The sequence below is a fragment of the Acinonyx jubatus genome, chromosome C2 (genome assembly GCF_027475565.1).
Source record: "Acinonyx jubatus isolate Ajub_Pintada_27869175 chromosome C2, VMU_Ajub_asm_v1.0, whole genome shotgun sequence".
Classification (NCBI taxonomy): Eukaryota; Metazoa; Chordata; class Mammalia; order Carnivora; family Felidae; genus Acinonyx; species Acinonyx jubatus.
Window position 1 is genome coordinate 45,179,738 of NC_069384.1, and position 288,358 is coordinate 45,468,095.

Below are 288,358 nucleotides of genomic sequence, written 5' to 3' on the forward strand. Positions count from 1 at the left end.
TTCAACAACAAACACTTAGAAATTTAAGTCACGTTTTTATCAGTGTCGTTTTTGCAAGACGGTTCTCAGAGTCGTATATAACATGGAGTGTGAGAAATTTAAGGCGCATCCGGGTTAGGAAAAGTTATTCCACACATAAGGTAACTGAACAAGAAAAGAGTTGACAGACCTACACAGACACCTATGCCCCACCTTCACTTCTGGGACCCCGCCATGGGGTAATCTCTATTGCAGCCCTGGTGGAAAGTGTTTTTGAAGTAGTTGTTTGCTAGCTAAAAGCCCAAGCCCCTCTGATACCGCAGTTTACAAGGTGCTGTAACAAACTTGAGTTCAACTTCTTTTAAAAGTCTGAGTACAGTTTTCGTTCACTGCCTGAGGGATAGAAAAGTCAGTAATACAGAGTAAAAGCTGAGCGCAAAGTCCAAAGGACTACAGCCTAACTGTTTTGGGCGGGAAACCCGGAGCCCAGCGTCCCAGGCTGCGCGTTCACCCCACCCAGGATCTCAGGCTCCCGCCTCCAGCTAGGACCCCGCGGGCCCCGCAGACTCCCGCCGGGCCCAGACTCGGGGCGGTGCCGCGGCTTCTGGCTCCTCCCAGGGGGCGGGCTAGTCGGGGCGGGAGGAGGAGCCGGCGTGCAGCGCTAGCAACAGCCGCGCGGGGTGCGTATCGCGCCCGCGCCTCTCCCGCCCGGGATGGACTGAGCTGCTCCGGTTGCCCGCGCCCAGTCTGTCCTGCCTTCGCCGGTCCTGCCACGCCGGGCTCCCGGCGTAGGACACCGCCAAACCCGTTCGCCGCGGACCGCCCCGGACCGGCAGCCGCGCAGGGGACATGTCTGGAGGCCGGAGGAGGGGCGGCGCCCCCTGGCACACCTTCTCCCGGTTCTTCGCTCCCCGAAGCCCTTCCCGGGACAAGGAAGAGGACGAGGAGGAGAGGTCGGGGACGAGCCAGCCGCCCGCTCCAGGCCAGGGCGCCGCCAGGTGGGAGCCGCGGGGGACGTCTGGGGGTCCTGCGCGAACTCGCCGGACGGGGGCCCCTGGCCCGACCGACCGCCTGCAGCCAGCTGCTCTGGGGCCAGGCTGCGCTCCGTTCGCCACTTTCTGTTCTCCTTTCTCCATTGCTAAAGTTTCCTCCTCTTCGCCCGGTCCCCTTGCCGCCTCACTCCCCTTTCCTTGGGTAAATCCGGGTGAAGTTCGTGACCCGCGGAGGAGCGCGTTCCCACCCGGCCCAGCCTGCGCGGCGCTCTTCCTTCCCACTCCCCCTCCCGGAACGTGATTCTGTTCCCGTTCCACACTGGCGTCTGAGCTCCCAAGTTCTATGGCAAAAGCGAGTCCCCCCGGCGTCCTGCCGGCAGTAATGGGAAACAGTTGTGAGCGACCCGAGCCACCAGCCGGGGCGGAGAGGGCGCCATCCGAAACCACTCGTGGGGGAAAGGTAAAGCGTTGGAGCGCCACCCTCTCAGATGGTGTTTTGCCATCCTATTTCAATTTCCTCAAAATGATTTTTTTTTTTAATGTGATACCGAGTTCCCAAGACTTCGTCAAAATACAAAACCTCGCTAGTTTTATTTACCATTTTGCCTGGACATTTAAATGATGCCGCCCTTTCTCATGTCTCTGGGAACATCTGCCTTAAGTTCCCCAACAGATTCCAGAAACCAGGACTCAGCTGTCTTGGTTTCAGCAAGGATAACGTGCCCCTTCTCTGCAGTCTTTCCTCGTTCCTCCACCTGCTGTAAAATCGATTATTTTTTTTAGACGGGTCTCCGTAAAATGCCCGTTCCTGAGCCTCTTTTTTCTGCTCAGAGGGAAGAGGGGTCAAATATATCTCGCTGTTTTAAGCTTTTGGTGAGAAGACAAGCTTATAGTCTCTGCTCTTCCAAACTGCACCGGAAGAGTGTAATCCCTTTTGATGGGAAGGACGCTTTCTAGAAAGCTGTGTTTACTTCAGATTTTAAATACTTCGTGGAGGACTTCAGAGGAAAATGGATAGGAAGCAGAACTGTGACCGAGCTGGTTTCATTAGTATTCAGGTCTCGTGATTTGGTTCTAGTCGCTTATGTGTGCCTCAGTTTCCCTCCTTTTGAAACGTGTCCATTACGAATGTCTGTTAATGCCACATCTTTTCAAGACAGCTCCTGTAATTGGTAGATTTTCCTGGGAAGCTTCAGCTATTGTGGCCCTGTTAAGGGGGAACTTAAAATTCATAGTTACACAGTAGTTAAAAATAGTTTCGAAGTCTGACGGGGCTCAACCAGAGTGTCAGATCTGGTGGGGGCAGACAGCCTGAGGTGCCTGCCATGACTGCAACGACACTAATAATGTTGGATAGTACGAAAGCAGTGTTTAAAAGAAATCCCAAGTAGTCTTAGCAAAAGTTGGAAACTTGAGTCAGTGTTAGAAGGGAATAGGCTGGCCAACTTCAGGGTCAGAACAGAATTGTGCTGAAACTCTGCCTGCCTTCCTGCCCTGTTTTGGCTTTTTAGGCACTTCTCAGATCTAATTTCCTCTCTCTGGAGCTAACCACTCTAGCAGCTGGCCTCTTGTCTGCTTAGCGCTTCTCCATTCTCATTATCTCCAGATAGGCACACACTGGCCTTTTGACACAGAATTTTAATAGTGCTTATGTGAACACTAATTTTGTCTTCATCTTTGTAGAACTTTCCCAGTGTTAAGGGGATAGCAGATAATCCTTTCTGTGGGTGTTTTATGTTTTAAATGAGCTTAAATCTTTCTTTTCAAGAATATAAACACATACAAAGCCTTTATTGAAAGTTTAATGAAACAAATGGAAACTCTTAGTAGTACCCAGTGTCCTAGTAACACAACACCCTGGTGTTTACAAGTTTGGAAACAGATTTGCAGTTTGTCACTGTGCTCTTCTTTCAAAATGAAGGGGCATTTTGGCTCTTTTCTTAAAGGCAGCAAAAAAATTGTAGTTTTAATGGGAGCCCAGTTTACCTTTTATACGGGTGATTTTATATGGGTGGCGAGGAATCCCAACAGCAGACATGTAAGTGCTTGGCGTGGTAAGGATGTAAAGATGCCTGGAAAAGGGCTCCTTCTCTCAAGGAACTGTAAGAAGCTGAAAAGACCGCTTGTAAACAATAATATTAGCACCTATCATGTATTTAGCATTTAACAATTTGTAAAAGTACTTAAAAAATATTACACTTGAGGTTGGACACACCTTTGCGATTAGCGTCCTCATTTTATTATAGAAAACAGAGCTAAGGAAACTTGCCCCAAGTCCATAACTGCTTTTTGTTCAGCGAACAAGTATTAAGTCCAACGCTGTGCCTGCAACTCTGAGTCCCCTTAACATACATTAAGGGTTAATATCTGCGTTCTGATTTTTCAGTGTACTCGAAATGAAAAGCATTCTGTCAAACTTGAAACTTGTATAGTTTCCTTTTCTTCACTACCAGTGATGTTTATATGAATTTTATTTACATAATGTAGGCATGTACAAATATAAAATGGGACATAAATTCCTTAAGAACAGAATGAAAATTAAACATAAGACCAATAAGAGTCAATTTTTAAGCATTATCCTGAAAACACTTTTTTGGCTCCTCACAAAATGCAGATGGTACCAACTGGGACGAACACAGGGTCCTTGCGGGTTGCTGTGATTATGCCATGATTCAGGTTTTCTAATATTTCCTTTTTTGAACCATAGAAAAGCCTTTGCTTTTATGGTGTGCTCTAAATTATTTGGGTTTCATTTGGTGTGAACACATCATTTATTTATTGAGTTTGCTGCTGTTTTGTTCTCATTAACCTTAGGCAATTAAAGAAGGTCAGGAAACATCAACGCTGATATATATGCAAATTCAGGTGTGGACACTTGAATTGCTTGTTAGTACTCTTCTTGGGTGACCAGATCCAGGAGGTGCTTATATTTATTTTAGATTATATAGATAGGAAAATGTAACTGAAGTTTTCATAGGAAACTTGAAAACTCTGAGCTTTGTGTATCCCAGTTATTTCAAACCACTGCTATAATATTTAAACCAATTTATGAGCACATAAGGAAAGAACTCCTTAGAAGTGATGGGGGGGGTGGGGAGGAATGCCTGGGTGGCTCCGTCGGTTAAGTGGCCGACTTAGGCTCAGGTTATGATCTCACAGTTCATGAGTTCAAGCCCCTCTTTGGGCTCTGTGCTGACAGCTCAGAGCCTGTAGCTTGCTTCAGATTCTGTGTCTCCCCCTCTCCCACTTGCACTCTGTCTCTCAAAAAAATGAATAAACAATGAAAATAATTAAAAAGTGATAGGGGATAGCAGGGAGGCCTTAATGGTTGAGGGATTGTTACCTGGTTCTTGGAGACATTAGTAGTGTTTTAATAAGAGAACTTAGCCAGTAAGATAGAAATAGGGAACAGGTATTCTAGGTTGAGCAAGAGCCTATAGGAGGTTATGATCTGTTGGGGACTATATAATTTAATATACATTAGTGGGACAGAATGAAAGAGGCAGTAAGGATTGGAGCTAGGTCAGATTTTGGCTCTTGATTTAAAGGTTAGACTACTTATGTGAAAGCCTGTTAAACAGATACTGTGAGAATGTCAAATTTGGAGGATACCTGCCTATTAATATTCTCCATTTGGGGGGAAATGATTGCTCCCTTTCTTTGCTGTATCACACATGGTGGGCCTATTTAAAAGCAACGCTGTGTGACATTTTAACTCTGGAGGGGGGGCAGTAAGGTGAGAACAGCATTTATCAAGGCAGACTGTACACATATTGCTGGGTTGGGTACTTTTACTTGCAGCATCTCATTTAAACCTCACCCTCAACTTTGAAGGTTAGTATACTGATCACTATTCTGACAGTTGAGAAAACTGAGGGTGGAGAGTTCTTAGTAGTGAACACTGGTGGCATCTTGGGTGGAAGGATTCTTTGGTGAACTGGACTCTGCTCTCCTTTGCAGGACATTTAGCATCCGTGACCCCGCCCACTAATTGCCAGTAGCATTCTGCAGTCATTGGGATATTCCAAACACCTCCACCCAGGTGCATGGGAGGAGGTAGAGTGATACCACTCCCAGTGAAGAATGATTTAGCCCAAATCATGGAAGAAATAAGTTTCAAGGTTGAGATTTGAACTTAGGTTTCTCCGACTCTAAAAGCTGTTGTTGTTTTTTTCCCCCACACCATTTTGCCCACTCTTCTAAACTATGCTCAGTCAAAACATATTTGCATACGTAAGTCAATGGGAATTTTTCATACTTTGCTCCAGAATGAGTGTTAGTGTGGCCCATTTCAGATAGATTCTTTTTGGCTGTTCCTTTCAGTGTTCCAGTATATTGTTACTGATAGAAAGTAAGAGAATCACTAGAACCAAGGACAGGGGCTGTGTCTTACTCATCTTGGTGTCCCGTTTACCCAGCTTAGGTGAGGAGTGAATCACTATTTCTTGATGGAACATTGAAGCACTTACTAGTGGTTTTCAGCTAGAGGTAGTACAGTGTTCCCGCAGCTCTGAAGTGCGCATTTAGACACATGGGGCATCTTGAAAGATTTCTATACAGTGTTTGGGTCTCTATTTAAAGTTTAGAGAATTTTTGCTCGTCACCATGGCTGAGGGTGTTAAATGGGTGGAGCAAGGATGCTAATGACTTGTACAGGAGATATTCTCATAAAAAACAAACATGTCAGTAGTGCCCCTGATGCATGAGAGCTTTTGGCTGTTAAGGAACCAGTGTTGACCACAGCATCAAGTATGTGAGAAAAGGGAGCTTTGTTCTCTGAATTTTCATGGTGATTATATTTTCACTGATTTGCAAGCACTATAGAAAATAATTGGTAACTCGTTTAGTTGAATAAGGAGATACCTGTGTGGTCTTGAAGGACCACATCAGTAGTTCATACCCATTGTAGTAAAGATGACAGGAAAATTCCAGAAGTCCTCAGCGGTATTTTCTAAGAATGTTGGAACTCCCAAGTTGAGTGAAAGCATAGAAGGTACTTTTGACAGAGTAGAAATACAGATTGTTAGGGTATTGAAACTGTATCATCTTTCAAGTGAAATTTCTCTCTTTGGGGTTTAATAGGGTGTCTGCCAGATGCCTAATTTGAGGATTCTGTTTCTTGGCGAGGGCATTCCTTGTAAGCTAACTTAGTTGTACACTCTCAGTGTTAAGAGTTGCAAGTACTTCACATTGTCCAGCAATAAATTTACATCATCAGAACTTCTAACTGTATTGAAAACTGATAGCATTTTCATCTCAGAGGACAATATATAAAGAGATAAAAACAAATTTTGCAAAGAGGAAAATAATATTCCCTTCAAGATAAAATATTTCCTTTCCCAACTAGGGTACTAATGAAATACACTGCAGCCTAGATATGCCAGAAATGCTAATACAGTTATGGTAGCAAGGAAACTTAGGTTGGTGTAAATTTAAATTCAGGAAAATAATCTGGGCTTTCTCCTGAAAAGAGAAGATCAGCATGAAATAAAAGTTTAAAATATCGTTTATTTGGAGTCTGTTCATTCCATAAATTTGAAGGGCTGCTATGTGTGAGATAATGCTATTAAGCAGTGGGGATAAAGATGAATGACCAAAACTACCCTCAAAGATTGCATAAATTAACAGAGGAGATAAACACAGACATCTCTGGTCTCAAGATGAGCTCATTATAAGCTAAAAATGTTTTTGACATATGTGCATGCGACCTGTTTGGTTCAGAATACACTTGATGTTTCATGACTGTCATATATTGTATGAGAGCTTTACCTGGGCTTTCAGATATCTTCCCACATTAATTAACTTTTCTGAGCATGGTTTGTTTAGCATCCTTTGCCAAACAATACTGGGGAGATGTGACAGTAACTGTACCAGCAGGATGAATGCTTTTCCCCTGTTGCTCTTGCTCTTCCTAGACTTCACAGGTTTGGTTAAGTTCCAAATGGAGGCAGAAAAGTACATCCTTTCGGGCATTAACATTTCATGTGACTGGAGATCCTTACTTAGTGTCGATAGAGAAACAAGTTGAAGTTTTGCTGCCAGAAATAACTCATTCTTTTTTTTTTTTTTATAAAGTTTTTTTTTTTTTTTTTTAAGTTTATTTGAGAGAGAGAGGGTGCACAAGAGAGAACAGAGGAGGGGCAGAGAAAGTTGGAGAGAGAGAATCCCAAGCAGGCTCTGCACTGTCAGTGAGGAGCCCAATGCAGGACTCGATCTCATGTACTGTGAAAGCATGACCTGAGCCGAAATCTAGAGTCGGATGCTTGACCAACTGAGCCATCCAGGCACCCCAGAAATAACTCATTCATAATATTTAGGTGGCAGTTGTGAATGGCCAGTGGTACAACTCCATTAGGACTATCCCTCAATGTGTCATCCCTGGGGGTATTTAATTTCAGGTATCCCAAAGCAGTGAAACAACTGTTTAGTCAAGTGGGTTTTTTTGCTCGACAGATTAGTGATGGCAAAACTAAACCACCCTTTGTTAAGGCCATAATCAGACCCAAGGCCTATGCTTGGGGCTTTAAATACATACATTCATTTAATCCTTAGCAACCTTTGAGAGAGGAGGTATTTTTACTCTGTCTTACAGATCTATAATTTAAGGTTTGGAGAGGTCCAGCAGTTAATCAGAAGTCTCACAGCATCTGTGGTGGAGTCAGAGTCAGATTCTCTTCCTGAATTCAGAGCCTGCTGCATTATGTGATTGCTTCCTCTGCTTAACTTAGGAAGACCTATAAAAGAAAGCTGGCCTTAGAAAATGGTTTTGAATGGAAATAAAAGACAATGGCATGCAGCTGGACGTCTGCCCAGATGGCTTGGGTTAGTGCTGTGTACAATAAAGAGTTTATGGTCCTGACAGTTGAGAAAAGGAAAACAAATGTATATATTTATACAAATTATAAATATATATTTAAACACTTGAAAAGGGTCCATCTTCTTCAAAAGACATAGAAACTGAACGTGTAGCAGCAAGATACCGTATTCTCCCTAATTGATAAGCAAACGAGTTGGATGTGGGGAAACTGGAAGTAGTGACTGGTGGGAGGATAAACTGGAAGGTTCTCTCAGTATTCTGGATTCACATACTGTGACCCAGCACTTCCCTGTAGGAATTCCCTTAGACATGTACAGTTTGCAAACAGACCCAATGCTGTCTTTGCAAAGTTAGCCATTGCAGTGTTGCTTTCATAGCAAAAGGAAAAAAATAAAATTGTTACATGGGGTACAACAATGTAATAGAATATTACACAGCTGCCAAAAAGAATGACAAAGCATTTTATGTACTGATAAAGGAATATCTCCAAGATTTTAAGGAAAAAAAAAAAGCTGGAAATCACTGTGTGTGGTATGCTCCCATTCCTGTATCAAAAATGGGGGAGTGTGAAATAAGTCTGTTACTGGGGTTAACTAGGGGAGATGGAAAAGTGACTCAGGGAATGAGGAACAGGAAGGAATCTTCATTTTATATGTTTTTTTATACATAAAAAAGTTATGTGAATTACCTATTTCAGGGGAAGTAAGGTTAGTTTAAGACCTGGTGGATATCTGGGTATAAAAGAGGGGAAAAAAATAAGAAAATTTAGGATCCTGACTTGGCAGAGATTTTCCAAAAAATGCATGAACTACATTAACTTATTCAAATGAGAGAAGTTATAATTAAGGCTATAAATATATAGAAGTAATATTTTAATACAGAGAGCTTTGATACCTTGACACTTTTTATGAATGAGGTTTGTATATTATGAATCAATAATGTGAAACTGGGTGGAATTAACAGAGCCTCAAAAATACCAACTCATTTTCGTGAGATCACCTGTCATATACTTAGAGTAACAGTATGACCCTAGCATTTCATTCACACTTTCAGTCTTTTGTTAAAAATTGAGGCAGGCCCTCATCTCTAAGGTTTAGCATATGAGGTTTAAATCTCCAGATTTAGCATATGAACCCAAACTCCACAGAATAATAAGTGTACAAAATGAGGATGCCTGTATATTAGGACGACTTTTTGTTTTACTGGAAAGGTCATGTATGAAAATGTGTTTTCACCAGTGTTTACCAAGAATTCATTTACCCCTCATACCAGGCACTGTGCTAGGTTCTGGGAATCCAGAACTGAACATGCTACAACATGGTCTTTGGTTCAGAGTACACATGCAGTTTTGTGGGGAAGGCAGACATAGCACAAATCTTTCTTCCCTTAAATTAAGTACCCAGGGCAGAGTATGGAGGGGGTGTTGCTGCTGGGTGGCTCAGTGGGTTAAGCGTTGGACTTAGCTCAGGTCATGATCTCGCGGTTAGTGAGTTCTAGCCCCACATTGGGCTCTCTGCTGTCAGAGCAGAGGCCACTTTGGATCCTCTGTCCCCCTGTCTTTCTGCCCCTCCCCTGCTCATCCTGTCTGTCTGTCTGTCTGTCTCTCTGTCTCTCTGTCTCTCAAAAGTAACATTAAAAAAATATGTTCCTTTAAAGAAAAGAAAAAAAAAAAAAAAAGATGAACACCAAGGTGCCACTCAGGGCTATAGGAGCATTTAACAAGTGTGGGCCCTTTCTTGACACACTTTTTAGAGGAATCTTCTAATCTTGTTTAAGCTGTTTCTTTTGGTATTTTTGGACATGTGTCTGAACAATGCCTTACAGTTCTTTCTTGAGTTCTAAACTTTAGATAACTTATATTGACTTCTGGTTATGGTAGATGAGGACTTAGCTATTTTATACCTCTTCCTACTTCCTTTACTCATTCAGCCAATATAATTGTTGATTTTGGAATAAAATCAAAAGCCAATATTTAGATTTTTATGAAATACAATTTTGGTTTCATAATACAACACACTAGCTTTTATATCTTCCTTATGACAAGTAGCACAAATGGCAGTACCAGAAATTGTGAAAATGGCATTTGAGTACCCTCACAAATAGTAGTTTCATATAATTTCTAAAGATATATGTTAGAAGTTTGTGCTTTATTCTTTGTATTAAGATTTATATATAACGTAGATACTACCTTAGTGGCAGATCATATTTTTTTTTATAATTACCATGCTTATGACAAGAAATGAAATACTCTCAATTTTCCATTCTATTAAGTGGAGACAGGTTAGGTGAGATACAGATTCTCAGACTTCCTTGTCTTGTCAGATCACCAAGGAGTGTACCCTCGCTGGAGGGGTGGCCTTGCGCTCTATTAGTCAAAGCTGGAAATGTATCTTGTAATAATTTTGATTATTTCATTGTTTTAGGAAGGCAAATAAGGATCTCCTATATATTATGATACAAATAAGTTATCATTATGTAATATTTGTAGTATTAGCATTTTGTTATTTGTCTATTCTGAATTCATTTTCACTAACTTCCATTTGTTTGCTTTTCACAATCACTATAATACTTTGCATTTTTTTTGTCTTTTTAATAGTAATATATACTTTTTTAAAACAGGTATGATGAATTATAAGAAAATCAAAAAGAAGGAACAACTCATAACCCTACCAACAAACATACACATACTATCCTTTCAGATCATTTTCAGTGTGCATTTACACATATATACATATTTTTACAAAAAGTGGAAGTTCTCTTCAGGATTTTGAAATTTATTTTTTTCCACTCAACCATAATGCTTTAACATTTTCTACAATAGTATATATATTTATATAAATTACAAAAATAATTTTAAATTTAGTCCTTTCAAAAATCTGAGTGTTATCATCACTTTTCAGAATTCAGTTTGAATATCTAAATGTGCCTTTCTGCCTATGTGGGGTTTGCACTGTAATGGGAGAAGACAGAAAATTAACAAATTCTGTAATGTATAATGGTCAGGGTGAGGGTATGGGACATGATGGAGGTAGTGGGTCTGGAGTGAGGTGTAGATAGGATGGTCATGAAAGTCCTCTCTCTTGGGTAACACTTAAGCAAAGGACCTCGGTGCTACTTGGGAGTGGGGAACAAATCTAAGGAAAGAACTTTCCAAGCAGAGGGAACGGCCAGTTCCAGGAGCCTGGGGGTAGTATCATGTTGGGACAGATGCTAGAGTGAGCAGAGACAACAGAACGGAAGAGAAAGCAGCTGTCAATGACATGGGGAAAGGAGTCAGGGCCAGAGGAGATAGGCCAAGGTAGGGAGTTGAGATGATGCTTACTTTTAGAAAGTATCATTTGGGCATAGGTTTATATGTGTGCATGTGTTTATATATTCTCACAAAGGTTCTTGGTTTATTGATGTCTGGAAGAATTTGCAGTGAGAAAGAGTTTGAGTTGGAGATGAGGTCAGGCTCTGGGAAGGCACAGTCTCACCTGGCCTTGAACCTCCAGTGCCCCTTCCTTAGGACAGTTTGATGAATACTACATGAACGGATGCCTGTTTTAGAGGGCAGCTAGAACCCTGTTTTGAGTTCATGTCACAGCAAAAGATGGAGGGTGTTGATTCATGTGAGGTAGATCACAAATGTTCAGAATCTGAAGGATATGAGGTCAAGGACTTTGGGATAGTAGAACAGTTACTAATACAGTCACATATAAACAGCTCAGGTACACATCAAACATACCAACGTTCTCTGTAGCCTGTGATTAAACTAAAGGGTCTTGTTTCGGGGGGCATGAGCAGGGAGACTGGACGTAAAGCAGCTTCCAGGTAGTTACATAAACAATAGGAGAAGGCTGACATGATAGAGAAAAGACTGTCACAAGAGTCTAAGATGGTAAAGCGACAGAGCTTCATAATCATGTCTTACCTTTCCTCCCTTTCCCGGTTTTTCTCCAAAGAGTTCTGAAATTCAAATGCCAGATGTTTGAACTAAAATACATGCTGTTCGACTGCCTTAAAATGGCAGCTTTTAGTTACCTTTTAATTTGAAGCCCAGAAATAGTGCCATAACCACCTGTTTTATATTCTGTTAATGGTCATTAAAAAAATACAAGTACTACTCTACTGCTGGCAGACACTGTTTATGAATGGATGGTTTTCCAGATGGTTGTTTGTAAATTGTCCATGTGGAGCTCTGTCTTTATCCCCATAGAAGCTAGGTTGGAAATGTTGGATGCGGCTCCAGGCCAGGGCACACAAGTTGGTTTAATCCATAATATGCCTGCGGTATAATATTGAAAAAAGAGAACTCCACGCTTCTGATGTGAAGCTGTGTCTGTAAGAAAAAACTTCCAAGGAGTGTAGATGCTCCCAGGGCAGCAGCAGACCCTTTGAGAGTTTGTGGGAATAAAAGCCTATACTGTATTTAAGGACCCCACGTGAGGGCTGAGAGGGTGGAGCCCAAGGGAATACAGGACAGGCCCCTAGGTGGTTTCAGTAGATTTGAAATAAGGACTGTAGAAGTTTCTGCCTCTTTTTTACAATGTCCTGGTATTAATTTTGTCACCGAGTTGGTTTCTTAGAGTCTGTCTCTTCCTTCACCACAGAAACTTCAAGGTTAGCCTACCTGTTTCTTTTTCCATTCTCGCTGCCAGTGGAGATTCATATGGGATTTTAGATCTGGCAGAGCGCTGGTCTGACTCTTTCATTTTATGTCTTTGAAAAATCCAGTCCAGGAAGGTACATTTTGACTGAAGTGCCTTTTGTCCCTAAAGTGCTGTCCCTGAAACAGACATCTGTCCATTTTGAGTTTTTGCAAAGCATTTTGCTACCAATGACCATAGGAAAAGGGTATGGATAGGTAAAAGACCCTTTCTTGTTCTGTACTATTTTTTCATATAATTCTCCAAGGTAAAGTCATGCCCGGAGGACTGAGTATGATTTGATCACATTTCAAAGGAAGGCCAGATTCTGGCCACTTCTGGAGTTTCATCACAGTACTTATGTCAAGTGGGCTCTGAGGTGAGGAATAATAAATAACATGCCAGACAGGGAGGCCTGATGGAGCTGTGGTGGAGAGGGGGATGCTGTTTAGTGGATCAGGAGAGTTTTATGTTAGTGGAGGAGGAGAAAACAATAGATTTGCCTTGACTGTCTTTCTGTGTCCTTAACCTTGCTGGTTCCTCTACTGCAGACCATTACACCATACAGCGGAAGTGAAAATCAGAAGATAATTTCAGGTGGCATCAGGCTGAGTGGGATGGAGAGAAAGAGAAGGGAGAAAAAAAAAAAAATCCTTAATTCCCTAGGGATGGTGAGAAGGTCCTGTGGACAGTGGATCCAGGCGGGGGCGGGGCTGGGGAGAGGCTGTTTAGATGTATAGGGCATTCCCAAAGTGGGGACTGCGTTTTATTAAGTGGCTTTGTGTTTAGGGATATGCTCAGAATTACCGCCAGTGATGTCTTCAGCGAGAAATGTTACCTTCTTTCTGAAAATGGCAAGAAATCATAGACTTCTGCATCCGTAGAAAAGTGGGCAAGCCTCCAAAAGACTGTTATGGAAGTTGTATTCAGTTCTTTGACATTTCCAGGTTTTTCTGATACAGCCACAGGAATGATCTGTGAGAGAAAAGGCAGAGTAAGAGGCAATACACAGCAGCTGTGCTCTAGGAGGGGTGGCGTGAAGAGCCTTACTCTCCCTCACTGTGCCTCCACCCAGTCCTCCAAGTCTGTGTGCTGTCCCCGCATGTCTATCCCTTGACCATCTAGGAAGTTGCATTCCTACCACATGAGGAACTGAGCCTGGAAGAGGCCCAGGAGCATCCCTTACTCTTCAGTCTGTGGTATACACCTAAAAGAAGGGTATATTTTCTTTTCTTATTTTTTTTAAAGTTTATTTATTTTGAGAGCGAGCATGCATGCAGAGGCGGGGGAAAGGCAGAGAGGAGGAGAGACAGACTCCCAAGCAGGCTCTGAGACATCCCTGCAGAGCCCAGTGCAGGGCTCGAACTCACAAACTGTGAGATCATGACCTGAGCCGAGATCAAGAGTGGATGTTTAACTGACTGAGCCACCCAGCTGCCCCACGAAGGGTATATTTTCTTGTTGGTCCCACTTTGCACTTGCGATGGTCAGTGTACCCATTCGGGCAACAGCTCTTGGTTGGGGCCAGGAGCTCTGCAGGGCATGGCTGTTGGAAAATGGGTAGTGTTGTACATGACTTGAGTTTTCTAAGTAGTTGATACCTACCCTTTAACTATCAACACTGAACACATTTAAATATTAAGTGGAGCTCCCTCAGACTGGATCATTCTCCTCCCTGTACAACTCTCATTTGTTGGCTTCTGCTGAAGAATAGAGGCTCTCAAACCATTGTTTATCAAGAGTGTGGTCAGAGGGCCACCTGCTTCAGAACAATCCTGGGTAGGGGGAGTTGGTTATTGAAAATGTGGACTCCTGGGCCCCACTCCTAACTGGAATCATTGACAGGTAGGCCCATAAATTTGCTTTATAAATACGATTGCCCAGGTGATGGTGGTGCATCTAGGTAGAGATTCTGAAGGAGTGAGGGCAAAGATTTTGTCTGGTGTGTTCACTGCTCAACCCCTAGCACCAACAACAGTGCCTGGCACTTAAAAGGGATTTGAAAGGAAGGGGCCAGTACTTATCTGCTGACTGAGTGAGTTGATGTGCCCAGTCTTCTTCTGCTTATTTGCTATGGGTTAGGGAATCTTGTTATGATTTAATAAAAAATAGAAGTATAAGATACATATTAAGTGCCAGGATAGAGACTTTCCTCTGTGTAAATTATTTGAACTCTAGAATATGCTTTGTTTTTTTTCTTGGCCCAGAGTTTTGTTTTAATTTGTGTCTGGAAAGTAGATGGTAAATGACTGCATGTGGGATTCCTGGTTTTCAAGTATGGTGTAAATTAGGTAGCTTCAAAAATGAGAAGCTTCTGTGTTACTTAGACCTTGATATTTACCTGGGCTGTTTTGAAAGATTAATTTCCAGAATTCCTGTAGCTAATAAGTAAGATGAGGCTATTTGGAAATGCAGGGTCTTATTTGTGCCTACGTGTGATTATGATTCCTGCCCCTCACCCCCTGCCATGAGCAAAATGTGTGCTTTCTAAAAATACTGCTATTGAAATATTCCTGGGTCCCAAAGGGGGTTAAATTGTGAGAGAACAATAGAAACAGATTGTCGTCTTTCATAAGGTTTTAGATCATCTGAATTTGAACATGTTTCTCTTTTCTTCATAAATTTAAGAGTCTGAGAATACTATTCCAAGCCTTTTGACTCTTTTCTGTTCATTTTTTTTTTAACTAAGCCGACTGGTAAGTCAGTGTTTTCAGTATTTTCATCTACTCTTTTATTTTTGTGTGTGTTTTGCCTTTAAATCATCTCAGAATAATCTTATTTCTGTTGAGTATTTTCTCCTACCAACCCCACTCTCTTCTTTATACCTTTCAACAAAAAGTGTATATTCTTTCAAGAGACTTACATACTACTTCATTAAGAAAAAAATATCATTACATTGTTCCCATTTTTTTGATTAAGCAGGCACAAATAACCTGTTTGGTATCTTTTTTTTTTTTAACAAATAATATTTGAATGGCAGATACAATGCTAGGCTCTGGGACATAGACATGAATGATACAATTCTGAATTTAATGAGTTAAAATTCTAATTAGATAGCTAAACATTATAGCATATAGTATAAATGTATGTGTGGTATCACTGGGTTCAATGAGAACCCCAAAAAAAATAAAGATTAAGCTCGGACTAAATTGTAAAGGATTAAGAGCAGGGCTAAGTGTCAAGGATGTTGCATACAGGAGAAGAGAGTGGTTTGCCAGCATATTCTGAGAATGTAAAGTGGTTCTACGTGATGGGCGTATCTGGGGCCATGTGAGTAACTTTCTGTATCCTAAGGACTCTTCATTTTATTCATCACCTCCTAGAGATTTGCTGAAGGAATTTTTAAACTGGAAAGTGTGATGATCAGGTTAACAGTCATTTTGACAGGAATAAAGGATTGAAACATAGCAGTCCTGAAGAGGCCTGAGGTCAATTAAGAAGGACTCTTCGTCAGTAAACTAGAAAAGAGGGGGAAAGCTATAACTGAAACAGTGATTTTTATAGCTAAACCAGAATTCTAAAATACGTTGTTTACTTTAGAACTCAACACAGTTTTAAATTTTGGTTTAGCAGTAAGATTCATGAGTCTTAAACATACCATATAAGGTTTAGAAAGTTTGTGAAGGTATTTTTTTTTTTCCAGCTTTTAATTCTTCGGTTGTTTACTCAATACAAAATACTTATATGCTGACCTACAACTATATTTTTATGGCATTGTGTGTGTGTGTGTGTATGTGTAGAATGTATGTAATTATAACTACTTGAAAATACTGATTTCTGCATTGCTCTCATGAACCTGGAGCTACATTTTCTACAGACCTTTTGTATTGGAAAAAAAACTTTTGCCATTTTCATAGGCAGTAAGTTTACAGAGTGCTGTAAACACTCTAGAGTTTCATTTTTTTTTTTTTAACATTTATTCATTTTTGAGAGAGACAGAGCATGCGTGGGGGGAGGGGCAGAGAGAGAAGGAGACACAGAATCCGAAGCAGGCTCCAGGCTCTAAGCTGTCAGCACAGAGCCTGACGCAGGGCTCCAACTCAAAAACTGTGAGATCATGACCTGTGGCCAAGTCAGACGCTTAACCAACTCAGCCACCCAGACGCCCCAACACTCGGGAATTTCAGGAGTCTTAAAGGGAAGAACTAGGAGACTAAGGTACTTGTATGTTTACTTTTTAGGTGAATCATTCAAAATAGACTGTAGTTAGAGAATACACTTATAAAACCATTAAGGTGAGTATTATTCTTGATTATATGACAAATCCTTATAATGTGCTCTTTTTACATGTATTTTGCTACTCTCTCTTTTTGCATTGAGCTAAAATAAACCAGTATTGACATTTAATTTAAAAAGAGAATTGTTGGGGCGCCTAGGTGGCTCAGTCAGTTAAACATTTGACTCTTGATTTCAGCTCAGGTCATGATCTCACATTTATGAGATTGAGCCCTACGTTGGGCTCTGCACTGACAGCATGGAGCCTGCTTGGAATTCTCTCTCTCTCCCTCTCTCTCTCTCTAACTCGCTTTCTCTTTCTCTCTCTCTCAGAAAAAAAAAAAAAAATTGTTAACAACCTTGTGACAAAAAATAAAGCTAAAATAGAAAATAAATAGAAAATGGAGATAAGAAACCAATCACTTTTAAAGCAGCAATGTTTGAGACCTTTTGTGTGTGTTTGTGTGTATATTAAATGTTTTTGATTACAATTCTGAATTGTACAGTATTTTTCTTTCTGTCCTTGGTTTTTCATATGGAATTTTCATGTGTTAAGCACATATTTATCTCCTTTATACAGTTGCTTTTCCTGCTGACACTTCAAAGGTTTATGAGTATGACTATTTGTTATTGGTTTGAGTATTGTGCGTAGAGTCTGAGACTCAATGAAATTTAGATCCATTGTATTTTCCACACCTTCATGATCTTTCTACCTTTCTATCTTTTTATTGTTACCATTTGTTCCCTGTCTACATTATTGCACTGGACATTATGGATAGAAAATCTAAGTAGCCTAAATCATGTCTTCTCTTTCTGTTGTGTCTAATCTGAGTTACTGAGACCACCTCCTTTTCATCCCCTCTACCACCAGTCACTATGATGCCCTGTGTTTTCCCCATTCTCCATCATCCCTCCTGCTTTATGCTTGTCCCCTGGCTAAAGGCTTCCCAGTGCTAGTAGGACAAAGATCAAGTTCTGAAACATGTCAGACAGGTTCTGCATGGTCTGGCAGCCACTACTTCTGGTATCATTCTCCTCTCTAGCAGGGTTACCTCTGCCTGACACAAGTTGTTGTGCTCCAGTCTTATATTAAAAACAAACAAACAAACAAAACATGGTTTCCTGAAAATGCTGTATTCTCTATTACCCCTCCTTTGTGCCTTCTCTGAGAGCACTTAGCAGGCAGAATTGCTGTTCTTTGCTTCTTCTGTGCTCCATAGTATTTTGTTCTTTGAGCATTTGTAACTTCTACCAAACTGTAGTTTTAGTTTGTTTGTATATCAGTCTCCCCTACAAGACTGAGTTTTATAAAGACCTTGACCTACTTGTTCTTACATCCTCAAGGCCAAGCATAATCCCTGGTGCATGGCAGACAGTCATGATGATCTTTAGTGGGGAGCTGTTCAACTTGTCTAACATTATGAAAGTACGAAAATAAGATCGTGTATAAAACAAATATAAAAGTTTATATCTGAAGTGTATATGTGCCTAATAGGAAGCATAGTTCATTATGACATAAGGCATCTGTGAAGGTATTCTAGACCAGACAATTGGGAGGTGACTGTCTGGAAAATCAGGTTCTTAAGGTGCCATCTGGGACACATTTGGGGCTAGATAAGCCTGCATCTATTTTTGAGTATTCCCAAAGTTCACTAGATGATCCTATATGTTTATAAAGACTTGCTGAATAGAAATATATTGTATTCCATGTAGCATTCAGTATAGGCATTAAAAAATATATATCAGGCTGTGGAAAACCCTGATATAAATAAAATTGTAGAGTGTTAATCATTTCCAAGATAGTTGTACACTGTTCTTTGTAATGATGATTATCAACATAAGAATGTAGCGCGTGATAGATTCACAAGAATTTCTGAGGCCCAGATGAGTATATTTGAATGTGTTTTCAAGTGTAGAGATTCAAATGAACATATTCTTTTACATATTGTGTGTGAATCCTTTGAGCATTGCACGTGAATGACCTTTCAGTTTTTACTTTAAACAAAGAAACTGTATTTTGGTAATTCTCTTTTAATTTCAAAGAAGCTGTGGTTTTTATTTTTCAGTGTTGAAAATGAGCCCATGAGCACAAGTCAGAAAAAGGAAAATGCGCTTTCATCAGAAGCAGTAAAGGTATGGTTTCAAATTAATATTATATTAAGCAAATATTTTTCTTAGTTTCTGCTCCTTTTAGATTCTGTGTCTCATTTGACATTTCAAAAAGAGCACTGTATTATTGATGTGTAAATCCAGCCCACCTCTGTTGGACATAGTATGTGGGGCAGGGTGGGGGGAGTGGGCACTGAGAGAGTCGGAGAATGGTGTGCTCATCCCAGCTCTGCCACTAACCTGTGAGGCCTTCAGCTGAGGCACTTAACATCTGTGAGTCTTAGTTTTAGTTTTAAATCTGTGAATTGGATCACCTGATCTCCATAGTTTCTTTTCCCTAGGACATTCTTTGATTTATGTAGTGTTTTCCCAAATGCTGCTGACATCTAATAGTGCTTTAGGCGGGCAGTAGTTAACAACATGTTTTTGCATGTTCGTAGTATGTGATGGATATTTTTGATCAGCTCACATATGAACTGGCCTTTTGTTTTTTTTTTTTTTTGCTTCTACAGGACTAGCATGAAAAGTGTGTAAGCTACACACCTCCCTAGATAGTTACCGATAAGTGTGGTTAAAAATCCTTGAGAATCACTAAACCTTGTAACTTTTTTTTTTTTTTTACTCATAAGTGGTTTACTAGAAATTGTACATTTGTTTTGTCGGGTGATACGATGCCAGATAGGTGACCAAGTTTTCGTAGCTGTACCACAGTCATGGAGTCTGTTCTCAGTTACTTTCTTCTTACATGATTTGTGACAGTCTATACAGGAGAATGCTTGTGCTTCCCATGCATTCCAGAGTAAGTTAGCTTGGTCAGTGGGAGGACCACAAAGTCCAGTGAATTCATTATTGATAGGGGGACTTTTTGTTGTTGTTTGTTTATTTGAGAGAGGGAGAGAGAGAGAGAATGAGAATGGGAGTGGGGGAGAAGCAGAGAGAAAAGAGAGGATCTCAAGCAAGCTCTGCGCTGTCAGCACAGAGCCTGATGCAGAGCTCGAACTCACCCTGAGATCATGACCTGAGCTGAAATCAAGAGTCAGCCGCTTAATTGACTGAGCCACCCAGGTGCCACCTGATAGGGGGACTTTTTTTTTTTTAGATATATAGATAATTTATTGTCAAATTGGTTTCCATACAACACCCAGTGCTCATCCCAACAGGTGCCCTCCTCAATGCCCATCACCCACTTTCTCCTCTCCCTCACAGGGAGACTTTTAAACATTATGTAATTCGAAAGGCATTAGATATGGTTGAGATAAAGTTGTTTTCATTCTTCCCCATCATAGTCAACAATATAAATTTATTTTTTTTAATTATTTTTAAAATTTTATTTTAGAAAGAATTCTCAAGTGGGGGAGAGATTTTTTTTTTAACTTTTTTTTTTAACGTTTTATTTATTTTTGAGACAGAGAGAGACAGTATGAACAGGGGAGGGTCAGAGAGAGGGAGACACAGAATCTGAAACAGGCTCCAGGCTCTGAGCGGTCAGCACAGAGCCCAACGTGGGGCTCGAACTCACGGACCGCGAGATCATGACCTGAGCTGAAGTTGGCTGCTTAACTGACTGAGCCACCCAGGTGCCCCTTGATTCTTTTTTTTTTTTTTTAATTTTTTGAAATACAATTTTTGAGAGAGAGAGGAACAGTGTGAGTGGGGGGACGGGAGGGGCAAAGAGAGAGGGAGACACAGAATTAAGTAGGCTTCAGGCTCTGAGCTGTCAGCACAGAGCCTGTTGTGGGGCTCAAACCCATGAGCCATGAGGTCATGACTTGAGCCATGATTGCGCCACCCAGATGCCTGGAGGTGGGGAGGAAGAGAGAGGGAGGGAGGGGGAAAGGGAGAGGGAGGGAGGAAGATATTCTAAAGCAGGTCTCATGCTCAATGCGGAGACAAAATGGGGTTTGGTCCTCGGATCCTGGGATCATAACCTGAGCCGAAATCAAGAGCCAGACACTCAACCAACTGAGCTACCCAGGCCCCCCTAAATTTTTTTGAAAGAAAATATCAGGATCTGATTTTTTTTTTAATTTATTGAAAGAAAAAAATCAAGATTACTTTGCTTTCTTTATCTTTCTTCATTTCTTTGTGAGTTTGACTATTAGATCCTGCTTTAAAGTTTTGTAACATTTCTGCCTACTCCTCTCCTACCTCCTCAACCAGTTGTTAGCCAACCTGATGGTTGACCACTGCATGGGCTTCATAGCTTTCTTCTTCTTCTTCAGTTTTTGCATGTCTTGAGTTGCCTTACTTCAAGATTTTTACTTCTCTTGGTGTACATGCAGCCTTGCTCTTAGGTTGTTTTACAGGAAATATTTTCTTTTGAGATCTCAAACTTCAAGGTTTCTTTGGCTGCTAACTCCTGTCATTCCATCTTCTAATCCCTCATTGCCTCATTGTACCTGTTCCTTAACCTTCACCAAACATTCCTGCTCTCCTTGCTGTGCCTCCCTTGTCTTGGTCTCTACTTGTTTTCCCACACAGCCTGTAACTGATACTGTACTACTTCAGCTATAATCTCACTAAAAAAAACCCTTCACTCTTCAAACTTGGTCTTCTCTATAGTCTTTCTTTCTACTTGCAGACAAAGGCACACCTTTGTAGATATGGTAAATATATATGTGGGCAAATATAGCAGCTGGGCCTCTGTTATTACAGTCTTTCTATCCATTCTTAATATCTTGGTTTGAATACCCAAGATAATTTCAGTTTGGGATCTGTGTTCCCAAGTAAATATGGTCCACAGTCCCAAGATTGTTTCTCTTATGATTTGAGGCTTATTGGATTACTTACACACGGGCAATCCACTGAGCTCATATTGGAAGGGCATCACGACACTCTCACTGGAGTGGCCTGAGCATTTTGGTCCTTTGGAAACTGTTAGTAAGATTTCTTCAACCTAGCCACACAGATCCAGTGGTTTAGATACCTATTTCTGCCATGCATAAAAAATACGTATTTTGATAATACCAATAGTCAACACCATTCCTTCAGGGAAAAAATGGGTCAGCAACAATATTTATGATCTTGTTGTTGTAAATAGTCTCAATTTAAGTATTTTCAGAAGCAAGTGGAATAAAACAATCATATTTGTTTTCTTTCTAATAAGTAGTTTTCTGAAACACAGCACTCCACTGTAATGTGACATTTGTTACCATGCTTCCATCTTATTAATCTGAATTTTATGATAATGCCTTCTGTGATGAGGAAAAATATGCAGCATTTTTCCTGTTGAGTCTGAAATGTAACAGATTTATGAATAATAAATGTTATCTGTTTCCTTTTGTATTGTATTGGAGATGCCAAATCAAGATGTTGAAGATTGTTTAGTTGTAAGTTTAAGCTACAAAATTTAATTGTATTTTTCAAACAACTAAAGAGTATAGAAGCTTGATACCATGTCTGGACATCATTATATTCTTAGCTGTCACTTATATGCCATATAAGTTTTGCTGTTTTGTGAACATTGGTAGCTATTTCTAACACTTGGATTTGTCATTCCACTAATAAATTTATTTCTTTTATATGAATTAGGTTTCTATGGCTGGCAAAATTTGTAGATACTTAGTCCATATTCTACCTTTATTTTTCTATGGGGTCTACAGTCTTTGGTCTTGCAGCCTTAGACACCTGGTCTTAGTGCATTCACACCTACTGTTATTTAAAAGAGTGGGAGACATGTTCTCATTCTCTGCTGCCAGCTACCAACTTCAGAGGAGCTTTCATCCCTTGTTGCCTTCCAAGGATAAACTTCCTTGGGCCCCTTTCTAGTGGTTTGGTTTCTTATTTCCTGCCTTCTCTTGGGCCTTGCCTTGACTGTCCATTCCTCCATCTTCGCTGGCTTCTGTTTCTCTTCTTGTTTTGTTTTGTTTCTTTTTGTGGGTCTGGTTTCTTTTCAGTCTATCATTTCACTTCACTCCCTGTTTCTACCCAAAAGTTTCTTATGAAAGTATGTTTCAATCATTGTTAAATTCTTGATCCTTTCAATTTGATTCCTATCTCTTTTCTAGTTTCCTCAGACATGGGAAGCTTAGTACTGTGCCTGGTGCACATGTCATAAATACTCAGTAAGTGGTTAAATGAGTAAAAGTCATCCCATGAAACCAGTGACATCTTGCTAACCACAGTCAGTAGTCTTTTCTTAATTCTTAGTTTATTTAACCTATTGAGGCACTTAATTTTCCAGGTCTTGTCTTCTTTACAGAGATTTATTTTTTTATCTTTGCTTCCATAATATCATACTTGGTTTCATTTCCTGCCTCTAGTGAATACTTTCTGTTTCCTTCTGATTTTCTGCCTAAATGACTTTTCATATAGATGTTTCTCAAAGTCCTAGGTCTTCCTCAATGTCAGTCTTCCGAAGTAATTATCTTTCAGTCTTATTATTTTATTTTTTTGGCTCTCACATCTCTATTTGACATCGCTTTTTAACTCCAGACTTGAGCATCAGTGTTCCAGACATTTCTGCATGGATGGCCTTTGATACCTCAAATTCAGTCTGCCCAAAAGTCTTGCTGTCTTCAGAGATGTTCTCTATATGTATTTGGTTGGGAGGTGAAGGTGATGGGAGGTAGGGAGGATCCTTCAACTGCTTAGGAAAGGGGAAGAGCCCTGGGCTCACGTATTCTGTCCGAATATTTTCAACCAAACTCTTTACTTTTTATCCTGTGTCTCACAGTCCTAAGTGGTACCTAGTGTCTTTAAAACCTGACCTTTTTCAGGTTGTCCATGGACTAGATTGTTTCCTTCATGATCAGAGCTCCCCCTTGGAGACAGTTGGCTAGAAGCTTCCTGTGGTCAGTTTACCCTGCCTCCAGCTGCCTTTGCCTTCTAAACATTTTTTGAAATCTCTTATCCACTAATATCTATTCTCTTCCTCTCTTTGTATTTATAACTTAAACATTTCCTTTACTATCATTTTGTAATGTTTTGTACAAGAGAAACAGTATGTGTGCTTCATCAACAGTGCTAATTAGAATTTTTACCTTTTTATAATTGAAGAAAGTGAGTCTCAAAGATTGTCACTTAACAAACCTACACTGTTAGTGCGAGGAGATGAGAATTCAGATACAGTTCTGTATAATGTTCCGCATTTGTGAACTTAATTTATAAGATATATTCATAAACTAGATTTACCAAAAAGAAATCTTATTAAAAAATTAGATTCTATTTTCAGAAATGAGTCATTAGCTAAGTAAAGTGAATTAAATTTGGACCATAGGTTATAGATTCTCCAACCCAGTCCTAAATAAATTGATGGTTATTAGGCTTGTTCTCAATAGCTTGACATCTGCTTTATATAAAATTTAACTTTTGTCCCATTTTAGAACTGCTGCTTATAACTAATCATAAAACTTACGTGAAGTTTCTAGAGTGGTTTTTAACAGGCGGTTTATAGATGCCTATGATGTACCTATGAATAATCAAGGAGTATCAGTCTAGTGCATATTACTATGATTTATGATTCATAACATTTATTTTTAATCCTGTGAATGAGTCACTTAACAACAAAGACTCATACTTTTTTTTTTTTTAATGTTTATTTATTTATTTTGAGAGAGGGAAAGAACATAAGCTGGGGAGGGGCAGAGAGAGGGAGAGAGAGAATCCCAAGCAGGCTCTGTGCTGTCAGTGTGAAGCCTGCCATGGGGCTAGAACCCATGAACCACGAGGTCATGACCTGAGCTGAAATCAAGAGTTGACTGCTTAACTGAGCCACCCAGACCCCCTCCACACACTTTTTATTATTTTTTTTTAACTATTGCCAGGTAAAGATGGGAAAATTGTAGCTCAAGAAGTTCTTATTGAAGAGAAATAGTCACTAACTGTTCTTTCTACTAATCTATTGAGTGTACAATGCTGTTTAGTAAGATGGACATACTCAATATATACATCTGTTCATATTTTGATATGCGTAACTCTTCCTTCCTTATTGGTCTCTTTCACCTTTTTCTTGGCCGAAAGTGAAATGATAGCCAAATTTAAATGCATTAAATGTTTTCTTGGTTAGGCTAGGGGGAAGTTGCTTACTGGACTAATTTTTTAAATAAATTATGGCCTTAATAAATGCTTGCTATCTTTTTTCTCAGCAATACAGATAATAGCGGCAGTAAAACGTCAGTTTTATATAGAGATTTTCAAATTTTTCTTTTTCAATTTTTTTTTTTAATGTACTTATTTTTGAAGGAGAGAGGGACAGAGCATGAGTAGGGAAGGGGCAGAGAGAGGGGGAGACACAGAATCCAAAGCAGGCTCCAGGCACTGAGCTGTCAGCACAGAGCCCGATGGGGGCTCAAACTCACGAGTTGTGAGATACGACCTGAGCTGAAGTCGGACGCTTAACCGACTGAGCTGCCCAGGTGCCCCCAAATTTTTTTTTTTCAAATACAAGAACTCTTTAAAAAAAAAATTCAATTGTAATCACTTTTGGAACCCATTTATAAATAGATTAAAGCTTTAGTTGATAGGAATGTTGATGATGGAATGAGTTGTCTCATAGTGAGCCACTACTTATCTGCCTCTGCCAACCATGGGCCTCCTTGGAAAAGTTTTAAAATTACATGTGCAGTGATGGAAAGAACAGTCTTTGGAATCAGACAGATCTGGGCTTAAATCCCAGCTTTCCATGTGGTAGTTTTGTAATCTTGGAAAATTTACTCAACTTCTTTGAACTTTGGTTTGCTGATCTGCAGTGGGAGTGTGTGGAATGTTGTTCAAATCCTGTTTCATAGAAGTGCTTTGGAATTAACCAAGATAACACATACAGCACTACCTGATGCTGGACACAAAATAGGTACTCAGGAAGAGAGCTGCCTTCTTGCTATATAAAGTCTAGCTGAAACTTAGAAATAACTCTTTGAGAATGATGCTGACTTTTTCTGGGTGAATAGTATAGAAGTAGTTACTAGAAACATTAACTCTCTATCACATTTGAAAAGAAGGCACACATGGAGGTACACACATTGAAATTTAGCCAGAAGTAAAACATTCTCAGCCCTTAATTCCTTCTATAAAGACTGAGGCTGTCAGGTGCCTGAAGTGGAGATTGCACTGTGTATCACTGTGTAGTCCAGATGACCAAAGGAACTGCCAGGGCCAGAGCTTGTCAGTGTGGCTGGTGCTGGTCTGGGGCCTTGATCCTTAGAGTTCCGGGTGTTGAATGTAGTATAAGGTATCTGGTTTGATTTGTGGAAGCTCCATTCTGTCAGAGACCAGTAGTGGTCCTATTTTGTGGTATGATGGAGTACCTTATCAAATGGAAGCTGTCTATGAAAGGTTATCTACATACTCCAGATTCCTGTGAGTATATTTTCCTCCATGGGTGCCACATACTGATTTGAGAACATTAGAAGGGGGTTCCAGAAAGCTCTCATAGAATTAAAAACATTTATTCTTCTGGCCCAGTGTTTTCATCAGAGAAATCTTGATACCATAACAGAAAGGAGTGGCCTTTCTCCTATCTTATGTCATTTGGTTCCTCTTTCTTCTTTCCTTACACACCTGCCCTGGTTGATTGAATTTCTACCTACATCTTAACCCTTGACAAGGCTCACATCTGTCCTTCCAGCCCAATGTGTTCTCCTGAGCTTTAGGGTAAGAGAGCCAATTCTTTGCACCTTTCCTGTCAGTGTCACTGGGTATAAGATTTGACGGTCTCAAAGTTGAACTCAGTCTATTTTATCCTAATTTCCTTCTCTTCTGTATTCCCTATCTTGCTTCAAGGTGCTGCCAATTACCCTATCTTGACATCTGGAAATGACTCTGTCATTTTGTCTCTTCATTGTGCCAGGGACCATCAACAGCCCTTTCTTCCTGTCCATACCCATTGCTACTCTATAGCTGAAACTTTTCTTATTTTAGACCGGCAGTTTTTTACTCTTATGTTTTTTTTTCCTCTGACACAGATGATAGATGACTGTCTTGGGTCACCTGTGGTTATGGGCACTTGTTTGGTACACTATATATAACTACATCCCTTTGTCAGAAATTACATGGAAATGAAAAACTGAAAGTATCATCACAGATAAAACTTGATTTCATGCTAGAGCATTTAAATTTATTTATTTATTTTGAGAGAGAGCACAAGCAGGGGAGGGGGAGAAAGAGAGAGAATCCCAAGCAGGCTCTGCAGGGTCAGTGCAGAGCCTTATGTGGCCCTTGAATTCATGAAACTGTGAAATCATGACCTAAGCTTAAGTCAAGAGTCAGATGCTTAACTGACTAAACCACCCAGGCACCCCCCATTCTAGAATATTATTTGTAAGTGAAATTTCAGCTTTTTAAAAATGTATTTTTTAGAGACAGAGTGTGAGCAGGGGAGGGGCAGAGAGGGAGACACAGAATCCGAAGCAGCTCCAGGCTCTGAGCTGTGAGCATAGAGCCCAATATGGGGTTCAACTCACAGACCATGAGATCATGACCTGAGCCGAAATCAAACGCTTAACTGACTGAGCCACCCAAGTGCCCCAAACTTCAGCTTTTTAACTAATTTTAGTAATAAATTATTTGTGACATCTCAGAACTCATCACAGCACAGATATGTCATGACTAAAAGTTGCAGATAACTTATTATGTTAAACAATAACCAGATTAGTCAGGGTGAAATAGTTGATGTCCAACCGGCTGGCCTGTTCTAATTTTTTAGTGGAAAAATAATTCTGTGATAAAAATGTAATATTACCTTTCAAACAAAAATTCCTTTAACAATAAGGGTATAAATAGCTCACCTTTGCACCTTACCATTAGTTGTGAAACCCATTTATTGGAAAAAAGTATTCATGTAAGTATGTCTCAATAGTTTATAGTTAATTAAACAACATCCCACAAATTAAATCCATTATGATGAAAGTAAATAGTGATTTTGATTAAAAATTTTAGCACTACTTAAACTATAGCTAACTCAGTATATCAGTAAAAATCTGATAATAAATATCTCCCTCAAAACTGAAGAAATAGTAACTATTGGTGGTAGAATTTCAAAATTTGGCAAATTTGTCAGGTAATGTGTTAACAGCCAGATGCCTTAGCAAACCAACCAGAATTCTCTAGTAAGCAGCTGTTTTTTTTAGTTTATGAGAGTCAGATTTTAGTACCTGTTAATAATTTAGGTGATAGTCTTCCTCTTGGTGAAAGCATATAAAATTGTTTGCCTTTACCTTGTGGTGGCAGGGAAAACAGGATGGTAGGGATGTTTATTGGAAGAACATGTACATAGGTGATTTTCATTCTGAAAAACCTGAGTTGTATTAGAAATTTCCCAGGCAAAGAGGACAAGGAATAAGTGGTCTCAGCAGTGGGAATAGCATTATTGCAAGGACATTCTATAGTAAGAAGAAGAGAGAGGGGAGAGAGGAGATGGAGAAGGACTGAATGAGGATGGATACGATGACGTTAGACATTGCAAGCATTGTGAGTGGCAAGAGATGAAATTGGAGAAAGACACAGGGGCCTCCACCCACCAGTACCTTGAGTGCCATACTTGAGAGTTTGGATTTTATCCTGACAGCAATGCATAGCCTTTAAAGGTCTTTAAGGATGATCAGATTTGAATTCTAAAAGACTGCTCTAGTTTTTATCTAGAGAGTAGACTGGGGACAGTGCAAGCAAGGAAACAGATTAAGTCACTGCTGGCAGTATTCTAGGGGAGAGGTCATGGTATCCTGATGATTTTGTCTGACTTTTTAACAAATGGGAATGTTAAGGTTTGCAGAAAAAGGAAGAGTGGAAACAAAGCATAGTCAGGTCAGTTTTGGAGGTGTTTAGCTAGAGGTTCCAGTGAAGTATCCAGGTGGATATGGATGGTGAATTGATAGTTATAACTAATATATCAGATATACTGTCTGAGCTACACATAAAAATCTGGGAATCCTCTGATTAATCTGTGGGAAATGAAACCTGATAAGATGATCATGAAGATAAAGCAGTCCTAGGCTAGAAATTGGAGCAACATGTTACATAAGGGATGGCTAGAATGATGTGAACTGGAAGGAGATGGAAAAAGTTTAGAGAAGAAGGTAAATCTCAGAGTAATGTCATAGAAGCCAAAGGAAGATTGGTTATCAGGAAGGGATTAAATCTCACATTCTGCAGACACTCATGTAAGAGCAGGACGGGGCGGGGGGAAAGTGTATTAGCAAGTAGGACAGTGTATTTTAGAGATTGTGGTCAGCACAACTGGGGAGGAAGCTAGATTATGCAAGCGCTTAAGGAGTGATTTGGGAGGAAAGGGGAAAGAAGATGGTGAGAGTTAGGAATCCTTTTTTGAGGAGGTTGTTAGTAAAGAGCGGAGAGGGCTTTCCTTGGACATTTACTTATGAACGGTGGGCTAACAGAAGGGGCGGATGAGGAACTTTAATTCCCAAGGAGACAACAAGGACTCAACTTGTGCCGTGGTGGAGAAATTCGCCTTGGGTGAGGAGCCCTTCCTTCATGAAGAGCATCAGTGAAGGAAGCCGCACAGATCCTGCTAGAGTCAGAGCTGTGAGGGATCATCTGCATGAAAGAGAGGGTAGGGGGCTCTGCTGAGCAAGTCTGTGGGATAGTGAAGGGAGTAGGAGAGGTGGGAAGTAGCTGCTGTGGAAAATGAGGAAAGAGTACAGACAGATTTCCAGCAGAGGCTGTAAATTGTGAATTATTGGCTGCCTGTATCTGCATAGCGTGCATATACTTGGGGCTTTTTAAAGCAAGACTCATTCGCTTAGGCAGAAAAGATAAAACTGGAAATTTTCTGGGTGGGGATGGCCAAGGAATAAAACAAAGAGACTTTGAGGTTATTCGTCATTTGAGGGCCAGATAGAAAATACAGGAAAATTTGTGGGAACTGAAAGGGACAGTGTAAGAGAGGACAGAAGCTGTGATGAGGCAGGGGACAGTGTGGTAAGACAGCCGGAAAGATGAGAAGGTGGGGACACTGGGGAATGCTTGAGATGGAGTTTCAGAGGTGACACAGTCATGGGTAACCACTAGGGTCAGAGTTAACCAAAGAGGCAAGAAAAGTGGCAGTGGAAGTCACTGGAGTTGAGGGCGCTAAGGATCTGTGAGTCAGGGTGTCTGAAGTATTACCCTTGCTATGTGCAGTAAAGGCAGAGTCTGAGGTAGAAAGGATGATGAAGTCAGATGCTTGACACGGTAAAGGAAGAGTCACCTGGCTCTTCACTGTTTTCCACTCAACAGTCTCTATGGTGACACACTCTACCCCGTGACCTTTTTGACCTTATGTCCTGTGCTAATCACAATGTTGGGACAGCACCTGCCACCTGTTCCCTGCTATAGACTGCTCATAGGAGGTGATACACTCCAATACTAGTTAGACCTGCAAACAAATTCTTACATCACTAGAATGTGGGTTTCATGAAAGCAGTGCTCTTGGTGGTTGTTTGTTTGTTTTGTTGTTTTTACTGTTGCATCTAAACACCTGGAATGGTATCCTTTTGTTCATTATTTACTGAATGAGTGAATGCTTTCAAGTTTGCCTTGACCCTAACTGCTACTTGGTATACCCATTTCAGCCAATTACTACTACATTCCCCAAAAACAATCTTCCAGGTGTTCTCTATTTGGGGAACCCAAATCCCAGCTCCACCTATGTGTCCCTCCTTTGGCTTGTTATCTCTCCTCTGACTTTACTGAGGTCACAGCCACTTGTTGGACCTTGATCTTTGGCTTCTCCCCTCACAGCATTGCTCAGGCCTTAGCAACTTCCTTACCTCTTTACCTGGAAGGGGGAAATGTCTCTACTCTTCTCTAAGGATAATACTTGCCCTTTATTATTATTAGAAGTATTAGAGACTATACTGGTCTCTATCTTGTGCTTTTTATTCTGGAACCTGCCATCCTTCTCTCTTGTATAGCAGTTACTCCCTTTCCAGTAGGTGCAGAGCCGATCCACAGAACAGGATCAAAAAGCCATCTAGGGGTACGTGGGTGGCTCAGTCCGTTGGGTGTCTGACTTTGGCTCAGGTCATGATCTCATGGTTTGTGAGTTTGAGCCCTACATCAGGCTCTGTGCTGACAGCTCAGCTGCCTGGAGCCTGCTTCAGATTCTGTCTCCCCCTCTGTCTCTGTTCTTCCCCCACTCACACTCCATCTCTCTCTCTCTCTCTCAAAAATAAATAAAGATTAAAGAAAAATTTTTAAAAAAATACATCTATTCTGTCTTGGACCTTAAACTCTCATATTCTGTCTTTCCTTTTTTTTTTTTTTTTTTAAGTTAAAAAACTTCTCAGAGTGCTCCCTTCTATTTATGGACTGTTCCTATTCCCTTGTTTAACTACTACTCCTGGCTTAACACCTTGAGTTGGAGGCTGTACTCGCAAGTTCCTGAGTTGTTGCAACTATTTCTTCTGCATTCTTAGGGCTTCTCTATAGTCCTAGTTCCTCATTTACTAACTCAACAACTATTGGAGAGCACCTCTTATTGTCAGGAACATTTCAAGTGCTAGAGACACTACACTGTATAAAATAGACAAAAATCCCTGCACTTGCAGTTTTTACTTTCTATAGGAAGAAACAGATATTAAACAATATAAGTGTATGTGTGTGTGTATTTGATATTGGCAAGTACAAAGGAGAAAAATCAGAGAGAGGATACTGGCACTTTCATAGTGGAGGAATTTACTATTTTAGCATGACTGGGGAAGGTTTCAATGAAGAGATGACTTTCCAATAAAGGTCTGAACGGGAGTGAGTCATACAGCTACGTGGGGGAAGAACATTCTAAGCAGAAAGAGTAGATGTACAATTCCTGAAGTATGAGTGTACCTAATGTTTTTGAAGAACAGTGGGAGAGGATAGTCACCTTTCTTGCCCTCACATTGACATTTGTCATTTAGTCCCCATTTGCTTTTAGAAATCCTCGTTGTCCTTTGCAACCAGTATTCTGGAGGGATGAGCTGGTCTGGTTTTTGCCTTTTCCATCGCTCAGTCATTTCTTCTCTATTTGCACCTTTTTAAAATCTTTTTTCCTGAGGGCTCTTTTGTTGGTCCCCCCCCCTTTATCCTGCACACACTGTGTTTTGCCAAATTGCATTCTTAAACTATGCTTCTGAGTATTTTCCAGACATCTCAACTTGTACATCACCAGGGGACCAAAAATTCAATGTATTTGCCATCTAAGTAATTTGTTGCCTTATCTCCTCCTAACCCCACAAAGGCCCTAATCTCACCTCTCCTATTTCCCATATTCATTTTTTGACTTTACTCAAATAGTTGCCCACTTTAGACCTCTCCTATTTCCCATATCCATTTTTTGACTTTACTCAAATAGTTGCCCACTTTAGAAAACTTAGTTGTCTCTGACTTTGTTGTCCCTCTCCCTCTGCTTCTGTGAGTCATCTTATCAACCTCATTCTCTATTCTCTTTACCCCAGTCTTCTTCAGCCTCACCACTGCCATGACAAACACAGTTCATACTTCTGTTTTTGAACATACTATACTGTGTGTCTAGGATGCTCTTCTCAGCCTTTAGGAGCAAGCTCAGATGTTCCCTCCTCCTTGCAGTGGATTCTCCCCATCCCCAGTCAAGTTCATTGTATCCTCCATTGTGTGCATACCTCTTCTAAGCCCCACACAGTGGCACAGTGATAACCATCTTGCCTAAACTATAAGCATGTTGAGGCTGAAGCTACATTTCACTAATAGTGTCCCTAATGCTTTCTTATGCTTCCGTGTATTGGGGACATAGCAAAGAGAGTAGAGAGATGGATGAAATTGACCTAAGGGCACTGCATTGCAACAAATCGTGTGTGAAGGAAAAAAATGTCCCAGTTCCCCAGATAACATATGCCTTCGTCAGTAGCCTTTGTATGTTATGTTCAGAATACCAACATCTTTGAGAACAACTGGAATTGATGTTTTGTTTGCTTGGATCCTGACTGCTTTCATTCTACTCCTTGGAACATTGGCAGACAGTCCTGCTGGCACGCAGCACTGGCCCTAGCTTGTGGCAGGCTGAATTTTATTGTTGTTTAGGCTGAGGGGAAAGAGCAGCTGTTTCAGATCAGACTTAAAATTTTAATTATATAAATATAGAATTTATTGTGTTACTTTGAATAGCAGTACACTTTTCTGCTAGTTTTTGTTTCTAGATTTAGATACTTTTTTTTTCTTGTTATAAACAAATTTCTTGTGAGATTTAGGGAGAAATTAAGCAATGGAGACATCTAAGGACAAAAAAAATGCTCTTCAGTAAACTGAAGATACAGAGATTCTAGAATAGCAAAGAAGCTGAAAATTGGGGGGCATCTGGGTGACTCAGTTAAGTGTCCTACTCTTGGTTTCAGCTCAGGTCATGATCTCACAGTTCATGAGTTCGAGCCCCGGGTCTGGCTTTGCACTGACAGCGCAGAGCCTGCTTGGGATTCTCTCTCTCCCCCTCTCCCTTTGCCCGTCCCTGGCTTGCTCTCTCTCTTTCTCTCTGTAAAAATAAATAAACATTAAAATTAAAAAATATATATACTTAAATACTGAAAATTGGGAAGGAAAAACAAACGATTGTTTTAAAAAATTATGTATAACTCTAAAAAGGTTAAGTGTAAATGCTTTCACTTAGCAAACATATCTTTTTTTTTTGTTTAGAAAGCAGTCTACAGTATTTTGAAAGGAATTATCAAGTAAAAAATGATAGTTGAGGCAGTGAAATAGTTTTTTTTTTTCCCTTAGTGTGTGCACACATGTGAGCAGGGGAGAGGGGCAGGGGGGAGAGCGAGAGAACCCCAGGCAGGCTCTATGGTAAGTGCGGAGCCCAACACAGGGCTTGATCCCACGACCCTGGGATCATGACCTCAGGCGGTATCAAGAGTTAGATGCCTATATAATATTTTTGACAGAAATTATTCTTGGGATTTTATTGATGTCAAAAAATGTAATCTCCATATTCTCTTAATTTTCCTGTTTTTAAAAAAAATCCATTGCCCAATTTTATAAGACTTGTGAATCTTTAAAGCATTTTAAGAATATTTACAATATTCTAATGAATGGCCTATAGTTTACTCCCTTCAAATAGCTACCCAGGAAGAGCAGTCATTCATACTAACTATAGAAAAAAAAAATCACCGTTCTGTTCATGTTACAGTCTTAGTTCCTTTTGACAGGAAGAAATGTTGTAGCTGATAATTACAACAAATTAAATGGCATAAAGAACAAAAAAATGTATATCTTCATACACAGAAGCATTTTCAAAATGTCAGCTAGCATTTCTCTTGCCAAACTAAGAGGCTCTTTATGCTGTTTTTGGGAGGAGAGGGCACAACTGATTTATAACGCAGGCTCCCATGATGAGCAGAAACTTGGAGGGATGAGGTGGCGATGTGTGGGATCAAGTTGCAGTTGAAACCAGTAAAAGGTGAGACTTTGAGTGACTCTGGAAGGTTGATGATATTCTAAATGTAGAGACTCACAAGTTTTATTAAGCTCCTGACACATAGAAAAAGAATGCTATCTGTGTATTTCCTCAAAAATACCCTCTGACTCCCAAGGTGGGAACAAACTTAAAATACTGTTTACTTGAAATTAATTTCCAGGGCTTATAGGTTCTAAACATTTTCTCAAGCTTGAATATGCTAAATTTTATTAGCAGTTAGTGGAACACTTCTTTAAACTGTTTTGAATTTGGATTAAAATATGGGACAAGTTAAATAACATTATAATTATGATGCTCTTGCCTGCTTGAGGATCAGCCTCTTAATAAAACTTTATCGTGTGAACGTACATTGCCCTAAGGTGGTTTTACCTTGGTGTACCGACCTTTCTCTGACTCGTACTTGAGCTTTCCTTTTATGAGAACTAGTGAGCTTGACATCTGACAGATACTGTCAGACAGACATTCCTTTTACAAGTAGGTGAGCAGGCACAGGCTGAGTTGGCACATGGGCATAAAGGAAAGAGTGTGACATGGAATGTTGATACAGCAGGTCAGTCTTTCCTCACAGACAGTGCACATGAATATGCTTTGCTTTCCTAGTAACTTAACTATAAGCAGGTGAAACACACCTGCAGAACTGTTTAACATCTGCAGGAATTCCCAGTACTGCCCAGGCTTTGCATTAATGCACATCTCAGGGTTTTGTGTTTTACTATTAAGGATAGTGGACTTTTCCTCTGAATTGATAGACCATGTTGCTGTCTTTCCTCATCTTATTGAGGAACAGTTTTGCACAATGTGGCAGCTTCGTGGGTTAGCACAGTGCCGAAATGAGGTCTATTTAGGTATTGTCTGATGGTCCAGAGTGCTTGAAAGTACTGTCCATTAGCTCAGAGTAATGAAAGCCGCATTTAAATATACATATGCCATGGTCTGTCCCTTTACTTACCTCTCCATACACATCTTTCACTCTTCTCATTTTGTACCCAAACTCCGTTCATCTTTAACTCTTCAGAAGCTGACACATCACTAAATAGAGTTGGGGGGAGGGAAGGAGGAGGAGATGAGAGATGGGGATGGAGGGAGATGCATAAGCATCACAGAGTCACATATTAGGTCTCCTTCAAAGGGCACTTCTAGGAATCATCCTCTGAGTTAACCTCCTCTGCTGTCACTGCTACCAAACCTGGACTGCTTACTCCTGTTCTGGCTTCCCACTCATGCTTTACTTCTCTCTCTGTGTGACGTTTACTATACAGCTTTAATGTGTGCTGACCATGCCCTTCATTAGACTGTAAAGGGCCCAAGGAATCAGAAGCCATCAGTCTTACAAATGTATCCCTGGCCTCTGGCACACAGTGTGTCGTATAATAGGTTATTAGTCAATCTGTGTTATTTTTTAAATGATGATGTTTATAATTCTCTATCTTGTTTTCAAAGATTCCCCAAAGTGAGCACAAAAGGAACCATGCTGAGAAGCTAATCGCTCTTCCAATGCAGGAAGATTCCAAAAAGCCAAATGACCTCTCCCGCTCCACTTCAGATACCAAAATAGGAGAAAGTGATAGGCAGCCGAAGGAAAGCTTTTTTCAGTTTCTTGGTAACTTATTCAATATCTCAGGAAAATCATCTCTTGGTGATGCCAAGCAGTCTTCTTTCAAGGATGACCATGACAAAACTGAGAAAGATTTACAAAATCCCAGTGACCATCCTGAGGAAGGGGTCAAAAGAGAAAGGGAGATTTTCGGTGGCTCCCTGGGAACCCAGGCACTTCCAGCAGAAGAACCGGAGTCCAACTCAGCAGAGCCCTCAGATTCCTTTTCTTTGGATACAACACAAGACAGTGAACAGGAAACCAGTGATTTACTAAAGTAAGTTTACAATTTACTTAGCCAGAAAGTTAAACTTATGGACCTAGCTCTTAAGCCTTACTTCTAACCCTGATTAATGAAGGGAATTGGAAAAAGTATTGTGTAATGTCTTTGCTACTAGGTAAAAAAAAAAAAAAAATTGTATGATTTTGTGTACCATACATATAATCTAGGACCTTTCGTGCTATTTTAGGGGGCAGTACCAATACCTTTTAGGTGCTAACTTTGTCAGTACAATATTTATTTCTAATTTAAGACTTCCTTGAATGAGAGTGTTTTCTGTTGTCCGAATTCTTCCTGTATTAGGACAGGCAGTAAGACCAGTGTCTGCATTTTGGGAACAGAAATGGTGCTAAGGAGGGGTGCTTGGGTGGCCCAGTTGGTCAGGTCATGTCTCACAGTTCGTGAGTTCAAGGCCCGTATTAGTGTCTGTGCTGACAGCTCAGAGCTTGGAGCCTGCATCAGATTCTGTGTCTTCCTGTCTCTGTCCCTTCCTTGCTTATACCCTTAGCTTGGTGCTAAGGTTTGTATGCACATTCTATTCATATCTTTCCTTTGTGGAATGACAATAAAGGGGTTAAGAAAAGAAATTAAATGGACTCTACTTGTAAAACTAGCCTTGTGATGCTTTTCCACAGCTCTGAGAAACTGAAATCTTGTGTAGATATAAGGATTATTTCATCATCCCTTTTTTTCTGTCTTTGATTAACAGACAGGAGCCAACTTGTTTTTCTTTTGCTCAAATGAACTTGGAAGGAATATTTTTTACTTAGAAAATGTATATAACAATGTTTGGTCCATTAGTCATTTTGTGTAACTTAGTAGTATTCATTCATAACCAGTAAGTATCTGTTGCATTGATTTCTTTTTAAAGATGTTTTTATTTATTTTGAGAGTGAGAGAGAATATGAACTGGGGAGGGACAGAGAGAGAGGGAGGGAGAGAACCCCAGGCAGGCTTTACACTGTCAGTGTAAAAAAAGCCCGATCAATGTAGGGCTCAAACTAGGAACCATGAGATCACGACCTGAGCCAAAATCAAGAGTCAGATGCTTAGCCAACCCAGGTACCCCTGTTGTATTGATTTTAGCTTCTACTTGTGAATTATTTGTATCATTTTAAGAGGTCATCTATAATAATATAGTCAGAAATAGACGATAACTTAGAGCTGTTTAGTTCTTTATAGTTTCAGAGTGTCTTCATATACGTACTTTGAGTTAATTCCTCATAGGCAAGCTTCAAAGGTAGGCATAGACCCAACTTACAGTTGTGAGAACTGAGACCCTGATAGACTTGAGTTTGCCCATCAAGACTGATGTGGTAGGGCTTGCCCTACCAAATGTCAGTGTACTGATAAAGCCACATAATTTGAAACAGTGTCATACTAATGTAATACTTACTAAACATTTAAGTGAAACAGAATAGATCATCCAGAAGTAGACCCTTATATATATGTGATTTTAACCCTTGAATGTGATGGCATTTTTACATATTCTTTTTTTTTTTTTATTGTTTTCCATATTATAAAAAGGAACACTTGGGGAAATTGGTTAACAATTTGGAGGGAACAAAAAGCTAGATACTTATCTCATTGTTACAATAAAATAATTAAAATTCAGTAACAAATAATTTTAAAAAGTACAAAACTAAACTAGCTAAATATGACTTATTCTGTTTTGATGAGAAACCACTTTCTAAGCATGATAGCAATGGAAAGTATCAGGAAAGACCAGTAAACTGCATTACTTTAAAAAAATTTTTTTAATGTTTATTTATTTTTGAGAGAGAGCACAAGCAGAGGAGGGACAGAGAGGGAGACACAGAATCCAAAGCAGACTTCAGGCTCCGAGCTGTGAGCACAGAGCCCGATGTGGGGCTCGAACCCATGAACCATGAGATCATGACCTGAGCTGAAGTCAGACGTTCAACCAACTGAGCCACCCAGGCACCCCAAGATTACTTTTTTTTTTAACGTTTATTTTGAGAGCAAGAAGAGCATGTGCACATCCCCCCGCCCCCCCTCTACACACACAAACACACGAGTGGAGGAGGGGCTCTGAGAGAGAAGAAAAGCAAAAATCCCAAGCAGGCTCTGGGCTAGATCAAACTCATGAACTGAGAGGTCATGACCTGAGCTAAAATCAAGAGTTGGCCACTTAACTGACTGAGCCAGCCAGGTGCCCCTGGATTACTTTTAATTTTCAAACTCCCTATGTCAAACAAAATAAACAGTGATACATTATATTGGCAAGTGAGAAAATTCGATACAAAAAGATGTCAGAGAATGCTTTAAGTGATAAGCATTTTATTCAAAAAAAATTTTTGTATATATTTATTTTTGAGAGAGAAACAGTGTGAGCAGGTCAGGGGCAGAGAGAAAGGGAGAGAGAATCTACAAAGGCTCCAGACTCTGAGCCATCAGCACAGAGCCCACTGATGCGGGGCTCAAACCCATGAACCTTGAGATCATGACCTGAGCCCGAGTTGGAAGCTTAATCAACTGAGCTACTCAGGCGCCCCAGAGCTGATCAGCATTTTAGACACTAACTCAATAGGGAAAAAAAAAGTGAAACAATATAAACAAAAATACAAACTGCTAATACATAAGTGGAAAACGGTTTATTCTCACCAGCAATCAAGGAAATGCCAACTAAAATGGAATAACTTTTATAAAATTTTACTAAAATAATAAATGATATACTCTGTATTACTCAAAGTTGATAGAGCTGATGATGCTCCATATACAGTGATAGGAGTGGAAGCCATATTTTAGAGCAATATGTATCAAGATTAGAAAGCTTATAGGTTATTTCTAATTATATAAGGAGGTGTTTACTGAAATATTATTTACAGGAACATGTCATTGGAAATAAATGTCCAACAGCAGAAAAATGGTTAAATTAGGGTACCTCGGTAATAAAGGATTGTCTAAAGGAGTTCTGTCTAAAATGTGGTGGTTGGATTAGCAGCATCAACATCACCTGGGAATCATTAGAAATGCAAATTTTTTGATTCAGACCCACTAAATCAGAATTTCTGGGAGTGGTGCCCAGCAGTCTTCTAACAACCTCTCCAGATGACTTTTTGTACCAAAGTAATTTAAAGTGGCAAGGATTTTGAGTCGATTATGTGGAAATTATGTGGAATGGAAAGTTTGTGTTTTTTCTTTTTTTCTTGTTAATCCCCCCCTTTGGTTTTGATTAGTCGAGTTTATTTCTTTGGTACTGGACGGTAGAAAATGGAAGAGGTTACCTTGCCTCTTATTTCTTGTTAGTAAAACCCTCCTTATTAATAGAATAATTGCTTACAGCCCGGGCACCTGGGTGGCTCAGTCAGTTAAGCATCCGACTCTTGATTTTAGTTCGGGTCATGATGTTATGGTTAGTGAGATCAAGCCCCATGTCAGGCTAGGCTCCGTGCTGACAGTGCAGAGCCTGCTGGTGAGTCTCTCTCTCTTCCTCTCTCTCTCTCTCTCTCTCTCTCTCTCTCTCTCTCTCTCTCTGCCCCTCCCCTGCTCACATGTACGTGTATTCTCTCTCTCCCAAAAATAACCTTAAAAAAAAAAAAAAAAAAAGAATTGCTTAAGGCAGTTACCAGAACCACCTCTGCAAAGCTTTTGTCTTGACTGAGATACAAGCCTCCTCTGGCCCAGCTCCAGAAGTCCTACAAATTATCAGGTATAGAATTGCAGTTTAGTGACTTCCTACTGTCACATGTCAACTTAAGAATTGACATACCATTTTTGTTAATAGTTTATTTTGACAATATGATTAAGGACTACTTATAACTAATTTTAGATATTTAAATATTTTCCATATATATGGAAAAGATATTTATTAATTTTGAGACTGCATTATAAGTATTAAAGTTGTTTTAGTTTTGTGAAATGAATTTACTAAAAGCAAGGATATATTTAATTTTTTATTGCGATCATGAGAATATTCCAAATATAAAATGTTATTTAAAATTAAGAGTTGCTGATGCATAATTAATAAACCTTGTATATAAGAATCTCTGAAGGTAAGAAAGAGAGTGTTATTGAAGCCCAAGTTAGAACAGCTGCCTGGGAAGCACACTCTTCACAGGGAAGAAAGTGCTCTGGGTGATAAACAGTTTTTACAGGGTTATATATGTTTTTACATCTTACGAAAGCTCAAAAGATTATAGACTAGCGTATAAGCAAGAATCACAAGTTTTAAGGTCAAGGAATGCAGGGAATAGGAGCATTGATCAATATTGCAAGGACAGATGGTTTTCTGTTAGGCAACTCATTTATAAAATCAGTATACAGTGTATGCTTGGTGAGCCATAAATCAGGCTTTTGGTTTAAACAAAGTTAGTGTACAGTCAGGCTGACTTAGAAATCTAGAATGGCTCTCCTTCTAGCTCAGGCCTTTGGAGAGTGTTTTCTCTCATTAGAGTCTACACTTCTGAAATCGGTAGGAGATTTCAGTGTCACACAAAATTTCAATTTTTTTATAACTTCAGTTTTTTAATTAACTAAAGGTTTTGCATCATCTTTCTCATGTAAAAATGCCCCTACTTTTTTTTCTCTGTAGGTCTTTTATAATCAGAGTGTACTAAAAAGGGCTAATAGCTTAATTTACACAAGTTTATAAAATAATCTGTGCTGTATAATGCTGTCCATTACTATAATATCAAGCATACTTTTAAAGTCACTGTTAATTACAGTCTTCAAAATTTAGGTAAGTTATTAACTATAATTTGAAGTGTGTTCAGAAAAAAATCCTGCTCAAAAGTTATAAATTATTTCATTTCACTTAATTAAAAATAATAAATAGCTTTGTAATTGTTTTTATGTTGACTATGCCAATTTCATTTTTAACATCCATAAAGCCTTTCATTAAACCTGTTTGGTGACAACTTTTAGATTGTTTTCCATACATTAACTTATGCCTTCATTGAAGTTTATTAGGAAACTACTTCACTGTTGGGTTGAAATCTTTAAAAAGTTTAAGTTCTATGATTTTTATGTTTTCAACAGATTCATATCCATCATGAAAAAATTTTCTGCCAAAGCTTTATTGTGATTTAAAAAAAAATTGCTGGATTCACAGCTTTTCTTTATACGGAAAAGTTAAAAGCCTTTCCTATTATGAGAGAAGATATTCTTAACTGTAATTTGAAAGGAAATCTATCTTAATGCTGAGAAGGTAGCTTAATCATACTTTCTTAAAGTGAGTTAGATACTTTGCTCTAAGGCTGTTATTTTTAGGCTATTATTTAGGATTTCCTTTGAAGAATGACAAATGTCTTTGGTTGACCTTTGAAATATCAGGAATATCAAATATATACAGAAAAGAATATAGCTGTGTTTGGTACCTGGAGGCTTAATAAATCTTTACATGATAGGTAGGTATATCTTGGGCTAAAATGCACAAAACCTTTTCACATTTCCAATATGTACATATGTCTACTTTAAATATTTGAAATGTCTAGGTATGTTACTTTGTTCTTGCTCTCTCTTTTTTTTTTTTTTTGGTTTGGGCACAGTGTATTTTATTGGTGGTATATGACAAAGTTCAGGGGCCTGGGATGGAAACTTTGACGCCAAGGTCATGACAGTCTCTGTAAGTTGGGGCTGAGCTGGGGCAAGGACTCCCTAGCAGCTGAGGGCTTCTCTCTTCCTCTTGTGCTCTTAATAGAGCTTGTGGTTCAGAGGGCTCTTACTCCTTGAATTGGAGGCCATGTGGGCCATATGATCCACCATTGGTTTCTGTAGCTAAATTCGTTGTTGTACCAGGAAATGAGCTTGATAAAGTAGTCATTGAGGTCAATGCCAATCCCAGCATCAAAGATGGAAGGGTGGGGATTACTGTTAAATTTGCAGGAGATAATCTTGCAGTATCTGCTTCGCTGTCTTCTTGATATCCTTGTATTTGGCAGCTTTTTCCAGGTGTCAAGTCATATCCGTAACTGACCTATTAGGGATAAGGACACATAACGGCATTCTAGTGAGCTTTCCACTTGGCCTCAGGGATGGCCTTGCCCACCACCTTGACAGTGCCAATAGAAGCAGGGATGACGTTCTGGGCAGCCCCTTGGCCATCACACCACAGCTTCACAAAGGGGCTGTCAGTCTGCCAGCTGGCACTGATGGCATCAGCTGTGGTCACGAGTCCCTCCACTATGCCAAAGTTGCTATGGATGACCTGGGCCAGAGGGGCCAAGCAGCTGGTGGGGTAGAAGGCATTGCTGACCATCTTGAGGGATTTGTCCTGCTACTGATGGTTCACCCTCCTCACAAACATGAGGGCATCAACAGAAGGGGCAGAGACAATGTCCCTCTTGGCTTCATCCTTTGAGTGAACCCCAGCCTTCTCCATGGTGGTAAAGACACTAGTAGACTCCACAACATGTTCAGCACTAGCATCACTCAGTTTGCTGTTGGCAGGATCTCACTCCTGGAAGGTGGAGATGGACTTTGCTGACAAATTTCCTATTCTCAGCCTTGACTGTACCATTGAGTTTGACATGGGTGGAATCATACCAGAATATGTAGACCATGTAATTGAGGTCAACAAATTGGTGACAACAGTATCAACTTTGCCAGACTTAAAAAGCAGCCCTTGTGATCAGACACCAGTACAGCCAAATCCATTTACTCCAACCTTCACCATCAAGTCTCAGGGATGCAGCTGGCACTGTTCAAGAAAATGTGGCTGTCTGTCAAATGGAGAGGAGCAGAGAGCCTGTCTTATTTGGTTCTTACTATTGTTAGGATCATATTAACTTTAGTTGTGTAGGATAAGCTGTAGATCCCATGGACAATTTATATAATATGTGTAATTAATACTCCATTTTCTCTGTGCAGCTTATAAAATTTTAATTTTCCATCTTCAGATTTTATTTTTAAAGTTACATGTTTTTGATATTTCCATTTTCTATTTTATTTACCAGGTAAAAACTTAACAATTAAAGGACAGTTTTATATTCTTATACTATTCAATTATGGAGACTCAACTGCAACCTGAGAAAGAATGCTGTAGAAAATAGACTACATTGGTGACATGACTAATCTTTTAAAAAGAGGGAGTGTAGCTCATCAGTACCCGACACAACTAATTATAGTACACGAAGCTAGGCTTGAAACTTTGATGTTCAGTGCTTTAAACATGATTATATAGTTGTTTAGTATAAGCAATGTATGTTTTAGTTTCAAGCATGTAACATTTCCACCAGGTGCTACAGGAGATTATCTGGTTACAAATTTAAACTAGTTCATATAAATCAATGTAATCATTTTAGTTGAAAGTACCCAGAAAATCCTAAAAAATGGAGAAAATAATTCTCCTCACCCCTGAAAGGACTCCAAAACTACCAAAAGGCATTATTACAGTGAGTTGACATTTAATGGATTTTTTTGTATATGGTTTATAGAAGACCTTTTAGATCAAAAGGTGCATTAGGATTGATGCAGGATAAAATGTCTTGAGGTCTTTTTAGGAGGGAGTTGGTAGGAAGAGAATGTCAGTTTACTTAAATTGAATTCTGATTCCTATATCATTTCATATTTCTTTGGAATCATGTACATTCGTGTATCCATATCTTCAGAATTATTTTATTGATCTTTTGAAGGAAAAAATATTGCAGCCTGTTGAGAGTAGATTTTAAATATAAAACATTAAAGCTTTGAAAGAAAAACTGACCAAGAATTTCTTGTCATTTATTCGGGCTTCTCTATCTTCACATGTTGCTCTGAAGGCTCTTGTGTTTTCTAATTAATGTATTTTGATATCAGATTTCACCAATAACGTTACTTTACCTGTATTGTAAAGTACGATGTATTTTTCTCTTCTTGTATGTTTTCACAGGCAATTACCTTATTCGTTTTTGAGTTTGTTTCATAATAAGTCTTTGATCTAGCCTGACACTCATTCTGGAGCTAAAATTACTTTCATAAGGCAAAGCTTTTTCCCTAGTCATCTTGTTTAGCTGCTTTGTAATGGACAATAAATACATGCATGTAACCAATACAAGTTTTCACAATAGTGGTGGATTGGATTTCAGGGACCAGCAATTATATAGATTGAAATACATTATTTCAGCTAAAATTCAAGAAATATGTGAGGGGCACAGTTCATAAAAATTTGACCTGTCCGAAGAGGTTTACCATCTGTTTTATCGCGTAAATGAGTCTAGTGTTCTTAATGTTACTGCTTTAAAGCAGGGGAGTAAAAGCATTATTTAGATATTGGAATACTGGTGGCTGGATTTCTTATTCATGTGGGTTCTACAATGTTTTGTTAATTCTATGTTTAATCTGAAAAAAATAGAACATCAAATATTTCTGCCATACATTTTTAGTGTTAGGATACTAAAATGAGCCTAGAGTTCAGAATTTAAAACACTTTTATATAATCGATAATAGTGAAGGCAGTCTGGAATAAATCACACACTAAGCACTTACTATCATTGCTTTATTTTAGTCATTCCCCCCAAAAGTTGTAAATATGTACCATTTGCCAAATTTTGTGGGGGGCATTTAAAAATGTAAAAATGGTTAAGACACAGTGCCTTCCTTCAAATAGCCACAAGGCAAGTGGGGAAAATGCATTAAGTGCCTAGATCTTTATAATCTGATATGGCAGATGCTGCGCTCAAGGTTCTTTGCACCCACAGATCAGAGGCTAACTGCCCGTGTTAGCAGGAAAGGGGTGCTAGGATCTGTTTGTTCTGGAGATGACTTGTGAACTTAGTCTCAGAAGACATTGGAGTTTCTCTCTGGGGCTGGGATTTAAGGGAAGAGAATGGTGTGTGTCCAGGGCTATTAAGCAGTATCAGATAGCATGAGAACTCCCAGCGAAAGATTCTGCAAAGGAAGTTGGATGCTGAGAGTCTCTGGAACTTTATGCTGGGGCTGAGAAGAAGTAGAGAACTTTTACTAGAAGTCTCTTTTGATTCCTACACTTACCCAAGCAGTTTTATGCTACAGAAATTGAATATTTGAAGAACTTAACACAAGAGCATTTTTAAGGCAATTCTGTCATTGAGTTAACAAATACATGCTGAGTGCTTGATGTGAGTTAGACATCTTACCAGTTGTTTTCCTTTAAAAGTTCTCCCCCTATGTGCTTGAAGTTGCCGTTCAAATTTACATCCAAGAGTAAAGGAAGAGAAGCTTACTGTGGTGCTCTAATATGGTGGACAAATCAGTGATATATCCATGAACTTGTGCCAGCATGAGGCACATAAGGCAGTGTGGTTCCTTCCAGTCAAACACTCTTTGAGATTGTAACTAAAACCCAAGCCTTGGACTTGTCAGCCCACTTTCTGTCTGGTAACTACTGTGAGAGAAATGTAGGTAATCAGGTAAGAGGGAATGGTTTTGGAGCACCTGGCTTTCTCAGTCCGTTAAGTGTCTGACTTCAGCTCAGGTCATGATCTCACGGTTCGTGAGTTTGAGCTCTGTGCTGACAGCTCAGAGCCTGGAGCCTGCTTCCAATTCTGTGTCTCCTTCTCTCTGTGCTTTTCCCCGGCTCACACTCTGTCTCTGTCTTCCAAAAATGAATAGAAATGTTGAAAAAAAAATCTTTAAAAAGGAATGGTTGTAAGGAGCTCAAACATTCATGTGCCTTGATGTTCATGTGTTCCTTGTCAAATCTTCATTATTTTTAGTAAAGACAGGTTTACCTAAAACATTTTAGGATTTCCTTCTCCAGTTGAATACTTATTAGGAGTAGGAGTATTTGAAAGATATACTTTATCATAACTTCTAGGATTACTGTTAAGTGTTACTAACTATATTTCATGATACTATTGGGCTCTTTCTTTTTACAGACAACTGGATAGTAATCCAGAGAGGCCTTCTGTAACATATGCAACATATCGAGGCCCCAGACAAATTAGGAAATATTTGAAGCACCAGAATGCATTGGAAACTGTGAATCCCTTGGACAGAGAAAATGAAAGTTCTGACTCTAGTACAAGCATCCATATTGGCCCTGGAAGTGACATTGAGGCTAGGATGGTGTCGTTGTTGTCATCAGCTAGTACAGACATATCTGTGAAAGGACATTTGCTCGAAGGCCTGTTAGAAGACTCTGATTGTAGCAAAATAAATGTTAACACAGAAAGCCATCTGACAAACCATTTAGAATTGCCCAATACTGCTGCTTCTACGAATGTTTTAAATAAAAATGATCCTGGGGGACCTGTGAGAAGTAGGTCATCCCCTTCTTCTGTGACTAACTTCAGCTCCACTGCCAGTGAATCTGACTCACGACACCATTTAAGTTGTGCACCAGTTTCTCAGACTGACAGAAATTTGGTATGCTCAGCATTGTTTACAGGAAGTAACAGTAGCAGAGTTCCTTGCAGTCCAGATTTTCAGGGGATAACTACAGCGGAAACTACAATAAAGGAAGACAGCTCAGTGATGAGTGATGGGACATGGGTGCAAAGAGAAGCACGTGTTGAGCATGAGAGCCCTGCTGTTTCTGACTGCTCTTCTAGTAAACCTGATGGGAGTGACACTACCAAACAGGGCAGTGCAGATTTGCTGAGTCCAAATAAGTCAATTATGCATGAAGATCTGCAGTTGCCAGAGAGTAAGTGTTCTGACAAGCAAGCTGTTGATAACTCAGCCAAGCAGGCTGCCAGTCATATCAGCACCACGGCTCTTCAGAGACATGCTGTGACAGACACAGAACCTGTAAATGAAGGAAATAGACTGTCTTCCCAAGACTCACAAAAAAATTTGGCTGCTACAAAAATCAGACAAGAAACAGAAAGCACCTTGGTTAGTGAACCCACAACTTCAAGTCACATAAAAGCTCCAGAAGGTAGAATTGAGCCACTACCCAAAGATATTGACCAGTTGTTTGTAACGGAACCCAAAAGGTCCAGTTTTAGGCCACATGGCAAAATGCCTCATGTGGTTAGAATAAATCAAAACAACCCTGCCTCCGGAGAACACATCAGCCAATCAGCAGTTGTAGCATGCTTAGAAAACAGAATATCCCCTAAGCTGAATTTTGAACCTAACAGAAATCACATTTCAGAATCTCATCTTGATTCTGAGAGTCTTCAGCAAACCAAAGTATCACCTGATGTCAGAACATCTCTTATCCTTGACAGTACAAAATCTGATTTCAGTATTTCATCTCCTACATTTGTTTCCAGGGTTGGTATGCTGAGCAAGTTAGATACTCCTGTTACAAAGGATGAGTGTTCTGTGCTCACTGAAACTGGGGATGTCAGCATTGTTGGTATTTCCAGTCCGCCTGGTAAATGTCAAGAAGAAAATGTGGCAAATCGTGTTGAGACAGTAAACGGGAAGGGTACTCCTGCTTGTCTTCATCTGGAGCATGGATCTGCAACTCTTGAATCCAAGGAAGTTCTTCCGAAAGGTGAAAAATGCCAGGTTGGAGTTGACTCGAGATTGGAGTGTGAAAGCCTCTCTGAGGACAACAGTTCCATTTCACCTCAAGGCCCTGCTAAAGCAGAATTGATGTGTTCAAACGCTAGAGCAAGTAAGAGCACTACAGAGAAGTCTGGTTCTCTTTCCTTGGAAACCAAACCTGACATTGCGAAAATTTTATCAAAGGTGGAAGTTGATGGTCAGAACGGTGTTCCTATTGAGTTGCATTCCGTAAGAGAAGAAACTGTAGCCATCTCCAAGATCACTGTTTCCCAAACAGAGCCTAGAGATATTTCTCAGGATAAGATTTCTTCTCCATTTGAAGTTACAGATGTGCCAGAAAAGCTTATTTTATCAGAATTAACTTCCCTAGAGGCTGAACAAGACAAAAGTTTTCAATCAGTGGATCGTGAGGAGATTAAAGAGAATTGTCAGACTGAGGTATCTCTTCCTGCCTCCAAATATCAAGGTTTTCCGGAAACAGAGGCAAAAGCCTTAGTTTATCCTCCTGCTTTTCCCAAAGGTAATATATCTGAGATTTTACCTCCTGTTCATGACGAAAAAGCTACTAGGCAAATGGCACAGAATTATGAGGCCAGTACCTATGTGATTCATCAACCTTCACATATTTTTGGGACTAGAAAGATTTCTGGTTTCTCAGAAATGGCAAAATTCAACTCAACTAGTGCTTCCCCACAATTCCAAGAAGCTGACAGCACACAAGTAAATTCACCTTTTCTGAAATCTGATAAAAGTTTGGGGAAAAATGCTTTTGTATCTGAGAATTCACACTTTCACAATGTTCCTGTGCTGAAATCAGAAAAGAAAGCCTTATCTCACAGAAAAAAAGAGAATACTCATTCCCTAAGTGGCAGTATTGATAGTGTGTCTTCCTCTAGTAGCTCTGAAGAAGTTAGCATGGTTTTAAGTTCACATAGTCACCAAAATAATTCCAGTTCTGTAAAAGTTACCATAGATGCCACACATGAAGGTGCCTCTTTAACTAACCTGCTGCACCCTAATAGCCCTTATTTGGAATTTGAAACATCTGTCCCAACAGGGGCAGAAGTGACCCCTTTTCAAGAACACTTTGGGACTCCTACTGGAAAGGTGTCTCTCAATTTCCCAACTGCTGCCCAATTTGACAATCCCATGGAAGCAGAGACTGGAGCAGTTGCTGGGGCTCCGACGTCAGTTAACAGCTCAAGCCAGCAGTGTTCTGAAGCCTCTGCTGAGTACACAGAAGCAAGGAGAAGAGTCCATGACCAACTTTTGGACCTCAAAAGTGGTTTAGTTAAAAAGGCTGATACATTGATTGGTGAAATTTTTGTTTCTGTCAGGGAAGAATTAAAATCCACACACATAGTTGATACCTGCCAAGAGCATATAGCCATAGATGGCATAATGAATTCAGGTACTCTGAAAGAAGATGTTCCTGAGAAAAACTCCTCAGAAGTGACACTGGCAGGGATCCAGCTAACAGAGCATTTGGAAGAGCAGGGCATGGAAAACAGGTCAGATGTCCCAAGGGAAGAAAAGGTCTGTGTTTCACTTATAGCTGGTGAGAAGAGTCTCCTTTTTGATTCTGATAGAATGAATTTATCTTGTTTGTTAGAAGATCAAGCTAGGGAATTAGTCAATGAGATTATTTATTCAGCCCAAGAAAATTTGGCAGATGATGCTTTTGAAGATACTGAGGATACCTGGGATTCTGAACTTCAGGCTAATACTTCACAAATTCTGAACAGTGATAGTGTTAAGCCGCATGATACATTAAGGGATTTCTTGGTGTCTGAACAGGCAGTAAATCAAAGCACATGTGAAATTAATGAAAATAAAATATTAGGTAGGTTCTTTTCTGTAAGTAACTTAGTTAAGGACGCAGAGTCAATTAAAGGAAGAGAAATTGTTCTCTACCAAGAATCCCCACTTTCTGGAAATAGAGCTGGACAGGCTGATAGGATAAATTTGTGGGAATCAGATGCTGTTTTACTAGCTGAAGATACACCCAATAAAGGGTTAGATGATAAGGTAAAAACACATTTATTTTTCAAAGAGGACTCTAAAGATAAAGTGGAAATAGCGTGTATGGACAAGCACAAAACAGGGACAGAGGATACAAGAACTCTTGTATTAAATTTCAAATGGCCTCCATTTGCAAATGATGACATCCATGTACCCGGGACATCCAAGAACAGTTTTTCTGATAGTCTTGTGTGTATATCTGAAAAAGGCTTGCCAGGACAGAGTAATAAAAACACACTCTTTACAATGTCAGAAGTAGGGAAAGTACACAAGAAAGATATGGAAGTAAATATAAGAAAAATGGAGCTTAGATCTCCCATGTTAGAATTGGAAAAAACAAACAAAAAGGATGCTGAATTGAATATTATGAAATATGAGGCAGCCCCTCCTATGTTAGAAATGGGAAGAGCACATAAAAAGGATGCCAAATTAAATGTGATAAAAACTGAGCCGACAGCTTACATTTTTAAAGTGGGAGAAGTACACCAAGTGAATGCTGAGAGGTATATTGAAAAAACTGAGGGATTACCTGCCATTTTAGGAATGAAAAAAGCTTATAAAATGAGGGATATCGAAGGAAATCCTGGCAAAACTGACATGATGCCTATTATTTCAGAAGTGAAAAATACCTACCAAAAAGATGCTGAGGTAATTACTGGAAAGACTGAAGTGATGCCTGCCACATTAGAAATGGAAAATATTTACCAAAAGGATGCTGAAGGGGATATTGCAAAGACCGAGGTGATACCTGTTGCATTAGAATTACAAAATATTTACCAAAAGCATGCTGAAGGTGATGTTGGCAAGACCGGGATGACCTCAGTTATGTCAGAAATGGAAAATGTCTACCAAAAAGACTTTGAGGGGGTTACCGAAAAGGCTGAAGTGATCCCTGCCACGTTAGAAATGGAAGATATTTACCCAGAGGATGGTGAAGAGGATATCACAGAGACTGAGGTGATACCTGTTCCATTAGAAATGGAAAATATTTACCTAAGTGATGCTGATCTGGACAAAACTGAGGTTATGCCCATTATGTTGGAAGTGGTAAATGTCTACAAAAAAGAGGGCATCACTGAAAAGACTGGAAGACCTTTGTTGGAAATATCTTACCAGAAGGATGCTGGAGAGGGTATTAGGAAAACTGAAATGATACCTTTAGTGTTAGAAGTGAAAGAAGCACACAAGAAGGCAGTCCCTGCCTTCTTAGAAGTGGAAAGGGCATGTAAGACAGAGGATAAAGAGGCAGTTGGAATGAGTGTGTCTATGCCCTCTCCAAGAGAAATGGAAAGACTGTCTCCAGAAGATTCTGATGAGGCTATCAGGAAACACAAAGTATTATTTACAGTGGTAAATGTTAAGAAAACCTATGGAACAGGTCTGGAATTGCCTGTTACACAAGCAGAGGCTGTGCCTCCCATATTTGAAGCTGAAAAAACATCCCAAGAGCCTGGTGGAGAGAGTGTTGGAGAAATAGAGAAAGGACCCCCTGAGAGAAAGGAAGGCTTGATAGCGTGTGACAACAGACTTGCCTCATATTTCAGGGGATATGAATCACCTACATTAAGCAAGGATTATGAAGGCTACCCAGCTTTAGCAGTGCCGGATTTTCGACCCAAGCATACCATGGGAAAGCTAGACAAAAGAACATCTGTTACTGCAGTACATAACCAAATAAGAGATGATAATTATAGTGATGAAAAAGAAGAATCTAATTTAGCCTTCATTTCTCAGGATGAACAAGAAAATTCTTCCTTTACTATATTATATGACGAACCCCTTCAAGATGAGGACAGGTGTGCTACCCCAGAAGTAAGAACACACACTCTGCTGTTTCCTGATACATCTACTGACAGCATGCCTGTAGTCACATGCGAGAGGTCTGAGAGCAGAACTGACCTCGTCCATCATTTTGAAAAGGACACTAAATTAGGTGAGACATTTGATAGTGATAGTTCAGAATCATTCTTATCAGTGGAGGCCAAAAGGTACAAAATTTATCCCTTAGCTTTGTCTCCCATTTATGAGGATGACAGCTCTCAGGAGGACATTCTGTCCAGCGAGGTCTCACCTGGACACCATGGCTCCACAAAATCAAGAGAGAATGCAAACCAGCCCTCTTCTGTTTTATCCCTTCTCCAGTCAGTATCAGAGCGTTTAAAGATGAATTTTGATGAAGACAGACAGGGGATAGAGGCAGAGGAGGAGGAGGAGGAGGAGGAGGAGAAGGAGGGGGAGGAACCATTACATAAAGGAAGCCTGAGACCTAGGAGGAAGGAAACCATTACTTTGAAGCTGCCAGACCCTTCCATCACGTTTTATCCTGAGGATGACCAGGAAAGGACTGGAATCTCTAAGAATTCATACGTAATGTCAAATGAACCTACTACCTCTAATCCGCAAGTTGGTCTGTGGCCAGAAAAGGCTTCATTTCTACAAAAATCTGACCTTACTTCTAAACTACATTCTTCTTTAAAGAGTGCTTATCATCAGTATTTGCATACTTCCAAAACCCACTCCTCAGACAAAGGAGCCAGATTTGGTGGAGTTTTTCAGGAACCAGTGTCAAAATATTTCCGTGCTCAGGACATCTCAGGCAGATTAAGCCCATTCACAGAGGTAAGTTATTTTGATTATTAACAAATGAAGTAGTGCTTTGGGTCATGAAATGACCTAAAAACTTATGAAGAAAATCAGTGATTTGAGGTTGTGTAAAGATGGTTTTAAAAATATATCAGAAGTTACTTTATTCTTTATTTGAAGTGTATCATAATCCCTGTATTTTAGCCGGACTGTTAAATTGAGAAAACAAAATTGCTTAGGCAGAATTTAAAAGGCATAAGAGAAGCAAGTTATTTCCCCCTTCTTTGCTAATATTTAGTTTTCAAGTGAAATTAAGTCACAGCATTCTGAATTTCTCAAGGTACTATATATGGGGAAATTGTTACATTCCATTGAGCTTATGTGTCTCCGTAAAATATTTCATAATATTCTAAAATATTTTAAGTAATCACTTGGCAGTATCCTGTCAGTAGTTGCTCATATTGTTCATACAAAGCAGGGCCACGAACAGCCTAATTGAAAGAAAAACTGAAAACATTATAGCTGGTAATGGTCTTGAAATTCAGTTTTATGGGTTTTTTTGCCTTAGAAATATTTAAACATTTAATGTAGAATATTCACTTAACATGGGACTTCCTTTCTGGCATTCCCAAGATCATGGAACTTTCTCTACGATTCCCAAGACCCATGTCTTCACCGTGAATAGCCACAGTAGCAAATAGTTACACTAGAATACCAACCAATAGCTTGCAAGGCAAAGTCTTTTTAAAAGAAAGGATAAGATTTGAAGAAATGTTTCTTTAATAATTCCCCATTACCTACCAAGTCAAGTGAAACATCTTCACTATATTACAGCACACCCAAGTCCTGTTTGTCCAACTTTGTCTCCACGTGCTCTGGTTATACACTCAGTGTTTCCTACCACCTTGCCTCAGAAAGTATGTTCTCCATGGAATTCTTTTATCAACTCCCTGGCCCCAACCTGCCACATTTTTTCCCTTATTAAAATCCTGTGTTTTCAAGGTCTTCTCCATATCACTTCCTCCAACAAGCCTTTTGGGGGCCTCCCCGTGCCATCACCTCACCTCTATGCTGGTGTCATTCCCCTTGATGCCCATAAGTTGGCATTTTCTTTGTATTTTACCCATGAGTTTAACCTAGTCCTTCACAGAACAGTCACGTGAGTGTGATCATCTGCTCCTTCCAGGTATAAGCTCCTTGAGGGCACAAACAACACATTATTTACCCTTATATTTGCCCTTGTATCTCTTGTAGTACCTAGAGGTACACTTTGCATATAATGGTCCCTAAGTAAATATATGATGAATTGGATTTGTGACTGCTAAGAAAGTGAGTTATAGATCTTTCTGTTGATGTTTCTTAAGGCTTACTTCTTCCACATTTACTCTTTCAGAATGTTGACAAACAAATTCTGAGGTGTAACCCGAGACCTGGGAAGGTAAGCATAAGTTTCTTATTAACTAAGATAAAATATGAAAAGTAAAGTTATGTTAGGGATGCCTGGCTGGCTCAGTCAGTTGGGCATGTGACTCTTGATCTCAGGGTCATGAGTTCAAGCCTCACATTGGGCACAGAGCTTACTTTAAAAACAAAAAAAAGCTTACTTTCAGATTTGGGGAGTTTAAAGTAAATACTTTTCACTGACTTTAAAAGGGATTATTTTACTCAAAGATGTAGCATCTATACTAATCATCTTTTATATGTTTAGGATATTTTCTGCATTCTAGGATATTTTGGAATTTTAAATACATTCTTAACAATTAGTTTTTGTGCCTGCTTTCTGTATATTGCAGATGGTTATCTATGATCTCCATGGAAGTAAATACAAGCAGGAGATCTACTGTAATATTCCTGATGCTACATCATGGTCCTTTCCGAATGGGATACTGATAAAAGTTGTAAGGGGCTGGTAAGAAATCTCTTAAAATTTGGTAGCATTTTCCCCCCAACTAAGTGTGTTTTCTTACTCTTTATGCTTTTTGTATTTTTTATTAAAGTCACATTCTCTTTCCTCTGGTTTTTGACAGAATATTTTGAAACATAATTAGTGTCTTATAATTTAATAGTTCTTTTTATGTACTGTGCCAGAAAATACTGGCTGTTTTTAGTGCTTAAAGCCAATGGGCCATAAGTAGCAAGACCTAATATATATATTATATGCAATTAATACCATTCTGAAACTACATTAGTAGCAGGATGGATTTGGCAAGTTGAGTTGAAGGCATCAGCTAAATGAAGCATAGCTTTGAAAGCGAGTTCACAAGTTGTGGGATGCTAAGGAATGTGAAGGCCACATACTTAAAGTCATTTGTCTAGCTGACATGGTCAAGAAGTGAAGGATTCTTTGTGTGGTGTAAAAATGAGGGGAAACCTCATGTGTTATGGACCATTTCCCTTGCATATGCTGCAGCCAAAATTTCTTTGTCCAGTCTCAGTTACCCACTGGTCAGTACTCATGAAGTAAGTGGTATGGTATAGTGTTGTCTTCATGCAATAAAATGGGACACCTGTGCTCCCATTTTATTTAAGAATTGGAATTGTTAAGCTATTGTTTTTGATAGAAATATACAGCTTTGTTTATATACCATCTAGAAAGTATACGTGCATTTATGCATACATAAATATAGGCGTAGATTATGTTTGGAAATATTTCCAAATTGCGTGCACTTTTATTCTTATGCCTATGTCTATACTTAAATTAGCATATGTCATTGTTTCAAAAATAGGTTTATATACCAATTGTGGAAAATAGCTCAGGTTTTGAAAGTTAAGTAGGTACAATAGTCTGTGGACTTACTAAGTATCATGTTTTTATGCCTCATTTCTTAGAAAATTAGTTATAACCGATCATGCTTTTATATTTGTTCAGCTGGATTTTATATGAGAAGCCACATTTCCAGGGTCAGAAATGTGTGTTGGAAGAAGGGGAAAAGGTGTTAAATCGTGACTGGATCCTTCAGAACAGAAAACATCCACCAAGAGACTTTGTATTGGGTTCTATCAAACGTGTCTTAAAGGTGACACAACCTTTTGTTTTGTTTTGTTTTTCCTGTTTTTTTATTTTCTTTTGTCAAGTAGTAAAGCTGTACGTTGGTCTAGCGATGTTTAAAAGCGGTTGCTAATATCCGTGCTAATTTTACCAGTCTTCATTATATTGATGATAATCTTTTGAATTTATGCATATAAAGTGTTACAGTGAGTGATAATTGAAAATGTTGCCTGTAATCTGGTCCATAAAATGAATTGGTGCATGATACATATATATATGTGTGTATGTATATGTGCATACATATATATATATATTTTTTTTCTTTTTAATGTTTATTTTTGAGAGACAGGGAGAGAGAGAGCAATCGAGAGAGCACGAGCTAGGGAGGGGAAGAAAGAGAGACACACAGAATCCAAAGCAGGTTCTAGGCTCTGAACTGTCAGTACAGAGCCTGATGCAGAGCTCAAATTCAAGAGCCATGAGATAATGACCTGAACTGAAGTTGGACGCTTAACCGACTGGGCAACCCAGGTGCCCCCATACATATATTTTTAATAGTAGTAGGAATACATCATCCAGGAGTCTTTAGGAAAAGAGCCGATATTTCCAAATATCTTTTTTTTTAGTATAGATCTCTACCCCTGAGTGTAGGAGTGTGTGTGTGAGTGTGTGCATATGAGTGTTTAGGAAATCAGAGAAGGAAGGGTGGAGAGAGGAAGGTAAGGTGTGTTCCTCTTTTATTTTCTGTTTAGAAAATACTATTTAATACTCACATGAGGAAGGTCTCCCAGTATAATAAAACATTTTGTGTTGGTTTAGAGGAGAGGCGAATTAGTGGTTAGGAGAGATCTCAGATAAGGACAGATTTATTTCTCCAGGGCATTCTTAAGAGTCCCTTCAGCATTAAAATAGTGCATGATTTATTACAATCATATGACAGTCATGAATATATATATATATATTTTTCAAGTTACGGAGATTTTGTTTATGTGCTTAAAAATGTAAATTCAGGTGGATCCTATAATAGTGATTTGGGTCAATGTTATTAAACTCTTGATAGCTGCAAATGGCATACAGAGGAAGGAAACATAGCTTCCAGAAAAAAGTCTCCATGAAAGGGGTATCTGCAAAAATTTTATGTGAATTAATACTTCCTGGAAAACTGCAAACAAGCCTGTATCTTCACAAATACCTGTTTTGCTTTTGGATCCGATACTGTGATGAACACGGGAAATGGAAATACAAGTGAGATATGATCTCATGCTTGAGATTGCTGCAAGTCTAGGGGAGGGACATCTGAGTCACGTAAGCATATGAATTGAGAACGCTCTTCAGGGCCCTCAGGATGCACAAAGAAGAGGTACTCCCCTGGAGGAGGTGGCACCTGATTGGAATCCTGAGAGAGTAAAGCAGTGGGTGGGTGGAGATGTGAGGAAGTCCTTGGCAGAGCCACTTGTGTTAAATAAGGATGTGAATGTTGGTACCACAAGGAGATTGACGGCTGCAGCATCCAGGGTGTTTGTTTGCACTGAAAACCTTAACTGCAAGCAGGTCAGCTCAGCAAGTGGCATCTGAGTGCTCATTTAATTAGCTAACTCACTAGAAATTGATTGAAATGAATAGTGTGTAGGTATAATCTTCTAAGATTTAAATACCTTCAGGTGTGTGTGTGTGTGTGTGTGTGAGAGAGAGAGAGAGAGAGAGAGAGCGAGAATGTCAGGCATCGTGCCAAGCCTAGTGGAGAAAAAAAGGTAAGTTGTTGAAAACAGCAGCCTTCTCACCACAAAACAAACCACAATAAAATCAAGCAAAAAACTCAGTTCTGTTGAATATGGATATATAAATGTGTATTTGCGCATCCACCATTTGCTTAGATTATATTAAGAGAAAGAGTAAGTGATGCTTGCATTTCTTCCTTCTTCGAGTGCTTGGAGCCTTTTTTTAAGTTTTAGTTTTAATGTTTATTTTTTAATAAAATTTAATAAAATTAATAAAAATTTATTTTTTAAATTTTATTTTTGGGCGCCTGGGTGGCGCAATCGGTTAAGCGTCTGACTTCAGCCAGGTCACGATCTCGCATTCTGTGAGTTCGAGCCCCGCGTCGGGCTCTGGGCTGATGGCTCAGAGCCTGGAGCCTGTTTCCGATTCTGTGTCTCCCTCTCTCTCTGCCCCTCCCCCGTTCATGCTCTGTCTCTCTCTGTCCCAAAAATAAATAAACGTTGAAAAAAAAAATAAAAAAATTTTTTTTTTATTTTTAATGTTTATTGATTTTTGAGAGAGAGAGAGAGACAGAGTGCAAGCAGAAGAGGGGCAGAGAGAGAGGGAGACACAGAATCTGAAGCAGACTCTAGGTTTCGAGCTGTCAGCACTGAGCCCGACAAGGGACACGAACCCACGAACCTCAAGACCATGACCTGAGCCAAAGTCAGACGCTCAACTGACCAAGACACCCAGGAGCCCCTGGAGTCATGTTTTAAATTGCAGTGTTAGTGCACTCATGTCTTGAACAGACTAGCACCTTTCAATGAGGAAGGAAAATAAAACTATTGAGCATCAAATGGAAAAGGCATTAGCATTGTTCTAAATATTTTACAAAATAAGAATCAGGCATCAAACTGCTTCCTTTCTCCAACCTTGTCAAAATCTTGCCTATTGATAGCTTCATTGTCATGGGGATTGTTACCATTCCAGATTTACCTAGGCTTAAGCCTAGTACTAACTTTATCTTATTTCGTTCTCTTTTATTTGCTCTAATCTGAGCAGTCAAAACTTGTGTTCTTTAAAGATAATACTTCATGATGTCTTCACTTCGCTATGAATAGATGCAAAGGACATCATCAGTTATCAGCAGGTGTAGGTTCTGCTCAAAGTCATCTTTGCTCCCAGAAATAATTAGGAGTGAGGTAGCATTGCAAATATTAGAAATTAATATTGCAAGTTACTGTTTACTGTGCATTTAATATTTTTTTAAAGGAATAACATTTTTCTTGGTCAGAAGTTACTTTGGTTTTGTCCTCACTAATTTACTGAGAAGAGAGAGATCAGATGTTAGATCAGGTACTGATGGTATTTTATGTGAGGTGGAGTCAGTTAGATTTTCTTATTGTTTTTGTTAACTGTAATCCATTCCTACCCTGTTTCTCTCCTATAGTTTTGTCTCCATTCCTACAGAATGCTTTAATAGTCTAAGCTTGCAAATTTCATCAAAAGTATATCATGAGTAGAAAATTTGGGGCGGGGGGGAAGCCATACAAACTTTACTAAGAATAAACTGTTCATTGTCACTAGATTACTAGAAAGTACCATTCAGTTGTTAGTGTTACTGCCTCCATCCATCAAGAATTGTGCAAGTCTTGCAAGAGACCTTATTTCTGTGAGAATAGCCCCCATAAAGAAGGTGAAACTTAACTATTGAAATCTTTTTCATTTAACTAGAGAAAAACCTGGTCCTCTGGCAAAGAGAGTTGAGAACGTAAGCGTTCTTTTTGTTTATTTTCCATTTTTTAGTCATCATCACACTTTTTCCATTATGCTGTTTCCTTCTTTGTTGTGGTGGACTCAAGTGCCTTGTAGCTTTTTCCCTTTTAAAGTACACCACCCAAGCATTGTTTGTATAACACAATGCAGAGGAAACTTATTTGTGTGAGACACTTAGTTATGTATTCTGTTACTGTACCTTATGTCCCTAGGGGAACATTAATAGGGCAGCATTTCAAATAATGTTAATAGAACTCTATTATTAATAGCAAACAAAAACTTTGAAGATTGACAGGTGACTGTTGTGGACATTTCTGGCTATTTTTTGAAATGAAATTTGAGGTGTGCCTGGGTGGCTCAGTCAGTTGAGTATCCAACTCTTGATTTCACCCCAGGTCATGATCCCAGGGCCATGGAATCACGCCCTGCATTGGGCTCCACACTGAGTGAAGGCCTCCTCATGGCTTTGTTATGCTTCTGAGAAGGAAGGCTTAAAGACTTTTGGCACTCTCCCTCTCCCCCGCTTCCCTTCTGCCCCTTCTCCCCTGCTCACTCTCTCCCTCTCAAAAAAAACAAAAAAAAGTAAAATGAAATTTCAAAAAATAATTTTATACTTCAAAGGATATTTTAGGTTATGCTTCTTTATTGCATTTCAGAACTAGCTTTCTGAAAATAAGATGTATTAATGTACTTGTGCATATTGATAAGAATGATTAATAATAAAACTCAGTTTGCAGAAAGGTTAAAAAATCAGAAAATTGGAGTTAAAAATTGCAAAACTAATTATAATAAAAAATAGAATTTTCAGCCTGATAAATATCACCCCTGTTACTCATTTACCTGTTTCATTAAAGCATAATCACTTGAATTTCACAATGTCCTAGGTGAGAATTTTGCTACTGAAATTTTGAATTGTATAATTAAGCACTCATGATTACTGAGTTAGTGTGTTCAGACAGAAGCACATCTTTAATTTCAGAGGAGGGAAAAATAATTGTAGTTTTGATTCCCAAAGAAAAGATGAGGTCTTTTTTGACTTACAACCTGACGATTAGATGATTTTCATAAGTAAGAATACAGAAAATTTCCTGTTTAGTTGCCTTGGGGAAAACATTTATAAAACTTAGACCATATGAAAAAAGAGAGGGGGATTAGCATGGATACCAGTATGACTGAAGAGTTGTATGGAGTTCCTGTGGGTTACTGTGTTGGTGCTGTGTTGTAGGAAGGCAAATACATGTAAATTTGATGTGCTTGGGTCTTGAGCCAAGGAGTGTCATGAGGAAAGCGGTGTTCTAACAAGCCTAGCTGTATATAATGTGGTTCATACCTGACTGGTGGAATAGGCCCATAATTGATGTCTTGGCCTTGATTAAAGTCCTTGACAGTGGGAATAGATAAGAGATACACGTTAAGGGAAATTTTAAAGGAAGGTTTGACAGGAGATGGTGGCAGTGAGTATGTGATGGAGTGTAGGGTCAAATTTTATAATGCCTTTCTTCTTCAAACCATCTTGTACTAAAGAAAATAAATAGAATCCCACAAGTAGGAAAACAGACTTCCTTTACCCTCACTTCTAATTCCTACTTTTGTCAATGTAAATTAGATAACACACTGAGAGAGTACTGTGCCTCTCTGTTATTTATTTTTTATATCCCCCATGAGATCAGCTTTTACTTAACTCCCTTCCTCCTCATGGCTTTGTTATGCTTCTGAGAAGGAAGGCTTAAAGACTTCTGGCACTCACATAGTTTGGTAACTAAACGTTGATTGCTTAATAGAACAAGACTTTTAAAAACTATATAGGGCGTCCGACTCTTGGTTTTGGCTCTGGTCATCATCCCATGGTTCGTGAGTTCGAGCCCCACATTGGGCTTCATGCTAACAGTATGGAGTCTGCTTGGGATTCTCTCTCTCCCTTTCTCCCTGCCCCTTCCTTGTTTGCTCTCTGTCTCTCTCAAAATAAGTAAATAAACTTAAAAACTATGAAAAAAAATAAAAACCAAGCAAAAAAAAAAGTAATACTTTCTCAATTAATTTTTATAATTTTCATGTCATCAATGTAACTTCTTAGAATAATTCATTTTTAAAACTGGTAAAATGAAACAGTATTTCCTTTGTGCTGTTTTTGAGAAGAAATTCAACTGAACAATGAGAATAATTGTAATTGCATGTCCAGGGTATTGAGAATGCTGGATTGTGTGTGTCTCCAGATGATTTCAAAGCCTTTTTTTTTCTTTTTTTCAGGATTGCAGCATTCCAGAGATAGAACTTTGCCCACAGTCTGACCTAGAATATTGTCCTATCCATATACAGCGAGCCATCCCCAATTTGGAAGAGCTGAATATCCCTAAATCTGTGTCCTTCACTGTGAAGTCAGGAGTGTATGTATCAGTTTCTTTTTATTACAGTGATTGATGGCCACCAAAGTTAACTTTTTATTTCATATTTTAGTAGGTGACATACATTTCTGTGAGGTTTTAGTTTATGCTCCTGGATACTCAAGAAAGACTATTGAGGGGATTTGAACAGATTTTGTCTTCCTCTGGATCCAGTTAAGTCTTTGACGTAGAACTCCTAGGAACAGATGGAGATTCTCAGACATAGTTCTTGATAGATTCATCCATCATCTTTTCACCCACCAAATTTTGAGATTGAGAAATAAAAACATGTCCCTGACCTAAAAATCTGGAGTTTGAACTATTTCAAGAGTGTCTCAGTGCCAGTAGTTATTGAGTGCCTCCACAGGGCTGGACCCATGGTGCTTTTTTGTTTATTACTATTCCTGCAAGGCAGGTGGAGATATTCATTTTATAAATGAGGAAATTATATTATTTGTCTCAGGCTACCAGCTGGTGGGCATGGGTCTGATGCCAAACCTTTGTGATTCTGAAGGTATCTTTCAGACTGTCGGTGCTACTTTGAGCCTGAATTTATTTATTTGTTTTTAAATTTTTTTAGTGTATTTATTTATTTGGAGAGAGAGACAGAGTGAGAGTGGGGTAGGGGCAGAGAGAGAGGGAGACACATAATCTGAAGCGGGCTCTAGACTCTGAGCTGTCAGCACAGAGCCTGATGTGGGGCTTGAACCCACAAACCGTGACCTGAACCGAAGTTGGATGCGTAATTGGCTGAGCCACCCAGGCACACCAAACCCTGAGTTTAGTTTCCAGATGAGCTCATAGTTTCCAGATGAGTTCGAATGACAATTCTGTGATACCAATTCAACACAGGTTCCTTTTCTGTCTTTCACTCTTTTCATCTGCTCTGATGATGGTTGATGTAGAAGTTGGGGGTCACTGTAGGACATCTTTCTTCATGTCTCCCAACCGTAGATTAAAACTCTTGGGCAGACCCAGTAATTGACCCTGTCCATGAGATGTCTGTGCCTATCAAGTTTAGGTAGAAGGTAGTGGGTCTTTTGGGAATCTCATGTCAAATGCTGTTCCTGAGGCAGGCAAATGAACTGATTATTGAGTCTAAAAATGTGGGTCAAAGATGTAAAATGCCTTAAATGAAAAAAAAATGTAAAATGCCTTGTAGAATCCCACCTCTGGTTGCCCCACTTTAAAAAAAGAAAACAATGTTTTTTTTTTTTTTTCCAATTCTGCTTGAATCAAAGGTGTCACACCTTTTAAATATTGGAAAATTCTAAGAAAAGTAATGCTTACTGCTTGGAAAACATATAATAAATAGACTTATAAGACAGTGTTTGAATGTTGAGTACTTAATAACACATTAATTCTTGTTATATGCTCTCTAGTGAACTCATTTCGAATATGTTTTACTAGTTGTAATTTTGCCACAAAGGTTTTTTTGTTTTGGGTTTTTGCCTTTTTTTTTTTTTTGATAGGCCTTTTTACTTTTAACTCTTACAAGACAATAGTATCCTTATTATACTTTAACCATTCATTTCTTATTTAGTTGGCTTGCCTACCCAGATATTAATTTTAAGGGACAAGCTACAGTTTTGGAGGAAGACCATGGACTCTTTGAGATTTCTGCAACAGAAATTAAATCATTGCATCCACTTCAGATGGTAAGCAAATTAAAAAGAAGCATTTTTCCCAAATGCACATGAGCCCAAAGTTAAATAGCTATGGTGATTGCTCATGCATCTCTATCTTGAGAAATGAGTATGTATGCTACTGAATCAACAACCTATATGTTATTTTTCTGTTTCTTTATTATAGAGAATATCTGTGTGAAAACATTTTAATGCTTTCTAGAAGACAAATGTCTGAATTTACTTTGTGTTAAGTTTATCACAGTGCATGCCATTTCCTTATAAGTACCATTGAACAAAAATTTTGAATAAAGTTCTGAATTTTTTTTGATGCTTATTAGAAAACCACTTACAGTAAATTATGCTTTTCCATTGCAGTAATGAATGATGAGCACAGCATTAATAATAAATAGATCTGTCAGTGGTTGCTCTCTTAAAGATAATAAGTGCATGCAGTATTTATTTTTGTTGCAAACATTTTTATTTGAGGGCAGACTCTTCAATTAAATGTGAGGTGAGTGATAAACCATTCTTGGTTGCTCTGTACTTTTTAAAAAATAAAAACCAAGAAAACCTACAAAATTTTAAGAAATACCACAATGTGGAGTAGCATTAAAAACAGGAAATTCTAGAATTAGTTTTTGTGAAGGGGTTAACATTTTATGCTCTGCAACCTTGATGTCACAAAGACTGTAAGTATGATAAAAAGTGTTTATAGGACTTGGAAGGGGAAGCACTCTAATTTAGAAAGCCCGAGCAGTTGTCATGAGGAAATGTAGTGTCAGTGGTTTGGAAATCTACTCTGCCAAAGGAGATTTTTTAAATCTAGAAATTCCACTCTATTTCTTGGTACTCTCTGCAGTGGGATTAAATCTTTAATCAGTTGCATGTGCTTAAGGACCAAAAAGCTCAGTTTCCTTCCTTATACTGCTTGTAATCTGGAATGTATATTTTGAAGAGTTCTTGTCCCATCTACATCGATGAGCAGTCTGAGTCTGTTTTGACTGCTATAGAGTTCTGTACTTAAATTTTAAAATTTACCACAACTTAAAGCTGACTGGTATGTAATCTTCACTAATCAGACGTTTATATAACCTACATATGTCACTTAGTTACTTCCAGATATTCTAAGTCTTTAATATTAAAATTTCTTATCTTAAGGGTGGACTAAAAGTGGAAATGCCTATGAACCTAAAGGTAAGTCTTAAAACAGACTTTTATAGTTTCAGTATTAATCTTCACATATTTTGAACTATTAAAGTAAAAAAATGATGACTGGTATATTCTAATAATACTTGGTGGATGTTGGGAGCGGTGGGAAATGACTGCACAGAACAGTCACTGAGGACCCATGCTGTGATGGGGAGAGTGAGGTCAGTATGCAAGGATGGAGGTCTTGCTGACAATCTAGTCAGACCCAATGAGCAGCTACTACAGGGTGGAAAGGTGACAGGTGTGATTTTTGATTTGGTGGGGAGGGACTAGGGACGTGGCAGCGTGACATTCAAGCAGAGATATTGAGCAGTCTTTTGGGAGTGATGCTGAGAAAGGAGATCAGGGGTGATCAGAAGAAGCAGTAGGTAGCTCCTGTCAGATATCAGTTGGTAAGAATAAATAAGTACCTGAAGGGAACAGTAGAGACACCAGGATTAAGCCTATTTGGGGAAAGGAAATGAAATTATACAATGTGTGTGAAAAGAGAGCGGGGGAAAAAAACCAGTGCAGTGATCAAAGATTCAGCCAGACCTCTGCTTAACTAGCGTATAGCACTTCCACAGGCAGGCATGGAAACAAAGATTCATCTATCTATCTCCTGTCCTGCAAAACAAGACACAGCTCCTCCAACCCTCCCATTTCTCACCTTTCTTACTTATGGAATTGACCACCATTCTCTTAATCACATAGGTGGAATCTTTTAAAAGTTAGTATCTGAGCATAGTATACCTTAGCTCTATGCTGGAGTCATGCATATCCAAGTTTAAAAAAAAATACTTATGATTGTATTCCACTCACAGAATATCGTTTTGGTCTGGGGTGTAGTCAGAAGTTTTCAAATTCTACAGGTGATTGTGATAACATGCACCTGAGGTTTCGAACCAGTGACCTGAAAGATACAAAATTAGCTGTGACAGTCTGAGTGACTCCTGTCTCAGTTTCTTCAGGTGTGACAGGCTGGACATTTGCAGTTTGACAGGTTGTAGAGGCATATGAATGAAATAGCTATCACACATGGTCACATTTTCAAGTTGTTATGTGTTAGTTGACGGCTTGCTCATCAAAGAATTACTGCTTCTTAGTTTGAATGTGTTCAGATGTAGAAAGTATTAAACCAAATAAAACTTCATCTCTTCAAATACATCACCCTGTGAAAATTAAATATGTGGAACACAGGAGCTGTACTACATGGTTTTTTTCAGTTTGTATAATCTTACAAATTTTTGAAAACAAGTTAGATAGAACTTGGTCAGTATGTTTTAGCATGGGGCCTTATTTTGCCAGTTGTATGCAACGTATGCCATTAGCCACAAGTAGGACCTGGTGATAGAACGTAGATAGATTAGTACCATTATCACCATTATCATTTCCACATACTAAAGGCAGGCAGGTCATACTTGGGAAGTAAAGAGCACCAATATGGTGGAAGAGAACTTCCAAATTTAAAATAAATGAAACGCTAGAAATGGGTTTTCTACTATACTTACCTCCCCACCCATATGAATCAATATAAAAAAAAAACCAACAAAAAGAAAACACCATAATTTTTTCAATCATTTCTTCTTATTAGGAAGTTTTATGTTTAAATTCAGGAATTTGCATATCTCTTTCTTACTAGTGACTGGCAGCCACCATGTTATAAGAAGCAGCTGTTGTTTCTCAATCCAGTAGATAATTTATTATTATGTCCTAGAACCTCAAGAGTGTTTTTATTTATGTCTAATAGGGGAAAGTCAATAAATACAAGGTGGGCCTGTGTTAAATTCCAGGCAGAGAGCTAAAATTAGGTAATTTAAGAGTCAATTATAAGACAATTTACCCTGTCAGATGGTCCTAGGATTGGGGTAACCAGAACAGCGTAATCATGACAGAAACATATAATTAAGGTATCTTCATGGTAATAACCCACATAAATCCTTGTGAATATCAGTCAGTGTGCTATGTTGTAAATAAATATTAGTCAAAAAAATGGATGGTGTCCCTGTTCATGTTGGGATTTTTAGTCTCACTTAAGTAAATGAGTTTTGTACCTATTCTAAAATATGAGCATGTTAAGTAATTTTCTTTCATATCTTCCAGGTTATTATTTATGAAAAACCTCATTTCTGTGGACAGGCCAGAGAGTTTAGTGAACACATAGATTCTGTCCCTAAGTTCTTAAAAAATAACGGGGATTTTCATGGAATTGGATCAATTCGTGTCATCGGTGGAGTGTGAGTGTTATGTTTTCAATATTTCAATTAATAGTCTGTTTTTTGAAGATCACAGAAAATGTGCTAAGCAGAGCAAAAAGAATGTGCCTTAATCTAAAAATATGCATCTTTTCTGTAAGGTACTATAAAATAAAAAAATAGTTACTAATGGCTTTCCTGTGAACTCTTGATTGTATTAGAGATTTTGAGATAGATTGAATGTAGAAAATAGTTTCTAAAACTTAAACACTTGGTATTGCTAAACACAATACAGGAGATAAAAATTGCAAAATAAAATTTGGGGGGGGGGATGCCTCAGCGGCTCAGTCTGTTCCAGTGTCTGACTCTTGATTTGGACTCATCATGAACCCAGGGTTGTGGGATTGAGCCCCACATTTTGGGATTCTATCTCTCCCTTCGCCATGTTTGCGCACTTGCTTGTGCGCTCTCTCTCTCTCTCTCAGATAAAAGAAATTGATATATTTTGTTTTACAAATTTTGAATATGAATGGAAGCCCCAATTTTGATTCTCTATTCTGTGGATCTTCGTTAACTTTCTGTGCTGAGGATCTTGCCAGTGAGTCCTTCATTAAAGAAGTAGCCTGGGTTGTAGGTTTCCCAAGTCAAGTATTTTTTACATCGGTTACCCTCTGGCATTATACTGTTTTTGAGGAAGCCCCCCAAAGAACCTCTAAGTATAAATCTAAGTGTAACCTAATCTCAGTCATCGGTTTATGGGGCAGGGACCCCAGAAAATCCATGACTGAACTGGTGGGATATGGGTTTGTATTTGTATCCTGGCAGATAAAATCAGAGCTTATTTGCCATTGTCAACTCAGTACTAGAATTCCTCCATGAACATTGTTGGTCTCTCTGTTGATATGATAGTTTATTTGGAATGTTGGTTCATTTTAAGTATCCATGTCTCATTATTTGCAGTAACATCATAAAACTTCTTCATGCTATTCTAGCAAGATTCTACTAAAATATTTATTCATAGAAGTTAAATGATGGGTCTTAGATCTCTCAAGGGTCTACATTTAGAGACTTAGACTTTGCAGTTTCTGGCTGTAAATCAAGTGATGGCCACACTAGCCAAAATGGAAACATAAGAGACTATGCCATATATTAGATATGTGGGACATATCCATAATTAGTCTGACATATTGGTAATCATTTAATTCTTTATCCTTCAATTAAAAAATTATTAAGCCCTTGAAAAACAAACACGTTTTGGATAAACAAATTTTTATTGTGTCATATTTATTTGCAGTCTTCGCTAATCTGTGAACACATATGCTTCTTGTTAACCCTGCTAAATATTATTGCCTTTTCTTCCCTTTGGAATCTGAATGTTTTTCCCATTAACTAGATTGTGATTTGCATTGTTTCCTGAGTTTTTTTGTAATTGTTCTATAAAAACTCTCAAGACAACATTATGGCTTGTGATACAATATACACAAGTTTCATTTTTCATATGACAACTGTAGGAGTAAAATGTCATATCCCCATTTAAAACTGAACAGTTGATTTCACTGTTTTTCAGTGTTACTACCACTTTTCACCTTTGTTAACTGTTTATCTGCAGGTAGTAAGAACTCCTCTCTTTCCCATCTTGAGGAATCTAGAGAAAGTGAGGTTGATGTTTTTTCGTTTTTCTCAGATAACATCTGTTTTTAAATATCCCAGATGGATATATAAACTGAATCTTAGACAAAACTTAATCTATTGTAAAAAAGCTGAGAAGATTTTTGAACTGTCATCATGTAATAATTTAGTAATCTGTCTTTAATATTTAGGTCTTCTATATCTTTTATTCTTTTTCCCATTCAGGTTTATTAAAAGCATGTTTTGAGTAGCCACATTTATATAAATGAAAGCCACATTTAGAATTTGAAAGTTTTGGGGACTCCTGGGTGGCTCAGTAGGTTAAGTGTCTGACTCTTGATTTTGCCTCAGGTCATGAACTCACGGTTCATTAGATCAACCCCTGCATCAAGCTTTGTGCTGACAGCGCAGACTTCCTGGGATTCTCTCCCTCTTTCTGTCCCTCCCCAACCCCACGCGCACACACCTCAGCTCACTCACTCACTCTCTGTGTCTCAAAAATAAACTCAAAAAAAATTTTGAAAGCTTTCTTGTGCAATTTATCTTCGCATAATAGTTTAAGAATAAAATAATGTTCTTGTACATATTACAAATTCACTAAGATATATAAAATATGTTCATCCCCATTCATGTGAACCCCCTCTTCCCTTGCCATACACACACCTACATGCAGAAAATGAGAAGATGTACATGATTGCTGAGCGACTGCTATTATTTTATGCCTTTGGAAACAATTTTTTGGAGTAGTTTTTTAATTTTTTGAAAACAATAGTAGTCAGCTGTACCCAGCTTCATTTGTCAAGCCCCAGAATGCAGAAGTTCCCAACCCACGAGCCCAAAATAGTCATTCTGGAATCTTCTCCATTGGAGGGGCTCCCATTGTAACACCACAGTGCCCCTCAAGGCAGATTTAAGCAGGCCATTGTGTGTTATGAATCATCCATGCCCACATTACATTCGTTAGCTACTGTGAATTATTCCATAAAAAGGTAAGTTTTGTGGAGGAGCTTAATGACCAGTGGTGTTTATCAGTGTTCTTTACTGACAGTTTTAGATGAGAAGTCAAGAAACCTGTGTCCACGGAGCATACTGTGTCACCGTGCTTCCTGTTCCCATTATCACCACTGATTAAATGGTGGGAACAAAATTGCCCACCCCTAAATTTTTACAGAAGCCTTCATATATGTGTGGGCCATCAGCGCTAATGCCAGCCCAGTTGCATTTCCTCTTTGTTAAAACCACCGGTAATGTGTTTTAGATCCGAAGCCTACTGAGAGGTTCTTTTGATTTAAACCCTAAAAAAATGTTTAATATAGTAATCATTCTCTGTGATTACAGAAGGGCTTTGTCAATAAAATAAGAATGGTTCTTTGAATCTCGGCATAGGTCTGTAACTTTTGTCATTGGCTATTTGTACTTTCCATTAATTGGCTGTCCCCCCCCCCCCACCACCACCACCATATTGAGATACAGTATCATGTGATACCACAATTAGGAAGCTTTGCTCTGTTGTAATTCTACAATAGTTAACCTTTGTTGGGAAAAGCCAGCAAACTATAAAAGCTATTGATCCATGAAGCATACAGCATTTATCTGTCTTTATAAATGGTAACAAAACAATGTGTTGTTTTTTTAAAATATCGTGATAATACAACTAAGTGCTTTATCGGGATATTTTCTTTTTTTTTTTTCTTTTTTCTTTTTTTTATTCATGGCTTAATTGGATATCCTTTGTATTTCTAGGTGGGTTGCCTATGAAAAAGAACATTTTAAAGGCCAGCAATTCTTGCTTGAAGAAGGAGATTTTGAAGACAGTAATGCCTGTGGAGCATTAAGTGGCCCCATCTTGTCTTTCCGTTTCTTACAAGCTGTGAGTTAGCTTTGTTATTCGTAATTTTCTGTTTTCTATCCATGAAAATCAGTCATGAGTTGTGATAAAACATGAGGTTATAAAATGTTTCTAATACCTGAGAGCATTACACTGAACCACTAATGTGGCTTGCCTGCTTTTCTTAACTTTATGATTATTATAGAATACTTATGTTTACTTTTCATCCATCAATCCCATAAGTACTTTTTGAGCACCTGTTTTGTGAGCTGTATTGTATCAGCTCACTGTACTGGAGATACAGTGGCCACTCAGTCCTTGCTTTCGCAGAGCAGGCAGTCTACTAGAGAAAATAGCATTTATATAAGTGTTTGATATTATTTGGCTATGATTGGATTAAGCACAAAGTACTCAGGGTACCCAGAAAAAGGTCAGTTACTCCCACTTGGAAGTAGAGAGGAAAAGATAACAGTTGAGTAAAATGTCTGATTCAAGAGTTAGCCAAGTGGAGAGGTTCCAGGACAGAGTGAATCAGAAAGGTAGGTGCTATTTTAGCAAGAGATTAACATTAAAAGGCAAGGATGCGAGCCACTGGTTCTCAGCTGGAGGTGATTTTACCCTTAGGGAGCATTTGACAGTGTCCGGAGACATTTTGGATTGTTGTGATTTGTGGAGGCCTAGAAGGGGGCTGATACTGATAGCTACTCCATGGATGCCAGGGATACTGCCAAACCTCCGTAAGTCACAGGACAGCCCTCTCAAAACAAAGAGTCACCTGGTCTAAAATGTTAATAGTGCAGAGGTTGAGAAATCCTCTTATAAGTGAAACTGGAGTGTTTGGGAAATACAATTAAGTCAGGATATTAGGCAGAACTTTGGGAGAAATGAGGGCAAAAGCCAGATAATGAAGGGCCTTATACACATGTTGAGTCCAGATTATTATTTTTTTTCTTTATTTGACCTTGAGCCTCTGATGGATCTTATGCCCAGTGAGCAAGATTAGATTAGAAATTTAGAAAGATCTTTGTGGTGACTCTATCCAGAAATGGCTTGGGATGGAGGAGATAAGTCTGGACATTATAGAAGTCAAGGTCACAGAGAAGAGGAGATACATGTTAGAGAGTTCTGTAGGGATCAGTGTTTATCAAATGTTGCTTATTTTTCTGACCAGCTCTGGAGATTTTTAAGTATGTTCAGAGGAGCATGCTTTCTTTCAATTCAGGAGTTCTGCAGTCTCTTCCCAAAGTAACTTTACCCATATAAATACTAACTGTCTGCAATGACCTCTAAAGCCCTCTTTGAAGAAATTGATAATAAAGTGAAGGGTGTCCACATGAACTTTGAATGGGCACAAAGAGTTGCATGCTCTGGCCTTTTAGGTTTTTGTCTGTCTGGGCTATTCACCTGGTCAGGCAGGAGGAGTCAAGAAAGGGGGAAGCTGCACAGGAGCAAGGGAGCTTTTTTTGTGTTTCCCCATGAATGATCCTTGTTAGTAAGACCACGAGTTGGAAACCAGTTCTACCTAAAAGACCTATAAGACAGGCCACTGAAGATAATTGGGCACTGAGTTTCCTTGAGCAGTGGATAGATAACTATGAGGTACTTAGTCCACAATTGTATTATGCAAAGTCCATGCATTTTCTCTACTTAGCCATTCCTTTCTTGACCTCTAAAAAGGCAAGCAAGATGAAACAAGATAGAACCTTCATCCTTTTATTTTAGTTCTTCACAACCATATGCATTCAGGGAACTATGGGTCATGAGTCCAAGAATCTTCTGCTCTAGTGTTGAATAATTTTTAATATTTTTCCTCCTTATTTAAAAAGATAGCTGAATGGAAGCCTTGCTGTTCCTAGAAATGTTCAACAATGAATGTGGCATCTTCTCATGATGACTATGACTAAAACAAGCAAACAGAATAAAACCCCAAATCACTCATTGAAATCTCCCAATAATAGAAAATGTGAAAAGATATAAATACTATATATAGCCAAATAATAGGTATTTGGTATAGAAAGTATGATAATATACATTGGAAAAAACTGGTAGGAATTGGCATGTTGATTACTGCTGTATACAAAAGTTTGGGGTGTTTACGAAAATAACGACAGTTTTTATGTAAATAAATTCCCTTGACATAAAATCTTCTGTTCTCTTAAGATGTTTTTTAACAATTAAAAGACTACTTGTTAGCTTATAAAGATATTATTATAATCTTGACATTTGTCAAGTTCTTATTAATGGCCTTACATGCATACTTGTACTGAATCTTCACAAAGACCTCAAGATAGACACTGTTACCATATTCATCTTATAGGAATGGAAACTAAGGGTCTCAGGTAGGAGTCATACAAAGTATAGAATTGTTATTTGAGATCAAGTCTGTGTTACTGTAGAGCCCATGTCATATTTTCCTTTTTTTTTTTTAATTTTTGTTACAGAATGATTACACTAAAAAAGTACCTTAACTTTGGAAAACTGGATTTCATTCAACCAAAAGCTTATTAGCATTTCATTTGTACCTAGAAATGTATGCTAACATTGCAGACCAGTACACATGTATAATAAATATTTACATGACTTTCAGACAGTTCATTCATAATTTAAATTTATGTTCACTAAAATATTTTCAGATGAAATACTTTGCATTCTTCAGACATAGCAGAGTTGGAAGAGTTTTGGGTTTTTTTACTACTTTATTGAGACACTGTTGACATATAAAGAGCTGTACATATTTAACATCTACAACTTGATGAGTTTGCAGACATGTGTACACTGGGGAAACCATTACCACCATCAAGACCAGACATACCCGTCTTCTCCCAAAGTTTCTTCCTGCTCCTTTATTATTATTTTTTTTTCTTGTGATAAGACATAAGATCTACTCTCTCTGAAAAATTTTAAATTTAAGACACAGTATTGTTAGACATAAGATTTAAAGCTCTCATGGTTGTCGTAACCTACATAGGTTAACAGGTAGATTTGACATGAGACATCTTTTTCCCCATATAGATTTTCAGGTGTCCCTAACCTGGGAAAGAATGATGCACTACATGTAAGATCTAAGTTAAAGTAATATAAAACAAAGAAGAAGATAGATAGAAAAGTTGCATAATGCAATACAGTTTTCTAATGTCCTGGCTTCAGAATGTAGAACACTGTGAATCTACTAAGGTCAAATTCTGGACATGTTCCTTAGGGATAATGTGATCTGTGTCTTGGAGTGCTTGGAGAAGACAAAAGGAAATATGTTTCTAATTCCAAATGAAGCAGTCAGATATACTGACTTTGAGTTAATTTCTTTTTTTTTTTCTTTTTTTTTTTTAAAGGAGATGTCCAGAAGAATATAGGAGTATTTAGACTCCAGAGATTAAACAAGGAATTTTTATTCCTTGGCTTCCTCGATATTTTCCCCTCAGTTTTATACTAGCTTAACTTTTGGATTTGCTTTTGTTAGGATTTTCAGACCTGGGGCCTCTTTTCAGGTCTCTGAAACCAGGTGGTATGCAATGGGGAGACCATTATTTCTCCTAAATAAATGTATATACCAATTCTCCACTGGTGTCTCATAATACTTTGCCCACCAGGGGTTTTAGCACAAGAGCTCCAGGGCAGATCAGCTATGGGATTGTATGGAATTTAAAAACACCCAATTTACTAATCCTTAAAGACTTGTCTTTGGTCCCAAAGCATCTGTTCATTTTTTCTGACAATGGGGATCTCTGGACCAGAGATAGCTTACCAGAGTAAGCTATCCAGATTTTCCCTTGGATATAAGTGCTTTAAAAATATAAAATGGAGTACAAATTTTAGATCATTCCATCATTATTCATTCTTCTCAAACAACAGAGCTCCACTTTAATCTGTGTGACTTTCAAAGTTATATAATTGCACCTGGCAAAGCAGGGATGCTAGTAACATAGAAATCTCATGATGCTTACTCTGGACATGACTCTTAAGTGCCTATTGCAATCTCCTCTTGAACAAGGCAGTTAGAAGTTGTGGGTTTGGGTTTTTGTAGTTTTTTGTGTGTTTTATATCACACTTCATACATGTATCCCCAGGAGATTTAGCCCAGGTGATTGGATTTGGGTTAGTTCGAGCTCTGCCCAGTAGGGACACCATATTGATGGTAACTGTCAACTAGATCAGATAATGTATATTTGGTAGATTTGAGTGAAGAATGCAGAGAGTGAAAAAAGGAAAGTGGCTCAGAAAGGTACTTAGAAAAAGATAGAAGGCAAAAGCTGTAAGGCAAGAAAAGCCTTGAGTAAACAAAAGCAGAAGATGGAAAGAGGAGAGTGATGCCACTTAAGAGGCTCCTGTGGCCCTTGGCCGGGTCTCTGAGAATAGCAGACAGAGTAGGAAGGACACAAACTCAATCCATATGAGGAAATTTTTTTGTGAATCCACAAGAATATGGCAGCAGTCAGCTCTTATACTTGACACTGGGTCCTGTGACAGTGGGTCCCTCCTCTGCTCAGCTTCCAGGCTGCATTGTTGTTGCCTGCTTCTCAGTTCACTCTTGCACAGCCCACACGGTAGGATTTGTGCAAATCATTGCTCAAGTAAAGTACATAACATCATAACACAGTTATTTCTTAATGAAAGGTCACAAACACAGCACATGTACACATATCTGTATTTGTCTTTTTATGTCTTTGTCTCATTTTACTCCAATATAATGTGACCCATGGCGTTTCAGCTTATCCTCGTTCCTCTATTCCTGCAACCCTAACAGGGAGTAGAGAACAGTTGTAGGGGCAGAAGAAGTAAAAGCAGAGATGGAGCATTCCAGAGTTACCAGAGTAAGGGAGGAGAGGGCCATGTAATTAAGAACTGCTATAGACTCTCCTGGAGCTCTTGGGCCTGCTTGGTAAGTTACTGTTAGTACCAGTTTCTTGACCAGGACCCAGATGGGGCTCCTTTAGCTAATCCTCACATTGTATCCTCACAGCCACTTTGAGCTTGTTTTATACTTACAGGTTACAAGAAACAGGCATGTTCAGCTTCTTCGGGTGGTGAAAATTTGTGTTGTCAGTATAACCAGGATTGCTGGTGTGCCACCCAGTTGTGCATATTTCAGTTGAAAGGCTTGTCCTGGGGACTTTATGGCAAATCACTTATGGAACATTTAAAGGCTTCATTTTATATATTTATGTGTGTGTGTGTATGTGTATATATATATATATATATATATATATATATATATATATATATTTTAGTATATTTTTATACTTTTATATTTGTATCTGGAAAATGGTGGATCTTTCTCAAGATAGACATGTGTATGCATGTATATGCATGTATATTACATGTATATATATAAAATTAGGATTTAGGGGAGCTCAATGATAACAAGTACAGGTATTTTAAGGCTAAAGTGTTATATTAATAAAAGAAGGGATGGTGGGGAGCCTGGGTGACTCAGTCGGTTAAGTTCTGACTTCGGCTCAGGTCATGATCTCACAGTTCGTGGGTTTGAGCCCCGCATCGGGCTCTGTGCTGACAGCCCAGAGCCTGGAGCCTGCTTTGGATCCTGTGTCTCCCTTTCTCTCTGTCCCTCTCCTGCTCGCGCTCTGTCTCTCTCTCAAAATAAATAAACATGAAAAAAGAAAAATTTTAAAAAGAAGGGATGGTTACAGTGATGTGAAATAAATTCACCCAACTCTCATTTTTATTTAAGAACCTTGTGAAGGTAATGAAAGTAACACATATTGTCAGGTTCCAAAGGTTTACTGTCAAGGAGGGATTAAAAACACAATTATGGGTTATGAATTATAATAAACATTTCAGGTAAAAAGCCTTTCTCTTTTATCCTGAAGTCTCAAATGAAATTTGATCCATTGATATGAAGTTTTTAATTCCTTGGAAGTTGAGAAGTAAGTAGTAAATGAGAGGTTTTTTTTAATGTATTTTCTTCTGATAGATGCTTTGGTTGTTTTTGACACTGTTTTGCTTGTTCATGTAAGGTGAATGTTTATCCTCGAAATCTATTCTTAGATTAGATTTATAACGTATTAAAAGCAGGAGAAAATTGATATTGTTTAGACTTACAGAAGTTGCTAACATTTTCCATAGGTCTAAGACTAATCTACAAACAACGAAATAGTAGGGACAGAGGAAGAGAGTTTGGTTCTCTAGCAGTAATGTCGCACAGAGAGTTGTGACACTGAGGCTTCTCTTTCCAGGAAGCAACTTTATTCCTGCCGGCACCCCTCAGTTGGGCTCGTCCTCAAAGAACTGAGCCCCAAATGCCACGTGGCATAGTTTTCAATGTATTTTTTACTTCTTTGTCTCCCATATATGGTAACACACAAACATGTAGTCTGATTAAGTGGTCTCATGTTACAAGGTCGCGAGGGATGTTGTAAAGTGCACTAATAGCAAGGTTGCCTTGAGTTTTTTTTTTTTTTTTTTTTTAGGGAGGGGACCCTACTACATTACCCCCTCTGATGCTCAGACCCCTCTATTTAGGGTCAAAGAGCGTCGTCTTGGTTTAGAGGTTTAAATTTTTATAACATCATTACATGAGTGGCTTTTTTTTTTTTCTTTAATTATGGCCTCAATGAGATTGGAGGCAGACTACAACCAGGGGAGCTAAGCAAGGTTAGATTAAGCAGCCTCCTAAAATTAGGACGATAATTCCCATGAGGATTTTGAATGCCCTGAGAGTTGAAAATCATCCTCCAAATAACTCCCCAGGCTTTTAGTCATTCTAGGTCTGGACTGGGACACGAGAAACCTTTTTCATTTGATCCGTGATCTCTTCTTGGACTTTCCTCTCATTACCTATCTGTAGGCAGCAGTTGCTCAAGTTAAATTTTCCATAAACACCTCCCTCAGAAGCAAGCATGTAATCTAAGGCCAAGCAATTTTGATAGATGGCATTGCACATTTTGGTTTGTTGCTTGGCTAGTAAGTTAAGAGCTCTGGCAGTTTCATTGTTACAATTTTTACAACTGCTTGCAGTCTAATTATGCGGTTTAGCGTGTAAATAGGAGTGTAGTAGCCGCAATACCCATCCTCTGCCCAGGTGGCAGGGCCATGATATTGGATTATATGCTCCAGAGGCCATTTATTATCTTTTTGAGTATTAATTTGTAAGGCACACTGCTTTCTTTGAGTCTCCCTGTCCCCATATACTTGGAATCCCAAATACTTCTCTCTAGCAAGTGGGAGCAGGAAGAAAGATGGATGAGTAGTTTCCAGACATATGACCCTGACCAGACTGAGGGAAGTAGTATATAGGCTGTCTTTGCACATATCTAGCATAGTCCACCTGGGACTCGCCTTTGATGCCTGTGTTGACATTGTCTCAGGCCTCTCAGAGATGGGAGAAGTTAGACAAGGGGTGGGGATCTGGCTCAAGGTGACCTGAGGTCCCTCACCATTGGGTTTTTCGGACAGTTGAGTTATAAAGTCTTTGGCATAGGCATGCTAAGTTTTTAACAGACGACAATGAACTTTACTCCACTAGGCAAGACAGTTTTTTTTCTAGTAACTGAACTTTTAAGAAGCCAAACCCCAATAGTAGGACTGGGGTATTTTGTTTTACTATAAGGTTTGTGGGGATCTAATTTTTAGTCTCTTAAGGCCATTGTTTCCCCATGTAGGTACCAGCGAAATATTCTATTCCCAAAAGGAAGGTGAGTGTTAACAAAAACCTCTCATCACATTTTTAGCCAGCCGAGGCAGCCTCTGCCAACCTATGGAAAAGAGTAGAGCAGGAATCACAATGGTAGTGGGAAACAAGGCGTGATAGTGCATCACAGTAAGGAAACATATAGAAAATAAGGACAGTCTTTTGGACTTAAGGACATCGATTCCTCAAGCTTCTGCCATGCATGGATTAGTCAGCTTCTGGAGTGACTAAAGCAGGGCTGCAGTTTCTTGGAGCCTCTGGAGTTGCATATTGCTTCTTCCATATGGTCAGCTTGCACAGCATTGACAGATCAGGAGCACATTCCCAGTTTCAAGATGCCAGCTTCACTCTGCTGTGGTGAATCCAGGGACCCACTTCGGCTACCTTTACTGTAGTAGGGGTGGACAAAATGACAGTGAATGGTCCCCTCCAGAGGGGCTTTAGGGGTTGGACATTTTACTACTTTATCCATATTGCATTTCCTGGTTTAAAGGGGTGAGCATCTGTAGGCAGATTCACAGGTAATCGTTCCCTGACCCAGTGGTGAAAGGTGGTTAGGGTGAAGCCAAGGGCCCCTATCTGTTGTTTTAGGATTAGATTGTCTATCTCATTTAGATCCCCTGCTTATGCCCTTGATAATGGGACAAGGTGCCCATAAAGGATTTTATAAGGGGAGAACCCCATCTTCTTTTTTAGCCTCCCACTTGCAGCTGCAGTCTTTCCCTGAAGGTCCCTTATCTCTCCCTGCCTAATGTTAACCCTTTCCCTATTTACTTCTCCCCTGGCATAGGGCCTGTAACTACTGTTAAGGAACAGGGACGATGACCGTTCTGGCTTCTTCAAGCTAAGGGACAGTATAGGGGTACAGCAGTTAGTCTACCCAAGGGTTGGTCGAATGGCCCACAGTATGGTTTTACAGGAAGGCTGGCAGGTATGAGGTGGCACAAACGTTAGTAGACATAAAGAGAAAAACACAAAGTAAAGATTATATTGACCAATAAGATGGCGTCTTAAGATAATGTCTACAGTTTCCAAACCTGTGAAATAATCTAGGAGAGACCCTGACTTTGTAAACAACATATGTCAGGGAATCTCTCATAACCCAAGTGATGGGAGAAGCAGGAGCAGTAAGTAATCAATGGTGGCTCTATTTTTAAGAGTTTGGCATGTAATCCTTGTGAGGTGTTAGAGTTTTGCTGAGTATAAGCAGACAGTCTGCTTTATTTTGATGTGTAAAACTTTTTTAAGAGCCAGGAGTTCTATTAGAGAAAGAGTCAAGGCAGCCATTTATCATTATTAATTTGTAAATATTTAGGTAAGCCAAACCTGGGTATTATTTTATAAAGCAGAATTTTTATTACTTTTTGTGCCTTTTTTGTCTTGTAGGAGAAGGCCTCCATCCAATTAATAAAAGTATTAACCCATACAAACAGATGGTGGATTTTTTTTTTTTTTTTTTTTTGACCTTGGCATCTGAGTGAGACCTAATTGTTAATCTTTCCTGGATAGTCTCCAGTTCCTTGACTGTCTGGGAAAGCAAGTTTGTGGTTGAAAGGATTGTTTCTAAGACGTACTTCACAGCCTGATACTACTTGGAGAACTGTCCTTGACAAATTTTTTCTAGTAAACATCTTTGGGCCATTTGATAAGTTTTGTCCCTCCCTAAATAGAAGCCCTGATGCTGTGTTTTAATCATCTTTTAGCTCTGTGAGCTTGGTAATAGTAATTGCCCTGCTTGTTTGTAACCATTCCAAGGGCTAGAGACAGTGTTTAGGAGTTAGACCCCAGTTTATTTATTTATTTTTTGGAGAGAGTAGGTGTGATTGAGTCTCCTTTAATAATTGATTTAGCAGCAAACTATTTTCCTGAACCCTTTAATATCCAGTTATTTCCAAAACACATATAATATCCAGTAATTTCCAAAAACACATAATTGTTTATCTGTCCTGGAGTTAGTAGCACCATAGTCTCTAATTTAGTTACAATGTTCCTTTCTAGCAAAGGAGTAAGGCTCTCTGGCATTATCAGTAAAGAATGAGAAAAAAGTAGGTTTCCTCATATACATCCCAGGGTCTGAGAGAAAAATTTAGTTTTTCAAAGATGCCTCTAGTTGTCATGCTGTGTTTGGACAGTTGGCCTGGAGTGGAAAGGAGGACAGAAAGGGTAGCTCTGGTGTTAAGCAGAAAATCAGTTTTCCTTCCATATTTAGAGTTACCTGAGGTTCTGGGTTTCTGATAAACATTTGGTTTAGGGGAGCCACCGTGAAGAGCCCCAGGCCCCGGTTAGTCCCTTCCAGGGACATTGGTTATCTGAACCCTCACAGATAGAGGTCCCTGAGGGTGTTCAGCTCTCCAGTGATTGTCTCCACATAGGGGCATGGCTAATGGGGTGTTCATTTTGGTTGTCCCCTCTGAGGACGTTCTCCTTTTCGTGCTCTGAATGGCCATATAAATGGCACTTGGTGCCAGGACCTCAGGAAGTCTGGTCTGACATAGTACCTAAGGCCACAATTAAGGCCTCAGATTTTTTTTTTTTAAGCTTCCTTTTCTGTTTTGTTTGTAATACCCAATTGGCAGCTTATAAGAGCTCCTCCAGAGTCCCTTCAAGGCCAACAGCCAATTTTTGCATTTTTCTCTGAATATCTAGGGCTGACTGAGTGACAAATTTGTTCTTTAAAGTTATCTCAGCCTTAGGGGTGTCAGGGGAGATAGCCGTATATTTAATGAGAGCCTCCCTCAACCTCTCCAGGAAGGCCATTGAGCTCTCATTTTGTGTTTGTAAGATAGTGGCTAATTTAGCATAATTTAAGGGTTAAATCTTATATTTCCTTAATTTTTTTTAAAACATCTGTCTCATTAAGAGTCTGACTTAACAAAATTATTATATCTTAATTTTTTTAAGGCCCAAAAACAATGAACATAGGGGTATTCTCCCCATTTCCTTCACATTTGCAAAACACCTCCTATTGTAGGATAGTATTGTTATTGATATGTTCCTCTGGGGGCCAGGTTCCCTCTTCCAATTTGTATGGGAGCCAAGCCTTTATGCAAAGAAATGAATCATAATGCATTCCAATGGAGTAATGGCCTTGGATGGGGAATTACCCATTTATAGGAAAAAGGAAGAAAGTTGTCCCTTATCTTCAATTTCCTATAGCCTTCCAGGAGAAACCTCACCTCCTGGCCCCTTGTTTCGGCTGGCTATGCGATTGGCAGCCAAAAGCCCTGTCAGTCTCTGAGTTGCTGGGAGTAGTCATTCTTAACCAGGCTTGACTCTACCTCTGAGAGCTGGCCTGGTCTTTCCTGTTTTTTGTTTTGTTTTATTGTTTTGACCCCTCCATTTCCTGCCTGTAGGACCTTGGGGGTATGTTGGAGGTATGGACTGTGACCAAGCAATATTTTCTTGGTTGTTGTAGGATGCACTAATTTTATTTTGGCCCAGCAGTAACTTACATATCAATCATTGGCCATTGAGGGAAGGGGTTAAAGAGCCAAAGTCAAGGTCTGTTTCCCTGCCTTTCTCAACAATGCCCACATAAATGTTTCAGCCATGTGGATATCCATTTTTGGCATACAACGGGCTAAGTTTAGTAAAATGGCTCCCATGTATCTTAGTAAAAGCCCTTCATTTATCATCCATCCCTCACATGGCAAAGGTGTCCATTCCTCTGCTGAACAGGAATAACACAAATGTGGAGGATTTGGAGGCTGGCACCAGAGTATTGCCATCATTTTCCCAGCCTTTGGATCAAACGAGGAGGAATTTTAATCTTAACCCCGTGTACTTTTAAAATCCATTTATTTTAATCTTGGTCCTTCCTGACCACACATTAAATGTCTTTTTAAAGATTTTTCATCACAAACCTTCTACAACTTTTCTTTGCATTTAGATTTTTTCCCAAGCCATTTCTCTCCAAATAACCAATCTCATTTAGGACAAAATTACTTTCTTTTACCTTCAAAAAAATATATATTTCTATTTCTTATATTTTTTTTTATATTTCCTACTTATCTACATACAGAGTTGCTTTTCTAATTTTTATCAGTTTTAACTACATGTAGCAGAATTTTAACTCTTAGAAACCTTAGTCTCCAGTGAAAACTTAAGTAGTAACCAATTACGAGCTCTGTTACATCAGAATTTTTTTTTAGATGGCAAACTTACGAATACATTAAGCACAAAGCATGTTTTTTTTTTTTTAACAATTCCAAATACCCTTAGTTTTTTGCAACAAGTGAGAAGCACAAACCTACATCTAGTAAATAGGGCTTTAATCTCTTGTTAGATATCTAATGAATTAAATCTCAATTTATCATGCGAGCAAAACTTTAACATTTTAGGTTACCAAAGGCTTTGAAAGCTATCTTAAGGATTACCCATGAAAACTTTGAGACAGACAAAATTAACCATCACTTTAAGTCATCCTTTTGTTAGCAAATTAGAACAGAGATAACATGAACCTATTTGACCTTCAGCAAATCTAGGTTGAATAAAAGTTTGTTTCTGTGTGTGTGTGTGTGTGTGTGTGTGTGTGTGTGTGTGTGTGTGTTTAATGTTGATAAACACTGTCTTAAACTAACAAACTTAAATTAGCTTAAACACTGAATACGTTTTACCTGGGTCCGTGAAACACAATTTGTTCCCTTCCCCATGGTTAATCTTTACCTGGAACATTGGTGGGGAAATCTGACGTGGAATTCTTTGATCCTGGACATTTGGGTGGGAGGAGGAGCTGATGGTGCCAGAGGCATTGAGGAGCCAGTTATGCAGGCCACCCCCCAAGTGGTGTAGAAACAGGAGGGGTGGGGGGGGTGGAGGAAACGCAGAAGAGACAAGGTGCCAGCGGAAGGCAGAGAAAGAGAATTCGCATTTTTAAATCTTGTCAGCTTGGACAGAGGAGCAGGCACCAGTTTCTTTTGTTTTGTTTTCCACCAGTGGACTTAGGCAGTAAATGTCAGTCCAGAGAAGGCAAGGAATTTCCCTGAAACAAAAGGAGTTTTGGCAGCTGCTTGGGAATATTCCTTAAAGTCCCTGTTCTGATATAGAATAACCAGAGACACTTGGCTCTAATTATCATAGTCATTGATCCAGGAAATAGAGAAAAGTCCCCAAACACAGTCACATGGCGACCCCAACCTGCCACCCAGCGCCCAGTGCCTTAGAGTTGCAGCTTTGTTCCTTGTCCCTTGTGGAATTACTAGTGTGACTCTGGAAGGTGATCAGGCTCCCCTTCTGCCTCTTGCAGGTCTACCAAAACGAACCCGGGTTTTTACCAGTCTGATGGGTGCTCCCTTAGCTGGTTCCTGAGCCTCATGGGTTCCATTAGCACACACAGGGTCCTCTCCCCACCACGCCAGGAGGGCTAGTCTCCTTCGGATCAAGTGCTCTGCTGGCACCAGCCTCTCCTGGTGCCCCGATGGTTCACATTCCCAGTAGCAAAGGAGGTGGCAACTCACCGACTCTGAATCCTGGACGAGCCCCCAAGTGATGTAGCAGGATTCTTGCAGAGAGAGTCATGAAACCGAGGCTTTTCTTTTCAGGAAGCAACTTTATTCCTGCTGGCACTGCTCAGTTGGGTTTGTACCCAAAGAACTGAGCCCCAAATGCCATATGGCACAGGTTCTTATATATTTTTTATTTCTTTGTCTCCCATATATGGTGACACACAAACTTACTCTGATTAAGTGGTCTTATGTTACAGGGTGGGGATGGAGGTTGTCAAGTATACAAATAACAAGGTTGCCTTCAGGTGTTTTTTTCTTTTTTTTTTTCTTCTTTCTTTGGAAGGGGACCCTACCACAGTTCTTTTTAAAAATAACGTATTCTGGGGTTCTTGGGTGGCTCAGTCAGTTAAGCATCTGACTTCGGCTCAGGTCATGATCTCATGGTTTGTGAGTTCGAGCCCTGTGTCAGGCTCTGTACTGACAGCTCAGAGCCTGGAGCCTGCTTCAGATTCTGTGTCTTCCTCTCTCTCTGCACCTCCCTGCGCACACTGTCTCCCTCTTCCCCAAAAATAATAAACATTAAAAAAAAAGTTAAAAAATAATGTATTCTGTATTTTCCAATTAAAAAGTATATCTGTTACAAAGTTTTGTAAAAAAGGTAGGTTAAAATTATCCAATTTCTCTGGACCCAACCACTCTTGAGTTTTTTTCCTACTAGTCTTCTTTTATGAAAAGTTGGGGGGGGGGGGTTTGCATACTTATCGTCTTACCAGTTTTATAAGTGAGAGGTTTTGTCCTATTCTTTCATCCTGACAGTGATTAAGGTGAGTAGATAAATAGATTTTGACTTAAGTTCAGTCTCTGCCCCTCAGTAGCTGTGTTACTTCAAGCAAATTACTCCCCTTACTTAGCTGGAAAATGAGAATGATGGTAATATAATCTCATGTGGTAGCTCTTTTGGAAATAAAACACATAAAGCTCTTGGCCAGTAGTAAGTATATTCCATCAGGTGGTAGGTAGATGTATAAAGATTTATGCTTATGCGTCGTTTGGGTATTTGCACTATTTACAACTTTTTGGTATTACAAAAAAAAAATTCATCTTTGAATATAAATTCCCCATCATTTAGTTTTAGGAAACTTTTTCTAGCTAAAAAAAAGAATTTTACCAAAAATATCAGAGAGTTAAACAATATCACTCTTTTAAAATGTATTTGTAAATTATTTTCAACTTCCGGTCATGCCATCATTACATCATGGTTTTCTTCACCAAGGTTTTTAGGGTCTCGGCCAACATGGCAGAGAAGTAGGAGGATCCGTACTTCCCGTGACTTGCCAACAAAGAAGTGCAGAAGCCAAAAGACTATGAACACCAGAGCCTAGGAGGAAAAGAGACTGAATCTAGTAGGAAGAAAATGGGGAAGCTTGAAAGAAGATAGGGCTACTCCAAGGAACAAATCAAAGCACACCTAGTGGAGGATCGAAAATATCACTATGAGTAGGGTAATAAAATAACCAAACACAACAACAGAGAGCAAGTAACAATCTCCGAAAAAACAACTCCTGAAGGGACAGGCCCTGGACAGTGTATGACCCTCTTTTAATATAGCAGTGCTTGCAGGTGCAAAGACCACAGCAAGCTTTTAAAATGCATAAGGGACAGAAAACTAGCCAAAATGATGAAACGCAAGAATTCTCCTCAAAACAAATCCCAAGAAGTAGCAACAGCTAACGAATTGATCAAAACCTATTTAACCAATATAACTGAACAAGAATTTAGAATAATAGTCATAAAATTAATTGCTGGGTTGAAAAAAGCATAGAGACAGCAGAGAATCTATTGCTACAGAGATCAAGGGACTAAAAAATAGTCATGATGAATTAAAAAATGTTATAAATGAGATGGAAAATAAAATGGAAGCGGCCACAGCGTGGATTGAAGAGGCAGAGGGGAGAATAGGTGAAGTAAAAGATAAAATTATGGAAAAAGAAGAAGGTGAGAAAAAGATGAAAAAATCCAGGAGTATGAGGGGAGAATTAGAATTCGAGAGAACTAAGTGATGCAATCAAAGGGAACAGTATCCGTATCATAGGAATTCCAGAAGTAGAGAGAAGGGGGCTGAAGGTATACTTGAACAAATCATAGCTGAGAACTTCACTAATCTGGGAAAGGAAACAGGCATTGAAATCCAAGAGGTACAAAGAACTCCCTTCAGACATAACTTGAATCGATCTTCTGCACGATATATCATAGTGAAACTGGCAAAATACAAGGATAAAGAGAGAATTCTGAAAGCAGCTAGGGATAAAAGGGCCTAACATACAAAGGTAGACACATGAGGATAGTAGCAGACCTATTTACTGAAACTTGGTAGGGCAGAAAGGAATGGCAGGAAATCTTCAATGTGATGAACAGAAAAAAAAATGCAACCAAGAATCCTTTACCCAGCAAGTCTGTCATTCAGAATAGAAGGACAGAATAGAAGGACAGATAAAGGTTTTTCCAAACAAACAAAAACTGAAGGAATTCATCACCACTAGACTAGCCCTACAAGAGATCCTAAGGGGGATTCTGTGAGCGAAATGTTGCAAGGACCACAAAGTACCAGAGACACCACTACAAGCATGAAACCTACAGATATCACAATGACTCTAAACCCATATCTTTCAATGATAACACTGAATGTAAAAGGACTAAATGCTCCAACCAAAAGACATAGGGTATCAGAATGTGTAAAAAACAAGACCCATCTATTTTCTGTCTACAAGAGACTCATTTTAGACCAGAGGACACCTTCAGATTGAAAGTGAGGGGGTGGAGAGCTATCTATCATGCTACTAGAAGTTAAAAGAAAGCTGGAGTAACCATACTTATATCAGACAACCTAGACATTAATTTAAAGGCTGTAACAAGAGATGAAGAAGGGCATTATATAAAAACTATGGGGTCTATCCATCAGGAAAAGCTAACAGTTATAAATGTCTATGCACTGAATTCGGTACCACCAAAATACAAAACAATCACAAACATAAGCAACCTTATTGATAAGAATGTGGCAATTGCAGGGGACTTTAATACTCCACTTATAGCAATGGATAGATCGTCTAGACAGAGAATCAGTAAAGAAACAAGGGCCCCAAATGATACATTGGATCAGATGGACTTGAATGAAAATACAAAAATCCAAATGCTTTGGGATGCAGAGAAGGCATTTCTGAGAGGAAAATACACTGCAATCCAGGCCTATCTCAAGAAACAAGAAAAATCCCAAATACAAAATCTAACAGCACACCTAAAGGAACTAGAAGCGGAACAGCAAAGACACCCCAAACCCAGCAGAAGAAGAGAAATAATAAAGATCACAGCAGAAATAATATAGAATCTAAAAAAACAGAGCAGATAAGTGAAATCAACAGTTGGATTCTTGAAAAAATAAAATTGATAAACCTCTAGCCAGGCTTCTCAAAAAGAAAAGGGAGAGGACCCAAATAGATAAAATCATGAATGAAAATGGAATTATTACAACCAATCCATCAGAAATACAAGCAATTATCAGGGAATACTATGAAAAATTATATGCCAACAGACTGGACAACCTGAAAGAGATGGACAAATTCCTAAACACCCACACACTTCCAAAACTCAAACAGGAAGAAATAGAAAACTTGAACACACCCATAACCAGTGAGAAATTGAATCAGTTATCAAAAATCTCCCAACAAATAAGAGTCCAGGACTAGATGGCTTCCCTGGGGAATACTACCAGACATTTAAAGCAGAGATAATGCCTATCCTTCTCAAGCTGTTCCAAAAAATAGAAAGGGAAGGAAAACTTCCAGACTCATTCTATGAAGCCAGCATTACTTTGATTCCCAAACCAGACAGAGACCCAGCGATAAAAGAGCACTACAGGCCAATATCCCTGATGAATGTGGATGCAAAAATTTTCAATAAGATACTAGCATATTGAATTCAATAGGATATAAAAAGAATTATTTACCATGATCAAGTGGGATTCATTCCTGGGCTGCAGGGCTGGTTCAACACTGGCAAATCAATCAATGTGATACATCACATTAATAAAAGAAAAGAACCATATGATCCTGTCAATTGATGCAGAAAGCATTTGACAAAATACAGCATCCTTTCCTAATAAAGACCCTCGAGAGAGTCAAGATAGAAGGAACATACTGAAACATCGAAAAGCCATTTATGAAAAGCCCACAGCTAATTATGATCCTCAGTGGGGAAAAACTGAGAGCTTTCCCCCTGAGGTCAGGAACACGACAGGGATGTCCACTCTCACCGCTGTTGTTTAACGTAGTGTTGGAAGTTCTAACTTCAGCAATCAGACAACAAAAAGAAATCAAAGGCATCAAAGTTGGCAAAGATGAAGTCAAGCTTTCCCTTTTTGCAGATGACATGATACTATACATGGAAAACCCGACAGACTCCCCCAAAAGTCTGCTAGAGCTGATACATGAATTCAATAAAATCGCAGGATACAAAATTAATGTACAGAAATCAGTTGCATTCTTATAAACTAATAATGAAGCAACAGAAAGACAAATAAAGGAACTGATCCCATTCACAGTTGCACCAAGGATCATAAAAGATCTCGGAATAAACCTAACCAAAGATGTAAAATATCTGTATGCTAAAAACTATAGAAAGCTTATGAAGGAAATTAAAGAAGATACAAAAAAATGGAAAAACATTCCGTGCTCATAGATTGGAAGGATAAGTATTGTTAAAATGTTAATACTTCCCAAAGCAATCTACACATTTAATGCAATCCCAATCAAAATTGCACCAGCATTCTTCTCGAAGCTAGAACAAGCAATCCTAAAATTTGTATGGAACCACAAAAGACCCCGAATAGCCAAAGTAATATTGAAGAAGAAGACCAAAGCGGGAGGCATCACAACCGCACACTTTAGCCTCTACTACAAAGCTGTCATCATCAAGACAGCATGGTATTGGCACAAAAACAGACACATAGACCAATGGAATAGAATAGAAACCCCAGAACTAGACCCACAAACGTATGGCCAACTAATCTTTGACAAAGCAGGAAAGAATATCCAATGGAAAAAAGACAGTCTCTTCAACAAATGTTGCTGGGAGAACTGGACAGCAACATGCAAAAGGTTAAATCTAGACCACTTTCTCACACCATTCGCAAAAATAAACTCAAAATGGATAAAGGACCTGAATGTGAGACAGGAAACCATCAAAACCCTAGAGGAGAAAGCAGGAAAAAACCTCTCTGACCTCAGCCGCAGCGATTTCTTACTCAACACATCTCCAAAGGCAAGGGAATTAAAAGCAAAGATGAACTCTTGGGACCTCATCAAGATAAAAAGCTTCTGCACAGCAAAGGAAACAGTCAACAAAATAAAAGGCAACCAATGGAATGGGAAAAGATATTTGCAAATGACGTATCGGACAAAGGGCTAGTATCCAAAATCTATAAAGAGCTTACCAAACTCCACACCTGAAAAACAAATAATCCAGTAAAGAAATGGGCAGAAAACATGAATAGACACTTCTCTAAAGAAGACATCCAGATGGCCAACAGGCACATTGAAAAGAAGCCCAACATCACTCCTCATGAGGGAAATATAAATCAAAACCACACTTAGATACCACCTCACGCCAGTCAGAGTGGCTAAAATGAACAAATCAGGAGACTATAGGTGCTGGCGAGGACATGGAGAAATGGGAACCCTCTTGCACTGTTGGTGGGAATGTAAACTGGTGCAGCCACTCTGGAAAACGGTGTGGAGGTTCCTCAAAAAATTAAAAATAGAAATACCCTATGACCCAGCAATAGCACTGCTAGTAATTTGCCCAAGGGATACAGGAGTGCTGATGCATAGGGGCACTTGCACCCCAATGTTTATAGCAGCACTTTCAACAATAGCCAAATTATAGAAAGAGACTAAATGTCCATCAACTGATGAATGGATAAAGAAGATGTGGTTTGTATATACAATGGAATACTACTTGGCAATGAGAAAGAATGAAATCTGGCTTTTTGTAGCAATGTGGTTGGAAGTAGAGAGTATTATGCTAAGTGAAATAAGTGAGGCAGAGAAAGACAAATACCATTTGTTTCACTCTTATGTAGATCCTGAGAAACTTAATAGAGGGCAGGGGGGAAGGGAAGAGGGGAAAAAAAAGAAGTTACAGAGGGAAGGAGGCAAATGATAAGAGACACTTGAATACTGAGAACAAACTGAGGGTTGACGGGGGGTGGGGGAGAGGGGAAAGTGGGTGATGGGCATTGAGTAGGGCACCTGTTGGGATGAGCACTGGGTGTTGTATGGAAACCAATTTGACAACAAATTATATATATAAATTAATAAATAAAAATATTACAGAAAATAGTTTCTTTTAGTATTAAGTGCCAGAGGCTCCAGAAAGAAAGAAAGAAAGAAAGAAAGAAAGAAATTTCTAAAATTGCTATCCAATTTATATGTATATATATATTTTACATTTATTCATTTTTTGAGAAACAGCACAAGCAGGTAAGGGGCAGAGAGAGGGAGACACAGAATCAGAAGCAGGCTCCAGGCTCTGAGTTGTCAGCACAGAGCCCAACATGGGGCTTGACCTCAAGAACAACAAGATTATGACCAGGGCCAAAGTCAGATGTGTAACCAAGTGAGCCACCCAGGTGCCCCCATCCAATTTATTTTTTTACCAGGAATATTTCCAGATAAAACTGGATTTTTACAACCTCCTTATTTTAAAAAATGAAAATTGTACCTAAGGATTTTAATTTGAATTTCTTAATTTTTACTGGTGAAATTGGACTTTTGCATATTTGTTTCTAATGCCAATCTTCTTTGTGAATTGTCTGTGTCCTTCGTGGATTTATCAACTTGGATCTTAAAATTTTTCTGATATTTTTGTTGTAAATATATTATCTATAAAAACTTCAAAATTTTCCTCTCATTTTAACTTTTTAACCTATGGTCAAGGAAATTTCATTTTTCCTTTTACATTTAAGCTTATAAAATCCTCTCCCACAAAATGCCCACTGTACATTTTGTATTTACTCTTGGCTCCATGTTGTGGCTTCACTTTTGAGGCACAAGTGAAACTTTGGTTTCCTTTATAAGTAGTGTAACATATAATAGCCTGTAAGTCCCAGCCATTTACCAACTCTTGATTAATTTCCACTTATATAACAATGTTGATTTCCTGATTAAAGTAAATTGGGATTTATTTTTTTCTTTAAGCTTTAAAAGTAATAACTATCAAAATTGTTTCCCGTCACATTTAAAATTCCTCCTGGAGTTATGTGTGTGAAATCTCAAGTATGAAAATTGTGCAAAGGTACAACAATCTATAGAACAAAATCCTTATGCTCTCTTTAACTTTCTTCTTCCTCTTTTTAGAATTTTATAGAATCCTCTATCACACTATTTGAATCTGACCTAGAAAGTGGGAAGTTTATTGACATTACAAATCAGGAAATTTCTGACTTGGAAGAAATCGGCTTTGGCAGTGAAACCAGATCCATTCACGTTAAAAGTGGCGTGTAAGTTTTCTCCCATTCTGAGAACTTTGAGAGGTTCTTTGGTTTTAAGATTGTTGGTTTGTTTGCTCGATTCTGTATCATCTCTGTTCTTTTTCTCTTTTTTCCTGCTAGATGGGTTGCCTACCAGCAGAAGTTCTTTTGTGGAGAACAGTACATTTTAGAGAAAGGAAAATACAAATGCTTTTTTGACTGGGGAGGATCAAATAATATAATCATGTCCATACGACCTATCCAACTGGTGAGTCAGCTATGACCATAACCAATTCTAGAGCATGTAACAGTGTACAGCTGAACATGTAGAACAGGCTTTTTAAACATGAAACTGCTGGATTATGTTATGTGAATATACAGAGAAAACGAAATAGCATATTAATTGCTTTAGATTCTTTAGGGAGCTGATAGTAGGTGGTATCAACACATCAATGAGATGCCTGTAATTTGATCACTTCATTCATTTAACAGTATTTATTTGGTGCTTCATATACCAGACACTACTGATCACTGGAGATAAAAGATGAATAAGATCGCCCTGATGGGTCTCAGTCTCTTTGAGGAGATTGATATATAGATGACTGATTGTAGTGTGATGAGTGAGGAGGTGAGGTGTGTAGGCAGTGCGGGGGAACCTGTGAAGGAGCACTCAGAGCCTGGGAGTTGGGCAGCATGCCTCTTCTCAAGAAGAGGTTGTGTTGAGTGATATCTTTAGGGTTAAAAGCAGTTTAGTCACACGATAACATGGGGCAGAAAAAGCAGTCCTCAAAGAGGGAATAATCTCATGTACAAAATCATGAAGTTAGGAAAGAGTGTGGTTAGGAAAGAGTGTTCTGTGTGTAACAACACAGAACAAGAAGGGTGCCCATGAAATAGTGGTGGGAAAGATAATGACAGGAAGCTCAGACTCTGTTTGATGGACATTGAGGCACATATTTTTTCCCAGCTACATTACTCAAAAGGAATTAGTAATGAGTACTAAAATCAAGATAATTCAGTTATTTGAAGGTCATAACTAGTTCAAGAAATCTAGTAAATTACTTTTTTTTTCATTTTTCAAATGGTATTTTCAAACTTTCGAAAAGATAAGTAAGATTATATGATTACAATTTTTAAAATGTTTTAATATATGTTTCAGGAACCACTTGGAATAAATGAGCCTCCCCATTTGGTATGTTTGAAAATTTTTTTATTTACTAAAAGCATTTGTGCCCTTTGTCTCAATATCTCAATTCTTTGTTTCCCTCAGATAAATTTCTTTGTCTATATGACAGGACAGTTTATATCGTACTTGGTACCCACAGGCAGAAGAGTGTCCCTCTTCGTTACTGGTTGCATTGGCCTGGACTTACCGTATTTCCTTTTGGTTTCTCCTCATAGAGCTTTAACTCTGACCTCTTTGGGGTCATTTTGAATCTCTGCCACTCTTTTCCTATTGCCCGTTCATTTTTCAATGTCATATTTTTTTTTTAAGTTTATATATTTATTTTGAGAGAGTGTGCATGTACACATGGTCAAATGAGGGAAGGGCAGAGATTGAGGGAGAGAGAAATCCCAAGCAGGCCCTGGCACTGCAATCACAGAGCCTGACACAGGGCTGGATCTCACAAACCCTGAGATCATGACCTGGCCCGAAATCTAGAGTCTGATGCTTTAACCAACTGAACCACCTAGGTGCCCCCATTCAGTGTCACATTCTTATTCAGCACAGTATGTTATCCTGTGTTTGGAGGAGCAAACTTAACGTGGAAAAATGGCTATCTTCGCATGCTTATTATGTAAATGTATTTCTAATAACCTAAATCACATATTTCCTAAAAGTGCTAGCAAAGTTGCAGCCCTGCTTGTTTATTTCTAGTGTGTTCATGGTTTGAAGGATTGAACAATACTCTGGAGCCTAACGTTTGTTTATGATCCATTGAGGGCTACAAATTATGCTTAATTTGTGCTTGTGATAACCCTGTAAGGTCAAAATTAATCCCAGTTATTGATGAGAAAGCCAAGATTTGGAATTTAAGTGTCATTTCACACAGCTAGAAATAACAAAATAGGCATTTTTTAGTATCTGAGTCCACTCAAACCACATTTTCAGGATTTTACATCAGAGTAAGACCTATGGTATAATCAGTACATCCATAGAAGGGAGAGGGGATAAGAGACATTGCTTCCTTCCTCTGTCTCACTTTAAATAACAGATTTGGGAAAAGAAGCCAATTGAGTGATTAAGCTTAAATACTGGACATTTGCTGGCTTTAGATGAAGCTAAGTCTTTTTCTCTGAGTGTGTATGTTTTTCATGTTCTTGCCAGTGTTTATGTATTTCAAGTCAACTTCGTTGTAACCATGTTTCTGTTCACAGTATGTTTTCAGGTTCTCTTATTTTCTGATTAGTTCAAGTGCTATTGGGAACATTTCCTTTTTGAATATAATTGAGTTGTTGATTCAGAGACACTTCCTGCCAGATCTGTATTTTGAATCTTTGAAAACTCCAACAGCAGACTTTTAAAGCACTTGTACAGGAATCAACATGAGTATTTAAAGAGTTAAACAGAGATAATTCCAAACTGCACATTTTCTAAGTTTTTAAGTACAGATAAAAGTCACATTCTTTTAAGTGCTGTTTTTCCCTCCTACATTCCTGTTCTTTTTTATGGACTTCCTTGTTTGGAGCAGATTGCTCCGAGGATTTTCTTTATAGTATTTCCAGTCCAACTTGAAGAGAAAGGAAGCAGCAGGAAACGCCCAGTGAAATGAGCCCCACTTCATATTTCTGGATATGGCTCAGCCATAGCCTTGTGAAATAAGTGTTTCTGACAGGTATATGATAGCTGAGTATTTAGTAACGTGAAGAAGACAAAGCCTCCTTGGTTTACCCAGTATCAAAGCTCTTATTATTTCTATTGGACCACATTTTCAGAATGTTTTGCTTGTTTTTACTTAGGGGAAAGGATCTTGGCTGACACTCTGGTTCCATTCAGTAACTAGAAAGTATTTTCTTCTTCACAAATAGCTGTGATAGTCATATTGACTATTTCAGATGTTATTTTCGCTGAGGAATAAGGAAATGACATCTCAGAGTTGAAGTCAAAGAAGAATTTTTTTTTTCTTTTTTTGTGCTGGTGATTTTAAAGGGAACCTCAAGCAACCTAAGAAGGGAAAAGCCAGAATATGTATGTATACAGAGATAAATACACATCATGAATGTTCCTCTAATAAATGTATTAGTTCTGATGTGTTACCATATTATGATGAGATCTGTTGTATTTGAGACCCAGAACACCTCCTTTAATGCAGAAGATTATTATTTTACCTATGGCTGAAGATCAATCACTAAGTCTAATTGCCAACTCAAAATATACAGCATCATTATATAGTTCTTCATAATACCACTGGCATTTAATTTTTTCATTTTTTCCCCAAATAAAAACAATATGAATTATGTTCATAATTTCATCACCTCTTTGTCTTAGCAGAACATCAGACATCTCACTAGATTAAATCTTATAAAAGTGGGTTTAGCTTTCAAAGAGGTATAGTCAGGCACCATTCTCTAGAAATTCTAAACAGTTACTCCCTTTGATACAACTGAGGACCTTTTTTTTCTTCCTAGAATCTTTTTCAAGTGCATTTGCAAATATTAGTAGAAGTTTTGATTTCTTTAAATTTTGAACCTCTGTTCCATTTTATATATGATTCTATCTGAGAAAAAGCAACTCTAGATATTTTCTTGTATTGGATAGTTTGGCCACATTGAATTTTAGAGTGATCACAGCATCTTTAACAGTTGGGGTTACTGTTATCCTGTATGGGGGACAGGAAAGTGACAGCTTTAGGCTAGTAAGATTCAAGGGTACCAGAGGAAAACACTTCTTCATGGTGCTACAACCAGATCATTTTTACAGAATCCAAAGACCAGAAATACTCAGGAAGAGCTAATTATCTAAGTAAAGAAAACCCTTTACGAGTAATCAGGGCAATAAAATTATTGTGTAGTAAACATTTGATGTGAGGAGTACAAAACAGGACAGTAGGAAACAGTGTGATGTAATAGTAGAATAGAAACAAATAGAAACAAGACTGTTCTTTGTTTAATAATGAACATGTTTGTGTAAAGGAGGTCCAAAAGGCTGCACAAGGTCTTATTTAGGTAGGATAAAAGTTTCTCATAAAAATTGTTTTAGCATTGAAATAAATGAAGTTACAATGAAAAATTTATTCTGATAGTGTGAAATAAATTGAGCACAACTTATGTGTTTGGTCAATAATTAAAATTTTGAGTTCTTAGTTTGTCATATTAAAGACCTATTACATTCATTCACATATATCACAAATGAAAAGTACATAATAAAAAATATTTCTGCAAAAAGTTCATAAAGTAGTGATAGTTTCTGTCTGATAGAGTAGTTCTAAAGAGGTATGATAATGTGTGTGAAAAGGCAGTTTGCACTGCAAAACTGTGGTAGGTGTTTTTTTTGGTTTGTTTTTTTTTTTTGCATCCATACAGTTCCATTTGGGAGGCTGGTAGGGATTGAGCCATACCTAAATGGCACAGGTTTGTTTGAAATAAACTCATCTCTTGTTTATATTTTTGCCTTGATTCTAAGCATCCTATCTGAGTTATTTTGTACATTCTCCATTTATCTGGAAAGGAAACCAAAATAGTCATTTATCCACCTGGCTTTTCCCAGGACTTAATTTTACCAAGGTCCTGTTACTTAATTTCACTAAGAGTAGAAACCACAATTTAATTATAATTAATAATCACAGAATTGGTTTCTCTATGGACCAATCTCAGAACATTATCATGAGAATGTTCTGTTGAGGCATTCATAAGGTCATCAGAGTGAGGCATTACTTTTCTGGGGCTGGACAAATTTTGGGTGAACCATATGACATCTTATTTTGAGAGTAAAAATAAGCTCAGATTGGCATTAAGCCTGCTTTTTTTTTGTTTGGGCAAAGAACATTCTAACCCATCGAATCAAAAAGGTACTTGATAGCAAGTGTGTGTGTCTATGTGTATTTTAATTAATGCTTCTGCTTATGAAGACAGATTAAACACTAGAGTTGGCTACAACCTAGACCATCTGAAATATGTTTAGCTTGCACTGTCACTTGTCTGGGATTTCATGGCTTCATGGTGATAAACTGAAGTATAAATCTTAAGCTGAGCAGTATAAAAACTGGGTATTTGCACAGTGAACAAGACAGCCGTGACCTCTGTTTGCATGTGGCTTTTCCAACTCTTATCATGAATTAAGATAATACTTGCATGTAGAAAAAATTACTATACATTTTTGGAAGTTAAATTGTGTTATACTTCTCAATCTAATGTTTTTATAAGCCTTTAAGTTAAAACATGTAGCGTATAAACTAACCAAAATGTGTGTTCTTATCAAGGAAATTACCGGCAGTTTCCCTGGACACATAAAATTGTGCTTACATGAGAAATTGTTGCACAGGTCTGTCTCGTTCTGGACTTCATTTTTCTTACTACCCTCTGTATCCACTAGAAGGATCATGATAGAAACTTCCTTAAGGCAGGGAGTAGCTGGTGTTTTAACGCTCCAAATGCAGACTGGTTTCACGATAGGAAGTTATGTTGTGCAAGCCACGGATGGTCCAGGGGAATCCGTTCCCCCACCTCCCTGGTTTTCTCTGGTCTTTGATGTCAGAGCAGAAGAAGACAGTCAAGACACAGTTGCACAGAACTCAGAGGCCATCAGCCTCTAAGAGGGCTCTTGGGAAGATGAAGGAGGCAAACATCAACTGCTCAAAGAAGCCTTGTTCTTGATACAGTGTGAGCAGGAAAAAGGACAATGGTGCCCAGCGTTCATTATGATGCATTTTTAGCTACAATGCGGGCCTGTCAGTGCAGGGTGAACCTGTGGGCTGTGTTATTTCAAGGCTCCCATATTTATAGGGCTCATTAACTTTTTCTTTCCTATTATATAGATTCAAGGCCACTAGAGTTGCAGATTATTGTATTTCTGGTCTGAAGGGAATAACTTGGAGATTTCATGGATTTTTCTTGACAAAAAGGACTGAAGTAGAAATGTGTTTATATATTAAACAGTAAGCTGTACATTTAAGATATTCTTAACAGTAAGCAGAAGTCTCTTAGCTAAAATACAAGACATGGATGTCTTTCTTTGTTCACCGTAAATCTTCCAGAAATCTTGTCATCATTATTTTCTCTGCCATCTGCTCCTGTGTTGTCAGGCCCACGTAGGGGCATGCCTTCATGCTTCAACCTTTTATTAACTGGATCAGCAAGACTTGGGAAGAGAAAAGACTTAATACTAACCACCCCTCATACTAGCTGAAACTGTGCCTTCGTATTTAACACTACATCGCTTCTTATTTTATGCATGTCGTCTCACCACAAGGGATAATGCTTGTTTGACACAATAGACAGGGACCACATTTTAGTGGAGGAAGGATTCTGATTTAATCTTACAGGTAGAATTTTTTTTCTGGGACCCTGTGCCCAGAATCTGATGCAAAAGATGGATGAAAATAGTAAATAAATGGTGACATTGCTGGAAATGGGTAAGGAAACAAACAATGGGAGTTTAAAGAGCAGATCACCCTTAACCTCGATTCATTGGTAATAGATAAAATTCTGTCTCATGTTTTGCTGAATTTCTTAAATAAATATAGGAAATAAAAGGTTTTCATTTGCTTTTGTGATAATGTCAAACAGTTATTTCCTATTAAATTGTTGTGTTATTGTTCTCCTAGCTCAAAGCATTCAGTAAACCAGGGTTCCAGGGTGAATGTGTAGATTTTACAGAAGAAATCTCTGATTTGACTTCATTCAGGCCATGTTCTTTTAAAGTTCTTCGGGGTTGGTAAGTATGCTTGTTGAGTGCTTTCTACTGTCGTTCAATAGCTAAATTTGCTTTAAATTCACAGGTATTTGACTTGTTTATTTTCTATTCACAGTGAATTAAAAACATTCTTTTAGTCATTGGTCAACTGCTAATTAGCCTATAGTAATTTTTCCTAGCTTGTATTATGAACCATTGTGTAATACAGAGAAATGAAATGCTAGTGAGCCAATTTTGGGGAGCATTGTGGTCATTTTATTTTCTCACTGATAACTTAAGACTATTTCCTAAATATTTTGAATGCTTGTATGTTTATTGGATAGTATAATAGAATGCTATTTAAAAAACTTTGTTTCTGTCCAGATTAGATATAGTACTCCTAAATTTAAAAAATATATATATTTTGTTGAAATTCTTTATCAAATCAGCCTTGTTTCACAGATGAGTACTCCTAATTTCAGAGTTAGTGTTCCAAAGATCCCACACCAAATATTAGACCCAGGATTGCTTTAGTCTTTTCTTTTCTTTTGTTTTTTCTTTTTCTTTTCTTTTCTTTTCTTTCTTTCTTTCTTTCTTTCTTTCTTTCTTTCTTTCTTTCTTTCTCTCTCTCTCTCTCTCTCTGTCTCTCTCTCTCTCTCTCTCTCTCTCTCTTTCTTTTTTAGAGAGAGAGAGAGCGCAAGTGAGCAGGGGAGGGACAGAAAGAGAGGAAGAGAGAGAATCCCAATCAGGCCCTGCGCAGTCACCACAGAGCCCCATGTAGGGTTCAAACTCACAAACCCAACCATGAGATCATGACCTGAGCCAAAGTCAAGAGTTGGATGCTTAACCACCTGAGCTACACATGTACCCTCCCCTCCCTTTTTTAAAATTTATTTTGAGAGAGAGAGAGAGAGCGAGTGAGCAGGGAGGGGCAGAGAGAGAGTCAATTCTTTTTGATTTTTTAAATTAAATCAATTTTAATAAATTTAAATCAAATCTAGGGTCACCTGGGTGGTTCAGTCAGTTAAGCATCTGACTCTTGATTTTGGCTTAGGTCCTATTCTCACAGTTCATGAGTTCAAGTCCCACATCAGGCTCCCCACTGACAGTGAGGAGCCTGCTTGGGATTCTCTATCTCTGCCCCTCTCCCACTCTCTCAAATAAAGAAACTTTAAAAAATAATAATAAAATAAAAAAATAAATCTTGTGTTCTTTGAGCTACAGCAATATACTAGACTTTTCTCAGATATAAATGAACCATATGTGATTCTCAAGACTAAAACTAATTCCTCCATTTTTTAATTATAAAATATTCATAAAATACACGTTACCTCTGTAGCCATTTTAAAGTGTGCAATTCAGTGGTAGATCTGTTTCAAGTATTTACCTAATAACTCCTCAGAATCTCTTTGTTCATTTTTTAAGATATCTTGGATTCATCAATTCTCCTTTTCACTTGAGCCAGTTCTTCCGTTTGAAGAAATTCTATCTCCTAAGTAGCACCATTCCAGTAACATCTTACTTTTCCATTGTTGACCAGAAATCAGTTATAGCCCAATTGTATGTCCCCAAATCCAGTTTCATATTTTTACTACTTTTCCTTAAATCCCACAGTCGTCCCTCTAATACTAGTCAGGCCAAGTTCAAATGCCTCCTTTATATATATATATATTTTTTTTTCTTTAATATGAAATTTATTGTCCAATTGGTTTCCATACAACCCCCAGTGCTCCTCCCAACAGGAGCTTTCCACAATGACCATCACCCACCCTCCCCTCCCTCCCACTCCCCATCAACCCTCAGTTTGTTCTCAGTATTCAAGAGTCTCTTATGGTTTGGCGCTCTCCCTCTCTAACTTATTTTTTTCCTTCCCCTCCCCCATGGTCTTCTGTTAAGTTTCTCAGGATCCACATATGAGTGAAAACATATGGTATCTGTCTTTCTCTGCCTCACTTATTTCACTTAGCATAATACTCTCCACTTCCATCCATGTTGCTACAAATATCCAGATTACATTCTTTCTCACTGCCAAGTAGTATTCCATTGTATATATAAACCACATCTTCTTTATCCATTCATCAGTTGATGGAGATTTAGTCTCTTTCCATAATTCGGCTATTGTTGAAAGTGCTGCTATAAACATTGGGGTGCAAGTGCCCCTATGCATCAGCACTCCTGTATCCCCTTGGGCAAATTCCTAGCAGTGCTATTGCTGGGTCATAGGGTATTTATGTTTTTAATTTTTTGAGGAACCTCCACACTGTTTTCCAGAGTGGTTGCACCAGTTTACATTCCCACCAACAATGCAAGAGGGTTCCCGTTTCTCCACATCCTCTCCAGCATCTACAGTCTCCTGATTTGTTCATTTTAGCCACTCTGACTGGTGTGAGGTGGTATCTGAGTGTGGTTTTGACTTGTATTTCCCTCATGAGGAGTGATAGTGGGCATCTTTTCATGTGCCTGTTGGCCATCTGGATGTCTTCCTTAGAGACATGTCTATTCATGTCTTCTGCCTATTTCTTCACTGGATTATTTGCTTTTTGGGTGTGGAGTTTGGTGAGTTCTTTATAGATTTTGGATACTAGCCCTTTGTCCAATATGTCATTTGCAAATATCTTTTCCCATTTCGTTGGTTGCCTTTTAGTTTTGTTGATTGTTTCCTTTGCAGTGCAGAGGCTTTTTATCTTCACGAGAACCCAATGGTTCATTTTTGCTTTTAATTCCCTTGCCTTTGGAGATGTGTCGAGTAAGAAATCGCTGTGGCTGAGGTCAGAGAGGTTTTTTCCTGCTTTCTCCTCTAGGGTTTGATGGTTTCCTGTCTCACATTCAGGTCCTTCATCCATTTTGAGTTTACTTTTGTGTATGGTGTAAGAAGGTGGTCTAGTTTCAATCTTCTGCATGTTGCTGTCCAGTTTTCCCAGCACCATTTGTTAAAGAGACTGTCCTTTTTCCGTTGGATATTCTTTCCTGCTTTGTCAAAGATTAGTTGGCCATCATTCTCCAAGATAGATCACATACTGGGTCACAAAACAGCCCTTCATAAGTATACAAGAATTGAGATCATACCATGCACACCTTCAGACCACAACTTGAAATCAACCACAGGAAAAAGTCTGGAAAATCTCCAAAAGCATGGAGGTTAAAGAACACCCTACTAAGGAATGAATGGGTCAACCAGGCAATTAGAGAAGAAATTAAAAATATATGGAAACAAATGAAAATGAAAATACAACAATCCAAATGCTTTGGGATGCAGAAAAGGCAGTCCTGAGAGGAAAATACATTGCAATCCAGGCCTATCTCAAGAAACAAGAAAAATCCCAAATACAAAATCTAACAGCACACCTAAAGGAACTAGAAGCAGGACAGCAAATACACCCCAAACCCAGCAGAAGAAGAGAAATAATAAAGATCAGAGCAGAAATAAATAATATAGAATCTAAAAAACTGTAGAGCTAAACAATGAAACCAAGAGTTGGTTTTTTGTTTGTTTTTGAGCATCTGAAATCCTTTATTGGTAGATCATTGTTGTTTACCATATAGAAGACTCGAGAGCAGATGAACAGTGAAAACAGAGTCCATAGTGACTGGAGCAGGCCTCTGGGCTTGCGACCCTCCCCACACCCCACAGACCAGCCTAGCGACCTCCACCCCTCCCTGGACCCTCAGGCCTTTGGCATAATGATGATGGGTGGGGTGTGGGGGGTGGCCTGCAGGCAGTGAAGCCCCTTGACTCAAAGCAGAGACTTGGATGAGCACTGAGGTGGGGGCAGTGGGATGGGGGCAGCTCTCTCCCTGACCCAGGCTGGGCGGGAGCAGCGAAAGTGGAGGAAGCCAGGAGCTGGGGAGAGGGATCTATTTTTGTTTTCTGAAAAGGGGCACACAGAGAGGCCTGCGGGCAGGCAGGCGGCAGCCGGGGCGAGTCACTCGCTGACATCCTTCTTGTCGCCTGGCTTGGGGCCAGCTTCCAGCAAGGGGTCCCCAGGGCCTGTCTCCTCCCTCTCCTTGGCCTCGCTGGACTTGGAGTTGGGGACCCAGAGGCCAGAGTCGATGCAGGGCTGCATGTGGTACTTAGCATCGGTGCGGTCCATCTTGCTGATGGCGTCTTGAAGCATCTGCACATCTTTCACGTCGAAGCATTTCTGTAGTTCCTCAGAGAGAGACTGGTAGACCTCCACGGGGTCCAAACCGCCCGGGCTGAGCCACTTCCAGCGCTGCTGCTCCTCCTATTCCTTCATGGCCTTCTCCATGCGCAGCTTGGCGCGGCGCCGCACGTGCTCCTTCAAGGCCTCCAGTTCATCGTTGAAGCCCTCCATGTACTGGCGGTCGGCTGTCTTGATCTGCCGGAAGCAGGCACAGGGATCCACCTTCAGGCTCTTAGCCAGCTCCAGGATGAACTGCATGACGATGGTCTGGTGGGCCACCTGCTCCATGAGTGCACATTTCTCCTCCACCTCTAGGTCAATGCACCAGATGACAAGGTAGTTGGTGGTTTCCTCGCACACCAGATGGACATTGTCCGACAGGTACTTCTGGCTGTCGTCCCAGTGACGGAACATGCCAAAGTGCTTGATCTGTTTCTCATACTTCTCCACGAACATTTTGTGTTTCTGCTCCCTCACTTCGACGACTCCTCCGTCTGCTTTGGCTTGGTATTGACCATGCTCTTGCTGAAGCCGTCCTTGCTGAGTGTGTCCACGTTCCAGGGCATGCTCTTCTCCTCCTTGCGCATCTCCTCCAGCTTTTGCTCCCAGGCTCCTCCTTGCGCAGCTGCTGAGCTTCGGCCTGCAGCCGCTCTAGCTCTGCCTTGCTGACCTCGCCCTCCGCGGCCTCCAGCTTCTTCAGCCTCCACTGGCACTCGGCCACCTTGCGCCTGCACTGGCGGCAGCCCCTCTCCAGCTCCTCCTCCTCCTTCTGGAACTGCTCCATGCCTGGTGCCTGGTGGCCTGGTGCCGCCAGCAGAGGAGACTGGCCGTGTGGATTTTGGGGTGCGTCTCGTCCTCATCGTCAGACACCTCGATGTGGTCCCACACGCTATAGTCCACCATCTTGCCTCAGCAGCTCAGCCTGCACGGGCTCCAGCTCTGACTCTGGCAGCGGCAGCGCTGGAGACCCAAGAGTTGGTTTTTTTGAAAAAATAAGTAAAATTGATAAACCTCTAGCCAGGCTTCTCAAAAAGAAAAGGGAGATGACTCAAATAGATAAAATCATGAATGAAAATGGAATTATTACAACCAATTCATCAGAAATACAAACATTTATCAGGGAATACTATGAAAAATTATATGCCAACAGACTGGACAACCTGAAAGAAATGGACAAATTCCTAAACACCCACACACTTCCAAAACTCAAACAGGAAGAAATAGAAAACTTGAACACACCCATAACCAGTGAGAAATTGAATCAGTTATCAAAAATCTCCCAACAAATAAGAGTCCAGGACTAGATGGCTTCCCTGGGGAATACTACCAGATATTTAAAGCAGAGATAATACCTAGCCTTCTCAAGCTTTTCCAAAAAATAGAAAGGGAAGGAAAACTTTCAGACTCATTCTATGAAGCCAGCATTACTTTGATTCCTAAACCAGACAGAGACCCAACAAAAAAAGAGAACTACAGGCCAATATCCCTGATGAACATGGATGCAAAAATGCTCAATAAGAGACTAGCAAATCGAATTCAACAGCATATAAAAAGAATTATTTACCATGAGCAAGTGGGATTCATTCCTGGGCTGCAGGGCTGGTTCAACATTGGCAAATCAATCAACGTGATGCATCACATTAATAAAAGAAAAGATAAGAACCATATGATCCTGTCAGTTGATACAGAAAAAGCATTTGACAAAATACAGCATCCTTTCTTAATAAAGACCCTCGAGAGAGTCGAGATAGAAGGATCATACAGAAACATCATAAAAGCCATTTATGAAAAGCCCATAGCTAGTATCATCCTCAGTGGGGAAAAACTGAGAGCTTTCCCCCTGAAGTCAGGAACACGACAGGGATATCCACTCTCACCGCTGTTGTTTAACATAGTGTTGGAAGTTCTAGCATCAGCAATCAGACAACAAAAAGAAATCAAAGGCATCAAAATTGGCAAAGATGAAGTCAAGCTTTCTATTTTTGCACATGATGTGATATTATACATGGAAAACCTGACAGACTCCACCAAAGAGTCTACAACTGATACATGAATTCTACTAGAATTCTACTAGAACTGATAAATGAATTCAGCAAAGTCGTGGGATACAAAATCAATGTACAGAAATCAGTTGCATTCTTGTACACTAATAATGAAGCAACAAAAAGACAAAGAAACTGATCACATTCACAATTGCACCAAGAAGCGTAAAATACTTAGGAATAAACCTGACCAAAGATGTCAAAGATCTATATGCTGAAAACTATAGAAAGCTTATGAAGGAAATTGAAGAAGATATAAAGAAATGGAAAAACATTCTGTGCTCATGTATTGGAAGAATCAATATTGTTAAAATGTCAATACTACCCAAAGCTATCTACACATTCAATGCAATCCCAATCAAAATTGCACCAGAATTCTTCTCGAAGCTAGAATAAGCAATCCTAAAATTTGTATGGAACCACAAAAGACCCTGAGTAGCCAAAGTAATATTGAAGAAGAAGACCAAAGCAGGAGGCATCACAATCCCAGACTTTAGCCTCTACTACAAAGCTATGATCATGAAGACAGCATGGTATTGGCACAAAAACAGACACATAGACCAATGGAATAGAATAGAGACTCCAGAATTGGACCCCCAAATGTATGGTTAAATGCCTCCTTTTCCAGGGCTTACCATCAGTCAGTCTCATTTTTCCCATCCATTCCCATTCTATCCTTACACTATCTCCCTGTCTTCCCCTCTTCCAACATTTACTCAGCTGAGTTTTTTTTTTTCCTTACTTATACCAGGGGTCAGTTAGCAAACCTTTTCTATAAGGGTCAGGTAGTAAGTATTTTTAGCTTTGTGAGCCATACAGGCTGTGTCCCAGCTACTCAGCACTGCCATTGTAAGCACTAAATCAGCCACAGAAGATAGATAAATGGGCATGACTGTGTTTCAATAAAATGCTAGTCAGTGAAATTTGAATTGCACAGTATATTTACGTATCACAAGCTATTCTTTTAATTTTTTAAAACCACTGAAGCATGAGTGGCTCAGTTGGTTAAGCATCCAGCTTTAGCTCAGATCATGATCTCATGGTTTGTGGTTTCAAGCCCCACATCAGGCTCTGTGCTGACAGCTCAGAGCCTGGAACATGTTTTGCATTCTGTGTCTCCCTCTCTCTCTGCCCCTCCTCTGCGTGTGTGTGTGTGTGTGTGTGTGCGCGCGCGCGCGCGTGCGCGCTCTCAAAAATAAATAAACATTAAAAAAAAACTGAAGCATGTGAAAAGCAGTCTTAGCTTGTGGTTTGTATTAAAGCTGGCAATGGGACAGATTTTACAACCACAGGCTATAGTTGGCTAATCCCTGCTCTATAGGAAACGCTGTAGGTTTCAGGTAAAGCTAACTAACCAGCAATGTTATTTGTTTGGCCTACACAGTATGTTAAACAAAAATGTATCAGTATTTTGGTTTAGGGTGTTTTTCACCTTCTCTTTAAAAAATCAAAAGATTTGAAACCTTAAGAAGCATTCACCTTTGGCAATTATTAGCTAGTGTTAAGTAAATGGGACATGTGGTCCCAGTGTACCATAGGGTATATTTCCAGCTTTTTTTTTTTTTAACCTGGTATGCTACTCATGTATATTACCTGCTTGGCCTCCTATTGGTATATATGTTTGTAGCCTCCATTTGATATTAAACTGAGTATATCTTTAAGGATCAGTCCACCCAGTCCATATTGATTCTCTCTGTCAACCTTCTTGATTAACCCTAACTCCACCAGTCTTTCCCTCTCAGATTTTCTATAGCTCTAACTAGTTTGAACTTCTCTGTGTATGTTATTATTTTTATACTTACAAAAAAGGATATGAGGGTTTTACGATATTAAAACACATAAAATAGGACACTATAAGTTAAGTAGATTATCTGCAACTCTTATTATCTAAAATAATTTTGTTACTAGTATTTGGCTCTGAGTTTCTTCTCCACTAAGATAAAAAATTACTTAGCGGCATATATTTTCATTATCTAATAAAGGGAAGTATTGAAGGTTTTCTGGAGGAAAGTGTTTTTCCTGACACTGAAATCTGGAACAAATTGGTCCTGTGTTTGCTTTATGTAAGGAATATTCTCTCTCTCTCTCCGTCTCCCTCTCCATCTCCCTCTCTCTCTTTCTTGGTGTGTGTGTGTGTAATTTAAAATTGTGTTGTGTGTAGTTTATTAAACTGCAGTCTTATAAAAGAGTACAGGAACCCTGGCGGTTGCTTGAGTACCTGGAAGACCTGGATTAAAGACCAGTTCCACCACTTCCTAGATATATAACCTTTAACAAATTGGGTCATCTGCCTGAATCATTTTTCTCGTCTGTAAAGGAGGGATAATAACAGTACCTACCTCAAAGGATTCTTATAAGGGCCAAATAAATGATGCGCAGGAAGGGCTAACTCCATGCCTAACACGTTGAAAACCTTTGATAAAATGCCCAATTACATAGAAGATATGAGACTAATTACAATGTTACAGAGCATATCTGTGGTTATCCTAAGTTAACCTGGTCTAGCAAGAGTACAGTTCTTGTGGTCTTAAAGTATAAGGTTAAAACTCAAACACACCAGAAGTGAAGTAGTAACAGCCAGTTCATTTCTCCCTCAGGCTCCTTCTTTTCAAAAGGGCATAGGTCTTAACCAAGTTTTTGATGAGTGGTATATTGAAGATAATTCACTACCAAAGATTCTTAATGGGCTTCTTTTTAAAAATCTCCATTAGCTATCAGATGTACAGGTGATAGATTTTATTTACTGTCATGTGATGTTAGGAGTCTGGTTTCTTTACTCCCCCACCCTGACATCAGGCTCATCATTAAATAAGGATACAAATTAATTGTTTTTCCTAAAAAACACAAGCAGTATTTTTCTAATCTGTTCAAGTACTTAATAATTACCATAATCTGATCCCAAGGTTGTGTACTTGGAGGTACCAAATGAAGCTAATGTCTTTAGCGTAAAGCAGATGTCTTGTTTCAAATTGCAATGCTGTCATTTAACAGTTGAGGAGACCTTGGGCAAATTACCTAACCTTTCTAATACTTAGTTTTGTTGCCTATAAAAATAAGGATATGTTTCTACTTCATAGAATTGAGGACACAGTGTGATAATATAGGTAAAGTACCTAGCACATGTCTAGCACATGGTAAGCAGTCAGTAAATGATAGTGGTAGTTGTTTCTTTAAACTGAAGCTGGGTCTTTGCTGCTGGTCAGCACCATGACTTTGATGTCCTACTCCTTCCCTGGTTCCCCACAGCATGATGATGAGCCTGAGATGTCAACTGATGTAATTTGTCCGAATGTCTTATTGCTTGTTTTTAAGCTGGCTCCTATATTACCAAGAGGACATTTCTAATAATCAGTGTGTATTAGAAGAAGGCCTCTATGCTGACCTTACTTCCTGTGGCTGCCCAACATCTAGAGTTAAATCCCTCAAGCCCATTGACTATGTAAGTACTTTGCTTGGGTGCATAATTATAAGACTTTTTTCTTGTCCTGTTTAATTACCATAAATGATGTGATGTTGGAAGAAGTGATAACATGGGTAAATATAACAGTATGAATATTTATTCATGGACTGTAAAATTGAGATTCACTCATGAAATCCAAAACGTAAGACTGATATATGTATCATATATATATATTTTATATTTTACATATATGATATACATATATATGATACATATAAAATATATATATATCATACATATATATATGCATCATATATATTTTTTAAAGCAAGAGTTCAAAACTCAGGACCTATAGTAATATGTATAGACCTAGGCTTAAATCTCAGTTTGATATTTTAACCATTTTGGATGACATTAGTCAAGTTACGCAGTTTCCTTGTCTATGAAAAATAATAGTACTTTATAAGTCTCCTGGGATATTGAGTGAAATGATGCTTATAAAATGCCCAGCACATGGTGAACAGTCATTAAACATTAGGTATTAATTAGCTATAACTGTTAGTTGTAATTGTTGCAGCTGCTTAATAAAAATAATAACCTGATCATTTTATTATCCTACTTGATAAGTCACACAATGTTACTTTAAGGCCTGGGTCCTGATATGGCCACTGGTACTGATTTCACACCTTTGTCTGAGGGAACTAGGGATTTCCTGCCTGCTGTGTGCAGAATTACCTGGGTCACCTTGGAGACCCACATCTGTAGAGTAGGAGGTTTTTCCTTTCTGTCCTATTTACTCAGAATTTTGATGTGAGCAAAACAGGATCACTACTCTGCAGCATCAGTTCTGTGCTCCATGTTTGTAGGTCTGGGCAGAGGAAGTAATGAGGATCTGGGATATTTTCAAGATGTCTGATTGTGATCATTCCCTTGGAGCATTTGGTCAAAGCTGAGGTTTACACAGAGATGAGATCATTTGAAGCCCTGCATAATGGTATGAATGACTGAGACCTTTCAACCAGAGCTGACTCCAGAAATGATGATCATACTCAGAAACTTTGATCCCAGCCTAAGCAATGTAGCCTTATTTCAAGACCTTCCTGGATAGAGTATTCTTGGTATCAGGCTAAGAATAGAGTCTTGGTTGAGGAACAAAAATAGAAACAGTCCTCGGTCTCTCTCAGTTGCATCTTAGACACCAATTGGTAAAGACTTAAGTGGCTATTGATTGATACTTCCTGTCTGTTGGACAAAAAACAGAAAGGGGGGAAAAAAGAATGTGGTCTGTTCAGTTTCTCCAAGTATTGATACGGTTGAAAAAGACATTGAAAAGTAGTCCACATTTACTGGGAAAGGAATTTTCTTAGCAATTTTTAGTGGTCAAGCCAGCAGATACTTATTTTGTATATGCAGTTCTAAGTATGAAAGTACCATCTTGAAAGGATTTTGCAGGACTTCTATTTCAGTGAGCTAAACCAACTAAATTTTTAGGGAGGGAGCTTTAGAATCAATCAAAATTAATGAGTATTACTGTTTTTCTTTGAAGAGTTTACACTCATGAAGTCAAAAGTGAATAATTAAAATAAGGAATGAAAATAGAAGAAATGTTTTTAAGTTTTACCGTGCCGTTGTGTGTCACTATTTTGGTTCTGTGAAACCCAAGCAGTATAGATGAAGGTGCGTCTTAGGAAGGACCTGGGAGCTATAGCCTTTTCTCTCTAAGAACTGATTAAAGAATATATCCAGTTTATGTAAGGACAACACATTCATTGTCTTAATGCTTTTACACAGTATGTTTTTAAATCTTTGAAAAGTCTTTGTTGAAGATATATTTAGGCAGTAGGTTCGGTTTTGAAATGGAAGGAATGTGAGGTAAGGTTGGGCATCCCAACAAAGACCCCCCAGATGACCATGAAGAGACTTTAACAGGTAACATTTGTTTGGTGAATTCCACCGTGCTTCACGCTGGTGGCCCTGACACCCTGAGTTGATCCGACCTAGGAGATTGATAAATGAACCAGGTCAATACAGTAATCTGTAGAAGGTGGATTCTCATGGCTAGAATGCTTGAGAATTCTGTCCTGAGCATTTTTTCCCCCTCTCTAGAACATAGAAAACTGAAATAGTCCTCAGAAGGTTATTTGTTGAGCATAAGATCTAGGTAAAATGAAGTAGGTATCTTGAGATTAGTTTACTCAGCTAACCTTCCCCACAGAAGAGACTCCTGAGGGTCCCAGGTGTTTACATTCTCCAAATCCTGGAAAATGCTAGACATCCTCTACCTATCCTACTTCTCTGCTTCAGTCTGCACCCCCACTGCCCCCACCTTTTCCTCCAGATTTGTTAATGTCACTGTGTAAGCCATAGTCCAGTGGGATTCTGGAAAATGTTTCTGTCCAGTTGAGTTGACATGTATATGGACTAATTCTTGATTTTGCTTTAATTAGTTACAACTGCAGAATTCTGAGGGTGTTGCCTGTAGTTAGCATTCCCAGACATGCTGTGAATTACTGTTAAAGTGTCATAGTGGAATAATGTTGAGGAGTTTTAAGACTTCCTCTTCGTACAAGATGAGTATGTTTTGCAGATGACAGTTTGCTTGATTTCTGTTTGTCTAGACATATGTTACATTCTAGAAGCCCATGGATAATTTGCAGTCATTTTATAGTGAAAGGACCTTAGGAGTATATTTTATAGTTCTCCTTTCACTAAGGTGATATTGGGAAAATCACTTAATTTATTTGTACCTCACTTAACTCATATGTAAAGAAACTGTTAGGTATTTTCAAATCTTTGTCAGCCTTTAGTTCTGTTGCAAATAAGCATCTTGGGTATATTTCTAATTGGGCATGCAAAACAATATATCCAGCATTAGGACTCATGCGGTTTGAGGGAATAACATAGTAGATTAGCTTCCAATAAAGTTATGCCATATAACAGTCCCCAGAACAGTTGGTTAGGAGCTGAAGGTGAGTGGGGAACCTATATAAATGCTTTAAGCATTGGCCCAATAGTGTGTGAGGTAACCTTTTATTGCGTTTCCATGGGAGCAGCATTCTGCTCATTACTTCTTTAGTGTCTCCATGGTGGCCTGGCATGGAAGTTGGCCTCCTTTGAAGTAATAATCCAATCCTGGCAGCTATAAACAGGCAAAGCAAAAGAAACATTGTAACAAGAGGCTGTAGAAAAACTTCAAATGAAATTATAACTGTGATGACATAATGATATTAAGAGGTAGAGTAAGAATTGGCAAGGCAGTGATTGATTCTGTGCAAGCATGCTAAATAAGGAACACACCCATAAATAGTCGAAGACTGTAAATCCAGCCACAGAATGAAACGAAGCAATGAGTTTATAAAGTGTCTGAGAGTTTGGTTACTATTAAACTTTTCAGCTGAATCCATATTTAGTTAATAGTTTAAACTATTGCATACAATTTTAAAATGAAGGCCAGCAAAACCCTGCAGACTAAACATCACACTTCCTAGTAAGACATTTGAAGCATTTCCCCTTAAAGTTAGGCAGAAGACAAAGGTATCTACTATCACCATTTCTATTCGTGATTCTGGATCCCCAAACACTTGAATAAGATAAAATCCAAAAAATGTTTAAAGAAAGAAAGTTGTCAAATTATTAGAGTTAATATGAAGTTTTAAGAAGTTTCTGGATACAAGGTAAATGCCAATGAAACTATAGGATACTTAAGAATAAGTCAAACCACAAGGCAAGTAAGTCATTTATGGAGAAAATAATAAAAACTTTATCGAAGGGCATAAAAGATGAAGAGATAATAATCTTTTATAGATTGAAATGACTCAATATTGTGAAGTTGTGGTCCTCTCCAAATTACTACAACTTCAGGCAAGATGCTTACAGAATCTTTTGACTTTCTAGGATAGTGCCTTTTTAGGGTGAGATGGTAAAACATGACAAGCTTATTATCCTAAATTTGGAAAAGATAGGGATCCAAAATAGCCAAGATAATTTTCTTACTAAGAACAACAGACAGGGTCACTTGTCCTGCCAAATATATATTGCATTATACAGCAATAGTAATAAAGACAGTGGGTATTGGTGCAAGGGAAGAACACAGAACTGGAGAATAGGATAGCATAGAAACTGACCTACATAAATAATGGAATTGGAAGGTGACTGAAATAGGTTACAATGGGGCTATTATGAACTATTAAATAGATTGGTGTTGGGACAATTGGCTCTTTACATGGAAAAAGATAGAGTTAGAATCTTGCTTTACTCCAAACGCAGAAATAAGTTCCAGATGGATTGTGGCAACCTAAATGTGAAAAACAAACTTTAAAACTTACAAGAAAATATGGAAACTAGCCTAATAGTATTGGAGTAGAATGGATTTAAAACAAAATGTACATGTCAGTAAGAGAAAGGGAAAAGGCAAGTGTATTCATTTCCTATTGCTGCTATAACAAATTACCACAAACTTAGTGACTTAAAACAACAAACCATATTACAGTTCTAGAGGTCAGAAGGTCTAAAATGGGCTTAGCCTGATAAAAAATATGGTGCTGGCAAGACCGCATTCCTTCTGGAAGATGCTAAGGGGAGAATCGGTTTCCTTACCTTTTCCAGCTTCTCAACCTCCTCAGCATTCCTTGACTCATGGCCATTGTCTGTCTTCAAAGTGCATCACCCCCAACTTCTCTCTGTCCTGTATCTCTGACCCTCCTGCCTCCCTCTGATAAGGACCCTTGTGACTATATTAGGCCTCTGTGGATAATCCAGACTAATATCCCCGCCTCAAGTTTTTTAACTGTTAGTCACATCTACAAAGTCCCGTTTACCATGTCAGGTAACATATTCACAGGTTTTAGGGATTAGGATGTGGACATTTTGGGGGTTGGGTGGGGGTGAGAAGTGTGGAGGTGAGGGAACATTATTCAGCCTACCGCAACAAGCCACAGACTTAGGAGGGCATATTTGCAGCCCTTATAAAACCTGCAAAGGTTTAGTGTACAGAATATAAAAAGAACTCTCAAATCAATTGAGAAAAAAAGAAAAACGTATTTCAAAACTTAGCAGGAGGATGTGAATAGTTCATAGAAGAGAGAAAAATGGCTAAAGGATATGCAAAAAATATTAAACTTCACTAGTGATCAAGTAAATGCAAAATAAAGTAATAACTAGGTAATATTGCCTTACTTTAAACAGAAACATTTGAATGGTTTGGTTTGGTGGCAGAGAAGTGGGATTATTCATACACAGTTTTTGGAAACAGTGTCAGTTACATGAGGTGGTGCTGTAGGCAGGGCAGTGGAATAAGGATGTTTGTTGCAGTTTATTGATGGATGAAAAGGAGCCACAGCACATCCATGTGAGGAAATGTAAGACAGTGGGTACAATAAATGAAAGTGAGTTCCATGTATTACTAAAGGGTATTACGGTAAGATACTGTAAGTGAAATTTAAAAACAAAAGATGCAGGGGTACCTGGGTGGCTCAGTATGTTGAATGTCCGACTCTTGGTTTCTGCTCAAGTTGTGATCTCCAGGTCCGTGAGTTCAAGCCCAACATTGGGCTCTGCACTGTCAAGATTGGGATTCTCTCTCTCCCTCTCTCTCTCTGCCCCTCCCCCACTTGTGTGCACACACTCTCCCTTTCTCTCTCTCAAAATAAATAAACATTAAAAAAATAAAAAATAAAAACAAAGGATGCATAACCATTAGTAAACTATAAAAATACGAGCTGGAAGGACTCACATCTTCAGCATAGTGATTACCTTTAGAGAGAAGAGGTTCAAATTCAGCTGTACCTGTTAATGTATTTATAAAATTCAGTACAAATATAATAAAATTTATTACTTTTGGATGATGGGTACATAGTCCATCTATATATTATTTTTTAATGTTTAGCTTCTTTTAAATAGGGGCAAATAATTTTCTTAAAAAGTGGAGAGGGGAAACCAATTAGAAAGGTAGATCTAGAGTGAAACTGATTCTCTAAACCAAATGAAAGCAGTTTTCTGAGGAGGATTATAGTTCACTGGTGAAGTCTGGGAGCCTGACAGACCCTTACTTGTTAGCTGAGTGGCCCTGGACATGTTTCTGACTACCCTAAGCCTCAACTTTCTCATCTAATAAAGTGTGAGGTTTAAACAAGCTACTGCATGTACAGCCCTTAGCTCATAAGCACTCACTAATTGAGCTCATAGACCATAATTAATATTCACTAAGCAGCATGAAGACTACCATTAGCGTGGTAGGTTGAAGGTATTTATATATTTTTGTTTTTAATATGCCAAACTTAAAAGATTCCAGATTAGAGTCATATTAGACATTTATGAGCCTTATTTAAATTTGTATCATTTTACATAACTTTTTGCCAACACACTGTTTGGTATTGCTCTGGAATGGAATGGTTTTAGAGGTATGCATTATGGTTACTTTCCTTTAATTCATCTTACTTGTATTTCCTGTTTTAGCTAGGCATTGTTCATTTGGCAAAGATTGAGATGAATTGATGTTGTCAGGCTATATGGATATGGCTGTTCTCATGGCTGATTGCTGAATATTTTGAAAAGTATATGTTATATTTAGAGTCTAACCAATTAATATAACCCTGAGGTATTGTCAACACCTCTTCCATATACATGGTGATTTGAAACTCAAAGAACTCTACAGTTGCTAAAGTAAAGGTCTGTAGTTTTTTTCTAAGTCAAAAATTTCTTAGATTTAAAAATTGTATCCATTATATTGAAGATATGTTTATAAAAATGTAGTCCCTGTAGCAGAATACTCTCACTAGGATCTCAGAACTTCAAATTCAGGTGGCAGACAACACTTTTGAAGCCAGAGAGACAGGTAAGAATAGGGATCATATACGTTGCCCAACTGACCAAGTTGGGAGTCAAGTGCTCCAGACATTCGCCATTAAAACTACTGGCATTTAGAATATGTTAGAGCCACAGTGTAGGGGTTAAGAACACAGCCTCTGGGGTCATACTTTGTAGACTCAAATGCCAACTCTTACACTTACTGCGTGTGACCTGTGCCTTGATTCTTCATCTGTAAAGTGGGGTTAAAAATAGCCCCCACATCAAAGGGAAGTTGTGTGGATTAAATAAGTAAATAAATTCACAATCCACTAATCTGAATATATTTTGGGATTTGGGATATTTTTCCCATTTTAAACAGTGATATGGTTCATACATAGCACTTAAGGAAACACTGCAAAAGCATTCTAAGTAGCACCCCATAATTAAACACATTCCTATTACTGTAGCAAATATATTTATGGCTACACATATTGGAGAAATACTATAAGTAGCCCTCTACTTATTCAGGTCAGATTTTGCTGCCAATTGAGTTAAGAAAAAAAAGGGGGGGGGGTGGGGGACTTAGACTAAGGTTTTTGTGTGCTGAACAATGGATAAGGAGTTGTGGATGGATATATTTACATATAATGTCTGGTGCATATGAAAGTGCTGTATATATTAATTATTACTAGTCTTGTCACTTAAAATGTGGTTTAGTTGATGGGATGAGGTGGAGGGTTTTTTTTCTTCTTAAAAGTTCTTTCATACAATTTGTTCAAGTATTCTTTTTCTTTCTTAACTATGTTCTCCTTTTAGAAACTGTCTGATTTTTGCCTTAGACTTAACTCAGCAGGAATGTCCCATTACTGTTGACCCCTAAGAAGAGCCTTTGGCCCAAAATGGTTGACTGTCTTCTAAGTTAACATGGACTGAGGCCAAGACATTTGTAGAGCTCAAATTGTAGTTAAATTCTGGTGTTTTCTGTTGTCCTTGGAAATTTCAGATTATTCTGTCATCTGCAGTTTTGAAGACTATTAATAGTTTATATTCCTGTTTTCATGTCTGGAAAATGTATCAGAAAAATAGGATTTTAAAGTAGTTCTTCATTCTTTTTTCTGAATGATTACCTATCTACCACCTTCCACTGTTGTTTCCACATTAGCACTTATGTTGATGTTCCTAACCTTTAAGTACACGTATAAATCAAATGCATCTGTAAATTTAAGTACATTTAAAAATTAAAACCATTTAAATTTAAACAACTTAAATAGAGAAAAATCAAGTTTAAATATAGATCAGACCTCTAGAGGGTGGATAACTGTAAGCGTAGAGATAATAGATGTTCTCAAATGAGAAGTCTAGTCAATGGGACCACTTGGTGATAGCCCATTGCTGTTAGTGCAGCAGCAGGTTGTTTTTACTGATTTATGTAAACTCATAAAACATACTGTCTCGGTGCCTGGGTGGCTCAGTCAGTTGGGCGGCTGACTTTGGCTCAGGTCATGATCTCACAGCTCATGAGTTCAAGCCCCACGTCGGGCTTTGTGTGACAGCTCAGAGCCTGGAGCCTGGTTCAGATTCTGTGTCTCCTTCTCTCTCTGCCCCTCCCCTGCTCACACTCTGTTTCTCCCTCTCTCGAAAAGAAATAAACATTAAAAAAAATACTGTTTCTATCATTCTTTACAATTTTGTTCTCTGTCTTCCTGCATCATCATTTTAAAACCATCTTTTGTGATCCCCTGCACCGCATTTTACATTGTTTCCCAAAGACAAATTTCTAGATTCAGAATTGCTATTCGGGAGTGAATTTGATTCAGTTTGAGGGATAATGGCCATCTTTTTAAAAATGTCTTTGCGTTTTGCAAAAGAGGAAGAAAAATGTACACAGGTCCTATTTTTCTTAGAATAATGCTTAGCATTTAAATTGCATTCTCCTAGTAAGCTTTTAATTTTTTTCCCTCTTGGGTTTAAAACAGTTACATTATGTCAGCCTTAAATGCCTTTAATAGAGGCATCTGCCATTCTACCCCAGCAGGCTCTTCACTGGGGAGAATGTTGCTAACAATTGACTGTGAGACCTGTCTGGGCTCCTTGCCTGGCTGCCCTTCCTTACTAGTTAGTAACTCAACCAGAAGATGTATGAAGAGGTAAGCTAAATGCTTTTTTAAAAGCTTAAGGGTGAAGATGTTGGAGAAAGTCCAACAGTAAAGGCAGGGGCTTATCTGTGGATTTTGATTATCCATCTTCAGCCACCAGTTTTAGTGGGTAATTTAGAATCTGCTATTTTTACCTGCTGCTCTGGACTCCTGTAAGGACATTTCTTCCATAAGCTGTTGGGATGCTTCCAGTTTTTATTTTGCAGATAGCAGAAGAGGTGCCGAATCTTACCTGTGGTCACTCACTGACTAGAGATGAAGCCCTATTCCTGACCCAGTTTGTGGTGTTTACTGAAGGAAAATCAGTGCTCCTGGACAGCCCTTTAAGGCTTGCCTTACTGTCTCACTGCACACAGTGATTGTGACGTTCTTTTACAGTATCCTCTAATCCCTAAATCTGTACTCTCCATTACCATACACTAGCCACGTCATTGTTTCTTATTTATTTACAGTAGATTTATAACATCATATTTATATTTAACATTTACTTAATTAAAACAAATTCAGTCCCTTGGTTACACAAGCCGAATTTCAAATGATCAGTGACCACATGTGGCTGATAAGTACAGATAAGCAGCATTTCTGTCACTGCAGAAAGTGCTGTTGGATAGTACTTCATACCTTCTTCCCTCATCAGGTAACCTTTGCCACATAATGTAAAGAGAAACTAACTCACACATTTACCTGGAAATTTCTTTGGCATTCTTTTTCTGTCTTTCCTTGTATTTCAGAGGAAGTATAGTTCATCTTTTCAAAGTGATATTTCCCTTCATGGACTGATTCCTAGTCAGAGGTTCTGTACTGATGGGAAACAATGGACTGGACATCTCGCTTCTTCCTTAGAACCATCCCTCTCGTCTTACATTGTTGAGCTTTTTCTATCCTACGCCACTGTGCCCACAAACATTCTTATGGGCCACCAGCCCATTTCCCTTTCTCTTCACCAACATTCTCTAAAATGTGCAATCCCATGCACCCTGTCTACAATTTCTCACCACTCATTCCTCAGTCGCTATGACCTAGATTCCACCCCTCATGTCTTGCACACCGCTCAGAGTTCTCTTACAGGTTTCTAGCTGCCTCCTGATTGCCCAGACCCCAGCAGCATTGCCACAGCCACCCTCTTCCTCCACATTGCAAACGTATTTGGTACTATGGATGACTCTTCCTTTGCCTTTCCTTTCCCCTTTATTTCCTTGGTGTTTTCTTTTTAGCTGTGCTTTCATAGTACATTTACTCCACCGCCTCCACAGCCTCCTTTGCATGTCTGCCCAGTTCTGTCCTCTTTTCCCTTTCCTCACCCCTACCCATCTCTGGTGTCACCCAGATCCTGGGAGCTCCCACGCTCTTCATGCCTGCATGGGATTTGTTTCCCTGAAGCACAGATCCAAAAGTCCAGTCTTCGGTGGACATTTCTGTTAAGATTACCCTGTCTGTCCTGTCTGTTTGAACATTAAAAACACCCAGTTCTAAATAGAAGTTCTTAGCTTACATTTCCCTCCAAATTTCCTTGTATGATAAGTTATACCACGGTGCCCCCAGCCACATCTTTGCATGTTGTCTTCTGTATTTACTCATTCCATTTGTTAGCCCTATGTCTGTTTTAGCACTGTGATAGATTTTCTGGCCATCCCTTGTTAACCAGTCCTAACCTTCCACCATCGCCCCCCCCCCCTGCCCTGCTCCGCCCCCAACACACACACACACACACACACACACACACACACACACACACACACACACTTTAGGGTCTGGCTCTTTCTTGGGACTGGAGTATTTTTCCCATCTACTTTCCATTTCTATTTTCTTCACTCATGTTGTCTGATATATTTCCCAAAGTCCATTTAAAGAAAAACACAGGGCTACCTGGGTGTCTCAGTTAAGCATCTCAGTTTTGGCTCAAGTCATGATCTCATGGTTTGTGACTTTGAGCCCCACATCAGGCTCTGAGCGGATAGTGCAGAGCCTCCTTGGGATTCTCTCTGTCTGCCTCTCCCCCTCTCTCTGCCCCTCCCCTGCTTGTGTGCCCTGCCTCAAATTTAAAAAAAGAAAAAAATACACATACATGCAAAATGTGCATAATAATCACCGATTTAAATTTTTGAGGGGCACCTGGGTGTCTCAGTTGGTTAAGTGTCTGACTTCAGCTCAGGTTGCGATCTTATGATTCACGAGTTCAAGCCCCGCATTGGGCTCTGCTGACGGCTCAGAGCCTAGAGCCTGATTCACATTCTCTCTCTCTCTCTCTCTCTCTCTCTCTCTCTCTCTCTCTGCCCCTTCCCCACTCACACTCTGTCTCTCTCAAAAATAAACATTTTAAAAAGTTAAATTTTTGAATAAATAATACATTTCTAAGCTTCAAAAATCAAAAAGTACGAAAGGCATGTAGTCAAAACCTCAGGTCCCACTTTCATCTTTCACATCCTATTCTCCTGCTACATAGTCATGGAGTAGTTTCGTTTCGTTTCTTTTCTTTTCTTTTCTTTTCTTTTCTTTTCCTTTCTTTTCTTTTCTTTCTTTCTTTCTTTCTTTCTTTCTTTAAAGAAAATTGTTCATGTGTACACGTGCACATTATTTGTGGGCATGTGCATAAGTTTTCCCTTTAATGCACAAGTGGAAGCAGAAGAAATATGCTATTCCACACTACTGTTCACTGTATTTACCTCTAAGGAATATATCTTAGAGATCTTTCATAAAGATCTCCTTATTCTTTTTTACAGCTGTATTTCTCTATGAATGTACCATAACTTATTTAGCCAGTCTCCTTTTGATGGATATTTAAGTCATCTGTATCCTTTGTTATTCCAAACACTGCTGCAAAGAATAATGCTTTCATAATTCATCTTGCTCTTACGCAGTCAGTTGTTTATTTACTGTTCTTTGAACATCCACATTCCCTGCTGCTAGTGCTGTTTCTCATGTACCAATTACAGATACTTTCCTAGGCCCCTGTCCAGAAGCCTTCAAGGACTCCCCATTGGCAGTAAATCTGTCTCTGCCCTGTTAGTGACAAGGAGAAGCAGACAATTCAATACCCCCTAGCAAACAGTGGGGGTACTTGACACTGTTTCCTTTTGGACTCTAGTTATATGGATCTATTTGCTATTCCCTTAACATGTTCCATGCATATCTGTCTCCCTTCCTTTGTATAGAGTGCCTTCCCTCCATTCTCTCTGGGCCTGTCCAAATCATGGCATCCTTGAAGGCTGAGCTCACATACCACGACATCCACCTTTGTGAAGCTTCCTTGATCCTTGCTCCTTTCTGCTAAAAAAAAGCATCAAGTCTTCTATATTCTGAGAACTTTCACAGAGCATATCCTTTTCTACCCTGGATTACATTTCAATACCTGTGCGATTCTCCAATTTTAGTTACTAGTTAGTAATGACCCAGACACAAGGATGGTGCCTTGCTTTGTCTTCTCATCCCTGAAAAGTCTTCTAGCATGCTGTCTTGCATATACCAATGAATGAAAAAGAGCAAAGTTGGTTCTGTTCTTCTCTGACACAAGGAGTTGGGGAATACTTACTTTGAATGTAGAAATCACTCCTGCCCCTGTGCATTTTGGCTTTTGGTTGTTGTTCAGTTAAAAATGCCATTTTCTGGGGTGCCTGGGTGGCCCAGTTGCTTGAGCATCTGACTCTTGATTTTAGGTCAGGACATGATCTTACAGTCGTGGGATTGAGAGCCCCATGTTGGGCTCCATGCTAAGCATGGAACCTGCTTGAGATTCTCTCTCCCTCTGCCCCTCTCCTCATTCTCTCTCAAAAAAAGAAGAAGAATGCCTTTTTCTTCCTCCTTGAAATGAGTTTAAGAGCCTGGAGCCATCATGTGTTGGATTCTCAGTGACTGCTCCTGGGGCTTTCTGGGGAAATGGTGCCGTTCCATCCCATGTTCATCCTGTTACCAGCTGAAAGTGCTGGCAAGACCAAAATGTCTGTATTATAGCACAGCCAGACCTTAATTGGAACCAAGTGTCCATTTCCATTATGAGACTGAGATTGCTGTTCTAAAACTCCCAATTTTAATTTATTAAAACGTGAACAAAAATTATGAGTCGAATTTAGTCTCACCTGTGCAGTTTTGACTATAACATCATTAGAGGGTAGAGCAGTAAACTGTATGCATTCAAGAATACGGTGGATCCAGGGTACCCTGTGTTGTGACTGGGAGGTCACTGGAGATTGGCCACCCTGTATGGTGATGCTTTCTCTTTTTTGCTGTTAGGTTTTTGAAGAACCCTCCATTAGCCTTTTTGCTCTGGAACACTGTGAGGGAAGAGAGTTACATCTAGAAGAGGCTGTGAACTCTGTTCTGAACAAGGACCTGCACTTTTACACCCAGTCTGTATGGGTAAAAAGTGGACTGTAAGTATGGGACAAAGGTATGGCCTGGTTCACTTACTGTTTTAGGAGAGAGCTGCACAGTTGCTTTTTTTTGTTTTTTTAATGTTCATTTATTTTGAAAGCGAGCAAGTGCCAGTAGGGGACAGACGGGGGCGGGGGGGGGGGGGGGACGGGGAGGGGAAGGAGAATTCCAAGCAGGCTTCATACTGTCAGTGCAGAGCCTGATGTGGGGCTCGAACTCACGACTGTGAGATCCTGACCTGAGCTGAAATCAAGGAGAGTCGGATGCTCAACCAGCTGAGCCATGCGGCCACCCAAGCACAGTTGCTTTTTATCTCTCCACTGCTATTGTTGTCTGGTCTGGAGATGCTATTATTCCTTTTCTTTCTCAACGTAACAAGAGTAGTATCTGTTTACATAAGATTAGGCCATGGATTAGGTCCAGTATATAGTAACATGCGGCAGTCTGGGAGAAGAGCCCTTTGGGAGAGATGGGCTGCCATGTGTTGATAGCATGTGTCTTAGAGTAGGTGGACCAGGTGACCTTGACTGGTTGAGACCACTGCCTGCCTAAGATAACCGACTATTTCTCACACTGGAAGTGTGTTGTTGTATTTTGATTTGACGTCCTGTTTGTTCTAGAGCCTTTTGCTCCAGGGTACTTCTTTTCATGCTGAGGGTTCTGGTGAATCTAGCCCACCCACCAGTGTTGCTGTCCATTCAGGTTGTCAGGGTGGATCCAGGTTGTGTGGGGCCTGCACTTATACAATCCGGGAGACTGCTTTAAGAAAAGGAATGAAAAATGACAGATACATAAATTAGGTATGAACTTGCATATTTATTTAGAACAAAAATGGTAAGAGGCCTGGCAGTGAGAGTCCCAGAGGTTGAGGCCCTAAGACTTCCTGGGAGATCTGCTTCTCAGGACCTATCTGGAGAGTGGCACAAGAGCCTGCCCTGCCTCCTGCACTGTTGCTGTTTTGGTACCAAAAGTGAACTAAAAGACCGCACATAGCTCTTGATGATTTATATAAAGATGATTGTTTTTATTTCTTATGACTTTTAAATTGTATGATAATCAACTCTGATTATTTAAGTGTCTGGGGATAACAGAAGAGAAAGCCAAGAATATAAATTGATTTGAAAATTAAGTCAACTATTATAATAAATGAAGTTTGAATAGTCACCTGTATAGCAATTTAATTTTTCTTCTTCAGAGCATTTGACATTGGTGTTTCTTAACCATAAATTGACTTACTCTCTCTAAGCATAATAATTCCCATACTAGATACTAGTATCTTATTTACCACTTAACTAAGTCTTTTGAATTCTACATCCTGGTGATAATACGACTTTCACAGCATTTTTACACTTTTCTTTACTTTCCTAAGTGGAACTGATAATTATTGACTCACCTGTTGTAATTTCTTACCATTTCTTATTTCACTCTTTTGTAGAAAACTGGTACTATTTTACCTTGACATTATTTCTTCTCTTTTGCTTATTATCCACCTACTCTGCCTGTTCTGGATTCTCTAAGAGAAAATCAGTACACAGAGTAAGGAATAGAGAATGCTTTCTGAAGGTTTTCCTAGGCTGCAGATGGCTCAGAATAGGACTTAATGCACAGCCAGCTACCCTGTTGACATTTTGTTTTGTTTAATCCCCGTATTATCCCATATCTCCAATTTGTCAAGCTTTAACGCTTTTTAGCTATGGAATCCAGTAAGATTAATGTATGGTGCGGTGTAGTTTATTAAAGTCTTGCCTTATAACTGAAACTTCCCTGCCTATTTAAAAAGTCTGCACAGCTGGAGAGGTAGATGAGCCTCTCCATAGTTTAGATTCATGTACGCAAGAAGGGGCAGAGGGAAGGCCAAATATCCTATTCTTCTCTCCATGAAAAATCAGGCCAAGCCTGATCTTGATTGTGGGAAGCAAGCAGAGTGCTTTGTCTGAACCAGGCAAGATAGCCACCTCATCTTCCACACTTAACTTTCTGAAAGCACTGTTTGTGGTGATGTTGAATCCTGAGAATTTCAGATCTTCTTGGCAATCCCAGTTTATTATAACCCTTAGCTGTGGAGCTAAATCAGAGCTCACCAAACTTTTTCCATAAAGGACCAGATGATGATTTCAGTTTGTTGGCCATCCTATCTCAGTTACAACTATTCACATGCCAGTCAGTAAAAGAATGAATGTGGCCACTTAAGTCTTAAGACTCCCCTCAAGGCCCTGAACGCTTCTACATGCTTTAACTTGGCCCCAGTTGGAGGCCTCAAGAGCAGTGAGCAGGCTTTGCAACAGAGCTGGGCCTTAAAGCAAGAGAGTGGATTTCTGTAGATAATTTTCAGTTGTCCTTGGTGACCTTGGAGAAGTTATAGAAGGAGGTGTGCCTGGGAGTTCCCTGGAACCACCTAGAGAGACCCTGAAGGACACCCGGCGATGAGCCTACGCATGGGAGAGTAAACCTAGTATTTTGTAACTGGTAACAGGGAAAGGCTGTGGTCTGTCTTTGAATGTTAAACTGTTACAAAAAAAAAAAAAAAAAAAAAGACAGCATTATCAAAGACACACAGAATTTTAGACCCGGAGGGAACCTTGTTTTAGAAGTAAGGAAACCAGAATCCTAACTGGAATGCAAATCTTCTGAGCCCCAGTGCAGTGGGCTTCCTCCCAGTCCCTCCTGTCCTTTCTGTTAAAAAACAGTTATACATTTTTTCTTTGAAAATCTACAAACCCAGAAGTTTTAAAGAATGAACCTTGTACACAAGAAGGTGTTTTTGATAAGAGATTGCTTTTTGTTTTTAAGTATTCTGTTTTTTTCCTGCTTTTATATAGATGGATAGCTTATGAAGGATCCAATTTCTTAGGAAGACAAATCCTACTCAAGCCTAATGAGATCCCAAATTGGACAGCATTCAGTGGATGGAAAACAATTGGTTCCCTCCGTCCTATGAAGCAGGTAAGGAGAAAAGAAAAAACCCATAAGATCCAAAATAGCTTGATTTTTCTAGTACAAATGTCATGAACCACAGCATCTGAAATATTGACCATCTAGTTTGACATTTATGTTACAAGGGGATCAAATTAGGATGAGAAATCGTGTAGATGTTAACCAATTCATTAAATTGTGTCTAAGGTCAATGTTGGGTTTTAGGTTTAAGTCCACAATCTTACTGACCTTGTTGACCTTTCATGGAAAAAACAAATATCATCAGGTCTGTGGAAAGCAAACGAAACAATGAAGTCGGAGACTGCCCTAGTTTTACTTTCTGAGTACTTGGATGTTTTCCCCTACTTAATAAAACTCAGGATGGATCTTACACACCTACTGCTTGTCGATCTTCCGTTCAAAAGCTTCTGGGTCACAGAAAGGAAATATCAGCATGTGTGGAGCCATGGGAGGTTTCACAGAAGGTGGGAAAGCCAAGCCAGGCGATCAGGCGTGATCGTCAGTGGATATGCCATTTGACTTCTAATTTGAAAGACTTCTCACTTGATTCCAACAACAGCCCTTTAAGGTAGGAGTTGTTATTCCCATTTTCCAGATGGGAAAATAAAGGTCAGAGAGGTAAAGCAAATTAGCAAAAGTCCTCCAACTGTCAGAACCAGGATTTGAACCCAGATTTATTTTCTAAAATTTGTGTTGAGCAGCCACACGCTTAACTTCGTCCAAAATAAGATCAACATTTACAGAGTGGCACCATACATTCCAGGCACTGAGCTGAGGGTGGCATAGTGGATACAAGTGCTGAGGCTCTGATGTTCAGGTTGGACATATGGCAGCCAGTAAGTGGTCTTGCTGCTCCTGCCCCCGCCACACACACATCCACACTGTGCCCATTCCCACCACTCTCTGGTTCTGTTGGTTCAAATCCTGGCTCTGCCACTTGTAAGCAGTGTGACTTTGGGTGAGTCACTTCACTTCCTGGCACCTCAGATTCCTCTCATGAAACAGCGATCCCCTTGCTCACCTCTCAGTATTGTTGTGAGGATTAAATTAAGAACATGTATGTAAAGAGCCTGACACGACATCTGGCTTACATTACTGTGGGAACACATTTATTTTGAAAGTTCCTTCATCAGTGTCCCTTGAGAGAATTAGAGATGCTCTTCTGAGTGACACTAAACGTGAGCAGGCATTTCCTGGCAGAGTTGGTGGTACAGGATTTCATGACCTTCACATCTGGCTTATTCCTCACTCCGGTCACATGAGATGGTGGGTAATCCTACTGAAAACCATAGGAAAAAGCAAGGCAGAAGTGGGAATTCAGTTTAGCTTTGCCCAACTATATAATAATGCTTAATCCTATGTTGTTAGGAACTTTAGAGGCCAACCTAGACGCTAAGACTATCCTCTCACTTGTGAAACGTAGCTCCTTACTGGAGAAGGTCTCTGTGATTGTTCAGGGTCCCGAGATCAAGGATAGCTAGAACAACAGCCTCTAATTTCACATAAAAGTTTTTTGACAGTTAACACTGTGTTGTTATTGTGTTGTGCTTTAGGACCTGATTCCCATTCTGGTTTAATAATCAATCTTAAGAATATTTTTATAGATTATTTTGTCTTTGTTTATTTAGGCCACAGCTTTAGAACCCAGCGAAGGAATTCTGGGTTTCTAAAACAGTATTATTATGGGTCATTTCCGTTTTGGTGAGGCTCTCGGTACTGCTGTAATTCATCTTCTTGTATGGAAATTCAGGAATAATTAAAATGCGATCCTCTTTGAGTTTGGGAATTAGGAAGTCACTAAGGCACTTATAATGCACATCACTATTTTAAAGTGTAATTACAGAAGAGTCAGACTACAAGTATGTAATAAGGGTAATTAGTACTTTGCTTGAGTTAATTGATTAAAACTGTAATGTTTGGTCCTAACATAATTGGAATTGTGTCCTCTGTGAAGGTCACACCTCACGCCTGTTTTCTGTGTGCAAAGTAAAGAAACTAATAAAGCTGTACTGAAGCCTCAAGAATTAAAAATTGGCAGTGGGAGACCTACAGGAATTATATCCCTCCTATAAACTTATTATCAATCACAGATATTTAAGCACATTCATTACTGTGTCAGTATGAATGTGGTAGTGCTCTGAAGCATTGAAAACATTTTGCTAGTAGAGGTCTTTTTTACCGGCTTTAAATGGCCAGATACAAATGTGTCCTTCTATTTGCCTAAGTACTCAGAATGTTTATTTCCTTAGAAAGGCCGAATGTGGCAGCAATATACCAAAATTCAGCTGGCTTTCAATTGATCTGAGTTTCAAAAGAGTAGAATATGGCGGGCTTACCATGATACATTATTGCATTTACCTAGCACTTGAGTTTCTCAGAGTGGAAGTGCTTCCTTATTAAATAGATGGTTTGTTATTATCTAGCAGAATTCTGATTAGGGTGCCAGCATATGACCCAAGGTGGGGATGTGGAGTGTCTTGTATTTTATTTCATTAAGACAGGAGGCCTATGGCTGAAAAAATGGTTTCTGGGGCGTTTCCATCCTACGCTGTGTCCCTTCCTCCTCTGACTTAATTCACACCACCACCTTCTCTTGTTCTCTGTGTCTGAGGATAATTAGTACACGTAAGCAAACCTTAGAGCATCATGGTTAAGAGGGACAGTTTTGGTGAAGCCAACCTGGCTTCTGCACATCTGTGTTAACTTTGTAAATTTGGCTCATAATTGTACTTTCTTAAAGGGTTCTTCTGGTTATTGACTTGGACAGATAATACAATAGCCCAGAAAGCATTTATTTTAGCACGCTGTTTGACATATACTAAGCTCTCAATAAATATTAACTATCATCCTTAGAGGCAAGTCCTAGATTTAATATTGTATTTGAAAACTTTGTGTATGTATTCCAGGCCCAGGGGATGAAGTTCTTGAATACCCACATAGTGATTAAACATACATAGTCTCTTCTCTTGAAGTGTAAAGGTCCACAACATATAAATTAAACACACTACCACAGCTGCTCAGGCCCTCAGCTACCTGGGTTTTTCAAGACTTTCACAGCAGGTGTTTGGCACTTAACAGTAGCTCAAACAGCGGGTCTCATTATCGCAGTGTTCGCTGAGTTGTTGTTAGAGCCTTGTAGGTGTGCAGTATCTCGCCCTCCTCCTCTTCCCCTTGCTCTCCCAGCACAGATGGGACACCCTGGTTCCTGAATGAAACTGAGCAAGTCCGGCATGCTTCACTGCCCCTTGCCATGTGGCATTTTAATGAATGAAACTATTACCTTTCACTTTTCCAAAAGGGCCATGTTGAGAAAAGTGTTCAGTGACCTGAGGTCTGTCAGTAGAAAAATAGTAACTTAAACATACTGACTCAAGGGAGGAAGGGCGCAAGTGCATAGCAAGCCGAATTCCGTCACCGCCTGCCTTCTAAGCTGCTGTCCTGTGGAAGGCTTGATTGCCAGGTTCATAATGTTTTTTCCTAATTGGCGGTCTCTCCCCTGTGCTAGCCTGCAGTGTACATCAGAATAAGGAACCGGGCCCAGGACGAGTACCTGACCGTCACCGGCAACGTCGCTGACACAAGGGCAACATCTGTGTGCGTTTCTCCCTATAGCGGCAAGACCACTCAGGTTTGGCACTACTGCCGAGGACTCTTCAAGTCCAAGGTAACCACCCACTGATACCTCACCCTGCCTTTTGGCTTTTTCTTTTGGAAACCAGAATCTTGCCCGATGAAATGGGAGTACAAAATAATGCAAAGGTCGGGGCACCTGGGTGTCTCAGTTGGTTGAGCGACTGCGGCTCAGGTCAGGATCTCGCGGTCCGTGAGTTCGAGCCCTGTGTCGGGCACTGTGCTGACAGCTCGGAGCCTGGAACCTGCTTCGGATTCTTTGTCTCCCTTTCTCTCTGCCCCTGCCCTGCTCGCACTCGGTCTCTCAAAAAGTGTATAAACATTTAAAAAAATACTTAAAATAATGCACCTTCCTAGAAACAGTTGCATGATTATTCAGATACTGTGATGTATATTACTAAGACTTTTCAGTGAAATTGACTTAGAAACTGAATTTTCTAGATGGGAAAATTCTCTATTTGAAGTGAAAAACTAAGGTTATCACACACTGGATATGCCTAAATGATTTTTTTAAAACCAGTGACAACTCACTGGATTCAACTGGACATTGTGCTTTTGTGACACATTCCTTACTGTGGCCCAGGTAAAATCAGGTGTCTGTGATTTAAACATGTTAAATCTTTCGCTTTCAAAATACACAAGGAAGCAGTAGTACAAGAAGTTGTTACTGGAGAAAGCTTAGAAAAACCAAGTTTACATTGTGATGCTCCATTACATTTGATGCTCTGGGGAACAGAACACCAGTTTTATTATGTCACCAATGGATTGCCTACCTTTTTCTCATCAACAAAAATGAAAAGCACTTAAGAGTAATTATCATTGGCTATCTAGCACATCACGGATGCTTTTATAGGAAAACCAAGCTCCAGTGATCCGATACGTTTATGCTAATAAACATTTAATTGTAATGCAGCAAACCTTCATTGACCATCTGTTGTCAGATGTAGGTATCCTTTTAAAAAATGAGCACCTCTATTTCAGTAGATCTATTTCTGTACCATCTCCTTCTCTCAGCCATAAAGAAGACTTAAAAAGTTAGTGGAATTGTAACTATGCTATACAGTCTTCTTTTTTAGATGGGAGTTGTGTAAAGAAAAGGGACCCCGTTCACTTGATTCGAGATGACACAGTGCTGCCAATTTTCTTCCTAATCCTCTTAGGCCAGTGATACATGCCTGGATGTGATTGGTGGCCGGGACACACCTGGAGCCAAAGTGGCTCTATGGACCGAACACGGACAGTTCCGGCAGAAGTGGAGGCTGAACAGAAATGGAACCATCAGCTCCTATCTCAGTGATCAGCTTGTCCTTGATGTTAAAGGTGGGCCTTTGAACAAACCCACAGGACAAACGTTGTGTGTCCCTGGATGTAATTTAAATTCCAAACCTCCTCCTCTTCCTGGGTAAAAGAAATACTAAGCTATTTCTAATTATTCTTGAAAAGAGATAACGCTGTTTTAATGAACAAAACAATTAGCTACTTGGATCAAGTAGGAAAAGCCTAAGGACAAACCTTAGAAGGTTTTTGTACATTAGTACAGTTGTAAAATCCTCATTTGCTACGTGATCTTTGAGAACATTTGTAAATGTGAAGCTTCATCAACTATAAGATGTCCTGTTTCTTAGAAAGAAACCTCTTTTTGCTGTGAACTGATGTACTCCTTAAAAACCCTCAGTTAAAACTGACGGTGGGTATTGTTCAAGCTTGTTTATTAGCAAGGTCCAGGCTGTTGCTTTAACTGGCTTAGTCATAGCCACTGTCCGTGTGGAAGCAAAATCACAGCCCCTGACATTCAGCCAGAGCCGCCTCCGACCCAGTGCTTTGACTGCAAAAGCAGTGTGCCCCAACAAAGCGATTCTGAACAACAATTTACACCCCTTAGTTTTTCAGTTTGAGCCATGATAAGGTCTGGTTTGAGGTTAATAACAGCTAAGCTTATTTAAACTCAGTTTTCCATCTCAGGCTGCTCTGTAAATCAAATATTAGTCTACCACACAATGGGCTGAACAAAAGCTTGTGAACATGGTTAAGCACCTGTGTGAACAAATCATCTTTTCTTTTGGAATTTCTATTGTAGGAGGAAATTATTATGACAAGACTCATGTAATTGTAAATCAACCCCTGGAGGGAGAAGAAACACAGAAATGGGACATTGAAATATTGTAAGAGAATTGGCAACATCTCGAGAAAGAGCAAAGGAAGAAGGAACTTCACATCCCATGGAGAGGAAGCTCCTTGTCCTCAGACTTCTCCATCACTGAGCAGAAGGTTTTCTCCCAGGTTCCAAACCATTGTTGTTAACCGTGGAAAAGCTCAAAGTGTTCTTGCCAGCTATTCAGTGTTCCTATGAAGAACACATGTTCTGATTTCTGTGAAAGGTTCTATTCCTGCTTGATCTCCATCAAGTGTGTGTTTTCTCTCCTAAGATCCTCCTAGTAGATGGGTGTGAGTGCTAAGCACAGGACAACAGATTCCTTTAGGTCAAGTTGTACTTTTCCTAGAAGATAATTTTTTAGCAATACCTGAAACATATTTAATAAGCCTTCCTATTAAGCTGCTGTATTTAGGTAAGCCTTAAAGGTTCTTCTCTATTGAAGCTTTTATAACAGAAGCACCTTAAGTATTCCTACTTGTAACTGACCCCAGGGAGGACCTCAGCTTTGTTAGGAAAAAGGCTCAAGTACTGGCATATTTTCTGTGGTCAAGCTAAAAAAAAAAGCACAAATAACCTGTGGCCATCCTTTTCCTCTGTAGTAACAGGCACCCTTCAGGGTGGCAAGACTGTAACCAGTGGTCACCTGTCCTGGTGCTGAGGCCTCATCCTAGATTCTGCCTGATCTGCCCTCGAGGAGTGTTTAGTCAGTTTTCTTTGCTGAAGTAAATTTCAGATGTTCAAATGAAAACCCAAATAGTATTTGAGCCTTGACTCTACCATTTTATTTAATTAAATGACTGAAAACTCAGCTTTCCATTTATAAGCAAAATCAGGTTGGATATCAAGTAATCGTTACCACCTTTAAAAATATTTTACCAGAAAGCAAAAAACAACCTATTTTTATATAGATTCAATATGCTAGCAATATTTTTAAATATCCCCCTATAAGCACTTTAGAATATAAAATAACAGTGAATTGTTTAAACACAAAGACCCGCTATTTTGAGCATTTTTTTTTTTTATAGAGACTTGGTCTTTCCATGTAAATTTCCTTCACAGGCTTTTTGTCATCTTTGAAGCAGCGTTGTAAAACTCCCTTAAGCCCATAGATGTGAGTGCCTCTCATTAGTTTGGCAGTATTTAATGAAACTTATAGGGGTAAATTTATTTTAATCGGGGGGTTATGTATACACAAAGGTATGTATATTTTCATTGTAAAAAACCAATTTAAAATTTCTTTAATTGTTGAAAAGATTTTTATAGAGCCAGTGAAGCTCTTTAAAGAAGTTGTTTCTTCCAAAGAACAAAGCCAGGTAAATGACATTCAAATTTCAGTGATACATTTATTGGAGTTGTACCTTTTCTACCACACTGGATTAAAGAAGTTTGTCAAAAGTACGGTTTTGTTACTTTCTGAGACATATACTTCATCTGCCATTCTTTCCTCCATGTGCCTCTGTAATACACATGGCCAACCAACTTCCTGAAACAGGGAGGGCTCACGTCATTAGGTAAGGACAGTTGTCCAACCATTCCCAAGCTGCTGACTGAAAGCAACAGAAGCTGCCTAGCACATAAATGTTTGCTCCTCCTCTTCTCATACGTATGTAACAGATGGTCCGTTCTCAATTCTGGAAAGGCACTAGACTACCTGAATTAAGCATTCTGTCCAGAGGGATAACACCAGATTTTCCTTTTCCTCATCTGTAGGAAGTTTCAGGTTCTTGACAGAAACAGCTGGATGGCCCCAAATTTGCTTCAGTGCATCCATATGTGATAAAGGAAAGCGAAGTCCATGAGACTGAAAAAGGACAAACCATTTAGATAAAAAATGTACTTTCTTAAAAAAAACTTCTATAGTTATCAGTACATCATTTTTGATAACCTTAAAAGTAGGCAACCTACAGAACTGGCCAATTCCCATATAAAAATTTAGACTTTATGAAAGGCATCCTAGTTTATATAATAGTCATTTGCACTGCTTCATATTTATTACATTACACATTTCCTTCAAGGCTGCAAGTCCCAGCTAGTATCTTTTAAAGCTGGTATATGTACATCACAGAACTGTCTGGCTTCATCATCCCCATGCAAGGGCTTTGTCAATTGTGTGAAACGTTAAGTCCATGCTGCGATCATAAAAAAGCACATCACCCATAAATCAAAGGTAACACATTCTTCCCAGCCACCACCAAATCACAGGAAAGACATTTTAGGTTGGAACGGACCTCTGTTTCCTCATTTCCCATCATGTGTGTCTCTCTCCTGTTCTTTAAGGAATGATAGATGTAAATCATCTTTTCCTGAGTTTCGTCCTTTAAAAGAAAAAAGGGGAGGGGTGGGTTAAGTTGTCAACAACAAAATAGGAGGTGACTACTAGGAGTGTTTTCCAATAATGAAATTCAACACCCAGAATACTGTAAAGAACCTTTTTGACACAAAATGATTATATACAAGGTATGTATTATAATCAGATTACTATTTGTATGTAACAAATAGGCACTTTTTAAAGAGTGTACCTGGTAGAACATCAGAAATGGGGTTTAAGAAAACAAATGTTTACATATCAACTTATCAATGAAACACAAGTTTGTTCCTTTGATCCTAACAGCACAGTTTTATGTCAGAATTTGACATTCCCAGTTATAGATAAGCTGACAATTTATGAACACCATGGAGCAAATACTACCAGCCACAGGAGCTATAAAAACTTCCAATTACAGTAGCCTCCCAAATAGTCCCAACTTCCCTTCCTTTCCATCCTACACAGGGGGGTTTATCATCCTAATCAGAACCCTCACTCATTCCTGGTCACCTCTTACATCAGGGTCAAAGACCTTGGCCTGATACAGAAGGTCTCAAATTCTGTATATCAGAATAATTCTGATTAACTAGGATTTTTTTTTTTTAATAGGAATACAAGAGTGTATACTTCTGAGGGTTTTTTTCCTGTGTGTTTTATAAATCAGTCCTCTCCAGGTCTGGCCATGATGGCTGTGACAGTCTGCTTATAGACACACCTAGCTGCCCCACACTCTCCTCCCCTTCCAATCATTTATGGAGTACCTATCAAGATAGCGAATTAAAAGGAAGAGGGTGAAGTCATAGGGCAGGGGATGGTGTCCAGGGAGCTTTACTAATAAATACAGAAGCTCCAACCCAGAGCAGATGAAACCCAGGAATTTAAAACTTCTAAAACTTTTCCAGTTGGGGCACCTGGGTGGCTCAGGCATTTGTGCCTCCGACTCTTGATTTCGGCTCAGCTCATGATCGCACAACAGTGAGATCAAGCCCTGAATCAGCATGCCCAGCATGGAGCCTGCTTAAGATTCTCCTTCTCTCTCTTTGCCCCTCCCCCACTGGCACTCCAAAAAAAAAAAAAAAAAAAAATTCCAGTAGAGTCAAGGATCAGTTAGCCAGTTTTGGCAACCATAGGATTAGGTGACAAGGTTATGGAATGTCGACTTTCTTCTCCATGATCTACAAGACAGAGATTTTTTGAGAAGAAACCTTCACAAAGCCGTATGTAATGATAGATTTGGACAACATTCAGGAGGGGAGAGGGACTGAGGGAGGTGCATGAACAAGGGTCTGCAGTTATCTGAGCAAGAGCAGTATGGCCTGAGACCAGGCAATAATCCCCACATGAGGGGAATAAAGGAGAATCTGTGGGGATGAGGGCAAGCCCCAAACGTCCAACAGGCAGGCCTCTCTGGCCCAGTGAGATGTAAGCACCATCTGATGTAAAGCCAGGGCACAAAGTTATGAGGACAGATGCATGAGGGGTAAAGGCAGGGGCCGTTTGTTAATTTGATAACCTGAGGCCCGTGACAGAAATGTTCTGAGAAAAGAGGAAACCTCCTCCCCTCTGTATACTCACAGACTGATCCTGATGCAGCCCTACTGTGAGGATGGTGTGGTCTTTAAACTGCAGTCTCACTGTGCTGTCCAACCTTGGTAACTGTCCACCTAGAAAACCCACAGGGAGAAAGACAACCTTCACAAGAGGAAACCCAGGTTGAATCTTGTCTGTGGGTAAAATCTAAATGTGGGGTACCCTCCAACTCAAGTATTGGCTTACCCTATATTTATAATGATACTGAAATATAGTTTATATCCTTATGGAGCTCATTCTTCCAGTGCAGATGTTTAACAGATCAGTAACGATAGATGGTTAAGCATATTAAATAGATGTATACAATACCATGGAAGCATAACAACTGTCACAATAGGGCCACCATGCCTTCTGCACACAACACTCCCTTCCCCAGTTTCTGTCCTCTGCCTCTTGCTCTACACGTGGACCCTGAAAGGACTGCGTTCAAACCGCACCATCTCACCAACTAGTTGTATAATCATAGCAAATTATTCTATCCATGTAGGTCAAGCATAAGATCATAAAAGCCAGCTAATAAAATTCACAGAAATAAAAAAATAGTCCTTTCCCAAGTTAGATTTAACTTAGTGAAAAAGTAGCCACTAAAAACAGACTAATCTTACAGGGTCATCTGGTTAAAGAGTCTCGAAAAAACAGAGCCTTATGGACGATAATGGCTAAGACAAGGAAAACCTTAGAGAAGATATTCCGTGCCATAAGCTGATACTCAGAAAACGGTTCTATAAAGATGAAAATATATGCTGAAAAAAATCTGTTTTGAATAGGACCAAACTAATTCTAAACTTCCTCTAAAGATTGTACTAAAAATATAAATAGAATAAATGTTAGAGGCAACCTTATAGACTATTTCAGTGGTTCTCAACTATGATAAATAAGGTTTTAATAAAAATTAGTAAAAATGAGACTCTTACTCCATGGAGAAAGCACCAAGCAGCCCGAGATTGGGCCTGGAGCTCACAGCCACGTGTCGGTGCTCTGCTGAACACAGTCCCCCCTGAACACCAACAGTAAGCAAGGCCCCTCCTCTGTGAGAGAGCCAGACTAAAACAAGACCGCTCCACAATCATGTCAGAACTCAGGCAAAAGCAAGAACTTTGTCCCAACCTCCAAAAGGACCACAGGTCCCCATCCTGCTAATCCAGGAAGCAGATCCCATTTTACTAATTCCAACTTCAGCTTCCTTTCACTCCTCCTGCCTACAGAAGACCCAATTAGACTCCCTATTTTCTGACAGCATCCAACTCAGAGCAAAGCCCTACTCTCTTAACCCTCCTAAAAAATCACCTAACCAGAGCCCAAATCCTATAAAGCCTTCCAACACTCTTTTACTGAGATGCCCCACAACCCTCAATAGTGTGCGGTCTTCCCAGTTGCAGTAAGTCCTAAACCCATTTGTCCCCCTGCAGGAGTGCCATACTGATGGTATGCTATCACCATCTATCCACAAGTGTTAGGTCATTTGCAGCCTAAACCTGTCCCAAAGTAGTCACATGGGACTTAGGGAAAGTTGGTGACCACCTTGGGCATTCTTAAATTTCACCTGCTGGTGGCAACATTTTACCCATCACTGAGTTCATCTTGTTGGAATTAGTTCAGTGTTCAAGTTATTAAAACTTCCTGAAGATGATGAATACCAGAGGACCCATAAATACACCTATTTTTCACCCACAATCACAGGGCTCTTTCTGCCCAACATGCTGGGAGGCAGGATGCCTAAAGGTACAGCATGTCCTATCCAAACGTAACACGCCAAAGACAGATCCAGATCCACCTTACCAGCTTCTTGGGGCACCTGGGTGGCTCACTGGTTAAGTGATGGACTTTCGATTTTGGCTCAGGTCATGATCTCACGCTTCGTGAGATGGAGCCCTACATTGGGCTCTGCACTGACAGCATGGAGCCTGCCTGGGATTTTCTCTCTCCCTCTCTCTCAAATAAACTTTAAGATGCTTCTTACTTTCCATCTTCCCAAAGAGGAGCCCACCCAGGAAAGCCTCAAAATATCCCACATCAGCCCAACCACCTAGAAGAAAAGCAAAAGCTCCACCTGGCGTTGAAAACTCTGATCCGTCTCCCATATGGTAAGGGGGAAGTCTGTTCATAACAAAATCCTTCTTCATGTCTGCTGAAAGCAGCTCTTTGGTGCCCTCCAGGCGGTCTGCAAGGGTCCTCAGAAAGCCACTTAATCTTGTTGCAACAGCTGTGGCTTCCACCTGCTGGAAAGAGAAGTGAGTGCTGGCCCAAACTCCAACAAGACTTACCACCAAGGTCCTGGTCTCCAAAGTAGTACACTGAGCATAATCACCCAGTACAGACGAAGATCCATGACGCTTCTGGGGGTACGGGGCAGGGGACAACCAGTGTGTTTAAGAATACCCCATTATCTGGGGCACCTGGGTGGCGCAGTCGGTTAAGCGTCCGACTTCAGCCAGGTCACGATCTCGCGGTCCGTGAGTTCGAGCCCCGCGTCAGGCTCTGGGCTGATGGCTCAGAGCCTGGAGCCTGTTTCCGATTCTGTGTCTCCCTCTCTCTCTGCCCCTCCCCCGTTCATGCTCTGTCTCTCTCTGTCCCAAAAATAAATAAACGTTGAAAAAAAAAAATTTTAAAAAAAAGAATACCCCATTATTTCCTTGTAACCACTATTCATCATAAGCTGCCTTTTGTTAGCCAAAACAAGATCAATTGTCAGGATTTTGCCTAGAAAGAGGGATCCCTAGAAACATGGTGCAGTCTCGGCTCTGCCTTTAGGAAGGCAACTCATCGTCCTGAGGTGACTGCTTCAGACAGTGAAAGTAACCTTTGCTCATCTTAGCACTAATTCAGTCACCTCAAAACTAGCCTAACAGTGCTGCTGTTTCAAACATAAAACAAGGATGCAGAGGAAAGCCAGGAATACCCCAGTACCCCAAGGATCTCCTGTGGGTCTCTCCTAAGTAATCATGTGCAATCAATCCATGGCTCTCCTAGCCACACGTCTTACTTATTCAACCACTTATTCAGCCAGCGTCCTCACAGCGCCTGCTACTGCCACCGTGACATATGGAAAGAGGGCTGTCTGCACAACACCCTAGGCTCTTTGGGTCCCACGTCACGTGCGGCACGACCCTCCTCTGCAAACCTCCCAGCTCTGCCGTCAGCCCAGGAGACAAGCTTGACTCCTGTGGGAGGAAGGATCCTGGGGTCCCTCCGAGGGGGACCACGGCTTCCGCTGGCCTGGGCTGCCACTCCCCCCACCCGCCTTCACTCCTCACCAGGAGCAGCTGACGGGGTATGCCAGCCCGGAACTCCAGATCTTCCTTTGCGGTGTCAAACACAAGCCCCGACATGGTGTCCAAAAGGAAATCTCCCCATGAACTGCAACATGCACCAAAAAAGAAAACAGACCACACACGGAATTTACAAAAAACACTGATTTCGAGAGTAAATCCCAAAGCTACAAAGGGCATTCCGACTTTCTTCCCTTCCCCAGGCATCGTGAGTTTAATTAATTTGACATTACTCAGCACAAAAAACTTTAAAAGACCTTCATCAATCACACAGCTTCTCTCCCCCGCCTTTCCCAGACACTCACGTGGAAAGTTAAAAGTGGGAAGCTAGACTTTATTCACAATTTTTCCTAAAGATACCACACAATCATATACAGTCTAAGTGGGAAGTTCAAGGGACCAATATTTTTTAATGTCTTTAACTATAACACAAGTGTCTATGAGAGGAGCTTTGTAGGAGATTTTAACAATTATAGGACATAAAAAATGTTTATGTTCAAAAACTCCAAAAGAAATACATTTAGGGTAACCGTAAGATCCCTAGACTGTGTAATCATCTGAACTGTTAGACGCTACATTTTCCTTTTTCCCTTGTAATAGAGGGGCACTCTTCCCCAGTAAAATATCCAACATCACAATTTTAAAATAGTCAACTTGCAACTTGTTGAAACTCTAGCAGTGGTTTACTGGAATAGAAGGGTAGAATCCAATGGCCAAAAATAACATCTAGGGATGAGCATCGGTGTTCAATTACCTGTGCTTTCTCTGGGGCATTTACCATTGGCTCACTCTCAAATGTGTGCCACTGTAAGAAATGCTCTGTGGGGTTGCTCTCTTTAAACATTTCTTAGCTGTTTAAAATTTTCCTCAGTGTCACCAGATTTCAAATTGCCGGCTACGTGCAAAATGGAAATTCACAGTATGACTTTTGCTTCTCACCCACTAAGCAAAATTAACACTTTTATGCTTCCCTTCCGGAAAAGTGGCAAACGAAGACAAAAGCCACATCAGAGACACTTTCCCTAAGACGTCCACCCTTTGGCATCTTCACCACTTTATAACTTCACGTTACACCCAACCTCACAGATCTGACTGCGTGAACCTCCTCCTGGAGATTTTTCACCAGCACAAAAATAAGCTCCTTTTGCAAGGCCATAGGTGAAATCATGTGGCAGTAGCTCATGAAGAGATTAACTGCAGCTAACCAGAGCTCTGTGCTCTTTTCAGAGTCAGAATGGATGTTGGGCCTTTCCAGAATTTGAGGTTAATACCTCTTGAGGGGTTCACCTTGGTAAAATAGCCAAACCAACCTGCTGCTGTCCCACAGAGGTCCCAAAAATTCCCAAAAAAGCTACCCTTAAGAGGTGTTAGGAAAAGGCCCCGAAATCCTCACCCTGCCACAGTGCCTTCAAGAGTACTAGGACCAAAGCACAGGGACATCTCTGGGAGCAATGGTTCTTGAGTTAAATTTGTCCCATTCTAGCCCCAGAACCACTGATAAAGGCTCAGGTCAGAGTCTAACCTACACACGTCAGTCATGGTGTCCATCCACATCCCCAGCTGACCAAAGACATGGGTGGGACCCAGGGAAGAGCCCACTAGCTCTTCACTCTTGGAACTAGGAAACAGTTTAGCAAAAGTAAAAGCTATTAAGTCCACTGAGATAAAGGGAGGTCAGACAAGGAACCTAATAATGGCTTATGGTGAGTCAATGTTATGAGTGAACAGAAGATGAGGAAAGACAACAAAGTACGTGAAAAACCAATTACTAGGAAACCAGTCGGGGCCAGTAAGTGAAATGCAAAAGACAGAGAATCACAGAAAGAGGGAGGAGCTGAGTAACATTAATGGCGGGACACCAGAAGCTACACGGACATTCATGGTGCCAAACTGGCTGTCAAGGCCCAGTGGTACTTTGTACCCACAGTGAACTTCAGGTTCTGGCCTCCCTGTGGCTGGCTCTTTCCACTTCCTACAATCCCACTCCCTCAATTGTCCCCGCTCTTCTTAAGCTGGCCTTGGTGACTTTCTATTCCCGGCCATGCCCAAGAATCTGCCTAGCCACAGTGACAAAGGCATTTTTCATAAGCTTTGGCCTTCTATTTGTGGGCAAGGACTGCACTAACTTTAGGCCAGGCTCCAGCAAGTTCCTCTGAGCAGCCTCTTAAACGCAGGGGTTAATTTCACCCAGAAAACCCAGATGAGGAAGTAGAAGTACCTTACTAACTTGTTTTGCAAGTTATGGCTTTGAAGGTAGGAGGGGACTTGGCTGTCCGTCAGGACTAGAATGCCTCTCCTACTTTGACCTTCTGACCCACCTCTACTTACTCATCCTTTGAGACTCACTCAGCTTGGGTGTCAAGTCATTTCTGAAGCCTTCCTAGATGCCCCAGCTTGGCAAAATGCATTCCTCTATGCTGCAAGAGTTCCCCCTGCAGACCCATGATGGAATCTGCCCCGACTTCCAGACTGCAAGTTCTCTCAAAGCCCCTTCAGTAACAGGCCTGCATTCCCAGCAACTAGCACAGCGGCTGGTGCCTGCAGGCTGCAATACAGTAATGACTTTCAAGGAGGCCTGGACTACTAGCAAGGTCACTGCTGTTTGGAAACCACTCACAGGGAGGGTGCTTCTGCCCGGGTCCTGTGAGGAGGCACTCACCGAAATGGAACACAGTTTTAATTAGAACTGTTTTCAGCACATGTGAGTTTAGGTCTTACTGTTCCAGACTTCCTCTCCTACATAACTTCATGAACTTTCATAAAAGACAGAAACCTTAAAAGAGATCCAGAGGTTTCAGTGGACACGAGGGTTTCTGTTTGGGGTGATGAAATGTTTTGGAAACAGATAGTCGTGATGCTTACACAACAGTGTGAATGTAATTACTGTCACCAAATTGTACACTTAAAAATGGTTACAGTGGCATATACTACGTTGTAAATATTTTACTGCAATAAAAGATTTTTAAAAAGAGACAGACTACCAGTCCAGCCTGGCATCATTAACACTGCCACACCTACAGCTATGGTTCTTTCGTCCCAAATTTGTGAGTCTTCATTGGGTAAATCCCAAAGTTCATGGCATTCCCAGGAGGAATCCCCGATGGGGTGATGGCAGGGAGAAGACTCTAAAGGAGTATGGAGTTAGCAAGGGAGCCTGAATGAAACCCCTGAGATTGGATAAGCAGGACAGTAGTGGCCAACTCCCTCATTCCCTTCCGTGTGTGGTTGCCCCGGGCCACAACTTGAGCTGCCCTAGGACACGAGGCTGAGAAGAGGGTCATACTTGTTCTGGTAGGTGCTGATGGTCATGTGAGTAGAGTGGGCCAGACCTGGAGGAGTGTCCGCTTGATGAATGGTCCCTCTGGGGAAGTACAGGAAATCACCCGGCTAAAGGAAGAAAAAGAAAAGGGAGGAGGGAGTTAATAAGGAGGAGGTCTTCTCAATCCCTTGTCTTAAAGAAACAAAAATAGGCTCTGAGTTTCAGTCCTCCCTTCTAGAGACCTTCTACTTCCTGATTCATGGGGTGGTCTGTATGCTGGGCTCCTGGGGTCCCGTTAGTCTAGCTTCACTGTGCCTGAGTCTGTTACTGTGAACCCCAGTCCTGAGAGGCTTTCAGTACCCGAAGTCACTTTCGTTATTCACAGCCAAGACCAGTTACACTTGAAACTGCCCCATCCCAATCCAGGGATCAAGCAGGTGACCTCCTGTGTCTGGGAAGCCTGCACCCTTCCTCTCCACCTTCTGAAGGGTCCAGTGATCAAGAGTAGAAGCTTTAGAGTCATACAGACGTTGCCATTTACTGGCGAGGAACCTCAGAAAATTAACCCACCAAAGCCTCAGTTCCTTCACCTGTAAAATGGAGGCAATGGCCCAAAATTCACAGACTTATTTTCAGGATTAAAGGAGATGCCATATCCAGAGGTCTTGGAACAGTGACAGGCAGATGGTTGTACCGTAAGTACTATTTTACCTGCCACTCCCCCATCAACCATCAGGAAGTTTGTGAGCTCTTCCAGGAAGGGTTGAGGTCCATCGTGTGTCCTCCAGAACCTGAACTCCCAAAGCATCAGGTGTACAATAGAGGCTCAATGAATGTGTGGATGACTAGTTGAAAAACCATGTAACCCTTCCCTTGAACCTAAAAACTACATGGAACTGAAGATCAGTCCCCCTCTTGGGCAGGTGAGCCGCCTCCATCCTGTGCTAGGTCTCGCCCAAGCCAGGGGACAGAAATATCCTTCCTAAATCACTCCTGAAGCTACATCCTCCCCAATCCCACCCAGACGAGAAACATTCCATATAGCAGTTGCCTAAGGAGGAGAGGCAATCCTGATAGCCGCTAGCCTCCCGTCTGCAACACGGGAAGCAGTCTGACTCTGGTTAAGAGCCCAGGAGGTGTGGTTCAAGAGACAGCAGATAAAAAGACAAACCAAAAACCCTTTCCTTAACGTTAAGATTTTCCTTTGAAAGAAACAGTATACAATTAAATATATTCATAAGGGCTATCTTAGGGGCTCATTCACCCTGAACGACACCAAACTGACAGGGAAATTACCACTTGAAGCAAATGCTTGACTCACAATTACAGCTATCATTTGCTCAGTGTCTCTGCACCACCCTCCAAATGAGACCTTCATTCATTCATTCATTCATTCATTCATTCATTTATTCATCCCACAAACAATTGGTTAACCCCTCTCCATCCTCCTCCCACGCCAGGCAAGATGTGAGGCACCGGGGTTAGAGCATTAAACAAAGACCTGCCCCTTTGTAGTTCACTTGAGATGAGAGCAAACATTTGAGAAGAGAGAAGAGACAATGAATACAAGAAAAACACTCAAGTGGGGAGAGGCAGAAAATAAAGCAGTAAATAATGTCAAGCAGTGGTAAGTGCAATGAAGACAAAGAAGCAGAAGACGGACATGAATGATGCATATGGAGGTGGTGGGCAGGGTGTGCCTGGGGTAAGAGATGCCACTGTCATCCAGGATGGGCGCTAAAACCTCACTCTGCTAGACTCACATTTCAATTGAGACTTTAGAGAATGAGCAAGCTAGCCAAGTGACTACCTGGGCCAAAAGGATTCCAGGCAGGGGGAAGAGCAAGGGCAAAGGTCCTGAGGTTAAAAATGTGCTTGGGTCCATGTGGCAGGAGAGGAGTGAGGGTGGAAATGATGGGAGGTGAAGTGAGAAGGCAGCAGAGGGGCTGGATTACAGGACCTTCTGGCCTGTTTTAAAGACTTTGGCTTTTATTCTGGATTTAATAGAAAGCTACTGTAGATCTGGGCAAAGGGTACAATGGATCTCAAAAGATCATTATGGTCATGTCAGAAAAGCCTGCAAAGGGGATACCAGATAGGAGGCTTTTGTATAAATCCACATCCAAGGGTTTTATCCTGAACAAGCAGGAAAATGTGTCACATTTACAGGAAAGAAGGCTGCGGACAGCAGGAAATGGGAGTTTGCTTTGCAGAATACTAAGTTTGTGACACCTTTTATCTTTCCAGTAGAGACATTAAGTAGGCAGTTGGATAGGAATTTAGAGATGTGGGCTAAAGACAGGACATAGCATTGCAAATACATCAGTCTAAAGGGAATTTATTTTTAATTTTTTTTTAATGTTTATTTGTGAGAGAGAGAGAGAGAGAGACAGTGTGAGTCGGGGAGGGGCAGAGAGACAGGGAGACACAGAATCTGAAGCAGGCTCCAGGCTCTGAGCTGTCAGCGCAGAGTCCGACGCGGGGCTCGAACTCACGAACCGTGAGATCATGACCTGAGCCGAAGTTGGACACTTACCGAGTGAGCCACCCAGGGGCCCCAATTTATTTATTTTTAAATGTCTTATTTTTGAGAGAGAACAAGTGGGGAGTTGCGGAGAGGGAGGGGACAGAGGATCCAAAGCAGGCTCCTCACTGACAGCAAAGAGCCAGGTGAGGGGTGTGAACCCACAAACCGTGAGGTCATGACCTGAGCTGAAGTCTCAGCCTCTCTAGAGGGAATTTAAAACCATGGGAGTGGGTATGGATTGAGGAAAGAGGTCCAGGAAATAAACCCTGGCATCCTAACTTTCAGAGGTGCAAAGACTGAAGATAAAACAGCCAAAGAGAATGAAGAGGAACAGCCAGTAAGCAGGAAAGAGAAGCCAAAGAGGCTGGCATCCTAGAAGCCCAGTGAGGAAGGTGGGAGTGAACCACTGTGTCCAATGAGGCTGACAGGAGGATGCTAAGATGGGGACTCAGACAGGGGCACCTGGGTGGTTCAGTCGGTTAAGCGTCCAACTTCGGCTCAGGTCACGATCTCACGGTTTGTGGGTTCGAGCCCCATCAGACTCTACACTAACAATGCGAAGCCTCCTTGGGATTCTCTCCCTCTCCCTCTCTCTCTGCCCCTCCCCTGATCATGCTCTCTATCTCTAGCTCAGAATAAATACAACTTTAAAAAAAGGAATGATGGGAACTCGGAGGCAAGCACTGTACTTGACAACGTGGTAGTCCCTGGTAACCTTGGGGAGACTGGTCCTGGAGCAAGTCTGGGGGTGGGGGGTGGGGAGCCTCCTGGGAGGTGTTCCCAGGAGCAGGAGAGAAGACTGGGCAGGGTCCCTGAAGATGTCTGTGGCCTAATCCCCGGCATCTATAAATATAGATGATATGAATAGGCTGTAAATGGAATTAAAGTTGCTGAGAGGGAAATTATTCTGGATTATCCAGGCAGGTACGACATAATCACAAGGATCCCTAAAAGTAGAAGATGATACAGGAGGAGAGAACCAAAGAGATGTCAGCGTGAGAAAGACTGGGCTCTATGTTCCTGGCTTTGCAGATGGAGGAAGGGCTGTGAGCCAAGGAATGCAGGAGGTCTCTAAAAGCTAGAAAAAGCATGGAAATGGATTCTCCCCTAGAGTCTCTGGAAGGAACAGTCTTGCCAATACCTGATTTCAGCCAAGGAAAACCAAATCCCTTCTGGACTGATGAACCGCAGAACTAAATGTGTGTTGTTTTAAGCCACTGAATTTGTGGGAATTTGTGGTAATTTGATAAGCAGTAATAAATGTACTGACATACAGCCGTCTCTTCCAAGGAGTTTCATTGTAAAGGAGGCATCAAAACCTATCCTTCCGGGACACCTGGATGGCTCAGTTGGTAAAGCATCCGACTTTGGCTCAGGTCATGTTCTCACAGTTCTTGAGTTTAACCCCCACATCAGGCTCTGCGCTGACAGCTCAGAGACCGGAGCCTGCTTCAGATTCTGTGTCTCCCTCTCTCTCTGCCCCTCCCCACTCACACTTTGTCTCTCCCAAAAATAAACAAAATATTAAAAAAAACAAAAAACTTCAGTTCTTACAACCTACAAGGTAAATATTATGCTCTCATTTTCAATAAAGGAGAAACTGAGACTGACATAAACAACTTGCCCAAGAACACATAGCTCTTAAGCAACCACAGCTACATTCAAAACCAGGCGTGTCAGGCCCCAAAACCACAGAGTGGTGCTTCCATCACAGGGGTGGTCTTCATCCCAAGATCCCAGGTGTGATGACCTTCGTCGTGGCCTTCATGCCCACCCCGCCCAGAATGACTCAGCTTTTCTGTTTCATATACTAAGCATTTATGCCAAGATTTCATTTGAGGATCTTCGGTGGTTTAAAATTCACATGTATATAAATGTGCAATTGAGAAAAAACCCTATGGTACCTGATGCTTGCCTTTCTCCTCCTAGGAGACTCAGGGCTGCTCTTAATGAATGGAGATCCTCACGAGTGTGACCAATGGGCATCGCTCCATGACATCCCGGCCTCCCAGCACCGCCTCACAGAACCCACATCATCTATACCTGAAGACCACTATAAAGACTAACTTTCTTGGGTAGGGCCAGTTGGCTGTCATCAAGCTAAGGAACTCAGCCTGGGCCTCAGAGACCATGGATAGCTTAATCTTTCCCTAAAAATAATCAAACAAGAGCCTATTCAACATGCTTCATGGAGAACAAGGGTTGGTAAACTCTTTTTGTAAAGGGCTCCATGGTAAACATTGGTTCATGGGCCATGTGGTCTCTGTGGCAACCAGCCAACTCTATGGGTGCAATGTGAATGGAGCCCTAGACAATAAATAAGGAATACATATGGTTGTGTTCCGGTAAACTTTATTTACAAAAACAGGCAGCAGGCCATTATTTCTGGCCCATGTGCCATGGTCTGCTGACTGCTGACCAAGAACTTAAAAAAATTATACCTTTATTGTGTCTATTCAAATCTCCTGTAATGTAAGCACACATCAAAAAAGGAGATTGCTTCTCCTAGGTACAGGCGGGCAGGAAAACTTTTTAAAATCAAGAAAGGTCCATAAGGCATTGAGTAGTTATAACTAGTGATAAATTCAAGACACAAGAAATGCAAAAACAGTAACTATACACATCAAGTTGGTAGAATCTCTGGAATGGTTTGAGCTAACTATGGTATCTTAATTCAATATATAAAGTTGAATTAAGGACCTATTCTCATCCCTCTAAGATTTTTTTCTCAGCAATCTCACCTGCTAGGGATTGGCTACGAGTCCACCCAGGCTACCTGCTCAAAGACAGACTCTTTCTGTAGCAAGATGCCGGCGAGCCTGCTGCCACGATCAAGCCACCTGGCTTCCCGGAGTAAGATTCCTTAAGACCTTTCATTATTACTATTCTTCTGGTGGCTACACATGCAGGGGGAGGGAGGGGAGTGCAGAGAGGGTCTACTGTACAATCAGGAGGAGAGTGGGTCATGCTAGCATTCTACCAACAAAAAAACTAAGAAGCCCCTGGCTGTGCTCTGCCTGAGCAAGCTACAGCCCAGTCCTGACTGCTCTCTTAGATTTGGTGAAGCTGCCCCAGGCCAAACCTTCCACTTCTCAGTCAGTAGTCACCGAGCTCATAATCCATTCCTGTGGAACTTGGGTTATATTTGAAGACAGGTTGTTTGGAAAATGAATGTAACATTTCCTCAGCTCAATTCTACACATGCAAACACCAAGTCTCCTTTACAAGCTGCACGTGGCCGAGTGAGAGCCACCCTCCCCCCTCCCACGCTCTTGCGTGTATTCCGAGGACCATCACACAAACACTAAACCCCAGACCTGAACTTGTCTCACGAGCAGCTCCCGTGATAGAGGTCCCGTACCTTCAATGTGAACTCATGTGTCGGCCTCCCAATCCTGTCCTCGGCCTCCACGCTGTACTCTCGTGCCAGGGGCACAGTGGGGTGGTAAAGGCACCAGTGTTTCTCCCCCTCCAGCTGCAGGATGAAAACCTAAACAGAGCCACAGGACCTGGGAATGTCAGCTTCTGGACAACTCATGAGGCAAAGCGGTTCTAGGGTATTAGCCCCCCCCAAGGGCTTCGATGAATTACACATTCCAGATGGAAAATAAAAATGAGAGATTAGTGATGTGTTTCACTCTACACTTGAATAAAAGTTGCCACTACTGCTTTTCACTTTTTAAAAAACAGGTCATCATGAACCTTGATACTGGAAGGATATTCATTCTTTTCAGTGTAATAAAGCCTCACTGGGCTCTTTATATCCCACTATCTCCTTCCTTTAAGTCTTCTATCAGACAACAAAGCCCATAATCTCTGAGGGAAAAGCCAAGTTTGAGAAATTACTCATGGTGCCTAAAATCCTGAATATCATCCTTGGCAGATAGGAAAACGTCAAGTTTTTTATTCTTCATTCAGCCAAAGATATCTTAAAGCTCTGTTTAAAATATTAAAAACAAAATCAAAAACTTTTGGGAAATGTATTGCTATCAAATTGCCTTCAGAGGGGGGAAAAAGGAGACGTTTTACTAATAACTGTATTAGTATAAAAATAAAAGTACAAAATGCCCAAGCCAAAGAGTTACCTTTTTTGGCAGCCACATGAGAGTGAAGCAACACTTGTCAAGGTGCCAGTGCTTAAGTGAGACCATGACCTTCATTCAAGCTGCCCCAAGATTTTCACAAATGGAAAAAATTATCCATTTTTGGCAGCTCCAGAAAAAGGACAAAATGAAAGCAGATGTAAAGATTACTTGTGACCTCACTTTATTAAAACCCTTACGTTGTGAAATTACAGAAAAAGGCACTCATGCTTTTCTGTGGACAGATTCAATAAATACCTGTTTTGTAGGGATATGTAGCTCTTTATATTAGTAAGGCTGGAAACCATCTCTCCTCTTTGAGAATGAGCAGGAAGCCAGTTTGGTGGGATTAATTTGGCCCAACATCTAGGTGAGGTCAGGATCTCTAAGACCACACAGCAAGAAGGGCAGAGAGCTGAACTGAACCCTGACAGCTAACCCAGGCCCCAAGAGAACAATTTTCTTCCTCTTACCTCAACATCATCATAATGGGGTGGGAGGCCCTGGGATCCTGCAGGGGTTATGTATACATTCGAGCCAACCAAGGAGCCAAAGTAGCATTCTAGCTTCTCCTGGATCCTCCAAAGCTCATCCTGAAAAAGAAAGGATAGGAGAAGAGGTGAAAAGTATATTAGAAATAAGAGGAAAGACACATTCTTACTCACTTAGCAAGTCTTTATGCTGCAGCTATTATGTTCCACATACCCAAGAATTCAGCAGTGAAAGAGCCAACGCCTGTGCCCTGGAGAATCTTCCATCCTGGTGCAGACCAGCACAGACAACGAGAAACTGGCAAAGCAGGCAATCAAGAGTCATGCAGGATTTTAAGCAGGACAATGACATGATCTAATTTATGTTAAAAAAAAATTTTTTTTAATCTTTATTCACTTTTGAGAGACAGAGCCTGAGTGGAGGAAGGGCACAGAGAGAGGGGAGACACAGAATCCCAAGCAAGCTCCAGGCTCTGAGCTGTCAGCACAGAGCCTGACGTGGGGCTTGAACCCACGAACCATGAAATCATGACCTGAGCCCAAGTCAGATGCTTACCAACTGAGCCACTCAGGTGCCCCCTAATTTACATTTTTAAAAGCTCACTCTGGCTGCTATGTGGAGAATGGCCTGGAGAAAAGCAAGAGAGATCAGTCTGGAAGCTACTAAGGCAGTCGCCCAGGCCAGAGATGACCAGGGTGGTGGGGGAGAAGCAGAGAGGGGCAGATGCACCCTGGAAGCAGCACTGGCAGGGCCTGGGAGGCACCAAGTACAGTGGGCTGGTGGAAGGGGAAGACTATTCAAACCCTCCTGGCTTTGGATGGGCAATTAGTGCCTGGTTCCACTTACTGAAATAGTAAAGACTTATTAGAGAACAAGTTTTTTTGCAGGGGCGAAAGGGGAGATGTGTGCAGGGAGAGTTATACATTGGTTCCAGAGAGAGACAGACACAGAGAGAGAAAGAGAAAATATGAAGCCTGATTTTCCCAAGCAGATGAGAAGGGAAGCCACATGGTTATTAGCACTTTCTCTATTCCAAGCCCTGTTTCTAAGGGCTTTTACATATACTGGTTATATATGTCCCCAACAACCCTGTCTCTCTCATAAGGTGAGCACTATTATCCCTCCTGGTTTACAGACGAGGAAACTGAAGCATGAGAACACACAGCTACTAGATGACGTGGCCAGGATTTAAATCCAGGCAGCCTGGCTTGAGCACTTTAACCATGGCTCCATATTGCCTCTTTTGGAATTATCTTAAGGAAAACACAGGTCACCTACAAGGACTCTAATGGACATTCAAGACCCCAAGTCTCAAGTGTATGAACGTACAGTGCCTGACACACAACAGACACTAAAATGTTTTTTTTTTTCATTTATTTATTTGCCTATTTTTGAGAGAAAGAATGCATGAGCATGAGTGTGCCCACAATCAGGGGAGGGGCAGAGGGACAATCCCAAGCTGGCTCCACTCTGGCAGCGGCAGCCCCATGTGGGACTCGAACTCACAAACCATGAGATCATGACCTAAGCTGAAACCAAGAGTTGGACACTTAGCCAACTGAGCCACTCTGGTGCCCTGCTAAAATGCATTTTTAAAAATTTGGTGAGTAAACCAATAACCACAGCTTAGGAATCAATCCTACCATTTGACTGAAAAAGGACCTACAGTATTAAAAGTTTCAAGTGGAAAAGAATTAGGTCAGTATAAAAAAAGCTTTGGGAGACATCTTTATAAAGACTACTGGGCTACTCTATTTATAGATCTCAAGGGTTCTACTTAACACAGGAAGAATAATTTAATGGCTTCTGAATAGCTCCAAAGAGTTAAGAGAGCTCCCAAGAAGCCTAATTTATACCAGGGAGGGGCCAGCAGGACCTGGTTCTGTAATTACATTTATACGGTGACTGAAACCATTAGAAAACCAAAGCTTCTCTTTCTAATGGCTTGAGAGGTATCTCAGGACCATGTAGGTGACTTTATGGTTCCCAGCCCAAGCATCTGGGTCTATAATTGATACGTATATGTCTCCTTTCTTGTTAAAGGTTACAAAAATCCTAGCAATTGCACAATTTTCCTATTTCTCCTGAACCTTTAGCTTCTGAATCTGCCAAGTATAGCCTAGGAGAAAGAGATCAGGACAAAGCACCTCAATCCAAGATGCAGTTACAAACTAAATGACTTTCGCTTCTTTATTTGTACAATGAGGACTCCACCTCCTTCCCCCAAGGTTGTTGGGGAACAGCATAAAACAACTTACCTGCAAACTTATTTACATTGCCTCACCGACACTGACTCAGGCACAAACAAGGCTCTTTTGAAACCAGTCTTCTTTAATTCAGGACTCGCAACTATGCCTGGAGCTGCCCAGGAGCACCCCAGAGCAGCGAAAAGGGAAGGTGGCAGCCTCTCCCCTTGCTGGGGACAACCTCCTCTCTCCACTGACCTACTCACAAAATCGAAACTGAATGCAATTGCTAAGACCAGAGAAGCCCACGGGTACACTTAGAGAAAAGCAAAAACACACACACCAAAGCCCTACTACATTTCAAATAACATCTTTAAAAGTATGGTATGAAACTGCCTCAAATTTGGAGTCGGAAGTGCTTACTTAGCAGTTACGAAAAAGTCACATCTCTGAACCTGTTTTTTTTTTTTTCACATGTAAGATGCAGACCACAATGAATGCTCTATTTTAAATGTCTGTTAGAAGGTTCAAGTGAACACGTGTATTTGGTAAACTCACCCAGACCTTTGACATATGGATCACCCAAAGCAGGAGTGGAAACAACTTATGGCTTTCTGATTCCTCCTTATTCACCTCCAGACCAACTAGAATAATAACTTGTGCACATACTGAGACCCCAATAAACAAGGCACTAACTGTCCACTAAACAGTCTCCCAACCTAGCTACTGACAAACCATCTCTAGACTTTTTCAATCCTGATATTAACATGCACATTCCTAAATACACAACACTAGTCCTTCTGAGAAAATATTGAGAACCCAGATTCTACTATAAGAGGATGAGCTCCCACAGCTCCTATAGGTCTCTCTACTGGTAGAAAGAGAAGAGGCAGGGTGCAACCCAGTCTATCCTGGGAGCTGAGTTTAGACTGAGAAAGCTCATCCTTCCCACTTTCATAAACCTGGCCAAAGAACAGAGTCAACGGGGCAAAGCAAGTACAAGTGTTTGGCCCACCTGGAATCAGAGAGGAGAAATGTACAGGACTTAAGAGATGAGCAGAGAAAAGCCAAAGATAATTCTAATGTACAGATATGACAGCCATTAAGGACACCATACATATGCCAAATAATAACTTTGTACGGGTTTGTGACCCAATCACATACAATCAACTTCACTGACCTTTTATGTTCATAGTTATTAGATGTCTAAGACACACATTTTTTAAAAGTTTTTATTTTTCTTCAGTATATGAAATTTATTGTCCAATTGGTTTCCATACAACACCCAGTGCTCATCTCAAAAGGTGCCCTCCTCCACCTTTTGGGATGAGCACTGGGTGTTGTATGGAAACCAATTGGACAATAAACTTCATATATTGAAAAAAAAAAAAAGGTGCCCTCCTCAATACCCATCACCCACCCACCCCCGCCCTCCCACCCCCCATCAACCCTCAGTTTGTTCTCAGTTTTTAAGAGTCTCTTAGGCTTTGGCTCTCTCCCACTCTAACCTCTCTTTTTTTTTTTTTCCTTCCCCTCCCCCATGGGTTTCCGTTAAGTTTCTCAGGTTCCACATAAGAGTGAAAACATATGGTATCTGTCTTTCTCTGTATGGCTTATTTCACTTAGCATCACGCTCTCCAGTTCCATCCACGTTGCTACAAAGGGCCATATTTCATTCCTTCTCATTGCCACGTAGTACTCCATTGTGTATATAAACCACAATTTCTTTATCCATTCATCAGTTGATGGACATTTAGGCTCTTTCCATAATTTGGCTATTGTTGGGGCGCCTGGGTGGCTCAGTCGGTTGAGCGGCTGACTTCGGCTCGGGTCATGATCTCGCAGTCCATGAGTTCGAGCCGCGTGTCGGGCTCTGTGCTGACAGCTCAGAGCCTGGAGCCTGTTTCAAATTCTGTGTCTCCCTCTCTCTCTGCCCCTCCCCCACTCATGCTCTGTCTCTCTCTGTCTCAAAAATAAATAAACGTTAAAAAATTTTTTAAAAAAATAATTTGGCTATTGTTGAGAGTGCTGCTATAAACATTGGGGTACAAGTGCCCCTATGCATCAGTACTCCTGTATCCCTTGGGTAAATTCCTAGCAGTGCTACTGCTGGGTCATAGAGTACATCTATTTTTAATTTTTTGAGGAACCTCCACACTGTTCTCCAGAGTGGCTGCACCAGTTTGCATTCCCACCAACAGTGCAAGAGGGTTCCCGTTTCTCCACATCCTCTCCAGCATCTATAGTCTCCTGATTTGTTCATTTTGGCCACTCTGACTGGCGTGAGGTGATATCTGAGTGTGGTAAAACACACATTTTAAGAAGCATTGCTTCTAACCAAGAGAAGAGTCAAGGACTAGCTAAGAGAGAAGCACTGTGGTGTCCACATTTCCTGAACACAAATCATGACTTGGTCTGGCAAGTGATTTATAAGTTCTTTTTGGGTGTTTGGGCCAAAAGGTTGGCAACCTAGGGACATTTCAACTTCTTATGATTGCATGAGATGGAATATCTGAAATTAGGACTCGTACTGAAACATCTAAGAGTACTTACCCTTTCTCCAGAGCAGAAACAGGTTCAAGATCCTTTATGCAGACAGCAAAATGCATTCACTAGATTTGGCCAATGGGCTCTAACAAAGCAACTGAGTTCAATCATAGGAAACATTACTGGTAACTGATGACAAAGTCCCAGGAGCCATCACACAGCCAGAATCCTCAACATGGAGCCTTAGGAACCACTCTCCTCCTCCCATGCTGCCATTTTGGTTCAGCCATGGATCACAAAAGGGAATTTCTGAACTCAGAATACGCCCTCAATCCTTCTGGGCCACCTGTCATGTAAAGATTTCAAACCTCTACAGAAGCAGATAAGCTATGACTGCATTTTATAAAGCAGAAACTGAGCAGAAAGGAGGCCAAGTATTTCTCAAATGTTAACCACTGATACAGAATAAAAAGTTAGCCAGTCTCCCAGACTTGCAAATCACAGCTACCCTCCATCTATGACTGTCTCCCCAGGAACAGTTCTAAGACCCAGCTCCTCAATGCCACCTGAGCAGCTGTTAATAAGGGTGAAGTCTCCTTCTTGAACATGCATCTGGTCCTTGATCTGGTCACAGCTCTAAAGCCTCTACCTAGCTAGAATGTCGGCAGTAAAGGGAAGTAACTTCAAGAAGAAAATGATCACCTCGACACTATCACACCTTATATTATAATGACATTTAATTATAATTTAATTTATAATGACCAAACAGAAAGGTCTACCATATACCAAAACATAAAACAGCCCACAGAACACGCTCCTGAAGGGGTAATAATTTATAAACTTGCAATAGAGTTTTTGCAGTGTGATGACATCTAATCATGTCCACCTGAGTTGTTGGGAGATTCCAATGGTTTAGCCAAAAGATAACACAGGGTCTCCTAATTTGGAATGCATTTAAAGAGCAAACAGGAGGTATCTCTTCTCAGACTGGCAGGTTCATCACAGGTTCACCCCTGAGCTGACCTGTGGCCAAATGTTAGCACTTTAATACATTTAACGATTCCATAATAGGGAGAACCTGTTACCTTAAATCTCTGAGGTTGGTGAAACTGAATTGTTGCCCTTTTCTGATCAAAATCTTTTCTCAGTTGAAGAAAGTGCACTTTGCCATCTTTATTTAAAACCTTCTTCTTCCCATTGACACACCGGCAGACATTTATGTCTCTTCCATAGTACATACCCCAGCTGCATAGACTCTTCAGATCTGACAGCCTGAACAGGGACCGGTAATATGTAGCCACTGCAGGGTCATCTCTCTGAATGAGAAGGGGCTTCTTCTCCCAGAATTCCCTGAAAAAAGTCTCTGTCTTGATGGGCGAGATTAAACTTTCAAACAGATCACTGGGGCTTTCAAAATTTAAAATAGAGGAGGGTCCACCAGCTGCCTCTATCTTCACCTGCTTGCAGGGAACAGACCCCTCTTCCTTCCCATTCCCTGTGGGCTTTGCTTTCTTCGGCATCATTCTGTCTTCAAGACAAAGCAGTGACGAGGTGCACCTACCAGAGAACAAAGCATACGTGGTTAGGTTCACCAGGAGTTCTAACATTAGCAGATGGCGCACACACAACTCGTGTGACCATGCCACCTTCATGAGCACTTGTAAGTCAAAGCCCTTTCCTCCAGGATGGGATACAGCCTTAATCTAACACCACATCATCCAAGATAGGATTCAGCCTCAAACACCACTCAAATTACATATTCATCTAAGGAAAGCATTTTTTTTCTCGGGCATAGGCACTAAATCGTTAAAGTCACCGTTTGTTTGTTAGGAGGTATAATGATCCCAAATTAAATGGTTCAGCCACCTAAGCAGTTCCTAGTCACAGTTTTAGCCTGTGGCCGTTGACACAGCAGTCTAAAATCTTGACTTTGGCTTCAATCAGCACCAGGTCCCAAATCTAATTAGACGCACTCTTGAGTTACAGGCACTCGCCTCGAGAACTACCAACAGGGGCTCACAGCCAGGTGCTCCTTACCACAGCACCACCCCCAACTGTTAGGAAGGCAGCCCAGGTGCCCTGGGCCAGTGTCACCTGGTGGCTGGAACAAGAAGCTGCTGCTCCCAAGTCTTCCTCACCACATGAACCTCCGCACTTTTGATTCCCAGCTTTTTCCTGAAAACTGCTACTTTATGAGAAAACCCGCCCCCATTAAAAAAACCAAACGAGTTCGAGACTACAAAGTAAAGGCTAAAGACAGTTATGCCCCATTTTTAAAAAGCTTTAACTTTTAAACTAAGACACAATACCAACATCACCTAGGCATCGCCTTCTAGAACTGCCTTCTGTATTTCTAACAAGCTCCCAGGTAACAATGCTTTTGCTGGTCCATGGACCACATCTGAGGAGTGACAATCCCAAGCCCTGCCAAGCCTCTCTCAGAACTGTCCCCAAACCACAACTACCGTCACACTTACAATAACGCAGGTGTTCTTCACCTGGGGTTCAAGAATGGTATTTCAAATTACATGAATTTTCAGAAACTGTAAGATCCTATTTCAAACTGTGTGTCTACATCTCTCTATATAAATATATATTTGGGTGCGGGCACATTGTGCTCACCTGATTCTTAAAGAAGGGCTAAGAACCACTGCACTTATAAAGAACGATTTTTCCCAGAGACCAATAACTTATTTATAGATATCACAGTTTTCTATTTTGTACTGCTAGCAAAATTTTAAGAACACTGTTTTCTGCCCTTTTGTTATTATAACTAAGCTGTATATCAGCTACACTGTGGACTAAGTAGAATTAGTGGTCTGGCCTGGCAAGTAAGCACCTGGAACACTGTGTTACACATTGCAACAATTTACAAATGAACCTTTGGAATGCAACCCAAATATAAACTGAACAATTCAGGAAGTGGAAACATCAAAATATACAACTCTAGTGCCCTCATTTTAGCTGCTAAACTTGTGTACAGCTCAGATCAAGTGCCTTTGGTAGGGCACATAGGACAGAAGTGGAAAACAAGTACAAACTGACGGACGGAGGTGGAAAAAAGTACAAACTGACCCTAAGAGCTTGCACTGGAGGACTGAAGGCTTAAGCTTAGAAAAAAACAAACTTTGGTGTTGGCTATGTCACCAATGAGACATTTTCTGAAAATGTTCTGCACACCTTTCAAGCTTCCCAGCCAGTGTGATTTTTCAATTAAAGAATCAAGGCTTCCATGAACAAAAGTATTGCTAATACTTGGAACCCAGATGTGATGCAGAAATGCAAGGAGACATGAAAACACAGTAAAAAGCACAGCTCGTGCAGAAGAGTTACCAGCCATCCTTTGAAAGGCCCGACTATAGCTAAGGTCTGAGAACTCAGATTTCAGGAGCATTCCACCACCTTTAACTGATAAGAGTGACTCACTCTGCCTTAATTGTTTGCACAATGTGGTTTATAATGAACACCTGTTTTCCTTCTCGGAGTCTGGAATTTTGGTAGGTGCCAGGCAGAGGGTGCCTATGTGGTCAGTCCCCAGTAAAAACCCTCAGTTCTGAGTGTCTGATGAGCTTCTCTGGCTGGCAACATTTCACACGGGTTGTCACAACTAGTTGCTGGGCCAATTAAGCACCTGGTCTTTTGCTATAATAAATCAGCTGTGAGTCCTAGTAAATCACTGAACCGAGGGATGGTCTTAGACATCCCCCCAACACATTGCTCACTATTTTTAAAAAGTGTTAAATTGGGGGCACCGGGTGGCTCAGTTGGTTAAGCATCTGACTTCAGCTCAGGTCATGATCTGCTAATGAGTTCGAACCCAGCATCGAGCTCTGTGCTGTCAGCATGGAGCCCGCTTAGGATCCTCTTTCCCCCCACTCTGCCCCTCCCCTGCTTGCACTCACTCTCTCTCTCTCTCAAAAATAAGTAACTATTAAAAAAAGTGTTAAATTGGTTCAGAAGGTTTGTTACCATTAAGGTACCCTATAATGAAAACATAATTTCATATTCAGCCACACATCTCTTATCTCTCACAATTGGTCAGTTTAAAATTTATTTAAGGGATGTGGACAGCAGGAAGATGCCGCTGAAAGGCCTTTCTTTAAGCCTACCTAAGCCAAAAAAATCACTTAAAGCATTTTTCCTATCTATGATCACTAACATAATAAACCCAGCACTGCATAACAAATGTTTTTGTTAGAATCTATATTTCACTATTTATACTGCCAAAAGTTGCATCATTTCTTGTCTGCCTTCATATTGAAATGATTTAAGGCTCAGTTAATTGGAACCTGGCTTAGAGATTACTGGGCAAACAAACTATTTCTCTGATTCTCACACTACCCATATTGTAAGACAACCATTCTTTTTAATAGCTTTGGGGAGTGGAGGAGAGAACAGATGACATACCCTATCACATTAAACATGTAAAAATCCTAGTATGCATCACACTTTCAGAAAAAGTAAAAAGCATATCTTAGAATCTAAGAAATTTAGGGGCACCCGAGTGGCTCAGCAGTTGAGTATCTGACTTCAGCTCAGGTCATGATCTCACATAGCTCGTGACTCAAGCCCCACGGAGAGCTCTGTGCTGATAGCTCAGAGCCTGGAGGCTGCTTCAGATCCTGTGTCTCCCTCTCTGCCCCTCTCCTGCTCACTCGCTCACTCTCTCTCACACACACACAAATATAAATAAACATAAAAAAATTGTTTTCTAAAGTATCTAAGAAATATAGTAATGAGACAAGGAAAACCTTTGTCTAGAAAAGTAAAGCCAATACCGTCCAGCCCAGAAACCTCACAGACCACCCAAACAGAAGTTTAAAGTAAATATTTTTATAAAGCTACAGGGAAAAAAAGCAGACTTTGAAAAAGCAATTAGTGGCTATTAAAAAAGCAACTGGCCTGGGTAGCTCAGTAGGTTCAGTGTTCCACTTCGGCTCAGGTATGATCTCACTTGCGTGAGTTCGAGCCCTATGTCGGGTTCTGTGCTGACAGCTCAGAGCCTGGAGCCTGCTTCTGATTCTGTCTCTCTCTCTCTGCCCCTCACCCACTCACACTCTGTCTCTCTCTTTCAAAAATAAACATTAACTGTAAAAAAAAAAGCAATTGGTATCATTTAACAATTTAGACAAATATCAAAGCATGATATACACCTGAAACTGTTATATATATCTATTCCAATTTTTAAAAAAACAAATGTTTCCAATCTGAGTTGACTATAAGCATTAGTGTAAAAAGAGTCACGGTTCATATTTTACTAGCTGCCCACAGATTAAAAAAAAAAAAACCACCAACTGATCTGAACAACTTTGAAGGATTAAAACTCTACAATAAAATCCACTGATATCCATTCTACAGCCAATAAATATAAACCGAGCCTTTATATCTTAAGTGTCCTAACCTTCTTTTCTGTAGTAATATTCGCTGACAAAAAGTCAACACAGCTTCGTCTGGGGAACAGCCATCTGCACAGTCCCAGAGCCTAGCACAGAACAGGGCACATAGGTCCCCAAGAAATGTTTGCTGAATGAATTGTCCTCCTTTTTCATCGTCTGTATATAATATTAGAGAAAAAGCCTCAAAAGCCTTACACAAAACAGAGTTGGGAGGAAAACAGTTTATTCAAAGGGGATAATTCTGATGGCAGCTGTAGCTTGGGTATTCAACCGCACTGTCAGAGCTGAAAGGCAAATTAGCCTGCAGTGGTTATTACCAACCAGAGGGAGGTATGTCTCTACAGTCTTCAGAGCAGAGCTTTTTACAGTGTAGTCACCAGAAATACTTGTTCACCTGCAAATTTCTAGGCTCCCTATCAAGCCTACTAGATTAAGCACTTCTTGTGCTGGGTCCTAAAAATCTACATTAACACAGGAAATATTCCATTGGAATTTTAGATCCATTAACATTAGTCAAATTCTGCTCAATTAAACACATACACCTGACGGAAATATTACCTGTAACGAGGTTGCCTCTGGCTGACCTAAAATATTTTTTTTAGGTTTATTTGTTTATTTAGAGAGAGAGGGAGAGAGGGAGAGAGGGAGAGAGGGAGAGAGGGAGAGAGGGAGAGAGAGATTCGCAAGCAGGCTCCACACTGTCAGCATGGAGCCAAATGGGGGGCTTGAACCCACTAACCCTGGGATCATAAACTGGGCCAAAACCAAGAGTCAGATGCTTAACCCACTGAGCAACCCAGCCCACCCTGACCTAAAATACTCCTTTTCTGCCTAACAGAAATGTTCATCCGGAGGGAAAACTCGTTCTTCTGTTGACCTAATGCTGTGATTGGCAGTTACCCTTTTAGTCCTATTTTAAAAAGAAAATAGATTACAACACCTCCGTGTGTAAGCACGATGTTACGAAGGATGAGGCCAGAGAGGCAAAAACTATCCAAACGATGGTGGCAGAGGCTGGATAAGTCAGGCTCCTCCATTTAAACGTGAGTCCAGGGAAATCAATGGCCTGGCGCCGAATTTACAGCTCATCAGTGGACTCCCAGGCCCCTGCTTCCTGAACACGCAGTGAGCAAGCCGGCCTCACGAACCTGTTGGACAACCCACTGTCGGGCTGCCGAACTAGTAACACTTGCTGAGAGAACTGGCAGAGGGATCTGTAATTTTAAAGTCAGGCTGGGACCAGACAGCCGCGACGCCCCCGTCCCGTAGCCCTGGCTACAGGGCTCCCAGCAGTAAAGCCTCTCTTAGGCCCGACCTGACGCCAGAGGCACAACCCACGTGGAAGCCGCGCTCCCCGGCGGGCGTCACCCTCCCGGCGGAGCCTCCAAACTTTCCGCGCGCTCGTCCCAGTCTCCAGACCACCGGCGGCCCACGTGGGCCACTCTCGGTGCTCAAGCCATTCGTGACCCTACTCCCGCATCCGGGCAGCAGCAGACCCGGCGTGTCCTCCCTGCCCCGGTCCCCGGGATCATGGACCGCGTCGGCGCGCGTCCCCGGTCCCAAAAGCACCAGCGCCCACCAGGCCGCCCCGGCCGCTCTGAGGGTCCCGGGGACTGGGCTCTCAGGCCACCCGCCAGGCCCTACCCGCACCAGCGCTCGGAGGCCCAACAGGACGTACACGACCCCACCCCCGGCGGCGCGGGGCAGGCGGCGAAAACCGCTCCACTCACCCTCCTCGGCCTGTTGCGCGCGGCCGCGAGCGGGCGGGGCAGCGGCTGGGGGCGGGGCGGGGCGGGGCGGGGCAGCGTGCGCACGCTGGGGGGCGGCCCGCTCCCGCTCCGGCTCCACCCCGCGCCAGGCCGCGGGCGGTAGGTACTTCTGGCGCCCAGTATAGGCAGGTGTTGGGTCTTCGCGCCATCACGTTTTCCCCTTTGGTGTTAAAGGAAATGCATGGTTCTTGGTTTTTTGTTTTGTTTTTTTTTTGAGTTGAGGGCGGGATGAGTCTCTGGATTTGGGGCAACTGTTTTATAGTACAACCCTATTCTTTTTATGAATGGAGAAACCCAGATGCAGAGAGGAGACGAGAGCTTTCCAAGTTTAGGGAGTGGGAGGTCCAGATTCTCCCATCGCTTTCTTTTGGGCTCTCCATGCTAAGCTGTACTGCTTTGTACTGTCAACTGTAATTTATATCCCGTTGCTCCCAGAGTCAGAATTAATCCCGGCTTAAAAGGATACTGGAAATTCTTTGTGACGATAGCTATAGAAGAGAAGAACAAAAGCAATTATTTAATTTTGGCCTAAGGCTCTGTCCTTTAGACAGACAAACTGATTGGAAACGTTTGGGTGGGGAGGCTGGACCAACTGAGCACGAGGATCAATGTCACATCTCTGCTTTGGCCTGTGTCCTTCTTTGCTCTGTAGACAGCCAAAGAGGACCTAAAGGAAATTATTTCATTCTGTCAGGATGATTGAGACCAATGATTAGCTCTGATTATCGATGTGGACACGTGAGCAAATGGGAACAAAGTACAGCCTTGTCTAACACTCGTCTGAAACTAACAATAATAGCAACACCTGAATTGAGTTCTTGCTGTAAGGCACCATGCTAATTGTTTCGGGGACTCCTCACTCCATCCTCACCACAATCTTGTGCTTACCTCCATTTTACAGTTGAGAAGACTGGGTCTGGAGAAGTTAACTTGCACAAAGTCACATTTAGATTTGGAAGAGCTAAGTCTTTCGGGAAAGACTTTCTCAGATCTATCTTTCGGAAGAGACTATAAAAAAAAATCTAGTCCACTTGACATTATATTGGTAATGTACTTTGCTCTTTATTTTGACTACAAAACATCTATCAAGATAATGTAGAACAGTATTGATGTTACAAGGATTCAGAAAATGGTAAATTCTTACCCATGTCCATTATATGGAAAAGCACCACTTTGTGTTTGTATAAAGAAAAGTTTCAATGTCAACACAAATAAAACCATCTCCTAGACGGAGAATCGTCACTAGGGTGCCTGACAGAACAAAAGTACATATTGAAGTCGGCTCTGCTAGGGAAAATCATACATCTTGTATAGGAGTTCCCCTGATGCAAAATTAGTCTTTCAATGTGTTCTCTCTGATACTGTCATAATTCAGATTTGTTAGCATAGCAAGCAAAAAAAAGAAAAGAAAAGAAAAGAAAAGAAATAAAAAGGTTATGCTCATTCAGTCTTCAGACCTAAACACAATGGCTGGCATGTCTACAAAGAAAAGGAGGAGGGAGAGAAGTGAGGAAAAGGGGTGGGGGGTGGGGGGATGTGAGAGAAGAGCTTCCAGAATCTATGGTATTCCTAACATACTGTTTGAGTACTTTGTTTTTTCATCTTTTGCTTTTAGTCCATTGAGTTTAAAGTTGTTCCAGAGGACAAGAAGCAGGCCACTATGCAGTCTCCAACTTATCTATTCCAGACTCATTAAAAAGTCAGTTATTTTCTTTCTGTAATCTATTTTCTCATAAAAACAATGTCATAGATAGCTGAGTCATAGATGGCTCAGTGACCCAGACCTACCCAGAAGGGCCTGAAGAAGCCCCCAGATATCTGAATCAATAGACTAGTGATCCTCCCGTGGAGCCTGGGAACAAGATGCCGAGATGATAGGAAAGAGCAGAGAATTCCATCCTTATACAGAAACCCTGAAATAGACTTGTCTACGATTCTCACAAAAATAACTTGCACTTCTGCAAGAGTGTTTTATGTTTATACCCTTTGTGTTGCTTTGTGTTGCTTCATTTCAAACCCAAGTTTGTCATCCTCTCCTGTGATTTCCTAGGCTGTTCTTACTATAGAACTTTAGGTTTTGGCCGCTTCACTGGGGCTCCCCACTGGGCCTGCCCTGCCTGGGTGTCAGGCTGCACAAACCCATCTCTGTCCTTTCTCCACTGCCAATCAGAATGATCCTGGGCTTAAAGAATCTTAGAATTATGCTGTGTGAGTGTACTTTTTAAGGTTACTCAGGGGGAAGAGATGCGAAGTACATGAACTTAACTTTCTCTTTTTGCTAATGCTCAGTTTCCTCACTTATTAGGTGAGATTGAACCAGATAATTCTTATTATCCCTACTGGCTCTCACATTCTATAATCCTAAAGGTCTGTGCACCAATTTCCACAGGGTATTAGGAGAAAAATCAGGAATCATGCATACTGCCCCCTACGTATTTGTATTGTATTTGTATTCACTTTGGTCCAGAAAAGATATAAGTGATTTCTTTCTTTTATATGATTTTATTTAATACCTGTACCATTATTACTATCATCCTAACTTTTGCAAACAATATATATAAGGAAACCAAGACATAGTGAGGTTAAATAACTTGCTCAAAATTATACAGCCATTGGATAGCACATCTGGGACTTAAATCCCATGCTGCCTATCAACTAATCCTCTTTTTGAGCCTCATTTTCTGCACCTGTAGAAATGGTTAATTTTGCTTTGTTTGTCTAACTCATAAAGCTGCTGTGAGTCTCAGGTGAGACAGAGTAAGCAGAAGAGTGTTAAAACTGTAGAATGCTATTCACCTGAGAGGCATTATTGTTAAATCCATTACAACATCTTGAACATGATCCACAGAATGAATTAAATGCAACTGAGGCTTTTACATGTATATGTTTCACTTCCTTGACTATACTCGTGAATAGGGCACCTTCTCACTGACATAGCCATATCACCATGAATAATCTTGGTCAGACTTATTTAACTTCAGAAAGAGCCACATTTTTTTAATGACCCAGGCTGAGGTCTTCCAAAATTATAGTTATGATACATCTCATTGAAATCAATATTCCTATAGCTATGTTTTAAACTCTTTGGAGCCAGGAAATTGCTTTCATCTATTCTGAGAACTACAACAGAACTTTGCATGGCGTAGTTACTCAATGTTTACAAAATTGGATTGGGTTAGTATTCCCATTTTCTTGTCTGACTTACAGTCTGATTTCTTGTATAGCCTATGCCTGTAGGAAAGTCAGTGACAGGCTGTATAACTTTTTTAATTAAATGATGCTACACACCTCTCTTCTTCAATAGCCAAGCACTTGCAAATGAAAATACACCTTGGGTTTTGGCCAGTGACTCTTTCCCTCAGAGAGAGAAGTTGTTTAATATGTTACCCATAAAACCTGAAATAAACTTGTCCATGATTCTTATAAAAATAAGATGTAATCCTACACAGGTGTTTTCTGTTACTACTGCTTGGATTGCCTTTGTTAAAAAGGAAACAGGCTCCAACTGAAAAATGTTTCCTGGGAGACTAGCACAACATGTATAGATGGATGAGAGAGACTCACATGGTGATGGTACATTCATTTACTTATCTTTCTTTAAAATTTTTTGTCATAATGACCTAATAATGACCCATCGATTGATCTCAAAGGTGTAGTTGTTGGAAACTGACAGGTCTGCTAATGAATCTTTTTAAACTTTCAAGGAAGAGAAAAATATACCTTACATAAACTGCTTCTAAATATAGAAAAGGAAAATAACCCTTTTAAGAAAGAAAATTATAGACTGTTATTTGTAAAAATAGATGCATAAACTTTGGCATGGACAGGAAAGGAGCATGAAGTCACACGAGGTCAGAGATCTAAGGGTTAACTTTAATGAACCACAGCATGTAGACCTCCAAAGAACATTCACCAGTAGCCCTTGAAAGCTTCAACATTTGAACACCTGCCACCAGGGATGGCTACATTATTGGTGGGACCAAGTGCAAAATGAGTATGTGAAGCTCCTTGTTCCAAAAGAAGAGGGAAGTGCCGTTAAAGGTACTAAAATATAGAACGATTCTTTTGCAGTCTCTCTCTTCGCTATAATGGTGGGTGTTTTTTATTTGCTATTCAATGTCATGCTCTAGAAAACACAGGAATACTTGAAAGGTGAGTGGATACATTCACAGGCATGGGAGGACCCTGCGGTGCCGCTCAGCATCCACACATGCACGGAAGCACATGGCCCACAGGCTACTCAGTACCCCCTCCTGCTAACCACTGGACCAGCACTGCTGTGCTCAGGCCAGGGGTGGAGAAGTCAATCTTCCTGATTCACTGGTCAGGGTCCCAACCCAAAGCAGACTGGCCAACCTCAGGAGATTATAACCTCCCAGGACTCACACCTTACCTGGATAGGGGGTGGGTAAGAGGCATGCTCCAGTCTAAACACTTTTCAAAACCACCAGGGCACTGCCAGCCCAGGGCAGGGAAATGCTGTGGTATGTGTGGACCTATGTACAAGCCCCTGCCAGAGGAAGAGAGCAGTGGTGGGCCTCAGGTGGGACCAGAAGAAGGAGGCAGGAAAGTGACGTCCAGAACCTGTCCCACAGGAAGCGGAACTGCGCGTGCCAAACCTGGGTACACGTGTTGTTGTTCCAACAGACTTTACTTACAAAATAAATTTAAAGATTACATTATTAAGAATTTCAAGATGGCAACTGTAGAGCATTGACCCCCAAGGGTGGGGCCTTGTGTGAGGATACTGGTTTCATGCTCAGGAAACCAGGTGTACCTTGCCCCCTAGAGGACATCAACCAAGCAAAGAACTAAAATACATTATACCATTTAAGTAAAAAGACTTTTGCCAATCCCTAATCTCACCCATCCATTCCTTGCCCTTGAACCTGGTAGAATGGAAAAGGGTAGGAGAGAGGCCTGTACTAGAGCAGATGTTACCTTCTTCCTAGGACAATTTCCCCAGTCCAGGGTTTAAGTCTGAGGTGGGAAAAGTGAAAACACACTGAAATCAGTCTAGGCTTTATACCCGAAAACAAATCTCCATCATCAAACTGTTTTGTTTGTATGTATATGTCTATATGTGCTTGTTAATTGATTGATTGATAATTCACAGTATCTAAAAAGCTGTGGGATCTACCTGAGATGCCAGCAAGGGGCAGAGAAGTTGTAGCTAATAAAGCATATTAAACAGTCATTGATTAAAAATAAAGCCATATTCTATCAGTACCCCCAACAAATTCAGATTATTTCATGTAAAATATAGTTCAGCAATATAATAAATGGTTAATCTACATTAGTCAAGTAGAACTCAACAGAAATTCCACCACTGAATTTACTGCATAAAAGGAGTAAGAGTTAATGTCATGAGAGAATCAAATGATCCTAATAACTTAAATAATTTGATTACTTTGGTCAAGATGGCATATTATATTGGGTACTTGGTGACCAACATGCAATTAATTACTTTGATTGCCCAAAGACACACAATCTTTTGTACAAATGAGCAAAAATCATCTGATTGTATTAATCTAGACCAGGATATCACCCAAAATAATTAAATATAATTAATTTTGCCCTCAAATCCAAATCTTCCCTTAAGACACATACCACAGAACTTTGTTTTGTGAAATGAACCACATTTTTAGCTTCTACCGTTCTCCTTTCTTTTGCCTTATTTTTCTCTCCTACTTCAAATTCACATTATCTCTATAAGTCACATTAAATTATTAGAGCTCTTTTCAGAAAACCTCTTTCTTCACTGTGTACCTGAACTGCATATTCATTTAAAAAGCTCTTTAGCAGGTATTCAGGTTTCTTTCACTTTGAGTCACCATTTAATTTAAATATGACCTCACCCAACATACAACCTAATTAACAAAACATATTTTAAGTTATTCTGGGGTGGTGTGAATGCTCTAAAATTTTGTTTGATGTGTGGGTTTATGTTCATAACACTTCTTTAGAGCGTAAAACACTTGAAACACCTGCATTAATGTTCTCTGAAGAACAGAAGAAATTAATGTATGTAAGCACTTCCTTTCTTAGCGTGCCTTGTTCAGTTAGCTAGTCTTCTTGAAAATATTGTGTTACTTTTAAACAATTCAGGCATGGGGCGCCTGGGTGGCTCAGTCGGTTAAGGATCTGATTTCAGCTTGGTCATGATCTCACGGCTTGGGGGTTCGAGCCCCGCATCAGGCTCTGTGCTGACAGCTCAGAGCCTGGAGCCTGCTTTGGATTCTGTGTCTCCCTCTCTCTCTGTCCCTCCCCCGCTCATGCTCTGTCTCTCTTTCTCAAAAATAAACAAACATTAAAAATTTTTTTTAAAGAATTTAGCCTTGTGTATCGAACTTCAGAAAGCATTACTACTTCATAATAGGTTTAAAAATATTTGTTAATGACATTATAACATCATCTCCTTTGGATGGCCTAAGGCAAGGAGTGAGCCACTAACAGCATAATTTTGTAGAAAGCCTTTGAAGCACTCTTGTAGAAAATAAGTTTCTATAATGAATTGTATTGATCCTGGGATCAAACGTAATAGCACATTCATCAAATGGCCTAATTGATAATAAAATATAGTTCAATGTTTCCTACATCAAATTATCAATATATTGAAAAGAAAACTATGGTAATTTTTCTCAGTGACTGTGAAATCCCTTTTCCACACACAGCCCTTTTATTGATCAAAAAACATGATTCAGCAGTAGATTGAAATGGAAAAACAACTGACAATGCGGAACCTCATCTGAAGAAGCCCATGTGTTCCTGGAAAATCGCAAGAGTCAAAAAATCCCCCCCACCATTTTGTCTTCTGAGAAATGACCACTTGCTGTCGTATAGTCTAAGACCCACCTCTACCCTTCCTCAGTGAGTAAGACTCCCTTGTTTTTATGTCTTTTTGGATTTCTGGGCTCCCTTCCTTAATTTTGAGATGTTCCTCATTAATGAATATCCTTCCTAGTGTAATAGCCTGACAAAATCATCTCAATTATCTGGTGCATTTTTTCTTTCAGTTTCTTTATAAGAGAAAACACAATGTTCAAGTTCTTTGTTAAATTCAGGGAAGTCAAATTGCAGTTGGAAGGTGATAGAACTTTAAAATTAAGCAAGACTTTACAGTTTGATTGTTTTAAAGCAATGTGTATAGGGAAAGACTAGGCATCACGCAAATGAAATAGCTGGAATGTAACACTGACTGGGATGCCTCCGGCCCTACCAGGAAACAGCACCAGGTATAGAATTGCAGTTGAAATAGCAATTTCCTTACCACTTTTTAACCTTGCTTCTTTGAGGGTGTTGTTAATCTTATTGGAATTCTGACCTTAATAATGACCACAGAATTAAGTATAATTCCTTTCCTCATTAATCTCCATGTTAAAAAATTGTGTGTGTGTGTGTGTGTGTGTGAGTGATTTGAACAGGCTTAAGAGCAGCATGATACAAAATGATAGATCTTATTCATGCAAACTAATCCACCTGCAAGAATTAAGACAATGTAACCATAAATTATGATTGTGCAACAACTCATATGCAAATATTTGCAATCTCCGTTGCCCTCCTACTTACAAAAAGGGCTTGTGATGGCAGTAACAATCATGGAAGAAAGCAGAATTTAAATAAATAGAACTGCTTTAAATAGGTATTTTATACAATGTCTAAACTTCTTCTATAAAGGGAATGCCAGTGGATATAGATCCATATAAACAGACTGGTAACTGAGTCTGACATGACAGATTCTAGTGGCAAATAGGAATTCTTATAAAGGAAATAAATGCTGAACTTCAGATATGGCTAAAAATTTTGTTTCTAAAATAATTTGACTTCTAAATATTCTTTATGTTGCTAATTGCAGCCCATTATAATCACACACAATAGGAAATAAAACCAAAGTCCCACAGGAGAAGATGGGTTACATAAATTACGGTACACTCATTTAGTGGACTGCTCTGCAGCATATAAAACTTATTTTGCAGGAAAAAATGGCATAGAAAGTTGTTTATGAAAAGAATAATTAAACAAAGCTGCATTTTTTAAAAATGTTGCTTATGATCCAGAGAAGAAAATCTGGCTACAAATTGCCTAAGTTAAACACATTCCCAGTTAGAATGTAAGTTCAGTTAGTTAGGGAGTGCCCATCTTTACTGTATCCCTAGCAAGGTGTTTGGCGTGATATAAGTGATTAAATTAATAAATGCAAGTATATACAAATGATTCCATTGGAAAAATGTATGTTATGTATAGAAAAACTCTAAGAATATACATTAAAATGTTAACTACTTGGGCACCTGGGTGGCTCAGTCAGTTGAGTGTCTGTCTGACTTCGGCTGCAGCCATGTTCTCAGGATTTGTGGGTTCGAGGCCCACGTCGGGCTCTGTGCTGACAGCTCAGAGTCGGGAACCTGCTTTGGATTCTGTGTCTCCCTCTATCTCTGCTCCTCCTGCATTCACACACACACACTCTCTCTGTCTCTCTCTCTCAAAAGTAAATAAACGTTAAAAAAATTTTAAATGTTAACAGCTTAATTCTGAGTGGAATTTTTTTTGCCACTTGGTATTTTAATTTTTAAAGTGATTTGTATTTCTTTTGTAATCAGAAAACAATAAAATTAAGTTAAAAATATATCTTTCATAGATTTTCCAGAGCAGTCCCTATAAAATATCCTGTTTCTATATTTAGGCAGTTTACAGAGCTGGCTGGCTTTTTCTTAAATCTTGGAAAGCAGCTTATTTTCTGAAATCCTCACATTTTATCCAAGCTTATCCCTCAGTGAACAATCACATGCAGTCTGTTCTGGATTGTGATCAGTAAATGAAGTCAAAATCAAAATGAGGTAACTATTATATGCTGTCTGTCACTCATACATTTCCAAGGTAACTGTGATTTCATTCTTTTTGAAATAACAGAGCCAGGAACATTGGTGTTCCTTAGTGGAAATGAGGTTCACAGGAACAGTTGTACCCTCACAGTCTTCTACAAGCCACTGATTTGAGGAGATGAAGACTGGCCAAAATCCCAAGTGCTCATTCTGAATGTTCTAATAATTCTCTTGAGCAGCAAGCGTATTTTAGACATTACTGAAAAATGCAAAGACTGTTTCTAGTCATTAACAAAAGTTATGTTCGATCAGCCAACAGTTGTGCATTAGTACTCCTCAAGAGGAATGCTGAGTGTATGAGTAGTGTGGTGGAGACCTAGTCTTAGTCTAGAGTGCCAGATGTATTCAGCGATGCATTTGATTTGAAATTGTGGAATAAATATGCCCAGGGAAAGCTTTAGACATTCTGAATGGTATAGTTCAAAGTAGAAGAAAAACAGTAACATCTGAGGAACCCAAGAGAAGAAGGGAACAGTATAGATTTATTCTGTTCATTTGTAGATTTTTCCTTTTTTTAAAAAAAAATTATTTTGAGAGAGAGAGGGAGAGAAAGAATCCCAAGCAGACTCCTGCACTGTCAGTACAGAGCCCAACTCAGGACTTGATCTCAGAAACCTCGACCTGAGCGGAAATCAGGAGTCAGACACTTAACTGATTGGGCCATCCAGGAACCCTCTCCCTTTTTTTTTTTTTTTTTTTTTTTTTTTTAACATCAGTTGTATACAAGAGTATGTCAGAATCAGAAATGTTAATGGAGCGCCTGGGTGGCTCAGTCGGTTAAGCAGCCAACTTTGGCTCAGGTCATGATCTCGCGGTCCGTGAGTTCGAGCCCTGCGTTGGGCTCTGTGCTGACAGCTCAGAGCCTGGAGCCTGTTTCAGATTCTGTGTCTCCCTCTCTCTGACCCTCCCCCGTTCATGCTCTGTCTCTCTCTGTCTCAAAAATAAATAAAACATTAAAAAAAATTTAAAAAAAAGAATCAGAAATGTTAAGCCAACTGTAGAACTCTCCTCAAATAATAGCTACAAATTCTCAAAGAAATACCTAGCATATTAATCTGTTCTGCATTCTGAAAATATAATCCTATAAAATTACTATTCCTTTTAAGTCAAGCTTAAAAACTATTAGTTTTCTAATTTATTTATTGTCTATCCATAACTAAATGGACAAGGGTTTTAATAAATTATATTAGTTCAATTTTGGACAGTTTCCTAGAAAAATATAATCCTTGGAAAATTCTGAAGGAATTAGAGAAGTTGTATTAAGAAAATAGAATGAAGTATCCCAGAATTAGCCTGTGAGGGAAGTTATGATAGAGATGGGATTTGCCTTTAAAACTTTTGTGCCCAAGAGGAAAATAAGTTTCTAGAACCCTATGTCACTCACAGCAGAGAACCAAAATCAATGTTACTGGTAAATAAGCAGGAAGTTACTTGTCTTTTAACCTAGCACAAAATAGTTCAAATCATTTTGGTTCACTTTATGGTGAAATAAATGGCAATACACTTAATGTAACACACCATTTAATTTATTCCCCTTAATTCAATGCCAAAAGTCAAAACAGGAAGGGAAAATATTTCATACTTCTTACTGAGGGCTGATCTCTAAATGGAATCTTTTTCACAAAATACTTAACACAAAAGCATGCACACTACCAGTCTACAAAATGAATGCTAATCGTTAGAGGTTTTTCTACTTAACAAACATTTATTTTAATACCCACTTGACCTGATTTACTTGGCTCAACCAACGTTACTATGGGATTACTATGGGATATATAAATTTCATTCAATTGTTCACTCAATACCACGTCTGGAAGCATCTTCAGTCATTTATGAACTGAGACTCCACATCCCTTCATGGATGTTCTTTTCCTTGTTTTGGTATCCCTTTTCAGAACTCAGACAGCATAGTGTACAAGCCTCTATTTTACATCTATTGTAATTATTATATTTATTATTTATGAAAGCTACCAGTTCACTGTTCCTGATAGGCTGTGCACTCACTGATAGCAGGAATGCCGTTTTATATTCATTTTTGACTACATAACACCTGATAAAGTAACTGGCTTATACAGGAGGTCAATAATATTTGGTAAATACAGTAACTAATTCACTAAATGCCTCCCGAAAGCTATGAAAGCTATGACTCAACTGTAAAATACAAGATTCTATTACTGAAGTCTGACATATTAATTTAACATTAGGATGAGAGCAAAGTTTAGATGTTTTGCCCTTGGACTCAATAATATATGAAATTTAATAGTGAAATAAGATAAAAGGCTTGATTGGAGATGGACGGGGAAGCTCTTCATGTACATCTCAGCTGTATAAGTGTCCATGATCCCACCTTGATGTTGATGTTCTTCCTCACAAGGATTCAACTCTGTTAGGTAGCATGGCACATGGCTAGCACTAAGAATCAATGCTTCTTGAATGATTGTCATAGTCCAGCTTTATTGCTTACTTAAATAAAAAACACATTTAGAAAGCAAGGAGGGTCTAGGCGAAGTAGTTACAAAGCCCATCCCTGTAGAAATTTTTCTGTAATATGCATGCCTGTGACTCTTATGTATGGAATCAAATTCTCCAGGGACCTTAAACTCTTTCCTAGATGTAAATCAGTCAACTTTAAAATCTTCTATAGGCCAAGAGAGGTGACTGACTGGCTGACTCCCAGTTGAATCAAGTACAGTCCAACTCATAGTCAAGAGTTGTTTGTTGTTGTTGTTGTTGTTGTTAACCTACTCTGATTCCAAAATGAGTATTATACATTGGGAATTCTTCCTCACACATATACACCCCAGTAAAATAAATTAAATGCAATATACACAGTGGGAAATAAAATCCTTGAGTAGGTGTCAATGACATGATTATTTTCCAGAATGATTGTACCAATATGCCCTCCTAAGGATTGTCTTCTCTTTATCTGAGATGTATCTGTGCTGGGGCTACCTGTGGATCTTCCTCGCATGGCGTCCTCTTCTGAGTGTAGAGAAAAGGAAGTCTGGTCCATTTCAGTCTTGCTGTCATGGTAACAACCGTCGAAGGCCATGGCTTGAAATGTATCAATATTATACATTCCAGAAATCTGACAAAAAGACTTTTTGTTAGTAAGCCATGAATATGGTTCTATATGTAGGAACTACAGTAGAAGTCTAAACATTCAGATTTTTAAAAGAGTTTCAATAAATGCTAAGAATGTTCTGCTTATTTTATTTTATTTTAGTTTATTTTTTGAGAGAGAAAGAGAGAGTGAGCAGGGGAGGGGCAGAGAGAAGGAGGGACATAGGATTGTAAGCAGGCTCTGAGCCAACAGCAGAGAGCCCAATGTGGGCCTTGAACTCATTACCTGTGAGATCATGACCTGAGCCAAAGTTGGACATTTAACCAACTGAAATACCCAGATGCTCCTGTTTTGCTTATTTTAAAGAATAGAATTCTGGTTTTGCTTTTGGTATCAGACTAAAAGTCATTTTAATAATAAATGGAAAACATTATCAAAGAGATCTGTTTTTAATAGGGACTTAGCAAGGTTTATTATTATCTCCATAGAGATAGTTGAACATTATACAAATAAATGTTTCACAATTATAATGTCAGTGTTTTCTAATTTAGTTTTGGCCTGATAGACTTTTACACTCAATGCATGTTTCCCCAGAAGGGAACACTGTTTCAGGTTTCCCTCTTTGTTTCTGCATAGTATGAATTGTTAGACATAAGTTTGAGTTGAAATTGAATATGATTTATCAGCAAAACCAATTGGATTTGCTTTTCAACATATTTTTGTCTTTAGAGAAAACACAGTAATACGCCTGGTCAGTGTAATTTTTTGTCCAAAACCAAAACAATATTATCAGGTGATCGACTTATGCTTAAATTTGGAGTAGGGATAGGAAATGATTTTAGCTACTCTCTTTAAATGCAAATTGGTCAACCCTTCTCATTTTTTGCTGAGAAGTACCTATAAATGATACCAACACAGCCCAATTAAACAACTTGAAATTGGCTTATTTTTTGGAAGGAGAGAATGAATTATCAATGCTTTCTGGCTCCAGTGCCTGATTAAATCTAAACTACCACTTTTCTTTAAGGTTTTACTTTGAGGGAGATGGTGGTTCTCACTGATACAGAACTGTGTCTAGGAAGTAGGTGTTACTAATTGCTTTCTGAGAAAACGAAATCACTTCTTGATCTATAGGGAAGTTAAAAAAATGAGCAAATATGAATAGGCTACCACTGGCTGAAATTATTCAGAATTCAAATTGGAAGCTACAGAATAAAGTCTGCCAAAACATGTATTTGGTTCACAGCAATTAAAAAAACTAATATTTTACTGAATTCAAGAGACATAGAGAATATTTTGTGTAGTCAGTAAACTAACCAAGGACCCATACTCAAGTTATGTTGTCCTTTTTTGTTTTAGCCATAGGAACTTTTCATAACAAAATGAAAACGGATGATATGAACATAAAATAAGATCAGGACTCAAAAACTAACCTCAGATAGTAAAAAATAACACTAAGAATACATTCAACTCTGGATCTGAGAACAGAATAACTAGTATAATCTCTTCCGCGGTTTTACTATACCCACCCAGAACACTGCTGAGTTATCCCACTGGACACTATGATAATTTAGAACCATTCATATAATTGATTAAATCTTGCTGTATACAATTTACCAGTAGGGTGCTAATTTCCACAATTTCATACGTTGGTTGTTCTAATAGAAACAGTTTTAGAATGGGTCTTTAATTTTTCACTCCAGCCTACAAATAAGCACATATCTAAGGCATATTATATCTAAAGTACAGATTTGACTGTTTTATGTGGAATTCTAAGTCCTGGAAGTAGGAAAACATTCAGATGAAGGAATAAGAAAGAAAAGAATTTCCTTTCTCCTTTCTGGGCAAAGGTCAACAGTAAGGACAATTTTTCTATGATCCTTGCTGTTCTCCCAGCTCTTGGCACTTGGGGGAGGTTGGGACAGGGTGTGTGATGGCGGTGGTGGCAGGAAATGAGCTTTGCTTCACTTCGTGATTTCATCGCAAGGAACTCCATAGCCTAAGATTCCCGGTCTTTCTCACTATCCCTGCATTATTCCATCCTAGAGGTTTCGCAGAAGGAATTAGCATGTGTGGCTCAGCAGCTCCTTTTGAGTCCTCACTTTAGGATCTGCATTGGTACCTAAGTTTGTTCTCTGAAGTGAGGTAAAAGGAGATTATCCTTACAGGGAGAGTCCTGAATTGTCTAGCTTCACCAGTGACCAGAAGGGGTAAGCACATTTAGTACAGTGATGAAGTATTAGTGAGACCTCCTGCTCCCGTATCTAAGCACTTACTCCAAACTGCTTTATCAACAACAAAGGTGACATCCTCCCATCTGCCTGGTTTCCACATCTTTCTCTAAAACTGGTTTCCCACTTCAGGCGTAGAGAAAAGAAGTATCACCAATTATCCCCCCAAACCTACAGACATATCCTTCTACCCTGCCCCTCACCAGGGCATCCTACCCCTTTAACAATATCTCATCTCAGACAGCCTGTTCCCACTTTCCTTGTTAAAACCACTATTTGTTCAGAGCACATGAGCTGGGCATTAATCACAATAATAACTCAATATTTGTGTAGCATGTTACAGTTTGCAAAAGTTTCAGACCCATTTATTACATTATTCGCAACAGCCCTATGAGGTAAATAGGGAAGAAATTCCACCATTTTGAAAATGAAGAATGAGATCCAGGAACAAAAAGCTAGAAAGTGGCAGAGTTAGGTTTGGCATCACTACTTCTGACTCCAAATCTGTGTTCTTTTATTTTGCCCCACAAATATATGAATGGTAGGACATTTCTTTGAGATAATTGAACCTTTGAAGGCGGATGCTTAGAATGGTGGTTCCTAGAGGCTGGGGAAAGGGGAGAATGGGGAGTTGTTGAATGGGCACAGAGTTTCAGTTTTGTAGGATGAAAAAGTTCTGGAGATTGCTTGTACAATAATGTGAGTATTCTTAACACTACTGAACTACACACTTAAAAACAGGTTAAGATGGTAAGTTCTATGTTATGTGGATTTTACCACAACTTAAAAATTTTTTTAAATGGATGGTACTTACTAACTTAAAAGATTTTCTTCTTATTGGTACACAAGAAGAGTGTGTATAGCCCCAAGTAGTGAAAACTAAAATTCAGGTAGTGTGAACATATGTGTTGTGTGGCAGGTGGGAGTGGATAGATGTAGACAGTTTGGAACCAAAAGACTGGATAGAGATGTGCCCAAATTCCTACAGTGCCTCTTGCTTGGGTTAACCACTTCCACATAAAAATAGAACAGAACGACAACAACATTCTTTTTCTTATCACACGTCTTTTTTCTCTGTCACCTTTAATTCACAGATTATCTAAATTGTTGCTATTCTCAGTGCAGGCAATGGATCAATGGCATCTGGGACTTGTTAGAAATGCAGACGCCAATCCCACCCCACATCTGCTGAATGAATATCTGAACAAATCCCAGGTGATGTGCACACACCCATCACTGCATACTTGTCCAGAAGCTCCCAGTTCTCTCACATCTGCCTAGAAGTCATATGGGTATGTGTGTGGTGGGGACACATACACAGTGTCAACAAAAGAAACAGAGGCATCAGCAATAAAGCAAAATCAGCTCTTATTACAGCTTTGATTCAAAGGGGATATAATAGAAGAAGGAAGTGGTATTACAGGAGATCTGAATTTCAAATGCATCTCTGTTGGCTGTGAATCTCTTGACAAATCACTTCACTAAAACTCTGCCGCTTCATCTCAAAAATAGAGATAATAATCTCTGCAAGGCCTACATCATGGAGCTGAGATGAAGGCTCAATTTGAGAAGAGGATATAAAACACTCTGAAAAGTAAAAAACACTCTCACTAGAGGTATAACAAATATTAAATAATGTTTTGGGTGTACATAAGTATGCATATAAGAATTTCTCAAACCAATGTGAATATATTTCATTAAAATCATGTTCATAGATGCTACACACACACACACACATATATGTATATATACAGCCTTAAGTACAGGCTACCAAACAGATTAATTATGTTTCTTAAGTACAATATCTTATGTCAGTTGTCATAATAACAGGGAACTGGTGCCCTGATCCTTTGTGAAACAAAGCAGGTAGAGATCAATCTGTCCATGTTTACTAAACCCTGGCACAAGAAACATGTGATGACATTTAGAACCCAGAAACCACCTTTTATCCCCAGTATCCTAAGGAGAGAAGAACCTCTCTTTATGCTCTGCCACTCTCCCAAGTAACAAGAAGAGAAACATAAATCCTAGCTCTGGTGGAGAGAAGCACATCATTTATGGATTGAGAGCACAGCCATTGGAGTCAGGGAGACCCAGAAACAAATCCTAATTCCTCTTTGGCTGTGTGACCTTGGCCAGGTTACTCCCTAGCTGCTCCTATTTCACCTCTGTAAAATGAGGGTTATACAGTACCTACCTCTCGGGGCTACTCTGAGAATTAAATGACATGCTGTGTCATTAGGTGGTTAGTGCAATACCAATATAGAATAAACACACATTAAATGTTAGCTATCATCATCATCATCTTCTTGAAAGGATGTAGTTTACACCTGAACCCTTTCTTTTCAAAGGATAGAGCCGGTGGAGAGGAGCACACTGAGAGAAATTCCTCACACGAGAAAACCCTCCTGGCAAAGGTGAATGAGGATGCTGAGGAAACCAGTCAGCACAGGCAGAATGAAGTTCAATATTAAATCCTGTGAACTTGCATCTTGCCAAGGCATATAGACTTAATACAAGGGCTTACAACACTGTCAGGAGAGGGTTATAGGTAAGGACAGTCTTTTTCACATTCCAAAAGGGATCAGATAGTTAAAGCCAGGCAATACCTTCCCTGTCTTCTTGAATTGTTTCCACTCTTCCACTGTGGTGAGGTAGTTCACAGCTGCATACTCAATGACTGACAGGAACACAAAGAGGGAGCTGACCCACAGGTACACGTCCACGGCCTTGATGTAGGACACCTGGGGCATGGAGGCACTCATGCCAGAGATGATGGTGGACATGGTCAGCACTGTGGTGATTCCTGCCATTGGAGAACAGTGACAAGCTCAGTGTTCTAGGATCTGGTGCTGGATTACACCAGGGTATGTTTTTCTGGAACACTTTCAGATGATCAAAGCTGGGAGTGGGGGAGGAATCCCTGCATGTTAACCTAGTACACATCTTGAGCCCAAGCAAGAAGCTCTCCTTGGATTTGTCTATCTCTTTGCCTTGCCCTCACCCCAACTGTCCATGTTTCCTTCCCCCCATCTAAAGACTTCACAGACTCAAACATATTTCTAAGAACTCACTCACTCATTTGCCTTCAGTTGGGCCTCTTTAAACCATCCCAGAAAGGTTCAAATGTGTTCAATTTTAAAATTCCTTCTGGAAAAGAAATTCTAAAACCATTCCCACTACCCTTTCCTGTCATTTTGCAATTTACTGTTAAGAAATTGTCTTTGAGTCAATCTTTAATCTTTCATTCACCAGACAGTGATCTTGTCATTTTCCATATTTTTCTTTCATATAGAATACTTATGAGCCATTAGTATTGCTATCACTTTGTCCCTTGTTACTGAAACTACAGTTCAGTTGAGATTTAGGATGGAAGTGCGATCCTGGAGGCTCAGTTCAGCGTAAATACTTGCTATTTGACTGTGAAATGCCATTTACATTCCCCACCCCTCGCCCTCCCTTTCCTTCCCTTCCTTGTCGGCCAGTCTCTCCCCTTCCCTCTTCTTTTCTCCCTTTCCCTTCTCTATCCTCTGGCATAAGCATCAGAGGTAATGAGATCAAGATTCTGGGGCACAATGGAGAAAGAAGTGACTTGAGATTTCCTTAACAAAATGCTGGCCTCGGGGTGGGCTAGTCTGTGTCTGCACTAATTTCTCAGAGGGACGCAGCGAGAGTGCTGCCTGGAGAGAAAGTACAGTATTGTAAATATTTGAAATGTACACTAGCTGGCACAGTTTTATTTCCTAACTTCCCACCAGGGAGGCACAAATGGAGTCCTTAATGATTTTTATAAGTTGTGAGGACATTTTAATGTCAACAGACAGAGTCCCGAACAGCAGGAAGAGCACCATGATTTACTCCTAAATGTACAGACACAGCATGTGGACAGCTTTCATCACACACTTGCACCCTTCTACAATAATTCTTCAAGGTTCTCATCTGAGGGAGCCCATATCAAAGACAATGACAGATCTACAGAGCCATTCAATTTCAAATTAAGTTTTCCATTTGTATGATCAAGACCAAGGACTTGGCATTTTGGCAGTCACCATGGGAGGGCCCTGGAGTCTTACCTTGACACTGATTCAAACTCCAGGATAAGAAACCTAAATGCTATTCTAGCTCTTACCATTAAATACAGGCCACTGTCTCACTGAGTCCCAGATCTCCCCAACAACGGTAGTATGGACCATCTGCATATCAGTGGATGCTGTATCCTTGCTACATAAATGTGGATATGTGATTTTTTTTTTATTCCCATTACAAGTGTATGTGTAGCTGAAGGCAAGATTTTTTTTTAAATGTTTTTATTTATTTTTAAGAGAGAGAGAGCACAAGCAGGGGAGGGGCAGAGAAAGGTGGGGAGGGGCAAGATTATTAAATAAAGCTTGCTTGCCTTTATTGAATGTTTACCCACCACAAACCTAGGTCAGTAAATATTATTAGCCACACATTGCAGAAAAGAAATATGAGCTGAGAGGGGCTAAGTAACCAGCCTGAGTTTGAAAAACTCCTGAGTCAGGAGCAGGGCTACAAATTTTCTGAGTGTGGAACCCATGTTTTTTATATGCAAACCTGCTGCTTCTCATTCCAGAGGGATCTCTTTTTGTTTCTAACATTATAAACCAATCTCTATACATGAAGCATCTCTGAGAGGAAGACACTATAAAGCTGAGAGTAGAATTATGTCAGGAGGTATACTTTGTGCTTTTCAAAAAGCTAAAAGTCCTATTCCTTTCAGGACTTCACTGGTAAAACTGAATGAATCCTGCACTAATATTCATATTTAGTAGTTTACCTTATTCGTTAAAAAAATTTAATGTCTTTTTTTTACTGGTTTTCTACAATATAGAAGATAGAACTTGAGTTTTTTTCAATGAACAGTAACATGGGGCTTAATGGACAAAATAAAGGTTTAGAACCCATATATGAGTTTCCTACATGCCAGATAGATCTTATTGGGCATTTTAAATAGATGACTAGTGAAAGGCTACTAAATCGATGGCCAGTAAAAGGAAACTGCATTATCTATTTTTTGCCAGAGAGCAATATACTATCATTTTCCTTAAAAGGATACTTAGTACAGCTAAGTTACTATAGCTTTATTTATTTTTAAACAGGCATTTTAGATTTTCCTTGTTTAAAATGAGCAATAAAAAAATAGTGAGTAGGGAGGAGAGATTGTTTGAGTCTGCAAGTAAAGGACGAGAAAACTGATATACAAATTCCTAAAGCAATAGAACTTGAGTCAGGAGTGTTACATCTACTGATTAAAACACTTATGTCTTGAGCCACTCCTTAGAAATGCATTAATCTTGACAAAGTGTATTCCTTCCAAACCTTTTAAAGTTAACATCCCAATAAAGGCACTTTAAATATATGAAGTGACCATTTAGTCAAAGAAAGGTTCTGTTTAGATTAGGATTAGAAAATTATCTTCTCACCTACCAATATTGCTCTGCATGGTCAGGAAAGTGTTAGGAGACAATATTTGGCCTGGCCCATGGGACTGAACTCCCCTGAGCCAGTTATGCCATATTATGCATTATGCCAGTTATGCAGTTATGCCATATTAACTCTTAAGGACACATATAGGGTCCTAAGAACCCTTTGGTCTAGTGAGAGACACTGATCTTTGTGTTTCATTGGCCATTTTTCTTCACATGTGATGGAGAGGTTCATTGACTAGGGTGATGGCAATAGGGCACGTAGGCATCACTTATAGAACTATTGAGTCAGTTGTGTATTCAGTAGTTGTGCTGTGGACAGGTGTTTGAAGGCATAGGCATCTACATTTATGTTTAAGTGAATAAAAACATTTTCCCTGTAGGCCTAAGCAGAAAGAAAATATCAAGTGATCTGAGAGAAAAGAAGGTAGGTCGGATAGCCTAACACCACGAGTCTACGGCCAGAAACTAACACCCATTGCCGCACAAAGGTGGTGTCAGAGTCCAGTGCCTAGAAGTTCTGGTAACCTCTATGATGGTTAAATGAATTACTCCTAATTATTTACTTTTTTCAGGCATATGTCATATCCTCTGTTAGAAGACATTTTTCTTTATTAGTGTCTACATGCCTGAAAACTTCAGTTGTCTTTCTCTGCCATGTCTGTTCCTGGCAAATGACTCTATTACTTAACATGCAGTATGAATGGCCTACCTAGAGGAGCCAAATGAGAAAGATGGAGGCAAGGGAAGAGGAGGGAGATAGAAGGAAGAGATGAAAGTACAGTACTACTCATCCTTCCATGAGGGTTAAAACATCCTTGAACAACTTTATAATAGTCTCATTCCCTCTCCACACCAAATCATATGGAAATATAGATTAGTATTCTTAACCCATCCCACATTCCAAATTATGGTAGCTATTATCTCTTACGAAAATCGCCTAATCACAATTGATACTTCTATGCCGTTCAGCCTCTATTGTTTTTCATTTGAAACATGACAAATGTGAAAGGATCTTAACAAGCAAATGATTCATCCTTACTTAGCAAATGAATCCAAATGTGGAAAGGTCTTAGCCAACAATGAATCCTTATTGTTTTCAGTTAGTAACTAAAATACAGTTATTAAAAACATTGTGGGTTAAACATTAGCAATTTAACAACTATGTATTGAGAACAAAATATGTGCAGGATACTGTACTAGTCACTACAGGAACAGAAAAGATGGTAATAACGATCCTCGTCCTTAAGGAACTCACATTCTAATACAGGAGACAGGATAAGCTACCAAGGCACCCCGTAGCTATTACAAGATAGAGGAAGTAAGGTAGAAGAGATACCTTAGGGAAGATACAAAGTGCCATGTGGCTCAAATATTGGAGAGACCATGTCTGCCTGGTGCCATCAGTAGAAGTTTGTGGCCATTGAGAAATGGCAAGACTGACAGAGGAAGATAGGTAGAGTAAGAACAAGAATAAAGGTATAGAAGTACTATAGATAAGATAAGCAGTTAGTCATGAGCGACTGTTGAGAACACTGAATATTCAAACTGGTTGAAGTTTAGACAACCACTTGGGGCAGGAGTATGGTTAAAGATGCAGCAGATAAAAATACAGGACACTCAGTAATATCTGAATTTCAAATAAGCAACAAATAATGTGTTCGTATAAGTACATCCCATACAATGTTCAGGATATACTTATACTAACACAGTATTTGGTGCTTATCTAAAACTCAAATTCAACCAAGTGTCTTGTATTTCATCTGGCAACCCTCAAGAGGCGCCTTGAATTCCAAGCTGAGAATATTTACTTCAGTGGCATTTGAGATGAGAGTGTTGTGATCACAGTTGAGTTTAGAAATATTACTCTGGTAGTAGGGTTGGATTGTGGCAAGAAGAATAGGAAGTGAAATAAGCAAGTACAAGGCCTATACAAGCCCCTACTACAGCTTTGTGCAAATCAGCAAATGGTGCCCTTTTTCTGGAGGATATCATCCCATACCATGTCCCATAGAGCTTGGGCTGGATTTCTGCTCCTTACTCCCATCTGGATCAGATGTCACAGCCTTGCAAAATGGCCCTGGGCAGGTAGGGATCTGTTAGGGCAATCCAGGAAAAATTAACAAGGGTCCCAGCACTGGTCAAGGCAGGAGGAATGGAAGAGAAAGGATAAGCATATCTGAGGACTTTTTATAGAGAAGGCTAACTCTGAAGATTTAGGTACCTTATAGCCACAGTTCTCAAAGTGTGGTCAGTGGCTCCTTTGGGCTCTCCAAGACATTTTCAGAGGGTCTGTATAATGAAGATGAATTTCACAATACTAAGACATTGTTTACCTTTTCCCTATGTTGATATTTGCAATGGTGGGAAGCACTGCTGGGAAAAGTTACTGTTGCCTTATCATGAATTCAGGCAGCAACACCCACCTGGTCTAGCAACTGACAATCACTGTATTCTTTAACTGTCAGTATCACAGTGAAAAGAAATCAGTAAAACGTTTTAATTTTATTAAATTACAGCCTTTGTGTATATACCTTTTTAATATTCTGGTTGATGAAATGAGCAGTATATATAAGGCATTCTCCATACCAAACAGCAATGGCTGTCTTGAGGGAAAATGCTCAGACAGTTGAGTTATGAGCTGAACAGGAGACACTTTTAAAAATGGGACATCACTGTCACTTAAAAGAACAACTCACAGAGAAACTCTGGTTGTTCAGATTTGGGTATCTTCAGGCATTTTGTCAAAACTGAGTAAAGTAAGCCTATCACTTGAAGTAAAGCAACTAATGATGTTTGTTGCTAAATGATAAAATTTGAGATTTCAAGTCAAAACTAGAATGATGTTAAACTTGTATGTATCACTATGAGCTTGAGAGTTTTTCCATTACTCAAAAACTTTTTGATGAGATTAATAAATGTGAGTTTTTGAATTTATATAATTAATTACATGAACATTGAGAAGATCTGTATAACTCAGTGCACCAGTATTTTTCAAATGGTTGATGCACGGGTGAAAAGATCTAGGCAAAATGCAAGCTAGATCAATGAATTTTAATCTAATAGAGTACAAAAAAATTCACTGATAGAATATCAGATTCCACATTGTAATTAACCTTTAAGAAACTGTCACTTTCTGAGTTTTGGTGCAATGTCAAGAAAGACTATGCGCAACACTATTGAAATATGGCTCTTTTCTCTAACCACATATCTGAACAAGGCAGATTCCTTCCTATATTTCAACTAAAACCTATTACAACAGATTGAATGAGGAAGCAGAGATGGGAATCCAGCTGCCCTCCAGAAGGCCAGATATTAAAGGTTTGCAAAAATGTACAACAATACCACTCTTCTCACTAATATTTTTTGTTTTAGAAAAAAGTGATTTTATGGGGCACCTGGGTGGCTCAGTCGGTTAAGCATCCAACTCTTGGTTTCAGCTGAGGTCATGAGTTCACGGTTTCGTGAGTTTGAGACCCTCATTGGGCTCTGTGCTGACAGTGCAGAGTGTGCTTGGGATGCTCTCTCTCCCTCTCTCTCTGTCTCTCCCTGACTCATAATGTCTTTGTCTCTCTTAAAATAAAGAAAGAAAACTTTAAAAAATGCCTTTAGAGAAGTTATTTTTCATAGAATATGCTAACTTTTAATGAGTTTATTATTGCTAATTTTAAATGGACTAATGCAGATTTTTAAAAATTCTGTTTCAATAGCCAACATGGCTAAATAATGATAGATATAACCCACAAAACAAAAGCTCTCTAGGGTTCCTAATAATTTTTAAGGTGTAAATGGGTCCTAAGAACCTAAGAATGACTGCCCAAGACTAAGGAAATTAAGGGTCCAATAGTGAAAGACTCAACACATTCGGGGCCCTTAGAAGAACAAGAAAAGTCAAGAGAATAAGTGGGATTTGGGCAGGGGTGGCAGAGTTGGGAAGAGTAGTTTGTTGGGTTTTGAACATGTGGAGTACCTGTAGTGTCTGGAAATGAAGTCCAGGCGGGCAGCTGGGAGTAGTATCTAGAACCTGAGAGAAAGATTTGTGATAAAGACAGGGTTGGGATTTGCTTTCATAGAGACAGTAGTCAGAAGCAAAGGCTTGTTCCGTTTGATGAGAGAATCAAAAGCGAGCAAAACCTTGGAAGGTAATTACCCAGATTACCTACTCAGGGAGTAGAAGGAAGACAAAGTAGGAGTACAAATGAAAGAAAAGTCTAAAAAAGGAGAAAACCTAGACTAGTACAGAGTACCGAAAACAAACTTATTGTTTGTTTAGTCTCATCAAACACTATGGGCCAGGCACAGCCTAGGCAGTTGACATAAATGCTCCCATTTATTTCATACAGTGACCTTGGAAGGCTGTATTAATCATCTCATTTTGCAGATGAGGAAGATGAGGCTGGGCTCTTGACCACTACACCTGATTCTGAATTTGGAGAGGATGCTTAATAGTGTCAAATACTTCAGAGCTTCAGATGATGGAGGAGGAACAACCGAGAAAAGGCAAGAGTAAGATAGAAAGATAGAAGGACCTTCTGGAGAATCAGGTAGCCCAGTAGTATTTGTGAACAGCCAGTAAAGCAGAGCCCAAAATACCTTTGAAAAAACTTGAGGGTGTTAGGAAGCAAAAACCTGAGAAGATAGCAGTGGTATAGGAATACTACAGTTCCCTTTATTAAGAGAAGAGGGGAAAGGGACACTTCTGATTTGTATATTATTTTATACAAATCTGCATAGCAATTTTCCAACCCTGCAGGGACCCAATGTAGATGCAAGAAGCATAGAATTTCAGGGGTTACTTAAATGCATTTCAGTGTTTTCCATTCACCCCAACCCACCCTGGAACCAGCTTTGATTACTTGTCATTTTCAAAGCGTAAGAGCTGAGTAGTTGGCTTCAGGAATCTGAAAATCATGTTTATAAACCTTTAGAGACTGAATGTCTTTCTCATTCTGTCTTGAGGGCTGGTAATGTGCCTTTAGCCTCCTGTTCAATTCTACCCTGTCCCACTGCTGCACTGAGGTCAGGGCATGACTGTTCTGATGTGAAGGAACAGCCACAATACTTTAATTACTTATTCAGATGGTATTTTTTCCCATGAAGATATTCAAGCCTCAAATGCTTGTAGATTGAAGCTTTTAATAGGGGAAAGAGGTGAACAAATTATTAATATTAATGACAATTTATGTCTTTTCAAACGGTCTTTTGAAGTATGCATATAATTTGCGAACATTAACTTAGAAATCACCCTTTCTGGAATGAATTGTGTGATAATTACAATGATTGTGAAGCACTTATAACAATCTTCTCTCTAGATAGAGCATTACAGGTGAAAACAAAATCAGCTGAAATGAAGGGAGCTCTGCCCTGAACCAGCCAAGAAGGCAAGTGGAATTGACTCTTGAGTTCTCATTAAGTAACGTGTTATCTAAGTGCTTAGCCAGGCATCCTGCACTTAGTAAGAGCATAGTAACTGCTAAGTGGGTCTGAAATGGTTCCCATAAATCAGTATGTGTGACAGTGGCATATAACATGCTAGGTGGAGTAGATAATCACACCTGTGTGGTGACTTCATGAAGCTGGCAATGTCTCTCCACTTGAAATTGCTTGCCAACTAAAGTACCACAATAACTGAAATTTCACTGCACTTGATTCTGATTTTGGTGTTTAGGTTAAGGCCTGATTTCTAATTGGCATTGCCCCCTATCTCAAGAAGTAATTTATTAGGATACCAGTAGTATAGTGGATTGAAGGTTCTTTTTTCTATGATGCAAATGTTTGTCATGCATAGCAAAATGGGTTTGGGCAAGGGATGGGGAGGTTTCCTGAAAGTGAGGAGATAGGTTTGTAAAGTGAGGCTGTTTATGCTTCATAATTTCATAATTTATCCTTATTAGTCAGCATTTGGTCAGCTGGTGCAGGCTTCATACCTAATGTCTCAGTTTCCAAGGAAAGAGTCCAATTACAGTTTGCCGCTGAGGCTGTTGAGATCAATGTTATAACCTGAGTGTAAGTCTCTAACTATCCCTACTAAACCATCACTCCTTTCTCTCTACTTATCATCCCTTTTTATTTACCTTCATTGAACTTTCTCTGATATTAGCATTTCACAAAGATTCAGAAAAACCTTACCCAGGGAAACTCTTGCAGGAACAGCTCTTCGGTCAATCCAAAATGAAACCCATGAAAGCATCACCATCAACATTGCTGGGAAATAGGTTTGTAACACGAAGAAGAAGATATGCCTCCTTAGCACAAAATTGATGAAAAGCCTATTGTACCAACCTATGAGAAAAAGCCAGAGTTTTCCTTAGAACAGGCTTCCACATGAAAACATTACACTTCATGAAATGACCTGCTTCTTTAAACTCTAAGCTCTTAGAGAACATGGAACAGAACACACTCACCCTTGTTTACCTAGTACAAGGACACGGTCTGGGCCTGGCATTCCATCAATGTCTGTTGAACTGAAGTCTGTAAGCGATCTGAAGTCTGTTTAATTATGTGATTCAAGGATTCCCCTTAAATTTCATAGCTGCTATTCAGGAATGAATGGTAATCATATTTTGTGAAATGGCCTTTAAAGACCTTTTTTCCAAAATATATTGTGTTCACATCATTTCTACAAGTGAGCCAATCTTCAATACATGACTAATAACTGCATACAATAGCCAATAAACCATTTATTAGCTATAACAAATGAAAGAGAACATCTTATGTGAAGGAAAAGGTTCACAGTAGCTACTGAGTCATTGGATTCCAAGTTGGAACCCAGACAGTGAGGCTTTCATAAAGGGAGTGGGTGAAAGGAATATCTGTAAACTGTATTATTTCAAAGTCTGGTGGGTACCACTAATTTATGTATGGTAAATCTACAAAAAAGTAACCAAATGATGATGTTTCTTTGCTTCTGACTGGAATTAAATAGATTCATGTTGCTAATATTGATTAATTCATGCTGATCAGAAGTAAGACTTGTGGTCACATCCATACAATTTTGTTCAGGTTTCCCTTTTCACATTGGCTGCAAGGAAGTTTAAAGCCAAAAAACAAGGGACTATTAGGTTAAAAATAATAAAACAAAGTCATAAGTATTGCAAAGTTAGAGAACCCTTCTTCTAGTCTCAGTATTAATTTCTTAGGAAACTCAAGATGGCAAACCTATTACACAGAACAGGTCAATATTTAGGCATTCAGCCTAAAACATATACCTAGCAAACCCACCTTGAATTGGCATACTATTCTTTTAGTATTCTCTTCTCAATTATGTGCTGATGACCCTTCTTGTCCCCACCTGTTCTGAGGTTCTCATTATCAGTTGATATATGTTTCAGGAATATCAAACAATTTCATTACCAAGGTTAACAATAGATACATTACATAGTGCATTCTAAAGTCAGAATATACATTATTTTTTAAGCTACTCATTTTGTCTTGTATTACCCATGCCACAGCCCCGCTTGATTTTTGTGTGCAGTTGAGAGTTCGTATTATAGCTGCATGGTGGAATAGCAGTCTCTCTGATGTTACAGCTTCATACAATTATTTTGAGATTAAAAGAGATGAGTAAAAGCTGTGAAAGAACTTCATAAAGAAACACTTAGGGTATGTGGTTTTAGCTATGACTTAAATTTTGGTAACATGTCCTTTCTTTATTGGTAATTTTCTGAAGAATAAATTTGTTTTTGGCAACCAATCAGGAGAAATGCTACTATGTTGTGTGGCTTTTCAGGGCAGGGGAGACTAGGGGTACTATTGTGGTTGAAGCCGCAGGCCAGAAAGAGCTCCCTCCACCACCAAGAAATGTGGTGCTGCCTTGGAAAGATGGTGGAACCCTCAGCCTGGGTAGTGTAATAAAGAGTCTGACTCCACTTCCGATACTTGACTCCTCATAGCTCCCAAACCCCACTGGTCCTTCTCCTTCTGTCTCACACCTGGGCAAGCTAATAGGAAAGCTGGGTGCTCCCTATTTTGGCACCCATGGGAAATTCAAGTCATGCAAGGGAGTCATTCCCCCCCAGTCCCACCCTTTAACCACCATAAAACTCTAAGCCAGTTGCCCTTCTCTGATTTCTCAGGCCATTTTCAGACCTACTTGGGAGCTTACTCCGCTCTCTCTGGAAAACTTCATTACATGCATAATAAATCTCTTTATAACCTTTTGCTTTGTGTGCGGCATCATCAGTTTTGACAACTGAACCACATTCTGGGTGGAAGGTCTGTCAGCCTCCATCAGGTTGCCGCACAGTAGAAAGAATGGGGAGTTTATGAAAGAAGGAGAGGGCCGGAGAGTTGGCAGCAGGAAAATGCAAGAGAGGGGAAGTGATTGAGGAGTCAGTCAGGTTCAAGGAGTCAGGTTCAAGAAGAGTTTTACACCTGAGACTGTCACCTTCAATGGGTGGTTGATGCTAAAGGCTTCAATCTGTGTCAAAAGGATCAAGATGATGTTTATGAAAATAGTGATGATGAGAGCTACTAGCTAATATTTACTGGTTACTCACCATATGATAGACAGTATTCTCAGTTATTGATGGCAGACTTTATTCTAAATTATTTAAATGCATTAAATCACGTATCCTCACAACCTTCTGAGGTAGAGAGTGTTACAAAAGATGAAGACATTGAGGCTTAGAGAGATAAGGCAACCTGTCCACATTTCTAATAAGCAGTTGAGCCAGGATTTGAACTCATGCAGCCTGTCTCCAAAACTTATACCTGTAGCCACGACATGATGCTGCAATAAAGAATAATTGTCAATGCATTCTTTAGGGGCAGGAGTCATTTTTTTTCCCTTCATAAATCTACAGTACATGATTGTGAGGGGCACTGAAAGGCATGAGGGGGCAGAAGCCCTCAACTGCTTGTTACTATTGCCAGGGAGTGGTGAAGACGGAGCCAAGGGAAAAACTTGAGGACATGATGGTGCAGCTATCAAATAGAAACTAAAGTTACATAATTCTAACTCTACTTCTGGCTCTCCAAACTAGAGTTGCAAGTACAGATTTTACTGTATAGCTGATTTGGCAGTGCAGGTTACGGTGGTTGTTATAATGACAGGAACGAAGACAAAATAAACATAAAAAAATTATTTTTGATTAAGCTAATATGTTTAAACAGGATACTAATTGGAGAAAAACACTTGAGTTTAGCTCTCAGGAGACCACATTTAATATTTCATGGATAATGTGAGACAGAAGTATCACATGCTTGTAAATTAAATTTCTAAATGCTGATCTTTCTGAAACCGAAGAATGGTTGAATAAACCCAGATATGATTAATAACTGGATTAATAGCCAATGGAATGGCGTATTGATGAAGTAAGAATTTGGAAATCAAATTTAACCTTTTATTTTTAAGAGGATAGTTGGGTGTATATTCATGGATACTTGGGCTTGAAAATCTGAAGAAATGTCATTGCTATGATTATATATGTAGCATACATTCTGTGCAGGGAACAATACTCTTAGATTTCTATGCTTCGTATATATGACATTTTTAAAATGCTTATTAATTTTTGAGAGACACAGCATGAGTGGGGGAGAGGCAGAGAGAGAGAAACACACACAGAATCTGAAGCAGGCTCCAGGCTCTGAGCTGTCAACACAGGGCCCGACACAGGGCTGGAATCCATGAACGATGAGATCATGACCTGAGCCAAGGTTGATGCTCAACCTACTGAGCCACCCAGGCACCCCTCTGACATTTTAATTGCTTCAAACATTGCAAAGACCTATTTACAATTTATCATATGCCAAAGTTATTTCATCATAACAACAGCAAAATGAAAACAGTTATAAATTACACTTTGACATGCATCATTGTTTACCGCATGCATTCCTTTGTTTAAATATTAATTAAATTTAGGACTATGAACATTAAAATCCTGATAAAAACATACTTATACAGTTGGCCATTGAACAGTGTAGGGGTTTGGGGTACGGGCCCTGGTGCAGTGGAAAATCTGCGTATAACTTTCTAGTCCCCCAAACCTAACTACTAACAGCCTAAAGCTGCCTGGAAGCCTCACTATAATGGAACAGTGGATGAAGACATATTTTGAATGTTATCTGTATTATACACTGTATTCTTACAATAAATTAAGGTAGGGAAAAGAAAATGTTAAAAAATCATAAGGGAGAGAAAATGCATGTGTATTACTTTAGTGTATGTATTGAAAAATTCACATGTAAGTGGACTATGCAGTTCAAAATCGTGTTGTTCAAGGGTTGAGTATTTACTTATGCAGAGTAAGACAGGAAGACAGAGAAAAGAAAAAGAAGGAGAAGAAACTATATAAAAACAATAACATGGTTTATCTTTATGAGGTTGGATTACAAAGGCTTTTTCTTTAAATTTCTCTGAATTTTTTTTTCAAGTTATCTGCCATTTATTCACTTGTTCAACAATTACCTATGGAGCATTTAGTATGTGCCAGGGATATACCAATGGTCGAAACAAATAATATGTATTATTTATATAATCAGAAAAGTCCATAAGCGTTATTACAGTTAATAGCATTATCTGCTGAATCCTGAGCAATGTAGACAAATAACGAAGTGAAATAGAGCATTTCTCCTGGATCTAAATAGCTAAATAGCTGTTGGTTCTAGAAAGTCCCTCAGCTTCTCTGTGATGTAAATTTTGATTTCTCTTTTATGATTCAGGCTTTTATATTTTTTTAATGCTTATTTATTTATTGTTGAGAAACAGAGCAAGCTAGCACATGAGCGGAGGAGGGGCAGAGAGAGAGGTAGACAAAGAATCTGAACAGGCTCCATGCTGTGAGCACAGAGCCCCACATGGGGCTTGAACTCATGAACTGTGAGATCATATCTGAGCCAAAGTCTGAGGCTTAGCCAACTGAGCCACCCAGGCCCAATGATTCTGGCTTTTAGATAACAACTTGATAACTCCTCTCCGGAGTCTAAGGGCAAGAGTAGAGCACCCTCTAGGGAGAAAAGTCAGTAGGTAAAAGGATTCCAGGCACTCAGGGCAGCATACATTTTCCAGCCTATGCATGGCTTAAAAAATCTAAAATGGCATTTTATATGGATTCTTGCTGAAATGACCTAGAATGCTAATAACCAGGGAAGAGGGAGCTACTTTTAACTTTAATCAACAGGAAACAAGTATAATTTATTTATTTTTTGTTTATTTTTTTAAATGGGACCACATATAATTTAAAAAGTGCCTTGGAGACATGTTACCAAATGAAAAATATATCTGTCATAGTAAAGAGTATACAATATAGGCCCAATATTGAATAGGTTTTCTCTTCTGAGCAATGATGCCCTTTACTGACTGATTCCTTCAGCGATACTTATTGTGTATATGTGCTGCTGAAGTGAGCACAGTGATATTTATTGAGTATCTATCATGTACCATGCCCATTCCAGATGCTGGGGAAGAAATGGTGAACAAGGCAGACAGATTTCTTGCACTCTTTCTAGTCAGGCACTCTGGCGATAAAGCAGTCACATAGAGATATATTTCAGGAAGTGTTAAGTGCTATGAAGACAAATAACAGATAGGGAATGGTGAGGAAGGAGGCCTCGTTTAGACGGGATGGTTGAGGAAGCACTCTCTGAGGAGGTGATATTTGAACAACACCTGAATGACTGGAAGGAGCCGGTCATGAGAAAGCTGGGGGGAAAGCATTGTAGGCAGAGGGAGGAAAAGGCCAAAACAGAAGCCCTGCAGATAGAATGAGACAGGTGTGTTTGAGGACAGGCAGGAAGGCCAGCGTGGGGGGTGTGGGATGTGGTGGAGGGGGGCGGGTGTAGTGGGTGAGGTCAGAGGTAGCTCGTGTAGGCCTTGGAGGTCATTTGAGAAGCTTGAATTTTGTCATAAGTGTGACAGAAAAACCCTGGAGGGTTTTAAGCAGGAAGGAATTGTGGTCTTTACGTTTTCGAAGAGCACTGTCTCTACTGTATTAAGAGTAGACTGCAGAGGCCAGGGGTAGAAGCAAGGCTTTTGTCTAGAGGTGGCTGCATGAGGACGAGAGTGGTCATGGACTGGAGGTGGAGGAGACTGCCTGTGAAGGAGGGAGGATGCTGAGACCACACGGGACAGTTGTGTGAATTCAGGTCTCTTCACATGTTTTGCAACGGTAGGTGTCAGTAAGTGCCGATGAACTGTCCCCATAAAACAGCGCACCTGTGCTGCTGTAGAAAGCGAATCCGCTGGATGCACTGAACTCCTCAACAAAGAACTGAGACAGGGAAATATGTTCATCAGTATTTAAGGACTTGTTCCCATGTTTCCAGTACAGCATTAAATCCTCTTCGGTGTAGGCATCTGAAACAAGAGAATAGTTTCCCATCACTGGCTCTTGTGAGTTCCACAAGGTATTCACCATGTTTTACACAGTTCTATATCTCCAGTGCCTGGTCCAATGACATGTATATATTGGGTACTGAAAAATGTGTTTGCCGATAGACTGATAATACCCATACCTACCAAAGGAAAAATAATCTCCAAAACTTAGACCCTAATTACTGGCATAGTGTGGAGGCTTTTCTGGTGCCCACATGAGGACTGAAAACTCTCCAAATAGCTGCTCCCATACCTGCGTGCACTGAGTGATGTCATAGCACTGCGTGTCCCCCATCACAGGTCCCACCCTAGGTCTTCTGGCCCCATTAGTTTTGCGGCTCTCTTGCATGAAATTACAAAATGAGCTGTGCTCAGTAAAGAATTTTCTCCTGATATCAACTGGCATTACAGAGAGTTTCTGATGGATTTGGGGAGGAACAACCACTGAAATTCCCAGCATTGTTGCCACATTGTGAAAAACTGCCGTCAGTTTTAAGATGTATCAAAAACAGCTGATGGATCAAAGTGATTGACAAGGAGTTGGCTCGGATGCTCTCTGACAGGGCTTTGATCAGCGAGTGTATGTCTAGAGCTGCATTTTTCTAGGGAACCCAACCAAGTACATTTAATGGAAGATTGTGATTTACATGGGAACATGAATTCCAGAGCTTTCCTAATTTGGGAAGTGTGTCAGTCTATATAGTTAATAGCATATAGAATATTCCTTTTTAGGGAGCTTGTTCCTTTACAACCCTTGTGGAAACTGCAGAATATGTAATTATGAAAACATTATTTCCCTGGATGTTTTCTTTTGGCAGGCAATCTGCCATCATCCTTAGTTTTTTAAAAAAAATGTAACTATTTTGAACAAATATATTTAACTTATATCGAGATTTTTAATGCTTGTTAAGAACACGCTTATTTACATGTAAGTAGGTGATGGTGTGTTCAGATCATGAGTGCCTGCTCCATCAGTAAGTAGTACTTACAGCTTTCCAGTTCAAGGGAACAGTTTTGAGTGTCAAGAGGAAACCTGCTGAAATCCATAAAGCACATGGCTGAAACAGTTATCCTGGAAGAGGAAAGAGAAAACAAAAACTGCAGGTCATTTAACCATATGGCTGAATGAACATGCAATATTGAAGCTTCCTGTTTGCTGGTCTTGTGTGCCTTTCAAGAATAATGCAACACAGGGGTGTCTTGGGTGGCTCAGTCAGTTGAGCATCTGACTTCGGCTCAGGTCATGATCTCATGGTTCATGAGTTGGAGCCCCACATTGGGCGCTCCACTGTCAGCACAGAGCCTGCTTCGGATCCTCTGTCCCGCCCTCTCTCTCTCTCTCTCTCTGTCTCCCCCGCTCATGTTCTCTCTCAAAATTAAATAAACATTAAAAAAAAAAGAAGAAGAATGCAAAACAGGTATTACTATCCTCTAGCAAAATAATGTAGAAGGAAGCAAACTCAGGAAGGTGGGTGATTTGCTAAAGACACAGAGTTAATAAGTGAATTCCTGCTCTAACAATTGCTTCTAATCTCACACTTTCCTAGTCAGCTCCCTCTATATTTTTTGGCTGTGATGCCTTTCAGAAAAACATACTTCGGAGGGAGGAGACTTTTTTGTTTGTTTGTTTTTTAATGTTTATTTCTTTTTGAGAGAGAGAGAGAGAATGAGTGAGCCAGAGAAAGAGAAAGAGAGAGCATGAACGGGATAGGGGCAGAGAGAGAGAAGACAGAATCCTAAGTAGGCTCCAGGCTCTGAGCTGTCAGCACAGAACCTGACGCGGGGCTAGAACTCATGAACCATGAGGTCATGACCTGAGCCAAAGTCAGGTGCTTAACTGACTGAGCCACCCAGGCACCCCCAGAGGGAGAAGATTTTTAAATGGATTTAAATATCTTCTGGTTTTTGGAGATCTAAACTTAGTTTCTAGTCATAAAGGGCTGGGATAGTGGTAATAAAAGCCTATGGGTAAAGGTTTCTCTCACAAAGCAAGTTTGCCTGAGAAAATTCTCTTTCCAGGAGCGAGGAGAAAGCCTGGAGCATTTTTAGTTATAGATTTATGGGCACAATGCATAATTCAGGTGCCATTAAACCTTGCATACTGATGAATATTGTTTTTTCAAATTTTATATCCTCCTAGGTTTTCTGGCTTTAGGCAGATGCTGCTATACTATGATCCTGCCTCAAAGTAGAAACTCTGGTACCCACAATAGCAGATCAGAGGTTTATAAAAGGCCCCTGAGCAAGTCTGCAAAAAAACACAAAGTCAACAGCTGCTTCTACCCATGGTGCCCCAAGTTAATCAGGAACGATTTTATCTTCCATGGGTTGAATTCTGTTGTCAACAGTCATGCAGCAAAATGCCAAGCCAGGGAGGTTTCTGGATGACTTTGTGTCACAAAACATACTCATTTTACCATATTCCTGGCGCAGTTGACTTTTGAACAATACAGGGTTAGGGAGGCCAACCTCTGTGTAGTTGAAAATCCTGTGTAACTTTTGACTCCCCCAAAACTTAACTGCTAAAAGCCTACTGTTGACAGGAAGCCTTACCAACAACATAGTTAATGCATATTTTGTATATGTATTTTATACCGTATTCTTACAGTAAAGTTAGCTAGAAAAAAGAAAATGTTACTAAGAAAATCATAAGAGAAAATACATTCACAGTACTGTACTATATTTATTGAAAAAAATCCACATATAAGTAGATGTGTGCAGTTCAAATCTGTGTTGTTCAAGTGCACTTTAAAGCTGGAAGGGACCACTGAAGTCTTTGAGTCTACCTCCTTCACAGTATACACATGGATAAATTAGCAACCAAAGTGCTTAGATGAGTCGTGGTAAAGAAAATATTATTCATGACACTTGGTGTTTTTTTAAAAAAATTTAGTGTTTATTTATTTTTGAGAGAGAAAGAGAGATGGAGTGCAAGTGGGGGAGGGACATAGAGAGAGGGAGACACAGAATCCGAAGCAGGCTCCAGGCTCTGAGCAGTCAGCACAGAGCCTGATGCGGGGCTCAAACCCATGGACTGCAAGATCATGACCTGAGATGAAGTCGGACACTCAACAACCGACTGAGCCACCCAGGCGCCCTCATGACACTTGTTAAAGAACAGTAAGGAAGATTTTATTTAGGGGGACTACTATACTTTGGTTTATATAGGGAGAGAGTGGGCTCAGATCCAAATATAACAAGGCAAAGTGGGAATTTATAGCCAAGGAGTAGGGTGGGGGGCAGTGGATGGGAAATTACTCAGAGGAAACATCAGGGGTGAGGGGTGGGTGATTCTGGCTAAAAGGACCTAACAGGATCCTTGCTGAAGGCAGACCAGGGTGATCAGACATCACTTGTGGGTGGTGCAAGATGAGGACTCTTATAAGATTTGAAGGGAGGCAGATATTATGGATGGAGGATTCTGGCTAAATGGACGTAGCAGAGATAAACATGGAAGCTCAAAAGTCAGAGTCTAGGTGAGAAGTAAGTTCAGAGGAGCCTTAGCAGAGTTTGGTCAAAGAGAGAATCTCTGTCAGTAGATAGTGTCAGAACCAAGCCTGGAACCAGGTAACCTGTCTCTGGGCTTTGACTGGCTCTGCTATCAACTGGAATAGCTGTGTGGACAACAATTTTGAGTCCTCCTTTGTTTGGGGATTCCCCAAGACCATCCTCAGGTTCCATGATTCACTAGAAGGACTCACAGGACTCATCAAAGTTGTTCCACTGACAGTTATGGTTTATTGTAATGAAAGGACACAGATTAAAATCAGCAATGGAAAGGCACAGAGGGCAGGGTCCAGGAGAGACCAAGAGCAAGTTTCCATCTGTCCTGTTCGAGTGGAGCTATGTGGGCAGTGCTACTGTCCTAACAGTGAGTGTGACAACACACATGGAGGACTTCCAACCAGGGGAGCTACCTGAGTCTTGGGGTCCAAGGTATTAACTGAGAGTTGGTCACACAGGTCTGGCTGACCTCGGTCTCCAGCCCCTCCAGGGGTCAAGCTGCTACCCAGTAGCTCAAAGCCTCCTCCATAGATCACATTGTTAGCATAGACTTCCTGGTGTGCCCCAAGGCTTCAGGGGAAACAAAGATCTTCTTAACAGGCAAGATATTTCAAGGGCTTAGAGGTCATCTCCCAGGAGCCAGAAATCATTCTTTGGAATATGTAGGGTACAGACAATCTACTAAACTAATTCTTTCATCAAAATTAATTATTTTGAAAAGTTAAAAGTTTTACAAAGTTGGTACCTTGGCCAGATGCTGCCATTCTGCTACTGATTCCTGGTAAGGCCTGACTCTAGTTCTTATTAGAGTCCCATGTTACACCTGACTTAAAATTTCTATTGAAAGTGGTTCTCCTGGGGGGCTCAGTGGGTTAAGCGTCAGACTCTTGATTTCTGCTCAGGTCATGACCTCACAATTCGGTTCATGAGATCAAGCCCTGTGTCAGGCTCCACGCTGAGAGCACTGAGCCTGCTTGGGGTCCTCTCTCCCTCTCTCTCTGCACCCCTTCCTGCTCTTGTATGCTCTCTCTCAAAATAAACATTTTTTTAAAGTTCTATTGAAAGTGGTACTTTCCTTTTCATTGCATTTTTATTTTTATTTTTTAAAATAGTTATTTATTTTGAGAGAGATCATGTACAAGCATGAGTGGGGGAGAGGCAGAGAGAGAGAGAGGAAGAAAGAGAATCCCAAGCAGGCCCCACACCCAGCATGGAGCCCAATGCAGGGCTTGATCTCAGGACCGTGAGATCATGACTTGAGCCAAAATTAAGAATTGGAGGCTTAACTGACTGAGTTAAGAGGCAGCCCTCTTTCATTGCATTTTTAAAAACATTGACATCAATATGGCAACAGCACCTTTGCACTAAAGTGAGCAAGGTGTAGAGCAAAAAATCTATTAATTTTCTATGACCACTTGGTGGCTTAAAACAACAGAAGTTTCTTCTTTCACAGTTTTGGAGGACAGGTCTGAAATCAGTATCACTGCACTGAAATCAAGGTGTCAGAAAGGTCCTGTTCCCTCCAAAGGCTTTTAGGGAAAATTCATTCCTTGCCTCTTCCAGCTTCTGGCAGCTGCTGGCATTCCTGTACTAGTGGCTGCATCACACTCCACTCTCTGTCTTAATGGTCACATTGTCTTCTACTCTTCTTTGCATGTCAGATCGTACTCTACCTTTCTCTAACAAGGATGCTTATGATGGACAGCACTTAGATCCCAACCAACTGATCGAAGATAATTTTCCTATCTCAAGATCCTTAACTTAATCATATCTGCAAGGATCCTTTTCTTCTTTTCCTTTTTCTTTTCTTTTCTTTTCTTTCCTTTTCTTTCCTTTCCTTTTCTTTCTTTCTTTCTTTCTTTCTTTCTTTCTTTCTTTCTTTCTTTCTTCTGCTTTTTCTTTCGCCAAATAAGGTAACTTCTGCATGTTTCAAGGACTAGGACATGGATACCTTTCAGGGAGCCATTTTTTTTCCCCCACAGTCTTACTATAGAGTTTTCCTAGGATTTTTAAGATATGAAAAAAATTGAATTACTTGGATTTACTACACATTTTAAGAATTACCAATGATAAGCCATCAGTATGCACAGGATTTATTAGGCTAAAAGAATATATAGTGCATTAAAGATGGAGTGCTGTTATAGCATAGTGTCAGAAAAAATGGTGGCTTTTAAAATTTTTTGTTAGCGTTTAGTGGAGAGAGAGAGAGAGAGCACAAGCAGAGGAAGGGCAGAGAGAAGAGTAAGACACAGAATCCTAAGCAGGCTCCAGGCTCTGAGTTGTCAGCACAGAGCCTGATGTGGGCTGACCTAAGCCGAAGTTGGACACTCAACTGACTGAGCCACCCAGGCGCCCCAGAAAAAATGTTTTGAATTAAAAAAAATGAAAAGGAAGTGAACAAATTAGCAGTAATTTGAATGATGACTATACCTTCTTGTGAAAAATGAAGGAGATAATTAAGAAAACTAGTTAATCCAAGATTCTAAGACTGTTTGGTAGTATGTAGTTGGTGAAGAAGAAAAGCAATTTTATGTACCTATAAAACTGTGGGCCAGGCTTTTAGGGATTTCCATAATTCAGCTCCACTCTGTCCCATCTTCTTTTCTATCATTCTCCAACAATACACTGTATAGGTAGAGTTAGACTAGAAAACTATTCTTTAAAATCTGAAGTTAGTAGAAGGAAAAATAATATTTTCTGCTGTGTCTCAGTCTTCAGGATGACTAAATAGACAGTAATAGTGTGAGCTTAGCCTGAAGTGAGGTGCACTAACTTTAGTGTAGACGACCCTGGCATAGGGAAGCCAAAGATGGTCCATAGCCCTCCTTACCTGAGACTGAAAAGGACATTTCCATCAGGGTATACACGTAGCATGATGTTCTCCACAGTTGTATCATGGATGAATGATCTTTTAGAATGGACAAAAAATATGTCAGGCACCCAAATCTTTTTGATCAATCTATGATCAAAGGTCATGCTTTTGTTTGTTGTGCTAGGAAAGGAGAGCCTCTCATCTTTCCAGTAATGTCTGAGATAAAAAGTCATTGTAAAGTCCTAGGCAGAGAGAAACAGAGACAAGTCAAAGCCACTAAGAATATAGTTCAGGATGACCAATCAATACCATTAGTCCCAGATTGATTGGCATGGGTGTTAATGACATATAAAATGAATAGCGTATATTGTATTTTCTGGTAGATTTAGGGTAAATCCAGTGAGCTTGAGTTGTAGAACCTCTCCTTCATCTGGAGTCTGATGAATGTTGAGTTTCTGGGAACCATAGAGAATTCAATTTGGGTAAGGGAAGCCAGGTTATAACTGGGAAACATTTCTGTGTAAGTACTGGTCAATCACCTAAAGAGATCTCAGAAGAAAAGGACTTGAATCCACATGGCCCAATATTTTATTTTGACTTATTTTTTTTTATTGCAAATAAATATTCACTTTTATAATGTATCCATAAATTTATATTGTTTTTGTTAAGGAACAAAACTACAGTCCCATAAAACTACAGCCCCTTCCCCCCCATTTGAATAACCTACAGTCCCACAAAAATAGATACAGTATTTATTAGAGCTATTAGTGGTAAGTGTGCTGTCAGAGATCCTGAGATGGAGACAATGATTTTCTTCAGCTTGGGAGACAGAAAGAATACCAATAAATAGTGGTTCTCAAATTCTAGTGTGCAAAAGACTTACCTGTGAATTTGTTAAAATGGCATATTCCCCAGAAGCTAGTACCAGTGTGGCTCAGGGAATTGAATTGTTAGTGTATAACACAATTGTAAAGAGATAAATATGAGGGGGGGATTATATTAATGTTATTTTAGAGAAAAAAAAAATTTGGTTAGTCACTAATTTGAGCTTTGTTTGGCTCTCAGATGCTATGTTTACTATTATGTTTGTTTGAACAGAAACTCCCCTAGCTACATTCAAGTCATTGGGTGTGGACAATGATGATGTGTTTCACCTTTCACAATTGTTTATTTCTTACTATCATTTATTTCCCAGCAATACTCAAATTATTGTCTAACTAGTTACATGTGATAGAACTTTGACATTTATTACATAGGCAAAAGACAAACTTCAGTAAACTACAAATAAGTCACCAATTAATGATGAACTAGATTTGTTTGTTTTTTGTTTTTTGTTTTTTAGGTTAGGAATAGAGGTACATTGTATTATTGCTCTTGGTTAATCAGGGAGCATCAGCCATGTCTAATTTTGGATTAGGGTGAGCGCAAATAAATAGAATGATTCATTCATTACCCTAACACTACTCTATAGGGAGTTGTGTGGGTTACTGCATGGACTGCTTTAGTAAGCATATATTTAGAATTAGGTGCTCAGTCTGATCTGAAGGTCACTGGGCAAACACAGAGCCTAGGAAGTGGAATAGCAGACATTGGTACATGTCAGTGATACATCAACATCACCACTAGTGGGCATGTTGAGAAGAGCGTGGGGTAAAACTCCAAGGAATTGAAAGTGAATTCCGGGTAGGGCAAGTGAATGACAGGGTGGGAAGATGATAAATGAGAAGCAAAAGAAACCAACACTGGGTGTCACTTATAATTAGAAAGCATTTTCTCATTGGGCATGGAGAACCCAGTCCAGTTTTAGCTGATACTGAATACCAGAGAAGACCTTAATCAGGAGAGAAGGGTGAGGTCAGGTTTTAGGGGCAGAGGGTGGAGACAATGAGTCATTCAGGGATAATTTAGAGATTATGCTAGGAAAGGGGAAATGAATGTTTGCTCCTAGAGTACAACAGGCTCAAGAAAATGTCAGTAAAAGCAGATTTTGGTCAGATAAGACCCAAAACCTTCTAAACAAGGCATTTTTTAATAGTGAGTACTATCTGTGCTATTGCCTTTGGAGTAGTGTGGTTAAAATGAAGGAAGTTTCAGAGTGAACTGAAATAAATATTGAATTTTCTAATGATAAGGACTAGAAGAACATTAACTGAAGATTGAAACAAGATATAATATGTCATAAAAAATTTTGTTTAGAATTTATTGGAATTTTTATATGTCCTATAACTTTTCATTCAGCTAGCATTTTGATGGCAATAACTAGCTGGGGGAATCACTATAAATAAAAATATTAAGTATACATATAAAAATATTGCTTGATCTTCCAACTTCATTGATTAATGTTTTCTAGATCTGGCTTCCTTAAGAGATTCCCAAACTTGTTCTCTCTCTCTCTCTCTCTCTCCTTTTTTTTTTTTTTATATATATATCTTCATTTTTTTTTTTTTACATTTTATCTTTAATTGTGGTATTTGCATATTATAAAAGTAATACATACAATCTAAATTTCAAGCAGAAAGAAGTGAATAGAGAGAGCCAAGCAACTTCAACTCTATGACGTAAAATAAGAAAAATATATAATAGCAACATACATAACTAAAATGGTTCATTAAAGCACCAGTGATTTTGACACTATTCTCTAACCTTCCAGGGAAAGACCAATGTCTTGTGGAGAAACTTACCATGTTAACCTCCGAAATGCTGTCAAGGCTTTCAATTTGGACATCTATACCCACTGGTACTGGAGACCCTTAAGAAAGAAGAATGAATGATATACTCAGAAATCATTGAAATTATTTTGGAAACATTCAAAGCAGAGAGAGATCAATGTTGCAAATTAACAACAAATTTCTCCAGTATCCATCAATATATTATCATACAGTCAATGACAATAAAAGGGCACATGTATAAATAAACGTTATTTCAATAATTATTATATATTTGCTTATGAATAACTCAATATCTTCCTTCTTATAGTATACTTAGAGTATAGAAATAGTGTTTCAATTTTTTTTTTGTTTTAGCTAGTAGTGATTTAAAAAGGAACAACGTTTCAAAAATATGTCTGAGAGTATGTAGAATTATGGGTTCTCTATGGTAAGAGTCATATTTTATAGTCAGGGAGTGTAGTCATGGAATTCATGACTCTGGGCAGTGTGGAAGCCTTTTCTCTCTTGCCAAAAACTCAGCCTCTTTCACTTGGGCTGTGCATGGCAGACTAGAGGAACACAGATGATAGTATAGTGCTGTGCAGGAACGTCAGACATTCACAGATGTCCCTTTGCAGAACATCAGTAACCACAACCTGCAGTTCGGATGAAGCAAACATCCTTCAAATGTATTTGAGGGACATCTGGATGGCTCAGTCGGTTAAGCATCTGACTCTTGATTGGGCTCAGGTCATGATCTCACGGTTTGTGAGTTCAAGCCTTGCATCGGGCTCCACGCTGACAGTGCAGAGCCTGGTTGGGATTCTCTCTCACCCTTTTCCTCTCTCTCTCTCTCTCAAAATAAATAAATACATTTGAAAAAAAAAAGAAATATGTTTGATGAAAATGTATTGAAAGTCAGAACTGGAGAAACCTCAGACAGACTAGTGTTGAGATGTGTTTGCAGTTGGACCTCAGAGAACCAGGTTGTGACCAATTCTCAATTAAATCTTATTGTCTCTGTATAACTCTGAGTTTTAAAAAATGCTTTCAACTATTTTTGAAAAAATAGAAATCTTGCCTAGATGGATCCCAGGTGGCTGTTTTAGTCAAGATTCTGAGAATGAGAAGGGTCAGGCTAGAAAACTTCCTTACTGAGGCTAATTAATGTCTGGATGTGCTATATGTGACATACATGTGCATACAATTCAACAAAGCACCTAATTATTGTGTTTTAAATGTGCAACTTATTTTAAAACAAGATATGCCTCACTAGTCCCTGTCCACCATCTTTGACTCCCTTCATTAAGGCTGAAGATACCTTCCTTTTACAAATACAGATTCCCTTTTATGTTTCATAATACACCCTTATATCATTCCTTATTTACAGAGGTTGTAGCTGGACAGGCCCCGGGTCTGTCACTCAAATATATTTCTGCTCCAGGCTTCAGGAACACCTTACTTGCATCTTAACCACTAATGACTTCCTGCCATATTGGATTAATTACTTTCTACAACATTAATTATGACAATTATATTTAAAAACTGTTTAATGATAATTATGATTATGCATTAACTTGGTGACTATTCAGTATTACTCCATTACTTACTGAGTTCAGCTCTAATGCTTTTGTTTTGTTTACTCTTTTTCCTTAATTAGTATAGATATCAAAATAAAACTTCATGGCCTTTCAGGATGGCTTCAGGATGAGTACATCTTTCCATTAACTCCAATACTCCAAGGGACTGAAAGGCTTGCCAAGATCTTAGAGAGAGGTAGCAGGAATGTCCTGGTTAAAATTCCGGTGTTAGAGTCACAGACTAGAGTTTGAACCTAACTCGACCACTCATATGTGATCCAGGGTAAGTAACATTTCTAAGCTTAGTTTCCTCACCTTTAAAATCTCACCTTGGAGACTTATTTGAGGACTAGAAACAATGCACAGTTAGTAAACTTAATTGGTGCTCAATAAATGGCACTAAATAAATGTTATTGCTACTGCAATTCAGCAAAAATGTGAACCTGCTCCGAGGAATGCAAGCTACTATTCCCAATCCGACACTCAAACATTTAGATAATCCGTCCACCTCTGACTAGAAAATGATACAGTGCTTCTCATAGAGTTCTTATTTCATGACAAAACCTGAGAACAATTTGCATTTGGGATCGTGTGACTTGTTAAGCAGATCCCAGTTGCTAATGACTATTTCTGCAAGGCTGGGGCAGTCTTATTAAGCCACCATCCAAGGAGGTAGTTATGCCACCACTGGGTGAGCAACAGACCCTCAGGGTTGTTTGAAGGCTGATCTGAGAGTGGGGTAGAAACATGGCTAGGAATGGACTCCTAGAAACATTCTACATTTCTTTTTTTTCCTTTTGATTTATTCTATTCTTGTGGGGATGACCTCTGCCATTTTGAAGAAAAGTGTTTGCCCTCAGATGCCATCTGACCTCATTTTTAGCTCCTTTGAACTTCATGCTCAAGTGTACCTTGTCTGGGGTCTGGGAATCTACACATTCCTGAAAACCGTGTGGATAGTGAGGGGCATATAAAGGCAAGATACAAAATCACAGAATTGTGGAGATACATATAAGTGCCAAAAATTCTTTTTACAGATAAGGAGCTGAGTCTCAGAGAAAGGGTAATAATAAAGCAGATACATTAAAAATCATAGAATTTCTAGCCACTAAACCTGAACTGAAGCCAAACTTCCGTAAATCCCTTAATTCCTCTGAGCTTAGTTTGCTTATCTGTAAAATAGTGGGAACAATTCTGTGGTACTTCCCTAATAGCATCGCTGTGAGACTAAGCAAAACAATGCATGTCAAGACCTTGACCTAACCCCATTCAAATGGCTTAACAACCAACTTGTTCAGCATCTACTGGATCAGTCATACATATAACAACATGAATGATAACAATTTCACAAATACTTTCATTAATGCTATATATAAAGCATCTGGAATACAGTAAAAATAAATAAATATTAACCATTATCATGTGTTGATTTCCCAGGATCATTGTCTAGGTAGTAGTACACACATTTATAGTCTTTTTTTTACATACATAGATTGCCAGTCTATTTTTTACATAGGCTGGGATAAGAGTTAAATAACAGTTACACATCTTATGTGGATAGTGCATTTAAAATACATTATACAATATTTTATCCCATATTGTCATTATAGCCGTTTGTTAGGTAGGTTGAGCCAATGTTAGATGCAATTGACATACGACCTAACTCATTCAGAGATACTGGAGAGCTTGCCTGAAACCTAAAGCTAGTTAATGCAGGAATACGGCCAGGTCCCTCTGGCTCTCAGTCTAGTCCTTTTGTTTGACAAGCATGGATTATACAAGCGGCTCTCACAACGTTAGCTTTTGACTGGACCCAGTAGCCAGTATCTAGATGCTAAATTGATTTCACTTTAAAGAACCAAACAAATCATCATCTCTAGGACTGAATCAAAAAAGCCCTTAGTGATGAGAGATGTAAAGGGTGGGGAAAACATAAAGAAAATGAGCTGCAATTTACAACCCAAGTTAAACAAAAAACTCCCCTAAATTTATATCCTCCTGTTTCCACATAATGAGTCAATTAATCTTCTAATGCTTTATAAAAGTAAAAAACACTGCGGTAGCAGCTGGTTTTAATGTTAAAGCTAATTAGGAAAACACATTAAGGCAAGAGAAGTGCTGAAGTTACATTTAGCTCAAGAGGAAAGAGGTATGTGCGTGTGTTTATGTTGTGGACAAGTATAAAGAAAGAGAAGATAAATTAAAGCTTGTCATTTATATCCTGCAGCCTGATTTCCTCAGGAAGGCATCCTTGAGAGAACAGAGAAATGGGTCACCAGTAGGAAGAACTGTTCTGACCAAGACAAGAGAAGGTTAAGGACTGTATTTCACAGAGCTACCAGTGTGACACTTCGGACTGAATTTATGGATTTTTCTGCCTGAAATGACTGAACATGTAAGACATTTGGACACCATTTAGCCCCAGTCCACGATTGTCAGAAAAATTTCCTCATCGTGGGATGATTTGCCACCTGCCACTAAGTAGCGTTTCAATTGCATTTTTAATAACCCCACAAAGTAGCCTCAGGAAAAATAAAATTGTTTAAAAAAATCATTCCCACTTAAAATCTTAACAGGTTATCTCTAACAGATCAAAACAAGTGGAAATGTAAGGTCAATTCTATGTTTTTGTTGGGGATGGGGATGATACACGGAAGGGAGAATGAAGATTTAAGTGTTTTAAGGTAAGAACAGAGGGTCCTCACCTGGCAATCTACAGTCGTGTTTCTCAAATTGTAAAGTGTGTTCAAATCACCTGGGGATTTTATTAAAATGTGGATTTTGATTCAGAAAGCCTGAGCAAGGAGCCTGAGCTTCGGCATTTGTAACTAACTTCCAGGTGATTCTGCTGCTGGCCCTTGAACCATTTTGAGCGATAAAGCTTTCCAGAGTGCGTGTTTCAAGGTCCAAATAAAGGACAGTCATTTTTCTCTTAATCTTTCTGGGTTTCAATGGTTCAAAATAGACTCATAGAAACCCTTTTCTCTAAGATAGGAATTCATTTAATTGAGGAACCTAAACTGACAGGAATTAGGGCAGCGTTTTGAATTGGTGTTGAAGAGCATACATCATTTTGGGGTTCTAATTGCTGTTCAGGAGACGCCAGTTCCAAGCCATTCCTGTGAGACTGGCGCCCTCTAGTGTCTAAAAAGGCCCTCAGCAGGGCAAATTTCTCTTCATAACATTTTCTCCAACTAAATGGTGATGGAGGAGAATTTAGAAGTTTTCTATAGAATCATGGAGACCAAGGTACAGAATGATTGCATGATAGTTGTAGAGCATATTATCAAAACTTTGGGCAAACTTTGGTTGGGGGAAAGAAACGGTCTGTTGGGAATGGAAATTGAGGGCTCAGGCATCTTTAGGAGAATTGCAGTAAGGAACACATTTAAGGAACAGTGATGTGAAGAAAACAAGATAAAGAAGCGGCCTTGGAAGTGAAACACGGACATACTTTAACTTGATTAATTTAGAGGCATCTAAAACCTTAAATTCAGTTCAGTAAGTGTGAGAAATTCTCTGGAAAAACCAAAAATGAAACTCACCAAGATCTACTCTGATGCTGATAATCGAATTCAGCAATTATCAAGTGTGATTCTCAGACCGGGTTCATCAGCATCACCTAGGAATTTATTAGAAATGCAAATAGTTGGCCCCACCCAGACCTAGGGAATTAAAACCTGGGTGTGGGGGTGGGGCTCAGTAATTTGTTGTGAAGAATCCCCCAGGTGGCTTTGATGCCTGCTAATGTTTTAGTCAAGAATGTAATAAAATCAAAGCTAGACACTCAGAATTGCAATCCAATGGATTCCATGAAATTAAACAACAACAAATATCCTTCAACATAAAAACTACCTGACGTACTGTTTTATTTTACCTGCTAACAAGTGAGTTCTCTGAGGTACCAACAAGCTTCCTTTGGTCATAACCATGATATAGCAAGTGTCACGTTTCCCCCACCCCATGCCAAAAATCAAAGTATTCGTTATTTTTGAAAAAGCTGCACCTGTTCTACAGCTGAGGGCTCCTGCCTTCTCAGCCTCACATTCACTTCTGTCACAGCCACACCTCTAGTATTCTGAAAAGTTGTCAGCTCGGGAATGGTAGGAATGGGGAATTTAGGTCAATGATAGAAGAATCAGGATGGATTTAGCAGTAAGGCAGAGAGTTCACATTAACCGCTTGATGTTACCACATTCTGTGTGTCTCTGGAAAACTTGGTACCCTCTGTGATGCAACTGTATGCTCATTAAACAATCTGAGGAAAGACACTGTTCCAAGTATGTCCTTATATGGCTTTCTTCTGTACTCCTTCTTTGCCCTTGCATCTTGGTTCTCCCACATACTGCTTTTTTCATGGCTTTGAGCAAATCTCCTAACCTCTCTACACCCCAGTCTCCACACTGGAATAGGAGGGATCACGATAGTGCCTACTTCTTAGGAGGGTGGAATAAGCTAGTGCATTAACAGCCTCAGCCCAGTGCTTGGCACTCCAACATTCTGATCAACTTCAGTTGCTGGAAGTGATTGAAGGAGAAACCTGAACAGAGTTGTTCCATAGGGAGCCATGGCATTTGGTGTGTTAGTCCTTCCACCAAAGCCGGGCACTCCAGCTTATAAGGTTATTCAACAAGATTTCATGAATATCATTACATAATACAATTTACAGGTTTTAGTTGAAAGAATAAGCTGCTGTATAGGCAGTATATATCCATTCATTATTTATTGAACACATATTATTTACAATTAGTAAACAGTATGAATATTTACTAAAGATATTTATCTTCTTTGTGATTAATTTAAAATTTATCAATTGTTCTCATTCAAGAGAGTATCATTGTAAACATTTTTTTTAATAGATGGTCTTTGCTTGTGTTTTGGTCTTAATTGCTTCAAATTTTCAGCTTCATTTTGACAGTGCAATGGATTGTGACATAAGAGTTTCATTTTTTTAATTTTTAATAAAAAGAAGTTAAACATTTATTTATTTTTGAAAGACAGAGAGAGATAGAGCACAAGCAGGGAAGGAGCAGAGAGAGAGAGGGAGACACAGAATCCAAAGCAGACTCCAGGCCCTGGGCTGTCAGCACAGAGCCCTACGCGGGGCCCAAACCCACAGACCGCGAGATCATGACGTGAGCTGAAGTCAGCTTAACCAACTGAGCCACCCAGGCACCCTAGACATAAGAGTTTTAGAAAGATAATACTCACCTCCAAATCCAGGTCTCATTGCAAAATCATGGTCCTCTATATGGAGAAGTTGTTTGTATTTCAGGAGCCATGCTTTGGTGCTGTCATTGTTTCTCATTCTGGTTTCTTGTTTGCTCTCCCTCCAAAGGGGAAAAAATAGTTTTAAGATACATATACTTCTGGGTGTTTTGATTTAGGTTAGCCTTCTGTATTCAACATGGTATCCTCTGAAATATATACATAGAAGCTCATTTTCTCAGCTTGTATTACACTTAGCTAAAGATCTGCCAACATTTACTCTTCATTATATAAAGGTGGGGCAGGTAAGGGAACCCAAAATTTGGAGCAACTTATATAAAAAACTAAGTTTGGATGTAAGGCACTGTTACATAATGCAGGCAGTATTTCTCCAAATATGGTTTTGAGACCAGGAAAACCTTATCGCTACCACCTTATCCCAGATCACCTAAACCAAAGCCTGAGGAAACAAGGCCTAGGAATCTGCATTAAACATGTTACCTAAGTGATTCTTGGGGTCACTGAAGCAAAGTACTTCTGCACCAAGACAGTAAAACAAAACAAAACAAAACAAAAACAAAATCACTGCAGAATTTTAAACTGATGAAAATAGTTTTACAAAGACAAAAGGAGCAGAAAGTATGGGTACAAGTTGAGATTTGAGTAGAATGTCTGTAGTAGGTTCTAGGACCTGAGGGATGGCAATGGGAATGGAGAAGGATCCAAAGGAAAAATGGATGGATTTGACAATTGATTGGATTTGATGTCTGGTCCAGTTGTGAAGTGAGCAAAGTCAATTTTCACCTACAGTTATCCAGGATGTAGGCAAAGTGGGGAGTGGCCTCTCAGGTGTTCCCAGAGTCTGATGTGGGGGTTTACTCTGTTACTCCCTGGGTCTGTGAACTCGGGAAAGTTGCTGGATCTCCCTGACTCATTTTCTGTCCTGTGATACACACTTCGAGTGATTTGCTAAGTGTGGAAGCAGAATGTCTGTGGAAGCCCAGCTCCTCTGGAACTAGAGCAGCTCTCTTGTTCTGGGTGCTAGAGACTTTGCTCAGCTCCTTCCAGAGAAACATGCCTGCCATCTTCACTGTCATCATCATCAGCAGCAGCAATAACAACACCAGGCATTGAAGGGGCTACTAAGTGAATTCTAGTTACTCTGAATTCCTGATAGGCTTTTGCATTAATAAATGTCTTCTCCAGAAAAGAGATGTGAACTTTAACATAAGACTTGTGGATACGATTTCTTAGCTTAATAAAGTGACTTTGATGGTGAGAATTTCACATCCTGAAGCAGCTGATTCAAGAAATATGTCCAGGCTTAAAGGCACCTATCACCATCCATATGGTTTTTCAATAGGGAAGTTTCTGGTTGAGACCCTCAGAGGTTTATGTATGTATTTTTGCCATTGAGAGAAACGGGGAAGTTGGAAGAAGAAATCTGCCTTGGGTAGAAGACAATGAGTTTGATTTTAAACTTGTTAAGTCATTGAATTCTATAAATAAGTGAACATATAGAACTATTTCTTCCAAGGATCTCAAATTAACTAGAACCTTTCTTTTAAGGAGCTAGAGTGAACTATTTATTGAAAAAGTAATAGTAGCTAATGTGTTTATTAGATGCCTATTATGTTCAAGGTCTCATGCCAGGATGTTTTATAAATATTAAATATTATCTTCTTTGGCATGCGTCTGAATCACCTGGCTTGCTGGGACCTATTCCCAGAACTTCTGATTCAAGAGGCTGGGGATGTGAGAGTTTGCATTTATAACAGTTTCTTAGGAGAACCATTGGTCTGGAAAACAGTTGACATTTAATAAAAGCTAGCTAATTATTATCATTTTAGGAAAACTCAAGTGTAGCTTTGGGTGGAAACTCATGAAAATTTGTGAATTCCTTTGGTAATATAATATAACAAAATGGCCGTCACTTGTCTTTTTGGAAGCATACATTTTCAGAAGCATCATGTGATTGAAAAGGATAAATCTTAATTAAGATTCCCAAGAACACTGAACACAGAGCCTATGTGAAGTGCACTCTTGGCAGGTAGCGAAAGCACACACACTATTTTTAACTTAAGGGCTCTTCTGATGCACAGTGAGATGTCCCATACTTATTTATTTTTTACTTTATTTATACCTCATCTATTTTTCACAAAGGATTATGTGGCTTACATACCCTCTAAAAGAATTTGAAAATCTACGTACTCACACATTTAAATAGATGTCAACAATTTTCTCATTATAAACTTTAAAATTACTTAAATATTGAAAATTTAGAAGAAAACCCATATCCTTCCTCTTAATGTATTCAATGAATCTAAATACCCACACTATGCAATTTAAAATATGTGAATAAACTCCCCCTTTAAAAAGAAGAATAAACTCCCCTTTATATCATTCCTTGTTTCCTTTGAACTTGTATTTCCATTTTATTACCTTCATAGAATTTTATCACCTCACCATATTTCTTTGCAAGAATATATGTATACACATTAACTATTGTGTATTATGTATACACATTAGCATCTATGACTATTACAATTGGAACAAAACATAACTCATATAAATGTTGATAGATACTTATTAAAATTTTATTGGCAATGGATTTCTTAATGAAGTGATTATACATCTTCCCCAATTACATCATGTACATGGATAGTACTCATTGCTAGGATGAAAACAATTCTAGCATCATTCTATTCTAGCATAAATGCTATTCCTGTTCTTTACTTTTATAGATGAAAGTATTAAAAAACTTTCACATACATAAAATTTGAAGAAATTTTGTGTCAGCATTGTTTTAGCAACGTAACTTGATTTTTTAAATTCTTTCTTAGTTTCCAAAATTCACATGGTGATCTATCATCAGTAATTATTTCTAATGATTTGTAACCTGACAAATTAATTAGGTTCTTCTTTTAATTTTGTTCAAAGCAAAGAAACAACAACCTAGTTTGGAAAACAATCTGTTATTTACTCTAGAGTCATCCACTACTCAACAACAATATTTATAATGATCTCTTTGTACCTAGGAGGATTTTATACACTGGGGCAATACATAAAGTGATATTCAGGAAGAGGGAGATGTACACCTTTTTTCTGCCAAATGAGACAGAGCAATAATTTAATTAAAGGGATACTCTAAAGGAGACTGAAGATATGCTTTCAGGTAGATCAATTCTAAGAAAGAGGTCAAAGGAAGTCAAAGATCCAGAAATTGATTGTTTTAAAACTATCCGTGGCCACATGCCTCTCTGATAGTTTGAATGTACCCTGAGGGGTACATTATACTTTAGGAGTATAGGTTTCCTAGCTTGAAGACCCTGGCTTATGCAACAACAAAAAAAGATATATGTAAAGGTTAATAAAGTGAGGACTGAAATAGAACAAAGGCAAGAGAAGCAAATATGCTTAATAAGGGGACATTCAATATATGATGGAACATCAGACATAGCTCAGTGCTTTCTGGTATAATTCAATATATATATACCATTTTAAACCACTTTGTGTCTTCTGCCCTCTCCCTTCTTCTAGAAAAAAAAAAAGCTTCAATTTTAGTAGCTCCTGAAAGAAAGCTTTTGGATGACTTCTGTCTGAGGAGAGGGCCTTCTAAAAGGCTGAGTCCTGATGGGATAAAGCAAAGAAATCTCAATTTGTGAAAGAGGCTTACCTGAGTGTTCTTAATCTTTGTCTTTTCTTTCCCACAAAGAATAACAAACACTGTTTAAGAAATAGTAGGTGTATGTCTTGGTAATAGTTATCAATTTTTGCTTTGAGTTAGAATCTTTTCCTTCCTGGATGAAACAAAGGAAAACTATTTCCATGTTCCCCTTCTCCTCAGTATCAGAAACTCTACTATAGGGGCACCTGGGTGGCTCAGTCAGTTGAGGGTCTGGCTTCAGCTCAGGTCATATTCTCACCTTCTGTGAGTTCGAGCTGTGTTGGGCTCTGCACTGACAGCTCAGAGCCTGGACCCTGCTTTGGATTTGTGTCTCCTTCTCTCTGCCCTTCCCCTGTTCCCTCTCTGTCTCTGTCCCTCTCTCAAAAATAAATAAACATTAAAAAAAGAAAGAAAGTTGGGGCGCCTGGGTGGCTCAGTCGGTTGAGCATCCGACTTCGGCTCAGGTCATGATCTCACGGTTCATGAGTTCAAGCTCCTCATCAGGCTCTGTGCTGACATCTCAGAGCCTGGAGCCTGCTTCGGATTCTGTGTCTCCCTCTCTCTCTCTCTACCCCTCCTCAACTCGTGCTCTGTCTCTCTCTCTCTCTCTCTCTCTCAAAAGTAAATAAACATTAAAAAAAAAAAGAAAGAAATTCTACTATAATTTTGTGACTAAGAAAGTGGGGGAAGAAAAGTCTGGATTTTGAGTGGTTTCAGGGAGATTAAGAGTCTTTGAGGAGGACATATTAGGCAAAGAATGAAAAAGTACTAGAGCCAGATAAGGAAAAGCAAAAAAATATAAGTCATTCTGATGCATTAGAGTTAAATTAATGGAATGACAAAAACTCATTTTAATTGAGTCACTAACACTCAGCAGGTTACTTTACAAAACTGTTTTCTGAAGGGCATATATACCTGATTAGTTTACTAGGATGAAACTAGTTGAAAACAAGTAGGTTGACATGAATAAACTACTTATTCAAGGAAGGATATAATTAACAAGCATTTTGAAAAACATTTAATCTAAGAGAGTTAACAGTGAGATACCAATTAAGACCATAACTACCATTTTATATCTATTAAATGAGCCCCAAACACAAAATCTTAGTAGCCAACCATGTTAAAAGGATATGATGAAATGGAAACATTTATACTTTGTATATGGCAGCATAAATATTGGCAAAACCTTTTTAGAAATCACTTTCAAGAGCTATGAAGATAATTAATTCCTATGCTTTGATTCATAATTCATTTCCATCCACATTATAGTTTTATTGCTACAGGGAAAATTACATGCATAAAAATATTTACTGCTGTGATTCACAACAGTGCAAATTTGAAAATAAGTGTTCAATAATAAAGTAGGTAATTTTGGTCCTTTAATTCAAAGTAATAATATGGAGTGATTAAAAATACCAACCATTATAATGTCTGTGAAACAATGTAGAAAATAATTAGTTAATAAAATACAAAATGGTTTCTATACTATAATTTCAAACATGAAAAATCATGGAGATATATGAATAAGGATTAGAACTTGGAAAAGGGAAAGCATAATTGAGATTCTTTGTATCATTTCCATGTAAAATTCCATTATTGAATTTGGGTAATAAATGCTTTATAAATTATCTAGAACAAGGAGGACTTGCCATCTTGGATCTTTTCCAAATAAAGATCTAGGCGTGGTTCTCCACCTTGTTGATGGGGGAGCATAAGGCAAGCTGAGGGCAAAGCACAAGCTAACAACCTACCCCCTTCCAAGGAGGGATTACATTCCTCAGCCACTCCTGGCTGCCCAAGAACAAAGGAAAGGAAAAAAAAAAAAAACCAAGGGGAAAATAACCACAAACCAGTGTTTAACTGATAGAGATCACAGTCATGCAGGACATAAGTCTTCATCAGTTTATAAATGTCTTAGTAAATTACAAGAAAAAGGCAATCTTGTCAATAGCCTACCCTCCCGAAACCCAGAGACTCAAGTTTCTTGGAGCCCTAGCATCATCCTCCCCTCCACAGTGATGTTGGGAATAACTGTGAAGAAGAAAATGTAAATAACATTAAATTTCTTTATAACCTGTACCCCATTGACAAATACTTGAGGCAATGCAGAGGCTAACCTTTCTCTAGGAACCTCCTACTGTCTTAAGCTTCATGCTTTACTAGATCAAAAACAACCTTAGCTTGACAATAGCAAGGCCCCTGGCATCTTATGAGTCCTCTTCAGCATATGAAAATCCTTCTGGAGGCCTCCCTTTTGCCTTTACCTCCCCCAACTCCACAGTATATAACCAGTCACTTCTCACAACCCCAGTGCAGCTCTTTCTGCCCACAGGTCCTGTCCCCGTGCTTTAATAAAGTCATCTTTTGCACTACAGATGTCTCAAGAATTCTTTTTACTGGCTCTGGACCCCCACCACCACTCCAAAACTTCATCATTATCATTCCATTCTCCTTGTCATTCTAGAAGCATGTCCTGCTGCTTAACATGGACTTTTTTTTCTCACTGAAGCTCTATTATGAACCAGTACACATAGAGGCCCAGGAGTCTCAAATAATGTATAGGCAACATTTAAAAAACTTTGCATAGACTTAACTATTTTTCTTTAGAAAAATACAAAATGAAGCAAAAATGATCTGTTAGGCTACATAGATACAAATCCAAGGACGTAATAAAGTAGTAGAAAAATTAGGTGATCCAGGCTTTGATCACTAAGACAACCTTCATACTTCTGGATCCAGTGATTATATCTAGGTCCCTGATGTTTTTGCTATTTCTTAGGGACAACATGGTGCACTATACAGAGCAAATCTTCTGGCTTTTACTGAACTGCTCCTGAGCTCCTGAATTCTGGACATACATACCTGACTTTAGTCAATAGCCCATCTCTTATAAAGAAAAAAACCTATACAGATGAACATTTCTGTGGAAGAGTCAGCCAGAGAGAAGGCCCCCACTTAAGACATGATAGTTCCTGTGTCTTACTTGGGCCTCTATCTGATCATGAGCTCAGTGGTGAGGTCTCAGTTTCCTTACCTGGGAAATGAGGAAATTGGACCAGATTAGGAGCTGGTCTGCAGATATTTTTTTGACTAGCCCATGTGGTATATGATATTAGAAAATTTCACGTGAAAATCTTAATTTCCTGCTTCTTTTACAACCTCAAAGAATCTAGCAACACTGGGCTCAAGTTTTCTTACAAGAAAAGGCTGGACCTGACCAGTATTGCGTCTAGAGCAGTGTATCCTCTCTAGTAGTACAACCTGTGCCACTGCCCTCTGTCTTACCTGCAGTAGCACTTGAATTTGCCATCGCTAGGGTCCTCTGGCCTTTCATGTTAGGTTCACAAATGAGCGTAAATGTTTAACAAGTTGTTCTCCAGGAGAGAAACAGCCCTATCTGTAGTGTTTGTTGATTTCCATGATGTAAATACTCCCACATGGCTGACTTCAAGGTACTGACCTGATGGAGCTGTGCATAGCCCATGGTGTAGGGCTGTATAATATAATATGATATAATATGATATAATACAACATAATATGGTGTAGTATGATTTAACATCATTTACTATAATAGGATAGGATAACACAGTATAGCATGGATTTCTACCATATAGATAGAATAGATGTAAATAACCTAAAGAACAATGGTAATGGTAAAATGTAGTAAAGGAGTTAGAAAGTGGTGAGTCTGAAGTACTTATTACTTTAAAAAAATTTATTTTGGGGCGCCTGGGTGGCTCAGTCGGTTGAGCGTCCGACTTCGGCTCAGGTCATGATCTCACGGTTCCTGAGTTTGAGTCCCGCGTTGGGCTCTGTGCTGACAGCATAGAGCCTGGAGTCTGCTTCAAATTCTGTGTGTCCCTCTCTCTCTACTCCTCCCCTGCTCATTCTCTGTCTCTCTCTCTCCTTCAAAAATAAGTAAAAATAACATTTAAAAAAATATTTAATTGTATGTTTATATAATTTAATTTTTAATAATGTTTATTTTTAACAGCTAGCAAATAGATTTCCTGAAAATGTGACAATTATCTCCTGCAAGCCCGTTTAGGCAGAGTCCATACTCTACTCACTCTTCTTAAGACCTGAGACAGCATATTGTGCCCCTGGCATCCATAATCCCTGACCCAGGACTTGGCATATAAAGGGCACCCAAGACAACCATTAGAAGAATGAATAAATATTCAGTGAACCTATATGCCTAATCTTCTTTGTATCACCAGGGAGCCAAACCTCATTCCTAGGCAAAACAGGGACATTTTTCACCTGCCAAAACTTGCTTTATTCACCTTTCCCCTTTCCCTCCTATTTTGTTTTTAAGAAACAAAGGATATCTTTAGGTAGAAGATTTCAACAATATTTGGATAAAAAAGGGAATCTTTGGGTAAAGAGTATGATTATATTCTGAAAAAAAAAATAATAGCAAAGCATTTAAAGACCCGACTGAATGAAAACTGGCTCAAATTAATGCGCATAAATGCAAAGTAATGTAAATTCCACTTCATAATTTTCAAAGAAAGATCAGGCCTTTCTTCCATGTTCATTCTATTAGTTCTCTTATGTTATGAAAGAATGGATTATTAACTAATTAAATCATTACTTATTTAGTTACTGATAATGAGATTGGGTGTGGGGCAAAGAAACTCACAGTATTTATTCACATACTGAGGTCTGAAGAATCCTGGGCTCCCTACTCTAGAAACTACCATATACAGTAATTTCCGTGTTTTTGTCAAAAATGCCTTCAAATCTGCATGAGAGACTGGCGAGTGACAGCTCAGAAATTGGCTGGCTGGATTACTCTGTTCAGTCAGGGAAAATGACTGGCTTTCATTCTAAGTGGCTACTTTTGAACCAGGGTTGATGGCTTACTCAATCCCTAGTGCCCTAGAGGATTTTTCTTTGAAGAATAAAAGAAAGCAATATAAATTTTAATGAATAATATTCCAGCTTAATGCTGAAAGGGGTACCTCACCTTGGATACAGAGAAGTGAAAACAGATATGCTTGACCCCATGTAGCAGAAACCCTGAGATGCCCTCTTCATTTAAATAGGGTCTAAAAATGAGACCTCTAACATAAGAAATTCCCACCTCACCACAAAGAACCGATGCCCCTCCTGCCCCTTAAAGAACACCTGAAAAATACACAAAGAATATTATCCTGCAGCAACTCTATCACTGATAGTGGGCCAGTGTGATGGCCCACTATCACAATCCCCCTTTTCCTCAGTCTGGTGTTATAACCCCATGTTTCCCAAATATTGCTTTCTTAATTGCCTTGAATAAGACTCAGAAGGTGGTTAAACTGGATGAAACTTCATATTATCTCAGATCTGAGCATGCAAAAAAAGTGTGGGAGGTGGCCCGTGATTTTTAAGAACAGAGCAGAAATCAGGAAGGAGTCTAGTAAATTTTTCCTCCCAACCTCTCCACACTTCTTTTGTTTCCGATCATTAAATCTGAGGCTTCACAAGGATTTATTAAATTTTTATGTTCTTTTTCCTGATATTATTGTGACTGCTTCATAAATATTCAAGATGTGAGGGCAATCTGGCTGAAACATCTGTCACCTCATTGATTGCCAAGATTGGCTGAGTGATATTACTCACCTTCTTTCCTCAATTTCCCCTACTGGGTATTTTTGAAAATCTTGTGCATGGTGAAAGGGAACAAGAGGTCACTTTTTGCTTATTAAAGATACTGGAGTATTAGGGTGAGTTGTCATTCCTGTTTGCTTGTGACAGAAGGGATTCATAGGACACTTAGTGCTAAAACCCGGGGAGTTTCTGGCAAAGCAGGATGAACTAGTCACTCTACTAGATTGCTCCTCCACTGGCATTTGCAATTATGCTCTCAATTATCGATGATAAGATAGTAATAATGATGTATTGACATTCAGGATAATATTTCAAAGGTATGGAAACTCGTCTTGAAAGGTAACAAATGGTCTGATGCTTTTCATTACTATATTACCAATTTATGGAACTATATACTCTCTAAGTGCTTGATATTAGAAGTTGTTGCTTAGACTAATTTCTACTCAAAAAAACTTGACAAAACTTTAAACATGTGTCATTAATAGTAATAGATACATTATTCATTGAAGAAATACATTCCCTGAAAGAAGATCCCTACCTGAGCCCGTAATTGTATTCTCCAAAAATAAGCATACAATTGCCAGCAGAACCCAAGATTTATTAGCATCTTTCTGACGCTAACCAGAAGTCATTAATTTTGATGGGTGATCACTAGTTCCAGAGACAATCACCACCCCAATACAATGGAGATTGGTTTCTAGGTTTCCCACAGGTGCGAGGCAGCTGGTGAGGGAAAGTGGGCAATGACTTCAGAGACTAGACTCTGACTATCTTACCAGGCTCTCTTCACTGAAGCGGAGCACCGCTGGTAGGACTTCTTGATTTCGGAAGCAGCAAAAACATCTGGCGTCAGTGTGATCCAGATACAGGTGAGGAAGACCAACTGGGAAGCCAGGATCATCTCTTCCAAAAGAAAGGAATGTAGATGGACGCAACCAATATTATTATCAGTATTGTTTCCTCATGTGGCTCTTTAAAAGTAAACAGAGTGCCACGTAGAAGGTTTCAAGGAAAAAAGAGAGGCATTGCCTTCAATATGGTGTGGTTTGTTTAGTAGATTAAATAGGTTCACATCACTTACAGGCAAACATCTGTCTGGCTCATCAGCAGTTTAAGGAAAACAAAGCAGATCTTTTCATTTTCAGTTTCCATTCTTTAGTCCCTCTTTCCTGGGAAGGTGCTTAGCGAGATGCTTGATCCCCTACTCAATAAACTCTCAGCTGCAGTCTGGTCCCCGGCCGACAAAGAAGTGAGGTTAGGCATTAAATCCCCTTAATCCAACACAATATCATTTGAATATATTTAATGATTCAGCAAAATAATATGCTTAAAAAGAACAAAGATGATTAATTTAATTTTAATTATGCATGGGAGGACCTTTTTAACCAGAAATGAATCTTTCTCTCCCTATATGCATACAGATTGCCATAGTACATAGAAAAATATTAACTTATTATTTTTGTTGAACAAATAATCATATTTTAAAATGATGGTGTATTCCATTGAAAGCAAAAGTGGTTCAGTTTAAGATTTAATATGGTAAACAGCCCGATAAATAAAAACAAAATTAGCCTTGGGCAGTGGGAAAGAAACACACTGTCACTGATAAATTATGGCCACAAGCATTCCTAAAAGTTCTTTGCACCTATAGAGTAGAAATATCCCCAGGAAACACTCCCTCTAAGTCTGTAAAGTTCCAAAGAATGAGAATGTCAGTGGAATTAAATTTCTCCAGCTGGAATATCACAAGGTGATCAACATAGCAACAGTTGACCTGTTTACCAGGACTTAAGAAAAATACCATTTTCTTCTCAGAAACAGAATGTGAAGGAAATTCTTAAATTTTCCCAGAATTGATTTGTCTCCTTGACACCTTGTATCTTGGGTTATTGCTTTACCACATTAATTTATTTCGACTTAGGTTACATCTTCTCTTAGCCAATGTATTAAAACCTTCTTGTATGCTTCTTAGGCATGCCTTTCCTCTTTAAAATATATGCTTAATATAAAATATTACAAATATACAGAAAGATGTAATAAATTCTTACCTCTCCCCTTATCCTCTAGTGTTTATCATCATATAAAGTTACACTATTACATGTATATATTCATAAATAACATACAACTTTTTGCATGTTTCAAAAGCTATAAAAATTGTGTCATACTTTTACTTCTGCAATCGGCTTTTTCTCTTAGCTTTATGCTGAGAGATTTATTATGTTGATAGATGTAGCTCTAGTTTTAATTCGTTTTTAACTGCTATATGGCATTTCAATGCGTGGATGACTAACATTTAATTTATTTATTCTTTTGTTGATGGACATCATGTCTTATTTTTCTGTCATAAACAATCTATTATAAACAATTTTGCAGTGAATGTTTGCAAATATATCATTGTGCACAACTGTACGGCTAGAAGTAAAATTGCTAGGCTGAACAATTTTCACATCTTCAAATTTACTGGATAATACTATATTGCTCATAAAAGTGAGTATACCAATTTACAACCCCACTGCTAGAAAACGAGAGCCCTCATTTTAAAAAATCTTTTAAAAAATTTGTATTAACAGGTTTCTAAATATTACCTAATCCAATGGCTGTTGTAGTTTTAATTTTAATTTCCCTATTGGCTCGAGAAGTGTCAACCTTAAAACTGTCAGTTATCTTACCAGCAGAAACAGGTTCATTAAAGAATAGTAGAGAATTGCAATCTGCGCCAAGCAAGTTACTGCAAGACAGAGGCAAATCCACAGAACAAAGGAGAGGAAATCTTTAGGGAGGAAGAGGAAAGGTTGGGAGGGGCTGTTATAAACAAAAAGTCCATTGGAATAAACAGAGTTTGAAGTGTAGTGGCTTCTCATTGGCTGAGTTGTGACAGTCTCTCATTGGATGGGCTGTAAGAAAGTCTTTCTTCCTCCTGCTGGGATATTTAAAAACGAGTATTGTCTGGCATGGTCTGTCTCTTCCTGTTGGGTCCACAATTGACAAGGAGTGGTAGGGTGTGAGGGCTCCCCCTGCTGACCTCCGGATTTCATCCTGAACAAGGTTTCCTTTGATTAATTTTCACAGATGTTGGAGCATTTTTTTTTTTTCATGTATTTCTGGGTCAGTAAGCTTTCCTCTTCTGCAAAGAGCCAATCAATAGAAGACATGTAAGCAGAGTTGTTGGTCTTAAACTACTGTCACTTTGGCTGCTGGAGGATTTCCTTGTGATACAGTTTGTTTTCCACCTCAGTGCTCTCATGAGATGCAGGGCCTGACCCCTTGATCCTACCATTCCAGGCTACCAAGGTCTATTCTCTTCACTTAGTACCATTATCTACACCAACATTTCCCAAAGTAGTTTGTGGCTACACTGGAGATATTTTGTAAAAAAGTGCTCTGTGCTAAGTGAGTTTGGGACACGGCATTTTACAACCCTGTCAGGGATTTATGGTTCACATTACATGGAACAGTGGAATTACTCTTGTCTTGCAGCAACTTGAAGGATGCTTGCTCAATGGTCTAGTCTCAGTCTTTATCATGCTTGGTCTATTAGAAGTATTGACACACCTGATCTCCCTCCTATTTGAAACATTTTCTTCACCTGCTTTCTGGGATCCCATACTCTCCTGTTTTCCTCTTACCTCTCTGGTCATTCTTAGTCCTGTTATCTGATTCTCCCTTCTCTGTCAGATTGCATAATATTGGAGTGGCCCTACCTGTGGTACCTTGGTACTTTAGCACTGGTCTTTCCTTTCAACTCACTTATATGGCACTTACCGTGTTTTATATAATTTACTTATTATGTTTATCACTCATTTTCTGTCCAATCTTGCTAGAATGTAAGCTGTACAAGAGAGCAATCTTTGTCTTATTCCTTGGAGTATTCCAAACATATAACCATTTTTGGCATATAGTTTGTGTTTAATAAATATTGAATGATTAATACATCAGAAGCCTCAGTAAAAAAAAAAAAGCTTGTTTAGTTCCACTGGATTCTGTTTCCCAAAGTTGATTGACCTCAGATCTCTTATTGATTAATTGATTGATTGATTTTAGAAAGAGAGAGAGAGAGAGAGAGAGAGAGACGGCAAGCAGGGGAGAAGGGCAGAGGAAGAGAAAGAGAGAATTCCAAGCAGACTCCATGCTCAGTGCAGAGCCCAGTGACTGTGTGATCATGACCTGAGCAGAAATCAAGAGTTGGAGGCTCAACCAATTGAGCCACTCAGGTGCCCCTCAGATCTTTTCAAAAAAATCTGCAATATTTGCATTAATGTTCCTCAAAAAAAAGTGCTCCTCCAGAACATCCATTGGGAAATTCTGATTTATAGGTAAATCTGTGCTTTACCCATCCTCCCTATCAAATGCTATGTCTTATCATCTCGAGACTACTTTTGATGACTGCTAATGTTAAAAAAAATTTTTTTTTTACTGTTTATTTATTTTTGATAGAGAGAAACAGAGTGTGAACAGGGGAGGGGCAGAGAGAGATGGAGACACAGAATTTGAAGCAGGCTCCAGGCTCTGAGCTGTCAGCACAGAGCCCTACGTGGGGCTCAAACCCACAAACCTGGAGATCATGACCTGAGCCAGATGCTTAACCGACTGAGCCACCCAGGTGCCCAGACTGCTAAACTTTTAAATTCACAATGTAATAGTGATGGCTGATAAAAACCAGACAAGACATTGGGAGGGGATTTCGAAGCAATATTCTGAGCCGAAGGAATGACGCACAAAAACAAAAGTTGTCCACTTTTTAGGCCAGCAGTGGAGCTACTTTGGAGCATGTGTTTTTCAAATGTACCTGGCAGATCATATGCCTTCCTTCACCACTTAAATCACATCAGGGTGCCCCTCTCCACACTGTAGGGATGACTCAATGGTGAAAGTCCTTCTCACTTTACTGAATAATCTTAGCTAGACTAACTACTCATATCAATATTAAGATTAAGGGAGGAATAAAAGTCGTTTATATGTTGTCAATTATGAATTTTAAGTGGAAATGGTTTGTGTAAAAATGAAAATAAGGCAATGACCTAGCCTACAAAGAGCTGGCCCATGGAAGGTCTTAGGGTTTCAGTTCAATTACAATAAGGCATCTGTCTCTGTGATGCTGAATCGGCTCCTTAACCTTATCCCTTTAGTACTTTCTGCAGAAGCCCAGTAAGCTTCTTAAGAGAAAAGCAGAAAACCACATCTGTCAAAATTAGAAAGTGGTAACTACAAGGAAACAAAATAAATCACAGGGTCACTGGAGAATTTTGTAATGACTTAAGTCCCCCTTGAATACATTGCCTCTTCTTCACTCTTCTTCCACCCTGATGATGTCAGCCAGCTTTGATTCCTTTGATAGGGAGCCAAAAAGAAAATTCAGCTAGGCTGGCTGTGTCCTCAATATATTCATCATGGACCATGTAGCTATTACTTTGCCTACAAAGAGAGAAAAGGAAAGTGAAGGTCTTATTTACACTGGATCAAGAACATCTGACAAAAACGGTAAAATCCAAGCCTCCAGAAATTTCTCAAAGTATCTGCAATGATGTCACATAGACAAAATACTTTGAGATGAAAATTGTGGAGTTGTGGAACTTTGATATGAAAAACTTTGGAGATCGCTTAGACTACCCCCTCGTCTTTTTAATATATGAAGACACTAAGATTGGAGAGATTATATACAATTCATTTGCGTTTGCTTTCTTGTTTATTTTGCTTTACTCTCTTGGAAATAGAATATAACCTGGCCATGCCACGATCAGCCAGTAGGGGGCATTCACTCCCCTCCACAGAATCTTTGTTCTCATTCAGAGATGGTGTTTTCTCTTCCGTTTCTCGGAATTACCAGAGCTCTAAAGCTTCTTTCCTTTTCACCACTTTTTTTATTCCCTTCTCAGTTCAGTTCCGTGATACAGAATGCGTTGTGGTAGGAGAGGGGACTGGAGAATCTTGCTCTGCTTTAGAAGAAAGTGGGCGGCACTAAAACCGAGAAATCTTCATCACGGTGCAATAGTACAATACGACCACTAGATGACAGCACAGACTACACATACCCAGCCGGACCACACTAATACGTGTCCTCTTCCTGTCAAAGGAAAATCACAATGATTTGCACTTAACAGTACAGCACTATTAAAGGAAAAGATTAATGATATAATGCCAAATGACTCAGGGGGAAAAAGTTCCTGCTATCAAGGAAAATGCAATTATTTATGTCGAATGTAGACTGACTAATGATGTTTGTTGGTTTCTCTGAATACTGAGCATATTTTTAAGGTTTCATCTCTTACCTACATGTAAAAATTTTATCTCTGGGAATGCTAGGAGGTACAAGTGAACACTATAGAAACAGAAACTTTCTATAGTGCATTTTGCACAATGAAAATACAACAATCACCTCAATTAATGTTAGCTGCCAACCTTACTCCTCTCTGTTAATATAGTCTTTGTATTTCCAACATCATGATTTTGATCATGATTCCCACCATTCTTCCAGTCTCCCAGTCTCGAAAATTTGAAGTCATCTTTGATCCTTCCATTTTCAAGATTTGATTTTTTCTTTCTTTCTTTCTTTCTTTCTTTCTTTCTTTCTTTCTTTCTTTTTTTTTCTTCCAATTTATGTGTTGAGGGGCATCTAGGTGGCTCAGTCAGTTAGGCGCTGGACTCTTGATCTCAGCTCAGGTCCTGATCTCAGGTGGTGAGTTCAAATTGGGCATGGAGCCCACTTAAAAAAATTGTGTTTTCCTTCAAAACTTCTTTTGCAGTTCCTTTGTATTCCCATTGCCACCTTTTGCCTTAATATCAATATATATCTAAATCAGCCTCCTTGCCTCAAGTCTTCCTAGTTTACTCTCTTCTATATGTAGTTTTGCTAATACATGTTAATCATACTTCTTTTTCTAATATCTCTTCTCTGGCAAAAGTGTTTTCCCATTGCCTATAGGAGAAATTCTATTCTGTTATGATGGTCTTATGTTATTATTCCTTTGCTAATACCACACTGCCTTGATCATTGTAGCTTCATAGTAAATAAATTTTAAAATCCTTCAACTTTATTCTTCTTTTTCAAAGCTGTTTTAATTAGTCTAGTTCTTTTGTCCTTGTGTACAAGTTTTCAAGTCAGCTTTTCTACATCTACAAAACAATTCTGCTACGATTTTGATTGACACTGCATTAAATCTGTAGGTCAAAGTGGTGATAATTAACATCTTATTGTGTTGAACTATCCAATCAATGAGCATGGTATGCCTCTACCTGGGTCTTTTGTGATTTTTTTTTATCAGTGTTTATAGTTTTAAGCATACAGATCTAATATGTATTTTGTTAGATTTATACCTAAGTGGTTTATGTTTTTGGAATTCTTATAAATGTCATTGATTTAGAAAGTGTTGGCTTCCAATTGTACGTTGTTAGTATATAGAAATGTGATTGATTTTTTATTCAATTTTTAAAATTGTGAAAAACACATAGCATGAAATTTATCATTTTAACCATGCTTTGGTGTACAGCACGGAATTATTAAGTATATTCAAATTATTGTGCAACCATCATCACTATTCATTTCCAGATCTTTTTTTTTAAATTAAGACATTTTTTTTTTTTACAGAAGCTTAAGGTTCACAGCAAAATTGAGAGGGGGGTATGGAGACTTTCTACATAGCCACTTTCTCTACTCATGTATATCCTCCCCTATTATCAACATCTTCAAACAGAAGATGTACATTTGTTACAATTGATAGACCTACATAGATACATGATAGTCACCCAACGTCCATAGCTTATATTATACTTCACTCTTCATGTTCTTTCTATGGATTTGGACACATGAATAATGACATGTATCCATCATTATAGTATCATATGCAGTATTTTCACTGACCTAAAAAGCCTCTATGCCTCACCTATTTATCTCTTTCCCTTCAACCCCTGGCAACCACTGGTCTTTTTACTGTCTCAGTAGTTTTGCTTTTTCCTCAATATTATATATCAGAACCATACAGTATGTAGCATTTTCAGTTGACTTCCTTCACTTAGTAATATGCATTTAAGTTTCCTCCATGTCTTTCCATGGCTTGATAGTTCGTTTCTGTTTAGCACTGAATAATAGTTTATTGTCTGTATGTACCACAGTTGATTTATCCATTCACCAACAATATGGGTTGTTTTCTAGTCTTTGCAATTATGAATAAAGCTTCTGTAAAAATCCGCATACAGGTTTTTGTGCGGGCATACGTTTTCAACTTCTTTGGGTAAATGCCAACAAGTGGAACTGCTGGATTATACGGTAAGAGTACATTCAGTTTGTAAGAGATCACCACACTGTCTTTAAGAACGGCTGGACCATTTTGTACACCCACCAGCAATGAACCAAACTTCTTGTTGGTCCACATCCTTGCCAGCATATGGTGTTGTCTCTGTTCCAGGTTTTGACCATTCTAATACATGTGTGGTGGTAGCTCATGGTTTTTTAAATTTATATTTCTCTGGTAACATATGATGTGTAGCATCTTTTTATATTCTTATTGGCCATTTGTATATTTTCTTTAGTGCCATGTCTGTTAAGGTGTTTGGCCCATTTTTAATTGGCTTGTTTATTTTCCTTATTGCTGAGGTTTAAGAACTCTTTGTTCATCTTAGATAACTATCTTTTATCAGATGTGTCTTTTGTAAATAATTTTTCCCAATCTGTGGCTTGTTTTCTTGTTCTCTTGACATTACCTTTTGCAGAGCAGAAGTTTTTAATTTTAATAAAGTCCAGCTCATCCATTTTTTTTTTCATGGATCATGTCTTTGGTGTTGTATCTAAAAAGGCATCACCATACCTAAGGTCACCTAGCTTTTCTCTTATGTTATCTTCCAGGAGATTTATAGTTTTGCCTTTAACGTTTGCATCTGTAGTCCATTTTGAGTTAATTTTGTGAAGGGTAAGGTGTGTATCTGGATTCATTTTTTTGCGAGTGGATGTACTATTGTTCCAACACCATTTGGTGAAGAGACTATCTGCGCTCCATTGTATTGCCTTTGCTCCTTTATCAAAGATTAGTTGACTTTGTTTATGTGGGTCTATTTTTGGTTCTTTGTCCTGCTCACTGACCTGTTTGTCTATTCTTTCACCAATACTATACTATCTTGGTTACTGTCATTTAAATATTAAGCAATAAGTACAATAAGCGGCTTATTAGGTACATCCGTTCTCCAACTTTACTCTCCTTTAATATTGTATTGGCTATAGTGGGTCCTTGTCTCTCCAGATAAACTTTAGAATCAGTTTGTAGATATCTGCAAAATAACTTTCTGAAATATTGATTGGCATTGCATTAAACCTAAAGATCATATTGGGAAAAACTGACATCTTAATAATTTAAAATTTTTCTTTCCATTAACATGGAATATCTTTCCATTTATTTGGTGCTTTTTTGATTTCATTCATCAGAGTTTTGTAGATTTTCTCATATATACCTTGTACATATTCTGTTAGATCTATATCTGAGTATTTCATTTTTATGTGATAATGTTAAGTGGTACTTTGTTTTTATTTTTAAATTCTACTTGTTCATTTCTGATATATAGGGAAGGACTAACTCTTTTATATTAACCTCATATCCTAAAACCTCACTATAATCCCTTAGTAGTTCTGAGAGTTTTTTGGCCACTTCTTTAAATTTTTTTACATAGATGTCTTCTGTGAACGAAGACGTTTTATTTCTTTTTTCCCCAATCAGTATATTTTTTTAAATTTCATTTTCTTATAATATTGCATTACCTAGGACTTCCACTATGATGTTAAAAAATATCAGTGGCTCATTAGGTTGAGCATCTGACTCTTGATTTCAGCTCAGGTCATGATCCTGGGGTTGTGGGATCAAGCCCTATGTCAAGCTCTGTACTGAATGTGAAGCCTACTTAAGATTCTCTCCCACCCCCCCTTCCCCACCCAACCCTCCCCTGTTCACACTGTCTCTCTAAAATTAGAAAAAAAAATAGTGGTAAAAGGGAACATATTTGACTTGTACCTGGTCTTAGTGGGAAAGCTTCAAGCTTCTCACCATTAAATATGATGTTATCTGTAGGTATTTTGTTGCTCTTCTTTATCAAGTTGGGGGAGTTCCCCTTTATCCCTAGTTTACCAAATTTATATCATGAATAGGTGTTGGATTTGTCAAATGTGTTCTCTGCATTTATTGATATGATCATGTGGTTTTTCTTTTTACCTATTGATGTTATGGATTATAGTAATTGATTTTTTCAGTTTATTTATTTATTTTGAGGGGTGAGGGATAGAGAGAGAGGGAGAGAATCCCAAGTAGGCTTTGTGCTTAATTTATACATTTGGAGTGGATAGCCTCTATTTAATATTTACAACTGGCCAGTTAAAAGAAGAGAAACCAATTATACAAAGGCTTTCATTTGACATTTTCATTCTTTTTTTTTTAATATGAAATTTATTGTCAAATTGGTTTCCATACAACACCCAGTGCTCATCCCAACAGGTGCCCTCCTCAATGCCCATCGCCCACCCTCCCCACCCTCCCACTCCCCATCAAACCTCGGTTTGTTCTCAGTTTTTAAGAGTCTCTTATGTTTTGGCTCCCTCCCTCCCTAACTTTTTTTTCCCCCTTCCCCTCCCCCATGGTCTTCTGTTACGTTTCTCAGGATCCACATAAGAGTGAAAACATTGCCAAGTAGTATTCCATTGTGTATATAAACCACAATTTCTTTATCCATTCATCAGTTGATGGACATTTAGTCTCTTTTCATAATTTGGCTATTGTTGAAAGTGTTGCTATAAACATTGGGGTACAAGTGCCCCTATGCATCAGCACTCCTGTATCCCTTGGGTAAATTCCTAGCAGTGCTACTGCTGGGTCATAGGGTAGATCTATTTTTAATTTTTTGAGGAACCTCCACACTGTTTTCCAGAGCAGCTGTACCAGTTTTATTCCTAGGTATTTTATGATTCTTGGTGCAATTGTGAATGGGATCAGTTTCTTGTCCTTTTGTTACTTCATTATTAATGTATAGAATGCAACTGATTTCTGTACATTAATTTTGTATCCTGGATTTTACTGAATTCATGTATCAGTTCTAGCAGACTTTTGGGGGAGTCTGTTGGGTTTTCCGTGTATAGTATCATGTCATCTGCAAAAAGTGAAAGCTTGACTTCATCTTTGCCAATTTTGATGCCTTTGATTTCCTTTTGTTGTCTGATTGCTGATGCTAGAACTTCCAACACTATGTTAAACAACAGCGGTGAGAGTGGACATCCCTGTCGTGTTCCTGATCTCAGGGGGAAAGCTCTTGGTTTTTCCCCATTGAGGATGATATTAGCTGTGGGCTTTTCATAAATGGCTTTACGATGTTTAAGTATGTTCCTTCTATCCCTACTTTCTTGAGGGTTTTTATTAAGAAAGGATGCTGAATTTTGTCAAATGCTTTTTTCTGCATCGATTGACAGGATCATATAGTTCTTATCTTTTCTTTTATTAATGTGATGTATCACATTGATTGATTTGCAAATGTTGAACCAGCCCTGCAGCCCAGGAATGAATCCCACTTGATCATGGTGAATAATTCTTTTTATATGCTGTTGAATTTGATTTGCTAGTCTTTTATTGAGAATTTTTGCATCCATATTCATCAGGGATGTTGGCCTGTAGTTGTCTTTTTTGCTGGGTCTCTGTCTGGTTTAGGAATCAAAGTAATGCTGGCTTCATAGAATGAGTCTGGAAGTTTTCCTTCCCTTTCTATTTTTTGGAAAAGCTTGAGAAGGCTAGGTATTATCTCTGCTTTAAATGTCTGGTAGTATTCCCCAGGGAAGCCATCTGGTCCTGGACTCTTATTTGTTGGGAGATTTTTGATAACTGACTCAATTTCTTCGCTGGTTATGGGTCTGTTCAAGTTTTCTATTTCTTTGTGTTTCAGTTTTGGAAGTATGTGGGTGCTTAGGAATATGTCCATTTCTTCCAGGTTGTCCAGTTTATTGGTATACAATTTTTTATAGTATTTCCTGATAATTGTTTGTATCTCTGAGGGATTGGTTGTAATAATTCCATTTTCACTCATGATGTTATCTATTTGGGTCCTCTCCCTTTTCTTTTTGAGAAGCCTGGCTAGAGGTTTATCAATTTTGTTTATTTTTTCAAAAAACCAACTCTTGGTTTCATTGATATGCTCTACAGTTGTTTTAGATTCTATATTGTTTATTTCTGCTCTGATATTTATTATTTCTCTTCTTCTGCTGGGTTTGGGGTGTCTTTGCTGCTCTGCTTCTAGTTCCTTTAGGTGTGCTGTTAGATTTTGTATTTGGGATTTTTCTTGTTTCTTGAGATAGGCCTGGATTGCAATGAATTTTCCTCTCAGGACTGCCTTCGCTGCATCCCAAAGCATTTGGATTGTTATATTTTCATTTTCATTTGTTTCCATATATGTTTTAATTTCTTCTCTAATTGCCTGGTTGACCCATTCATTCTTTAGTAGGGTGTTCTTTTTTTTTTTTAATTTTTTTAACGTTTATTTATTTTTGAGACAGAGAGAGACAGAGCATGAACGGGGGAGGGTCAGAGAGGGGGAGACACAGAATCTGAAACAGGCTCCAGGCTCTGAGCTGTCAGCACAGAGCCCGACGTGGGGTTCGAACTCACGGACCGTGAAATCATGACCTGAGCCGAAGTCGGCCGCTTAACCGACTGAGCCACCCAGTCGCCCCAGTAGGGTGTTCTCTGACCTCCATGCTTTTGGAGGTTTTCCAGACTTTTCTCTGTGGTTGATTTCAAGTTTCATAGCATTGTGGTCTGAAAGTGTGCATGGTATGATCTCAATTCTTGTATACTTATGAAGGGCTGTTTTGTGACCCAGTATGTGATCTATCTTGGAGAATGTTCCATGTGCACTTGAGAAGAAAGGATATTCCGTTGCTTTGGGATGCGGAGTTCTAAATATATCTGTCAAGTCCATCTGATCCAATGTATCATTCAGGGCCCTTGTTTCGTTATTGATTCTGTGTCTAGATGATCTATCCATTGTTGTAAGTGGGGTATTAAAGTCCCCTGCAATGACCACATTCTTCTCAATAAGGTTGCTTATGTTTGTGATTAATTGCTTTATGTATTTGGGGGCTTCCGTATTCGGTGCATAGACATTTATAATTGTTAGTTCTTCCTGATGGATAGACCCTATCATTATTATATAATGCCCTTCTTCATCTTCAGCCTTTAATTTAAAGTATAGCTTGTCTGATATAAGTATGGCTACTCAGCTTTCTTTTAACTTCCAGTAGCATGATAGATAGTTCTCCATCCCCTGACTTTCAATCTGAACGTGTCCTCAGGTCTAAAATGAGTCTTTTTTAGAGCGCAAATAGATGGATCTTGTTTTTTTTATCCATTCTGATACCGTATGTCTTTTGGTTGGAGCATTTAGTCCATTTATATTCAGTGTTATTATAGAAAGATAAGGGTTTAGAGTCATTGTGATATCTGTAGGTTTCATGCTTATAGTGATGTCTCTGGTACTTTGTGGTCCTTGCAACATTTCACTCACAGAATCCCCCTTAGGATCTCTTGTAGGGCTGGTTTAGTGGTGACAAATTCCTTCAGTTTTGTTTGTTTGGGAAAACCTTTATCTCTCCTTCTATTCTGAATGACAGACTTGCTGGATAAAGGATTCTTCGCTGCATATTTTTTCTGTTCATCACATTGAAGATTTCCTGCCATTCCTTTCTGGCCTGCCAAATTTCAGTAGATAGGTCTGCCACTAGTCTTATGGGTCTCCCTTTGTAAGTTAGAGCCTGTTTATCCCTAGCTGCTTTCAGAATTTTCTCTTTATCCTTGTATTTTGCTCGTTTCACTATGATATGTTGTGCAGAAGATTGATTCAAGTTATGTCTGAAGGGAGTTCTCTGTGCCTCTTGGATTTCAATGCCTTTTTCCTTCCCCAGATCAGGGAAGTTCTCAGCTATGATTTAAGTACACCTTCAGCCCCTTTCTCTCTTCTTCTTCTGGAATTCCTATGATATGGATATTGTTCCATTTGATTGCATCACTTAGTTCTCTAATTCTCCCCTTATACTCCTGGATTTTTTTATCTCTCTTTTTCTCAGCTTCCTCTTTTTCCATAATTTTATCTTCTACTTCACCTCTTCTCTCTTCTGCCTCTTCAATCTGTGCTATGGCCACCTCCATTTTATTTTGCACCTCATTTATAGCATTTTTTAGCTCCTCATGACTATTTCCTAGTCCCTTGATCTCTGTAGCAATACATTCTCTGCTGTCCTCTATGCTTTTTTCAAGCCCAGCGATTAATTTTATGACTATTATTCTAAATTCTTGTTCTGTTATATTGCTTAAATCGTTTTTGATCAGTTCGTTACCTGTCACTACTTCCTGGAGTTTATTTTGAGGAGAATTCTTCCATTTCATCATTTTGGATAGTCCTGGAGTGGTGCGGAACTGCAGGGCTCTTCCCCTTTGGTGTCGGAGTAACTTGCGTTGGTGGGCGGGCTGTAGTCAGACTTGATGTCTGCCTCCAGCCCACCACTGGGGCCACAGTCAGACTGGTGTGTACCTTACCTTCCCCTCTTCCAGGAGCAGGACTCACTGTGGAGTGGTGTGGCCCCTGTCTGGGCTACTTGCACACTGCCAGGCTTGTGGTGCTGCTTTGATGGGATCTGGTCAAGGGCGTATTAGCTGGGGTGGATCCGCAAGTTGCACAGGGGCAGGAGGGGAAGGCTTAGCTCGCTTTGCAGTTGGTGGTCCCCTGGGGGAGGGGCCCTGCAGCACCAGGAGGGAGGCAGGCCCATCGGAGGGATGGATCCACAGAAGCACAGCACTGGGCCTTTGCGCCGTGCAAGCAAGTTCAGTGATGGGAACTGGTTCCCTTTGGAATTTCATCTGGGGGTGGGAGAGGGGAATGGCACTTGCCAGGGCCTTTGTTCCTATGCTGAGCTGAGCTCTGTCTTTCAGGGCACAACGACTCTCCCTCCTGGCATCCTCTCGCCCTCTCTGCTCTGCGAGAGCAGAGCTGTTGACTTTTAACATTCCAGAGGTTAAATCCTGATGGCTATCAGAATTCACGAAGTCCAGCCCCTCTGCTTTTACAAGCCAGACTCAGGGGCTCTGCCTTGCCCAGTGGTCTGCCTCTCCACCACCCCAACTCCCTCCTGCCAGTCCGTGTAGTGCACACTGCCTCTCCACCCTTCCTACCCTCTTCTGTGGGCCTCTTGTCTACCTTGGCTCTGGAGACTCCGTTCTGCTAGTCTTCTGGTGGTTTTCTGGGTTATTTAGGCAGATGTGTGTGGAATCTAAGCAATCAGCAGGATGAGGTGAGCCTAGCGTCCTCCTACACTGCCATCTTCCCCTCTGAGTCAACATTTTCATTCTTAAACTTTGTTGTGCACAAGACCACAGGTATTAGATTCAGTAGATCATCAGTGGGCTTGAGGTTCTGCATTATTCAGAGGCATCTCAGCTGATTCTGATGCAGATGTGGTTTGGGTCACATTTTGAGAGACAAAGCACTAAAATTGATCAAACATTCATGATCATCACTTTAGATTTTGAATTCTTCTTTTTTCTTAATAGGAAAGCCTACCTTATAAATCAAACAAGAAAAAGAAATAAAAAGCATCCAACTGGGAAAAAGAAGTAAAACTATCACTATTTGCAAATGAAATGATACTACATATAGAAAATGCTAAAGATTCTACGAAAAATATTTAGAACTAATAAATGAATTAATTAAGGTTTCAGGATAGAAAATTAATATACAGAAATCTGTTGTATTTCTATGTATTAATAATAAACTATCAGAAAAAGAAATCAAGAGAATACTTCCATTTACATTTATATCAAAGAGAATAAATACCTAGGAATAAATTAACCAAGGAGTTGAAAAACCTGTACTCTGAAAACTAGAAGACATTGATGGAAGAAATTGAAGATGACAAAAATAAATAAATTACTAGTCAAAGCAATCTATAGATTCAATGCAATCCCTATCAAAATATGAATGGCATTTTCCACAGAACTAGAACAAATCATCCTAAGATTTGAAATCCTCAGATTTCAAAATATATTATTTACATTCAAACAGTATGGCACTGGCACAAAGTACACATATAGATCCATGGAACACAAGGGAGAGCCCAGAAATAAACCCATATTATACAGTCAACTAATCTACAAAAAGGACCAAGAATATAAAGTGGGGAAAAGACAATCTTTTCAATAAATGGTACTGGGAAAACGTGACAGCTACCAGCAAAAGAATGGACCTGAACCATTTTCTTATACTATATACAAAAATAAACTCAAAATGGATTAAGGACCTAAATGTAAGACCTGAAACCATAAATCTCCTAAAAGAAAACAAGCAGTAACGTGTTGGACATTGGTCTTAGCAATAATTTTTGGACCTGTTTCCTCAGGCAAATGCAACAAAAGCAAAACATTTGGATCTATGTCAACCTAAAAATCTTTTGCACAGCAAAGGAAACCATCAACAAAACAAAAAGGCAACCTTCTTAGTGGGTGAAGATATTTTCAAATGATATAGCTGATAGGAGTTAAATATCCAAAATATATAAAGAACTTATACAATTCAGCACCAAAAGAAAAATAAATCAAACAATCTGTTTAAAAAATGGAGAGAGGACCTGAACAGACATATTCCCAAGAAGATATAGAGATGACCAACAGATATATGAAAAAATACTTAACAATGCTAAGCCTTAAGGAAATGCAAATCAAAACCAAAATGAGATATTACCTCACACCTGGCTAATATCAAAAAGACATGAAATAACAAGTGTTGGTGAAGATATGGAGAAAAGGGAACCCTCGTGCTCTGGTGGTGGGAATACTGGTGCAGGCACTGTGGAAAACAGTATAGAGTTTCCTCAAAAAATTAAAAATAAGAGTACCATACATGCCAGTAATTCCAATTCTGAATACTTGCTCAAAGAAAATGAAATAATTTCAAAAAGATATATACACCCTTATGTTCAGCATTATTTACAACTGCAAGATATGAAAGCAACTTAAGTGTCCATTAATAGATGAGTGGATAAAGATGTGATATGTGTGTGTGTATTGTGTACACACACACACACACACACACACATCAATGGAATATTATTCAACCATAAAATGAATGAAATCTTGCTATTTGCTACAACATGCATGAACCTAGAGGGTATTATGCTAAGTGAAATAAGTAAAAGAGAGAAGGACAAATGCTGTATGATTTTACTTTATATGTGAAATCTAAAAAAAAGAAGAAATAAAACAATAACACACTCATAAATACAGAGAGCAAACTGTTGTTTGCCGGAGGAAAAGGGTTAGGGGGATAGGCGAAATAGGTGGAGATTAAGAGATATAAATTTCCAGCTATAAAATAAGTGAGTTATGGAGATGTAAAGTACAGCATAGGGAATATAGTCAATAATATTGTAGTAACTATACATGATTACAGATGTTAACTAGACCTAACATGGTGATCATTTCATAACTTACATAAATGTCAAATTGGGGCACCTGGGTTGGCTCAGTCAATTAAGCGTCCATCTTCAGCTCAGGTCATGATTTCACTGCTCGTGAGTTTGAGCCTTGCATCGGGCTCTGTGCTGACAGCTCAGAGCATGAAGCCCACTTTAGATTCTGTGACTCCCTCTCTCTCTCTGCCTCTCCCCGCTCACGCTCTCTCTCCTTCAATAATAAATAAACATTAAAAAAAAGTCAAATCACTTTGTGGTACACCTGAAACTAATATAATATTGTATGCCAACCACACTTAAATAAAAACTGGTTTATGAAAAATTATGTATAGCAGTGCCATAATTTTATTTTTATATGTATATATAAAATGTTTATATTATTATGTAAATATAAATATATGTATTAATTACATATAATAAAGTATACATAAAAATAGCTACATGTATAGATAAATGATGGCAGAAATATATACTAAAAAGTTAACTGTTCTTATCAGTGATTAGCGAATTATAGCAGTTTGTTTTCTTTTTGCTGTTTTGCATTTTCATTGTTTTTTCTGCCATTAACCTGTAATGTTTTTGTTTGCAGAAGAAAGAAAGAAGCTATAAAAAGAACAGTCACAAAAGTCTATGTTAGAAGTGATTTGTTGATTATGCCTATAATGCCCAGTAGGTTGACTTCATTCTACAGGGAATCTTTTGGTGCCATTGAGGGAATTTCAATACTATGTTCACAAACAGGTTTGAAGATGGGAAGAAATAAATATCTTCCCTTCCAAACAGTATTTTTCAAAGAAAAATAACATGAAACAAATAGTTGTCTTTGACATTTTTTTCTTGTATCTTAAGAGCTCTTCATGAAAATTTATATTTTATGGCATCTCTGCATCTTCTTATAAGCATTAGGTGAGAATACAGTACTTTATTTTATTGTCAATTATTCTTTCCAACCAAACTATTAGAAAATTCCACTTTAGTACCAAGAGTTTTTCATGAGCTATCAAAATTCGTGAAAAATATTTTTCAGATGATTTAGTTTCCAAATGGAACATCCTGAATTGAATAGCTAAATAAACATTATGTGTGTTTCCTCTGAAAACTTTTAGACATCAAGCTATGTCTTTGTAGAATGAAGAATTGAACTCAGGCAATTCAGTTATGGCATTGTGTGCTTTACTATCATGCTTATGCTACCTACTAAAGAGCAGAGGGGGGTCATAGTCACACAGACTGTGGGTGGAAATGTACCTTAGAAAATCTGGTGCTTTAGATGAGAACCTCAAAACAAGGGTCATAAAGCTCATAATTACTTGCCAATTCAGACGTGGAATAGAGATTCAAAGCCTCTGAAATATTGTTACATTATTGTTAATTTGGGGGGGCAGTATAATGAATTATAAAACACATTTAATATTTTTTGTGTCTTTGAAAATTAAAATTCATTCTGGCATTTCATTTACATGGAAACACAAACAGAACGAGGAAGATTTCTAACTGTTAAGAATCATAGTTATGGGGTTTTTTAAAGGAGTGTATGATTTCCCCTTCAACTTGGATCTTTTTTAAGATGATACTTTGCTGGAAACATGCACACACACACAAAAGAGTTCGCCACAACTATTAAGAGCCACAACTTGTTATATTCTGTGAAGGGCGGAAAATAAGGATAATAGGGTGTTTGTAGCGATTTGACAGCAGCGTGCTTACTTGATGATTACTGCTGATACTAACAGCGTCTCTGTTTCTTAAGGTCTAATGTAAATCTCAAACACGTTTTCTCTTTTTCTATTTCCAGTGAAGATTGAGAAGAACAGTTTTCCTCCAAATGGTTTCCTTTTTACAGGGGAAAAAATTCCAGGTGACTTTTTATAGAAAATACCTCAATTCTCACATGTATTTTTATTGTTCAAACATTATTCTCATTAGAACTGAATATTTCACAAACTCTGTCTTCCCTCAATTTTCTGTACTGTTCTCTGTCTTTGAATCACCAAGCTGGCACTTTAGGGAAATGTTTCAGGCCAGTACAGACTTGGGGAATGAAGTCTTCAGCTTCTGTACAGAACTGGTGACTGGGTTATAGGAGTAAACATGGGGCGCCTAGGTGGCTCAGTCGGTTGAGCGACCGACTTCGGCTCAGGTCATGATCTTGCGGTCTGTGAGCCTGAGCCCTGCGTCGGGTTCTGGGCTGATGGCTCCGAGCCTGAAGCCTGCTTCTGATTCTGTGTCTCCCTCTCTTTCTGCCCCTCTCCCACTCATGCTCTGTCTCTCTCTGTCTCAGAAATAAATAAACATAAAAAATTAAAAAAAAAAAGAACTAAACATATGCGATAGAATGATACCCACTTGGGTAGTCTTGGTATGAAAGCCTGGGAGCTGTGAATCTAAGAACGGGAAATATTCCTTTGAATGGTTATATATTTAGATCAGCTGTTTGTAAATGGGTAGATCCTGTTTTAGATACCAAGGCAGGGATCTGAATACACAAAACATATTTTATGTTCAGACTTGTGCATTATTTGTGAAATGCATTGTGATGGTGAGGACTGAGGTTTTCTTCTCCTGGGTCTCCACAAGATCTAGCCTTCTCACTTGCTTCCTTAGGCTTGTAAAACTCGTGGATACATTTTTAGTCTGGGACTCTTATCTGTCTTGACTGGATTTATGTTAGTCATTACCTATTACTGTGATTCATCTTTTTTCATTTGCTTTGCCTTTTAAACAAAATTTATAATTTCTACTATTTAAATTGAATCCACCTTTTCAAAACACTGGTTATTTTTTCTACTGAGGTGTCATTTGTAATGTTTCATTCCACCTTGACTTTGATAGTCCTACGTGTAATCCCAAAAAGAACAGGAAAAGAAAAATCCTTCCAATCACTTTAGAATTTGTGCCTCTGAAATATTAAAACATATTCTCAGTTAATTGGATGGTAATTGTTTTATTTGGCCTATAAAATGACGGCCTTTGGATCCTTCCCAAACCTGTCAATAAGCTGGTGGTGTCTTTGTTTCTTCACTCCTCTTCAAAGGGGGGCTTTTATTTTTTTATCTTGGGTGCGACACCAGGTAGAGTTTCTACGTGTGACTGAGCTAAGAATGACAGCGTTCTAACTGAGGAGGTACTACACAGATATTTGGTGACTGAATGAATGATTATACTCACATATGAGAGTTTATTGGGGATAATTAAAAAGCGTTAATTAGAAATTAAGAGTGGTTTTGAGTAATATAAAATCAAAAGACTTGATTAGGTATCTGGGGTGATTTATATGAATATATAATCAAATAACAATGATAATGGACAGTAAAAACAGTAATGCAATATTAATTTACTGTCTTCTTATTTAACCTATTAATGCCTTAAAGGAACTGAATGATGTATATCACTAATATCAAAGACAGAGTCCATTTTTCATTCAATAGAAAAGATACACAAGATTTTCTGAAAAAGGGTAATAATAACACTTTTGAAACTGAACTGCTGCTGTTTTTAGAGACTTTCATATAAAATGTATGTTTTTATTCTCAGTTCTGAAAAACAATTCACTGTTAATATATTCAATTCCAAATATGTATGTACTTAAAAGCCTTTTTAAAAAATCTTTCTCAAAATTATTTATTATATACTTAATGCCCTTAAGTGTGTTTGTAAAAAAGAGAAACACTGTCCCTTCATATTTGTTGAGAAAGTGCCATCTGAAATAGGGAACAGACATTACCATTCAATAGCAGTTTTCATGACCTTTGATTGTTTTTTTTCCTTTACCTATTCTCTCATGGTAGTAATCAGCCTGAGTGGATATGATGGAGACAAACAAGACACAGGTGACGCAGTTTGTTCTCACAGGACTGACAGATCGTTCAGGAATGCAGGCCCCCCTTTTCCTGGTGTTCTTGGTCATCTACCTCACCACCATGGTGGGCAACCTCGGACTGACTTTCCTCACCTGGAAGGACCCCCATCTTCACACCCCCATGTACTTATTCCTTGCTAGTTTGGCCCTTGCAGATGCCTGTTCCTCATCCTCTGTGACTCCAAAGATGCTAATGAATTTTTTATCTAACAATCACATGATATCCCTGGCCAAATGCATCACCCAATTTTATATTTTTGCTTCCAGTGCCACCACAGAGTGTTTCCTCTTGGTAGTGATGGCCTATGACCGCTACGCAGCCATATGCAACCCCTTGCTTTATCCAGTGGTGATGTCCAACCGACTCTGTACCTGGTTGATAAGTGTGTCATATGCGATTGGTTTTCTGCATCCCGTCATTCATGTGGGATTATTGTTTAGATTAACCTTCTGCAGGTCCAATATAATACCTCATTTCTACTGTGAAATTTTGTCACTATATACAATTTCTTGCACTGACCCATCTCTTAATGCATTGGTGATTTTTATTTTTGCTGCTTGTATACAAGCTTTTACTTTTACGACCATCATGGTGTCTTATACCCGTGTCCTCTTTGCCATCCTGAAAAAGAAGTCTGAGAAGGGCAGGAGTAAAGCCTTCTCCACGTGCAGCGCCCACCTGCCCTCTGTCTCTTTGTTCTATGGCACTCTCTTCTTCATGTATGTGCGTCCTGGGTCTGGGCCAGATCAATATCAGGATAAAATGTATTCATTGTTCTACACGGTTATAATCCCCCTGCTAAACCCCTTTATTTATAGCCTAAGAAACAAGGAAGTTTTAGGTGCACTGAGAAAAGTGATAAAGAAATAAATATTTTTTTGGGGGAAAGCTTTCATTATTCCTTATGTTTTCCTCTGTTTAAATAAAGCATAATGTGGGGTTTGCACATAGTGGGGACTTAATCTATAATCGTTAAATGAATGAATAAAAAATTTAGAGTAGATAGACTTGTCTTCATCATAAGTTGTTGTGATCATCAAAATAATTAATGAACATGGTAAAGACAGGCTCCATTTACTTTGTGTTGTTGTTGTTTTTAATCCATCTTCAAAGACAAAAGTGAAACAGAAATCTCCAAATTACTATATCTTTGTAACATGAAGAGCTTTGTGTTTCCAGATACTCACACTTCAAAACTCCTTTGAGTTTATAGTTTTTACAGGAAGACACATCCTGTATAAGCCCTATTTTTAAAAAGGACTCATGCCTTTTTAAATAATTCTTGAATGGGTACATTTTCAAAACCTTGTCTTTAGTAGTTATTTATAATTACCCAAACAATACAAAAACCAAAGTAATATTGTTAGACTGAATATGACAATATATAACCTATTGAGGCATTTAAAATGAACATCTCTACAAGGTTTAAAAGTAATTTTGCAAATTATATTTGTATTGCAACCATTGAAAAGTTAAAAAATTTAACAATCATATATTTAAGAGAAAGCAATTTTCCTGCAATGTAATGAAAAGTTCTAAATTCTTTAAAATGTCTACCTTTTAATTTATCAAGCACTCTCAAGAAGCATCTTGCATCTGACACACATATGCCAATTGAATTTTTTTCTCCTGTAATTGACAACTACCTGGATAGCAGATGTGCTTGATGAAGTCATAATTATGCAACTTAAGTGACTTTTTCTTTATAAAAACTATGTATGTGTTCTGTCTGACCGTGTTACCATTTTTGAGTTCCTGAGTTAATTACATATGGCTCTGTGAATATTTTAGTCAAAAATAAAGGAAAAGGTAGGTAGTTTGACCTACATTACGTTATTGATAGAGCCGATTTTCATAACCCTTAGATGTCTCTTACAGGGCATACAAGGGCAAAAGAGCATATAAACCATGAATAGTGATGCTAGTGCATTCTGGGGGGTAAAAAAAAAGAGTAAAGTATTGCTATATACATGGCACATTTCTCAGATCCTAGCCCATTATTTTGATTTGAGGATATAAACAATTTGTTGAGTCATCGAACAACAAAGCAGGTGGTGTGGCCAAGTGGCTCCAGCACAGTGTGTTTGGGGCTCAGTTTTCCCAGACTCTGCTCCTCTCATTGCATCTGAGCTCTGCCTTCTGCTGTGTGGGCTCATTCGAAGCAGGTTGCTCCCTGTGGCTGCAGAATCTCTGTAGGAGTTCTTGCCTCCACTTCTCCACACTCAAGGCCAGCGGCAAAACTCTCTCTTTTTTTCTATGTGCCACACAGACTATTTTAAGTATTGGCTGTGTACAATTGCTATCTGGCAATATATAGATGTTCTCTGTCTCCTTTATACCTCTATTATTTCAGGCAGCGTGGCGCCTGACTCCACGCTTTTAACCACTACCCTATGCTGCTTCTATATGACTACAACGTCTTACATGAGACCTAACACTGGTGGCCGAAGAGGCACACAGAAGGAGATGGTACTAGCCAAACCACTGACTGCTTCTTCTGCTCCACAGTGTGCCCTGTGGATAAGAGAAAGGAAGTAAGCCTTCTGATGTGCTTCCTGGATTCTTCTTTTACTGTAAAGCTCAGGTCACCATGCTAGGTTTTCCCCAGGAGATTGTGAGTTCTTTTGTAGAAACTTTTATGTTTTATGGTTTTATATTTTATGTGAAAGATGGTTTGGAATCCAACTAATACTACATAATCCATAAGAACGACCGCATCTCAGGTGCTTCATAGTTCAGCTTATAGCATATTGTAAAACTGAGTAGTTCTTTGTTACATCACACTGTTGATAACAACTAACAGAATTGAAGACTTAATGTCACCAATAAAGTCTTGCCCATCTGCATCCTCACCCAGATGGTATAGGTCAGTGGTCCTCACTTGGTTATCACCTCAAACCAAACAAACTAGAATTTTTAAGATGGGGTACCAGGCTTCTCATAGTTTTATAAACCTGTCCAAGTGATTCCAATATGCAGTCAGTGTTGACAGTCACTAGAGATAATTATCACGTGAAACTTGGCAAGCTTCCGATGAAGATTAGATGATAATTGAGTATAGAAACTTCTCTGTATGACTATTACAATGACTGTTTGCCAAAGTGGCCACTTTATTAGAGTTTATCCAATTTTTATCAAGTTTTTATCTTTATTTCTCCCCATTTCTTATGGCACCAAGGGAATAATGATAGATGTCACGTATATTGCATACTATGCTTTTTTATTTAAGGGAGTGGTTCTCAGTCCTTGTTGGAGTCACCTAAGGTCCTTAAAAATTAAGATTCGCTGACCCAGTCTCAAGCCAGTGAAGTCAGCTTCTCTGGAGATGTGACCCAGCTATTAGTATATCTTTATCACTCCAGGGGATGCCAATGTACAGCCCAGGTTGAAAACTACTGGTTTAAGGGAAAAGTAAAATCTTCATATGGTCTTGATTCTTTAGTTGGATTTGGAAGTCTGACACAATTATCCATATTCTAGTGAATATGGACCTGCAGTTTACTGTCTGAAAACAAGTTCATAAATAAACAAGTAGTAGATAACACTAATTTCTTTCAAATTCCTACCAGATAATGAGTTTGGAGAGACAGACTATGCATATCCAGACAGTTCACCAAAAGTTAGCTGCAATTCTTTCCTAACAAATATTTCTCTTGCATTAATATAGACCCATATTTCAGTAGATATTTTACATATGTTGGAGAGTTCTCCATTCTTGTCCATATGGTAATATGGTATGATCAATCCACTGAATGTCAGCTAGGCTCTTACAAAGTGTCTACAAGGTAAATACTTTATAGAATTGGAGTCTATAGCCTCTATATAACATCTAAAACTGGTTTAGTTAAGCAGAAGAGGGGCTAATGTCATGGAGATTTTTCACTTCAGGTTTTCATTCTTAAGCTTTTGTGTGCATGAACCCACAGGTATTGTATTAAGCAGATCATTGGCTGGTTTCAGGTTCTGTACTATTCACAGGTATCCCAGGCAATTCTGAGGCAGGTGGGCCTGGACTACATTCTGAAACACAAAGCTCTAACACTCATCATGATCATGTTAGATTGTGATTTTGATTTCTTCTTAATAGGAAAGTCTACCTGCTATTGTCTGGATGTTTGTGTCCTCCCCAAATTCATACTTTAAAATCTCATTCCCCAAAGATGATGGTGTTAAAAGCTAAGGCCTTTGGAAGTTGCTTAAGTCAGGCGGTGGAGCCTTCATGAATGGGATTAGTGTCTTGTAAGACAAGGTTTCAGAGAGATCCCCAACCTTTTCCTCCATGTGAGGACATATTGAAAAGACCCTGGCTATGAATCAGGACGAGGACTTTCATCAGAATGCAACAATACTGGCACCTTGATTTTGGACTTCCAGACTCCAGAACTGTGAGAAATAAATTTCTGTGTTTATAAGCTACCCGGTCTGTGGTATGTTTTTATGGCAGCCCGAATGGACTAAGGTACTACCTCATATTTAAATCTTACTTCAAGACTTTTAGAGTATATTCATCTGAATGATCCTAATTGATCCTATCAGTCACTCTGGAAAAATAGAAGGGAGGTGGTATTTCTTCCATTTCCATGCGAGGCAGCCTGGAGTAATGGAAAAGCACAGTGTGTCAAATCAGATCTGGTATTTTATTCCTGAGTCTTAGATGAAGCTAAAAGTGACCACAATAGCCTCCATGAAATCTTGTAGGTCATAGACAGAAGAAAACAATGAGTGTTTGAGGATATTTAAATGGGCAGTGCCTTAACTTCTTCATTTGTATAATAGAGATTATAATATGCATTTATGTCCCTATTCAGCAGATTGGGTGAGACAATATATGTGATGGTTCATTACACAGCATAAATCACTATACAAATACAGGTTTTGTCTTTATGAGGAAGTTAAGATCCAACTTTTCTAAAGTGATATAATCAATAAAGGGCTATGCTAAGACAAGAACCACTGTCACAAACTGTCACAGGTTGCTGGTGTGGCCACTCCAGAATTCTTTTCATTATATGAGAAGGTAATGTAAGAAATGGCAGGTGCTCCAATATAGTTGAGATAGTTTATATGAATATGTCTTTGTTGAAAGTAAGATACAAAAAAATATATTCTTATGATAATGATTATTATATATTTATTAAACACATACATCAAAAAAAATAGTTTTAGGAGACCCTAGGAGACCTACAAAGTGTGAGAAACAGGAACCATTGGACAAGCCAGAATTTGGAGTAATTTACATTTATGTTGAGGCATCTTTTTCCTTCCAAGGAAAACCTCTGACCAGGGTTTACCATAACAGACACTTAAATATATTTTTGGAATGAATGACTAAGCTATTCAAAGTAAGCCTTTTAAAATCACCAACAATTTGCCTTCAAGAAGGAAGGTAGAGCCGTGAACTTCTGGCAAGGTCAAATAAGTCTAAACAACATTTAGATATTTGCTTAAATTTTTCTTTAAGATTTTATTTTTAAGTAGTCTTTACACCCAATGTGGGGCTCAATCTCACAACCCCAAGATTAAGAGTCACATGCTCCACCGACTGAGCCAGCCAGGGGCCCCTAAATTTTTTTATAATAAATTTCAGAACATTTCATCTTAATTTCCTCTTTTTTTTGTAGTTGTGTCAAAGTATTCCAGCCAAAAATGTAGAACAAATGACAGAACTAAAAATTATTATTTAAAAATCCCTAATAATATAATTGGCTCTGGCAAGAATCATCAAAGGATGCTAAGACCTTAGCTAAAAAATGAGTGGGGACTTGGATAGTTTTACAAGGTGCAAAAGTATCTTATCTTTAGTTATTTGCCAGATGTAAGGGAAAATACATAACTTTACAGTAAGGAGATCTGCCTGTTAACCCCTTAACCCAGGGATTACCCCGAACTCCACCAACAGTGACACAAACAGGCTTACTCTACTTCCTGATGTTATGCAATATGAAATTCATAGCATCATTTATGAAGAATTTTTGTCAAAATGTTTAATCAAGCCTTTAGATATAAATTCCACCGGAAATAGAAAAATATAAAGAGTAGGAGAATAAGTCAAATAAGGCAGCTAGACAAATCCAGAATGAAGAAATTCCACAAGACTATTGAACAATTGGCCCACTCTCTCCACGTCATTTCATAAAGGGGAAAAAACAAATAAGAAAACCGTGATGATTAACAACAACAACAACAACAAAGAAGTAAATAAAGGGGGAAAGAAATGATACTTTTGGATTAAAAGAGTCTTGATGAATACAACAAATGCAATGTTACAAAAATAATTTGGTAACAACTGGAGAAATTTGAACATAGACTGCTTATTTGATGGTATTGGAAGTATAGTTTCATTTTATCTAATATCAAAATGGAATTGTGGTTAGGGAAAAATGTCCTTTGTTAATGACGCAGTGTGGAATTTTTAGTTATGAAATGTCATGATATCTGTAATGTTCATTAAAATAAATGTTTCCCTTTAAAATGTGTTGTACCTATAGGTTTTTTTCTTCTAGAAGATGTATCTCATTTGCTCAACATAAATCACTACTTACTGGTCTCTGTGCCAACCTGCAGATGGCTTGAGCTAATTATAAAAGTATTTTATGTACAAAGTAAAACTACCATTGTTACAAATTGGCAACATGACAACATATACCACAGTTTGCTCACCGCCAAACCATTCTCTAACAAAAGAGCTTAGCTGCTTTACTTATGCATAACTAAAATAACTAACATACACAGTTACCTACTATTTAACGAGCCCTTCCTATCTGTCAAATACAGTGCTAAGGGCTTGACATTAACTCTCTCATCTGATTCTTGCAACAACCTTGTAAGTGCACATTTTGACTTCACTTCGCAAATGAGATCTCAAAGCTTAGAGAGTTTAAGTTATTGATGAAAGACATAGAGACAAAGCCAGATCTGAAACCAAAGTCTGTGCTTTCAAGCAACTTTGCTACTCTTCCTCCCCATGTCTAGAAGTGGATATTTAAATTCAAGTGAATTTGTATCCATAGTGAACCTTGATGACATCAAGAATAATTTCAGTTATTACAGCTAACTTTATGATATATTGCAAACCCGGTATGGGACATCTCCCTTCTTTATCCTTTTTGAAAAAAAATTTTACAATAATCTATTTGTTCTTCTAGATGAATTAATCATTTCTAGTTAAACTATTTCCTTATTACTTTGTTTAATATTTCATCCAATTTATAAATTAATTTGGAAAAATTAATGCCTTTACTAGATCAAATCTTTCTGCTTAGATAAAATTATGACTTTTCACACATTAAACAAATTTTTATGCCCTTCAATAGTTTTGCATTTATACCAAATACATATAGATCAGGCATATTTCTTGCCAAGTTTAATCACATATGTATGTATACACACACACACACACACACACACACACATATGCACATCTGTATATCTATATATAGATACATAGATTTTTTTCAAGAAATATATTGGGAATTTTTTTAGATTTTTGACAATTTGAAAAAACTCTCAGATGAACTTCATAGTCTGGAAATATTGAAAAATTAAGAAAAAGATATGTCATGAATGCATAATATATGTGATACTAGTCTATTTTATCATACTACCATAAAACATACAAAAATCTATATAAAAAGTTAAAGTTTATCAAAACCAACACACACACACACACACACACACACACACACACACACACAGAGTCTGCACATGGCTACACTAGCAGTTGAGAGAAAGCAGCATTAAGTCACAACTACATAAAATTAACTGTGGTAATACTGTACCACTGTAATAATTTCATAGTCGCCTTCGGCTGCTGTTGCAATGAGCTCATGTTGAGTACCTGCTTACACAACTTTTGAGGCTAATCACCTCTACATAAGCAATTGGTTTTTCTAGCAAATTGCATATTGCAGTACAAAGTGATCTTGTAGTTCTCACGTATTTCTCATCATATTTAGTGCAATACCATAAACCTTGAATAAAACTATGGGACACATATGAAGTGCCATTAGTGGTTCTGTTAGTGTTCCCCAAAGTCAGAGAAGAATCATGACATTACAAGAAAAAGTTGAATTGTTTAATATGTGTGGTAGATTGAGGTCTGCAGCTGTGGTTGCCTGCCATGTAAAGATAAATGGATCCAGTATAAAGGACCACTATGAAAAAAAAAAGAAAGGAAATTCTTGAAGCAATCACTGCAACTACGCTAGCAGACTCACAGGTACAAAAACCTTGCATTTTTTGCAAAATACCTTTTAATCTCATATTAAAAATGTAGGTTTTATGTGGTGCGGAATTGCTATAAGAAAGGCATAGCTATAGGCTCTAACATGATTCGAGAGAAAGTGAAGTCATATGATAACTTAAAGCAAAAGGAAGGTGAAAGATCTAAAGTTGGAGAATTTAATGCCAGCAAAAGATGGTTTATTTAAGAAGGACGTTTGGCTTAAAAAACATCAAGATAACAGGAGAAGCAGCTCTGTCAACTAAAAGGCAGCAGATGAGTTCCCCGATGCCATTCAAAAAATCATTGAGGAGAAAAGATGACTACCTGAATAGGTTTTGAATGCAGATGAAAGGGTCCTATTCTGGAAAAAAAAATGCTATAAAGGACATTTATTAGTAAGGAAGAAAAGCGAGCACCAGGATTTAAGGCAGGGAGAGATGGGCCAAATCTACTGTTTTGTGCAAATGCCGTTGGGTTTATGATCAGGACAGTCCTTATCTATGAAGCTGATGACCCCTAAGACTTGAAGGGAAAAGAGCAATGCCAGCTTCCAGCCTTTTGTTTGTACAAGAAAGCCCAGACAATAAGAACAGTTTTTCTGAATTGGTTCCATCCTCGCTTTGTTCCTGAATGCAGGAAGTACCTTGCCAGTAGGGATTGCCTTTAGAAGTTCTTTTGATGTTGGACATTGCCCCCGGCCAACCAGAGCCCTGAGCTCAACACCGAAGACATTATAGTGGTCTACTTGTCCCCAAACACAATGTTTCTAGTTTAGCCTCTAGATCAGGGGTTCATAAGAACCTTTAATGCTCATTATACACAGTAATATATGGAAGGGACTGTCAATAGTTTGGAAGAGAACCACAATAGAGAGAATATCATAAAAGTGTGGAAGGATTATACCACTGAAGATGCCATCATTGTTACAGAAAAATCATGAAAGCCACCAAGCCCCAAAAAAATAAATTCTTGCTGGGAAAACTGTGTTCAGATGTTGTACACAATACGATTTATGACAGAGTCAATCAAGGAAATCATTAAAGAGGTTGCGGATGTGGCAAAAAAGGTGGGGCGTGCAGGTTCTCAAGATATGGATCTTGAAGAAATTCATGAACTAATACACACCACACCAGAAGAATTAACAGAGGATGACATGATGGAAATGAATGCTTCTGAGCCAGTGCTAGACGATAAGGAAGAAGACAGCAGAAGCAATGCCAGAAACAAATCAACACTAGACAATCTGGCAGAAGGTTCTGATTGATTATTCAAGACTGTTTTTGGGTTTGATGACATGGACCCTTCTATGATATGAGAACTGAAAATAAAGCAAATGGAGGAAGAAGGATTGGTACTGGGTTAGAAACATTTTGAGAGGAATGAAAAAGCAAAAAAGTCAGAGAGAAATCACAATGTATTTTGGTAAAGTTACACTGAGTGGGCCTGCTTCTCCCACAACCTTTCCCACCTCCTTCACCTCTTCTGCCTCTGCTACCTTTGGGACAAGACCAACTCCTCCTTTTCTTTCTCCTCCTGAGTCTCCTCAGTGTGAAGACAAGGATGAATACCTATATGATTTATGTCTACTTCATGAAGCAAATAATCATCATGCCATACAGTTAAAACAAAAACTATTTTATGTGTGTGTCTTCATGTGAGAAATTTAGTAACCACACAGCACGAACTGTATGAGATATTTTTTATCAACTTCATCATCAGCAACATCGCCTATGTATTCATCCTGTAGATGAATACAAGTGCAAGTCTTGTATGGGAGCAAATAGCCTAACCTTACACAGGTGTAAAGTGAGTGATATGTAATACAAAATTAGTAAGGTGTTAGTTGTATAACTTTGCTTTCAAAGAATTACATTATCATACAGTATGCCTCTCTCTCTTTCGTTATTGGTAAAAACTGTTGATAAGCAGTTCCTATTATCACAGGTGTTTTTTTTTTAATGTAACAATTTTTCCAATACTGTATTATGAATATAGCTGTAATACGGTATGCCATAAAAAACTTATAACAATTAATTCATTTAATGTATGGTCTGGGCCACCATAAGGCAATCATATTAATTATAGTAGACTATCATAATGCAATCATATTGCTGCTTCTTTGTATCAGTGCATGAACTGTATTCCTGTAAATAAATATGAATTTCTTTTTCACAGCTTTTCATATTTGATATCTAGTGTTAGTAACACATATAACATCTACAGTGTTTTGTATCCTAAGACAATAGTGATGTAGGTACTGACAATTCATCTTTCAGAGGATGTAAACTTATGATACTGATACAGTACAGTACTGTAAATGTATTTTCTCTTATAATTTTATCAATAATATTTTCTTTTCTCCAGCTTACTTTGTTGTAAGAATATAGTACATAATACATTTAATATACAAAATATGTGTTGATTAAGAATTTATTTTATTGGTAAGGCTTATAGTCAACAGCAGGCTATTACAGTAGTTACATTTTTGAGGAGTCAAGTTATACACAGATTTTCACCCACACAGCTGATTAGTGCCCCTAACTCTCATGTTGTTCAAGAGTCAACTGTAATGATGTAGAAGACTATATATGGTATACATTAAGTTAAAAATAGCTTATGAAAACTTATGTATAGCAGAGCCATTATTTTGTTTTAAAATGTTCATAAAAATTATGCATCTATAAATTATGTATTTATAAGTATACATAAACATTAACTACATGCATGGGTAAATGATAGGAGAAATATACACCAAAAAGTTAACTGTATTTATCAGTTGTTACTGAGATTACAACAATTTTGTTTCTTTGTGCTTTTCTACGTTTTCAATTTTTTTCTGCAATTAACCTGCTTTCATTTTCAGAAGAAACAAGCTATAAAAATAATACAAATAAGCATGTTAAAAGTGATTTGTTGATTAGTCTATAATTCCCAATAGATTGAGTTCATTCCACAGGGAATCTTTTGGTGGCATTGAGGGAGTTTCCACATTCTCTTCACAAACAGGTTTGAAGATGGGAAGAAATAAATATCTTTCCTTCCAAACTACATTGTTCACAGAAAAATAACATGAGACAAACAGTTGTGTTTGACATTTTTGTTCTTGTATCTTAAGAGTTCTTCATGAAAATGTATACCTTATGACATCTCTGCATCTTCTTATAAGGAGTGGGTGAGAATACAGTGCTTTATTTTATTGTCATTATTCTTTCCATGAAAAGTGATAGAACATATCATTTTAGTAACAAGCGTTTCTCATGAGCTGTCAAAATATCTTCAAATTTTTTTGAGATGATTTATCTATCAAATGGAACAGAAAAGAATCCTAACTGAATAGCTAAATAAAAATGTTGTTCAACTCCTTCAACCCCTTGTGGATACAAGGCTATATATCTATAGAATGAAGATTTGAACCCATGCTATAATATAGTCTGTGTGCTTTACCACTATGCTATGCCACCTACTAAGTAGCTAAGATGAATTATAGTCTCATAGGCTGTGGGCAGAAATGCACCTCAGAAATTCCAATGCTGTACAAAAGAGAATCTTAAAATGAAGGTCATACAGTGGCTTAGGCTTATCACTTAGTAATTTAGAAGTAGAATTCAGACTCAAGCTTTTAAAATTTTGTTACATTTCTGTTAACATTTATTTTGCCAGGATAATGAATTATAGAATCAATCTGTTTAATAATTTGTGTCTTTGAAAGTAAAATTCATTCTGACCTTTATTTTATTATGGGAACTTCACAGAATCAGTTAAAAGTTAGAAATTATAGTCAAGGGGCTTTTCAAGCCTTTTAAAGACCTTTAAAGGGAGGTTATGCCTTCCCTTTCAGTGTGGTTCTTGTTGAGATATTAGTTTTCTAGAAATATGCAGAAAAGAGTTCACCACATCTGCTGAGAACCACACCTCACTGCTGTGTTCTTGGAGGAGTATAAAATAAGGATAATCTTATACTTGCAGTGGTTTGACAGCAGTGTGCTTGCTCGACGATTACTGTCAACGTGACCAGCCTCTCTGTTGGTGTTTCTCCATGTCTAAAATAAATCCCAAATTTTCTCTTTTCCTATTTCCAGTGAAAATGAAGAACTGCTTTCCTCAAAACAGCCTCTCTTTTAAAGTGGAAAAACTCCAGGTGTCTTTTTATAGAAAACACCCGAATTCTTCTATATATTTTTACGGTTCAAAGATTATTTTCATTAGAGCTGAATTTTTCGCAAATATTGTTATTCTTCCTTTTGAATTACAGAGTGAAAGCTTTGAGATGTTTCAGCCGGGCACACACTTAGGGAGGGAATCTTCAGCTACGTCTATACAGAATTGATGTCTATGTTACAGAAGTATACATATGTGTTGGAATGACAACCACTTGGGCGGTCTTGTCATAAAACCCTGGGGGCTGCAAATCCAAGATTGGTAAATATTGTCTTGAATGGTTATATACTTCATTAGCTGTTTATTAAAGGGTCGACCTTTTAGATGCTAAGAGAGGGTGTTGAATACATAAAACATATTTTATGTTCAGACTTGTGCATAATTTATCATTCATGAAATGCACTGTGATGGTGAGGACTGAAGCTTTTTCTTTGGGGTCTCCACAGGATCCAGCCTTCTCACTTTCTTTCCAGGCTTATGGAACTCGTGGATACATTTTATTTTGGGGCTCTTATCTGCCTTGACTGCTGTCTTTATGTTAGTCATTACTTATTACTGTGGTTCATCTTTTCTCATTTGATTTGCCTTTTAAACAAAATTTATAATTTTTACTATTTAAATTGAATCCACCTTTTCAAAAACACTGGTTATTTTTCCTACTTTGGGGCCATTTGTAATGTTTCATTCCACCCTGACTTTGATAGTCCCGTTTGTAATCCCCAAAAGTACAGGAAAAGAAAAATCCTTCCAATCATTTTATAATTATGAGCCTCTGAAACATTAAAAACATTCTTGGTTAACCACATAATTGTCCACATTGGCATGTTGAATGGGAGCTCTTGGATCTATTCCAAATGTGCAAATAAGCTGGCTAGTGTTTTTGTTTCTTCTCTAGTCTTGAAAGAGTGATTATTTTAGCATCTTGAGTGCAGCACCAGAATTAGAAGATCTATGTGTGACTGAGCTAAGAATGATAGTGCTGTAATGTAGAAGGCACTAAATACATATTTATTGACTGAACACATATGTTCACATCGGACAATTTATTGGGAAAATTAAAGCTTCCATTAGAAATTTGGAGTGGCTTGGAAGAATGTATAATCAAAATGATCTGTTAGGAATTTGAGGAGATTTTGATGAATATACAATCAAATAACATAATAGTAATGGACATAGAATAGCTGAAATGGGATTGTAACTTACTGTCTTATTAGTCTATACAGTAATATCTTGGAAAGAATGATATATATCACCAATACCAAAGATAGAGTCCAGTTTTCATTCAATAAAAAAGACATGAAGGAGTTCCCGAGAAAAGGTGAAACTACATCTGAACCTGAACAAGTGTCTCTATCATCCTTCAAGTAATACTATATATATTTTACAAGCCTTTTTATCAAGCCTTTACTTCTTGAAATTATCTATATTTATTATCATTAGTGTGTTTTAAACAAGAGAAGCTCTAAGCTTTACTATTTGTTGAGTAAGGGCCATCTGAAATAGAGGAATATGACTTTGTCATGTAATACCAGTTTTCACGATCTTTGTTCATTTTTTCCTTTATCTATTCTGTTATTGCAGGAAACAGCCTGAGTGGATATGATGGAGGCAAACAAAACGCAGGTGACGGAGTTTGTTCTCACAGGACTGACAGATCGTCCAGGGATGCAGGTTCCCCTGTTCCTGGCGTTCTTGGTCATCTATCTCACCACCATGGTGGGCAACCTCGGACTGATTTTCCTCATCTGGAAGGACCCTCATCTTCACACTCCCATGTACTTATTCCTTGGCAGTTTGGCTTTTGCAGATGCTTGTTCCTCATCCTCTGTGACTCCCAGGATATTTGTCAGCATCTTAGACAAAAGTCAAATGATATCCCTCTTTGAGTGCATGGCCCAGTATTATTTTTTTGGTTCCAGTGCCACCACAGAGTGTTTCCTCTTGGTAGTGATGGCCTATGACCGCTATGCAGCCATATGCAACCCCTTGCTTTATCCAGTGGTGATGTCCAACCGACTCTGTACCTGGTTGATAAGTGTGTCATATGCGATTGGTTTTCTGCATCCCGTCATTCATGTGGGATTATTGTTTAGATTAACCTTCTGCAGGTCCAATATAATACCTCATTTCTACTGTGAAATTTTGTCACTATATACAATTTCTTGCACTGACCCATCTCTTAATGCATTGGTGATTTTTATTTTTGCTGCTTGTATACAAGCTTTTACTTTTACGACCATCATGGTGTCTTATACCCGTGTCCTCTTTGCCATCCTGAAAAAGAAGTCTGAGAAGGGCAGGAGCAGAGCCTTCTCCACGTGCAGCGCCCACCTGCTCTCTGTCTCTTTGTTCTATGGCACTCTCTTCTTCATGTATGTGCGTCCTGGGTCTGGGCCAGATCAATATCAGGATAAAATGTATTCATTGTTCTACACAGTTATAATCCCCCTGCTAAACCCCTTTATTTATAGCCTAAGAAACAAGGAAGTTTTAGGTGCACTGAGAAAAGTGATAAAGAAATATTTGGGGAAAGCTTTCATTATTCCTTAAATCTCATTCTGTTTAAATAAAGCAAAATGTGTCCCTGGGTTTTGCATGTAGTGGGGACTTAATCTATAATCGTTAAATGAATGAATAAAAAATTTAGAGTAGACTTTTCTTCATCATAATTTGTGATCATCAAAATAATTAATGAGCATGGTAAAGACAGGCTCCATTTACTTTGTGTTGTTGTTGTTTTTAATCCATCCTCAAAGATAAAAATAAAACAGAAATCTCCAAATTACTATGTCTTTGTAATTTGAATGAGCTTTTGTGCTTCCAGATACACACATTTTAAAACTTTTTGAACTTATATTCTTTTACAGGAAGAATGAGCATATGTAAATCGTCTTTAAACACTGCTCAAGCCCTCCTAGATAATTCTTGACTAAGTAATTTTCAAGATTTTATAGATATAAATATCTTTGATAGATGTTTATAACTATGCAAATGCTATGTGCACCAACGTACTACTGTTAGACTAAATATGACACTAATTCTTCTTGAGGCATTTAATGTAATATATCTGGGACGTTTACAATGTTGAATATTAACTTGCATTTGCATGGAATTCAATGAAAGATATGAAAATCAAGCAATTAATTACTTAAAATAATCTCTTTTCCTGCAATATAGTGAATAGCTCTGAGTTCTTTAAAAATTTCTTTTTAATTTATTGAGTAATGTCACTGAGAACCTTGTTTCCAGAACAGATATACCAGTTGAATACTTTTTCCCCCTGTAATTGACAACTACCTGAAGTAGCAAGTGTGCTTGATCTTTTCCTTACAAATGTTACCTGTGTTTTCCATCTGGCCCTGCGGCCTCTTTGGTCTCCTGACTTTATTACGGATGGCCTTGCGAATACCCTAGTGAAAAACAAGAAAAGATATCCCCATATACATGACACATCCCTCTAACACCTGGTCTATTATTTCGATTTGAGGATAGAAACAATTTGTTGAGTCATTGAACAACAAAATCCGAGGTGGGGCCCACTGGCTTCACTACCGTGTGTTTGGGGTTTGGGGCTCCATTTCCTCAGACCTCCTCCTCTCACTGCACCTAAGCTCTGTCTTCTGCTCTATGGGCTCATTGGAACCACACTTCTCTCTATGGGTGCCAAGCATCTGTTAAGTTTCTGTCTCCACCTCTCCACAGTCAAGGCCAGTGGCGAAACTTTTTTTAAGTATTGGCTGTGTATCATGGTTATCTGTCAACGTATAGATGTTCTCTGTCATCTTTATTTTTTCTAACAGAGCTGTGACTAAGGTGGGGTGTAACCCAGCAGCAGATTGGTACATTCTTCTGTGGTTTTGTCAGCACGGGTTGATACATAGCAGGACTGCCATCTTCAGAGGCCCCCTGAAGAAACAGCCATAGCGAGTTCCATGGTCCATGGGGATAATTTTTTTTGGCAAATGTTAAGCTATGCTATTTAAATATCCCATTTTATTGTGTTTGTTTTCATGGTGTTTAAAGTTGGAAAAAGCTAGTACTTGACTTTTTAGAGATTCTTTAAGAGGAGACTTTCTAAATTTATTTACTTCCTTTTCACCAGAGATATTCCAGGTTTGGTGAACTCACCTCTTCTTGTTTTTCTTATTTTTTTATTTTCTACCACTAGAGGGTCTTAAACTTGCTACTTTGTTACAAAGAAGACATGTCATTAAAGGGGACAAACTCACCTCTTGTGGACCTGGGAGGTTAGGGGAAAGACAGAAGATGGCAATAGTGAAAGAAGAATCAGACTTGCAGGTTTTAATGTCTCCCTCTGGAGAGGACTGGGATTTGGAAGGCAGGGGGCAGATTGATAGTATGAAGTAGTGTGTTTTCTATTGCTGTTTTAACAAATAACCATGAACAGTGGCTTAAAACAATACAGATTTATTACATTAGCTCTGTAACGCAGAAGTCTGACATGAATCTCATTGAATGAAAATCAAGGTGTTGGCAGGGTGAATTCCTTTTTGGAAGCTTTCGGTGAGACTTTACTTCCTCCCCTTTTCCAGCTTCTAGAAGCTGCCTACATCCTTTAACTCATGGGCCCCTTCCTGCACCTTCAAAGCCAGCAGTGTTGCATCTCTCGGTGTCTGTCTTCTGTAGTCACAGTTTAGTCTTTAGACTCTGGCTCTTCTGCCTCCCTCTTCCACTTTAATGACCTTGTGATTGCATTGGACCTCTCCAGATAATGCGGAATAATCTCCCTATTTTAAGGTCAGTTTATGGGCAAATGTAACTCTACCTGCAAGATTAATAACCCCTTTCCATGCAACCTAACATATTTACAGGTTCATATCTTTGATGGCCATTATTTTGCCCACCACACAGCCTTAGAAGAGAGGAACTTCTTCCTAGATTGCCAGTTAGGGCACTGGAAAAAAAATTTCTTGCTCTTCTCCTTCCTTATTTGGCTACATCAAAATGAACTTCATCCGGAAGTGTGTGAAGGCAGGAGAGCCTTGATGTTTAGCTTAGAGGCTGCTTCCCCTCACTGCATTGCATGGCCAGCACCTGGAAATTCCTGCATATCTGAAACTGGTTGGGAGACGCACTCCTGAAAAGTAATGTTAAAGGATGGACTAGGGCATGTAGATAGAGGGTATAATAGACACCCTAAGAGAGTTAGGAGAGGCGGAAAGCCTTTCAGGATAGTCAAGCCCTGTTCCATTCAAGAGAGACCAGATCACAAGTTCCAACAGGCCTTGACTTCGGCTGCAAAAGCTGAACAAATGAACAGTCTATAAGAGTGTGAGGATATTAGTAGGACCGAAGGTCCTAGGGACTTTCCTTCCACTACCAACATGTCACATGCCACATGCTACCTCCCCCCCCCCCCTGCCATATTTTTATATGCCATCTCAGGGACAAAGATGAAAAAGACGTAAATTAATTTCTTTTCTTCCGTGTAGTGGTGGATATTCTATACCTGTTCCATGGATTGTTCAACAAATCATTGACTAGAATTACAGACCTCGGTCATCTCCAGGCTGACGACATGACCTCATGATAGAAAGAATGGGAGATAGCAAGTTAACAGCCAAACAATTAAGTCCCCTTCTTGGACTCTGAATGTTTGAGTGTCACTTTTTCATGAGAACAGCCCAATTCCAACAGTGATAACTCAGTTCACAGAGGTAGCCTGGGACATATTTGTGAAGACCAGATGTGGGAGGACATGACCAGAGTCTCTAGCCAAGTCTAAAAGAGAGCCTGAAGCTTGTCAGGCAGAAGCCAAGGCCAATGTGAGAAATCTGACGAAATTAGCAAGTGAAGGCATACTAATCGTCCAACAATCAGCTCATCCAGCAACTGTTTCCACTCAAGCCAGACAGGTGAGGCATCGATGGGGCTACAACTTGGGAGTGGGAGTGAACATGTGGGAAAGAAGAACACTCAAGAGAAATAGGGGTTGGGGTGAAATTCTACACTTTCTGACACCTTATCAGAGACAACTGCTTAATCTCCAGATATTTCTGACCCACCCTATATTTAGACATACACAAGGGTAGCCTTGCTGACCATGTAGCTGAGATCCCTGGAATAGAGACAGGTTAAATACAGGAGCAGGGACAGCTTCCTAACAGGAGGAAAGACTTTCATCCAATATCTAGGTTTACTTAGCCAAACTTTGACAGTCTGTAACACAGAAAATCAGATTAAGGACAGAGGTCTTCTTGCAAGTGGGTAGATCCCTCAAAAAGAGTCTTTGGAGTGGAGTAAAGTTTACTAAGAAGAGAATGTAATGGGTTGGGAAGACAGAAGGAAAATTTATTTGGGGGACATTTTGTAGAACAGCAAGCTGGTTCATTTATATTGACACTATCATGTTGATAAATACTCTGGATACATTTCCAAAGTTCATGTACTCCATAAAATGGCAGATAAATCCTACAAAAATTATATATTGGCAGTGTATAATTATAACACGTGGCAAAATAATATATTTTAAAAATTCTTGGTTCCTAGACAAAGAACAGCTATAGCTAGATTTGATAGAGAGACCAGATTATCAACTGGAGATTCTAGCTTTTTCTTAGAATATAGGTTATACGGGAATTGGGTTTGACTCCCTTGGGAAAATGCTGAAAGTACTGTCTATGTGGGAAGAAGGGTAAAACAGGTAAATGATAATCAGAAACTGTAGTAGACTCAGTGGAAGAAACTGTTAGGTGATCACCAAATCCATTTTCTTTTCATCCTAGACACACAGCCTCTGTCTTCAGTTGACTGTAGTAATGTGATTGAGTTTAGGTTTGCAAGTGATGTGTATCACTTACATTTCTGGCTCATAAGCACCTCACGTTTGGAATCTCCTGTGCTTTCCCCTTCTAGCTTTATCCAAATGAAAACACAAACCCTGAAAGAAGTCATGTCTGGAAGACGCTTGAGTGACAAGTTGGAAAGAGTATGGGACTCTGAATCATCAAATGGAATAGAATAGTTATTCAATTAAGACCATGTGCTTCATACTTATCATAAGGGAGAACTAAACTTCTATTATGTCGATCCACTAAAATATTGGCTATTATTTGTAAGTGTAATTAGTGTTACTATAAATATATATATATATATACACACACACACACACAATGCAAAAAAACAAACAAACACCTCTTCAATTGTATACAGTTAGTTATTGGGTCTACTCCCTCAGTGTAGGGTCATGGATATTTAGGGTTAACAATTTTAGTTGTTAGTCAATGTAGAATGAGTTATTTATACATGTCAAGTGGGGAGAGTGTGTGTGTAATGGATGATAGTGAAATGGTGTACATATTATAAAAATCAGTCTGGTGTCAGTGTGGAAAATGGACTGGAAGCCAGTGTTAGCAGATGCAGATAGTGTAGTTATGAGGTCACTTAATAAGCCCAGGCAAGAGATGGATGCATCATGGATTTTAGGATTAACTGTACAAATAGAAATTGTTGGTTTTAAGACATCTCTAGTACATAAAATCTAGAGGCCATCATCAAAAACATGGAATTGAGGGAGAGGCTAGTTTCACGAATATGTTTACGGTGTGCACAAATACTTATTTGGTGACCCTATTCCCTGAGACAGGGAACATTGGAAGAATACCAGGTTTGGGAGTGGAATAGAGAAAGATCTTAATTTTAGATCTGGACATGTTAATTCTAATATACCTTTGGGATTTCCAAGTGGACAAGTAGGGAGTTGGATAGCAGGATCATTAAAAGACATAAGAGGAAGGAAAACAAGCTTATTCAAACTCCATTCAGTGACGTTTTATAAATATACCCCTACAGTGCACCCTTAAGACACAATGTGTGCTTTAATTGTTGTAACTAGTTGTGTATAGATAATTTGATGATTAGCTCACAAGGCCCACTAGAACAACTTTGACTTCATTCTACTGGGAATCCTTTGGAAGCATTAAGGGAATTTCAGATTCTTTTAAAGAACAGATTTGCAGATAGAAGGAAGAAATGCTATCTCCCTCCAGTTTGGAGTTTCCAAGGAAAATCAATGCATAAATAATACTGCTTAATTTCTGTACCTTTTGTGTTACTTCAAGAAAACCGGGACATTTCCAATTTCCCATGATTTACAGGAAGTAGGTGAGAGTGCAGAGATTTTCATAAACTTCCTTAATATAATGTTGTAATATGTCTGTATAATAACAAACATCTAAGTAAGAAACAAAAATCCTAGGCAGGCTTTTTGCCTTTTTAAATCAGCAATGACAATCTAGACAGAAGCAAATGTTTGTCTGAACATGTATTTTTCAGTTAGAATTTTTACTCTGTAGATAACACATTTGGGGAGAAGTTTTTCAATAATAAACTTTGATTAATAGAAAAATAAAAAATAGAGAAACTCAGTGATAAAAATTCAGGGTTCATTTAATCTTGTGAAGTTTTCTTAATTGAGACATAAGCTATAAGCTCAAATCTAACTTATTTGTAATTTTTTTCAGAATGATAAATTCTGGCTTAAGTTTTGTGTCTGAGTATAATGAAAATTCTTTAATTTCATGAAATCATGAGTAGTAACCTCAAAAGTCTCATGAAATCACTGGTAATAACCTCAAAAGTCTCCTTGTATTACTTATCACATACCTCTTGAGACAAAATTCACAGAGATCACTAATTCTTGGCCAAATTACACACTGTAGGAACTAAAACTAGGAATAACAAACATTTGGTTATTTGAGGTTATAAAGCAAGTTGGGCCAGGTTATGCAGGGCAAAAATCTCTTAAGTTCTTAATTTTCAATTAATATTTTTGCCTGTGTTGTACATATTAGGGTTCCTTGTGAGTATATATTCAAAAGTAAAAATTCTTAAACTCATGTTTTTAGTGAAGATAGAATAATATCTCACAATCTAAAGGTTCTTTAGTCCTAGTTCTACATTAGACAAACTCAGTTTTTCTAATATATTCTCATGGTAAAAAAATTTTATGTTCCATCAGTATTAAGAAATATGACTATAAAATTATTAAAATGTTTTTTTCATACAGGAAAATAATATAATCTGTATACCTGAATGTATTTATTTTTCTTTTTATGGTACTCTAAAGGGATCTATATTCACTGGAAAACTCTTTTTTAGAGTTCTTTCAGAGACTACCAACCATGAAAAAAATCAATGTCATTACTTCATGCAGACAGCAAATGTTATATTCACAACAGTGACTAAACAATAAGTATGCAGAAATAAATTTAATAAAAAAAATTACTAAAATTTCAAAAAAAAGTCTAAAAAACTCTGTTGTTCTTTTTGAATCCCTATCTTATACAATTACAGATAACTTTGGAATATATAAAAAAAATCATATCTACTCTCAGTGGCCAATGGTTGGCTCCCACTGACAATTTCCAAAAGAAAATGCTAATTTCTGTGAAGGCTATTTCTGTACAAAAATTTAGAGATGATTAGATCTTAATTTTACAATGTAATTTTCAGTGCCAAAACATCTCCTTGAAAAAGAAAACAATAGGATATCATCCTTTTTGTTTCCTTTCTCCATTAACATGCTGGAGACTATTCTTTCACTCATCTTTTTATGTATGTACATTGGTGTATATAGATATATGCACAAATAAATCAATTACATAATTTCATGTGAAAGAGATCATAATATGTATGTTGCTGTTCTCACAGAACTCTTTTTGTTTGTTTGTTTATTTATTTATTTTGACAAAGAGAGAGAGAGAGAGAGAGTGGTGCAGAGAGAGAAAGTCCCAAGCAGGCTCCGCACTGTCAGCTCAGAGCCTGACGTGGGGCTCGAACCCACCAACCATGAGATCATAATCTGAGCTGAAATTACGAGTTGCACCACCTGAGTGAGCTACCCAGGCACCCCAGAACTCTTACTTTGATTTCTCTCTTTCTCTCTCTTGTACTTCCCTCATTTCTACCTCTACTCTTATTCCAGAAAACCCAGTGCTATAAACTTCATTTCTATTATCCATATATAGTTCTTAAAACCTCTGTTAGATTGAAAAGGATTTTCATTAAGTTTACTTGTTACTTTAGGTGAATAATCAATTATCATTTTTATTATGGAAATTTCTGCATGTATATAAAAGTAGACAAAGGTAAAAATAAACAAAATTACTAATTAAATGAGAGGATCTCTTACAAATATATTAGTTACACAAAAACTACACTGCTTTTTATGATTCTTTTGTGACTGTTTCCACACTTAATTCTTTTATTTTACTGACTGGCCAGGTCATTTTCTTCTATGGCAGAAGAAAATAAGACACAGGTGACGGAGTTTGTTCTCATGGGACTTACAGATCTTCCAAGGCTGCAGGTCCCCCTGTTCCTGGTGTTCTTGGTCATCTATCTCACCACCATGGTGGGCAACCTTGGTCTGGTTGCTCTCATCTGGAAGGACACCCACCTTCACAACCCCATGTACTTATTCCTCGGCAGTTTGGCCTTTGCAGATGCCTGTACTTCATCCTCTGTAACTCCCAGGATGCTTGTAAATTTTTTATCCAAGAATCATGTGATATCTCTTTCTGACTGTCTGGCTCAGTTTTACATTTTTGGTTCCAGTGCCACCACAGAGTGCTTCCTCCTGGTAGTGATGGCCTATGACCGCTATGTAGCCATTTGCAACCCTTTGCTTTATCCAGTCGTGATGTCCAATAACCTCTGTACTCAGTTCATTGGCGTTTCATATTTTATTGGTTTTCTACATTCGGCAATTCATGTGGGTTTGTTATTTAGATTAACTTTCTGCAGGTCCAATGAAATACATTGTTTCTACTGTGAAATTATACAACTTTTCAAAATTTCTTGCACTGATCCTACAGTTAATACACTTCTGGTTTTAGTCTTTTCCGCCTTTGTACAAGTCTTCACTTTTACGACCATCATGGTGTCTTATACCCGTGTCCTCTTTGCCATCCTGAAAAAGAAGTCTGAAAAGGGCAGGAGCAGAGCCTTCTCCACGTGCAGCGCCCACCTGCTCTCTGTCTCTTTGTTCTATGGCACTCTCTTCTTCATGTATGTGCGTCCTGGGTCTGGCTACACTGAAGATCATGATAAAATTTATTCTTTATTTTACACAATAATAATTCCTCTGCTAAATCCTTTTATTTACAGCTTGAGGAACAAAGAGGTTATAGGTGCCTTGAGAAGAATAATGAAGAAATAAATAGTGGCCAGACAATTTTCAAAATGTTTCTGTTTTACCTTCTGCTGATAAAAGCCCCAAGTCCTATAGATAAGTCACGACTCTGCCATTTCACCAGAAGGCTAATGGTCAGGGGACTCCATAAGCTCTGTGTGAAGCATCCCAGCTTCTGATTATGCTTCCTTGGATATGGGTCCAGTTTGGGACATTACCTATATAATTAGCTTACTTAGACACATTGCACTTTATTTTTATCTGAACATTTAGCTTTTGCAAATTAGTTATTTTCTAGGGCCTTCCAAAATTCCAGATAGTTACAGAAAATTGGCATATAGAATTCGTCATTTAGTTCATGAGTGAGCCCAGCCCATTGCTCTGGACCTGCAAATTAATAAGGCTTTGTTGTTTTCTGCCATACCCAGTAACTCTGGTCGACTGATAAAGTAAAATTCTGCTTCTTGGCAAAATGAAAAGTTCTACAGAAATTTGTGGATATCAGGAATAAAATGGAAGCTGGCATGGGTTAAAGAATGAAGTAATGGGGCGCCTGGGTGGCGCAGTCGGTTGAGCGTCCGACTTCAGCCAGGTCACGATCTCACGGTCCGTGAGTTCGAGCCCCGCGTCAGGCTCTGGGCTGATGGCTCAGAGCCTGGAGCCTGTTTCCGATTCTGTGTTTCCCTCTCTCTCTGCCCCTCCCCCGTTCATGCTCTGTCTCTCTCTGTCCCAAAAATAAATAAACGTTGAAAAAAAAAAAAAAAAGAATGAAGTAACAAAGTTACTCACAGCTCATAGTTATAACTCCATAGCTATAACTCCACATACAGTATCAGGGATACTGCATATAGCATGATATTCAGCAATTTATAAGCTTAGGAATATTTGAGTGCAATAAAAAGCAATTTCAGAGATTAGCCTTGTGGTTGCATTACTTTCCTATCAGTTTTAGTAGAAGCTGACTGGGCAGAGGCAAGGAGCCTGGATCAGAGACAAGAACCTCACTTAGGATGTAGATATGGGTGAAAACTGTGTCAGTGAATTCTCTCCTACTGATTTACGTCCAATTCAGGGACATGATCACTTAAAGCATATATATTTTTAAATTTATTTTAGACTTTTATAGACATAAGTGATTCAACTCTTCTTTTGGCAAAACAATTATATTCCTTGAACAATCTGTTTTTTTTTCTTTTTTGAGCACATTCACTTAGGAAAAGCCATTATTGAAAATAAGAATTAAGTTGAAGTTAAAGAATGAAAATATGCCTGTTGTTCTAGTGGTTTTAAAACACATTAGATCTTGTCAATAGTTCCAACAAATAGACTAAAAGTATTATCTAAAAATGGAGGCATATAATAAATATCTCCTATCACTTAAATTTATTTCTCATACATTATTGGAAAAAGTCAACGTGTTTGTATGGTCTTAAGACTAATTCTGGTTGGTCCCCAGTGACAAAAATTTCTTTTAAAAATATTCCATATGATTAAGTTTATTCTCTTTAAAAGCCACCTGTACTTATAAGGCAATTTTCAGCAATTCCACAGTATTTTTGACTCATTTTGCAAACACTGTAAACTAAGTCTGTTTAACATTTTTATTTTCTTTTAAAGTAAAACCTCTTTTCTAGAATTTACTATTGGTCTTTTTAAAGTAATCCCTAAGTACTATTTATTATTTATGTAAATGAAATATACTTATTTCTTAATGAACGTACATGGTACATGTTTTGCTTGAAGTATCTGCAAAGGCAACTATGTGTTATGATATTTACACTCTTACTATCTTTATAAGTGCACAAGTAACAGATGATTTTATCAAGATTATTTTCAATAATATCCCAGGTATTATGTTGTATTATCTTGGAAATAAAGGGTTAAGAACTGAACTGTAATCTTTTACTCCAGTTGGAGGGCCTTCTAAGGCCCTGACATTTATACACTCTTGCGATGCAAACTCAATAGATGCATTGACTTGGGATAAATTAGATTCTTGCTGAGGTTGGCATGAACTGATTGCTGATCCAAAATGTTCCTAAGTATGTTGTACATGAGGCATGTCAAGTATATCAAGATTGTTTACTGTATAGACTGTATTTTATGGAATGCAACTGCACTAAAAAATGGACATGAGGCAAACATCCGTCTAGGTGCTAGGTTACAAGCAAGTTACTTAAGCTGAGAGACTGTCAACCTTGCACGTTCCCTGTGCTGAGTGATCTATACTTAGATCAGTTTGCATTCAGTGAATGAAGCTTTGGAAACTCTCGGGGTAGCCCAAGCTTCTGTCATGTTGCTGCTATGCATGCTGCTGCTTTACTTGTTCCATATTCTTGCTTAAAGCTAAGTGAACTTGGGCAATAAACTTGAGTAAATAAACACTGTAAGCCTATTGCATCTTGTGAATTTGACTGTCATTCTACATTTGAAATTTACTACAGTGGTCTTATCCAATGGCCCTTGTGAAGAAGGATGGGTAGAGAAGTTCTTTTGAGATTTGGTGCTAGGATATCCACAAACTAATCCCTGGTTTGAGATAGTGGAAGTTTTTTGAGGCAAATTATGGGGTATAAATCTTATCCATGAAATTTAGGTTATAAAGTTTCAAATATCTAGGATTTAGCAGAATGGGTTAATAAACAAAGGCAAGTAGGGAAAATGGCTAGAAGCATTGCTTGTTGGTTATCAATAGTATTCATAAAATGGAATAGAAGATGAGTCATGAAGTTTTTTACTTGGCAGATATTATATTTACCTAGAAGTCAACATACTCACTGTCCATGAGAGAGAAGAACAAGACCAGGTAACCATGGAAATGACAGGGTACTGTTAAGTAATTGGGACATCTTTCAAACAAATAAACACTAGAAACCTGACGAGTTTTTGTTGGTATAGATACTCAGACCACATGATCAAGGGGCTTGGGATTTCAATGGTAGAGAATCCATTGAGTTTGAATGGAGAGAATTAAATGGCCTGACTACTATGGCCTTTAGTATACATTTTTCATTCCAAATAATGATACTACCACGGTTGAGGTAGAAATCTAATAATCTTACATTGAAAAGGCTACCCACCCAATTTTTTCACCTAATTATAAATAAAAGAAATGATAGTAAATATGTTCCAAATTCAGGTAACTTAGATTCTATATAGATAAACAATAAAATCATGAAAAATGCCTCTAATGCAAACTTTAGAGAAATTCAATGATAAGGACAGTTCATTATGCTTGGTACCCTTACACAATCTTGTAGGAGAACAAAATGCTATACAGACAGTTATGGCAAACTTGTTAGCAAGCTCCTTTTCCTGGATCTCAGTGACAGAAGAAAGTTTTGTGTTTTTCAAAAGAAAAGGAATAATCAATGATGGTATAGCCACATGGAAGTATTTTGGTGCCTCATGAAAGTTGGACGAAAAAGAAAGAAATTGGCAAAGGCGCTATATAAAATTTGACAGTAATTTCTGGTTGGGAGATGGAAAACACCTGGCACTTTGGGCAACCACACATACCTTGCTAAAAAGAACCATATAGAGTTGTTGTATTTAGTCCTGTTTGGAATATGTCAAAGGGTACTGGTAAAATAAAGTGAGTGAGTAAGGTGCAGGAATACTCTATTTGTTAAGGCAGTAGAATAAGAGAATTGAATTCTACTTGCAAAATATCGTCAGGGAAATCTAAAGATTAATGATTGGTCTAAGTTGAATGGCTTTGAGATGGTGAACAGTTTTCTGTATCACCAGACTGGAACGCAATACATGATGATATCAGCAAGGGACAGAGAGGGCAACATTGGAGGGTCAAAGATAAAACTTTGAGGATAACATGATGCTGTGGTAATAGGTACCAGAGTTATATTAAATTACATATTGAAGTATGTGACTGTAAGAAGAGCCTGTAGAAATGTCACCTCTATCTGAATGTTTTATTCGATTTGATATGTTGTGAGACCAGAGAACTCCACCATTGCTTGCTAATATCTAATCAGGTCAAGTCTGCCTCCATCCATTTCTAATTTGCCACACAAACAGAATCTTTAGAATTGTGAAAACTCTCCTCTGTAGTGAATATTAAACAATACCAAATCATTGGAGGACAATAATGCATTTCTGCTTTAAGAGATGATAGAAATAGGGACTTTAATCCCTGATTGACCAATTATATAAAGGTCCTATCTGGCATCTGAGAAAAAAGAGTTAATGAAGACTTACTATGACTTACTATGACTACTGAGGTCTAAATAATTTAGTTCTACTGATAATAATACTTCTACTGATAAGAGGTCCAGTGAGCTAAAGGTGATTGGTATGCTACTATAGAGTTGGCCAAGGATTTATGAGTTTTTTAAGGTTTATTTATTCTGAGAGAGAGAAGAGGGGGTGGGCAGAGAGAGAAAGGGAAAGAATCCCAAGCAGGCTCTGCATGGTCAGTATAGAGTCCAACATGGAGCTCGATCCCACAAACTGCGAGATCATGACCTGAGCCAAAATCAAGAGTCAGACACCCAACCGAGTGAGCCACCTAGGCATCCCAGATTTATGTTTTTATTCTAATTTCAGAAGAACTTTGAAAATCAAAATTTTCCTTCATTTGACAAAGGCTCCAATATATGTTTGAGATAATTAATCACTCCAGTGTAGCCATGTACCTTGATTAGATAAGATATAGATTTAATCCCTATAAAGAGGATACTTTATTCATTACTTTGAAAATACATTCTATCATAATTTATCTCTGAGAAAAGGAAGACACCTAGGAATTAAGAATTGCAGTGACACATATGACTAATCTGAAATGGTTAATCTATCCAGCTCAAATATAAGGCCTTGACTGATCCATAAAATTTGGGAGAATAATTTGAACTAGGACCACAATAGACATTTTACAGATAGTATGGAATAAATTACAGTCTTTTCAGAACCTCTAGATAAGAACAGGGTTATTTACATGTTGGTGAATGTGTATTCTGTACTTGAACATTTTATTAATCCCTATATTGAGTTACTGAAAGAAATCTGAATTTTAAAAAAAAATTTTTTTTTCAACGTTTTTTAATTTATTTTTGGACAGAGAGAGACAGAGCATGAACGGGGGAGGGGCAGAGAGAGAGGGAGACACAGAATCGGAAACAGGCTCCAGGCTCCAGGCTCCGCGCCATCAGCCCAGAGCCTGGCGCGGGGCTCTAACTCACGAACCGCGAGATCGTGACCTGGCTGAAGTCGGACGCTTAAACGACTGCGCCACCCAGGCGCCCCAGAAATCTGAATTTTAATGGAGTGGGGAGAAAAAACAAGCTTTTAGAGAGTTGTAAACTGAGCCCAAACAATCTCTGTGAAATCATATCATCCCAAGTCACAAGTGATTTCAGAGGTGTCTGTTATGTGATTGGAGTCTTGCAAATATCAACAGTATCACACAAATAGCATCCATTCGGGATATTGTAAAGTACTTGATGTGCACTAAGGAACAGCCCTTTTGAAATCTAAGTGCAGATCTATTATTAGGCTCTGGTGGAAATAGTTCCCTCCATGGAAAGACAGCAGATAATTATAAAACTTGAGATAACCACTGTATAGGAACAATGCCAAAGAAATGTCTCCCAGAATGAGACAGTTCAACAGAGCTTACTCATTAAATGAAAAGAGTATGTATAGGAATATCCACAGGTGGTGGCTTAGTAAAGTGGGTGACACCTTTGTCAGGTTGCTGAGATATAAAGATAGGAATGAGGGATGAAGGTTTTCTATACTTAAAAAAATCATTTGAGATATATCTTATTTTTTTATTGAGGTATAATTGACTTAGAACATTGTGTTAGTTTTATATGTACAGCATGATTATATATATATATGTATATATATATATATATGTATATATATATATATATGTATATATATATATATATATATATATATATATATATATATGAGATAATTACCACTATAAGCTTCTTTAACATCCACTACCACATATAGTTACAAACTTTTTCTTGTGGTGGCAATTTTTAAGCTATACTTAGCAACTTTCAACTATATAATAGAATATTGTTAACTACAGTCGCCAGGATGTACACCACAGCCCAGGACTTCTTTATTTTATAACTAGAAGTTTATACCTTTTGCCTCACTTCACTCGTTCTGTCCATCCCTCAGCCCCAGTCTTTAGTATCACCAATCTGTCCTCCATTTCTTTTTGGTTTGTTTTTTAGATGCCATATATATGTGAGATCATATATCTCTTTTACTCTCATTTACTTCACTTAGCATAATGCCCTCAAGGTCCATCCATGTTGTCACAAGTGTCAAGATTTCCTGATTTTTTTTTTATGGCTGAACATTGTTTTATTATATATATATATATATATATATATATATATATATATATATATATAATTGGAGTCTCTGGCAAATATATATATATGTATATATATATGTATATGTATATGTACATATGTATATATACATACATATATATGTATATCTACATATACATATACATATATAGGTATATATATATATCACAATTTCTTTACCAATTTATCTGTTGATGAACATCTGTTTTTTTCATGTCTTGTCTATTGTAAATAGCGCTGCAATGGATGTGAGGGTGAAGCTATCTCTTTGAAACAGAGATTTCACTCCCTTCAGACACATACCCACGAGTGAAATTCCTGGATCATATGGTAGTTCGACTTATGATTTTTTTTTTTTTAAGGAACCTCCATACTTATGTTTTCCGTAGTGGCTGCACCAATTTACATTTCCACCAAAAGTGCACAAAGCATTCTTTTTCCTCCACATCTTCACCAACACTTGTTTTTTGGATAATAGCGATTCCAATAGGTCTGACATGATATTGCCTGTGGCCTTGATTTGCATTTCTGATGATCAGTGATGCTGAGCATCTTTTCATGTAGGTATTGGCCATTTGTATGTCTTCTTTGAATAAGTGTTTATGTTCTCTGCCCATTTTTAAATTGGTTTGTTTGGATTTTTTTTTTTTTTTGCTATTGAGTTACATGAGCTTTTAAAATATATTTTGGATATTAATCCCTTACCAGGTATATGATTTGCAAATATCTTTGCTTTTGTTTATCACCTTTGCTACTGTAGTCAACTCCAAAAAATCACTGCTAAGACTGACATCAAGGTGCTGACCCTCTATGTTTTCTTCTAGGAGTTTTATGGTCTCAGGTCTTACATTCAAGTCTTTATTCTATTTTCAGCTAATTTTTGTGTATGGCATAAGATAGTGGTCTTATTTCATTCTTTTGCACATGGATGTCCAGTTTTCCCAACATGAGGAGACTGTCCTCCTATTGAATATTCTTGGCTCCCTTGTTATAAATTAATTGACTGTAAATTCATGGTTCTTATACTTTTTAATACACCAACTTCTACAATATTGATGGACAATAATAGACATACTAAAAGTGCAACAAACACCAGGACCTATATCATCCTTTTCCCCCACTATTCATTATTACTTAAAATTTTCGTAGAAGGTTTATAGAAGCAATCAACTGTATGTGTAATTTTTACTAAGCTAAAATTACCTTTTCTTCTTGTCAGGCCATTTCCAGATGTATTATACAAATTAGAGAGTTTAAGGACAATTTCCCAAGTATCTCTTCATCCAGAGTATTAAGGTCTAGATAATTTACATTTTAATTTAGGTTTATATGTGAACCCACAAATTCTGAATTTCAGCATCAGCGTGGAAATGAGGTTAAAATAATGTTTAACAAACAGTTAATATTATATCAGTTAATATTACGATGCCATAGTTAATATTTAATTCCAGTTAACATTCTTAATGCTATAAAAGTTTCCACTGTTAAAATCCCATATATAGTTTTTTATTTTTTTATTTTATTTGCTTTATTTATTTATTTTTTTGGAGAGAGAGAGTTCAAGCGGGGGAGAGGGGCAGAGGGAGAAAGAAAGACTCTTAAGCAGGCTCCACACTCAGGAGGGAGCTTGACACGGGGCTCGATCCCACAACCCTGGGATCATGACCTAAGCCAATATCAAGAGTCAGATGCTCAACTGACTGAGCCACCCAGGTTCCCCCTATATATCAATTTTTTAAGTGGCCACTGCATATTGTTTTACTGGAGAAATCTTTGCCTTACTCTAAGGCCAGGGAGATTTTGCTCTGTGTTTTTTTTCCCAGAAGTTTTAGTTTTAACATTTAGCTGTAAGAATTATTCCAATTTACTTTTTGTTTAGGGGGTGAGTTAATGTTGAGGTTTATATCTATCTATCTATCTATCTATCTATCTATCTATCATCTATCTAATCTCCAGGTTTAAAAGTCCTATTTTTAAGAAAGATTCTCTTTTCTCCCATTGAATTACACTGGTACTCTTGAAAAAAATCAACTGATCATATACATCAGTCAGAGTTCCCCAGGGAAGCAGACCCAACCAAGTAATTTATTTTAAGGAACTGGCTTACATAATTGTGGGGATTGTCAAGCCTGAAATTCATAGGGCATGCTGGACACTCAGGCAGTATTTCTATATTATAGTCTTGAAGAAGAATTTCTTTATCTCCAGGAAGCCTGTTTTTGCTCTTAAGGGCTTCAACTGACTGGATGAGGCTCATTCACATTATTGAGAGTAATCTTCTTTACTAAAAGTCAGCTGAGCAAAAGTGAATTACATCTGCAAAATACTTTCATAGCAACATCTAGACTAGCATTTACCTGAACATTATAGGGCTGCATATGCATACTGCATATGTTCTGCGCCACAGTGGTTGTGTGCTGCCTGTTGTCTGCTGTCTGAAACGGTTGCTTTATATATGTGTCCAGGTTTCTATCTGTGTGTAGTGTAAGTAAAAGTCCCACAGCAATCACCTTTTAAGTGAGGAAAAACTGAAATACAAGACACTGTTTTCTATCATGTCTTATCTCTAAAATCTCCTAGTACTTCCTTTCTGTCTACATAATAGAGTCTACAGTCCTTAGCAGAGTGTGGACATACATACAGTAACCAAGCAAATATTCTGCAATCTTGCATTGAATAGATAATTTACTTGTTTCTATGACTTTGCTCCTATAACTCCCTTCTTTCTCAAATGGAAAGCCTTTTTCATCTTTCATTTCTAAAGTATGGCCTTTAGAGTTCTAAGAAGCTTGACCATCCCAATCAGTTGCTTCTTGCAGCTATAATCTTTATTACTTATGCCAATTAGTTCATTCAATCATTCATGTATTTGTTCAAGAAAACTTAATAAATGTCTAATAGATAAATTTAACCACAGCTATTATTTTCAAAGAACTGAGTCTAGAGAAGAAATACATTTGTAAAAATGTTGACTGTACTAGAGAATGAAAGTGCCATAAAAGAAGTACAAGGAATAGAGCTGGTGTAAAGGAGATACTGCTCAAGTCTACTTTATGGTAATAATGGAGGAAAATCGGAGAGAACTTCCTAGAGGAGATGGCATTGATATGGAACTAGAAGCATAAGAGTTAGCAGGGGAATCCACAAGGCACTCATGCCAGAATGAGGGAGCATAATATATAAAAACAATGCTCCGAGTTTGAATCTTATGTTTAAATCTAGATGGAAAATAAGGTGATGGGGGATGGTGGTACCATAGATAGGACTGGAGATGTAAGCAGGGATTAGACAATGGAAAACCACTTGTCATGCTAATGAGTTGGACCTTATTATAGGTAAAAGGGGTACTAATGAAAGGTTATGAGAAAAATAAAAAAAATATATTTTGCAAGTTCAATTCTGGTGACAGCATGAAAAACAGATTGAAAACATGGCAAGATTAAACACAAAGAGAAAAATAAGGTTATAATTATAAATCATTAAAAATTTATTTTCCTGAATTTCTAGAAATATTGTTCATCTGCATGTATCTATATCTATATGTTGCCATTGAAAAGGTCTGATGCCAACCTGATTTTCCTTCTTTTATCTGGAAGCCCAGAGGTATTCCCTTTACTTTAAAATTTAATAGTTTAAATTTCAATAATAATATGCTATGTCTCAAATAGATTATTTAATTTTCCAAGGCATATAATAAACTTATTAATAATATATGAATAGTTTTTTATTTCTGTGAAGTTTTCTTAGATTATAATTTTCATAATTTTATTTAATTGATTTTTTTATTCTTCAAGGACTCATTATATATATGTTGAATTTTATTTGAATATCAGCTATATACATAATTTTTTCTCTGATCATTTTTATTTCTTTTTACTTTTACTTTTCCCTCTTAGTTTTTTCACACGTTTTCTGAATGTTTCTCTATTTTTGTGTAAAAAATGACCAAAATTTAGTGACCTACCAACAATCTAATTACTATTTCTCATAATTCTGTGGGTTGGCCAGGCTCAAATGGGTAGTTATTTTGCTCCATATAATCTCAGCTGCTCTGCAGTAATCTGTAGGCATAATTGTTCTGGATTTTCCAACATGGCTCATTCATAAATCTGGTCCATTGGTGAAGATGGCTGAACTCTGGGCTCAGCTAATGTATTAGACTTTGGGCCTCTGTCTCTCCATGTGATCTCTCAGGATCCAAAAGTGAAAGCAACTTCTTAAGCTTGAATTGGTACAGCATTACTTTTGCCATACTTTATTGTTTAAGGAGCGTCATTGGGTCAGCCCAGATTCAGTGTAGGTGGGACTACACGAGAGCATGAAGACCAGGACATGTAGACCATTAGAGGCCATCTTTAGAAACTGGTTTCCACATTCAATGTTCTACAGTATGTTTTCAAAAAAATATATTTTTCTGGGGTGTCTGGGTGGCTAAGTTGGTTAAGCATCCGACTCCTAATTTAGGCTAAGGTCATGATGTCATGGTTGTGAGACTGAGCCCCATGTCAGGCTCGCATTGAGCATGGAGCATGCTTGGGGTTTTCTCTTTTCCTCTCTCTCTCTCCTTCACTTGTTCACACATGCACACAATCTCGCTCTCTTTCTCTCTCTCTCTCAAAATAAATAAATAAATGTAAAAATATACATTAAAAATCTATTTTTCCTTGGCACCTTAATAGGTCAGTCTATATTTTTTTCTCTTTAGTTCTTTCTTTAATCCAATCAACATGCTTCACATTTTAATTTTGATCCATATATGTTCTTAGTTTTAGAATTTTTATTTGATTGTTTTCTTATGTATCTGCATATTGAAGGATGTTTAATTTGAGTTGGTGTCCTGTGATTCTATGTTACAATCATGTCTTACTCCACCAGTATTTTTAGGGGTAAATATAGGAATGCATTAGTTTTCATCTTATAATAGCTTGCTATGGATATTCTCAAATGCTTCCTGGCCTTTTGAAACGTTATTTTCTAAGACCATCAAATATAGGTATAGATAGACATGTAGAAGGGATTTGGATAGTTCACTAGATTTTTGTAGTGCATCATGCCATTCTTCTATTGGTCTACACTAAAATGAAAGTTTCAAATTTCTAGGACCTTCCTTGGAGGAGAGTTTGAAGTATATCCTGATTTTGTGATTCTCTTTTGTTTCTTTGGGACCCTTTTTATTCCATTCTGTCTCTTTACTACAAGACTGACAGGGCTTCCTCCATCTTCCATATCCTGCCTTCCACAGAGGCAATGCTTTCACGGAGACTGCTTATTTTGCTCTTGTATACTTCCAGATACTTTCTTTTTGATACCTCATAGCCTTTGCTCTTATTTTCCAGGATTCAGGCTGGTTCTTTGTATTTTCATCATTCAGGATGGAACTTTCAGGCCTCAATTTTGCTTTTTTGTTCCCCTGTAGAATCTCCATCTTTTCTGCAGTCAGGTCCAGGCTCGGTGGGTTTCGGTACAATTTACTGCATAGTTTTTTTTTTTCTCTTTCCTAGGTATACTAAAGAAGTGTTTTATGGATATTTTTGTTTTCTTTGTTCATCAGTATTTTTTTTTTAATTTGAGGATGTGTGGAGAGATTTGGATTCTTTTAGTTTCCATTATTTTATTGAAACCATATGGATAAGAAGGATTAAATTATTTTTTAGGAGTAAACATTAATTAACTTTAGATGACACAGGGTACAAATAAATCAACTAAATCTATTGCATGCCTTTTCCAAAAATTGTCTGGATGAGGGGGTACTGTATGAAGGTAAGTCAGATCCACTTTCAGGGCTCAGGATAAAAACCACTATATTTTTCTGAAAGATAATGATATTTAGGACATTTTGACCTTCACAGATCTCTGTGTCTTAATATATATCATTTGTAGCAAAATAAAATCTCCATGAATTCTTTTTTCTCCCAATAAATCAAGAAGCATTTATTGAGCATCTAATATATGCTAAGTCATGATAAATAAAACTTTTTTCTTAAAACATAATTTATTGTCAAATTGGCTAACATACAGTGTGTGCAGCATGCTCTTGGTTTTGGGGGAAGATTCCTGTAATTCATTGCTTATATACACCTAGTGCTCATCCCAACAAGTGCCCTTCTCAATGCACATCATCCATTTCTCCCCCCGCCCCCCCCCCAAATTTACCCTCAGTTTGTTGTCTGTATTTAAGAGTCTCTTATGGTTTACCTCCCTCTCTCTCTGTTTGTAACTATTTTTCCCCCTCCTTTCCCCCATGGTCTTCTGTTAAGTTTCTCAAGTTCCACATATAAGTGAAAACATATGATATCTTTCTCTGACTGACATTTCACTTAGCGTAATACCTTCCAGTTCCATCCATGTTGCTGCAGATGGCATGATTTCATTCTTTCTCATTGCCAAGTAGTATTCCATTGTATATATAAACCATATCTTCTTTCTCCATTCATTAGTTGATGGACATTTAGACTCTTTCCATAATCTGGCTATTGTTAAAAGCGCTGCTATAAACATTGGGGTACATGTGCCCCTATGAATCAGCACTCCTGTATCCTTTTGATAAATTCCTAGTAGTGTTATTGCTGGGTCGTAGAGTAGTTCTATTTTTATTTTTTTGAGGAAACTCCACACTGTTTTCCAGAGTGGCTGCACCACTTTGCATTCCCACCAACAGTGCAGGAGGGTTCCCATTTCTCCATATCCTCGTCAGCATCTGTTGTTTCCTGAGTTGTTAATTTTAGCCACTCTGACCAGTGTGAGGTGGTATCTCAGTGTGGTTTTGATTTGTATTTCCCTGATGATGAGTGATGTTAAGCATCTTTTCATGTGTCGGTTGGCTACTTGGATGTCTTCTTTGGAAAAGTGCTGATTCATGCCTTATGGCCATTTCTTCACTGGATTATTTGTTTTTCAGATGTGGAGTTTGGTAAATTCTTTATAGATTTTGGATACTAACCCTTTATCTGATATGCCATTTGCAAATATCTTTTCCCATTCTGTTGGTTCCCTTTTAGTTTTCTTGATTATTTCCTTTGCAGTGCAGAAAGCTTCTTATCTTGATGAGGTCCCAATACTTCATGTTTGCTTTTAATTCCCTTGCCTTTGGAGATGTGTTGAGCAAGAAATTGCTGTGGCTGAGGTCAAAGAGGTTGTTGCCGGTTTTCTCCTCTAGGGTTTTGATGGTTTCCTGTCTCACATTCTGGTCTTTCATCCATTTTGAGTTAATTTTTGTGTATAGGGTAAGAAAATGGTCTAGTTTAATTCTTCTTCATGTTGCTGTCAATTTCTCCCAGCACGATTTGCTAAAGAGACTGTCTTCTTCCATTGGATACTCTTTCCTGCTTTGTCAAATATTAGTTGGCCATACATTTGTGGGTCCAATTCTGGGTTCTCTATTCTATTCCATTGGTCTATGTGTCTGTTTTTGTGCCAATACCATACTGTCTTCATGATTACAGCTTTGTAGTAGAGGCTATAGTCTGGGATTGTGATGTCTCCCAATTTGGTTTTCTTTTCCAACATTACTTTGGCTGTTCGGGGTCTCTTATGGTTCCATACAAATTTCAGGATTGTTTGTTCTATCTTTGAGAAGCATGCTGGTGCAGTTTTTATTGGGATTGCATTGAATGTGTAGACTGCATTGGGTAGTATTGATATAACAATACTTATTCTTCCAATCCATGAGCATGGAATGTTTTTCCATTTATTTTTGTCTTCTTCAATTTCCTTCATAAGTTTTCTATACTGTTCAGCATACAGATCTTTTACATCTTTGGGTAGATTCATTCCTAGGTGTTTTATGGTTCTTGGTGCAATTGTAAATGGGATCGATTTCTTGATTTCTTTTTCTGTTGTTTCATTATTGGTGTATAGAAATGCAACTGATTTCTGTACATTGGTTTTGTATCTTGCAACTTTGCTGAACTCCATGAATTCTTTACTATCTGAACAGAAATGGTGTTAAGTCCTGGGTTTATAATTTCTCACCCTTGTACCAACCATGATGTTCCATTCATAAGGGCATGCCCAGGCTACAGTACCTTATCTTTTCTAGGACTTTTCTCTTCATCAGTGGAAACTGGATTAAGAAGATGCTGAAATACTGTTGCTATCTTGAGAGAATTCTGTACATTTCTTAACTAGTATTTGTGAATCTAGCTTTAAATTCAACAGAAATTAAATTTAGATAGTATAATATTAAATACATCAGGCACTGTTAACAACAACAACAACAACAATAACAACAACAACAACAACAACAAACAGAGAACTAACTCACTATGGTGATCCTGCTCTTATCGAAGTGGGTAATGGTAAATAAATAGAACCTGGTGTCTGTATGATATTAAAGTCCAAATGAAGGACAAAGAAGTCAAGCATGTAATCTCTAAGATCATAAAAGTTGAACCTTCAAATAATATAATACTTGGATTCTGCAGCAAGATTGTTCCATGTCATCAATAAGTTCCATAACTATTTATTCACACTAAACAACATATAGGCATATCACCAGCCAGACAATTTGTGTTGGTTATCACTTTGTAACCACAGAGGACTGGTCACCATAAAAGACACAGGCAATCTCTGCTCCTATTTAGGGTAACCTGAAAAGGTGTAAACAAAGAAAGGGAGGATACATGGGACACTTGAAAATTTGCAAATGTAAATACTTTAGGACAAATTTCAGATTTCCCAGTTACCTATTTAGTTGTCAGTGTGTATGTCATTTTTGAAAATGAATTCCCAGTTATCTATTTAGTTGTCAATGTGTGTGTCATTTTTAGAAATTAATTCTTGGAGCATCGAAGACTATAAATTGCCATGTATCTAAGAAGGGGAAGCAAGGTAAATTGGGGATAAAACATAAAACACCTTATGTCTCCTAGTTTGGTAAAATATAAAGCTGAATTGTTAAGCCTGTTTATAAATGGCTCAGAAAATGTTGGAGCAAGTCTTTTGGGATAACTAACCGTGCTTTGAAGAGGTAACCTTAGGTCAATATCCAAGGTGGGTAATTAAGAGAGAAGAGACTAACTCAGGGAAAAGTCACTTGGTCTGGACCTGAAGAGATACTGGCACAAGGGAGCTTCCTTTCAATGTAAATTTACTTAGGACTTTAGAGAGTAAGGATGAAGCCAACTATAATGATTGAAACACAGCCTATGTTCAAACCTTCTGTTATAGCAGGCTTGAGAACAATTATCTTTGCTTCTATGGGGAAAAAACACTTAACAGGGTGCCATGAGAATGGTAATTATTTCAAATAATGAGAAACAACCCAAGGGAAATTTGTAAAAGTTTGGTGACAGGAAGTTAGATCACAGTTCCACTAAATAACTTTCCAATTCTTACGTGAGCAATGGCATGATTAGCAGACATTTCCATTAGTCCCTAAATATCCCCTCTAAATGAGTGCTGGGCTGATAATGAGAGACTTAAAGTTGAAATTCAAATTACATAGGGTACTGATTAATTCAATCCTTATTAATTTCAACCCTTATTAATCCTGATTCAAATCATGTCCTTGTCAGCTACAGATTCTCAACTGTTTCTTCCTTCCTGAGCCCCATCAGTGTCAGGATCCCTGGCCCTTTACACCTCAATTATGGAATAAATTGATAACGGCAGTCAACTGGCTCCTACAATATATTTAGAAATGACCAATTCTCAAGTTTTAATATGCACACATTATCATATTCTTATTGACTTCAGAAACTTTCTCAATCCTTTTGACACACCAGTGTGATTTCCTCTAAATTTAAAAAAAATGAACCTCTTCAGAAGATACTTCTGGTAAGCAAAAAAGCAAAACAGTGTTTAAAATGGATATAGTTGGGAGCACCTGGGTGATTCAGTTGGTGGCTCCAACACTTGATTTCAGCTCAGGTCATGATCTCCCGTTCGTGGGATTGAGCCTCGTGTCAGACTCTGTGCTGACAGGATGAAGCCTGCTTGGGATTCTCTCTCTTTCTCTCTCTGCCCCTCCCCAGCTCTCTCTCTCTCTCTCAAAATAAGTAAATAAACATTAAAAACAGTCAGTACAATCAAGTAACTTGGTCTGTCAAGCTCAGGGAGGAACTATGTTTTTCTTTATTTCTACAACTTTCAACAGAGAACAGAGAGAAGAAAAATTAATGAAATTTATCACATCACACTTATTCTAGACTTCTGTACATGAACAGAAATCCCTGTGATGTTGCTTTATTTTATCTTGCTTTTTTTCTATACATTGCTTGCTCTGTAACATTTTTAGTTCACATATCTTCTCCCAGGTATACCTAAGAAAAAAGCAAACTCTTGTTCCAAACTTTCTCAATTTCTGCTTAGGCAAGTAGCTAAATAAAGCATCCTGCATCCACTCTCCTACCTCTAAAGCTGTTTGCCTAATTTATTCTGCCATGAAATTCTCCTTATTATCTTCCTAGTAGCTTCCTAACATTCCATGTAAATTTTGCTATTTTCATCCTTCATTTATCCAATCTATATTTCTTACTTTCCATAATGTTCTTTCTTTTTCCTTTGTGGAAATTTTTAATATTGAACATTTAAAAATTTTTCCCACTCAAGTGAGCATCATTCTACTCAAGTTACTTTTCACTGTACTTCACATTAATGTTAAATTTCTTAAAAAACATTACATGATGGCAATGGCTTCCTGTACCATTCATCAGTGCAGAATCCTCAGTAAATACTTTTTTAGGTTCTATTGATATCCAGCATTTTAAGCTCTCTCCCTCTCCCAGAGGGTGTATTTCCCAGGACACTGAAAAGTATACTTAAAGATTCATTCTAAATTACTTATATCTTCCCAATCATTTATGCATGTTGTTACTCTAATTATATTTATTAGTATTATATTGGCTAGATTATTAGCAGAATGAGTAAAAGGACATAAAATTATTCAGTGATGTCTGGAAAATGATTTATAAGTTCTTTTTCTATTTATTTCTCTCCTTCCATAGACTGAATAAAATGTTTCATTGGAAGGAATGTGATCCCAAAATGAGTTTCTAGGGAATTACTTTGTAAGAATTTACTGAGCTATTTCTTCTTTCAGTAGTCGCTAATGAGATTGAGTTGAATATTCTCAAGTGGCACAGTTTAGCATAAGTCCCAGAATACAGAAGACTCATACATATATATTTGGTAAAGAATACCTACGTTCGTATTTGATTTTAAAATGTAAATATAAATTTACATATTTTAAAAACATTTTTTACCATATGGGGTATACTATATAAAGATTTATTTATTTAGCAAACATTTATATGACACCATTTAAGGCAGTGTTCCAAATATAGTGTTACTAATTTAATCTTCATAGAATCTTATAACATAGGAATGATCTTGTCCTCATTTTACATATTAGGAAACTGGAGTACAAAATGAACAAGTAATTCATCTTAAGGAGTGGCTGAAGATGATTAAACCCAGGAAATCTGGCTCAGGATTTTTGCCCTTAATCACCATACTGTGTGTTAATAAGTGCCTAAGAAGTTCATGGTATAGGAAAGAAGAAAAAGGGCAAGGAAAAAGAAGTAGAGTGTGAATAAAAGTCTAAGAGTGTTCAAGAGGGGAAAGTGGGAGGGAATAATAAAGTAAAAAGAAGCTTATAAATGGAGATAGGGTCAGCCACTTCCTTCTATCCCCCTGCTTCTCTGCTTCAATAGGGTTAGAATTGAGGGGGTAAAGGTCAGCCCCTGGCTATGCTTTCTGGATTCCTCTTCTTTTTTTCCCCAAAATGTTGGGGAGCATTTGCTGGATTTTCCATAAAATTCTATAAGCTCTTTGCATACATTTTTATTCTTTCCAATTTTATATTTTGTGGTGGAAGATGGTTTGGATGCCACCTTGTTTCTATATCACCCATGTGAGTAGGGGCATTTCAAGAGCTGCTAGTTTACAGGATATTTTAGAGCTAGATAATCCTCTCACTAATCAGACCCTGTAGATAAGCAGTAACACAATTAATGAAAAGTCATTCATTATCTAGATTTTGTCTTGTTTGCTTTATTTTACCACATTTTCCTCTAAAAGATACAGATCTCATTCTTGATTGCAAAAAGAATCACCTAGAGCAACTATAAGAAATAGTAACATCAGGACCCACACAGGTCAAATAAAATCAGAATTGCTAACGGTTAGGCCCAGTATTTTTTCAAAGTTCTCAAGATGGTTCTAATGTCCATCCAGGATTAAGAATTATCCATAATGATTGTTCAAACATAATTCTCCAAGGGCCTTTCATTTTTCTGAGTGCCTTACAAGCAGAGGCACTGACCATCTCTGTTCTGGCCTACCTTTTCAGAGATGTTTGCAGAGATGTTTCAGGATGTTTGCAGAGCAAACAATTTTGGAAGACTGTGATTGTATGTGGAGACTGTGTCTTCATCCAGGGCAAAGCGCAGGCTGATTTACTGCCTATCATAAAAGATTCAGGTTTCCTAAATGCACAGGTAATGGTGTAACTGTTCCACTTAACATAGGCCATGAGAACTGTGTTTTGAGGAACTGGCACCAAGACTGACAATCTTGATACTACTACTGCTGTGAGTAACAAAGCCCTTTGTCTCTGACCTGTTGCCTCCTATCTTCTGGCAGCATCCATAACAACGTAGCCGACTAACCTCAGCTCCTGACAACAGTTACTTCTTTTTTTTTTTTTTAATGTTTTTATTTATTTTTGAGACAGAGAGAGACCGAGCATGAGCAGGGGAGGGGCAGAGAGAGGGGGAGACACAGAATCTGAAGCGGGCTCCAGGCTCTGAGCTGTCAGCACAGAGCCGGACGCGGGGCTCGAACTCACGAAGTGTGAGATCATGACTTGAGCTGAAGTCGGACGCTCAACCGACTGAGCCACCCAGACGCCCCAACAGTTACTTCTTAAAACTTGACAAACCAGTTGCTGAAGATTAGGTGATTATAAGTAAGTCAGAATTTTTCCTGTTGGATGACTATTATGACACTTACCCCAAAACGGAAATTTCATGGAGGATTTATCTAAGGTCCCATGGTACCTTTCTTCATTGTTCTGAATTTTGATTACTAATGAGACATAGAATATTTTTTTCTCTTAAAAACAGAGAATATTATTTCATCTGAGGGGAGGAGAAAATCTCCAAGTGGCTGTTAATAGTGAAAATCTACACAAAATTCGGTGTTCTGGAAAGAAATACATCTATAAAAATGGCTGGCACTAATTTCTGTTCAACAACCATCAGATAGTCACAGAATATATAAAGCAAGTGTACTTCTTTATGGGTTGATTGTTTCTTAGGCCTTCTCAGAGTTTCACATTGTAGCAGGTGTTTCATTTATGTTAGATACTTTTCCATTTTTGTTTATATTACAGTGCAGTAAATTAATTCATTGAGTATCAGTTAAGCTCTTAAAATGTGTCTATTCTGTGCTCTGGTTATTTACACCTAAGAAACATTTGCAATTATTTTTTAATGTTTATTTTATTTTGAGAGAGACAGTCTGTGTAGGAGGGGCAGAGGGAGGGAGACACAGAATCTGAAGCTGGCTCCAGGCTTTGAGCTATCAGCACAGAGTCCAACGTGGGGCTCGAACTCACAAAATGCAAGATCATGAACTGAGCCAAAGTCCCACACTCAACTGACTGAGCCACTGAGGCACCCTGAAATTATATTATATAATATTGGCAACCATCAACTTAAGGGAAAAATTACAAATGATAGTTTATTCACCTGAGAATGTTCTCCTATTTTAGTATGTACATGTCAGACTCATTTGATTCACCAGATCTTTGATGGGGTCAGAGGTTCTGCATTGTAATAAACATCTAAGTGATTATGATTCTCATGGACTTTGGACTATGCTTTGAGACATATTCTGTAAATTATTTAAGTAACCCTGAGGATAACTTTAATTATAAAATTTTCTTCCTTAAATCACATTTAAATAATATTAAATGACCTCTAAATTGATCCACTGATCAGTCTTCAGAATAAGGGAGGGCAGCTTGTGTTTATTCCATTTTTAATTAATTAATTAATTAACTTATTTATTTAGTCACTCTCAGACTTTATTGCTACAAGTTGAAGGTGTCAAATATTAGAAGGCAAAAATTTCAACTTTTATAGAAACCAGTAAACTATAAATACTGGCATTGTCAGCTTCAAAGTTAAAAAAAATATTGAATCATTTCTCACACTGCAGCTGCCAAACAGTATTTTATAATTCATTATAATTTGTTTGTAGTAATTAATATCCCTCTATAAGGTAGAAGTTAACCTCCTCCCTGCACTTTTTTAAATTATCATGAAGGATTCAAGAGTATTTTTCATTCTGTGTGTTATAATATAGCACGATAAAATTTTTGGCTGCTCAAATTGTTTAAATTTGCACATTTGGATTCCTTTCATGCCAGTTTCTGTTTTTTTGAAAAGTCTAATGATTTGTGGGGAACTATCTTTATTTTCTTTATTAAAAAATTTTCCATAATCACTTGGTATTTTTGCTTCCTCAAATGTAAAAGTGGTAATTTTTCCATGGAGCCAGAGTCCTTCATGTTAAAAATGGTGTTTAAAAACTGAGATCTCATACCAGCGCCTGCAGTTTCCATTAAGTGCTTAGAATTTTGTCTATCCTCTGACAATGTGTATTTTCAAACTCATTTTCCCACATTAAAAATACGTTTTTTTAAAACAAAATTTATGATTTTAAGAATGTTCTGAGTTTGGGATGTATGTTTTTTCTTTAAATTAGTAGCCAATTGGCCAATGAGATGTTTTTTTACACATTCCACTTTTCTCTCTGATCTCAAAATTTATCTTCATCACATGATAAATGCACAAATACAGATTCTTCAACTTTGTCTACTTCTCTCATAATATATGACTCTGTACTTTAAAAAAATTCCAGTATAGTTGAAATTGGATGAGTTAACATGGCAGAGTAGTATGATGACCTTGAGCTTCTCTCATCCCTGAAGTGTAGACAGATCAACATCAAACCATTTTGAACACCTAGGAAATTGACCTGAGGATTAACACAACAATCTTCATAAGTTGAGTGACAGAGCTTGACAAGTACATGGTGCAGAGAAGTGAATTGGGGGAGAGAAAAGTCATGGTGCTACGGAGGGTAGGGAGCTGTTTTCGTGGAGACAGGACAGAGAGAGAGAGAAAGGAGGAAATAGTGCAGCTTGTTGGAATCATGCAAGGAAAGCACTTCCCCTGAAAGTAGCTGGAAAGAAAGAGTGAAAACACTCACAGGGGACTGGATAAGAAATCTGTTCCCCAAACACTGAAAAAGGAGAGTTTCAATACTGCCAGTTTTCTATAAACAGTGGAGTGCAGAGTCTGAAGTTTTGGAGCTCAGTGCCTGGCAGTGCTTCAGTGAGGAAGCAGAGTGAATCCCTGGGAAAGGGCAGCATGGTCTGAAGGGACTATGTGCAGCACGGAGAGAAGTGGTTCCCCTGTTTGGAGTGCATTTGGTAGAGACAATACAGCTTCTCAGCAGGCAAAACTCCAGCAAGCCATAGAGAGCTGCCACATTTATTGATCTATGAACAAAGATGCCAGCTGAGGGCAGCAAAACCTGGCGCTGGCTGTGTGTTGTCATTTACCATAAACTCTGAGGCTCTGCTGCTGCACATTGTGCAAATGTTTTCTGAGACAAGTTGCTACCCAGCCATTGATCAGCAGGACCTTCATCTGGAGGATCAGGGTGGGTTGGAGCCACAGGGTTCTTTTAAGTGTGGGGTTTTGAAACAAAACCCCATCTGGGATAAAACTCTGGAGGGAGGAGCTGGCTGGTGGCAGACAGCTTGGATACAGACAGGGTAAAGGCAGGGAGCAGACAAAAACCTATGAAAATGGAGGGGTGAGTGATCACATATTTCTGAAGGTGTGAAATTCCCACTCCTAAGACTAGAGAGCAGGGGTGGGGGGAGTAATTTTCACCTTAGCCCACCTGCACTGATCAACTCCAGTGAGCTAAGGAGCACCGCCAAGTGGAGAACAGAGCCATTACACCAAACCCTACCCACCTGTGCCCTCCAGGCACATCCTCCAGAAGACCAGCACAAATCCCTTCCACCCACTTAGTCTATGGATCACAGTGTGCTGCACAGTTTCAGTTCTAGGGGAAACTGGATCTAGCTTTATCCAGGTTTCTTTTTGTTGCTGGTTTTTTTTTTGTTTTCTTTGCTTCTGTATGTGCTTACGTATTTTTTTTCTCATTTTTTTCTTAGATACAGAAGGAAGGAATTTTTTAATTCTATTTTTTTCTTTATTTTATTATTAAAATTTTTACTTTTAATTTCTTTTATTTTTTATATTTTGTTCTTTTCTCTTTTCTATAAAGCTTTTCTTAAGCAGACTGAAACACATCTAGGATCTATCTTCCTTTGTTTGATTTTGTTTTGCTTTTAGTTTTTTTATTTTTTGTTTTATTTTATTAACCTTTTTTTCTTCCTCCAAAATGACAAGAGCGAGCAATTCACCCCAAAGGAAAGAACAAGAAGAAATGATGGCCTGGACCTTAATCAACACTGATATAGGTAAGATGTCTGAACTATAATTTAACACCACAATTATAAGAATACTAGCTGGGGTTGAAAAAAGCATAGGAGACATCAGAGAATCCCTTTCTGCAGAAATAAAATAGAACTAAAATCTGGTGAGGCTGAAATTAAAAATGCTATAACTGAGATGCAATCTTCAATGGATGCATGACAGTGAGGATGGATGAAGCAGAACAGCAAATAGTTATACAGGAGATAAAATTATGGAAAATAATAAAGATGAAAAAAAAATAGGGAAACAAAGGCAAAAGACCATGATATGAGACTTAAAGAACTCAGTGACTTATTGAAGAGGAATAAACCTTTGTATCATAGCAGTCCCAGAAGATGAAGAGAGAGAAAAAGGGGCAGTAAGTTTATGTGAGCAAATTAGAACTGAAAATTTCCCTAATCTGGGGAAGGACACAAATATCAAAATCCAACAAGCACAGAGAACTCCCATTAAATTCAACAAAAGCCATCACAAAGGTATATCATAGTCAAATTCACAATATACACAGACAAGGAATAATCCCTGAAGGCAGCAAGGGAGAAAAAGTCATTAACCTACAAGAGAAGACATATCAGGTTCACAGCAGATCTGTCCACAGAAACTTGGCAGGCCAGAAAGGAATTGTGCGATGTGTTCAACATGCTGAATGGGAAAAATATGCAGTCAAGAATTGTTTATCCAGCAAGGTTGTCATTCAGAATAGAAGGAGAGATAGTTTCCCAGACAAACAAAAACTAAACGAATTCGTGACCACTAAACCAGCCCGGCAAGAAATTTTAAGGTGACTCTTTGAGTGGAGAAAAACAACAACAAAATAAATACCAAAAGAAACAAAGAGTAGAAAAGACCAGAGAACAACATCAGAAACATCAATTCTATAGGTAGCACAATGGCACTAGCTTCATATCTTTCAGTAATCACTCTGAATGTAATTGGACTAAATGCTCCAATCAAAAGACATAGGGTATCAGAATGGATAAGACGACAACAACAACAACAACACAACAACAAGATCCTTCTTTATGCTTCCTACAAGAGACTCATTTTAGACCTAGAGACACCTGCAAACAAAATGAGGTAATGGAGAACCATCTATCATGCTAACGGACGTCAAAAGAAAACTGGGGTAGCCATACTTATACCAGACAAACTAGATTTTAAGACAAAGACCATACCTAGAGATGAAGAAGGACATTTTATCATAACTAAGGGGTCTATCCATCAAGAAGATCAAACAATTGTAAATATTTATACCTCAATGTGAAAGCACCCAAATATATAAATCAATTAATAACAAATATAAAGATACTCATTAATAATAATACAATAATAATAGGGACTTTAACACCCCATTTACAACAATGGACAGATCTTCTAAGCAGAAAATCAACAAGAAAACAATGACTTTGAATGACACATTGGACCAGATTGATTTAACAGATATATTCAGAACATTTCATCGTATAGCAGCAGAATGCACATTCTTTTTGAGTGCATATGGAACATTCTTGAGAATAGATCATATACTGGGTCACAAATCAGACCTCGACAAGTACAAAAAGATCAAGATCATACCATGCATATTTTTAGACCACAACGCTATGAAACTTGAAATCAACCACAAGAAAACTTTGGAAAGACCACAAATATTTGGAAATTAAAGAACACCCTACTAAAGAATGAATGAGTTAACCAAGGAATGAAAAAATATATACGGAAGCCAATAAAAATGAAAACACAGCAAAAGCAGCCATAAGAAGGAAATATGTACCAATCCAGGCCTTCCTAAAGAAATATGAAATGTCTCAAATATACAACCTAACCTTACACATAAAGGAGGTGGAAAAAGAACAGCAAATTAAGCTCAAAACCAGCAAAAGAAAGGAAATAATAAATATTAGAGCAGAAAACAATGATACTAAAAAAAAATAATAAACACACACACACACACACACACAGTAGAAAAGATCAACAAAATTAGGAGCTGGTTCTTTGAAACACTTGAAAATATTGATAAACCCCTCACCAGAATTAACAAAAAGAAAAGGGAAAGGACTCAAATGTATATAAAATAACGAATGAAAGAGGAGAGATCACAACCAACACTGTAGAAATACAAGCAATAGTAAGATAATACTATGAGCAATTATGTGCCAACAAATTGGCAATCTCGAAGAAATGGATAAACTCTTAGAAACATATAAAGTACCAAAACTGAAATGAAGAAATAGATAATTTGAATAGACCCATAACCAGTAAGGAAACTGAATCAGTAATAAAAAATTCTCAACAAAGAGTCCAGGGCCATATGGCTTCCCAGGGGAATTCTACCAAACATTTAGAGAAGATTAATACCTATTGTTTTGAAACTGCTCCAAAAAATAGATATGGAAGAACTTCCAAACTCATTTTTTAAAGCTAGCATTACCTTGATTCCAAAGCCAGACAAAGACCACACTAAAAAGGAGAATTACAGGCCAATATCCCTGATGAACATGGATGCAAAAATTCTCAACAAGATACTAGCAAATCAAATTCAGCAGTACATTAAAAGGATATTCACCACAATCAAGTGGGATTTATTCCTGGGCTGCAGGAGTGGTTCAATATCTACAAATTAATCAACATGATACACCACATCAATAAATTAAAGGACAAAAACCACATGATCCTCTGAATAGATGCAGAAAAAGCATTTGACAAAATAAACCATCCTTTCTTGATAAAAGCCCTCAAGAAAGTAGGGATAGAAAGAACATACCTCAACATCATAAAGGCCATATAAGAAAGACCCACAGCTCATATCATCCTCAATGAGGAAAAACTGAGGGCTTTCATCCTAAGATCAGGAACACAACAGGGATTTCCACTCTCACCACTGTTGTTCAACATAGTACTTGAAATCCTAGCTTCAGCAATCAGACAACAAAAAGAAATAAAATGCATACAAATTGGCAAGGAAGAAGTCAAACTTTCCGTCTTTGCAGACAACATGATACTCTATGCGGGAAACCTGAAAGACTCCACCAAAAAACTGCTAGACCTGATACCTGAATTCCTCAAAGTCACTGGATATACAAGTAATGTACATAAATCTGTTTCATTTATTTTTTTAAATTTTTTAACGTTTTATTTTTTGAGAAACATAGAGACAGAAGAATAGCAGAGGAGGAGCAGAGAGGGAGTGGGAGACACAGAATCTGAAGCAGGCTCCAGGCTCTGAGCTGTCAGCACAGAGACTGATGTGGGGCTCGAATTCATGAACGGTGAGATCATGACCTGAACTGAAGTCGGATGCTTAACTGACTGAGCCACCCAGGCGCCCCAAATCTGTTTCATTTCTATACACCAATAATGAGGCAGTGGAAAGAGAAGTCAAGGAATTGATTCCATTTACAAGTGCACAAAAAACGATAAGATACCTAGGAATAAACCTAATCAAAGAGATAAAAGATCTGTACACTGAAAACTTTAGAATGCTTATGAAAGAAATAGAAGAAGACCCAAGGAAATGGAAAAACATTCATGCTCATGGATAGGAAGAACAAATATTGTTAAAATGCCTGTACTACCCAAAGCCACCTGCACATTCAAAGCAATCCATATCAAAATAATGCCAGCATTCTTCACGGAGATAGAACAATTCTTAAATTTGTATTGAACCAGAAGAGACCCTGAGTAGCCAAAGTAATCTTGAAAAAGAAAACCAAAGCTGGGGAAATCACAATTCCAGATTTCAAGCTCTATTACAGAGCTATAATCATCAAGACAGTATGATACTGGGTCAAAAACAGACACCTCGATCAATGGAAAAGAATAGAAAACCCAGAAATGGATCCACAAAACATGGCCAACTAATCTTCGACAAAGCAAGAAAGAATATCCTATGAAAAAAAGACAGTCTCTTCAGCAAATAGTGTTGGGAAAACTGGACAGCAACATGCAGAAAAATTAAATTGGACTACTTCCTTACACCATACACAAATATAAATTCAAAATGGATGACAAACCTAAATGTAAAATAGGAAACGATCTGAATCTTAAAGGGAAAAAACAGGTACCAACCTCTTTGACCTTGGTTGTAACTAGGTCAAACTTGGTTTGACCTAACTTCTTACTAGACATGTCCCCAGAGGCAAGGGACACAAAAGTAAAAATGAACTATTGGGACCTCATCAAGACAAAAAGCCTCTTCACAGTGAAGGAAGCAATAAACAAAACTAAAGTCAGCCTACAGAAGGAGAGATTTATCCATCATAGTTAAAATGTTGAAAGCCATAATTTAAGAGAAACTCATTAGAAAGTAGAAAGAAAAAGATACCTCATCATGTATAAGAGAACCACAAAGATTAGCAACTGACTGTCATCAGAAACAATACAGACTAGAATGCGGTAGGATGATATATTTAAAGTGCCAAGACAAAAAACAGAAATAACTCTCAACCAAGTATCTTCTACCCAGTGAAACTATCTTATAAAAATGAGAGAACTCTTGCCTAGTAGACCTGCCTTAATTAACGAAATTCTCTAGGATGAAAATAAGTAACACCAGACAGTAACTTAAATCCACACAAAATAACAAAGAGTGACACTTAAGGTAACTATGTAGGCAATTAAAAAAAAAACATTATAATTACATTTTTCTTTTCCTTCATTCTGTGAGCTGATTTAAAAAGCAACTTCATAAAATGATATGAGTAAAATTGAATTACTGGGACATAACATGTAAATGTATTATATTGACAATCAGAACACAGAGGAATTGTGGGAACAAAGGAGTACTAGAATAAGGAAATTACACCATACAGTAAATTAATATAACCAAAAATGGTAGTTAAGAAGGTTAATATGACAGATTCTATAAATATATATTTTATTTCCTTTTTACATCCCAGTTAATTTAGAGTGAAAACATTATATTAAGCAATCATTGTAACAATGGTATGTAACATATAGATATAACAGTATAAGTCTTACTTATCTTACTGGCCTTAAATTAGTATAAGTCTGAAGTAGATTATGATAAAAGAAGATGAATATTATAAGCCCTAAATCAACCACTAAGAAAATAACTCAAAATATACTGAAAAATCATTAAAGGTATTAAAATGATACTTTAGAAAATATGCAATTAATACCAACAAAGAAAGAATAGAGAAAAAACACACACATGAAAAACAAAAGCAAATGGCAGAAGTAAATCCAACTATATCAATATAACATTAAATGTGAATAGATTAAACAATCTACAAAAGGCAAAGATTGTTGAACATCATCATCATTATCATCATCATAAAAACAAGATACAACCACATGCTGTCTACAAGAGATGTACTTTAGATTCAAAGACAAAAATGGCTTCCATTCTTCTAAATAGAGAAAGTAATACCATGCAAATAGCAACAATAAGAAAGCCTGAGTGGCTATACCATTATCAGATAAAAGAGACTTCAACACAAAAGGTAAATTAGAATATATTTTGAGATGAATGGAAACAAGAACACATCAAAACTACAGGATGTAGCCATAAGTAGTAAAGTGGAATTTATACCCATAAAAGTGGAAAAAAGTTTTAAAATAAGCAGCCTAAACTTCCACCTCAAGAAACTAGAAAAGGAAAACAAGATAAATCCAAAACAAGCATAAGAAGAGAAATAACAGAAAGAAGACTAGGCATTAATGAAAGAGAGAACAGAAAAGCAATAGAGAAAACTAGCAAAACCAGGAGTGATTCTTTGAAAAAATAAAAAAAAAAAAAAAAGGACATTTCATTAGTTGGACTGACCAAGAATAAAAGAGAAGTTTTAAAAAACTAAGATCAGAATATAGTCAATGATATTGTAAGATAGATGTAACAAGACAGATGGTAGGTACATTTGTGGTAAACATTGTATGATATGAGAAGACAGGATTCAGTAAGCAGAGAGGGAAAGATTAGGGCCTGAGGTCCCTGGGTGGGGAAA

At 38.8% G+C, this 288,358-nt stretch overlaps 6 protein-coding genes and 2 pseudogenes across 17 annotated transcripts; 4 read left to right on the forward strand and 4 right to left on the reverse strand.

Annotated features, from left to right (window-relative positions):
- The first annotated feature begins 604 nt into the window (after window positions 1–604).
- On the forward strand, window positions 605–129,199 carry CRYBG3 (crystallin beta-gamma domain containing 3). 4 transcript variants are annotated; one of them, XM_015080806.3, is made up of 23 exons: window positions 606–977; window positions 18,698–18,764; window positions 35,536–35,966; window positions 45,767–47,871; window positions 49,990–51,992; window positions 53,350–53,394; window positions 53,750–53,865; window positions 54,826–54,973; window positions 60,670–60,806; window positions 62,347–62,461; window positions 63,590–63,625; window positions 65,723–65,856; window positions 69,187–69,313; window positions 89,770–89,912; window positions 90,024–90,150; window positions 91,042–91,074; window positions 96,647–96,756; window positions 106,214–106,340; window positions 119,471–119,610; window positions 122,431–122,554; window positions 126,051–126,209; window positions 127,336–127,495; window positions 128,253–129,199. In XM_015080806.3, the coding sequence occupies exons 1-23, from the start codon at window positions 829–831 to the stop codon at window positions 128,339–128,341; spliced, it is 6,825 nt and encodes a 2,274-aa protein (XP_014936292.3). In that variant the 5' UTR covers window positions 606–828; the 3' UTR covers window positions 128,342–129,199. The 4 variants fall into 4 exon arrangements, with proteins under 4 accessions (XP_026933395.2, XP_014936292.3, XP_053076689.1 ...); XM_027077594.2 differs by having other exon boundaries at window positions 605–977; window positions 45,767–51,992; XM_053220714.1 differs by lacking the exon at window positions 606–977 and adding an exon at window positions 1,022–1,431 and having other exon boundaries at window positions 45,767–51,992.
- On the reverse strand, window positions 41,089–42,872 carry LOC128315153 (glyceraldehyde-3-phosphate dehydrogenase-like; annotated as a pseudogene).
- On the reverse strand, window positions 100,190–102,036 carry LOC106982652 (hsp90 co-chaperone Cdc37-like; annotated as a pseudogene).
- Window positions 129,200–129,378: 179 nt separating the features above from the next.
- Window positions 129,379–157,711, reverse strand: RIOX2 (ribosomal oxygenase 2). Of its 5 annotated transcripts, none has more exons than XM_027077601.2 (10): window positions 157,654–157,711; window positions 151,613–152,084; window positions 145,836–145,955; window positions 144,642–144,770; window positions 138,778–138,881; window positions 135,480–135,582; window positions 134,276–134,444; window positions 132,211–132,299; window positions 130,559–130,645; window positions 129,379–130,131 (listed from the first exon to the last, which is right to left on the reverse strand). In XM_027077601.2, exons 2-10 carry the CDS (start codon window positions 152,048–152,050, stop codon window positions 129,973–129,975), a joined length of 1,398 nt encoding a protein of 465 aa, XP_026933402.1. In that variant the 5' UTR covers window positions 152,051–152,084; window positions 157,654–157,711; the 3' UTR covers window positions 129,379–129,972. The 5 variants fall into 5 exon arrangements, with proteins under 5 accessions (XP_026933402.1, XP_026933400.1, XP_026933401.1 ...); XM_027077599.2 differs by having other exon boundaries at window positions 157,568–157,664; XM_027077600.2 differs by lacking the exon at window positions 157,654–157,711 and adding an exon at window positions 157,574–157,649.
- Window positions 157,712–168,085: 10,374 nt separating this feature from the next.
- On the reverse strand, window positions 168,086–217,453 carry GABRR3 (gamma-aminobutyric acid type A receptor subunit rho3). Of its 5 annotated transcripts, none has more exons than XM_015081138.3 (10): window positions 217,310–217,453; window positions 215,417–215,543; window positions 205,382–205,500; window positions 198,624–198,691; window positions 195,961–196,184; window positions 190,616–190,698; window positions 189,468–189,608; window positions 183,443–183,595; window positions 174,476–174,672; window positions 168,086–169,659 (listed from the first exon to the last, which is right to left on the reverse strand). In XM_015081138.3, the coding sequence occupies exons 2-10, from the start codon at window positions 215,539–215,541 to the stop codon at window positions 169,357–169,359; spliced, it is 1,413 nt and encodes a 470-aa protein (XP_014936624.2). In that variant the 5' UTR covers window positions 215,542–215,543; window positions 217,310–217,453; the 3' UTR covers window positions 168,086–169,356. The 5 variants fall into 5 exon arrangements, with proteins under 5 accessions (XP_014936624.2, XP_053076692.1, XP_026933406.1 ...); XM_053220717.1 differs by having other exon boundaries at window positions 215,417–215,867; XM_027077605.2 differs by having other exon boundaries at window positions 215,417–215,966.
- Window positions 217,454–235,916: 18,463 nt separating this feature from the next.
- On the forward strand, window positions 235,917–236,840 carry LOC106982973 (olfactory receptor 5AC1-like). The gene has a single exon (XM_015081131.3). It carries the CDS (start codon window positions 235,917–235,919, stop codon window positions 236,838–236,840), a length of 924 nt encoding a protein of 307 aa, XP_014936617.3.
- A 13,111-nt stretch (window positions 236,841–249,951) lies between these two features.
- On the forward strand, window positions 249,952–250,902 carry LOC106982752 (olfactory receptor 5AC1-like). The gene has a single exon (XM_015080936.3). It carries the CDS (start codon window positions 249,952–249,954, stop codon window positions 250,900–250,902), a length of 951 nt encoding a protein of 316 aa, XP_014936422.2.
- Window positions 250,903–258,230: 7,328 nt separating this feature from the next.
- Window positions 258,231–259,534, forward strand: LOC106982961 (olfactory receptor 5AC1-like). The gene has a single exon (XM_015081123.3). The coding sequence runs from the start codon at window positions 258,611–258,613 to the stop codon at window positions 259,532–259,534; it is 924 nt and encodes a 307-aa protein (XP_014936609.1). The 5' UTR covers window positions 258,231–258,610.
- The last annotated feature ends 28,824 nt before the right edge of the window (window positions 259,535–288,358 follow it).

What these genes read in the sequence shown, in the direction of transcription:
- CRYBG3 (XM_027077594.2), top strand. Translation starts at nt 829, where the DNA reads ATGTCTGGAGGCCGGAGGAGGGGCGGCGCCCCCTGGCACACCTTCTCC. An exon ending in TTCACTGTGAAGTCAGGAGT is followed by an intron (nt 60,807 to 62,346) that starts GTATGTATCAGT and finishes TTTCTTATTTAG; the next exon opens with TTGGCTTGCCTACCCAGATA. An exon ending in CCCTCAAGCCCATTGACTAT is followed by an intron (nt 106,341 to 119,470) that starts GTAAGTACTTTG and finishes TTTTGCTGTTAG; the next exon opens with GTTTTTGAAGAACCCTCCAT.
- RIOX2 (XM_027077601.2), bottom strand. Translation starts at nt 152,050, where the DNA reads ATGATGCCGAAGAAAGCAAAGCCCACAGGGAATGGGAAGGAAGAGGGG. An exon ending in CACATGAGTTCACATTGAAG is followed by an intron (nt 138,882 to 144,641) that starts GTACGGGACCTC and finishes TTCTTCCTTTAG; the next exon opens with CCGGGTGATTTCCTGTACTT. An exon ending in TACCCCGTCAGCTGCTCCTG is followed by an intron (nt 134,445 to 135,479) that starts GTGAGGAGTGAA and finishes TTCTCTTTCCAG; the next exon opens with CAGGTGGAAGCCACAGCTGT.
- GABRR3 (XM_015081138.3), bottom strand. Translation starts at nt 215,541, where the DNA reads ATGATCCTGGCTTCCCAGTTGGTCTTCCTCACCTGTATCTGGATCACA. An exon ending in AATGAGACCTGGATTTGGAG is followed by an intron (nt 198,692 to 205,381) that starts GTGAGTATTATC and finishes TTCTTTCTTAAG; the next exon opens with GGTCTCCAGTACCAGTGGGT. An exon ending in GCATTTCGGAGGTTAACATG is followed by an intron (nt 196,185 to 198,623) that starts GTAAGTTTCTCC and finishes CTCTCTGCCTAG; the next exon opens with GACTTTACAATGACTTTTTA.
- LOC106982973 (XM_015081131.3), top strand. Translation starts at nt 235,917, where the DNA reads ATGATGGAGACAAACAAGACACAGGTGACGCAGTTTGTTCTCACAGGA.
- LOC106982752 (XM_015080936.3), top strand. Translation starts at nt 249,952, where the DNA reads ATGATGGAGGCAAACAAAACGCAGGTGACGGAGTTTGTTCTCACAGGA.
- LOC106982961 (XM_015081123.3), top strand. Translation starts at nt 258,611, where the DNA reads ATGGCAGAAGAAAATAAGACACAGGTGACGGAGTTTGTTCTCATGGGA.